Source organism: Cryptomeria japonica, chromosome 8, assembly GCF_030272615.1.
Source record: "Cryptomeria japonica chromosome 8, Sugi_1.0, whole genome shotgun sequence".
NCBI classification, from domain to species: domain Eukaryota; kingdom Viridiplantae; phylum Streptophyta; class Pinopsida; order Cupressales; family Cupressaceae; genus Cryptomeria; species Cryptomeria japonica.
The window spans coordinates 716,405,649-716,694,006 of record NC_081412.1 but is presented as its reverse complement, the minus strand read 5'-3'; the positions used below and the strand labels follow the sequence as shown (position 1 = coordinate 716,694,006).

The 288,358-nt window shown below is 37.2% G+C and overlaps 2 protein-coding genes across 4 annotated transcripts; one reads left to right on the top strand and one right to left on the bottom strand.

Annotated features, from left to right (window-relative positions):
* The first annotated feature begins 5,857 nt into the window (after positions 1–5,857).
* Positions 5,858–7,810, top strand: LOC131071229 (probable inactive leucine-rich repeat receptor kinase XIAO). The gene has a single exon (XM_058006989.2). It carries the CDS (start codon positions 5,858–5,860, stop codon positions 7,808–7,810), a length of 1,953 nt encoding a protein of 650 aa, XP_057862972.2.
* Positions 7,811–81,658: 73,848 nt separating this feature from the next.
* LOC131071256 (protein MICRORCHIDIA 6) lies at positions 81,659–245,715 on the bottom strand. 3 transcript variants are annotated; one of them, XM_058007013.2, is made up of 21 exons: positions 245,445–245,715; positions 210,110–210,477; positions 209,909–210,034; positions 192,018–192,444; positions 191,779–191,853; positions 191,601–191,635; positions 191,312–191,390; positions 191,112–191,201; positions 190,921–190,996; positions 140,734–140,812; positions 140,413–140,544; positions 128,151–128,249; positions 127,880–127,960; positions 127,603–127,749; positions 127,341–127,433; positions 122,337–122,388; positions 122,103–122,214; positions 120,264–121,041; positions 84,958–85,085; positions 82,458–82,500; positions 81,659–82,345 (listed from the first exon to the last, which is right to left on the bottom strand). In XM_058007013.2, the coding sequence occupies exons 3-21, from the start codon at positions 209,936–209,938 to the stop codon at positions 82,247–82,249; spliced, it is 2,655 nt and encodes an 884-aa protein (XP_057862996.1). In that variant the 5' UTR covers positions 209,939–210,034; positions 210,110–210,477; positions 245,445–245,715; the 3' UTR covers positions 81,659–82,246. The 3 variants fall into 3 exon arrangements, with proteins under 3 accessions (XP_057862996.1, XP_057862998.1, XP_059066004.1); XM_058007015.2 differs by having other exon boundaries at positions 84,958–85,082; positions 245,445–245,714; XM_059210021.1 differs by lacking the exons at positions 209,909–210,034; positions 210,110–210,477 and adding an exon at positions 200,214–200,370.
* Between the last annotated feature and the right edge of the window lie 42,643 nt (positions 245,716–288,358).

Below are 288,358 nucleotides of genomic sequence, written 5' to 3'. Positions count from 1 at the left end.
GAGGTTGGGAGGGGCAGGTATTGGAGATAAGGAGCGAAGCTGTGTGAGAGAGAGAGAGAGGGAGAGAGTATAGGAGATACCTAGAGAGGGGAGAGAGAAGAGAGGGAGAGTAATAGGTGTAGAGCTTATGGGAGATAAAGAAGTGTTGTGAGAGATAAGCAAAGGAGAGAGTTCATAAAGGAATCTATGGGTAAGATGTGATGGAGAGAGAGAGAGGTGGAGACAAAGGGAGAGAACTAGAGAGGGGATAGATAGAGAGGTGAGAAATCTAGAGGGTGAGAGAGAGGTTAAATACCTAGATGGGAGAGAGAGGGGAGAGATAGATAGAGGGCATAGAGATTGGTGCCTAATGAGACATGGATAGAGAGGAATAGATGTGGAGAGGAAATGAGGGAGAAACCTATAAATTTGAGAGAGGGAGGGAGAGAAAAAAGGAGGGAGAGGTGACAACCTAGGCAATGGAGAGATGGAATAGCTAAAAGAGAAAAGAGATGACTAAGAGGGGATGGATGGAGAGGTAGAAATGGAGGAAGTCGAAGACCTAAGGAACGAAGAGATAGATATGTTTGGGGAGAGAAAAGAGTTAGAGAGTTCATAAATTGATAGTGGTAAGGGGGAAGGGAGAGAAAGGTGTAGATTGAGGGAGAGAACTAGAGGGTGGACAATTAAATAGGTGAGAAACCTAGAGGAGGAGAGAGAGGTGGGTAATAATATAGGGAGGGAAAGGTATTGAGTTTAATAGGGAGGGAGGGAGAGACCTAGATATGGGGAGAGAGAGGATAGAAGGGATAGGTAGTAACCAAGAGAATGGAGAGGGAGGGGAAAGAAATAATAAGAGAGTGACAGAGAAGAAGAGAAAGGGAAGGAGTCAAGGATAGAAATGGGGTTAAGGAAGTAATGAAAGGTAGAGAGGATGGGATATACCTAAAGAGGGTAGAGAGAATTGAGAGAGATAAGAGAGGGAGAGAGATAGGTCTAGAGTTTGGGAAAGATAAAGAGAGTGAGATATAGAGCTTATGAATGATAATAGGAGAATGTTGATTACTGAAATTTGACATGCTGATTACTAAAATTTGACTAAGTCTGAAATGTTATATGATCCTCTAAAAACTAGAATCTACGTTATAGCTCCTATAGAGTTGAAACCACTCTCAAACACCCTAACAATATATACATAAAATATAACTTAAAGTATAATGTTATATTTTACGTATATATCCTGTTGAAAAAACTAAGGGAATGCTAATATGTTACTAATCTAATTTTATGTAAGAAAAACACGTACGTGTTTTTTTATTTTCGAAAACCCGTACGCGTTTTTATTTTTTTTAAAACACGATCGTGTTTTTGTTTAAAAAACCCATACGTGTTTTTTTACTTTTAAAAATGTGAATGTGTTTTGGCTTGGATTGAGTTGGTGAACGAGCCTCAACGCGAAGGGGTTATTTAAATTTGAAAATAACCCGTTCGCGTTAGTAGTTATTATACGTTTTTTTGAGAGGTTGTCCACTTTTTTTTACACCATCTTGGTGCAATTACCGTAAAGCAGGGGCACGAAAAGTGGTTTAAATTGTACAAGGTTACTATTTATGATGCTACAAATAGTATACAATGAAACCCAACCAAGATCACCATTTAGCAAACCTATACTAAATAGATTCTAACAAGGACACCAAAATCTCAATTTAGACATGTCTATTGTTATGATTCTTAATTCATCATAAATTTGCTAGAATCCTTATAGCTCGTCTCACTAACACAAATGCTAAACTAATTACCTAGCGATAAGAAACTTCATTGTTTGCGGAATCATAAAATGACCATTGTGATATAATGTACTTAATACCAATATAGCTAAAGAAACCATTGAGTTAATTCAATACACAAAATCACTAAAATTAATTAGTCAAATTGATTCCTTAACACTTCTTTCCAATTTCCAAATTCGCATTAAATGATGCATTAATTAATTCCATCATAAATATTTGATAATTATTATCATCTCATGATAATTTTGATAACAAAACAAGATTAATGTGTATGTACATTTAGCTATGTTGATATTTAATAAGCATTTCATATCAAATCCTATCAATTAAAACTTAAGTTTCCATGTTACCTTGTTTCATACCAACCATAACTAACGTTGTCAAAATCAAATGTAAATAAATCTAGTCATTTAAGAGAACTAAACACCACTAGTCAAAATATCTTTACAATGCAACAATTATCTAAAGCCACAATATGGCTCCATGTAATGTCTTATGAGAATATGGATATCATATGGTATGCATATCATAATAATACTATATTATAACATTCTTCTTAATGAAAAATACAACATGCCTTAGCAAGGCCGCAAAAAACTATCTAATACTTTGAAACAGTTACAAAAAAAAATTATAAATTGAGTTTAAATGTTAACTTTATTGAAGGCATACCCAAAACAATCATTCCCTAATATTTATTTATCAAGGACACAACCTTTAGTACCCTAATGATAACACCATATAAATATCTATCATTGCTCATATCTAAAGAAGCCATTACCTTGTGATTAAGTACTCGATACATAGTGTTGACTATAACCTTGAGTTGATAGCATAACATCTCATTCCATTCTAAGTAACCTTGTGAATCTCACTAGAAGAGAGCTACACAATCAAATAGCATAACTCAATGTATTGTTTCCATACAATTTATCATAAAGAAAATAAATTAGATTATTCAACCATCCCAAGAATTTATCGATATTTAAGCATCACACTACTCATAGTATTTTGACAATAGTAGCTTGTCCATGCTCAATCACTTTATACGTTCCAGTTATTGATACCATATTCACATATACTTGCAATAGTTTTAAGGAGCAATGACCTATATATTTAGGTTGATTATAATAAAATTTATGCTTGACATGCACTTCCATTTGTATATTATGGATCACATGCGCCATATAGTCATTCTCAAACACTAAAACTAATGTCAAGTTATCCTAAAGATTTCAAACTTGCACAAGGCATATGAACTATTTAACAAATATCTTGATGTTACCAAAAAAATATAAATGTTTATATATCATTTAATTTTATATTGACCTTCATCTACTTATAAGCAAATTGCAGAACTATTGTAATCAAGCCTTCCTTATATATTAAGCTAATATTTTTTTATACTGGAACATTATAATTTTCTTGATAGATAGGTATGTAAATATAATAAGATATACAAAACAAGGAACAATTCAACCAAAAAAAATTAATGAATTAAGGAACAAAAACATGAGAATCATACTATGATAAGAAGTCATAAAAAGGTATGCATTTACTTGGTCCAGAGCTATTTAATAAAATACCTCAATGAAAAGTAGAATTCCTTGTTTGTAGGTTATTTCAAAATATATTTTTTAAAGGGAACTTTTAATTAAATATAATTGGTTCGTGTAGTTGTAAGCCTAGACTCCTCCAAAAAAATAGACAATCTTATGTATAATAATACCATGAACAATGATCAACCTAGATTCATGATATTCAATTGTGGGGGTGGATGATTGAGAACTAAATGTATATTTTGGAAAAGAAATTATGAAGGAGGGGCACACTTAAACTCTAGAAATGGTGTTGAAAATATTTCTGATGTAGGTGCTAAAATATTCTAGTTGTGTCAAAACTCACCAAAATCCCTAATGCTCCCAATGAGTTGACATTCAAATACTTTTTCATTAGGAAACCTAGATAGGGCCTAAGTGATCTTGTGGGAATTGAGCAACAACCCGAATGGCTTCATAGCCTTATCCCTCAATCCCTTCATTAAATAATAGTTCCCCAACAACCAATGGGTCTTAACATTACTTGGGTTTATAGCCAAGGATGCATTTAGATTAGCCCGAAGTTTTATCCTAGTGTCTCTTATTCTTCATACTCAAAATAATTGCTACATATTTCAACAAAATCTCTACCATCTTGGATTATTATATCCTCTTTTCAAGAGGTCACAAAACTGTGTTAAGAGACTTTGGAGTTGTGCCCATGCGACCTAGTGCCCCAATGTAGAGGCCTTGAGAACATGGTTGGTTGAGTCCAACTACACAAAAATATTTGACTCTTCCCCACTTCTCCATCAAGGTAATTTTGTAGCAACCACAAACATTGTGGTAGTCTAATTGGTAGATTTGCAAACAAGAAGCTCTGCAAACCATTGGTGTACATTCAATTGAAGCAAAAACACTAGATCCATATTTATTTCTCTCACTGTTGATTACCACTATAGAGCTCTGAGTGCATGTAGCATGTCAATACCATCAATTAATAGCTCCTTTGGTGATCCTTTCAAGGTGAAAGAATGTTGAGAAAGGGGATGTCATATCTTATGCATGGAATGGTAGCTTAGCCTCCCCTTCTATGGCACCCATGCCATGCAATTAATTTTTCAATATTCCTCAAGACCACTTCCATGATGAAAATTTAGAAGTCGGTTCTACATAGTATTTTAATAAATTGGAGACCAAACTTTGTTATTTTGTTTTTTAATATTTTTTATGGGCTTCTACATTTTACATCCATGTCTACAAGGGTAGAGCTAACTACCACACAAAGTTACTCTATCCATTATGCTTTGGAGGATATACATACCCTTTAACAAGATGCTTGTTTTCATGCCACTAGTGGGGATGCAAGAATTCTCTAGTTTAAATTTGTTGAGAAGGAATGAATTCAAATATAGTTTAAAATTAAAAAGTTTTGGTGGTTGGGATGAAGTTGAACTTTAATGGGGCTTCATGTGGCAATGCTAACTAATCAAGGGTAGGATAATTGGTACGTGTTGGTGCTTTACTAATACAAGGTATCCTATTTCTTAAAAATCTAAAGCTAACAACATTGCCAAATGAGAGGCTCTATTAGCAAGATTGGTAATGAATTTTAACACATAGTATATGGAGTTAGTGATTGAAGGGGGTTCATTAGTAGTAATCAATTCACAAAGGAAAGAACAAAACTCTAATTCTAGCATATGTGAGCATATTTAGAGATGTGTTGTTTTAGAATAACAATTTTGACTCCATATCTTTCAGTCATTGTTACTAGAAAAAAGAAAGCAACCAATTTCTTCGCAATTAAACAAGATTGATGATTATGATTGGGACAGATTCACACTTATCATTGACAAGGTCAGGGGTGGGAAAAGGCTTTCAACACATTATTGCGAAAGACTACACAAAAATTCACGTAAGAATAACCATATCCGTACACTTTTTTAATGTAATTATTAATTTATAAAAATTAAAAAATTGACATGCAGATCTGCTATAATCTCCCCCAATTCCATGTCTATGAAAAATGTGGAAAAATAACATTTATAATTCGGTCCATCTTAGACCGTGAATGTGTTTTCTAATCTGTGAGAGTTCTGGCAAGTCTAGTCAATTTAGTGTTGATTATTCTACTTTCAGAACGCTACCTTCGTTAAAGTCTGGCAAGTCTCCTCATATTTCAACGAAAAGTCTGCCTGAGTGCAGCGAAATTGGTAGCCTTCCTTTACTTTGTTGAGCCCTCCTCTTGCCCTCTCATTGCCCTGCCAAATTACCCAATGTTTGCTGTTATTCCCCCGTTTCTTATTATTATAGCCTTGATAATTCTACATTTATAACGCACCTCTCACGGCTGCCTTCGTTTATAAGGCAAGTCTGTCTTCTCACATTTCCATGAAAATTCTGTGAGAGTGCAGCGAAATTGTTGGTAGTCTTCCTCCACTTTTATATTGCATGCCTCACATTATCGACCCCCACTCAAACCCTCATTTTGTATAAATACTTGCCCTCTAATATCCCTGCCAAATCACACAAACACTCATGGTGCCCATGGCCAAGTTATTTATGTTTACTGTTATTCCCCTGTTTCTTCTCTGCTTCTACAGCGGATGTATTGACAGGGAAAGGGAAGCTCTTCTCCAGTTCAAAGATGACCTAAACGATCCTTTTAGCCTACTGAGTTCGTGGGAGAAGGAAAGTGATTGTTGCCAGTGGGAGGGCATACGATGCCATAAAACCACCGATCATGTAGTCGTCGTTCAAATTTGGGGTTCACCACTATCTCGAGGGGGCATCATCCCTGAGAGCTTGTGCAACCTCACTTCTGTTGAAATCATACGGCTAGTTATGACGAGATTCACAGGTACTCTTCCTCCCTGCTTGGGACAACTCTCTTCTCTCAGAGGACTCTACTTACCTCTGAATAGTTTGAGTGGGAACATTCCATTGTCCTTTGCAAACATGTCTTCTCTTGTTTCCCTTGATTTATCGTTTAACGATTTGAAAGGTGTAACCCTCCTTAGTAGTATTTGTATGCTCAATCTTACAAATCTTAGAGTGGTTCTACTTAAGAACAACCAAATGAATGGAAGCTTACCATCCTGTCTGGGTAGTCTCTCTTCTCTAAATTGGCTAGATTTGTCAGAAAATCAATTCACAGGAAGCATTCCCTATTCTCTCTCTAATCTCTCTTCTTTGAGTTGGCTAGATCTGTTAGAAAATCAATTCACAGGAAGCATTCCCTCTTCTTTCTCTAATCTCTATTCTCTGGGTTGGCTAGATCTTTCTAACAATCAGTTGAGTGGTAATATCCCATATTCTTTAGGCAAGGCTTCTTCGCTTACACGTTTTGAGGTTTCTAATAATGCTTTGAGTGGTTCAATTCCAGATTCATTAGGTAGTCTCTCTTCACTGGCATACTTGGATCTATCTGACAACCAGCTACGTGGAACTCTTCCCTCCTCATTTTCAAGACTTTCATCTCTTACTGACCTCTATGTTCAGAGGAATAGATTCAACCAGAGTACTCCTTCCTCAGCGCTACCCTCTTCGCTTAAAAAGCTCTATCTCACATTGAACGGCCATCAGGTAATTTCAGAGGCTTTCTTTCACAACCTTAGCAAATTAGAGGAACTGAGGCTATCCAATAGTGTACTTAATATCGGCACTACTTGGATTCCTTCATTCCAGTTAGTAAAATTGTATATGACATCATGTAAGGTGTATGGTCAAATGCCCTCGTGGATTTCGACTCAGTTCTCACTTCTAGAGTTACAATTAGCTAACAGCAGTCTTGTTGGAGAAATTCCCTCTTGGGTACAGGACATGAGACTTCAGTACATCAATCTTACAACAAATCATCTGGAAGGTCGCCTTTTGCTAAATACTTCATCTTGGAATCAATTGCGGGTCTTGGATATGTCTAACAATACATTATATGGACAGATGCCATCAATTTGGCCTTCTAATGTACAAATATTGTTGCTCAACGACAATTTGCTGACAGGAAGTATTCCTCCAAGATTGCAGGATAACTCTTCAATGCAGGCATTAAATTTGGCCAATAATCATTTGAGTGGAATCATCCCTCCAAGCTTAGCCGATTGTTCCGAGCTTCAAATGCTGAATTTGGGAGATAATAATTTGAGAGGAATGATCCCTTCCAAGTTTGGTAAGCTAAGTCAGTTGCAGTCACTAGTGTTAAAGAATAACAGGTTGAGTGGATCATTCCCTCCCTCCATGTCAAACTGCACAAAATTATATTTTCTGGATGTTGGGCAAAACTTATTGGAAGGTCAGATTCCAAAGTCAATAGGAAATCTTTCAGAGCTGATAGTGCTAGCAATGAGGAAGAATAATTTGAAAGGAAGTTTTCCTACAGAAATTGGGCAACTGAAGCATCTCCAAATCTTGGACCTTTCTTCGAATCACCTTTCAGGGTATATACCATACAGTATTTTCAGTTTACAAGCAATGATGCTAGAATCTAAATCACGAATTTAGCAAGGTTTAAATATCTTGGCATTCAACCTATTACACATCGTATGTTACATGTATGAGAATGGATTGAATATGAATTCAAAAGGCAGAGATGAGAATTACACATATATTTTCCCTACCATGGCATCCTTGGACCTCTCAAACAATCAATTGAATGGGGATGTTTCTTCTAATTTGGGAAAGTTGAAGGGGTTGAAGTTGCTCAACTTTTCCATGAACAATTTCAATGGTGCTATTCCAAATAGTATTGTCCAAAGGAGTTGGTTGGAATCATTAGATCTGTCTACAAATCATTTTTCAAGACAAATTCATTTAGATCTTGGATCTTTGAGTTATTTGGGAGCCCTCAACTTTTCCAACAACAACCTTTCAGGCAGTATACCACAAGGAGGACACATGACAACATTTACTGAATCATCTTATTCAGAAAATCCTAATTTATGGGGATGTCCACTTCCAAAAAATGTGCTTGGCCAGAATTTGCTCTGGCTCCTCCTCCAATTTCTACATCTATTAACGAAGAAGAGTTCAGTGACGAAAGTCTATGGTATGAGATTGGAGTGGGACTGTCATATGGAGCAGGCTTTGGAGCAGTGGTGTTATTTATTGTATTAAGAAGGAAGTGGGGACACAGATACTTTCAGGGAGTTGATGTGGTCTTGAAATTTTGTTTTCCATGGTTTTGTAACTTGACGTTATGAGAATGTGAGACTTGTCAATACAAATATATTATAATTTATTAAAGTTCATTCAATTTGTGACATATTTTTAAAACATTATGTAAAATTTTATTTATAATAAATTTGTGTTTTGCATATCTTGAAATTATTATGAGAGTTTAGTGAAAAATCTATTTTGGCAATTAATTATATTTGAAGTTTTTTAGTGGTGAAAAACTACTATAGAATAAGATTGGAAGCATTAACATATTTTAGTGACCACATTCAAACTAATTTTTAATTCTTTCCTTTAATTGAATTTTTTATCTCTCTTTTTCTATTTTCATAAATATTTTGTCTCAAAGGTCTATACTTTATTTTTAAATATGTTATCTGTAATAAAGAGATTAAATCCTTTCATACAAAAATTAAATAATGTGTGGTTGTGGTTAAGGTAGAATTTTTCTAATTGTTAATATGATATATTAAGTTACGTTAAAGGTCATAAAATAGTGTTTGTTTATTAAAATAGCTTTCATAATTTGAACATATACAATTTGGTAAAATTTTAAGTACTTTTAGATACAAATGTAAGGGTACAATAATTGCAATGCTTTATCACTATTAAATACCAATTTTTTAACTTGTAAGTAATGATATATGTATTACGTATGAAAACACCTACCCTATTGGGAAATATTCAAGCGAGTTTATATAACCTAAGATTAATAATTCATTGAGTCAAAGCTTTTTTTTCACTGGCTCTACTATAGTTTACTAACATTTGAACTCATGATAGTCTTGTGATAACTAATCGGCTACTATTTTATTTCATTTTATTTATATCATCATCATTACACTTCCAAGTAATATTTTAATCGACCATATAACTCTTATCAACCTTAGAAGTGTCAATTTCAATGCTACCAACAATAGTCATGGTAACCACTCTATGCCACAATCTGCAACCCACGCTAAATATGACAAGCTCCCAAAAATATTAATGTCATCCCTAAACCCAAGCTTATATCTCGAGGGTTCATTCATAATGGCCCTACTTGCACATCCATTTCTAGAAATTTGAAAGCAAGCAAGTTCTAGTCAACTGTTACCTTTATGCCAACATTATTGTACAAATACATACAAAACAACATAGGAACCATCGCATACAAGCATCACATGTTTACACAATGGTTGCCTCAAACATGCAAATTCTTCTATATACAATGTGGCTAGCTCCTACTTTCAACACGTATACACAATGTGACTATCTCATACACACTAGATTACACATGCATCATACATACCATATGAATAATTTTTATATACAAAGTTTAATAACTTGTGCATTCATCACATAACTATGTCATGCATCCCACATATACACAACGTGAATAACATAAACATCAGATGTTCATATAGAGATTAGTTGGAAAATATGAAGTGGTTGTGAACTTATTACAATCATTTTCCCTTTCACCCAAATCAGTAAAACATATTTCTTTTAGTACATCCTAGATAGAAAGAGGAATGTTAACTAGTGCATCTCACATTACACCATGGGTCCCTTCTTTTTAAAAAAACATTATTGTTAATGATGATGATGAACAAGCATCTCATACTACTTGTTGTCATCAAAGGAAAGGGTGTAAGTGTCACAACACCAATATATGAGCCCATTAATACAAATGGCACAATGATCTACTCATGCGCAGTGACCAATTGATAAGACGAAGTGAATGTGACTTATTGCATGCCTCTTCCCATTACCTAGTCCACTAAACTTATCATTTACATACATTGTAGTCAAAAAAAAAAATGTTGATGCACCCCATAGTGCGTACATTATGGGTTTTGTTGACCTTCCCAAATCAATAAATTACTAAACCCTAAGAAAATGCCAAGTTCTACAATCTAGTTCAACAATGGATTTGGCCAATGAACAAGAATTAGCCAAGATGATTAATGTCTTCTACACTTCACGCTCTGTAAAACCTTGGCAGGTATACCATCATCAAAATCATTAGTAATTTTATTCTTTAGTGAATAGTGATGATTAAACAGATTAAACCCTCACACATTTTCAAAGGCTTATTATATCTAATTCTTAGAACAATTATCCCCTTTGATCTCTATGTCGCACAGCATGAGCAAGATAGAAAACTAAATAAAACAAAACCCTACAACAAGAAATTGAAATATATGTGTGTGAAAATTGTAAATTTGTATGGGGGACCAAATGATCAGTGTCTTTTCCAGAGGGCAATAGAGTCGTACTTGTGAATGATATGCACTTCTTCTACTAGTTGAAATTCTAATTATTTTGGCACTTTATTGCTTATGCCTTGCATAAATGTACAAGTATCCCAATTATCGGGTTCTTCTTTCTAATCCAATTAATTATTTTAGGTTACTATGATTTGTTCCAAATGAATTCAATTCTTACTTGAAGAAACCAGATAAAGAAATCACACAGAGTTATGAACTTCCCTCGACAAGTCAGCTATATACATGATATGCCAATTCATATAACAAAAAGAAAAATAATTTGGAGACAATTGTTGTCACAAAAGTTTGCACCCTTGTTGAACACTAGTTCTCAACAACCTTGTGAAACATGGAAACAACCTCCAAGTGTGGGATCTTATGCATGTGAGGTTGAGTCTCCAAAGAAGGCCGACTTCCTTAACAATTAGGGTGCGGTGTTGGACCAACCCAACACTTATAAAACCTATTCTAATGATCTGAGGGGAAAAGGGGAGAAGGAATGTTGGAAGGGAAAAGAAGTGATGCACCTAAATTGAAATATATTTCCTTCCCTACTTGTGAATACACAAGACATCAATAAACCACCCAAAAGATATACACATATCTCTATCTTAACAAATATCTCCATTGAAATATGTTTTATGGTTGTTGGTTCTGTCTATGTCTAGGTTCAGTATCCTTGTTGTCTTTTTGTGCCCAGTTGGGCTTTTGTTGTCTCTTTGGTTGTTGTTTTTAATACTTTTCCATGCAGCCCATTTTGTTTTGGATGTTAATATCTGATTCTATTCCTCTTAGAATCATTTTGTAAAGGGTTTTGGGGTCCCTTCAAAACCTATTTTTGCCTTAATCCAAAATAAATATCTCCAAAGAAAACAGGGAGGTTAGAACCTAGCTAGATGTTGAGAGGGATTGAGAGATATCCACAGACAACAAATACAGGCAAATTAACACAAATTGTTGGCAACAACAATGAAGGAAAATTGAGAGGGGGGTGAACCAATTTTCACCGAATTAAACAAATTAAGGACAAATTCAGATCTGGTCAGCTACAGCAAGAATAAAGATAAGCACAATAACAACAACACACATAACACCAAGATTTTGACGTGGAAACTTGGTTAAGGGAAAAACCATGGTGGGAACCTACCCACAATAAAATGATACTCTGCAGTAGTATGTGTAAATATAACAATGGGGAATGCACATGCATTCAGGCACACTGCCTAGAGCTCACTACTCAAAATATAATGACCCAAAAGGCTACAACCCTCAAGGAAGGTTCACTACCTTACAATAACATTCAGACTACAATCTGGTTTAGATGAACTAAAAGAATAGCATCTTCAAATGCCTGCTGATAGTTCTGGTTAAGATCATTTGTCTGCCCTGCAATAATCTCTGCTCAACACTTCACACCGAAAGATGAATTTTCTTATTCGCACATACACCACTCTATGATAATGCGGACACAACCACCACACACAAATTAAATGAATATAACACCTATTTATACAAATCATCAACCTTGACTACAAGGTCAACTCAACCCTTAAGACCTAATTATAAAATTGCATCATACAATACATAAATCAACCACCTGACCAATACAATGCCATAGATGACATAGCATGGAGCCAAATCAAATCCTCTAACATGAAACACCACCAGAAATCCAGCCAAGATCATCTACCACATGCTACACCACCAAAAATGTCGCATAACACGAAGAACATCATCGGACCCATAAGATCTTCAATAATGTGCACAATGATCAATGCAGACCACCAAAACAAATAGGACATGATTAGGAAACACCAACAAGCACGATAGCACCATCTACAATAATTGCACCAATACCACTTAATCAAATCTCCATCGATCATCACACCGATACTCAAGAACACCTAACAACAGCAACTGGGACTAGAAAGATAAGTTGAGGAGCACCAAATCATGAACCATTTTAATTGAAGATACACATCAACATCCCAAGCACTCTCCCAAATCCCCAACCAAGGCTATAGAAATGTCGGAGCACAACATATCAAATACCAACTTAACACTCTGCAAACACCAGAATACCAAAACACAGGAATATGTTGACATCAATGACAACAACATATCCTAGCAACAGAAATATCCAACAATCTCCCCTTCAACATTGATGAAAACATATGAATAGGAAAGACAAAGCTTCAAAGATAAGGTAGTTTTTCACCAGCAATCTCCCCCTAAGATCATGCACACAAAGCTTCAAAGATAAAGTATTTTTTCACATGCTTCTCTCCTCCTTTGACAACAGTGCCAAAGAGAAAATACAAATCATTATTCTCTCCCCCTTAGAACAAACTCACAAATCTGAACATCTAAACCATACATGGACTACTCCGGCTAAGTAGCAGCACCAACTCGTCAATCTGGATAAGAAGATAAGACTCTGAAGTCCATCAGATTGATGCATCTCAATGCATCTAGTTCTCATCAAGAGGGGTAGAGACCCCTAGCTTGTCTCTCAAATATACAAATGTATCTGTAGGCAAAGGATTAGTAAGAATATCTGGAATCTGATCCTTTGTAGATACATACTCCAATTTGATTGCTTCATCACTAAGTTTCTCCCTCGAGAAATGATACTTAACTGATATATGCTTTGTTTTAGATTGTAGTACCGGATTCTTGGAAATATTAATAGCACTTGAACTGTCATAGTAGGGTTAGTGCAGGATCAAGGGGGGCCAAAAAGTGGCAATGTGAAAAAAATAGCCCTCCTCACTTGCCTAAAAACGCGAAAATGCGTGTTGACTTTTTGCTTGGCCTGGGTGTCAGTACACCTTGGCCTAGTAATTACCTATGCAAACCGGATATCCGATAAAATCGGATATCGGATTTTATCTGATATCCGATTTTTATTTGTAATTTTAATTTAAAAAATATATTATATGTTACGTATTATATAATACAATATTATGTTATATATAATATAATATTATATTATATTATATTATATAATATTATATTATATAATATTAAATTATATTATATATTATATAATATTGTATTATATTATATATTATAATATAATATTATATTATATTATATTATATTATATTATAATATAATATAATATTATATTATATTATATTATATTATAATATAATATAATATTATATTATATTATATTATATTATATTATAATATAATATAATATTATATTATATTATATTATATTATAATAGAATATTATATTATATATAATATAACATAATATTATATAATATTGTATTATATTATATATTATATAATATTGTATTATATTATATATAATATAATATAATATTATATTATATTATATTATATTATATTATAATATATATAATATAATACATTACGTATTATATTATATAATATATTATTATATTATATATGTTATTTAAAAATAATTTAAGTGTTGAAATCGGATATCCGATTTTCTGAGACTTTTATATTTCGACAGTGACAGTCTCGTGAGTCATTTTTAACTCACAAGTCGTGCGAATTGGTCAAAATCCAATATCCGCTCCATCCGATATCCGGTTTTTTGACAAAAAATTGCTAAAAAATAGATTTAGAGGTAAGAATTTTGTCGTTTTGAATCATTTTCATTCATTTTTTGTATTTTTTGTGAATGTTTATTTGATTTTTCATTGAAAATATGGTTTTTTTAATGAAAACTAGGTTTTTTTAAATCAAATACCTAATTGTTTAAATTTGTTAACTAAATTTAATTGTTTACATTCAATTAGGTTAAAAATGGGGGATAGCAATGAAAACACTGACCAACCACAACTACAACAACCAAACCCTCATTTGCCAAACCCCCCCTCAATTCAAGATTTGATTGCACAAAATTTGAATGAATTGAGGGGGATTGCAGAAGTATATCGTAGGATCCCTCATCTAAACCCATTGTTTGATCCTCTCACATCGATCGTAAAAAGTATGGAAACCATGACTGAAGAGCACGATGCCGCCCTTTTGTGGTGAGATTCTATGAAGGAAAAATATGCAGATGGCTTGTCGTATAAGGATATCAAGGATCTTGAGATATCCAAAGCTGAAATCGCCTCATTGTTTGTTAATCCCCGTACTGGTCAGCCTGTAGATCCCAAAAAAACAAAACTTTCTATCAAATGGTGCACAAATGATGGGATTGTGAAAAACTTTTGGGATCGTTGGTGGATGGTTTTCAACAAACCACCCAACAACAATCTTGATATCCCCTTCTATTTCATAAAAAAATTGTATGCTGAGTTTGTTTTACAGAAACATGTGAACTACTTTGACATCCAACCTTTCCAGGGTGTAGGTTTAGGTATGCCCCAAAATAGACTTGGGGCAGTCAGCGTAGTCCAGGGCCCATATGTCCCCCCTCCTCCTGTTGATCCCCCACCTGCAGTTCAGCATCCTGATATCATTTGTGAGGCGGCTTCACGAACCATATCGGCTATTCACTCTTTGAGTAGCCTTTTGGTTTCTCAGGTTGCGTCAGTAGCTCAGCCTACTTTTGATGGTAGCGTTGCATCGGGTGGTGCTGACACGTCATCCTCGGCTCCACACATATGTGTGCCCCATATTTGTGTCATGTGTGGGCACGTATGCTTGGGTCCAGTTGGACAGCCTGTTGATCCTGCTGTGGACAGTGCAGATTACGAGGTGCATGAGATGCATGATGCACCAGAGGTTATTACATAGACTGGAGGATACCCTGGGGAGTCCTCACATGCTAGAGGCGAGGAGGCACCGTCATCATACATTGATGATGTATTGGTAAGATTTGTGTTTTCACAGTTCATGTTATATTTTAATTAAATATTTATAAATTAGATAATATTAAGTACTAATTTTTATTTACATTTTAACAGTTGATGATCGAGGATGAGTTGAGACAGATTCAGGAGGGCACCTTGTCGGCCATTTCATTTGGCCTCGATAGCTTGATGGTACATATATTATTGCACCTAGTCGTTTGTATTTTATTGTACATACATGCTCATCATTTATATTTGTATTAATTAGATTATGTAGTAACTTGCATGTATATCTTATTTTACTCTTGTAGGGCACAAGCAGCACGAGTGCGGTGCAGTGTGATCTAGGATCTGGTAGTGCAATTGGAGACAAGGGAAAGGTAATTGAATGCAAATATGATTGAATGAATAGTTTAAATAACTTATAGTGATTATACATGTCTAGACATAGATTGATAGTTTCATATACTTGTTGTGTATATATACACAGAACTCTTGGCTTCACATCCTTGATGACTACACCCAGTATACCTGAAGAAGAAGAAGAGATGCCTCAAGTAGATGTGTGTTTATTTTATTATTTGATTAGTAGATATAATTTGTTATTATCAGTGACAATTATATGCTAACTTGTATCAATCTCATGTTTCTGAACATATGTAGGTTGTGTATCAAAATATTCAAAACATACCTCCTCTACCAAAGACATACATCAAGAGTCCTGCAAAGCTGAAGAGAAAACATGAAGATGAGGTAAACATGAATAGTTCAATTAAATAGTTCATTTTTATGTTAACTTTTCGAATGTGAATTATATAATATAACTAATATTAATCATGGTTTGTTTTTCTTGTGCAGGATCCTTCAGAGCTGAGCAGTGTGGCGAAGAGGATCGATTTTGATGATCCATCAGCAGCTTAGGATGTTATAGATAGTTTTGGGATGCTTACATGTCTAGTTGGCATGTATATTTTGTATATGGACATACATTCACGTATTTAGACATACATTTTGTTTCAGTTGGTGTTTGGACATACATTTGTAATCATTCGACATTTTTATATATACAGAAGTTGATATTCGATCATATAAATTGTTGCTCATATGTGTGTGGTGTTATCATGGAAATCTTTAATCTTCATTCCAATAATTAACAATGGTTAATAATGGCTATTTAATGAACAATACAATTCATTTCATTTCATCGTAAGTGTTGTTTTTATAATGAACAATATAATTCATTTAATGAACAATACAATACAATTTATTTAATGAACAATACAATTCATTTAATCAACAATACAATAAAATTCATTCAATGAACAATACAATTCATTTAATGAACAATACCCTACGCATGCTCCTATTTTTCCCCCCCACTCGATCAAATGCTCGGGGTCATACCCTACCGGCGTCGTCCCTTGAGCACCCTAAGTGCTCAAAATTGTCAAACTTTGACGGGCCCTAACTCGGAATCTGTGGCACCTGCGAACAATCCGTTTGAACCTACGGGGCCACGAGAGGGGTCCCTACAAAGCCTATCTCGGTATTTCAAGTTGCCCTACGGTTTTATTAGGGCAGCAATTTTTCGGTTGGCAAAAAAATCGTCAGTCTCACTCAATAGAATGTTGTCGCATGGTCGATTTCTCGTTCAGCTTGTCGCGATGACGAACTGTCGGCTCTGACATGTCTAGTTAGGCATAATTACCCTATGCATGCTCCTATTTTTCCCCCCCACTCGATCAAATGCTCGGGGTCATACCCTACCGACGTCGTCCCTTGAGCGCCCTAAGTGCTCAAAATTGTCAAACTTTGATGGGCCCTAACTCAGAATCTGTGGTACCTGTGAAAAATCCATTTGAACCTACGGGGCCACAAGAGAGGTCCCTACAAAAGCCTATCTCGATTTTTCAAGTTGCCCTATGGTTTTATTAGGGCAGCAATTTTTTGGTTGGCAAAAAAATCATCAATCTCACTCAATGGAATGTTGTCGCGTGGCCGATTTCTCGTTCTGCTCATCGCGATGACGAACCGTCAGCTCCGACATGTCCAGATAGGAATTATTACCCTATGCATGCTCTTGTTTTGCCCCCCCATTTGATCGAACGCTCGGGGTCATACCCTACCGGCATCATCCTTTGAGCACCCTAAGTGCTCAAAATTGTCAAACTTTGACAGGCCCTAACTCGGAATCTGTGGCACCTATGAATGATCCGTTTGAACCTACGGTGCCACGAGAGAGGTCCCTACAAAAGCCTATCTCAGTTTTTCAAGTTGCCCTACGATTTTATTAGGGCAGCAATTTTTCGGTTGGCAAAAAAATCGTCAGTCTCACTCAATGGAATGTTGTCGCGTGGTCGATTTCTCGTTCTGCTCATCACGATGACAAACCATTGGCTCTGACATGACCAGTTAGGCATAATTACCCTACACATGCTCCTATTTTTCCCCCCCACTCGATCGAACGCTCGAGGTCATACCCTACTGGCGTCGTCCCTTGAGCACCCTAAGTGCTCAAAATTGTCAAACTTTGACGGGCCCTAACTCGGAATCCGTGGCACCTGCGAATGATCCGTTTGAACCTACGGTGCCACGAGAGAGGTCCCTACAAAATCCTATCTCAATTTTTCAAGTTGCCCTACAGTTTTATTAGGGCAGCAATTTTTCGGTTGGCGAAAAAATTGTCAGTCTCACTCAATGGAATGTTGTCGCATGGCCGATTTCTCATTCTGCTTGTCGCGATGACGAACCGTCGGCTCCGACATGTCCAGTTAGGCATTATTACCCTATGCATGCTCCTTCTTTGCCCCCCCCCACTCGATTTGATGCTCGGGGTCATACCCTACGCATGTGACATCCCTAAAGGGATATGAAGGGATATTTTGTAAACAATCAGAAACCTTTAATGATAATCAAGTTGAAGCCTTGAGTTTTATGAAATATGGTTCAAGTCCAAAACTGTACCCTAAAGCCACACACTCTTCCCTCTCCCAACATACATTAATGAGTCACAAGTTAACATAGAATCTGGAAGGATTTGACGAGAGCATTTTGATTTTACTTATGTCTTGTGTATTATAATAAAGACCAATTTGCCAATGTGACATCTTCATATGAGAGAAAAGCTTCATTTTATCTCAATACAGTTGTACCTGTTTCATTATTAGAAAAAATAAATATACAAAGATCTGTTATTAGTATCCTCTAGATTATGGATTTGAATTGATGTTCTCAATTAGTTATTATCTATTCAGCTTTTCTTCATAAGGCATAACCATCTGGTGGTTATCATATGAGGACAACCATCCATGACTTTCAAAGTAATTGATATTTATTCCTACACCTCACACTCACAAGATTAATAATAAAATGACATTTATGATTCATCAAATACTGACAAAGTCTAATCAAAGTTCAACTTCAAGATGTATACAACATATCATATTCAACTTCAAGATGCATACAACTTACCATATTCAAGCTCATGCCAACCACCACTTGGATATTGTTATATGTCAATTAAAGTACAATATATTTTGATGCCCTGCAAAATGGACAAGGTTAGTCTAAGATGAATAACACACAAGAAAAACCAGAAACTCATTAGTGTTAGTCAATCAAAAACTAATCTAAAAAGGCATATCAAGAGAGACACTAAAATCATGCTAATATATCTAACTAATGAAACAAAGATAATGAGGCATCTCCAAATGCCTCTTAGCATACTCTTAGCTCCTTCTCCCTTGTTCCTCTCCTCTCCAAGTTCCAAAATAGTGTAGCTCTCAGCAGCTTTTTGCACTATGGATGCTTATGGAGGATTGAGATTGTAGTATTGTGCTCTAAATGAAACATAAAAAGCTAAAATACTAGATGATATTAAAATGATTGATTTTAACGCAAAATAACAAGATATTAGGTTGCTATGCTAAATTCTCTCTAAAATGCTTATAGGTTAAATGCATACAAGTTTTCAGGATCTGGATTATGAAGAAATGGGCTCTATTTATAGGAAAAATGGAGCAATGGATGGTTGAGATTGAGCAATCTCAACAAGGGTCAGGATTGAATGATTTCAAATCCATGTGAGGGTTTTCAACCCAATCCCAGGATGACAAGTGTCAATGTGAGATAGGTTGAGAGGGGAGGGAATAAGCATTAAATGCTTGATATGATCGTGGGAATTAAAGTCAAGGTTAATTGAATGAATAAACTCTTTATTCAAAGAATAAAGCTTTTATCCAATGGATAAACTCTTGTGCAAATGTGAAATGGATGAATATGGTCAAAACAATAAATGTTTGGGGGGACAAGTTTGAAATAACCATAAATGGTTATGTAAGAGCCAGAAATGGTCATGTAAGAGCCATTAGTGGTCTTGGAAGACTTTGGGGGTTAATTTGTTGAACACACAAAGCATTAAATGCTTTTCAAAGACTTTGGAGTCTTTGAGAACTAACTCCATTTTGCTTAGGAATGTGACAATAATTAGGAGATGGATTAGGCTAATTAGGAAGGGGTTAGAAGAATCTAGAAGGGGATTAGATTTTGCAAGTGGATTTGGTGGGTGAGGGAAAATAGGATTTTATTAAAATAAATTAATTTATTTCAATAAATGTGTGCAAGTTGCATTTGTAGGAAAATGCAAGTGGGGGGGATAATGATTTAAATAAATGTTTTATTTAATTTATTTAAAAGAGGAATAGGGGATTTTAATTAAATAAATTGATTTTATTTATTTAATTAATTGGAATTTGATTTTAATGAATTAATTAAAATAAATTGAATAATTTATTTAATTAATAGGAAAATGTTTGGAGATGAATTAATTAAATATTTATTTAATTAACTGATGGCTAGTGGATTTTTTTTTAATCAAATAAATAGCGAATATTTGTTTAATTAAGCTGGATAGATTTGTGTGACTACATATGTAATAAAACCATATAGTCTTACAAAAAAGCTCATCAAATGCATGATAATAAGTCGTGTTGCAAAAATACGTCCCTTCCAATTATATCAAGTGTACTCGCTATGTGCATGCAAAAACCATGTTGCCAAAAAAAAGCGTTCATCAATAGACCTGCATTTTGAACACATCCTTAATATACACGTAACAAACTTGAACATTAAGGTTTAATGATCATTGTTTGAAATGAAATGCATGATAAAAAAATAAGGCACCATTAAAGACCTACTACTCAAGTGTGCCTGAAGGGTCATCTCTTTGTTTAAGAGTATCCAGTATTGCTTCATGATCAGTAGTAGTCGTTGTCCATAGCTCTTTGGTCTTCGGTTTTGCTTGATGCTTCAACAACTTGACATTTGTAGCTATAATAAGGTGTGAATACATTATAATGGTTTTGTGTCTCTCATAGTCTTCAAATGTAGGTATGCCATTCTTTCTAATCATGTATGTTCGTAACCAAGTTCCCACAACAACAACTGAACCTGTAGGATATGTGAACCCATCATCATCTGTCACTGGTTGTGTTAGCTTTCATTTTCCCTGTACACATCGTACCAACCAATATTCTGATCTCTCTTCATTCCCTTGCGGTGCAACAACTGCAAAAACATGTCTTGGTTGTACAAGATCTAATAAACAATCATACTCAAGTGAACTTTCCATGTCATCATTTGACAAGGATATTGTTGGAGATAAAGGAGTTAGATAGTGGGGAACCCATGTATCAACCCACTCACTTGACTCACACTGATCCCAATCACACCGAAGATAACTCTAACAAAAACAAGCCAACGTTCGTATCCAAATGGGCCATGTACTTGCATCTGAGCTGAGAAATGAATGCATCTTTGAAGAATCTTTAATTGTTTGACAATCCAATCTATCTCCCACTGTTCCCTCCTCAACCAACCAAAATAATCTGCTCACTACTAAATCAAGAGTACCTCCATGTGACAATGTTGAACTACACCAATCAACAATAGAACGTGCATCAGAGAAATTTGCACCTGAAATCCTCAATTGCTCCTTAACTAGAGCTCTCTTCAAACATGCACCTGCTCCATCATGCTCTCCCTTCCCATGCCCCACCTCAAAAAAACACCAAATATGAGGTATACGCCTCTCCACATGCATTCTACTCAACCAATAAAACATACGTGCATTCTTGAATTGACCCGTACAGTTATCTGACCATATTATACGTCGGTCAATTGCAATATCTTTCTCATGCAAGAACTCAAAAAAAATCTCGAAAGAATGTTGCACATACTCGGAGGAGTGTGATCTATCATCACTCTTATAAAAATGATACTCCCTAATTATCTTCCTGTCCTCTTCTGTACTATCAGGAGCATGTCTAAATGTAATGTGAACAAAAATAGCAATCTGGACTAAATTGTAGTACTGAGACTGTACCTCATTCTGTGGTTGCAATGTATAGTTCTCTGCAAAATCATGTCGTTAGGGGTCATATTGTGTCCTACGACCCTATAAGACACAATATGACCCCTAACGACATGATTTGGTGTCTTAAGGGGTCTGATGGTGTCATTAGGGGTCATATGGTGTCCATAGGGGTCATATGGTGTTCCCAATATCTATCCTTCTCTCTCTCTCTCCCTCTCTCTCTCTCTCCCTCTCTCCCTCTCTCTCTCTCTCCCTCTCTCCCTCTCCTCCTCTCTCTGTCTCTGTCTCTGTCTCCCTCTCCTTCTATCCCTCTCTCTCTCTCTCTCCCTCTCTCCCTCTCCTTCTATCCCTCTCTCTAAAATATGACCAATAAAATCCGATATCCGATTTAATCGGATATAATCGGATATCGGATTTCTGCCATGTGGCAGTTTAGTTCATAAATGGCGGCAATGGGAATTTTTTTTGGGGACCACATATTTTTGTACTAAAATCGGATATCCGATAAAATCGGATATCATATTTTATCGGATATCCAATTTTAGTACTAAAAACCAAGAAAAAAAGGGTTTGTGGGCCATTCTGTTGATTCCAACGGCTGACAGTCTGGGTCCTATGTTTTCTGTCAACGATCACGGGGTTGCAGATAGCTAGAGACAAATTAGTGCTTTTGGGAGATTCTTAAAGTGAAAACTTACATTGTTAATCACAAAGGAGCATATGTGTGGAGGGAAATGGGGAGTAGTAGTCGTCGAAAGTCTAAATGCAAAAGAAAACTTTCAAATGACCAAGTTGAAGTGTATAGAGAAAGAGATAGATAATGTCATCGGAGGAGAAGACAAGGTATGTTAAATATTGCTAATGTTACTTCAATTGAAGAGGAAATTGAAATTGAAAATGTGCCACAAGTTATTGAAAATGAAAATGTAGATTTTGAAAGTGAAAATATTGAAAATTTTGAAAATATTGAAAGTGATAATGAAAATGCTCAACATGTGGAAAATTTTGACATAGGAGGTGAAAATGTGGAAAACTTTAACATTGAAGGTGGAATTGCCTCACCAAGTGAACCATATGTAACACCTAATTACTTTAGAAATGAAGACCCTCTCATACCTATGGTGTCGTTAGGGGTCATATGGTGTCCATAGGGGTCATATGGTGTCCTGGGACACCATAGGACCCCTTAAGACACAATATGACCCCTAACGACACAATATGACCCAAAGCAACCCAATATGGTGTCATTAGGGGTCATATGGTGTCCTAAGAGGTCATAAGGGTTCATGGGACACCATATGACCCCTAACGACACCATAGGACCCCTTAAGACACCAAATCATGTTGTTAGGGGTCATATTGTGTCCTACGACCCTGTAAGACACAATATGACCCCTAACGACATGATTTGGTGTCTTAAGGGGTCCTGTGGTGTCGTTAGGGGTCATATAGTGTCTTGGGACACCATAGGACCCCTTAAGACACAATATGACCCCTAACGACACAATATGACCCAAAGCGACCCAATATGGTGTCATTAGGGGTCATATGGTGTCTTAAGGGGTCCTATGGTGTCCCAAGACACCATATGACCCCTATGGACACCATATGACCCCTAACGACACCATAGGACCCCTTAAGACACCAAATCATATCGTTAGGGATCATATTGTATCGTACAGGGTCGTAGGACACAATATGACCCCTAACGACATGATTTGGTGTCTTAAGGGGTCCTATGGTGTCGTTAGGGGTCATATGGTGTCTTGGGACACCATAGGACCCCTTAAGACACAATATGACCCCTAACAACACAATATGACCCAAAGCGACCCAATATGGTGTCATTAGGGGTCATATGGTGTCCTAAGAGGTCATAAGGGTTCATGGGACACCATATGACCCCTATGGACACCTTATGACCCCTAACGACACCATCGGACCCCTTAAGACACCAAATCATGTCGTTAGGGGTCATATTGTGTCCTACGACCCCGTAAGACACAATATGACCCCTAATGTTATGATTTGGTGTCTTAAGGGGTCCTATGGTGTCGTTAGGGATCATATGGTGTCTTGTGACACCATAAGACCCCTTAAGACATCAAATTGTGTCGTTAGGGGTCATATTGTGTCCTACGACCTCGTAAGACACAATATGACCCCTAACGACATGATTTGGTGTCTTAAGGGGTCCCATGGTGTCATTAGGGGTCATATGGTGTCCATAGGGGTCATATGGTGTCTGTTATGATTTGGTGTCTTAAGGGGTCCTATGGTGTCGTTAGGGATCATATGGTGTCTTGTGACACCATAAGACCCCTTAAGACACCAAATTGTGTCGTTAGGGGTCATATTGTGTCCTACGACCCCGTAAGACACAATATGACCCCTAACGACATGATTTGGTGTCTTAAGGGGTCCTATGGTGTCATTAGGGGTCATATGGTGTCCATAGGGGTCATATGGTGTCTTGGGACACCATATGACCCCTTAGGAAACAATATGACCCCTAACGACATGATTTGGTGTCTTAAGGGGTCTGATGGTGTCGTTAGGGGTCATATGGTGTCCCATTAACCCTTATGACCTCTTAGGACATCATATGACCCCTAATGACACCATATTAGGTCGCTTTGGGTCATATTGTTTCCTAAGGGGTCATATTGTGTCTTAAGGGGTCCTATGGTGTCCCAAGACACCATATGACCCCTATGGACACCATATGACCCCTAACGACACCATAGGACCCCTTAAGACACCAAATCATGTCGTTAGGGGTCATATTATGTCTTACGGGGTCGTAGGACACAATATGACCCCTAACGACACAATTTGGTGTTTTAAGGGGTCTTATGGTGTAACAAGACACCATATGATCCCTAACGACACCATAGGACCCCTTAAGACACCAAATCATAACATTAGGGGTCATATTGTGGCTTACGGGGTCATAGGACACAATATGACCCCTAACGACATGATTTGGTGTCTTAAGGGGTCTGATGGTGTCGTTGGGGTTCATATGGTGTCCCATGAACCCATATGACCTCTTAGGACACCATATGACCCCTAATGACACCATATTGGGTCGCTTTGGGTCATATTGTGTCCTAAGGGGTCCTCTGGTGTCCCAAGACACCATATGACCCCTACGGACACCTTACGACCCCTAACGACACCATAGGACCCCTTAAGACACCAAATCATGTCGTTAGGGGTCATATGGTGTCCTAAGGGGTCATAGACCACAATATGACCCCTTAGGACATAATATGACCCAAAGCGACCCAATATGATGTCATTAGGGGTCATATGGTGTCCTGAGAGGTCATAAGGTTTCATGGGACACCATATCACATAGCTATTATTAGGGGTCATAGTTATGGGTCGTAAGACACAATATGACCCCTAACGACATGATTTGGTGTCTTAAGGGGTCCTATGGTGTCCCAAGACACCATATGACCCCTAACGACACCATAGGTCCCCTTAAGACACCAAATTGTGTCATTAGGGGTCATATGCTCTCTCTCTCTCTCTCCTCCCTCTACCTCTCTCCCTCCCTCTCTCCTCCTCCTCCTCCTCTCTCTCTCTCTCTCTCTCTCTCTCTCTCTCTCCCTCTCTCTCCCTCTTTAAAATATGACTAATAAAATCTGATATCCGATTTAATCGGATATCTGCCACATAATCCGATATCCAATTTAATCAGATATCGGATTTCTGCCATGTGGCAATTTACTTCATAAATGGCAGCAAAGGGAAATTCATCGGGGACCACAAATTTTTGTACAAAAATAGGATATCGGATAAAATCCGATATTCGATTTTATCCGATATCTGATTTTTGTACTCAAATTTTCAAATTTCACATTTCGGCTCAAGAATGCTTTGGTATTAGGCTTGGAAGTTACAAGCCTCAAAAGTCAACTAAAAAAACGTGTTTTTCAGTATTCCTTGGTTTTCCAAACATTACACTGGTGGCTGACGACTTTTTTTGTAGCCAAAATTGATAAAACGAAAAGGGATTTTTAAGGACGTTCCCAGCTTTCCAACAATATAAGGCTTGTCTTATTTCGACTTTAGTAAATAATTATTATTTATTTTCTAATTGAATTCTGATAATAGTCCTGATTGATATACTGATTGAAAAACACTCATAACTTTTAAACAATATAACATTTTTTGAAACCGAAACATGCGTCACATCCTATGCTTCGTCTACTATAGGGAAAAATTAAAAAAAATTAAATTTCATAAGGTTTTGACCAAGTTAAGGTGGTCAGACATAGGAGTTTCTGAATTTCTGAAAAGTTGTAGTAAGAAAATCATAAATAATTATTTAATTCATAAAAAATTAAAAAAATATATGTGTCACATCTGGACATGAGTCTAATACTTATATTATAAATATTATAAAAAAATATTAAGATTTGATTGTGATTAGGGTGGTCAGACATACGTCTACTTATTTTTTTTCCTGAAATTTTAGTACCATTGCATTGAAATTTGAAATTTTCATCAAATAGGATTTTTTTTTTCCAAAAAACAACTAGTAGCTTAGAAACTACATTCAATTTTCAATATATTCTCTTCTTACATATTTTAAAAATAATGTTCACAACTTATTCAAATTTTCATGTCAAGTTGCATAACTCTGATTTTTCTGAAATTTCATTGCCACTTAAGGGCCTGTTTTGGCACACCATGATCCTACACATACCCAGTATATGACAGTAGGCTCATCATACACAACTCTGATATCCTTCAACATCTGCTTCTCATTGGGCCATGAAACCAACTTCTTTCCCAAAAAGAATGCTCCACCGATAGTGCTCTTCTAGTCATCAACATCACCTGCCCAATCAGCATTAGTATAAGCGCATAACATAAAATCATCATTCTTCGGATACCATAAAAAATAGTCAATTGTTCCCTTTAAGTATATGAAAATCCTCTTCACAGCAATAACATGACTTTCTTTAGGACCAACTTGAAATCTTGCAAAAAGACAAACAACATGCATAATGTTTGGTCTAGTTTGAGTCAAGTATAATAGTCCACCAACAATAGATATGTACAAAGTCTGATTAACTTTCTAAGATTCATCATGCTTAGACAACTTGCATCCAGTCACCATAGGAGTTCCAATAGGTTTAGAATCAGCTAACCCAAACTTCTTCAACAATTCCTTCGCATATTTAGATTGAGAAATGAAAATACATTTGTTAGTCTATGAAATCTACAATCCTAAGAAGAATTTCATCTCACCTATCATAGACATCTCAAACTCTTTTTGCATGTCATCATCAAACTTCATACTCAAATCATTATCTCCTCCAAAAATAATGTCATCAAGAAAAACTTTAAAAATCAAAATGTTATCATTATCAACGTTAAAGTATAAATTACTATCAGCAATACCTTTACATAGTCCCAACTTCATCAAATACATGTCCAATCAGGCATACCAGGCTCTAGGGGCTTGCTTAAGTCCATTAGTTCTTTCTTCAATTTGCATACCATGTCTCCTTCATCTGATAATGAAAACCCATATGGTTGCTCAATGTGGACTTCCTCTTCCAAATCGCCATTTAAAAAGGCCGACTTAACATCCATCTAATATACCTTGAGATTCTTGTAAGCAACATATGCAAGAAGTAATCTAACAGCTTCAATTCTAGCTACCAGAGCAAAAGTCTCCTCATAATCAATTTCTTCCATTTGAGAACATCCCTTACATACCAATCTAGCTTTGTTTCTAAGCACTTCAACGACTTCATTCAATTTATTATGGAATACCCATTTAGTGTCAATCACATTTTTGTATTTAGGTCTCAGAACAAGCTCCCATGTGTTATTTTTCTCAATCTGATTCAACTCTTCTTCCATTGTTTTTTATCCAATTCTCATCTTTACATGCTTCTACAACATCTTTAGGTTCAATCTTGGAAATCAAACATATCTCTTCAACAATAATTCATCTCCTAGTCATCACACCTTTATTTTTGTCACCAATAATCTGATTTTCTGAATGATTCAATTTCACATACCTCGGAGTCTTCTAATTGTTCTGATTTTTGGATTCTTGAACTCCTTCACTAGCAACAGCAATATCTGGATTAATGGTCTCTACCAGATCATTCTGCTTCGGGATCTCAGTTTGCACAAGCTTTGAAATAACATATTGATCATCAATTTCATATCTATATACTTTGATCTTCTTTCCATGACATTCATCAACCTTCACATTTTCACTTTCCACTATCTTATTCAATCTCTTATTGTAACATCGGTAAGCCTTTCTCTTAATAGAATAACCCAAGAAGATTCCTTCATCACATCTTGCATCAAACTTCCCTATATCCTCATCTCTTTTGATATGACATTTTCTTCCAAAAACTCTGAAATATCTAATTGTAGGAACATGACCAAACCATAGCTCATAAGGAGTCTTATCGGAATCACCTTTTATATGCATCTAGTTGAATGTGTAAACAACGGTGCTAACAACTTCTCTCCAAAATGTTTGTGCAATATTTCCTTCAATTAGCATAGTCCTAGCAGCATCCAAAATAGTTTTGTTCTTTCTTTCAACAACTCCATTATGTTGAGAGGTTCTAGGAGCAAATAATTGTCTTCTAATTCCATTCCTTTTCACAAAATGAATCAAACTCACTAAATGTGAATTCTCCTCCTATGTCAGATCTTAGGCACTTCATCTTCAACCCTGTCTCAGTCTCCACCTTAGCTTTGAATATCTTGAATTTCTTCAGTGCTTCTGATTTCTCCCTTAGAAAAGTAACCCACATCATTCTAGAATAGTCATCAATCAACAAAATGAAATATTTGTCACCCTACATGCTTCTCACTCTTGTAGGACCATAGAAGTCAGTATGAACAAGATCCAATAAACCATTAGATGTATACAACTTACTTTTGAATGAAATTCTTATTTGATTTCCCAACTGACATTCTTTACATACCGGATTAGAAGGCTTCACAATTTTAGGCAAATCTCTAACATCTTGAGTAGAACTTATCTTTATCATACTGTCAAAATTAATATGACACATCCTTTTATGCCACAACCAACTTTCATCTATCTGAACAATCAAACAACTTTTCTCACTGGTATTCAAGTGAAAGATATTACTTTTAGTGATGCAATCTCTATACCAGAGGCATTTAGAATCATGCACTTACCATTCTTGAATTGCAAATCGTACCCTTGTCAACCATCTGTCCAACACTCAAAAGATTATGCTTCAAACATTCAACATATAAGACATCATCAATATTATGCTTACCATCAAAAGAAATAGAACCTCTACCACGAATTACACAAATTTTATCGTCTCCAAATCTCACTATACCACCATCATACCTCTCCATATTCACAAATTTTCTTTTAGCACCTGTCATATGATGTGAACAAACGTTGTAAATTACCCATTCATCTTTCTCTTCAATCTTAGCAACCAAAGATTTCTCCTCAACAATGCATATTGTAAAATTCATTGGTACCAGATCATCTTCCTTGATAGAAATAAATACAAATTCATTTTCTGAATTCTCATTCTTAGACTCTTCATCTGTCGCACCTTCATCAGTAGAATAATAAAGTTTCTTCTGATATATGTACTTCCAGACAGTCTTATAGGGCTTATCATGCTTGTCATTCTTCTCATATCTATCATGCTTATCGGATCTATCATGCCTTTCAAATTTATCATGCTTATCATACCTAGATATTCTTTCAGGACACCTAGAAGCAAAATGTCCTATCTTATTACAAGAGAAACATTTCAAAGTTAACTTTCCATCATACTTACTATCTCCCTTACGCAATCTCTGAGAAATAAGTGCTTCAAGCTCATCCAACTCTCTTTCGTGTTCTTCCATCTCTCTCATTTCTCTTTCATATTTGGAAACCCTAGATGAACTCTCTCCTGAATCATACTTCTGCTTCCCAAATACAGAGCCTTTGAATGCAGTCTCAGATTTTCCATGTGATCCTCCAAATTCTCTCCACTCAAAAGAAGCAAGCTTACCAACTAGCATATCTCTTGTCACAGTACTCACAGTCTGGATCTCATCAATAGTAGCAACTTTAGATTTGTAAGTAAGAGGCAAAGATCTCAACACTTTAGCAACAATCTCATCTTCCTCAAGAGTTCCACCGACACATCTGATGTTCATAACAAGTTCATTTACCTTATCCATAAAGGATGATATGTTCTCATATTCTCCCATCTTCAACATCTCATACTTTCCTTTCAAACTCTGCAATTTAGCAACTTTGGCATGTTTATCTCCTTCATACAAGGTCTCTAACTTTTCCCAGATTTCATGTGCAGTTTGCAAACCCATCACATTAGTCATCTTGGAATCAGTCAAGGCACTTAGCAATGCTTTCTTAGCTCTTATGTTATGTTCAACATCCTTGATCTCAGCTACAGTAACCGGACCATTATGAAGAAACATTGTAGGTATTCTTTGTAATCTTCTAATAATCATCTCCAAGACACTTCAAATGACACTCCATCTGGTTCTTCTATACAGTGTAATTATTTCCATCAAATCTTGGACTCTCTTTCTTGAACACATAGGTTGTCATCCTGAATCTCGTCAAGTGGTTAAGCTTCTTCTGGAGGATCTAGCTCTGATACCAATTGTTGGCAACAACAATGAAGGAAAACTAAGAGAGGGGGGGTGAATCAATTTTCACTGGATTAAATAAATTAAGCACAAATTAAGATCTGATCAACTATAGCAAAAATAAAGATAAGCACAATAACAACAACACATATAACACCAAGATTTTGACATGGAAAACCCGATTAAGGGAAAAACCATGGTGGGAACCTACCCACAATAAGATGATACCCTGGAATAGTATGTGTAAATATTACAATGGGGAATGCACATGCATTCAGGCACACTAGCTAGAGCTCACTGCTCAAAATATAATGACTCAAAAGGCTACAACCCTCAGGGAATGTTCACTACCTTACAATAACATTCAGACTACAATTTGTTTTAGATGAACTAAAAGAATAGCATCTCCAAATGCCTGATGACAGTTCCAGTTAAGCTCATTTGTCTGCCCTGCAACAATCTCTTCTCAACACTTCACATTGAAAGATGAATTCACTTATTGGTGCATACACCACTCTTTGATAATACAGACACAACCTGTTGGTATTTTGGTATGGTTTTGTCATTGATGTCAACACCTACTAAACACTTATCAACTCTGGCACTTTGGAGAATCAGTAACATTCACCGGCAAGCAAGTGAATCATGCACATTCACCAGTATCTGGTACACCGACACTTGGAATGATATGGAAAACACTTGGTAATGTCGAAGACATTGTGTGGACACTTTTTCCTGGAGTTTTGTTTATTGGTATATTCATATTTGCATATTTGTTGTTACTGGCAAAAAGGTCTAGGGTTACACCAGCAGGTTTATCCTTTCCAGATCAGCACGACACGCTATGGAGATGATTAATTATTATTATGCATTAAGCCGACATGTTGAATCGGTTATTGCATCGGATATTGTATTGTTTTTAAAATGTTTTTATTGTAATATCTTGTAGAGCCGACCTACTAAAATTGGTCTTAGGTTATGGTATAAATGTAAGATCTTATTTGTAAGATCAAATGTGGAATGCGAAAAAGAATTGTGTAAACGTATATGCGAGAATAAGTAGAGCTATACACGCAGACATAATTTGAAGATTGAAGGAGGGTTTTTGTGAAGACAATCAGAACTACACCGGTACTAAATCCAGCATATGAAGATGTTATTTTGTGCAGTACATTCTTATTGGATTTAACCATCCAACTGTAGTCAGTGTGACTCCCATTTTGTGATTGAGCAGTGAGCTCTAGGTGCTTGGTCTTTCTGCATGTGCAGACCCCATTTATGTACACTTACTATCTGCAGTAGTATCATTTGATTGTGGGTAAGGTTTCCCACCATGGTTTTTCCCCTTACAGGGTTTCCACGTACAAATATTGGTGTTATGTGTTGTGGATGACTTTGTCTTTATGTTTCATGCACTAATCCTTATCGGTATAGAAATAAACTATTAAAACTGTCTACCGGCATATTAATCTGGTTTACCAATATTAAGCATTAAGTTGGTTAAGTTGTTTTTGGTTTCAATTTATTTGACAACTGATTCACCCCCCCCCCTCTCTGAGTTGCCTCCAGGACCTAACAATTGGTATCAGAGCATAGTCCTCTTTTGCAGAAGTTTAACAGCTTGAGGAGATCCAATGTCTACTAACTATTTCAGGAAGGACAGTCCTAAACTTGATGGAACCAACTATGGCATATGGAAGATCAGAATGGAGACACATCTAAATTGCATTGGGAAAGACATCTGGGATGTTACAAAGAATGGTTATACTATTGTTGTACAAGGTCAGTCTAGTCCAGCTAACTTGACTAAAGATGAGGAAAATGATTGCAAGAGAAACACTTTTGAGAACATTATCAGATCAACAAATCATGGGACTATCAGATAGGTCTACTGCTAAAGTTATTTGGGATCATTTGGAAACACTGAATGAGGGAGATTCCACAGTCAAAATTGCAAAACTTGAAAGCTTCCAGGTCAGGTATGAACATCTGAAAATGGAAGAAGATGAAAGGATTTTTTCTTTTATGGAAAGAGTAAATGAGATTGTTTTGGGTATTAAATGTTGTGGAGGAATCTTAAGTGAGGATGAAATTGTTTCAAAAGTTTTAAGAGGATTGCTACTGGCATATAAGAGGATGCCTAATACATCAGTTACTAGGGATACATTGATTGGGAAACTTTCAGCTTTTGAAATTGAAGAATTTGGTCCTGTTGCTACTATAAAGATAGATTTGGCCTTTAAAGCATCAACATCATCTGCTCCATCATTTGACAAATTTGATTGGAAAGCCTTTTATGCAAGAGAACTTGAAGAAAGCAGGAAAGAGAATGAAGAACTTGAAGAACTTGAAGCACTATTTGCAAGAAAAATGCCTAAAGGTCCAGTCGGAAGTAAGTATGAAGGTAAAGCACCCTTTAAATGTTTTAACTGCAATAAGATTGGTCATATGGCTTCGAGATGCCCTAATAGACATGCTAGACTAAGAGAAGAAGCTAGAAGAACATACAAGCCTAATCCTGAATATCAGATATATAGATTTAAGAAGAATAAAGATAAATCTTGTTACATTGCTGATGAAGGTGTGACTGATGATTCTGATGAGGATCCAGCAGACAATGGATGGGTTTTTGTTGCTATAACAGAAGATCAACCGGCACCTACTACTCAACCGGTAGTACAGGCCCTGGCAGCTAAAGTTGAAGTTAAGGATGAATGGATCATTGATTCACGATGCTCACATCGTATGTGTTGGGAAAAATGGTGTCTCAACCTTGCATTTATGCGAGGTTACTATTTATAGTAAGTTTTCATTTGAGCATGAAATGGTGCAAAACTCTCCCTGAAGCTTCTGGTTGGCTAGATAAGCATTACGGTAAAGTTGCGTCGCAAGGTCATAGCTAGTTTTGAAGATATTAAACTTTTTGTCTTGGACGGGTGCAATAAAATATTTAAACTTAATTTTGGGGACTTTAGAGGCTCCAAAACTCCCTAAAAAGTGGTCATAACCGGTGAAGCGGGTTACGAGGTGATAGAGCACTTCGCGAGCTTTCCGGCGCTTCAAACGGTTCGTCAATCGGACACCCGGTTCTCAAGTTATGGCCTCCGGAAGTTTGTACTCCTGAAATAGAAAAAATAATTTGTATCGAATACATAAATGAGCTGTAAAAGGGAGCGACACATGTTGATGTGTGCTTTAACATGTCATAGGGCATCTAGAAAGGAGATAAGGTCGGCTACACCTTATTGGGTGGTTTTAGCCCATGGTTTTGTAATACCGTTTGACGGTTTCTTGTATTATATCTCCTATTTATGAGGTGTGTGAGATAGAGGTTGTGTGTAAGAGTCTTATGGCTATTGAGTTGCCTCTGAATCTCTGATTAGTGGTACTCCTGCGAAGAGCTTGCTCTGCAAGTATGTTGTAATCTGTTTTTGATTGTTGAATAAAATATTGAGCTGCTTTTGGAGGGTGGGGTTTTTCTCCCGAAAGGGTTTTCCCCACGTAAATCACTGTGTTGTGGTATGATTGCTATTATATTTATTTCTATTTTCTGTAACTGTTGTAATGATCTGAAAAAGTTTTGCATTACCCTCCTCTCAAGGTTAGTGTAGGAAGTTGTTTCCGCTACTTAACTTCCTTACAAGTGGTATCAGAGCATGATCACCTTTGGTTTCAATTGTGGGCAGCTGGGTTTTTTGAACTAATCCAGATTTGAGTGGGAGCTTGTGCAGAAGACACTTTTTGATCTTGTTGCAGAAATATTCAGATGGCGAGTTCGTCAGGGAGAATAGAGGTGGAGAAATTTAATGGAAGTAATTTTGAGATGTGGAAGCTGAAGATGGAAGATCTGCTAATAGATCGAGATCTTTGGGATGTTGTTGATACGAATGTCCAAAGGCCCTCAGATCCTACTGCGGCAGCTCAGTATGATGTTATGGACCAAAAAGCCAAGGGTCTAATCAGACTGTTCCTAGAAGACTCTGTTCTAATCAATGTCCATGAAGAAAACTCTGCAAAGAAGCTATGGACTAAGCTTGGTGAGATGTATCAAGTGAAATCTTTATTAAATCAAATTTTCTTAAGAAAGAAATTGTATTCCTTGAAGATGGAAGAGGGTGGATGAATTGGAGACCACCTGGAAGCATTCAATATGTTGGTGGCTCAATTAGTATCTGTCAGTGTTAAGATGGACGAGGAGGAGAAATGTCAGATCTTGCTTTGCTCTTTGCCTGATTCGTGGGATTCTCTTGTTATGGCTATCGGTAGTACTTCTGTTGTTTTGAAATCTGAAGACATGGTGGGTGCCCTACTCGGTGAAGAGATGCGAAGGAAGGTATCCATCAGTTCAAAGGAAGCCCTAACCGTTCGTGGAAGACCTAAGGAGAAAGGAAAGAAGAATGAGAAGCGCGGCAAGTCCAAATCCAAAGGAAGATCGAAATCTCCTGGAAAGTCCAAAGTCATTTGCTGGAATTGCGGTAAACCGGGTCACATCCGTAAGGACTGCAAAGAAGAAAAGAAGAAGAAAAAGAAAAAGTTCGATTCTGATTCTGAGTCCGACAAGGAAGATGGCGATGCATTTATTGCGGCTTTGGCGACTCATGCAGGTAATGATGCCTGGCTAATTGACTCAGGTGCATCTTTTCATATGACTTCCAATAGAAATTGGTTTTCTGAATATGAAGGATTTAATGGAGGTAAGGTGTACTTGGGTGATGATTCACCTCTAGACATTGTTGGTCGAGGTAAAGTTAGAATCAGGTTTTCTGATGGTAGAATAAAAAGGATTAATGGTGTGCTGCATATCCCTGGATTAAAACGAAACCTGTTATCTGTGAGCAAACTAATAGATGCAGGTGTGCAGGTAGTCTTTTTTGAAACAGGATGTAAGATGATTAAGGGTGCTATGGTAGTTGCTAGAGGTGTCAGGTTTGGCATTTTGTATAAGCTTGAAGCATACACTGTTGAGTGTAATAGCACTTCTATAAAAAGTAAATCTGTGGATACTTCACTGGAAGATTTGAAGGTTTCACCTTCAGCAGATGGAAATGGTTTTTGGGTACCTAAGGGTGCTCTTTCGTCTGAAGCAAAATTACCTGCAGAGAAGACTATGTTATGGCACCAGAGACTTGGCCACATTGGAGAAAAGGGTCTAAGGACCTTGAAAAATAAAAATCTTGTTGAAGGTTTGAATGATTGTAATCTTGACTTTGATTTCTGTGAGCATTGCATTTATGGAAAACAAAACCGCGTTCAGTTTTACTCGAGTTCTCATAAAACTTGTGGTGTTTTGGATCTTATCCATTCTGATGTGTTTGGTCCAGTAGATGTCTCTTCGATTGGAAAATCCACATATTATGTTTCATTTATTGATGATTTTAGTAGAAGGACATGGGTATATTTTCTAAAGAGTAAATCTGAAGTTTTTAGTCATTTTAAAGAATTTAAAGCAATGGTTGAGTTGCAGACTGGAAAGAAAATAAAATGTTTGAGAACTGATAATGGCGGTGAGTTTTGCTCTAATGATTTTGATAGATTCTGTAAAGACTGTGGAATTAATAGGCAGAAGACAACTCCGTATTCTCCACAGCAGAATGGAGTTGCAGAAAGAATGAACAGGACACTGATGGAGAAGGCTAGGAGTATGTTGAGTGGTGCTGGTCTCAAACAAAAGTTTTGGGCTGAAGCTGTTGCCACTGCTTGCTACCTGATTAACAGGTCTCCTACATCAGCTCTTGTTGATAAAACGCCTATGGAAGCATGGTCAGGTCACAAGCCTTCATTGAGACATCTTAGAGTTTTTGGTTGTGAGGCATATGCACATGTGCCAAAGGAGAAGCGAACAAAGTTGGAGAACAAGGCTGTGAAATGTATCTTCATCGGGTACAGTTATGGTGTGAAAGGATACAAGCTTTGGGATCCTGTTCAACAAAAGGTAATTCACAGTAGAAGTGTTATTTTTAGAGAAATTAAGTCTCCTTCTGTTACATTGCAGCCAGAACATACTAAAAAAGAAGATGTGATTCAACTTCCTTCTACACCTGAAAGAGTTGAATCGAGACCCCTAGATAGGCAAGAATTTGAGGAGAGCTCGTCTAGCTCTGAATCTTCTGAAGAGGAGGAAGAACCTCCAACTCAGCTTGTTCGAAGGTCTACAAGACATAGACAACCACCTGAAAGGTATTCACCTGATGATTGGAGATGTATTTTTGCTCTGAATACTAGTGTGGATGAACCGAAATCTGTAGAAGAGGCATTAGGTATGAATGATGCAGAATCCTGGAAGATTGCTATGGAGGAAGAAATGGCAGCTTTGAAGAAGAATGATACATGGGATCTTGTACCATTGCCTGAAGGACGAAAACCTGTTGGTTGTAAATGGGTGTTCAAGAAAAAGATTGGTTCAGATGGAAGCATTGAGAAGTATAAAGCAAGATTGGTTGCAAAAGGCTACTCTCAGATTGAGGGTGTTGATTACAGTGAGATATTTTCTCCTGTTGCAAAAATGACGTCTATTAGATTTTTGCTTTCTATTGCTATTGCCTATGATTTAGAGGTTGAGCAAATGGATGTGAAAACTGCTTTCCTTCATGGTGATTTGGAGGAAGATATTTATATGATACAGCCAGAGTACTATGTGGTGAAAGGCAAAAGTAATTTGGTCTGTAAATTGAAGAAATCTTTGTATGGCCTCAAACAAAGTCCTAGGATGTGGTACCAGAAATTTGATACATATGTGTTGAGTTTGGGATTTGAACGTTCTAAATCAGATCACTGTGTTTATTATAAATCTTATGGTGATCATTTCTTATTCATTGCATTGTATGTTGATGATATGTTATTCATTGGTAAAGGGAAAGGTATGATTTCAGAACTGAAGTCTCAGCTCGCTGCTAAATTTGAAATGAAAGATCTTGGTGCAGCAAAGCACATTCTTGGGATGGAAATTAGAAGAGATAGGGTGAACAGAAAGCTATGGCTAGGCCAGAGTAAGTATGTGAATTCAGTGTTACAGAGGTTCAACATGTAGAATTGTAGACCATTGAGCGTTCCTTTTACAGTTGGAATGAAACTATCTATTTCAGATTGTCCTGCATCCCCATTGGAGATGGAAGACATGAGCAGAGTGCCTTACCAGAGTGCGGTTGGAAGTTTGATGTATGCTATGGTCTGTACTAGACCAGACATTGCCCAAGCAGTGGGAGTACTTTCTAGATATATGTCTAATCCTGGTAGAGTTCATTGGGATGCAGTCAAAAGGGTCTTCAGATATTTGAAGGGTACTTCAGAGTATTCTTTGTGTTATCATGGTAATTCAGTTGGAGACATGACTTCCCTTGATATCCATGGTTATGTGGATTCAGATTGGGCAGGTGATATTGATAGCAGAAGATCCACCAGTGCTTATGTGTTTACTTTGTTTAGTGGTGCAATTAGTTGGATGAGTAAGCGACAGGCTGTGGTTGCTTTATCCACTACTGAAGCAGAGTATATGGCAGCTACTCATGCTTGTAAAGAGGCCATTTGGCTTAAAAGACTATGTTCGGATATTGGAATAAAACAAGGTACAGTGACAGTTTACTGTGACAGTCAGAGTGCAGTTAGCCTAGCTAAGAACCCGACATTTCATGCCCGGACCAAACATATTGATGTTCAGTATCATTTTGTTAGAGATATGGTCGAAGATGGTAGGGTGAAGCTGGTTAAGGTGGAAACTTTGATGAATGTTGCAGATGCTTTAACTAAGGCTGTGAGCACAGAGAAGTTCAGATGGTGTTCAGTGTCTATGGGTCTTATGGCCCCTAGCAATTGATTCATTTTGTTGACATTCTCTTCCGCTCCTGCAAGGTGTTCGACAAGTGGGAGATTTGTTGGGAAAAATGGTGTCTCAACCTTGCATTTATGCGAGGTTACTATTTATAGTAAGTTTTCATTTGAGCACGAAATGGTGCGAAACTCTCCCTGAAGCTTCTGGTTGGCTAGATAAGCATTACGGTAAAGTTGCGTCGCAAGGTCATAGCTAGTTTTGAAGATATTAAAGTTTTCGTCTTGGACGGGTGCAATAAAATATTTAAACTTAATTTTGGGGACTTTAGAGGCTCTGAAATGCCCTGAAAAGTGGCTTTAACCGGCGAAGCGGGTTACGAGGTGATAGAGCACTTCGCGAGCTTTCCGGTGCTTCAAACGGTTCGTCAATCGGACACCCGGTTCTCAAGTTATGGCCTCCGGAAGTTTGTACTCCTGAAATAGGAAAAATAATTTGTATCGAATACATAATTGAGCTGTAAAAGGGAGCGACACATGTTGATGTGTGCTTTAACATGTCATAGGGCGTCTAGAAAGGAGATAAGGTCGGCTACACCTTATTGGGTGGTTTTAGCCCATGGTTTTGTAATACCGTTTGACGGTTTCTTGTATTATATCTCCTATTTATGAGGTGTGTGAGATAGAGGTTGTGTGTAAGAGTCTTATGGCTATTGAGTTGCCTCTGAATCTCTGATTAGTGGTACTCCTGCGAAGAGCTTGCTCTGCAAGTATGTTGTAATCTGTTTTTGATTGCTGAATAAAATATTGAGCTGCTTTTGGAGGGTGGGGTTTTTCTCCCGAAAGAGTTTTCCCCACGTAAATCACTGTGTTGTGGTATGATTGCTATTATATTTATTTCTATTTTCTGTAACTGTTGTAATGATCTGAAAAAGTTTTGCATTACCCTCCTCTCAAGGTTAGTGTAGGAAGTTGTTTCCGCTACTTAACTTCCTTACAGTATGACAAGAGACAAAGATAAATTCTTGAACTTTCAAGAATACAATGGAGGCTTAGTGAGATTTGGAGATGACAAAGCTTGTTCAATCAAAGGTAAGGGTACAATATCTCTTGATGGTAAGCATAACACTGACAATGTTTACTATGTTGAAGGATTAAAGCATAATCATTTAAGTGTTGGTCAATTAGTTGAGAATATTTCAGTTACAATTTTAAAATGGAAAATGCAAAATCATGAACAGAACTGGTTTGGAAATTGCAACCAATAATCAAACTAGAGGTAATATCTTTCATTTGAATAATAGTGAAAAGACATGCTTGATTGCACATATAGATGAAAGTTGGTTATGGCATAAGAGACTCTGTCATGTAAACTTTTATTGCATGGTGAAAATCAGCACCACTAAGGTAGTTAGAGATTTACCTAAAATTGTCAAACCTCATAATACAGTATGTAAGGAATGTCAATTTGGAAAACAAGTTAGAGCTAGTTTCAAAAGTATTCCAGAAAAATATAATAATGCTCTTGATTTGATTCACACTAATTTATGTGGTCCAGCTAGAACTAAAAGCTTACAAGGTGATAGATATTTCATGCTAATCATTGATGACTATTTTAGAATGTGTTGGGTTACTTTTCTTAGAGAAAAATCAGAAGCACTTGGAAAGTTCAAACTATTCAAGGCAATGGTTGAAAATGAAACCGGTAAGAAAATCAAATGTCTAAGATCAGATCAAGGAGGAGAATTTACATCTAAGGAATTTAATAGATTCTGTGAAGTGAATGGAATCAGAAGACAGCTATCAGCACCTCGGACACCACAGCAGAATGGAGTTGTTGAAAGGAAAAATAGAACTATCTTGGATGCAACAAGAAGTATGTTATCAGAAGAAAACCTACCACATGTATATTGGAGAGAAGCAGTCAGTACAATGGTCTATACATTCAACAAAGTTCACATCAAAGGTGAAACCGGTAAGACCCCTCATGAACTATGGTTTGGTAATACTCCTACTCTTAAGTATTTCAGAATTTTTGGAAGTAAATGTTATATCAAAAGAGATGAGTATATTGGCAAATTTGATCCTAGAAGTGATGAAGGAATATTTCTTGGTTATTCATCTAAGAGCAAAGCATATAGATTTTTAACAAAAGATTGCAGAAAATTGTTGAAAGTACAAATGTAAAGATTGATGAACAATTCAGAGGAACTTCAAGGTACGTAGACTTTGAACTGGCAATAGAAATTTTGGCAAATGAACCTACTCTAAATCCACTGGTACAGAATGAAGATCCAGTTACCCTGGTATCATCTGAGGATTCCAAGGTAACTGAGGAACCGTAGCAAACAAAGACACCCCGGTATGTAAGACTGAATCATTATGAAGATCAGATAATTGGAAACAAGTTTAAAGGAGTTATGACAAGAGGAAGATTGGCAAATGAAGAGGTATGTCTTATTTCTCAAATTGAACCATCATCTGTTAATGATGCATGTGAAGATAAATTTTGGATTAAAGCTATGGAAGAAGAATTAGAACAAATTGAGAAAAATAACACTTGGACATTAGTTCCCCGGCCTAAAGATAAAAATGTAATTGGAACCAAATGGGTATTCAGAAACAAACTTAATGAAGAAGGTAAGGTTGTCAAAAATAAAGCAAGACTAGTGTGTAAGGGATATTCTCAGAAGGAAGGAGTTGATTACAATGAAACCTTTGCACCAGTAGCTATAATTGAGGCAGTAAGATTATTTTTGGCTTTTGCAGCACACAAGAACTACAAAGTTTATCAAATGGATATTAAATGTGCATTTTTAAATGGAGATCTTGAAGAGGAAGTCTACATTGAACAATCTAATGGATTTTCTTTGACAGATGACAATAATATGGTTTGCAGGCTAAGAAAAGCTCTGTATGGATTAAAGCAAGCTCCAAGAGCTTGGTATGCAAGATTGAATAAGTATCTTTTGAAGATTGGTTTTACTAAAGGAAATGCAGACAATAATTTATATTATAAAGTAACTAATGACGATATCTTGATTATAGAAGTATTTGTTGATGATATAATCTTTGGAGGAGAAGATGGATTATGTAAAGAATTCTCTATTAAAATGCAGCAAGAATTTGAAATGTCTATGATTGGAGAAATAAAATTCTTTTTAGGATTGCAGATTTCACAGACTGATAAAGGTATATTCTTGAGTCAATCCAAGTACTTAAAAGAGTTACTTAAGAAATTTGGGATGGAAAACTCTAAACCGGTAAGCACACCTATGACAACAAATGACAAATTATCACAAAGGGATGAATCTACACCTGTTAATCCAACTAGATACAAATCTATGATAGGAGGTTTACTGTATTTGACACAAACCAGACCTGATATTATGAATGCAGTATGTATTGTTTTAAGATTTCAAAGTAATCCTAGAGAAAATCATGAATCAGTAGTAAAAAAGATTTTCCGGTACTTACAAGGCACTATAAATCTTGGATTATGGTATCCTAGAGATGAAAACTTTGAATTATGTGCATACACAGATGCAAATTGGGCAGGAGATGTGGATGATAGAAAAAGCATCACCGGTGGAGCATTCTTTCTTGGAAATAGACTAGTTTCTTGGTTGAGTAAGAAATAAAGTTGTACATCTTTATCAACAGCAAAATCAGAATATGTTGCAGTAGCAACTAACTGTACACAGGTACTATGGCTTAAGAAAATGTTGAAAGACATAAAGATAAAATGCAAGGAACCTATTACTATCAATTGTGACAACACTGCAGCAATTGATATATCTAAAAATCCGGTATTACATTCTAAAACCAAACATGTTTCTATCAAATTGAATTTTCTAAGGGAAAAAGTTGAAGCAAAGGAAATAAAATTGGTTTATGTGAATACTAAAGAGCGGATTGCAGATATCTTTACTAAATCTCTACCTAAGGAGACTTTTGAATATCTCCGAGATCAGCTTGGAGTCATACCCCCACCGGTAGAGACTTAGGAAGTTGATGATTGTCATCAACCGACAGAATTAACAGAGAAATCTTTTTTCTGGCTTTGATGGGAAGCTACTTCTCAGGGGGAGTAGTTGGTATACTAAATTGATTGGTATTTTGTATATGAACTTGGTTTTGTTGTAACTTTGGCATTTGATGTCAAAGGGGGAGAGATTGGTATGGAAAAACTTTGAAAAACACAAGGAAAACACATGTTGCTCCTAGGGGGAGAGATTGTTGTTTGGGAGAGATTATTACTCTCTGTACATCTCTTTTTGGAGATTGTTGGTCTTTGGTATTTGGCATTTCTGTTTTGGCACTTTGATGGTTTTTCCATTTTGTGTTGCCATCAATGCCAAAGGGGGAGATTGTTGGTATTTTGGTATGGTTTTTTCATTGATGTCAACACGTACTAAACACTTATCAACTCTGGCACTTTAGAGAATCAGTAACATTCACCGGCAAGCGACTCATGCACAGTCACCAGTATCTGGTACACCGACAGAATATAATGATCACCGGCACTTGGAATGATATGGAAAACACTTGGTAATGTCGAAGACATTGTGTGGAAACTTTGTCCTGGAGTTTTGTTTATTGGTATATTCATATTTGCATATTTGTTGTTACCGGCAAATAGGTCTAGGGTTACACCAATAGGTTTATCTTTTCCAGATCAGTACGGCATGCTATGGAGATGATTAATTATTATTATGCATTGAGCCGACATGTTGAATCGGTTATTGCATCAGATATTGTATTGTTTGTAAAATGTTTTTATTGTAATATCTTGTAGAGCCGACCTACTAAAATTGGTCTTAAGTTATAGTATAAATGTAAGATCTTATTTGTAAGATCAAATGTGGAATGCGAAAAAGAATTGTGTGAAGGTATATGCGAGAATAAGCGGAACTATACACGTAGACATCATTTGAAGATTGAAGGAGGTTTTTTGTGAAGACAATCAGAACTACACTGGTACTGAATCTAGCATATGAAGATGCTATTTTGTGTAGTACATTCTTATTGGATTTAACCATCCAACTGTAGTCAATGTGACTCCTATTTTGTGATTGAGTAGTGAGCTCTAGGCGCTTGGCCTTTCTGCATGTGCAGACCCCATTTATGTACACTTACTATCTGCAGTAGTATCATCTGATTGTGAGTAAGGTTTCCCACCGTGGTTTTTCCCCTTACAGGGTTTCCACGTACAAATATTGGTGTTATGTGTTGTGGATGACTTTGTCTTTATGTTTCATGCACTAATCCTTACTGGTATAGAAATTAACTGTTAAAACTGTCTACCGACATATTAATCTGGTTTACTAGTATTAAGCATTAAGTTGGTTAAGTTGTTTTTGGTTTGAATTTATTTGACAACTAATTCACCCCCCCTCTCAATTGCCTCTGGGACCTAACACAACCACCACACACAAATTACATGAATATAACACCTATTTATACAAATCATCAACCTTGACAATAAGGTTGGCTCAAACCTTAAGACCTAATTACAAAATTACATCATATGATACATAGATCAACCACTGAACCAATACAATGTCATAGACAACATAGAATAGAACCAAATTAAATCCTTGAACACGCAACACCACCATAAATCCTGTCAAGGTCATTTGCAACACACTACACCACCAAAAATGTCGCATAACATGAAGAACATCACAATGATCAATGGAGACCACCAAAATAAATAGGACATGATTAGGAAACACTAACAAGCATGTTAGAACCATCCGCAATAGCTGCACCAACACCACTTAATCAAATATCCATCGATCATCACACTGATACTCAAGAACACCTAACAACAACAACTGGGACTAGAAAGATAACTTGCAGAGCACCAAATCACAAACCATCTAAATTAAAGATACACATGAATATCCCAAGCACTCTCCCAAATCCGCAACCAAGGATATAGACATACCGGAGCACAACGGATCAAATACCAACTTAAATCTTTGCAATCACTCGAATACCAAAACATAGGAATATGTTGACATCAATGACAACAACCTATCCTAGCAACAACAATATCCAACATAGATTGGAATCGGGAGACAAAAGAAACAAAGATTGTAGAATAAGAGGTGAATAACACACAATATATTCGACAACAAAGATAAGTTAAGAACAAATAGTTTATTAACATAAATGAAAGACAATTTATAGTTGCAAAAAACACAAAAATTCTGCAAGAGAAAAGGGAGAATAACCCTTAGAAAGAGTTACAAAATTTTCCTTTATAGATTAGGCATAACTCAAATGGAACACTAGATTCAGAAACCCTAACTAGCAAAGGTTAGGTTACAATAAGAAGAGGATCAGATCAAACAGATTGATCTGATGGTTGAATGTCTGAAAACATCTCCCAAAACTAGAAAATAACAATAATCCTTGAAAAAAGGGAGAATCTCTGCATGAATGGCATCTGATTATCCTCTACCAAGCCCAAAATGTCTTTAATCTATAATAAATGAGCATGGCCAGCCTAAGAGAAGTGTTTGCAAAGTCACAGTGGAGTAAATGGCACTCATCCCTTAGCCCTTTGACCATGGTTGAAGTAGATCAAATTTGATTTGGTTAGTTGACGGGGTCAAAAATTAGTTTTTGACACATTAAGTCAACAACCAACACTGGGCAGTTGTTTGAATTCCAACGATCATCTCAGATTTAAATTTGAGCCACCCAATCCTCCTCTTCATGTGTAGGTGGATGGCTGAGATGCGTCTGGAGGACTCCAAAGGGCTCATAAAATATTTTTAAAATAGGGTCGTCGATCTCCCACTTAAGTGAAATTAGGTGGCCCTAATTTCACTATGAAAACTAGTTGGCCCCACCAACTAAACAAGCCTCATCGTCGTATCGCAGCCAAGGGTGGGACCCAGTTCGTGATCACTGCAAAATAGCGATAGCACTCATTTCCTTCATATCGTTGGCCACATCGTTCATCACCGCATCGCTCGAATGTAGTATAGTTCCTAAAAGAGCGATAATCACCTACCAAACAATAACAACTTATAACTCCCGCCAGCATCGCTCATCTCCGTGTCGTGTGAAAGTAGCACAGTCGCAGCAGGGAACAAAAGTGGAAAGTTCTTGACTTGCGATGAGCGATGAAAAAGAGCTCTCGCCAGTCGGTAGTGGATGAAAGGGGTTGGTCTTGCCATGAAGAAGGGACCCTCTAGCCAGTAAAATTTAAGTGAAATGATCACCTGTGTCGATCAATGAAGGAAAAGAACAAGGCCAAAAAAGGTTAAGGCAAAAGCCTTAAGGGTTTAGGGTTTTAGGCCTTAGGGGTTTTAACAAGGATTTTAGCGAGTGAAGATATCTCATATTAGCTATTTGCATGGATAAGGTGAACACGAAAATGGTCAACATCTCTGGTGACTTGGAGGGGATGGCAAGCCTACTTGGCACATGATCAGTAGCCTAGGAGATCCATTGGGCATAGAGTCAAGACTGAAAGATGATAATAATCCTCTGCCCCTGCAACCTGCAAAAAATAAAAAAAATTTCATTCTAGGGAAGAATGGTTTGTGCTTACTCACTTCTTGGAGAACAAGAAAATTATTTACACGGACCAAAAATCACCTCAAGCACAAACTTTAAGGTGGATGTCATTAACTGCAATGAGGAGGGCTTCACCATTAAGCCTAAATAGGTGGAAAGAATTTGCCTCTTTGCAGCCAGTGATGACATATGGGCCACTCCAAATTGCATCAAACTTGGAGTGCCTACCTAGTTTAGCTCGATTAGCATCCCACTTTAGGACAAGGTCACAAACCCTAAAGGTCCTGTGAGTGGTTTTTTTGTCAAAAAAATCTTTTGACCTGTCCCTAATGGACATTTTAGGGTCTTCATGGCCTTACTTCTAACTTCCTCTAGCTCTATCAGCTCTGCATATCTGACTGTCATGGTGTCATTATCCAAGAGCTCTAGCTATTGTGCTAAGTCAAAAGAGGGTAATTCAAGAGATAAGGGGAGCCTTTCCTCCCTTCCATATACTAACATGAAAGGTGAATTACCAATTGCTCTTATTGGTGTGATCTTGTCAACCCATAGAGTTGTCCCTAACTTCAAATGCCAAGACCTTTGGTTGTCATCTAAAGTCCTCTCGATGATTCTGACGAGGTTCATATTTAAGGACTCAGTTAGGCCATTCCCTTGAGGGTAGTAATTGGATGATGTCTTCAAATATATGGCATGCCTAACTACCCATAAACTTATTTGAGCTCCAACAAAAATCGTGGCATTGTCAGATATAATGGTGGAAGGGGCACCAAATCTGGCTACAATTCCCTCTAGGAACTAAACCACTAAACTCTCAGTTGCATCCTTCAAGGCAACTTCCTTTATCCACCTTGTTAAGTAATCTGTGGTGGCCAAAATCCACTTCTGGCCAACGCTTGACAAAGGATTGATTGGGCCAATGAAATCTAGGCCCCATTGAGTAAAAGGTTGATCAACTTGAATAGGATGAAGAGGAAGGGAATCCAACCTTTGTTTTCCTGAGAAAAGGGCGCACTCTTTACACTTCCTCACCCAACTGTGTGAATCTCTAAATAAGGATGGCCAATAATTGCCCACTCTGATGATTTTCATGGAAATGGTCCTTGCAGAAAAATAGCCACCTGAGAGGCCATCATGAAACTCTTCTAATAATTTGCCTACCTGATCTTCTTTGACACATCTCAATAAGACTCCATTCAAGTCCCTTTTGAACAAAATGTCATCCACTAATGCATAAGGGATAGAATGCAACCTGATCTTCTTTGACACATCTCAATAAGACTCCATTCAAGTCCCTTTTGAACAAAATGTCATCCACTAATGCATAAGGGATAGAATGAAGCATGGAGTGTCTTCTTAGTTCTGTCAAACTTGGAAGGGTAACTACCATGCCTCAAGAATACAATTGTAGTGTCGTAAATTGTACACCCTTGCTAGGGTGGTACAATTCCACACTTAGCTTAGCACCCGCCTTAGTGTGTTTGCATCTTGCATTGTAATTTCTCTTTAAGCATTTAATTAATTAATTTAATTTAATCTAAAGTCATATTTCACCACTCCCCACATCATGAAATTGGGCCCTTTACCCTAAGTGTGCCCCTTTTTATTTTATTCCTCCAATAAATCATTAAATCATAAACCCTAATTATGTCCTATTTTGACCTTTAAGGCCCAGTTTTGCATATCAAAACACCTCAAAATCAGTTGTAACTTTGAGATTCGCTCTAATATTATCATATCTAATGACCCTAAAAATTTGGTGAAAAGTTGGTTGGACCATGTGCAAAGTGCACATGCTCCTCGACTTTTTTCCTAAAATTTTGGGAGCATAATTCTATGATGTTATAATGCTTAACCCCAAGAAATTGGTGGGAAATTCAATCTCTAAGTTGGCCTAAAGATGAAATTAAGATCTAGGGTTTCATACATAAGAGATCTCTTTCTTCATTTGAAGGGATCGAATCTAAGAATCTAAGAGAAGTTTTTTGGAGCACAAGGAGCCTTCTATGTAGTGAAAGAAAAGCCTATGTGGATTATTCAAAAACATTCAACAACATTTCATTAAGCATTCATCATCAATCATGAGCCTTGAAGACATTGAAGAATAATAGGACATCACCGACTGACAATTGGCTTGTACCCCTCCCTTAGGGGTTGGGTATGGTTTCATGTTATTTTCATGTCTTTGCATGAGCTTCATTACATCAATTTAAATATTTACATTCATGCTTTATATCACTTTGCATCATTGATTTAGAGCATTTACTTTCTCAATTATAAACAATTAGGGTTTACTCTTTAGGGTTGCTCTAGATTGTTTGCTTTCATTTTAGGGTCTTGCACAAACACAAGATTCTTGCACACACTATTTTACTATACAAATCAGGTATTTGTGGAGGTGTAAATCACCAACACAAGGGTTTTACTAAGGCAAAGCCCTATATAGCCACCCCAAACCTTCTCTTTTCAGTTGCAGGTGCAGAAACAGGAGTTTTAGATCAGAAAGAGGCATAAGTACCACCCAGAAGTATCATAATTGCTCAAATTTGTCAGGGACAGGGGCATCATGCCCTAGTCCCCCCACTTTCAGGTGATTTTTGGCAGGTTGCAAGTTCAGGACCTTCATATTTCAGCCTTTTTGTTGTAGCTCTTTGTCAGATCATCAGGGACAAGGGCATGGCACCCTGGTCCTGGTCAGTTTGGCTCAGTTTTCAGCATCAGGTACACATCCAAATTCCTCCCCCTTATCTTCTCTCAGTATCTTAGTTTCAGATATGCAAGTTTGTTCAATTTCAATTCATATATGCTTCATTGTTCATCTCCTAGTCTAGTTGATCAATCAAACCCTATTTTCTCATCACATACAACAAGACGAATAGAAACCCTAAGAGATAATCCTTGGCTCTCTCTTTCTCACAATAAGTAGCCACAGTGAGCTATCTCCCTAGGCTCTTTTCCAAATGTGTTGGCTAAAGTGGGACTAGGTCCTAGTCACCCGGTCTTGCTTTTCCCCCTCCACAACAACCATGTCTCCAAACCAACTAGTTTGTCCATATTCATTGTTGTCCATTTTTTCTTCTCCTTGTAGAAAGAGAGCGGCCTCTAGGTCCTTTTCAAAAGATGAAACAAACTATTCACACAGTCCCCTGCCTCTTACTAACTTGGTGATTTTTATGTTGAGGTCATATTCCATGACCTTGGTGATCCATCCAACCCTCTTTTCACTAATAACCTTGTTTAGGAGGAAATTCTTCACACTTGCATGCAGCACTAGGAGTCGAATCCGGTTGTTAGAAAGCATATGTCTAAACTTCTTCAATTCTCTAACCATAGTGATGACTTGCTTTTCCACATAGCAATATTTAAGATCATAGTCCTTTAGGCCCTCACTGAAAAAAGATGATGGGTTTATCTAACCCAACATCATTTAGTTGTGTCAAAATAGTTGAGATACTTGCTTCTCCTCCCAAGTGTAGAGGATGAAATATTTGTCATAATTGGGATTAACTAGGGTGGGAGCCTAAGAAATTGCTTGTTTGATTTGTTCAAAATTGTCTTTCCCTTCCCTAGTGTTGGTTGACAAATTTTTGTTCCCTTCAAAAATATAACAATATTACTATATGCCCACACAAGAGAACAAATTACCAATCAACAGTTGGATAAGTTGTGAATGTTCCTACAACTTTCCTTTGAAGGTACAACTCTCGCTGATGATATAATTTTGAGATTTTTCAGGGTGTGCTTTTAATCAGAAAGTAGGAAAGGCAAGAGTTCATATAAATAAAGAGGAATAACACAAAATTAAATGTTCCTAGTCTTCATAACAAAGTATAAAGATCAATCACCATATATCTCATAAAGAAGTCATTCATCAGTATCCATACAAAGATTTTTACCAAGAATGATCACTATATACATATAGATCTTTAACAGCAACCTATAGAAAATCTGATCTAAATTCACCACAATGTATAGAATGACTTTTAATCACGACAAAAAGTTTGAAATACTAAAAATTCTTCAACATATCAAAGGGGTCATTTAGATAAATAGTGATGATAACATCAAGCAAAATTGAAACTCTAATTGAAACAGCACCAAGTCTTTTTCAAACAGAATTTTCTTTCTTCCTAAAAATGCAAAATTACTATTAACTTTCAAATGCCAAAAAATGTCCTCTTTCTCAAAAATTTGGAACCCTAAATTATGGTTCCTTTCTACTTTAAATAGTTTTACTTAACTAATCAAAATAACAAGTTCTTGGAGACAACCATTTTATTGAAGTTTAAACTTAAACCATAAATAAACGGTCCACAAGGACAAATAGTTCAAAAGCCCAAAAATTAGAAAAAGACAACTAATTAAAACAAGAAACTAAGAAGCAATGCCCTCATCTGCACCTTCATCTTCCAACTCCTCGCCATCATCATCTGCCTCATGGATTGTTTATGTCGTATCCATTGCACTACCCTGTGGGTTTACTTTCTTTTTGTAAGTTCTATAACTGGACAAAACAAGAGATATGTCATATGTCGTAGGTTCTGTTGTGGCTTCAACCCTGATCTTCCACTTGGAAATTTTATGATTTGCTTTAGCAACCTTACCAATGACATCATAAATATCCTCTTGGGCTTAACTCAACACTAACATTGCATCTTTGAGACAGTCCAATGACTTGGGGTCTACATTGGTTATAGAGAGGCTATCCTCTACTTTTTGCCAGAAATTTTTCTTCGCTATCTCTTTATAAAATAAGAAAGAGCTATGATGGAAAACAAGTGTTCATGAATATCGAACTATAAGCTCTACTTATTTTTCCAATAGTAAAATAAAAAACCTCAACAATTTTAGACACAATGGGTTTATATTTTCAAACCTAGTTTCGCATTTCCGCCTTGAGTGCCCCTTAAATTCTTCAAAAGCTTTGAATATAAAATGCATGAACAAAGTTGGCAAATATACAAAAACCTGGAGTACTTAACTCTTCTACTTTGACGACTACAATACTGCTTCAGAATTTGTAATGACTTTTATTGATTATCTCATTTATTACCCACAACCTAAAGTATTCGGTTGACATCATTATACGGATCACTGCTTTTTGAGCCACCACCATCGAAGCATTGAGTGATCGCACCTTTCAGTAAATGTTAAACAAGAATAAAAGTGTGTACAAGAAAGAGCCCTATTGTGCGATCGGTCGATACAAGACTTGTGAGGGACCCATCATTATGTGTAATGTGTTATTAGGGATATGGGTATCGAGTAGAAAAGGAATGAGCGATGGCATGAAATAGTCAAGTTTAACTTCCATTGGGAAGTGATAGACTGATAGGTAAGGTGGGGTCCCCTTTCAAACATAGACGTAACTTGACACCTAAAGGATTTATCGGTCGATCGGTGGTTTTCCAGAATTACGGAACATGGAAGGTTTAAGCAATGGAGTCAACTTCGTAATAATAAACATGTCAATGGGTTGATTGCGAAGGGCGGGTAACACCTAGTCCATTTGAAAACTATATCCTTCTTCAACGTGGTTGTGAGAGGTTTAACCATAGCAACCAAAGTTTGGAATAAATCTCCTTACAAAGTTGATCCTACCAAGGAAACTTTGCAAACCTTTTTTGTGACTTGGAAGGGGAAGAGACAAAATGGCCTCCACTCTTTTTGGATCTATGGCCAAACCATCCTTTGATACAATGTGTCCTAACAATCTGCCCTAATCTGTGGTGAATACATATTTATTAGGATTTAAAGACACACCATACTCTCTGTATTTTTGAATACTTGTTCAAGGTGACCAAAATGATCTATTGAATGCTTGGAGTACATAGTTATATCATCTAGGTATCTGCTAATACTCCTTTAAAGGCCATATCCATAGCCCTTTGGAAAGTGGCACCTGCAATGGTTAGTCTAAAAGACATTTTACAATAGGCATAGGTGCCCCATTTAGTAGTAAATGCAGGTTTGAATTGGTCTGATTCTTGAACTAGGATCTGATTATATCCTGAATATCCATCCAAGAATGGAAATCTCTCTAAGCCACTTATTTTAGCCAATATTTGTTCCATGGAAGGTAGGGGGTAATGATCTTTAAGGGAGGCCCTATTGAGATCCCTAAAGTCTACACATAACTTCATTTCTCCATTATTCTTCCTAACTGGAACAAGATTGGCTACCCAAGAATAATATTTTATTGGAAAAATTATATTAGATTCTATGAGCTTGGACAACTCATTTCTCATTAAGGGCTCAACCTTGGGATTTGTTGGTCTTTCCTTCTACCTGACAGGGTTTGCATTTAGATCTAGCTCTATGGTATATTGGGATAAACTAGGGTCAAACCCTTTCATATCCTCATAAGTAAAAGCAAACACATCATTATATTCTTTACAAAGGTTGGTAAAGACTTCTTGGTCTATTTTGGAACATACCTTTCCCAAGTTGAGAGCTTTCCCATTAGCCACTGAGATTGGCTTGTAATCTCCTTTTCTTCCAGTCAAATTCATAGCCCTCCCTTTCATTTGATCATCTGAGTTGAAGATCCCCTACAAGGTGACTAATCCTTTGGGTAGCTTGTTTGAACAGACCTACATGATCTGATCTCCATACTGATTTTTTAGTAGGTTTTTGTTCTTGATTGAGAACTCTGCCTCCTCTTGTAAAAAGTTGACAATTTGTTGATCTGAATCAAAAACTTTCCAATTAACTTGATTATCAGTTACAACAGGCCTAACCACAAGCCTGACTTGTTGCTCCTTCTTAGTTGCAACACGAGTTGGTATTTCATGCTAAGCACCAACTACTACTAGCTTGTCAGCATGCTTGTTCTAATTTCAAGGGACACTAGATATGTTGAAGGCTTCAAATCCTTCTATTAAGTCCCAAACTCTATGCTTGTAAGATTTGAGAAGGTTTTTTTTTGTTAGGGTTTGAGCTCTGACTTGATTGACAACCAACTCACTATCTCCATGTGCTCGTAAGGATTTTATCCCTCTTCCTTGTGTTGTTTGGAGACCTAAGATCAATGCTTCACACTCAACCACATTATTAGTGCAACTAAATTGAAGCCTAAATGAATAATAATATTTCTCCTTGTTAGGAGAGATGAATAACACACCATCCCCTACACCATTCATGTTTCTTGAGCCATCAAAAAACATGTCCCACAATCCATTGAAATCCTTGCACTCCTTGGTGATTGGGAATAAAGGTGTCTTCCTCATGAGTACAATAAGTACCAAGACCTACATCATTGACCTCACCGATTGGGTCAAATTGAAAAGCATTATCCCACTCATCAAGTAGGCAGTCGAGGACCTCCTCCACAAGATTACCAGCCTCTCTGACTAAACCATTCTCCTATTCATCATGGAGAGTACAATTCCTATTTATGGGGCTCAAAACATAAAGCTCAATATGGTTGTTTGCAATGGGCTTTGCCCTGATGGTAACCTTTGTACCATATCTTGTTCTAAATAGCATATGAGAATAGTCTAAAGATAGATATCATCATATCCTGGTAGTAAACTCCCTTGATAAATAAATAGTAAAGAGAGCAGGGAGGTCAATGACTGAAATGTCTTGTAAGACACTACAACCCGGGCAAGCATGCAAGGTTAAACACAAGTCCTTAATGACTCCTACTGTTTGAATTGAAGTGTCATCAAGATGCGCCACTCCCCTAGTCACAGGTTCATATTTAATACCTAGGCGGTCAGCCACCTCCTTAGGCATGACTGAGTTGTTGGCCCCTGAAGCTATCATGCAGTTATGAACTAAATTATCTCCTATAATCAAAGAGAGACAGAAAGGAGGGGGTTTACTAGTCTTTTTTGAATTTCTGCCTCCACAAGTTGTACCAGACTTCGAAGAGCGGGTGAGTTGCAATATTTTGTTGTCATTTCTGCACCGTTGATATCCCTCAAGGCCTCTTGGAGAAGATCTCTTTGAGATCGAATAGAGAGTGCATCTCACATAGAAACATTGAGATTAGATTTATTCATTTGATCTACAATGTTGAAGGGAACCACAACTTTGGTAGGACCCTTAGCAGTAACAAGGTCAAGTCTTGCCACCATTGGAACCTAGGGTTGCTCCCCCTTTTTGTCATTCTAAGTCAAATTTTAATCCTTCTTTCGAGCATCTATCTTGTCAGGGGTCTTTGGAGTTATAGTTTGTGTAGTAGCCTGTGAAACTTGGGTTGTTGTAGAAAATGTATCATCGCTTATAGCCCTCTTCTTTGACCTAGTGTTGTTATCCATAGGGTCACTAATTAATTGATTAACACCACAAAAATATGCCTCTTAACATTTCATAAGGGAAAATCTCCCTATGCATAGGTTGGGTAGTCATGAAACTGTTGTCCTAAAGTGATTGGTTCACATTGTGCTACTAGAGCCTAGGAGAGCCCTCCACTTTGGCATGCAATCTGGTTGTGAGTTTGACTGCATGGAATGCACCATTCTTGCTCATGAGTAAGATTGTTATGCATTGGGAATATTGCCTTTGACCTACTTTAAGCCACAAGGTTCAAACTATTCAAAGGCCTGACATTACTCCATTGGTTCTACCCTTGAAAAGGTGACCTATTATGCTAGTATTTTTTATTTTGTGCTTTATAGGGCTTGTTGATCTTAGGCATTTTTCCCTTTATTGAAACCAATTCATTGTCAGTCCCCTGCATCATGGTCTACATCGATTCCCTAAGCTCCTGAATCTCTATGGATGATGGAGTTGGCGCATTTGTGAGTTGTTGACTTGTAGATGTGTTGGTAAACAGATTTGTCACTGTGGTCGTTTACTTGAAATTGACCTTGTTTGCCTGATAAGCAGTGACAAACGTTCCAGCAGTTGGAGAGATCGTTCTGTGAAACACGATCTTCCTTTGTGTTTCAGAGGGGCAGCTCCCTCGTATGATAGTGGTTTTTAGGATTTTTGTGTACTTTTAACCTAAAAGTACATAAAGGAGAAAACATAAAACTAAAAAGAAATAAAGATAGAAACCCCAACAATAGACATACGACCATCAAATGAGATTTCTCAATATTAGAAACAAATTACATGGGGAGTCTATAAGGTTATATGCTTAGTTATGAGATGACGATAAAGAAGAATGTTGAATCTCAACATACGGAGAGATAAGATACTTCAACACATTCAAACTGAGATACCAAAGGTTGCTTGTGTGTCTTCACATCAATTGTACAAATTACACATGCATATAAAGACTACCAATTTAACATATGAGAAATTGGCAATGATAACACAAGAATACATTTAGAACATATGAACTAATATGTATTCTTTATTATCCTTTTGGAAATATACAAGTCCAAATACCTTTCTATACATAGTGCAAATCAAAATCTCATTACAAATTTCTCCTAGAACTCTAGCAGAGTTTTCCCCTCTGTCAAAAGTCTCCCCCCCCCCCCTGATAATACAAATAGCCTTGTATTTATAGGCTTCCCAGAATAACCACCTTTGTAAGTAACTTTAATCCTAGGTTAATAACTAACTCTTTTCTGCGTAAATTTCAAAGAGTTAATAACTTACACTTTTATGCGCGGAAGGAGTGAACTTTCTAACCTTTGGTTACAATAAGCGACATAAGTCACTTTTTACAAAAATAATTTCAAACCCATTACATTGAAGAAATAACTTGTTTGTCGATTTTGTCAAGGTGGCCTCCATCTTCATTTTCTTCATTTGATCTCGTAATCATCTCACCATCTGGCCCATAGGTCATTATCTTGATCATTGAAACAAATTATTCATTCGCCAACATCTTTGTTTGAGGACACACCCATAGTGATTACATCAACAAGAATCCTTTACTATCATCTTGCATATTTGTGAATCCTCTTTGAGAAATTTGGCCATCATATCACATTCTCCATGTCACTCACACTTCCTTGGAGTTATAGAGCCTTTCTCATTCTGTAATCATTTCATCTCATTGTTTGAGATGATGTCTTCTCCTTTGAGATACTTGAATAAAAATTTCATGCTCACTATCTGATCCAAGCTTCCAAAATCACATGCATATCCATCAAGATAAACATATCATTTGTTTTATGCTTCTCATTTGAATGTGTGTTTACCACAGTGATGGTCAGTTCAATAAACTTTTGACCAAAATTAAATACATTAGGTTTTGATGAATGGCCATCCTGCTGCTCTAGGCTTTCTGCACTTTGTAAACATGACATGCTATCAAACAACACACGACATTGGCTATACTTCCACCATTTGTAGTAGCTTCGACTACAACATCTGACATGTCTATCCTTTATGCTTTGCTGAGTACCGTGACTGAATTTGTGCATATCCTACTATCATTGCATTCCAAGAAACACATTTCTTTGAGGCATTCAACTAAGGAGTTAAGACATCTTGTCTATGCTCGACCATTTTACATACATGTCTCCTACGACAACTGTGGGTACAAAATCTGAAGAAAAATCCATTTATCACAACTCTAGCTTGAAGACGATAGAAAATGTTGAAGATTTTGGCTTTGCAACTGCTAATTGCATTGCATTGAAAGTTTCTAATGTAGTTCAACAAATCCACCTTGTGTAGATTTAATAATCATTACATACCATTAAGTTACATTTCTTTTAAATCTTTTTATCAAACAGTTAGCATGCCTATCCGCAATAATGGCATTTCATGAAACATCTCTTTTTGAGGCGATCTATCAAACAATTAATCATGCCTTGTTAATGCTTCTACTTTATCATTGGCAGGGAGGGTGTTGGATAGTTACAAAAGTCTCTTCAATATATGCCATGAGACCACGTTTCTTTGAGGGATTTTGTCAAATAGTTTATATGCATTGCTTGCGCATTCCCTATGTCAACGTTGCTAGAATTAACTTCTATCAAGCAGTTCACATGCATTGTCTATACTTTACGCTGCCTTCAAACCTACCAAACAGTTCGCATGCGTTGTCTGTGCTCTCCCTATGCCCACGATCTGCATTTTGTGGATATCCAGCAATCATCGCATTTCATGAGACCACATTTCTTTGAGGAATTCTATCAAACTGTTCACGTGCGTTGTCTGTGCGTCTATGATCTGCGGCTACAACATCCTATTTCATAATCCATTCGAAAACCCATGGAATCTATTCCATATTGATACCCATGCAATGGGAGATCCTGTTAAGAAACCCCATGGTTCCTCGTCATTCTGGGGTGGCTGAAAGACTCGCGATAGCAGGGGGGAAGTGGCCTAGCCCAGCGTAGGAATAAGGAAAAGCAGGACGTCTATATAAGCCACGGGGTATACACCCCCTGTTATTATTATCGCCCCCCCTATTATTCAAGCGGTCCACACATATGAGTTCCCCCCCGAAGTTCCAGGCTAGTCTTCACCAGTCATTCATCTTCTCGCATTCATTTTCAAATCACAACTTGAGCTATGGTTCAATGGTTTGCATTCATAAGCATGTCGTGTATTGTTTATCAGAGCAGTTGCGACTACAACATCTGATGTGATTCCTCTATCCTCTTATGCCTTGATGAATTTCTATTAATTGTTCTTTAACTTTGCATCGCTGATGTGAAGCAGAAGGGAAGTAGCACGACGTGTCATACAAAATTCATCTCCATCCGGGCCAGCTGAAGATCTTGCCCCCAAGGAACTAAACACTATTTGAGATGGCATCTCTTTTAAAACATTCTGTCAAATGATTGGCACATTATCTAAGCCTTCCACATTTCGCATTCATATTCCATTTTAGGTATGTCCATTCTTCTTTCATTGCATTGATGATTCCTCTCTTTTTTTAAAAATTCTTATGAAAAAGGTTTAAGAATGCTCATTTTTTGAGCATTTCTAACCTTTCTAGCAAAGTGGGACCCGAAAGGTTAAGAAATGAGGTTAGAAATGCTCAAAAAGTGAGCATTTCTAACCTTTTCATTAAAAGTTAGAAATATGGGTTAGAAATGCTCAAAAAGTGAGCATTTCTAACCTTTTTTAACAAAAGGTTAAGAAATGAGATTAAGAATGCTCAAAAAGTGAGCATTTCTAACCTTCGGCTTCAACGAACAATCGAGTACATCTTGGAAACCATTGGCCACTGAGAGGAATCAAGGAAGAATGCAATCAATATTTCTAAACAACTTTTTATCACAAATGACCAGACATATTAAAATAATTTAAAATATTAATTTATTATTTGAAAAATAATTTAAATATTTTAAATTTATTGCTTTGGTTGGGAAAAATGGCATAACTTTCAAACGGTAGGGATTTAGGTCTTGAAATTTGAAACACATGCCAATGGTAGGGAAATAGGTCCACACAATTATTTACACCTCATGACGAATCCTAGGATGAGATATTTTAATCATTTTGGGGCAACAGACACCAAAAATTGAAAGTTTAAAATATGACAAAGTATGAACTGGGTTCAGGTGAAAGTTGGCCACACAATATAAAATGAAATTTAGATCCTGAATATCAAGTGATTTCCCTCAATTTGTGATAATTTTCAAAATTATTTCATTTTTCATATTCTGACTAGTAAGGACCTTGGATTGTGTGTTCATTGTTTACACAAAAACAACTATTGGATCTTTACTCGACATTGAGACTGATTTCAAGTTCAAATTTTATGTAGGCCAAATATGGGGGCAATAGCTAGCTCTGACTGGGGACAAGGACTGCAAAGGATGCAGGATGAACTCAAAAGCTCTAGTTCGCAGGCTAGTGCACTATGCATTGGGCAACAGAGTTAGAAAGGAAACAACGCAGGGAAAATCTAGAGAAACTAGACACAAAACAAAAATGGGATGAACACAACAAAACTTCTAACTAAAGTATGTACATGGTAGGCAAAGCCTACCTCAAACTTCTCTAGGATTGTCGTACAAAACCATTCACAGGCTGAGAGAAATAGGCACCTTTGCGGATAAGTGGTGTGCATCCATGTGGCACCTATAGGCTCAACAAGCTGGCAAAATCAACATGTATAAGATGAGAAATATCTTTGAGCAATGAACCAAACAACCCTCTCATCATAAATCTGCAAGCTCTCTTGAAAAATTTGGGTACCATTTTGAGCATTATTGGCAATTTGTGAAATATTCCCAAGTATACCTATATCCTCTATCTGAAGATCCCTCTGATAGTATGGTTTGAAATAAATTAATCCATGAATTGGACAACCTTCATATAATTTGTGATGTGAATAAACTTGAGTAGACGCAACCATTGAATCAAGTTTATTTTTGAAAATCACTTGTAGAAATACACTCATCTGAAAACAAAGGATTGAGGCACAGACTTTCACCATAAGAGAAGTCATCATCTGAAGCCTTCAAACACCAATCTGGAATACAAACATGATGAGAATCAACTTCATGGGCTTCCTCTATTAGATCATCCATTACCTCATTTATCTCTACATTCCTGATATAGTTCCCAAAACTATCCTCTTTGATAGGGGTGTCTTCTTTATCTAAAGATTCAAAAGGAGGATTGCTTTGAACCTTGCATACTTCATAAGGCATAGATTGAAATTCCATCAAGATAGGGACATTTGTTGATAAACCTTCATAAATTTCATTTTCAACATGTTCATAGACATCTGTATTACTTTTTGTGTTCTCCTATCCATATGATTCCTCTTCATCACACTCTTCATGGAATTTAAAAACTTCATACTCAGGTGGCATGCATGATAAAGAGTGGATTCTTGATGGTTCATCTTCTTTCACCTGGGGCTGATCTAGAAATTCAGTAAAGGTCTCCAATTTTGAAAGAAAAGAAGAAATCTGCAAAATTTCATTTGTGGTTGCCTCTCCATTGGTCATATCCATACAAGATTGTCCACCAGGTATCATACCTTTGATTTCCTCGGAAAAGTTTTCATCTTCCACTATTGGTGATGGATGAATGAGAATATCCTCTCCACATAGAAAGTCATCATCAGAAGAATTGAGACACCAAGTTGGAATGAGAAGTATAGGAGATTCATCTTTATACTTCTCCTCTTCAACATTTTCTTGAAGCTTTGGTTGCATGCATGTCTGAAAAGAATTTGATTCATCATCTTCAAGCTCTTTGTTTTCAAGTTGATAGAAGACTTTTTCTTTACTATGAAAATCTTCATAGTGCTCATGGCATACAGGAACACAATCTTCTTTTTCTTCTTCATATACTTCATCTTGATCTTTCTTTCGACATGTATCTTTACGAGCTAATATGGCTTCATCTTCCTTAACACATGCATAATGTGATGGATCTTTTTCAAAACTTGGATCATGAGACATCTCATTAGGAGTGTGTACATCTTCAAAAAAACAATTTTCTTGTTCTTCTTTTTGTTCAATCTCTTGCAATGTTTGGAGCGGAGAAGGATATACTTTGGTATGATCAAGTTTCCTATTTCCATAGAAGCTTTTCAAAAACTTTATATGTGAATCAGTGAGAACCTGATTTTGTCGAGAAATAGGTGAAGGGGAATGAGCATCATCATTATTTTTCATTGTTGATTCAAGAATACAGTCACGAGCAAAAATTTGGTTCTCTCTTCCATCTTTTTCCTCAATCTTTTGCAGAGTTTGGAGTAGAGAAGGATTAATTTTATGAGGATAAAGTTTCTTTCCACTATTTAATCTCTTCAAGAAGTTGACCTGTTCAGGTTCATCATGACTTTGATTCAGTTGAACAATTTTTACAGGAGAAAGGTCACTTTTCTCTTCATCTCTCTTGATTGTTAACTTGGGCAAATGATCGCAAGCGAGAAAACCAATATCCTTTCCATCTTTTTCTTCAATGTCTTGCAACACTTGACATAAGGAGGGATGAATCTTATCCGGAGTAAATTGCATGCCACCATAAAATTTCTTCAAGAAGTCAACTTGTATAGGTTCATCGGGAACTGGTCTCTTTGGATATATATAATCTTCATCATCACTATCACTGTCATTTTCCAACTTTCCTTGGTACCAAACCATTATTTTAAATTCAATATTTCAGACAGAGTCGCCAACCTTCATTCTGAAGAAGGTACCTTACAATTTTTGAGGAACAAAGCACACTAGTATGTCACTCCCTAGCAGAGTCGCCAAAAATCTGTTGGTAAACAGATTTGTCACTGCGGTCGTTTACCTGAAACTGACCCCATTTGCCCGATAAGCAGTGACAAATGTTCTAGCAGTTGGACAGATCGTTCTGTGAAACACGATCTTCCTCTGCGTTTGAGAGGGGCAAGTCCCTCGTATGATAGGGGTTTTTAGGATTTTTGTGTACATTTAACCTGAAAGTACATAAATGAGAAAACATAAAACTAAAAAGAAATAAAGATAGAAACCCCAACAACAGACATACAACCATCAACTGAGATTTCTCAATATTAGAAATAAATTACAAGGGGAGTCTGTAAGGTTATATGCTTAGTTATGAGATGACGATAAAGAAGAATGTTGAATCTCAACATACAGAGAGATAAGATACTTCAACACATTCAAACTGAGATACCAAAGGTTGCTTGTGTGTCATCACATCAATTGTACAAATTACACATGCATATAAAGACTACCAATTTAACATACGAGAAATCGGCAATGATAAAACATGAATACATTTAGAACACACGAACTAAGATGTATTCTTTATTATCCTTTTGGAAATATACAAGTCCAAAATCCTTTCTATACATAGTGCAAATCAAAATCTCATTACAAGTTTCTCCTAGAATTCCAGCAGAGTTTTCCCCTCTGTCAAAAGTCTCCCCCCCCCCTCGATAATACAAATAGCCTTGTATTTATAGGCTTCCTAGAATAACCACCTTTGTAACTAACTTTAATCCTGGGTTACTAACTAACTCTTTTCTATGTAAATTTTAAAGAGTTAATAACTTACACTTTTATGCGTGGAAGGAGTGAACTTTCTAACCTTTGGCTACAATAAGCGACATAAGTCACTTTTTACAAAAATAATTTCAAACCCATTACATTGAAGAAATAACTCGTTTGTTGATTTTGTCAAGGTGGCCTCCATCTTCATTTTCTTCATTTGATCTCGTAATCATCTCACCATTTGGCCCATAGGTCATTATCTTGATCATTGAAACAAATTATTCGTTCGCCAACATCTTTGTTTGAGGACACACCCATAGTGATTACATCAATAAGAATCCTTTACTGTCATCTTGCATATTTGTGAATCCTCTTTGAGAAATTTGGCCATCATATCACATTCTCCATGTCAGTCACACTTCCTTGGAGTTATAGAGCCTTTCTCATTCTGCAATCATTTCATCTCATTGTTTGAGATGATGTATTCTCCTTTGAGATACTTGAATAAAAAGTTCATGCTCATGTCTGATCCAAGCTTCCAGAATCACATGCATATCCATCAAGATAAACATATCATTTGTTTTATGCTTCTCATTTGAATGTGTGTTTACCACAGAGATGGTCAGTTTCAATAAACTTTTGACCAAAATTAAATACATTAGGTTTTGATGAATGGCCATCCTGTTGCTCTAGGCTTTCTGCACTTTGTAAACATGACATGCTATCAAACAACACACAACATTGGCTATACTTCCACTGTTTGTAGTAGCTGCAACTACAACATCTGACACCTCTATCCTTTATGCTTTGCTAAGTACCGTGACTGAATTTGTGTGTATCCTACTATCATTGCATTCCAGGAAACACATTTCTTTCAGGCGTTCAACTAAGGAGTTCAGACATCTTGTCTATGCTCGGCCATTTTGCATACATGTATCCTACGACAACTATGGGTACAAAATATGAAGAAAAATCTGTTTATCACAACTCTAATTTGAAGACGATAGCAAACGTTGAGGATTTTGGCTTTGCAACTGCTAATTGCATTGCATTCAAAGTTTCTAATGTAGTTCAACAAATCCACCTTGTGTAGATTCAATAATCATTACATACCATTAAGTTACATTTCTTTTAAAGCTTTCTATCAAACAGTTAGCATGCCTATCCGCAATAATGGCATTTCATGAAACATCTCTTTTTGAGGCGATCTATCAAACAATTAATCATGCCTTGTTAATGCTTCTACTTTATCATTGGCAGGGAGGGTGTTGGATAGTTATGAAAGTCTCTTCAATATATGCCATGAGACCACGTTTCTTTGAGGGATTTTGTCAAATAGTTTATATGCATTGTCTGTGCATTCCCTATGTCAATGTTGCTAGAATTAACTTCTATCAAACAGTTCACATGCGTTGTCTATACTTTACGCTACCTTCAAACCTACCAAACAGTTCGCATGCGTTGTTTGTGCTCTCCCTATGCCCACGGTCTGCATTTTGTGGATATCCAGCAATCATCGCATTTCATGAGACCACATTTCTTTGAGGAATTCTGTCAAACTATTCACGTGCGTTGTTTGTGCCTGCATGATCTGCGGTTGCAACATCCCATTTCATAATCCGTTCGAAAACCCATGGAATCTATTCCAGATTGATACCCATGTAGTGGTAGATCCTATTAAGAAACCCCGTGGTTCCTCATCATTTTGGGGTGGCTGAAAGACTCACGATAGCAGGGGGGAAGTGGCCTAGCCTAGCGTAGGAATAAGGAAAAGCAGGACGTCTATATAAGCCGTGGGGTATACACCCCTTGTTATTATTATCACCCCCCCTATTATTCAAGCAGTCCACACATATGAGTTCCCCCCCGAAGTTCCAAGCTAGTCTTCACCAGTCATTCATTCTCTCGCATTCATTTTCAAATCACGACTTAAGCTATGGTTCAATGGTTTGCATTCATAAGCATGTCATGTATTGTTTATCAGAGCAGCTGCGACTACAACATCTGATGTGATTCCTCTATCCTCTTATGCCTTGATGAATTTATATAAATTGTTCTTTAACTTTGCATTGCTAATGTGAAGCAGAAGGGAAGCAGCACAAAGTGTCATACAAAATTCATTTCCATCTGGGCCAGTTGAAGATCTTGCCCCCAAGGAACTAAACATTATTTGAGATGGCATCTCTTTTAAAACATTCTGTCAAATGATTGGCACGTTATCTACGCCTTCCACATTTCGGATTCATATTCCATTTCAGGTATGTCCATGCTTCTTTCAATGCATTGATGATTCCTCTCTTTTTTTTAAAATTCTTATGAAAAAGAGTTAAGAATGCTCATTTTTTGAGCATTTCTAACCTTTCTAGCAAAGTGGGACCCGAGAGGTTAAGAAATGAGGTTAGAAATGCTCAAAAAGTGAGCATTTCTAACCTTTTCATTAAAAGTTATAAATATGGGTTAGAAATGCTCAAAATGCTCAAAAAGTGAGCATTTCTAACTTTTTCATTAAAAGTTATAAATATGGGTTAGAAATGTTCAAAAAGTGAGCATTTCTAACCTTTTTTAACAATAGGTTAAGATTGCTCAAAAAGTGAGCATTTCTAACCTTCCGCTTCAACGAACAATCGAGTACATCTTGGAAACCATTGGCCACTAAGAGGAATCAAGGAAGAATGCAATAAATATTTTTAAACATCTTTTTATCACAAATGACCAGACATATTAAAATAATTTAAAATATTAAATTATTATTTGAAAAATAATTTAAATATTTTAAATTTATTGCTTTGGCTGGGAAAAATGGCATAACTTTCAAACGATAGGGAGTTAGGTCTTGAAATTTGAAACACATGTCAATGGTAGGGAAATAGGTCCACACAATTATTTACACCTCATGACGAATCCTTGGATGAGATATTTTAATCATTTTGGGGCAACAGACACCAAAAATTGAAAGTTTAAAATATGACAAAGTATGAACTAGGTTCAGGTGAAAGTTGGCGACGCGATATAAAATGACGTTTAGATCCTGACTGTCAAGTGATTTCCCTCAATTTGTGATAATTTTCAAAATTATTTCATTTTTCATATTCTGACTAGTAAGGACCTTGGATTGCGTGTTCACTGTTTACGCAAAAATAACTATTGGATCTTTACTCGACACTGAGACTAATTTAAAGTTCAAATTTTATGTAGGCCAAATATGGGGGCAACAAGATGTTACTAAGAGAGGTGCCAATATAGGTTGTTGTGTAGGAGCCTCTGGGAATAAGGGCATTGGGGGTCTAGGAGATATCTTCCCTGCTTGTATAAACAATTTTTTGCCCTTGTGGTTGTGTCATATGCACCTAGTAGGTTTTCTCCTCCCATTGATTGTATCATAATAGCAATATCACTATTGAGGGCCCTAAGGAAACACAAGAAAGCATGATTAGAAGATGGTTTGACCAAAGTAGGAATTCTACATTATCCTCAGTTACATCAAATACAGTGCAAATGCTAGCAACATCCTGGATATGTTCAGCTAGGGTAACAGAGTTTTCACCAATGAAAAAGGGGACAACCTTTAGGGAATCTATTGGTATATTATCCTTTTGGGCTAAAACCAGAAGATTGCCTCCATTAAAGGTGACAAAAGCATGATTCTTGGGGACAGCCATAGGAAATAATGGCCTATTAATATGAATAGTGGGGCTTTTAGATGATGATGGTCTTGTGAAAGGAGGAGTAGAATGAGGTCTATGAGGTGTAAATGTATATGTTGTAGCACCCCTAACTGGTAATAATGAAAGTCTACCCCTTCTTCTAGAACTAAAATTTCAAAGTTCACAATATTGAAAAATACCTCTAGAAGATGCTCTTTTTTGAGTTCTTGACATAAAAATGGCAATAGGTCATGAACAAGAGACCGGATATGTTATCAGCACCACCAAGTGCTTGAATGGTAAACTGCCTCCAAAGGCTAGAATACTAAGAACATCATTGAATCCTTGGCATATAAGTTGAAAATATGTCCCACAGGGTGTGCCAGAAATTGTTGTCACAAAAGTTTGCACCCTTATTGAACACTAGTGCTCAACAACCTTTTCAAACATGGAAACAACCTCCAAGTGTGGGACCTTACGCATGTGAGGTTGACTCTCCAAAGAAGGTCGGCTTCCTTAATAATTAGTGTGGGATGTTGGACCAACCCAACACTTCTAAAATCTATTCTAATGATCTAAGGCGAAAAGGGGAGAAGGAATGTTGAAAGGGAAATGAGGTGATGCACCTAGATTGAAATATGTTTCTTTCCTTGCCTGTGAATGCACAAGACATCAATAAACCACCCAAAAGACATACACATATCTCTATCTTAACAAATATCTCCAAAGAAAGCAGGGAGGTTAGAACCTAGCTAGATATTCAGAGGGATTGAGAGATATCCATAGACAACAAATACAGGCAAATTAACATGGACTAGAATTAAGAGACAAAATAAAGAAAGATTGCAGAATAAGAGGTGAATAACACACAGTATATTCGACAACAGAGGTAAGGTAAGAACAAATAGTTTATTAACATAAAGGCAAGGTGATTTACACTTGCAAAAAACATAGAAATTCTGTAAGAGTAAAGGAAGAAGAACCCTTAGAAAGAGTTACAAAATTTGCCTTTATAGATCAGGCATAACTCAGATGGAACACTAGATTCAGAAACCCTAACCAGCTAGGGTTAGGTTAAAAAAATAGAGGATCAGATCAGACGAATTGATCTGATGGTTGCATGTTTGAAAACATCTCCCAGAACTGGAAAAGAACAACAAACCTTAAAAAAGGGAGAATCCTTGCATGAATGGTGTTTGATTGTCCTCTACCAAGCCCAAAAACTCTTTAATCTGCAATAAATGAGCATGGGTAGCCTGAGAGAAGCATTTGCAAACTCACGGTGGAATAAATGGCACTCATCCCTCAGCCCTCTGAAAGTGGTTGGAGTAGATCAGATTTGATTTGGTTAGTCGATGGGGTCAAAAACTAATTTTTAACCTATTAAGTTGACAACCACCACTGGACAGTTGTTTGAATTCCAACAATCATCTTAGGTTTAAATTCAAGCCACCTGATCCTCCTCTTTGCATGCAGGTGAATGGCTGAGATGCGTCTAGAGGACTCCAAAAGGGCTCATAAAAGAGTTTTAAAATAGGGTCATCGATCTCCCCCTTAATTGTAATTGGACGGTCTTGATTACCCTATGAAAACCAGTTAGCCCCACTAGCTAAAAAAGCCTCATCGTTGTATCACAACCAAGGGTGGGACCCAGATCTTGATCGCTACAAAACAACGATAACACTTGTTGCCTTCATATCGCTAGCCACATCACTCATTGTCACGTCACTTGAATGTAGCATAGCTCCTGTCTGCGGGGAAAGAGAGATAACCACCTACCAAGCAATAACAACTTATAACTCCCGCCAACATCCCTCATTGTCGTGTCGCATGAAAGTAACACAGTCACAGTAAGGAACAAAAGTGGTAAGTTCCTGACTGTGCAATGAGTGATGAAAAAGAACTCTCGCCAACCAGTAGTGGGTGAAAGGGATCGGTCCTACAATGAAGAAGGGACCCTCCAGCCGGTAAACTTTAAGTGAAATGGTTGCCCGTGTTGGTCAACGAAGGAAAAGAACAAGGCCAAAAAAGGTTAAGGAAAAAGCCTTTAGGGTTTAGGGTTTTAGGCCTTAGGGGTTTTAACAATATTTGTAGCCAGTGAAGATATCTCAGATTGGTTGTCTACATGGCTAAGGTTGACACAAAAATGGTCAACAACAACCAAACAATATTTCTCAATTAACACAAAAAAATAATTGAAACCAAAGATTCGGTACAAATTTTAATGCATTATTTCTATTGCCACTTGGAAAAAGTTTCATGTACAATACGAGTCCTTTCTTTTTCCCCCAAAAAATTATCTATCACCCTTTTTTGATCTTGGCTTCCCTCTTATAGGAAACGAAGGAAGCGACAAGCTTCAAACTGTTACAATTTCAAAAAATCATTTGGATACCCTTTCCCAAATATGAAAATTCACATCTTATCATTTAATTAACATATCACTTAATTTTCTTTACAACATAGTAAAGTGTCACTTAATGACGTGGCATGAAAGTCAAGAACAACAAAAAAATTAAAAATGATAAAAGTTGGTGAACACGAACCACAACTCACCTTTCTTCACTTTTCAAATTGACACACATGATCCATTAGCTTGGCAAGGCTCTATGTGGAGTGTGTCATGTTTCACCAACGAACCATTCAAGAAGGATGATGTTGATATTGAAATAGTAGGAACTTGAAAACAGTGGTGTCAAACTCAAACGACCTTTGCAACAGAGCTACTCATCAGAAGAGGCCAAATACTTCTACTCCCATTGAAGTAATGTGTCATCACTGAGCCATTTATATTCTTAAACCTATGTTGCATTTGCCAAGTGATCTACCCATCGTTTACCCAATATTCCTTTGATATATACAATGATTTTGGAATAGCCTGTATCAAGTGCAATTATTTTTGTCTAGAAAAATATTAAAACCCTGAACAATTGTGTCCTTTTCCTCTTTCAAGTGAGCAATGATATTGGGAATCATTTGAATGAATTCCCCCCTCCACTTTTCAAAATCCTTAGGTTAGCTATCTTTCCCAAGTATCTTTGGCATTGACCAATGCTTAAACGTGTGAAAGGATTCGATTCTTGTTTTCATTATTTTCTCTTCTTCATTTATGTATCAATTCTCCTCAATGACCATTCTTACTGCTTTTTCAGTAGGCTTCAAGGTTGTTGGAGCATTGGGATCTCTCTAAAGAACTTTGCATAAAGTAATTAATGTGTGACGGACAAATTGTCATCTTTTGAACAATGGATCCAAGAAAGGCACGCGTTCTTTTAATTGTTGTAAAGCTTGCAAAAATTGCCATAACTCCAATGCATCTCCTCAATTTTACTCATAAAAAACTGTTGGGAAAAATGGTGTCTCAACCTTGCATTTATGCGAGGTTACTATTTATAGTAAGTTTTCATTTGAGCACGAAATGGTGTGAAACTCTCCCTGAAGCTTCTGGTTGGCTAGATAAGCATTTCGGTAAAGTTGCGTCGCAAGGTCACAGCTAGTTTTGAAGATATTAAAGTTTTCATCTTGGAGGGGTGCGATAAAATGTTTAAACTTAATTTTGGGGGCTTTAGAGGCTCTGAAATGCCCTGAAAAGTGATTGTAATCGGCGCAGCAGGTTACGAGGTGATAGAGCACTTCGCGAGCTTTCCGGCGCTTCAAACGGTTCGTCAATCGGACACCCGGTTCTCAAGTTATGGCCTCCGGAAGTTTGTACTCCTGAAATAGGAAAAATAATTTGTATCGGATACATAAATGAGTTGTAAAAGGGAGCGACACATGTTGATGTGTGCTTTAACATGTCATAGGGCATCTAGAAGGGAGATAAGATCGGCTACACCTTATTGGGTGGTTTTAGCCCATGGTTTTGTAATACCGTTTGACGGTTTCTTGTATTGTATCTCCTATTTATGAGGTGTGTGAGATAGAGGTTAGGTGTAAGAGTCTTATGGCTATTGAGTTGCCTCTGAATCTCTGATTAGTGGTACTCCTATGAAGAGCTTGCTCTGCAAGTATGTTGTAATCTGTTTTTGATTGCTGAATAAAATATTGAGCTGCTTTTGGAGTGTGGGGTTTTTCTCCCGAAAGGGTTTTCCCCACGTAAATCACTGTGTTGTGGTATAAATGCTATTATATCTATTTCTATTTTCTGTAACTGTTGTAACGATCTGAAAAAGTTTTGCATTACCCTCCTCTCAAGGTTAGTGTAGGAAGTTGTTTCCGCTACTTTACTTCCTTACAAAAACTTCACCCTATGTTCCAAGATCTTCTCAAAAATAACAAAAACTTGTTTGCCAACCTCCTTTTGGGTCATGTCATTTAGCCTTTTCAATTCTTCAATCTCCTTTTCTAACTTTTTCTCAAGGAATCATTATGCTCAATGGGAGTTTTATCATCACCAGTTTTTTGAACTGAATGTGGAAAAGGACAAGCTCCTTCCCTTGGAATGAAACTATTCCCTCTAGTTGTTGCTTCAACTTTACATTTTCCATGAATAACCTATTTATTTCATCATTCATGTGAATTTGAAACTTTTCATACTCTGCCAATTTATTCTCCATATTATTTACAATGACCTAAGTAAACATTGTTGAGTGTATTGTCATGGTAGCAACTTCCAATGTTGATGTACCATTTAGTGTTTTTACCATGGTCGATCCTCTCATCTCCTGGACAATGTCCAACAGCTTTGGTTTCTAAGTATTTTTACATTTCACCCACAAAGAAAATGTTTCAATTTTGGGGTTGTATCCTATACCACTCAACCCTTGCTCCAAATCAAATTCTATCGCTAACATTTGATCTTCTTGATGCCTCACTTGATCCAGCAAAAATATCTTTTGCATTGTCATTCCTGGGATAATTAGCATGTCACTTTTTAACACCGTCTCCCTAGCTTCTTCCATCAATCTCATTTATCCTTATCTCTCTAAAATTTTGTGCTACAATTTCATCATGCTAGGACTCATCTCCCCCCATCTTGTTCATTTGCACTCTTTCTTCATATCTTCTCATCTTCATCTTAATTAAAAAATCTTTAAATTTAGGAGTCTTGATGAAATTGTCATCCTCCATAAACCTGAGGAAGGATATGAGCCTCTCATCCTCGTGTGGCTCTTGTTCTTCTTGTACCTAAATATCCACCCTAACTTGAAGTTGGTGAGCCTTGATTTCAACCCTAGGGGGTGACTTTGGAGGTTTATATATCTCCACATAATTCCTCATTTCTCTTAACACACTTGCAACCTCTTTTGTATTCCCTATTTCCTTAGTCATGTCATATGGTACAAGGAGGTCTGGATCACCAATCTATTGTTTCTTAGAAGCAAGTTGATCAGGCAGTGGGCTTAGCGAAGACTCGTATACTGAGATTGCATCTAGAGGGGTTCCAGTGATCACAACTCCTTTCAATCTTTTGACTGAAAGTTTAGTGGGCTTAAGTGGTTTTCCTTCCACTTCAACTATAGTCTTTCCATATATCGTTTCAAAATTATCCAAGATCAAATCAATCATTTTAATAGGTTTTCCTTCTTCCATAAAGAACCCTAAGAAACTCGAGTCTTTCTTCTTCTTTTCCTCCTCAAGCTTTGTGAGGATATTCCACCTTCTCATCCTTTGAAATAATTTAGACGTCGTGACACAATTCCTCATTACGTCTTTTTTCTAGTACACCTCATGTGGAACTGCTTGTTTGGTAAGGATTGTCTACCTCACCATGTTCCTATGATCTTCAGGGTCAAAGACCCTTTCCATCCTAGACCTCAAAGCATACATACATTTTAAATAATTTTGCATTTCTTCTAAAGTATCTAAACCAACTGACAACCCTGCACACTCAGTTACACGTGGTAGAAAAGTGCCCTTTTTCTTCCTTTTCATAATATCCTTCTTCATCCACATCACTTGTCACGTAAACTCTAGGAAAGCTACCCTTGTAGAAATATTTTTTGGCAAATGATGGGGGGCCTGTTGGCATCCATAAACTCTAATGAGTATGTAATCAGACAAAAAAAAACAATCTCCAAAATTATGTGTAAGACCTTATTTTGGCTTCAACGTTAAAGGCCTCAAGACCTCCATTATTTGTTGAGGTAATCTAGGTGAAGCATGACCCAAGGTAGCCATGATGGTAATTGAGAAATAGTCATGAATAGCCACATAATCCTTATTTTTGCATCTTCTATCCCATATGTAACACCACAACTAGACATGCAACCTATTTCTTTGCTTATTGATCATTACCAAATTTAGCTTCTGGTTCCATTTGTTTTTGTTTTGATACAAAATTAATTAACACGGAAAAGAATAATGCTTGAACTCAATCAGGCCTTTCCCTTCCTTCAATCAATTTCTCATGTATCAATTTTGTTACTTTTGAAGCAAAATCAAACTCCAAGTTTATCTTTGAATTTTGTATCCTCATAGCCATCATCATTAGGCCAGTTGGCATCTTGTTCCCTACACCTATTCCAAGCACTTGGCACAGATCAAAATATGTCCTTTTGAAATATACTTAGAAATCATCTACTGCAAGGGGCTCACTGTCCACAATTGCCACTATTTTGTTACTCAAACCCCTCCTCCTATGCTATAGAAGCTCATCACACCTATAGGTATTTCTTAGCCTTTTGCAATCTTGCTCAAGCCTTTCTAGATCAATTTTGGTGAGAGCTTGTTTCTTCAACATAAAACACTCAGTAATTGCAAATTTAGTCACTTCCATCATAGGGGACCCATTTAGTCACTGGATGATAATATTGTGTCAATACCCTAATAAAATTGACATCTATGAAAACATTAGACACTATCAATTTGGCTAGGTCTAACACCCAAGGATTTGACATTGGGAATTTGCCATTTATTTTATCATAAAAATGCCAAAGCAAATCCCAACCAAGAATGGGAATTGCAACATCTCTACATCCCTGTACTTCATCCTTAAAAAGCTTTTTAGGAGCTCTATCATCAGATTTGGCAATATATCTAACAGTGATTGTTGCAATGGTCTTTTCTTTTCTTTAGGGGTAGAATACTCCCCTTTTTGTTATGATGATTCCACCTTACTTAAACCATCTCTACTTGAGTTCCAATTCACCAGACAACTGAAATCAACAATGCAAATGATTATTTCCACCATTTAGAAGAAAGCTACTTGTTTCAAGGCCTTGGCTTGCCATTGAATTCTTTCTGCTAGCTGCTCGGAGCTCCAACTCCAAATTCCTTTGAATGCAAAGTGACAACAATTGGGTTGCAACTATGTTTAAGCACTTCTATAATCTATCTCTTCACCATTAATGCACGCTCATGCTAGAGTGATCAACCTCTAAATTTGAATCTCTATTTCAGATTTTCATAATCAAGCTTATTTACCCTCTGGTGTGATTGCCCTTCATTCGTACTTCTAGGTCATCCTTATACCACTACATGTTTGTTGATTCCTTCTTTCATTCTTGTGAGTTAGCAGTGACCACACACATCCATGCCGCTCTACCAAAACAATTTCTTTAATCTTGCCTCTCCTTCTTGTAAGGTTACGATAACAATAGATGCCTTTGCCGCCTTACCACAATCCTCCCTTGAACAAGCCTTGTAATGTTTGCAACTTCAGCAAGTTCACCACCCCCCGCAATGTTCTTGTAAACCATCTTTGTCCCAATAGCGGGCCAACAGTAAGCTCAAGTGTGTGCACCGCAACCCTCCTTTGAACAATTTTCACTCCCTTTGCTGGACGACAAGATTTACTTTCGATTATTGTTTCATTCTTACTACTGCCTCGCAAGATGCCTTTACTCCTTTCCATGTGAATAATGTGGGTTAGCGTCTTTACCGCTCTATCGCAAGGTTGCTCAAGCCTTGTGTGTTGATGAGTGTGATACTGTGGTGAGAGTAATTATAAAGGGTGAACTCACAATAATGGTTCCCACTTTTTTGCCACTTTTGACACTGAGATGTACATTTTTAAAATAATCTTCAACTTCCGAGAACTATAACTTTTAAACTATTAAAAATTTGAAGATGATGTAAATTAGTGATTTCTAGCATTTTGTTTGTAGATTCTATATACATTTTTTTCAAATTTTTTTGAAGGATTTTTTAAAAAAATTTCCATCTCCCTCGAAAAGTAGTTTTTTACAACAAACTACATTTTTTAAGAGTGATGTGCCTCCCGAAACACATAACTTTTTTTCTATAAATGATAAAAACTCAATTCTTTCGAATTTTGGTGTGTAACATCAATATCCAGGGCTTGCATTTGGTTTTATAGTGATATGTTCAATATTTTTCATTTTATAAAGTTTTGAAGTCCGACTAGTCATAATTCAAACATAGGTTTGCGTTTGAACACATAACTTGTTCTATATAAATCGAAATTCAATTTTTTTTTTTTGTTAGAAAGAAGACATCAATACCAAGGGCATAGATATTTTTCAGAATTTTTTTGAATTAGTTTTTTATTTTTCCCAATGTGTTGAACAGAGAAGTTCATGTTCGGTGAAAAACCAATTTTTAATAAAATTAAAAAATCAAGAACATAATAAATTCAAAATATAACAAAATTATATTCATTGGAAAGCTTGCTTCGAGTACTACCATCTAATATTTTTGGGTTATCAAGATTATTTCATTCGTGCATTGAACCAGAGCTCCGAAGTCATTAATTCTTGAGAACTCTGAAATATTTTGGGAGAAACTTCTAATTTTTGGGGTTCGAACGAACACGAGTTCGATCGGATTGGGTTCGCTCGAACCAAAATGGGTTCGAGCGAACCCCCATTCGCTCGAACAAGTGAGCTCGATTTTGGCATGCCCGATGTTCGAGCGAACCCACTCGATGTTCGAGCGAACCCAACTGAACAGTTTGGTTCGCTCGGACTCCCAGGGGTAGTCCGAGCGAACATTTGTATTTCGCTCGAACACTGGCAAATCCGAAATTCCCACTTTCGCCAAATTCCTTCGTTGGCAAAATTGGGAACCAACTTTGTGAATTCACCCTAAAGTTGCGCCACCCCGCCAACATTTCTTGGCATCAACAAACAACTCTCGCGGGATTGTGGGGAAAGCGACAAAGTCATGATACAAAACCAATCGATAGAATTATAAGAATTAGGACCATATACATGAGGGTTTTTAGCTTTGAGAGACGAGTAAAAAATGAATTTGGGGTTTAGGGTAACTTTTTTACAAATTGGGACAACTCGCACAAAATTTAAAAGGCTCCAACAGGTCCCGTCCTTTGTTTTAATAATAAGCAAGCATCTCATACTACTTAGAGTCATCACTAACTTTAAGGTGTAAGTGTAAGAATATACAACACATGAGGTCCCTATAATATTTTTACATCTTACTAAACCTCTTGAGTCACTAGATCCTAACATATATCACCCACATGCCACTAGCGAGATGATCCATCCTAGTATAGGGTAGCTTTTAACATGTATCACCTAATGGGAAAACTAAGTCAAATCATATCATAGGTAGCTCCCATCATCTATCACCTTTGTTCTACTAGTGACAAATGACTAAACCCTAATACACTATGGTATGTTTTGGAATCACATCACCTACACAATACTATGGTATATGTGTGGTGTAATACTATGGTAGATGGCTACACCACACATATACCATAACATGGATGACTCTTAATATTTTTCACCTTTGTACTACTAGTGAAATTCAACTAATCCTTAAGATATGGTGGATAACATCTAGCATCCATCACCTACACAATATTGGCGATAGCCAGCTATCTATACTTAGATTGTACTTGATTCTAACATTTGGGATCATCTTATAGCCAAGTACACAAAAATGGGATCACAAAGATTTACGAACATTGGGTAGGAAGACCTAGTTGCATAGCACATAAAGTGATATATATACTTGTAAGCATGGTCTTATAGGTCTTAGGGTTTACATTACTAGTCAACACAAAGTAAACATTAATCCCACATGAGTTGGCTTATATCCAAATACATATTCATAAGCAAATAATTACTCATAAGGTACTCATGCCCATTCACTTCATTTAATTTTAACCTAAAAACATATTATTTATTAGACAAAAATTAACTTGTCAGGGTAATATTAAAATATATTCTACTTCTAAGTACATAACATTTTTGTATATTACCAAGCATAAGGCTTATCTTACATTTACCCACCAAATAGATATTAAAGCAAAGCACCCTATTGTCTTTGGTAATATTTAACGTTAATTATTGATTGTTGGCAAAGGCTATCATAAGGAACTCCATTCTCGACTCAACATAAATCAAAGTACATATTTGGAGTAGGAAGATCTTTCATAGGATTAAAGGTTGTTCACACCATTGGATCATATTAGCTTGATTTTGCATCATTATTAAAGGTATTTAGTCATAGCCATGTCATGGCCAAGTGTCTTGAGGATAAACACGTATCACTAATTCAATATGCAAGAACATAGTATTTAGCATGTAAAACTCCTATTACTTTAGTTCACATAGGTTCTTGGGCATATTCACACATTCACATTAGAGAAAAAACATGAAAGTGATGACTTTAAAAGGTCATCCAAGATTGAATAGAATTGGACAGACAAACACAAAAAACATCAAAGTAGATAACCTTGATGAGGATAGATATCATTTTATTGGCTTGAGCCTATATAGTGGGGCATGTCAATTGAAAGGGTGAGGTTGCAATCATTTGATACAAGTTCTTCCTCAACTAGGTTGTTTCCCATTGACAACTATAAATTACATGGATTGCTTTGTATTAATTCCTTCCATAATAATAAATTAAATATTGATCTCTCTCACATGTGCATCCCATTTTCACCTACCCCATGTACCTTAGAGAGCACAAATCATTTATTCTAACTATGACAATTAAATAGAATAATCTAAAGGACTTCAAGGTGGATACACCCCTAATACTTACAATAGTGACATCTCTTTAATGTTTGTGTCTGATCTCTTAGGTTTTCTTCTAGATAAGGATTTAGTGAAAAATATGGAGAATTATGTGCTAAGGAAAAATATCTAAAGAATCTTGTCAAAGCCTACTGCCAACTATGAATTATGTGGATTGCATTATATTGATTCCTTTCTAGACTGAATGAAATTCAAAAAGAGAGAGTTGAAATAATTTTGGTAGAACCTACTAGCATGATGAGCAATCTAAATGCTTCCTTCCAACCATTGTCCCCTTATGGAACATGTTAAAGCAAAGAAAGCTATCGACCATTATATACCTTGTTAGGATTATTGATCTTCTTCCGAGCAATGCTCTAGCCGATTGGGCCTAAAAGCATGTTGGCTCTTCAATCTATTATGATTCATAGTTGTTTAGAAATGTTACATTTACCTTCATGGTATGTTAATTAGGTTTACATTTTTTTATTGCCTAATTGGCCTAGAAAGATTCTTCTTTCCAATTTTTGGTAACAATATGAAGGTGTAACATAGAAAACTTCACTTTTTAGTAATTATATAATTTTTTTACTAAGGGTGTGGGCCTAGTGTGACTACAAAGGAAGACAAATATAAGCAACAATATTATAGTAGGAAAACTAAAGACTCCTAACTAAGAAACCCTAGTAGTAAAATTCATAGGTTACTACACTATGAAAAAAAAATGGCATATAAGTAAACAAAGGATAGGATAACAACATAGTAATAATAAAAAAAAAATTAAAAAACAAACAAACAAACTTCTTAGCCATGTTTGAATGATGGTTAGCATAGAGAAGCTCCAAGGGGTATTAAGAATGGAGGTTATTTTTTTTGAAATGGATGTGGAGTAAAATAGATGGAAAAGGATGAAACATTTTCATCAATATATAAAAAATAACATGATAAAAAGGCTCCAAAGACTCTAAATAAAAAATCACCTAAAACAATAAACAAGAAAAGAGAAATGAAATAATTGAAAACCATGTTATTTGAAAAAAGAAGATGAAGAGCTAGAGCATGATGAAAAGGAAGAAACTATTTCAACTCTCAATAAGGATGATGATATGGACATGCAAAAGAAAAGGATCCAAAAGAAGTTATAAAATGTAGTCACTATGCCAGTTTTTAAAGAAAATTGAGGTTTAGATGAATATCAAGGTGGATCATTCCCAAAAGATTGTAAAGAGCTTCTAGCTTTGTACCACAAGAGAGTACACAAAATTATTTGATGCATTGAAACCAATCCCTCTAAGTACTACAATTTGCTAGATTAAAGCAATGTAGCAACAAATGCATTAAAGAACATTGTAATACCTTCCAAATAGAAAAGTACTCAAAAAATTGTAATACCTTCCAAATAGCGCTTGAAAGGCTTTTTAAGGAGAAAATTCCTATCCATCGACTTCGTAGTGTTGAGCTTATAAATATAATTCATAAGGCACTTGCGGAATGTAAAAGAGCTAAGAATAGAAAAGTGGAAACAAATTATTTTCCAATCAATGCTTGGTTTGACGAAGAATGCAAAAAGGCAAAGCGAACTTTGAAAGAGACAAATAATAAACAAATTAATCTCAAAGTTTACACACAGATTTTAAGAAAGAAAAAAGCTGATTTCATGGTCATAAGGAGGGAAGAGTTAAATCTTCCTTGGAAAAAAGAACCTCGAGCTATTTTGGGAGGAACTTCATTCGAAAAAGAGGCAAACTAAAAACACACTCACATCATCTCAATGGTTCGATTATGCAAAGCAACTTTAAGAGCAAGATTCACATGTTCCCTGCCCCCCTCTGGTCAACACCACCATTAAGTTTTTCACAGTTCAAGAGATCAAGATGGATATCACGAAGTTGGGTGTTAGTAAAGCAAAAGGCTTAGTTGAACTTCAAGCGGAGTATCTAAAGTAGGGTACAAAAAAATTTGTGCCTCACATCACAAAAAAAATCAATAACATCATTCAACAAGGGTTCCCTTATGATTGGACAACTAGCTTAGCAATACCTCCTCTTAGGAGCGGTGATGTTAATAATCCCTCCAATTATACAACCATTAAATGACAAATCCTTTGTTTGCGAAGTTATTTGGTAGAATAATAGAAAACAGAATCGGCAAGTGGGCAAAAAAAAGTGATAAATGTGCTCAAGGGAAAGCAAGTTTTAGACCTAAGCATGCCACGGTCGATCATGTTATTACTCCAGGGCACATCATTGAAATAGTTTGGGAGCAAAAAGAGGAAGCTTTTTGTTGCTTTGTGGATTTCAAAAAGGCTTTTGACACGGTCCCTAGAGATAAGCTTTGGCATAGAATGGAAGAAATAGGGGTTCCTATACATCTTAGAGCAACTATTCATTTGTTGCATGAGGAAATTAAAGTCAAAATCCGAACTTCAACTGACATCTCCAAAAGTTTTAAGAGCAATATCAAGGTCAAGCAAGGGTGCCCTTTGTCCCCTACACTCTTTGATTTATACATTGACAAATTTGAAGAATGTTTAAACCTTCAAGAAGGTGATGGTGTTCAGTTGGGTGAGTTTGTGATAAGGCTCCTTTTGTATGCAAATGACATTATTTTGATTGCTAGGTCTTCTCTTGGCTTACAAGAGCACTTACACTCTCTTGAACAGTTTTGTAGAATAGTAGATATGCAAGTCAACATTAGCAAGACGAAAGTGGTGGTTTTCTCCTACAAAAGAAAATATAACCAGCATAAATTCTTCTTTGAAATGGTAGACTACAAGTACCTCAGAATTGACTTCAACAAAAATCTAAGTTGGGAATGTTGCAAAAAGAAGAGAATGTTGGGAGGTTGGAAAGTATTGTATGCTTTTCATTATAGGTGTAGAGAGACAAAGTTATGGGATTGGAAGACTACCCAAACTCTATTTGGGCTTTTAGTGATTCTGATTGTACTTTATGGTTGCGAAGTGTGGGCCAAGAGCACCTCTGACGTCAGTGGAAACAAATTGAGCAGATCCAAAAATGCTTGATTACAAACAAGTTCAAACTCAAAAGTTCAGTCCCCTATGATATCATGTTGAGTGAAATAGGGGTTGTGCATATGAAAGCAATCGGTTTGGCAAGACTCATTAGTTATTTGAAAAGAATTGAGCAAATGGACGAGGGTCGATGGCCTAAGGTTGTATTCAATGACACATTATGCAAAAGAAAGAAGACTTGGATACGACAAAATAGCAAATGGTTTAGAAAACAAAATATATACTTGAACTTGTGCCCTACGAATAATAAGGAGATAAAGGCTTATGTTATAGATAAGTTCCACAAGTGTACTTGGGGTAAGGAGCTGGGGAGAGAGAAAAAATACTATATTGAAGAGTTTAACCCCTCTTGTAACCATCATCAAAAAGCGCAAATAGGGGCCAATATATTGTGGAAAGCCAAACTCCTCATCACTCAATTAAGAACTAATTCTCATCAGCTCCGATGCAAAACTAGATGTTGGAAAATACCGAAAGAAGCGTGGGAGGAAAAAGAGTGTTTTTTGCACTTCCAAGTAAAGTTGAAACAAAAAACACTTCATTTTAGAACGTGATGCTCTCAAGGCCAACAAAGACAGTTATGAAAACACTCCTGCGGACAGCTCTTGGGATAATTTATTGAGTGAGGGGTTTGTGGAGAAGCTAGGGCTTTCATCATCACTCCACAAGAAAAGAGTTGTAATGCAAAAGTCTATTTTTGTAGGCTATATTTAGCCTCGTGGGCATTAAAATAATTTCTTCTTCATCAGATCTTGTTAGCTCATAAAATGATTTATTCAATCTATAAGAGCAAGAAAGGCATGAATGATGATGAAACTAGATACAAACAACCATAAACACATTAAATCTATATTATTATTTTTCATAAAGATACTGTTGCACAATATTGAGACTTGTGGACTGAAAGTAACGAGTACTAATGCATTTATGGAATTGTTAATTAATATGCTAATTTAATATTTTAATGCATCAAATAAGTTGATCATGGTAATTACACTTCATCTATATCTATGGTAGAAGCTCTGCGAACGAAGATGATGAGGACCAAGAAGGATGAGAGATGTCCGCATAACTTAGTGGATCCGATCCCAATTATAATTTATAGAAGATATAAAATGTTATAGGCTTCAACTACTCAAGATGCAAAAAATATTAAGAAAAACATTGAATATTAATGAAAAGTTCTGTCAAAAAAATGAAATACAACACTTTTTCCAATAACGTACCCATTAAAAAACAAGAAATGCTCACTGATTTTTTAGTCGTTTCGAAGTTATCACCTACGAAACTATTTAGCAAAGAGAATAGCTATAGTGGAACAAAAATTAGAGCTGACAACGAGTGCTGGAACAAAAATCAAGCCTCATTGCAAAGCCACGGCCTCAAAAAATTATAAACCACATCTAAATTTTTTTAAAAACAGACTAATGATGACTAGTTATCTTTATCATATGCAATAATTGTTTATAAATTGGATGGCTCTCTTTCTAGACAATTTTACAAGAAAATACTTGTAGATATCCCTATCTCTAAATCTCTTCCCTGTGAAAAAATTTGGGATCCTCAATAAGTTAGGCACCGTGAGGAGGTTCCAAAACAAATCTATGAAGACATGGAGTGGCTAGGACAATAGGTTTACTTTAACTCAAAATATTTCAAATATAATTTCTAAAATCAGCTAAAGAATTCACTGATTAGAGAAAGAGATACATGATTCCATGCTGCTGTGGGAAGCCACACGGAGAAACTAGAAAATATTTTCAAAAAGGTTATATAAGGTTTAGAAGTCAGATATTACATAACAGTTTGCTTCTCTGAACACTGCATATGCATTAAAGATGCAACAAATATTGGACTGTAGTTTAAAGCATTCTATTGGAGAAAGATACAAAGATTGATAAGCAACAAAACAGTTTGAATGGCGTTTGAAGGCTTGGATTTCCAGATGTTTAGATTTACCATGCATTTCTATCAATTGGCAAAGATACACTTCACCTCTTGAGTCTGCATGAAATTTATCAAAGGAAATCAAAGTTGTGCATATCATCATTTTTCACTTTCCTATAGAAGCACCGTCTAGAACTAATTTTCAAAAAATAGGTAATTCATGGCCAAAAACACCTCACAACGTGTATTTAGCTTCTATATAGACTTGATGTCATTCCGTCCCAAATATATTGGCACTAACATTTCCTTAATCGATGAATTTCTAGGGGAAATTAAACACACATTACATGAAAGCACTTCAAGTAGTACAAAAACACTCAATTTTCTGTTTTCTAAATTCAAGTAGTTAAACTCAATTTAATATCAAATTTTAGGTAAATAAAACTGTGTAGATTCATTCAACCATTTAGAGTTAACCATCATTCATGTGTGAGACGCACATGACCCAGCAAGACTCAACAATCGGATTTCAACTCCACTTTAATTTTTAACTCTCAAGTCAACAGTTCATAGCAATACCTGTACCAATTGGACCCTTGGCCAATAAAGGAACCTACAGTTTGGTCTTTGGTATGAAGCTAAGCTGCCAAACAGGTAACAGTTCCTCCATCTTCAAATACACGAATAAGATTATATATATCTGACCAAAATAGTTCAGAAATACTTTACAATATGCTGCCATTTCACAGCTGAAGATCACTATAAGCAAGGGACATTGCTTGTTATAAATTCCTTTTCAGTGGAAATTATAGGATAATAACATTCAAAACAACTTCTTTTTTCCTAATCTAGAAAACAAAGAAAAAAGCAACTTTATTAGGATTCCAATAAAGAAACCCAAAGGAAACAAGTCATGTGGACGTCATCCTGTATAGAGCTATATACCATGTGAACTGATACTAATTGAGAAACAATGAATCTATTCAAACTTTCAACAATATGACATAATTTTCCATATACAAATAATAGCAAAAAACCATATGCCAGATGACAAAAGTTGGCAACATTTCCAATGGAAAAAATGAAAGACTAAACCAAGCTTTTGCTGACCAGCTAAGTTTCCTCTTTCACAATGCTTAGGGATTGAGATTCAATTAATAGTTTTGCATACTCTCGCTGGACTTCTTGGAGCTCATTCTCCAAATCCCTAACCTGTAGAATATGAACAATAGATATAATCAGTCCATATCTTTAATTTCCAGCTAGAGGAGTCTCATCCCATAAAGACAGCAAGCTATAGTGAGTGAAGAGAAGTTAGGTTTACCCTCTCTTGAAGTTCTTTTTCATTAGCTTCGTATTCATGGCACCTGAAAGAAAGAATGCATAAATTATGGACATATCAAGAAAAAATTTAAAAACACACAACTTTTACCCTAACATAACCAACAATTCTTCTGGTATTAGTAAAACAAGGGCATAAATGTATTATATTCCAGTAGATTTTTGAAAATAAAAAAAAGAAAACCCATACAAGGATTTCAATATGAGCACTCAAGTTTCCAATTATAACATCTGAGCATCTAGAAGAATATCCCCACAGAGAAATTCTGTGGTGTATCTTCAACTTCATATAAAAATCCTAAACATGTCAAAGAAAGCCACCTTACTCAGAACTCCCATAAACCCTTTAGTAAATAAGGTTGGTTGGTGTTTCTCTCTTCCTCCGCAATAATAGATTAAAAAATATTACTGAGTAGATTGTCACAATTTGAATTATGTTAATGCACTTCAATGATCTTTAAAAGTTGCGACATACACACAGGAAGAGAATAAGATTACAACAGTCAAGATAACAAGCAAGGGGAGAATAAAGGCATTTTGGAGATGATTGATAATCTACGGTGGAAGATATTTTATTTCCCAGAAAGGCTTGCTCAAAGCTAGAATCCAGAACAATCAGAAAAATCTGAATGCATGGCACACAAAATCTGACTTGTTCTATATGCAATGAGAACAGTAGAAGGGCGATAAGAGTTCAAACTAGTGGATCCTGATCAGCACATGCTCTGCATAGACAGCCCAGTTCATAAACTGACTCTGCCGCCACATTGACCTACCTTTCATGTTACTGTGTTTGCGAACAAAATGTAGATACTTGTTTAGTTTATAGGCACTCTGCAAACATGTCCAATGGAAATTGATGGAACTTGAGGGAAAGTGGAAGAAATTGGTTAATGATGAATTTTCAATAGGCTTTTCAACCTTTTATTCGATGTACAGCATTCAAAAACCAATTTGCACAGAACCAACCAATCCAAAACCATCGGAATGTAAAAAAATTAATGCAGAAGTTTAACAGTATTCTTCTTGGATGCTCTCCATTTCTAGAATTATCTGAAAATAGTTCAAGATTGCAACCATGCTTCAACCAGTGCATTTAAACCTGCACTGCCAGAAGGGATATTGTCTTTGATGAACATAAAATAGTTGACATATTGATGAAAGGAAATCTGTCAGATTGAACAGCATTTAATAAAAATGCAATGCATAGAAATTGTAGGATCTATGATTTGCCTTCAATATTTTGAAATATATACGATAAACAGATAAAGATTTAAATGGATAGTCAGATGCCAATTTGTTCAGATTCCTTCCAATGGTTGTACAAACACAAAATTTAAATGCATGGAAAATTTATACAGTAGAAACTTATGAAAATTCATGAGCATGGGACACTTATACACTACAAATATAATAAAATTATAAGCATTGGACAAATAAACAAGCGTATGCAGACCATACATATAAATCTACATTGCAATTTGAAAAACAATAAAAAAACTACAAAAGGAAATATAGAAATTAGAAAAAACTTGACAAATAATCTATAAAGCTCATTATGAAAATGAATATATATATATATATATATATATATATATAGCAGATCACCATGAAGACAAATATATTCTGAAAACTGCTGTCAAAATCTAATAATTAAAATAATGACAAAAAAAGGCTAAAATATTCAAAACAAGACACCACACAGTACTGCATCAATACCCAGCTTTGGTTATATGATCAAAGAAGGAACAACAGCAAAGAAGAAAGGCATGAATTATAAGAAAGCATGAATAAGCATCTGTACCTGACTATACGTAAAACATAACAGAAAATACAAATTACGACAAGTTTCTTTTATTAAAATATAGGACAATAAACATAGCTAGGTGATCCTAATATTCTAATTGGAAACTGAAAAATAGCTTTATAAACTTAAGAATACCAAACCTCATATATAAGGAACGATAAAATATTAGAAAGTAAAAAGTAGAGAGTACTCAATAGTCCTGGATGCTCTAATGGAAAATTCTATAGTTCTTTTGTTTGTTGGAGAAATACGACATGAAAAAAAAAACTTCAGGAAAATTGGGCCAGTGATGCAAATTGTTATTTGATTCCATGAAAAGGCATCTGACAAAGTATATCAAGTAAACATGAAAACATTTGAATATTGTTATTTGGTATTTTCCCTTAATTTTGATTGATTACTTTATTGTAATAATTTTAAGCATGATTGATTTCTTTACTATCTTGGAAAGACCCCTATATCTGTTTATGATGGGTCAATAATTCAATTCTTGGGTTCTATTTTAATATTTTACTCATCTTTTAAAGGTGTACCAATTGTCCATGATAGTGGATTTCATTGAGCATCTAAGTTCAATCTTTAAGAAAAGGATATGTTTTTCACTGTATGATACATCGCATTCATTTTCATGAATTACTTAAAACTTAATGATAAAATATAAGTTTATTTGGCATACTGTGCGTGAAGCTTTTTGTTTTCTTCTAGAAGCACTTCAAGCTCTCGACAATTGACGCTTTCATCCTCACTAGTAGCTTGTTGCTCTGTCATAGGGATGCTTCCAGCTTCCATGTCATCCAACGTCTGCTGCCAAAAACAAATGATTTAATTAACAACCACACCATTTGTCGTTAACATATCGAAAATAGATCTTACACTAGTTTAATTACAACCTAGAAATTTATAAAGAATTGACTATACTTTCATCACTTCTTAGAAACAAAAGCATTCTGAAACATAAAACAAAGTTTTGCTTTAAAATGATGCAAACTCAATACAGCACAGAAACTAAAATATTCGTATCCATATCTTCACATGACAAGAAATAAGCAATTCGGTAAGCGTAAAAACTATTTTAATCAGAAATTAACATACTCTAGTTATAATCATCTCTGCAAATGGCAAAAGGTACACATAGTATAAGGTATACATTATTTTCAAGGATACATGGAGACATGTCCCCAGGATTTTTCAGCCCATCTCATCCACATCCTTCTGATGTATTGGGAAAACTGGGAAGCGAGGCCATCCTATCCCCTGCGCCTATCTGGAAACAGCTGTCTGTCCTCTGGGGTCATCCAGATGTCCCAGAGGGAAAAGAGCTTTAAATAAAAAAAATGATTTTTGGGGGGAAAATGTAACAGCAATGTGGGGAGATCAACAAGAGCCCTACATCCCTTTAAAAAACCTAAACCTAGTTGCAGCCCTCCCTTCAAAAATATGAAAACACAGCCATAATGCAAATTTGCATTACATCATTTTTCTGTTTTCACATTTGTGAGCAAGCGCTTTGAGCAGTGACAGAAAGGAGAGGAGAAAATTACAGCTGTAAGAAGAAGAAGAGCAGCAGCAGTGAGGTAAGAGTGCTTTTCTATTCAGAGTTTTTTTCTTTCAGATTTTCAAAAATTTGAAGCTCAAGAGTTAACAGTCTTTTGGTTTTCCTTATTCGGTTTGCACTCTGAATTTTTTTCAAACATCATGAACAGCAGTTAATGTGGTGAAAATGTTGGCATGGAACAAACAAACCAAAGACAAGTTGGTGGTTCTTCAGGGTGTGAGAAGGTTGTAGGTAAATTAGGACAGTCTGATAAACTATTTGAACATATCAGCACGAGTGTACACAGGAGGCACAGTCTAAGGAGGCTTCCAAACAAACCACCCCCCTACATAATTTATTATGTCCAAATGTCTCATAACAGTTGGATAAGGTGACTTTCATTTTTTTAGCTAAGTTACCGGGTTCTGCAGGGGAACCCCCCAGGTCTTGGTCTGGTTTCCCCCCCGGTCCTGGTCCTTGTCCAGTTCCCTCAGGGTTCGGACAGGGTCCTGCTCACAGCCTGTGGGTTTGGCCCGGCAAACCCGAGAAGAACCTGGGCAGAATTTTAGAGAACTTCAAGGAACCCAAGAGGAATTTGGCACTGAAGTCAATTTTTTATATTTTTTTTAAGTGTTATTTTTTTGCCAAAAATGTCTGATATGTTTTTTTTACCAAATACAAATATATAAGACTAGTTCAAACCAGCCATAATGGAATCCTGGATTTGTACCAGTGAAAAAAGCATTTAAAAGCTTGTGTCTTGGTAAAGTTAGGTCCACACTAAGCAACCAAAGAATCTTTAAGTAGAAATATTCTTATCTGCTTTGAACTTGATCGAGCACTCAAAATGAAACCAGACCGGTGTATTTTCTTTCTTGTCGAAAAATCATGCGAAAATTCAAAAAGCAATTACCTAAAAGGCAGATATAAACAGAAAGCAATGAATTATGCATTTGTTGAAAGCTATTATTACAAAATGTGTGCTAATATCTTGCAGCCCAGATTGGAAGGTCCACCTCACCAATGAGAGTAAACACACCTCAGCAAAGAGATAAAGTTAGGAAAACAATCTTAGAAACTTAAGGAAAATAAAATAATGTATTGAGATCATGGGAGATTGTCTAGTAAATATTTAGCTCAGCAGAAACAACAGAAGCACAATTGAATTCCAGTCAACACCTTTGGATTACAAACCTGAAGACCATGGTCTTATACAAAACAATGTCCATGAAAAAGAAATTACTACAAAGAATTGAGTTTACACAGATTTAAGAAACAGCTAGAAATTAATCTCAGGTATACATTGCCTCACATTTTGCCTGAACTTATCTTCCAGGATTCTGGATCTACGCATATCATGACAAGTATGTAATTTATAATTCTAGAAACGAAGATCTTATGATAAAATACTTGGCTGAATAACGGAATCTGGTTCTCTAAACTTAATATGGTGGTGTACTTTGCTATGTTATTTATATATGTATATATTTTTTATTTTTATATGTTTTTGTCAAGGTTGCACGGGTACAGGGGTACTTGGAGACTTTGGAGACTGGTGTTGGTACTGGTACGGCTATTTTTTCAAAATAGGAGACGTGGGTACTTGGACACACCAATTTTTTTTAAATATAATTTAATAATTTATAGAAATTCTGAAAATATAATGACATTGATCATTAAATATAATGACATTAAATATAATATAATAATTTAGTAATGGCTGTTGCAACATTTTAAGAAATACTTGTGAATTGTATTTGTTTTGAACACTGTTTTTTTTTCGTTTGTACTACATTTTGATTATTTTGTTACCTGTGTTTTGTTTTGTTTTTTAACATTTTAAGGTTTCCTTTTTTTTTGTTTGGCTTGGAGACAGTGGGAGACGGGCAGATACGTTAGCAGGAAGTCTCCTCTCTATGGAGACGTTTCCAACCAAGTTTCCAATGCGGGATACGCATCCAAGTCTCCAGTACGAGTACCCATGCAACCTTGGTTTTGTTACTAATGAACCCAAAACCAAAAAAAAAATTTGGCCAAACCCACAAACCTGAATGTCGAACCTGAACCCGAGCCCGAACCAAAACTGACAACTTAGTTTTTTAGCCCAACACAGCCAGCTCATGCAAGTTGGCAATGCCAAGTCACCTAGGTCACCCAAGTCACCCAACTAGCCCAAATCAGCAAGGCCAACTCACCTAGGTCGCTGAGGTCAGCAAAGCCACATCGCCTAGTTTGGCAAGACTAGGTCACCCAAGTTGGCCTTCCAAACCTGCCCTTCTATCCTCTTAAGACTTTCTACAGAGGGCCCATTTCAATGCCTCTAAACCATTTATGCAATTTGCAACAACTTTAGACAAAGATAAAATAAAAAATTTTGGGGGGAGTAGACATTGATTGTACCATTTGGCAACAAAGATTTCAAAGGGAGCTACGCCAAGGTATCTAACCACCTTTTGTGCATGATAAGGCATAGGGTTCAAATTTTTTTTAAATACTCATAGTTGAGAAGGCCAAGGTTTCTAAATTGTTTATGGAAGAAAAGCCAGATCTAAGAATACATCAATAGAGCCCACAATTTGCCATTCTGACCATGGTTGCTAGTGTTGAGGGTTTTACCCGTGGAAAGAGGAAGACTAGCGAGAGGCAAAGGGCAGTTGCAACGGTGTTGAATGGGCACATCATCCCATTTCAATTATTCAATTGCCAAAAAAAAATATGCACATCATCCCATTTCAGTGACACGACATCATTATTTTGAATCCAAGTTTAAAAAACAAATGTTGGAGAAAACTATTCAAGCATGAGTTTATTGGTGGAGAATATGAAGCAAACTAGGCTAAGGACGTGCTACTCAATATGGATGGATGGACGAACATTAAACATTAGACACTCCTTGATATCATAGTCACATGTGCAACCAGCTCTTATTTTCATTGATCCATTGATTGTTTATGAAAGCAAAATGATGTAGATTTCCAATTTTGAATCTTCATGGAAACCATCGAGGAGGTTGGGAACTCAAATGCTATACAAGTCGTCACCAGTTTAGCACACATTTGTAAGTTAGCTAACATGTACAAACGTTATAGTTTTTGGACTCCATGTTTCTATATGTTAGGGAAGATAGTTTGAGTGGAGAGAGTGATGAGTGAAGCAACATATATACAATTGTTCATTTACAACCATCACACCTCACTATCCTCAAGCCTTTTTTGAGGAAGTAATTCCTCAAACTTGTGGAGGCTACATATGTTAATTACGAAATTTTGTTAGAGAGGATGCTTGAGGTGTAGGAGCCTCTACATTTAATGATGATTTATCGAAAGTGGGATAAATGGGCAAAAGCAAAGATAACTAAAGGAAGAAGTGTTAAGCAAACTCTCGATGATAATTGGTGGTCCACTAGGAGGAAACAAATTTTATTGTGAAAGTTTGTACCTTGCAAATTATTTTCATTTTTGTATCAGTATTCTCTCTATCATATGAGTCTTGGTTGTTTTTTGAAGTTTTTGTTTGCAAATACATTTAATCCTTCATCTCATCCATTGTGTAGATCATTAAATGTACTAATATAGGCTCTCCTAGGTTTGGAGAGATTTAGAATACCTGTACTAATTGTTAGCAGCAATCAAGAAGGAAGACAAAGAGGGGAGAAGGCGGGGCGGGGTGAATCAATCTTCACCGGATCTCATAACAAATTAAACTTCCAAAACATAAACTAATAAACCATAGCAATAACAGATAAGCAAATTAACAGCACAACACACAACACCAAGATTTTGACATGGAAAACCCGGTTAAGGGGAAAACAACGATGGGAACCTACCCACAATAAGATGATACTTTGTAGTAGTATGTGAAAATATTACAATGGGGAATGCAAAAGCATTCAAGCACCTTGCCTAGAGCTCACTGCTAAAAAGATATATGCCTAGAAGGCTACAACCCTCAGGGAAGTCTCACTGACTTACAATATGATTCAGACTACAATCTGGAAGGAATGAACTGCAATAATCGCATCTACAAATGCCTGATGACAGTTCCGGTTAAGCACAGTTGTCTACCCTGCAACACCAAACTCACCACAACACTTCACTGAATGATATATCATTTGTTCGCACATTTACCTCTCTCTGATAATGCAGACACAATACTGACACCAAAATTACATAAGTATCTCATCTATATATACAAATCATCAACCTTGATAACAAAGTCGGCTAAACCCTCAACTCATATTTACAAAAATTACATTACATGATACAAAGATCGACCATCGAACCAATATTATGATTTACTTTACATAGCATGGACCTAATTCAAATTCCCAAATGATTGCATTCACCGAAAATCCCGCCAAGATCAACCACAACACGCTACACCACCAGAAATACTGTTGTAATGTCCCCTACTAAGTTTAGGCCTGTTTTAACCATAATTCATCTATTTCTATACATTTTGACTTAAAAACTAACTTGAGTAGGAGACAAATCTATTTTAACATGAATCAAATCAGTAATAACATAATCTTTTCTATTTATTGAATTGATAATTCAATCTAACTCATAGTTTCAGATTTATTTTATTCATTTAAATTACTAATTCTATATATATATATATATATTTAGATAGTATTAAACCATATGTTTTACTGCAGAGTAGTTCTTTATAAAATATTATTTGTTTGATCAACCCTTGTTTGTATATATATATATATATATATCAAATTATATTTCCTATAATATAAATTACTAGCACTGCCATTTACCAAAACACTAATCATTATTCTACCTAATGGTTGTGATGGCAGACAAATCTGCCATACGTCAAATCTGGTCTGCCACATTATGTGAAATTAAGTAGGAATGCCTTTATATCAGTATTACTATTATTATTGTTAAATTCTGCATATAAACATTATCGGGCTACATATATTAAGCAATCTTTATTAAGACACATCCCCTATGCATACCACCCAGAACAGGGATGTTACTGCTTGTTACTTAATAACAGTTCTGATCCGCTCTGATCGGTGCTACAGATAATATACATTTCTCCTCCTTTATTTCCACCGTACCTCTTATGCCCCCCATTGAAGGTATTTGATTCTTCATCTATTCATCATCTCTTAACGGTCCCACCTATTTGATAAGTCACATCTTCCTCATTCACATCAGTTCATTATACCAATAACACTCTTAGTGATCGCCGGCAATTTGGTTGATAATCAATCTTCTTTAAAGATGGCTTCTCTTAGTAATTCTGTTTGAAGACTTGATCATTGTCCATTAACTCTTAATGTCAATTTTATTTGTGTAGTTAATCTAATTTATATTTTTGATTATTGTGTACAATAATGTTGAGAGATGTCTATTATAAATGATTTCATTATTCTGTTATGATTGGTGAACATGACTAATCAATCCATGAACATATAGCTTGTAATCATCACCGCTTATTCATCCATCGATTCCTATTTACAACCACTCCATACTGTTCCTATTTCCCCAACGATTAATATTCTTCCAATCTGTTTGGATATTCTTTTATGTAGACAATGACAGCCTTGGTTTAAATTAAGTCTTTCCCACGACTAATCCATAGTAATCAGTGATTAATGAAGGGTTGGTAGCACCATAGCTACGATATGTATTATTATCCACGGTAATCCTGAATGATCTCTTCGTGCTATATCATCAGTTGATCTGGTGGGTTTTATATATATAATGTTTAGGGAGGGGTCATGATAGTCCGCCCTTCCCGAAATTGCTTGTCCTCAAGCAATTGACAATTTTCTCACTGAGTCATTTCCTAATGAATACATGTAAGGTAATGAGGCATGAAGCCTTAATACATTTAGTACACATGAAGCATGTGGCATTAAGAGTATGTAAGACATGGATGGCGTGAAGTAATACACGAAGTCATTTAAACACATGCAAGGCTCGAACAAAACTAATACCTGTAGCAATATTCACAAATACACATAAGATATGAAGCATACATGTCACATGGAGGTGCAACGCATGTATACGAAACACACACAGAGTAAACACTCTATGTACAAACCCAATACATCAAGCATACACATTAATACATAAGACATGAGTCATACATACGAATACATAAGGTGTAAATCCAAAACATATAAAGCAAGAAGCATTTACATAAAACATGGAGTATACACATGAATATACATAAGGTGGGAAGCATACGTGTAATATAAGTGATTACAATTAAGGTATGCAACGTACGAGTGAAATACATGTAACGCATGAATCATATAGTGCATAAGCATGAGTCTACTTAAGTTATGAAGCCCATAAAGTATGAAGCATGCACACAAATTCTCTTAAGTCACGAAGCATATATGTGAGTGTATGTGGTTATGAGAGAGGTACTTTTGTAGAACAAGCATACACTAGATAGGAAGCAATCACACGTAAAGCATACATGATAGATACACTTAGAGAATGGACATGGGGTAAACATTTGGAAAACGCATCAGTTCTAAATTAATTATGTTTAAGATATGAAGCATTTGAGAAAGGCATATAAAATGCACATTGAAAACATATCAATCATGGTTCATAGAAATCACCACAAAATCGCCCAACGATCAATGCGGATCACCAAAACAAATAGGACACGACTAGGGAACACCAGTAAGCACGTTAGAATGATCCAAAACAGTTGCACCAACACTTTTCAAATCTTCATCGATCAACATCTCAAGCCTCAAGAACACAACCAATCAGCAACTGTCATGAGGAAAGATGACTTGTGCAGCACCAAATCACGAACCATCTGAAATGAAGATACACAAGATCATCCCAAACAATAATCCAAAATTTCAGCACAAGATCTGATTATACCGGAATATATCGGAGGGAATACCGGATTCTGCAAAATAGTTATCAATAAAACCAAACTACAAAACCGGATCAAAAACCTTCTCCAAACTCACCGAAATAATTCACAGGAATATGTTGACATCAATGACAACAACATATCCTAGCAGTAGCAATGAACAATCAAATCCAACAAACTTCTCAATAATCCAACAATCTCCCCCTATAATGTCCCCACTTTGAAATAGAATTTAATAATAAATGATAATAAAAAAATTAAAACATTAAAAATTAAATTAAAATATAAAATAATATAATTATATATGATTAATTAAAGATTAATTAAGTTAATGAAAAGTCAAAAGACATGAAAGGAAAAGTTGTGACTCCCTCGAAAAAGAGATATAAAACGGAGAAGAAAACCTCATTTGAGAGGGGGGAATAATTTGGAAATGAGAAGTGTAGATCTGATTTAAATAATAAGTGCAGATCTGATTATGAAAGGTTGTGTCCCTTTCAAAGGGTAGAAATAATGAAGAGTTGCACTCTTTCAAAGGGTGCTAATGGTGAAAGGGTATGTCTCTTGCCAAAGGGCATACATGATGAAGAGGTGTGACCTCTCCCTCAAATTGAGAGATATAAAGGGAAGGAATCAAAAGCATCTAGTGACATCACCATTGATCAGATCAGATCAGAATTGTTATCAAGTTACAGGCAGTAACATTTGTGTTCTTGGTGGTATGCATGGTGATAACATTTGTGTTCTTGGTGGTATGCATGGTGATAACATTTGTGTTCTTGGTGGTATGCATGGGGATGTGCTTAATACGTATGCTTAATATATGAAGCTTGATAATGTTATTATGCAGAATTTAATAATACTATTAATATAGACTGCAATACGATGAGAGTCATATTTAATTTCATTACTGTGGCAGACCAAATCTGACGCATGTCAGATCTGTCTGCTTTTACAGCCACAATAGGTAGAAGTGGTGTTAATAATTTATATAGTAGGTAATTACCAAATATATTGGTAATATAATTATATATATATATATACATTCAAATTAGAATAAGGATAATAGACTTATATATGATAATGATGTTAGCAAGATTTATATTGGCTTGATATTATATTTATATATATATTCTTGATTATATTTTCTTAGATTATTTATATATGTGTGTCTTATCTCGTAATCAATCAAAGGAATGAATGGAGGAAGTATGTTAGGGAATTGCAGTTTACTGGTTCTCCCAAGCTAAGTAGGCCACTCCAAGGGATGGAATTGTCATAGTGGGACGTTCCTGCCTCTTGTGGGCCAAGAGGTGAGTTGTCATAGTGGGACGCTGCATGCTCTTGGGCTTAGTTAGGTTGAGCAATTTACAGGCACCCTCTCAAAGCTTTCCTACCAGACTAAACTATGATTGGTTATAGGTAGAAAGGCATGTTTATCATTCTTTGCAATATATGTGCTATTAATCCATCTATTTATTCGTCAATTCATAAGTTTATTTAATGAATAGATTAAGTCACTCATAATTTGAAAAAATGATAAACTATATTATGGAATTACTAATTTAGGACAAAATTCAGGTAATCCCTAGTTGGGGACATTACACCCCCTTTGGCATTGATGGCAACATGTGAATATGAAAAACAGTCAATGCAAAGAAAGAAGATATCACCAACAAACTCCCCATAAGATCAAGATAGATAAAGCAATTTTTCACATGATCTCTATCCCCCTTTGATAGCAATGCCAAAGATTACCAAAATAGAAAATCAATCTCCCAAAACAAAATTGCGAATCTCTCTCCCCAAAACATAGAAACATGAATCCCTCTATCCCAAGGGTACACAACCAAATCAACAAACTACTCCAATAGAGTAGCAACACCAACTCATCAATCCGGATAAAAGAGTAAGGCTTTGAATTCCATAGGATTGATGCAACTCAATGCATCTAGTTCTCATCAGAAGGGGTGGAAATCCCTAACTTATCTCTCAGATAGACAAATGTATCTGCAAGCAAGGGCTTACTAAAAATATCAGCAATTTGTTCATTTGTAAATACATATTCAAGCTTCACCTTTTGTTCACCGACTTGCTCTCTCAAGTAATTATATTTGATTGATATATGCTTAGACTTTGAATGTTGCACCGGATTCTTAGACATGTTTATAGCACTGAAATTATCACAGTATATAACAGTAGGCTCATCATAAATAACTCTGATATCCTTCAACATTTGCTTCATCCAAACTATCTAAGTGCAATTACTAGCAGCAACAATGTACTCAGCTTCAGCAATAGATAAAGATACTGAATCATGTTTCTTGCTGACCCATGAAACCAACTTCTTACCTAAAAATAATGCTCCACCAATAGTACTCTTCCGGTCATCAACATCACCGCCCAATCTGCATCAATGTAAGCACACAACATGAAATCATTATTCTTTGGATACCATAAACCATAATATTCAGTTCCTTTTAGATATCTGAATATTCTTTTAACAGCAATGACATGACTTTCTTTCGGATTAGCTTGATATCTAGCTGCCATACACACAGCATGCATAATGTCAGGCCTAGTCTGAGTGAGATATAATAGTCCACCAACCATAGATCTGTACAAACTCTGATTAGCTTTAGGAGATTCATCATTTTTAGACAACTTACAACCAGTCACCATAGGAGTTCCAACCGGTTTGGAATCATCTAATCCAAACTTCTTCAACAGTTCCTTGACATACTTAGTTTGAGATATAAAGATACCTTTTCTTGTCTATGCAATCTGCAAACCTAAGAAAAATTTCATCTCACCAATCATAGACATCTCAAATTCTTTTTGCATATCACCAGCAAATTTCATACTGATATCATCATCACCACCAAAAATAATGCCATCAACAAAGACTTCAACAATCAAAATGTTATCATTTTCAATCTTAAAGTACAAATTACTATCAACAACACCTTTGACAAATCCCAATTTCAACAAGTATTTATCTAATCTAGCATACCAAACTCTAGGAGCTTGTTTCAATCCATAAAGTGCTTTCTTCAATTTACATACCATGTCTCCATCATCTGACAATGAAAACCCATCAAGTTGTTCAATGTAAACTTCTTCTTCTAGATCACCATTCAAAAATGCAGATTTGACATCCATTTGATATACCTTGAAATCTTTATAAGCATAAGCTAGCAACAATCTAACAGCTTCAATTCTGGCAACCGGAGAAAAAGTTTCTTCCTAATCAATCCCTTCTTGCTGTGAATATCCTTTGCAGACCAGTCTAGCTTTTATTTTGACTACTTCATCGGCTTCATTCAATTTGTTCCTAGAAACCCATTTAGTACCAATAACATTTGTATCCTTAGATCTAGGCACAAGTTCCCAAGTATTGTTCTTTTCAATTTGATCTAACTCTTCTTCCATGGCTCTAATCTAGTTATCATCTTTACAGGCTTCAACAACATCCTTAGGTTCAACCTTAGAAATCAAACATATTTCTTCTGCAGCTAACTTCCTTCTAGTCACTACCCCTTTATTCTTATCACCAATAATCTGATTCTCAGAATGATTCAATCTTACATACCTCAAAGTCTTCAAATTGTTCTGATTCTTAGACTCAGGATCCTGAACATCTTCACCGGCAACAGCAACAATATTTGTCTGTACCGGATCACTCTGCTTAAGCTCTTCAGGCTGAATAGGAGCTAAAACAACATGTTGACCTTCATCATAAGCTCTGATCTCCTTCCCAAGGTTTTCATCCACCTTCACACTTGCACTCTCAACTATCTTTCTTAGTCTCTTGTTATAGCACCGATAGGCTTTGCTATTTATAGAATATCCCAAAAAGATACCTTCATCACTTCTAGCATCAAACTTTCCAATATCCTCATCTCTCTTGATATAACATTTGCTACCAAAAAATTTGAAATATTTCACAATAGGAACATGACCAAACCAAAGCTCATAAGAAGTCTTTACCAGTATCACCTTTGATATGAACTCTATTGAATGTAGACTGTAGTACTTATACCTTCTCTCTAGTAAACCTTCGAAACATTTCCTTCAATCAGCATGGTTCTTGCAACATCTAAAACAGTACGGTTCTTCCTTTCAACAATCCCATTCTGTTGTGGGTTCCTAAGAGCAAATAATTGTCCTTTGATTCTATGCAACTCATAGAAAGGATTGAACTCACTAGAACAGAATTCTCCACCTCTATCAAAATCTCAGACACTTCACCTTCAATCCGGACACAGTTTCAACTTTAGCTTTGAATATCTTGAATTTCTCAAATGCTTTTGATTTCTCCTTCAAAAAGACAACCCACATCATTCTGGAATAATCATCAATTAGCAACATAAAGTATCTATCACCCTGCACACTTTTAACATTTGTAGGTCCACACAAGTCACTATGCACAAGATCCAACAATCCATCTGATGTGTACCGTTTACTCTTGAAGGAAATCCTTGTTTGCCTACCCAACTGACATTCCTTACATACCGGATTAACAGGTTTAACAATCTTAGGCAAATCCCTAACAGCTTGTGTAGAACAATGAATCAAAGTTTACATGACACATTCTTCTATGCCACAACCAACTCTCATCTATCTTAGCAATCAAACAACTTTTCTCACTAGCATTCAAATGAAAAATGTTACCTTCAGTCTTAGTTCTAGATGCAATCTCTACACCGGACGCATTCAAGATCTTGCATTTACCATCTTTGAATTGTAGATCATAACACTTATCAACCATCTATCCAACACTAAAAAGATTATGCTTCAAACCTTCAACATACAAGACATCATTAGTGTTATGCTTACCACCAAAAGAAATAGAACCTCCCACGGATTACACAGGCTTTGTCATCGCCAAATCTAACTATTCCACCATCATACCTTTCCATGCTTACAAATTTGTTTTTGTCACCGGTCATATGATGTGAACAACCACTGTCAATCACCCATTCACCTTTTTCTTCTACCTTAGCAGCCAAAGCTTTCTCCTCAACAAAACAGCTAGTGGAATCAATAGGCAATGGTCTATCTTCTGTAATGGCAATAAACACAACTTCATCTCCTTCTGATTCTTCATCAGTAACACCTTCATCTGCAGCATAATAACAGTTCTTCTGGTTCCTAAACTTCCGGTTAGTCTTATAAGGCTTATCATATTTTTCATGTTTCTCATATTTATCATTTCTATCAAACTTATCATGTTTGTCATACTTAGCCATCCTCTCCGGACATCTAGAAGCAAAAGGTCCTATCTTAATACAAGAAAAACATTTTAAGGGTAACTTTCCATCATACTTACCGACACCCTTAGGCAATCTCTAGGCAATCAATGCTTCAAGCTCATCAAGCTCCCTTTCTTGCTCTGCTATCTCTCTCCTTTCTCTTTCATATCTGGATATCCTGCACTCATCAAGATCATAATTCTGCTTACCAGACACAGATGTTGATGCTTTGAATGTTGTCTCAGACTTTCCATGTGATTCTCCAAATTTGCTCAACTCAAATGCGACAAGTTTTCCAGCCAATACATCTCTTGTCACTGTAGTTACACTTTGGATCTCATCAATAGCGGCAACCTTATGTTTATAAGCAGGAGGCAAAGATCTTAGCACCTTAGCAAAAATCTCATCTTCTTCAATCTTTCCACCGAAGGATCTGATACCAACGACAAGCTCATTCACCTTAGCCATGTATGAATGTATGTTCTCATCATCTCCCATCTTTAATGTCGCATACTTTCCTTTTAAACTCTGCAACTTAGCAACTTTCACTTGACTATAACCTTCATACAAGATCTCAAGCTTCACCCAGATCTCATGTGCGATCTGAAGTTCCATAACATTTGTCATTTCAGAATTAGTGAAGGCACTGAGTAATGCTTCCTTCGAACTGATGTTATATTCAGCTTCCTTAACCTCATCAGGAATGGATGGTCCATTCTGAGGAATAACATAGGCATTTTTAGTAATCTTCTCTAAGGCAGCTCAAATGCACCTCCATCCGTTTCTTCCATACAATGTAGTTGCTTCCATCAAACCTCGGACTATCCTTGACAAGAATACCTTGAGCTGCCATCCCGGATCTCCTCAAGCGATTAAGCTTCTATCGAAAGATCTAGCTCTGATACCAATTGTTAGCAGCAATTAAGAAGGAAGACTGAGAGGGGGGGTGAATCAGTCTTCACTGGATCTCATAACAAATTAAACTTCCAAAACATAAACTAATAAACCATAGCAATAAAAGATAAGCAAATTAACAGCACAACACACAACACCAAGATTTTGACATGGAAAACCCGGTTAAGGGAAAAACCACGGTGGGAACCTACCCACAATAAGATGATACTCTATAGTAGTATGTGAAAATATTACAATGGGGAATGCAAAAGCATTCAGGCACCTTGCCTAGAGCTCACTGCTAAAAAGATATATGCCCGAAACGCTACAACCCTCAGGGAAGTCTCACTGACTTACAATATGATTCAGACTACAATCCGAAAGGAATGAACTGCAATAATAGCATCTACAAATGCCTGATGACAGTTCCGGTTAAGCACAATTGTCTGCCCTGCAACACCAAACTCACCACAACACTTCACTGAATGATATATCCTTTGTTCGCACATTTACCTCTCTGATAATGCAGACACAATACCGACACCAAAATTACATAAGTATCTCATCTATATATACAAATCATCAACCTTGATAACAAGGTCGGCTAAACCCTCAACCCTCAACTCATATTTACAAAAATTACATTACACGATACAAAGATCGACCATCGGACCAATATTATGATTTACTTTACATAGCATGGACCTAATTCAAATTCCCAAACGATTGCATTCACCGGAAATCCCGCCAAGATCAACCGCAACACGCTACACCACTAGAAATACTGCATAACAAACAAAATAACACTGGTTCATAGCAATCACCACAAACTCGCACAACGATCAATGCGATCGCCAAAACAAATAAGACACGACTAGGAAACACCAGCAAGCACGTTAGAATCGTTCGGAACAATTGCACCAACACCACTTTTCAAATCTTCATCGATCAACGTTTCAAGGCTCAAGAACACAACCAATCAGCAACTGTCAAGAGGAAAGATAACTTGCGGAACACCAAATCACGAACCATCTGAAATGAAGATACACAAGAACATCCCAAACAATAATCCAAAATCTCAGCACAAGATCTGATCATATCGGAATATACCGGAGGGAATACCGAATTCTGCATAATAGTGATCAGCAAAACTAGACTACAAAACCGGACCAAAAACCTTCTCCAAACTCACCGGAATAATTCACAGGAATATGTTGACATCAATGACAACATATCCTAACGGCAGCAATGAACAATCAAATCCAACAAACTTCCCAATAATCCAACACTAACATCATTTACTAGATGAAGCAAGTAATTCGTAGTTAAGAACCTAATTTGGAAATATATGTGCATACCAAGCCCATCGTGATGTGTTGGTGGAGCAACGTCAACACCTTGCTTAATATGGCAGCCTATGCTCTATAATTGCTAATAGTATGCACCAAGGGTCAAATCCTTTTGAAAATGAAGTGAAAGAATGGATCATGAAGGCCCTTCAAAGATGTAAACAGATTATTCAGAACAAATAGTGAATAAGAATAGATATTATTATATTTTCTACTGAGAAATGTCATTTATTTTAATGTGTATTCAGTTTTGACATAGGTGATTCGAAACCGAAAAGGATCGACATCTTCGAACATTTCAAGAGAAGCAATATATGCTTTCATCAAATGAACTATGATTAAAACATTATGAACTGTGACTTGAACCGATATTAACCGTGACTGAAACTTGTTAGTGTTGGCTTGATGATGATGTCTTGACGTAAAGAGTTGATTGATGACTTGTTTTATGTTGTCATTGATGGCAACTATGTTTATAGTGATCTAAGTCTATTAGGCCAACCAGTAAAGCATAAACGGTAGAAAAGACAGTTTTGACAGTTGCTCTTACTGTCAATAAGGACTATTTAAAAGAGGCACTTGAAACCGGAGGTAAAATCCTCTAAACTATTTCTAAATTTTCATTGTTTTGTGCTGATTTGAAGGAGGAAGCTGAGCAAGAACTTGAAGTTCTTAGTGAGTCATTCAAGCCCCTTAATGACTCTGCTATCAATTTTGGAAGATCGGTTGTTGAACTTTAGCATAAGCTGAAAGCTTATAAAAATGAACAAGTTAAGAGGATCATATCACTGCAGGAATTACAGACACAGCTGATACCAAAGGTGGAAATCTTGCAGAGAGCTTATAAAGAATTTGAAGCTATCCTTGCAACACCAGAGATGAGTACCATAGATGCCATGGAGGAGCTTGAAGGACAGATAAAGACACGTGTGGAGATAACCGGAACTATTTTGGAGACATGGCATAATGATTTGAAACAATTAAAGTCTCATTTTAGTGATGCTTTTTCTAAAATTGCGTTGTAAAAACATTTTGAACTCCTATATCTATATATGCTATGCAATTTTGATGCAATTTTGATGTAAATGTATTTATCTTTTTCTGCATTTACTTTCCTTTGTCATTGTTGTCAAAGGGGGAATAGTTGTTGAAAAGAGTCAGTCAAATTTTGTTGTAATCATAATGGGGAGTAGCAGTATGAGTCTTGTAATGGTTTAAATTTTTGTAAGAGCGTGTAATTGCTAAGGGGGAGTATCTGTAGAGTCAATTTTTGTATTGCACACTTAGCTGACAAAAATTTTCCTAAGTGTTGCCATCAATGCCAAAGGGGGAGATTGTTGGCTTGATGATGATGTCTTGATGTAAAGAGTTGATTGATGACTTGTTTTATGTTGTCATTGATGGCAACTATGTTTTGATAGTCATCTAAGTCTATTAGGCCAACCGCTAAGGCATAAACGGTAGAAAAGACAGTTTACCAATGAACCGGTATATAGGTTCTCAACCGGTAAACAGGAATAGAGTTGCATTCATGCAACCGGTATAGGCAATTGATGAAGAGTTGGATGATGCGGTTTTACAGAAGTGATGGAGACAGGTATTTGGTGTTATATTCATGACCACATTAGTAGATTCAACAAGATGATCGAGATTTGATGTACAGAGCAAGCTATCTGGAAGAACACTTAACCAGTAGTGATAAAGTCACTATGATAGGTAAACCGGCACAGGTTTTGTCTTGTTTTTTATTTCTTATGTCAGTGGCCGACATAAGTAAGGCGTGTAATGTAAGAATGTCTAGATTCATTGAACCTAGAAAATTGTTCCAAGGTTGTAGCCGACTAAGAGATGTTTATAAAAAGTGTGATGAGGTATCAAATCGATGTGTGTATGAAGAGCGTGAGATCATTAGCGAAGGATGCGAATTTGATTGTGTGGTGATTAGTGAAGCTTTGTATTGATGCGTTGTTTAAGTTTTTGAGGATCTAAAGCGGATCTTATTAGACACAAAGGTGTTACATGAAGATCATTTGACTGTTGTTTTCCTAACAGTTTGCAGCAGTAAAATCCTCCAACCGGGTAGGTCCTGACAAACCTTAATTTGTAAATCCCCTAACAGAATAGCTCTATATCAGAGTCTTAAATCCTCTTGCGAGGTTGATCCTAACAGGTCAAAGCTCCTAACAGGGCTCATCATATTAAATCCCTTAATTGGGTGACTCTTAACTGGGTCTACTCCTAATAAGGCATATTTGTAAGACCTTAACCGGCCAAGATTTCTATTCTGCAAATAGTGAATCTTGTGGGTATTAACTCCCACCGTAGTTTTTCCCTTTTGGGTTTCCACATATAAATCTCGTGTTATGTGGAATTTGTTTTATTGGGCATTAGCTTATGTGGTGATATTCCTCTTATGCTAGTTAAGTTTTAAGTTGTTTAAGTTGGTGATCAGATTCATATTGTTTTTCCTTAACTTGATTCACCCCCCCCCCCCCCCCCTCTCTCAATACCTTATAAGTTTATCAGTTAGACCATTTGCTGCCAAACCATTCATTGCCACAAATACAAAATCAGATTTGTCGGTATTCATTATTGTCCATCTGATGCATTCATATTTTATATGCTATAACTGTGTCTGAATTCATTAACTCTTTTCAACATCTGCATATTTGTTGTGACATCAATGACAAATTAGTCTAACAATCTCCCCCTTTGGCATTGATGTGAACAACTCCAATGTTCAATCACCTGTTCATTCTTCATCAAGACACCTGAAAACATTGAACACCCAACCAAAATTTGAAAGCAAAAACAGAATCAACTATAATATGAAAACACTGTGATCAGCAAATAAATCTGAAACCACTGTAAAACCATATTATCAAATCTGAAACATAATCATCAAAATATCTCCTTTAACATCTGAAACAAAACAAACTGCAATTTCTCCCCCTTTGACATCAATGAAAAATTGTCGGGGGTAGCAAATGTGAACAATAAAAACACTCCCCCTAAGCAGATGCTTGTACGTAAACTAAATTAGAGAGAAGGCAAAACTTTGAGCTTTTGTCTTTGCCGAAGCCAACTTTCATCAACTTGTCCAAATAAACAACGTTTACTTTTTACCTCTCTAAGATCATAGATATTGCTTTTTGTTCTTTTCCCTTCAACAATCAACCTTCCTGAATTGATTTCTTTGATTTCACACCCTTGAGCATTAAAAGTTACCATGTATCCATTGTCACACATTTCACTAACACTCAGAAAATTATATTTTAATCCTTCTACATACCAAATATTACGTCTTTCTAATGAACCATTTATGCTCAAAGTACATTTACCACAAATCTTGACTAATGATTTATCTCCGAACTTCATTGAGCCACCATTCCAATCTATAAGCTTGATGAACTTGCTCTTATCACTAGACATGTGATTAGAGCAACCGTTGTCTATTGTCCAAAGCTTCTACCTTTTTGCATGAAAAGCAGTTTGAACAATCATGGACTTTCCTTCTTTCTTCTTCCACACTTTTACTGTTTCTTTCTTGAAACTTTCAAAATTGCTTAAGGACTTGCTCCCATTTCTTCTTTGTTCTACAAAACTTATGTTACATTGTCTTGCAATGTGACCAACATTTTGACATTTATAACAAATTACATTGAAATCCTTTAAAAAATCAAAAGAATGTCTAATAACAAAGTTAGTTTTCCTTTTTGGCATAACTCTACAATCAATTGCTTTATAATTGCAGAAGTTACAATAACCATAAAAATAGGGATAAACCTATTTGTCATCATTCTTCTTGTAGGTAGATGCCACTGTGAATACCTCTTTTGCCTCTGAACCTTAACAAATCCATCATTATTTTCTTTTTCATTGACAGAATTACTAGAACTTTCGCCTTCTTCAAAACCTAATCCAAATTTGTTTTTATCTAACCTTTCACTAGCTAACATTTCATTCAGCAAATCAGAACTTTTCTCAAACTTAACCTTTCTATCAGAAACCATCTTCAATTGTTTAAGTCCATTCCTCAAAGTAACTACTTCACTTTCTAACTTTAAACAGTTTTCAGATTTTAACAAGGGTTTTGAACTGATTACCTCTTCTCGTCTTTTACCTTCTTCGATTTCAATAATTAGACTGATGATCATCTAGTTTCCTGCTTCAAGTTCCTTCTTTAGGGCTTCAATTTCCTTCAATGCTAACACCTTTTGCTATGAGTTGTCTTTCTTCAATCTCCTGATTTCTTTTAGAGCACATAATAGTTCTCCTTCAAGATTTATTCCACCCTCCTCAACATCATGCAAATCTTCATCACTTTGATCTGCAGCGAGAGGTCCAACTGGCATGAACAAAGTCCAAAATATTCAGCATCAGATTCTTCACTATCTTCAGAATTTGAACTTTCTTCTTTAATGCACAAACTTTTCTTCCTCTAAATTTCATTCTTTGTAAGAAGACTAGCCTTTGTTCTTCTTCTTGAATCCTCCATCATTTTTGTCATTCTTGGTATAGGGACACTTAGCAGCAAAGTGCCCGAGTTTCCCATAGTTGAAGCATTTGAAGGGTAGCTTCCCTTTGTACTTGCCAAAACCTTTTTTGAGTTTCTTCACAAGGCTTGCAAGTTCTCCGTCCATATCACTTGACTCTGAACTTTCTTCTCTTCGTATCGTTGTAGCATTTGTTGCCAACATTGCTCTCGGTTAGTCTCCTCCTTTTGGTCTTGCAATTCAATCAAGTTTCGTGCCAACAACCTTGGGATTCTTCCGAGAAGATCAAAGACCGCAGCGTTCATTGTGAGTTCGTCGCGTACAGTGCCTTCAGGGACCACTCGCTCTTGAGCTTCCCTCTACACATACTGTGTGACCGAAACTTCCCACAAATCCACCAAGTCTTCCGTCAATCGATCTTCCCGTGCTTCTTCTTGTGTTACCACTTCTTCGTTGTCACTTTCAATTACACATACTTGATGTTCGAATGATCAGCCCATTACGCATGCCTACCGCCTGTTATCATAATGATCTTCAAGTTCATATCGGCAACAGCACCAAAATGTTTAGTCCCTACGGGATATGTGCTTTAACTACTAGAAGTAAACAGAAAATGTAACAGAAACACAAACAATACAGAATTCACAGTAACACATGGCAGAATGATATATCTTGTATTCCAAAACATGTAATGAGTACAACAATATATTGCCATTATTTAAACAAAACAAAGTATTAATTTATTTTTTGTCGTCTATACTTGATCATTCTTGCAAAGTCAGCCATATCTGATTTCCCACACATTTCACCTTATGTTTTAACACATATTTCACTTTGTGCATTGAGGTAAGTCAGCTTTGCTCACAATTTGCACTTTAAATTGCATTTCATACACGTTTCATTTGATCATTTCCAGCCGACCTTATCCTTGAGCGGGATTTTTTACCCATAGTACATGGTAACAAGGCCCTATTTTGGTACATGGTAACATCCAACACATCATTCGAGGATCTAATGGACTCCCTTCTGAACTCCCTGGCTATTGCACCAAAGGCAAGAAGGGAAAAAGCAGTGAAAGAAGAGAGGATAAGAGACCTGGTTAGTGAACAGATAGCCCTGTTGTTAAACCTTTGCAAAAGCAGAGAATTATGGAAATCCAGATAAAAGAACTCTAGTCAAAGCAACAATTAGATAGATTGATGATGGAGAAGTAGAACATTACCAAAAACGTGCAGATAGAAGGAAAGCTACTATGAAAGCCTAATTGCAACTCTGCGAGGAAGAAGTAAAATATAAAAAACATTTCTTTGGAGTCCACCCACCTGCAACAAGAAACATCTTCTCATCCTCCACAATCAAATACACCTTTGGCTCCCAGGTGGACATAGGCAACATCTCACCCCTTCACAAATTCCAATTGGGGGCCATAGTTCTAATCGATTAGAAGATGTTGTAAACAAGCTTTACAGTAACTTTCCTCAACTACACGGGGACTCATCTCAACCCCTGACAGTACAATAGAAAGTATTGATAGATTCTAATGTCCTCTTATTTATTAACTTATAAACAGTGACAATTAACTTGCAAAGATCAATTGCAAGAGACTTCTTTCCTCAATTAACCAATAATACTTATAACATACAATAGGTTACACTTGTAATTTGGTTGACAGATAATGATTATTAACACTGAATGCGATTCAATTATGATAAGATTATCTCTTGCTGTCTCTGATATGAATGTTTGACAAATATACAAGGATGATCTTAATATTAATACATGTTACTGCTAAATGATATCAGCCTTCTCTAATATGACAATGAAAAAGAATGCTACGCTGGTCGGTAGCTGTCGCTGTTATGACAGTGAGAAGTATGCTAGATGTATGTGTTCCTATCACTTGTAGCGATGGATAATCTATTGTTCCTTATGAGATGTCGCTGTTTCTGATATGTCGTTATGAATACACAGAAGGTAAGATATCGCTTACAGCGATACAGTGCTGTTTTAGATTGTCACTTGAAGTGCTTGCATTAATAGTAGATGATGTTTCTGATATATACGATTCTCTCTTGCAATCAATGGTGCTGTTTCTGATAGATGCTTCTGATCGGATTATGCACACGATAATGGGCCTTTGACCTTTGCTCATATGAGCGACCCAATACTGGACGATAAACAAAATATATATAAAATTCTCCAGCCCTTGAGAAGACAAATCGAATGTCTTCATATATCTGCATCTAAGAGATGAAGAGGCATGAGAAATGATGTGTATCTTTATTTAATGTCAATACTTCATGTTATCTCATAATCATGGTTATCGCTTAACATAATTGTTTAATCGGCTCTATGCTTAATCGATTAATAATCAATTCTTCATATTGGCATCATTAAGTGATGTTTAATAGAAGGTTTATCACATAGATGGGGTCATCAAAGACACACAACTATAGAAGAAGATCATGCGGTAACAACTTATAGCAGAGGTACAAAAGACAAAGATGGATTAGGAGAGGAATGAATGTGCCACCACACACTCTATCCTTAAAGGTCACATTAGTACACTGAAGAATAGTGAGAGAGATATCAATGCCTCCTCTGAGTTTTGTTTACAATGGCCAACGACAACTCCTCTCAAGGCCCAAATGGATCAACTTGAGGTGCAGATACTTTAGAGAGCCACCGCATATGATGCTCTTCAAGATATGGATGACCAATACCAGGTAGAGATTGAAGCAATACATGTACAGATTCAACATCTCAAAGATCAGCAGGATAAATCTAGAAATAAATTCCATCAACTCCAGGAAGTAGTAAGTTTGATGGTGGCACAGATTACCGGATTCTACAAGAGGCCCAACAATTAGCCCCAAAAATTCAAACCCTAATACACTTCTGAAAGCAAAATGCTTACTCCTGCAGATCCAAGTGCAGAGTCATGTTGTGACCTTTTCACACATCACCCCATTGCAAACAGGAACCCCCTCTTTTCCTGCTTTCCGCGTTGGTTAGTTTAGGGTTTTGGCAGCATAGTGGGCAATTTTGAGTTTCCCATGCCCGAGTCTCGGAATTTTGATCATGCTTATAGTCGTTTATGGTTTTTGAAGTTATAGGATCAAGCGCGTAAAGTTGAGATTTTAAATGATCCTAATTTTGTCTAAATGTAGACCTTTTGAGCGTTAACGTGTTTTTGAACTTCTACGTCGATGATTTTAAAGTGCCAAGGTGTTTCAAGAGCTTTTGGAGTTGTTTTCTCGCTCCTAGGAAGTTATTCAAGTTAATTTTGCACTTTATCCGGATAGGTTTCCTTTGTTTCGCTCAATTTTTTGGTAAATTTGCCCAATTCCATATGAGTTTTATTGAGTTTTGAAGTTTCCTAGCGATTTTGAGTGGAAAAATCATCAATTTCCAAATGAAAATCCATATTCTAAGGGTTAAAAGGTCAAAATTCCACACTAGAGATGCTTTTCCCCTCATATTCCTAACTACCCATGATTTTCCTCCTCTCAAAATCTAGACTGGACATGGATTTCCCCTGGAATCCAGACAGGCCTTGTTTTTCCCCCATTCAAAATCCATACTAAGATCGATTTTCCACCAAGATGATTAATTTTGACTACTAAGTGTTGGGATTTTTTCCTGACTGCCTTCGTTTTTCAACTGGGAGTATGGATAAGGTTGCAGATGACTTTTGTGATGATTCCTGACATGGATCGATTTTCCACCAGGACCTTTTGTGACGAGATTTTGTGGATTTTTATGCGGATATTCATCCCAGACCCTAAGCGAATTTCCACTGGCAATGATTTTGATGATTTTGTGTCTGGATGAATGTCCAAACACGAGTCGATTTTCCCCCAGGAAGATTTTTGTGCTAAGTAATGAAGTTTTAGTTGGGATTTTAATTCCAAACCCAAATCGATTTTCCCCTAGACCCATTTTTGTGCAAGTTGGTGAGTTTTTTATAGGGATTTTATCCCTACTTGGATCGATTTTCCCCAAAGGGGATGTTTAATGATTTTTAATGATTTTTATTGGGATTTTATCGCAAGTTAAATCGATTTTCCTCTATTGATCATTTTTTATTTAAATTTTGAAATATTTTAAATAAAGTGACCCACATTTAATTGTTTTTAATGAAGTGCAACGATTATTTAAAAATAAAAAATAAACAATTAATTAATGATTTGCAATAAACATTTAATGATTTTATCTTCTAGAAGCAAATCGATTTTTTGCCAGGCAAATATAAGAACAAGTTTTTTTATCCCACATTGCTTGTGTGGTGAAAGTTGACGGTGAAAGCAAGTTTAAAAGGAGAGATCTCAGCATTATTATATTATTATATTTGCCAAGTGTGTGATTGCAAAGGACGATTTTTCCTCCAAGTGGCGATTTTTGGTTAAGTGTCAAGTTGACACCATTGAGCTGCAAGTTGATTTTATTGTTTTTCTTCCTCCATTTCTAGTTGGGCGATTTGCTTTGGCTGCCATTTGAGTTCCATTGAAGCTTCATTTTCAGACAGACATTTTTGGAAGAGGGCGATTTTTGTTTTGGAGGATTTTCACCTCCATTTTTGGTGATTCTCTTCACCATTTGTGGCGCCATTATTGGGGGACTGCTGATAATTGTTTTCAGATCTGATATATCGCCATTGTTGAGCTTGTGTGACCTCCATTGTTGGCTGGTAATTGATTTTCAGACTTCAATTTTCATTGCCCGGCCAATTCCAACTTAGGCAATTTGCATTTGGAAGTGTTTTGTGGAGTTTTAGTGCATTTTCTAGACCATTTGAACGTTGTTACAGGTCTGAAACTCCATTGTAGGGGGGCTGTCTTCAGAAAATCTTTATTTCCAGCCACCTACCCACTTTGGCGATTTTTCTTGGAGCTCATTCTTTCGTCATTTTTTGATCATTTTCAGGGATTTTTACTACTTTGCAAAGTGTTGGTAAGTCTGAAACAATCCATTTTCAGACTTGTCCTCAGAAAACTTTATTTTTACCAGCCATACTTACATTCGCGGATATGATTGTTTTCATCATTGAAGTCGATTTTCATCAAGTTTGTGCACATTTGGGTGATTGCAACATGTTTCGGAGATTAATTTGTGAAGGTGCAGGTTGTCTTCAGATTTGCTAGCAGCCATTGTTGACTTCGGAAGGTGTCTTCAGACATAGTTTTGTGTGAAAACACAACCTTTCACACCTTTCCCTAGTCATTGTTTGATCCAGTATACTCCTTTGCACTATAATTTGAAAACTATAATTTGAATAAATTTCCTAAGTATAGGGAGGTGTTTTCAGACTTTGGTCTGAAAGTTGTTAATTTCAATGAATTTCATGGGGGTTTTATACCCTAACCTTGTCACATTTTGCATTCTATTGTTAAAATCTATTGAGAGTGTGGATTATTTTCTTGATTTCCATACCCAAATTTGTCTAAATCATTACGAAATCAGAATTTTTGTCAGAAATATTTTCCTAAGTTCTAACTTCTAACTTTGTACAAGTACGATGTCGAAGTCCAGAGTCAAGGAAAGGAGAGAGCAACAAAAGATAGTTGAGACTGGATTCTATCCAAAATCCAAGATGTCATCCAGATGGAAGGAGGTTACAGACACGAATATGCATTTCCTGAACATGAACCAGATGTGACAACGAATGTTTGGAATTGGGAACTAGATTCCTTCCCCAACTTATGTGAACATTATGAAGATTGGCATTTATCAGGCTGATGGATTTCCGCAATCCATATAGTGCAGTGAGCTTATCCTGGAGTGTGCACTATCTTATGATCCTCACTCCCGAATGATCAAGACTCCTAAGGGTGCCATCATTGCCTACCTTGCTAAGGTGTTTGGAATTCCACGAGGAGCGGACATGAAAGATATACCTAAGGATGAATATGAAGACCGATATAAGAAGAAGATGGATGCATGCAAGACCATAGTAAATAAGGAGTGGATGATCGAGCCTAGGACTCATCATTCCAAGGCTCCCAAGACACTCATGTGCACAGACTTCAAAGAGGAATATAGTGATTTAGTATTCCTACTTAACCGAGTGATGGGGATGTTGCAGGGTACAATATATGATGGATGGATGTTAAATTTCATCCAGGATTGTCTAAAAGGAACATTGATAAATTGGTCTAGAATCATAAGTGACAATCTGGATTTTTAGTTGAGGAATGTGGAGCGGTTCAAATCATTCACCATGACTTCCTATTTGGTGTACCTGCTTGCACGATTTGTTACATACAAGGGATTGATATGCAAAGGTGAAGTCAGGAATGGACAAGGACAATTCAGGAGTTATGAATGTTATCCACAGCTGAACATGTATCGTATTGAAGATTATAAGAGAGTGAATGATGTATTCACAATGTACATAATGCAAATGTTGCAAGGTGGAGTCCACAGGAGGTTGTCCAAGGAGACAATGGAGCTAATAGAGAAATATAGATCGTGGTATATACAGCTTCCCACTTTCACATACCTTAGGATTCATGGATTTCAATCCGAACCCTACAAGCTTCCTAGGTATCCTTCTAACAGAGTGATCTTGTTGGAAGTGGTGAGACAGCTTCTGGAGTTTGATTCTATCCAGAAGGAAAAGCACAAAACAGGCATGTCATTTCCTATTTCAGTTGGGAAGACATTGGAGGTTTGTCAATCCGCCTTAGTAGCTAGTACAGCAAGTGAGGAACTTGCATTCTACCGATTTGCAACATACAAGAGAAGAGAAAGGTTTGATCCAGATAAGAAAGTTGGAAGGATCAGGGGAGAAAAGTTCATCCACAAGGTAGACATAGAAGATTATTGGACCAACCTGATGGACAAGCAGGCAATAAAGAAAAGAATGTGGTCTAGGATGTCAATGGATTTCATGAGAAAGTGTGGACTTTTTCTCATTCCTGACCAAGTAATAGATGACAAGGATCATACACATCCACAATATGAAAATGAAATGAAGAAGGAGATTCTATTGCCTAATTGGTCAAAACTAGAAGAAATAGATTTGAATGTATTAATGAGAGAGGTCTTGAGTTTCTCCCGAGCATGGGTGGATATTCAGATGAACAGACTAGTTGATATGGGTGTTACCTTCACTTATGAAAAGATGAAACCGGAGGAATCCTCTTCTGAAGATGATCAGAGGACTATCGGTGATATCAAGATTCATGTGGATGAGGAGAGTCAAGCTCCCAAGAGAAGGAAGAACACACCAGAAGTCAAGGCTAGAGGGAAGAAGATTGAGGAGGTTAAGAAGTAGAAGCAAAAGACTCTCATTCCTTCGCCAGTGTCTCATCAATTAAGGAAGTTGAAGTGCCAAAACAAAACAAGGGGACCGAGCAATGTTCCAACATAGTGATACAACCAGAGAATATTCAGGATAAACATGCCATAGCGACATCTGCTCCACCTAATGAGGATGATGATCAGCCTGGATCCCCTACTGTCCTTTTGGAGGTTAGTTTGGGAAAGAATGTATGTGATTTGACCAGGGATAATCTTGATGATGATGATGATGTTATCTCGGCATTGAGAGAGCTTGATCGAGAGATGTGTCTCGATGATGGTATGGAGATGGCCGCTATTCCTGATTGGTTGATGAGGAGAATGGAGAAAAGTAAGAAAATGATAGAGGCACGGCCTATTGATGACATTGATGATTACTTAGCTAGGAGCAATAAGGAGAAAGAACCTAAGAGAGCTGAGATTTTGTCACGCATAGCTAGAGATGAGACAGGAATGCAGATTGCGCAAGTGGTTGTTCCTATTGCAGGTGTGACGACAGACATTGCTACTCCCATGGATTTCCAGATTACTTCAGTTTCTCTTGGTCGTACTACAAGAGAGCAGGAATTTCAGGAGGTTGGTGATAACCTCAAGGCTATCAGTGCGAGATTGGATAGAGAAATTGAAGAAAAAGAGAAGTACAAAGAGAATATCAGACTTAGAGAGTACATTGCAGGGATTAGGCATGAGAATCCCACTCTTATTTCCCCTATTGCAATTGATCGTGGACTACATTCACATTATAAAGCAACGAGAGATTCACTCTCGGAGGTGGAGAAGTGGATTGAAAATACAAAGAAACGGGCGGATGATTTACTTACTCAATTTGCCCAGGCATTTGACAGGACAATAGGGCTCATATTCAGAATACAGTATTTGGAAGGAATTTAGGAAGAATTCAAATCTACTCAGGAGAAGACCATTCCACGCCTCAGGCCTTTGAAGAAGATTCCTAAGTCCACATTGGTTAGGGAGAATGTTGTGCACAATGGAGATAGATACGATTTCCATGACTAGTATTGTTCATTAGCCATGAAGAAATCAACTTATGAGAGCGCACAACTGAGTTGTGCAGAGATGGAAGCATCAATTCATGATATTCAGTTGAAGATCCTTGCCTCAATTGAGGAGTTATTGGGGGTTGATGTCAGTGAGGCCAGTGGTTTACTCTTAGCAAAATTAACAGACAAAATGAAATTCATGTATTTCAATCAATTGGACTCTTCTTTTTGGTCTCTTTGTTGATTCATGTTCATAATTCGTAGAAGCTTATGCCAAATTGGGAGAACACTTTGGATGCTTGCTCAGATGCGTTGGACGTGATTGATTTACAGCAAGATACCTTACCCAGCATTTCCATGGAGGAGTTAGATTTTGTATTGGCTAGATTCTTGGAGTATGCTAGGAGAGAGAGAGATGCAGGGAGGAATCTTCTAGAAGATTCCCTATTTAATGACTAGGTATCTTTCTATTGGGCCATATGTTGGTGACTCCATTTTTTATGTAAACCCTAATGAGGGCAAATCTAGGGTTTTGTTGGCATGATCTCGGCCCTTGATTTAGTTTTAATCTTGGCCATCCATTTTGTATGAGACTATATATACCTCATTGCCTCTCATTTGTAAGGGAGAGTTTTTGTAGAATTGTTGGTATATGCTATAACTTTTGAATATAAATCGTTGTTCGACTTTATGGTGATTTTGTCTTTCAAGTGTTGTTTTGCAATCAAGGTTCTCAATTCCTCCAAGTTAGATTAGAATTTTCGATTTAGAATTTGCTTTCAATGTTTATTAGATTGAATGAAAGAATTGTTGAGTATATTTGTGTGGAATCTATGAATCCATACCACTAGCCTCTTGCTGATTGTAAGTGCGCCTTGCGTGGTCAACTAGAAATTTATGTAAACTTTAACTTTGATTATTACATATCCATTGTTATGCATCAACTTGGATGGTCAATGCTTGATGATAATAGTTTGAAAATCTATGAAGTATGCCCTAGATGATTGCACTAAGCTCATGTCAAAATCTGTTCAACTTGATGGTGAGACCTTGCCTAGTTTGATTTCACTGAATTTGTTCATCATTTCCTACATTCCTAGGCTTCAAATAGATTTCCTGAACCCTACTCCCTTTTGCCATTTTTTAGTAAGTCTTGAGTCCAGAACTACATTGCCATATCCTGAGTTATCAGCACACCCATTCCATGTTCATGATAAACAAAGTTAATCCGACCAATTGTGTAAGTCCCCAAGTGAAAACAGCAATTCACATCGACCATTGAGTTACCCACTTGTCACCTGACTGTAGAAACCTTGGAATCATTTTAGTTGATCTTACCCCTAGCATCTGAGGTGATTTTGTTCAAGAGGGTAAATTACATTGGTATTTTATTTTGAATGTTATGTGCATAAAACACACATCAACAAGTCAACAACGACATCAAGCCAATCTACAATGGGAAAACAATTTTGCCAATCTACAAGAGATCAACAAGAATATTCTTCATGTACAACAGGGTTGACTTCAAGACAAGCTAACATTTTGAAAGGGTGGATGATGTTGGCAAGAAAGGAGTAGATATAGACACAATTGAGAAAAACCTACCGCATTCTAGATATATTTATAGCAAAAGATATGTAACGGAGCATGGTGTATGTATGTGGATATATATGTAGCGAAATGAATCAGCATATGTAGAAGATAGAAAGGATAAATATATATGATGTAATAGGAGATATAAGGAAGAAATTAATGTATTGATTGATCCTGATAATAGAAATATACCGGAACTCTATATATTGTGTTATATGCAAAGTTGCACGGAAACAGGAACAGTATCGGATACGGGAACGATATTGGATACGATTCGGTTATCTTTCGAGACCTCTCATTTGGGAATGGCAGAGGATACGACATTTATTAAAAACACATACATATATATTTAACACAAATTTCTAAGTTATTAAAGAAGATTTTCATTACTACGAAGCAATAGGAAACTTAAGTGGGAAATATAGTTTCATTATTCAAACAAAATTCAAATACATTAATAGTTTTCAGTAGAATCACATGCTATCAAAAATAGCATCACTATTCTCCTGAAATTGGAGATCTAGATCATCAAGATTTTTTGAAGAATTAGGATAGTTGGATTGAGTGCGACCACCAACTAGACTCTCAGAACACACTGAAGATTCACTAGAAGATCCTCCTATGTCAAAATTATCAACAGTGGGAGTGAGATGTGTCAATGCATTTATGGATACATCAATGTCACTCATCTCAGGTTGTACATCCCAAAGTCTATTAGGTCCTTTCATGTAGTCTGTGGAGGAATGCGACAGTAGACGAAGATTGGAATGCACATATACAAGGTCTTCTACATTGTTGTCTACCAACCTATTTTGTTTCACAAAATGGAAGAAGCCATATGTACTCCAATTCCTCTCAGATGCAAAAGAACTTGAAACCTAGAAAAAAGTTTATAGTACAAGTTACAAAGACAAACAATCAAAAAAAAATTAAAATAAAAAATAAACTAAATTAGAATATAATTCATATAAACTCAAACCTATGACAAAAGTTTGATAGCTAGCTTTTGCAAATGTCTAGTTGTTGCACCATGGAAGTTCCACCACTTTATTGGTTCCATTTCTCTTTTATCAGCCATTGCGTCAACATCTGCATAAGTTCCATCAGAGGATGCAAACGTCCCAAACTCATCTCGAATCTCCTTAGCAACTCTAGGATCTACAAACATTTTTTTGAAAGTTTTTCTATACCCATCAACAACCTCAGCATCCATATTTGGTGCAGTCCTATTTGGCAATGCTAACATATCAGCATGGTAGTACTTGGGGTTCAAAGCATATGCCAAAAGCTACAAAGGAGTTGTCATTTTATCCCATCTTTTCTTGATTATCTCATATATTTGCCTATAAAACAATTCAGAGCGATCTTGCTCTTTTGCTATAATCATATCTCTAACTTTCTCCACCATTGTATCTATGCAATCATAGATGTCACCCAATATTGGTTGATCAATATCATAACGACGAATGAGGGCATATATTGGCTCAGTGAAGGATAGTAAATAATCTATTTGAGCCCACCAATCATCGTCAAGAATTAACCTTTTGATATTAGTTGCTCTATATGTTTGAGATTGCCTCCATACCACCCAAACATCACTAATCATCATACTTTTTAAGGCTTGTTTGACATCCACAAGCCATTTGAGAACAATATAGTGTGTGGCAAAGCGTGCCTCAACCACCTTCAATTAAAAATTAATAATTTTTAGAAACAAATAAATCCTACAAATATTTCAAAAAATAAATTTTAAAAACAATATGTTTGAATAATTTTAATACAAAAAAAACTTACCTTTAGCAATAGCTTGGCGAATTGTCTGTAAATGGCCTGTGACGTGATGATTACGAATAAACATCTGAATTTCTTTGGCTTCTTCATAAATCTTTTGTATCCATTGAATTTTGCCAATTTTTGGAGCATTAAGTTCAAAGAATGAACTACACGAGGTCCACCAAATGTTTGGATACCTTGCTTCCACAACCAACCCTGCTACTCTACATACTTTTGCAATATCAATGATTACTTGAACACTTTCTGGACCAACTGACTCAATCGCCTCAATTAGAATGTTGGCGAGAAACTGAGTATCTTTCTCTTCAGCATTGCAGTCCACTGCTTTCAAAAACATTGCCCCCTTTGGGCTCATTGCGACCACATCGATTAGTGGCCTGTTTCTAACATCCTTCCATCCATCACAAATGATAGAAACTCTTGAGATTTTCCATGAATCTCGAATCACTTGCAATTTTCTATCAATAATATCTTTTTCTTTAGCCAAAAGGGTTGTATGAACCTTCTCGTACCATAGACTTTTGTATCCTTTTGGGGTTTCATTAATAGACCTAACCATCTCTTGCCAAAATGGAGAGCGAACCACATTGAATGGAATTCCATTCGCATACAAACAACATGCATTATTCTGATTTGTATCCTCTCGACTTTGCAAATTAAATGCCTTTTCAAGAGGTTCTAAAATGCTCCTCTTGTGGCAAGTAGATGTCCCTGAAGCTGGATGCAAAGGGGGTTTGTTTAAACTTAGACTTGGCCTTTGACTCAATGTTTGAACCCGATTAGCTTCATCCTCTTCTTTCTGGTATTTTGCAATCTTCTCAGCTGACAATCCCTTCCCTTTACTATTACCAACATTTGGACCAGGGAATACTTCACATCCTATGCCTTTTATGTGGCAAAGGTGCCTATGAACCCTGGTATAAGAACCATTATAATCACTCACACTCGTGACACCTCCATTTAAAACCTACAACACCTTGAAATTTTTCAATGATGGTGACATATTTCCATAATGGAAACTTAGAGTTTGGTTTGATCCACTTGTCGTTTCCGGATGATGATGATGATTCTGCCATGATTACTATCTTGTAAAAAAAAAATAATAAAATTATAAAATATAAATAATTATTACCTATACATTGACTTTATAAAAGATTAAAATTTATTATTTAAGAAAGTAACTTAAATAATTTATAATATATGCTTAATTTTTACTATTTCAAACTTAAATTTACAAAAAATACAATCTAAAAATCTATAATAATATAATTATGTAGACAATAATTTTAAATTTATTATTAATTTAAAATAAATTATATACAATAAAAGCAATACCAAATATAAAGATTGTTAAATAAAACTAAAACTAAATATTATTAATAAAGTTACTGTTAAATAAAACAAAGTATTAAAGATTAAAAAAGATTAATAAAATTACTGTTTTAATTAAATAAAACTAAATAATAAACTATAAAATATACATTAAAAAAATTAAATAAAAGAACTAAATTTAAAATTTAAAATGTAAACTAAATAAATGTTAATTCGAAACATTATAGACTTTGAAGTTTGAACTTCAAAGTCTATAATATAAATATTTCTCCTACCTGCGGAAGCAAGTTGGGAAGAAGCCGAAGAGCTAGATGGAAGTGAAGCCGAAGAGCCAGGCAGGAGTTGCAGAGCAGAACGGAAGTGAAGCCAAAAAGTCAGGCAGGAGTTGCAGAGCAGAACGGAAGTGAAGCCGAAGAGCCAGGCGGGATAAGTTGCAGAGCAAAATGGAAGTGAAGCCGAAGAGCCAGACAAGAGTAAATTGCAGAGCAGACAGTAAGATAAAAGAGTGAAGCTGCAAAGAAGCAGAAACTCCACTAAATCTGAAGCCAAAGTATTCCAAAAACAGAAGAACCCAGACTGCATGAAAACTTTTCAATTTCCGTGTGAATTAGAGAGCTGCCGGTCGGATTATAGGAGAAAAATCTTTAACTCTTTCTAAATTAAATGAATAGTGTTCTGCAGTCCATTTGCAATTTAGCATGTTATTTTAGAATTTTTACCAAATCGAATCTGAAACGCATATGAAAAGGGCCAGTTTCCAGAAACGAACAGATACATTTTGATTGCCGTATCACACCCGTATCATTTCCATATCCGTACCAGATACAGCGGAACGGGTATTCGGGCTGGGGGGTTGCCATTTCCGGTAACTCTGGTATATGCATTCATGTTCAGTTAGATAGTTAGTAAACTGTCCGGATTAACTCCTTACTACCTTTGTATTACTGAGTCTGGGGTATAAATACAACACATAGAAAGAGTACTTGGGGATCAGAACTTTAGTCTATGTTCACCATTTTTCTTGCTAGCAATTCCCACTTGATTGGATGTTTCAATCAAGATGAGAAAAAGTATTTCAAAGCCCTTGCACATCCATGAAAGACGAGCCACCAGAAAGTAAATGAGCCAGGGCTCACTCCTCCATCTTCACAAATGTTCAAGGTTCAAATATTAAAGAGGTTGGCATTCCAATGATGCACAAATATGAAAAAGAGTTGCCACCATAAGATTATCACATTTCTAGAGTTAATTTGGGGAATCAAACAAGAGAATCTGAAATTGGAGGTATGCAAATAAATGTTACCACTATTACTCCTGAATGGATAAGGATTACAAGACCAAGCAATAATTAAAGAAGAAACTAAGACAACTGACCTCTTATATCAAACATTTGGTTAGCCCTCTTCAATTTTCTGATGTGTCCATTGCTGCCGCTCATTGTTTTTTCAAGAGATGCCAGCCATTGAGAAGATGAAATGTATTTGAGTGCTACACTGGAATGGCTGAATGATCTATTGGGATAACTGATAAGGGTTAACGATCAGTGAAGATGCTATTTGCTCTACATGATAGTGTTAGTGCAAATTCTGGCTTGTTTAAATATTCGTTAATTAAATCCAAAGAAGATTTGCAACTTCATATAGATAATCTTCCAGAGATCAAATAGATGTCAAAAGACAATTTTAAAATGCTTTTGTGTTGAAGGCATCTTCAATAAGGCATATCAATCCTTGCTGGAGGATGCTCGCAATGATGTTGTGGACCTGATAATAGACATTTGTGACTTGATTCATGAGACTACGGGGCATTTCTCCAAAGAGGACAAACTATCAATTATGTGGACATTCTCAAGGGACATCTATGTGAAGTGATTAATCAGGCATTAAATCAATCTTTCAGCTTTGACTCTTATTCTCTAGACAAGATTATGAAGATTAAGTTACTACATTTAAAGTTTGATTTTTCAAAAATGACTTTGGGATTCATGAACATTTTCAACTATTAGTTTTATTTCTCATAACTGCCTAGTAATTATTGAGCAAAGCTATATACACAAGGCATTATCATTGTAAACAGCATTGAACTTGGAGGAAATTTTCATAAAGTTGGACAAGATTACAAAAGGTTTGGTACTTTTTGCAATTTTGGGAAATTGTAATACTCTAGATCAAAACATTGACTCTCCATTTGTTGTCTAAGTTTTATCTGTTCCAAAACTCAAGATCACTGCTATTATTTCTCAGAACTCTTCTCAGCAACCAGCAGATTTAAGCATAAGTTTATTCATTCATTTCAAAATATCACCTTCGTGTAGGTTTGTCAAAGTCTGATTTGTATTTCACAAGCACACTCTGTTTATATGTTATTGCAAACCCAACAAATGAAATTATCTTGTTAAGTGTACAGTGGCTGTTTAACATAGTAAAAATGCTTAAGAAAGATTAGATGATGGGAACTTGCAGAAATCATGCATTACTCAAAAATAAAACCAAGCAAAGGAAATGTAGCAATATCAGTATCACAATCCAAAGGAAAATTCAGATTAGAGTGAGATTTAACCTGAATGTTAGAATAGTCATGATTATCCAAGATATTTCTGGTTCCAGAAGCCTGTCTCTTGGACACTTCTAACTCATCAGATGAAGTTACCTCTGAAATCTTCCTCTTTGTTTTTGGCAAGGTACTTGGACAACCATTGGCCAGCGCAGACAAGGAACCATTTGAAGGTTGTTTTCTTTTAAGACTGCTGCCAGAGTCTTCATTTCTTCCTTGGTCTTTCATTTCAATATCTGAACTCTGTTGTGGTGGAGTAGGAGGAGGTGAAGCTGGGGCATTTGCAGTTCTCCCTACAGCAATATTAATGGATGGGTTTAATTGAACACTAGGAGTCTCTTCAGGCATGCTAGTATTAGGAGACATGCCACTAACTGGAGGTATTCTGGTTATAGAAGGTTTAACATCATCTGTCGAATTTGGAGATATAGAACTAAATGGAGACAAATCTACAACACCTGGCCTCAATATTGTTGGTTTTGTTTCAAAATTTTCAGCATTCCTTTGCTCCATATGCACCCCTGTTGCATATGGCACAAAATTTGATGAAGCTGATGCCATTTGACTTAGAGGTGTACTTCCAATTCCTGCTGAACCAATACCCGGGAAACCAGAAGAGCTTGCAATGGTCTGCCTTACAGCTTCATATGGCCCTACAGAGTGGTTATGGGTTGATGCTGCTGCAGGTTGACTGGCCGTTGGCCCTGAGGTACTGCTGGGGGCATTTCGTGACTTGGGTTTTGCACTGCTTGGCTGGTACCCAATCAGTGCACAATGTAAATTCCTGTAAAACATTTAACACATAAGAATATGAACCAAAATTTAACTATGACAGCCTGACACTAATGACATGTAGAATTTATTAAAATGCCTTATTAGAAAACTTCAGGGGCACGTTTATAATTTTAATCCAATACCACATATCCAAGATCTTGTACTTTCCATAAGACTCTGGGTCCAGCAGACATAATAAGAAGACCAGTTTGAATTATCTTGTACAACTGGAAATATGCTAGGACCTAACCATGAACCTAGTCGTAGCATAAAATAGCAATATGATTGGAGACTTTAAAAGCAATAATAATGTAAATGAAAAACTGATATAATACATTATCAGTCAATTATTATGCAATTGTTCAGAATGACTGCAAGATAGTATAACAAGAGTACATCACAACTTAATAAAATAATGTCATAAGTAGCTGCAATAGACATGCTACATCTCAATAGATATTTATTATAAAAGAAAAATCACACCCAAATATCTTTAAATTTTGCTTTGAAAGAAAGGAGCAGAATAAAAACTTCGAGGTAAAAAAACAATTAAAATTTTCCACAGATGATTTCATCCAAATAGAACTATATTACTATTCAATTGACTATCTAATACGGTGCAAATGTATATGAAAATGGTGCATATGCAAATATATATGGTACAGGAACAGACAAACAAGTAAAAGTGCAAAACTTAGCAACAAATTAACTACTATTGTTTCTAGATTAGATTGTGTAGAAGTTTTGATGCAAAACAATTGTACACGATCTAATCCAGAAACAATAGCAATCAATATTTAAGGATTGTGGAAATCTGATATCCTAAATAAGCAAATAAAACAAACATGCTTAGCGAGCATTCATGAATGCAAAGGCGTACTACATTTCATTCATGATCCTTACAGCTCTATCTCAGGTTTAATTCCCAAATTGCAGAAAACATAAAATGTAAACCATTAACAAGAATTTGTGAGTTTTAAAAATGTACATCAACTTCAAGACATGTACCAAATATCATGACTCAAAGACATGTGCTTGCATACTTCAGTCAAAAAACAGGTTAATACACACCAATATTCTATCGTCATTAATTTCAGTCGAGTCTCAAGTCTGAGCAACACTGCAGTTCTTTCAAAATCCTGTTTGTCATGTGCAGGCTCAATAAAATTGGCTTCAAGCACACCTGGATACAGGGAACAGATCAAAACATTTAGTAGCACACACATTTCACTGATTCACTTCATGCTAGAATCAATCCTCTCATGAAAGAAAACAAATTGAGCTATCACTGAAAAAATTCCTTACCAACAACACCTCTTCCTCTGCTGCTGTTTTCATGAAAAACTTTCCAGAAGGGCTGCATGATAGATATGCATAATAAAGTGAAGATCTTTAAGAACAATATAATAAGAAAAAAACAAAAAGCAGCCAGAATCTGTTCTACAGTCTACCAGAACCAATCTATATGATACAAAACTAATCATGACCAGAAGAATTTTGTATTAAAAAACACTCAAACAATGTAGGCTACATGTAGATGCTTCTGAGCATAGTAATCTGTTCACTAATTAAAAATGATGAATTAAATTTAACGCAAATTATGCAAGTTGTGTAATAGAAGAAAAATTGAAGATGAAAAAGAACTTCTAAAAGGCCTTGTGTATAATAAATCGATGCTCCAAAGATGAGGAAAACGGCAACGGTGCTTTATAATAATCATTGTTAAATTAAAAACATTACAAACAAGGTAAGGTACCATAAGAGATCCTATAATGCACAACATCAATATAAAAACAAAATAGATTGCCACCGCTACACATTAGACAATCTTGATCTAAGTAAATGTATAATACTATAAAGCACACCTTCAAAAAAACTCATGCTACAATTTCACACAAGTTTTTGAATAAGAATTGTATAAGGGAACTGGTGATACACAGAGCCATGGCTTCAAATTATCAAATCCTAATTTCTATGCACCAATACTAATGAATGTTGACTTCACTCCTTTCGACCCAACTTAAGGACCATGCAATTGTGGGAGAAGCCCAGCATGAATGCATTATGATTAGAAATTAGCCAAATCCCAGAAGATGAAATCCCAGACTAGATACATATTCTTTGGAATCTCGTGCACCCTACCCCAACAATGATGTAGGCAGTATAAAAGATAGTGCATTTGCCAAACAAAAATGTCTTCGGGTCAGCATATAGTTTATGCCAATGGCATGTATTGAGTGTTGATGCTCCAAGCCCCAACCTGCAACTCTGCAAAACTCACTTAAAGATTAACGCTAGGGAACAAATCAAGCTAAACATTTAGGTGAAATTTATGAAAAAAACTGCAACAGCTTGGTTGGGCCAACTGAAAAGAATGAGCAGCTCCTCTTTACTCTAGTTTATGCTAAACCAAGGACCCCAAAAGATAATTAACAATAAAGTTTGTTGGATGATGTTTTTGTGCAGATTTCAAGTCTCCTGTGAAGTAGAATGGAAAAACATTTGGATCTGATTCTCCTTTACCTTACTTTTCCTCTGTTTTCCAGATTCGAAATATATTTCGTTCACATTTCTATACAACTTCAGATCTTAATGGATTTCACATTAGGTTTAAATCAGTTTTTGGAATCTGCCAAACTAGTAAAGTAATGTAGATATGTGTCCAAGCATACTATGTGGAGTAGGATAAGACAAGAAATGGAGTATTCCAAACAAAGAACAAGCATTTCAAAGGTAATTGGAAGGTATGAAAAGCTAATGGCCTAACACTATCATACAAAAAGATAAAGATGCAAAGAATTATAATTCTCAAAAAAGTTCATGGTAACCATACAAAAATAAATTGGAATAGAGAATAGCTCAGATGTAGATGTTAGGCTTGGTTGTGTAGCCACCAACACTACAGAAAGGGAAAAAATTGAAGAGAGCAACAAACCTTTTACATCTAGGAATTGAGAGATCCCAATTCACAGTGCAATCTAATATCAAAACACTTGGTTAAAAGGCTTGGTCTAAAAACAACATGAACATTCTCATCGATATCCTCTAGGTTGGGCACAAAAGGGTGTAGTAATATAACTAAAAAGTGTAAATTCTAACATGGGGTGAAGTGGATGCAAATGTTATTAGTTTTGATGCTTTTGATAGTGCTTGGTAATCCATATCTATATGCTAGAGATGCAATTTTATGATGGCCAGCAAATACAAATGGGTCAAGGATGGAATCAAATATATTATCAAAGGACACCAAAGCAATGCAAAGGTTGCAATGTTAAACTCTTGTTAAGCTATTAAATTATTAATAGATTCGGTATTTCTACCATGACCAACTCTAAATTGAAATGCTTGGATGAAGTCAAGTGTTCCATGAGCCAAGGTGATTTCCACCAATAAGGTAGGTGGAAATCTTCTCTATCAAACAAGGAATTATTCCAGAAATTACTTTTAGCGAGAAATCCAATCAAGACAATTACTTCAAGAGCTTCTTAAACAAGGGGTCATATGCCCTAGTCTTTATCTTGTGGTTCTCCTAATGTAATGGTACAAAAGAAGGATTTGGTGGATGTGTATTGACTACAAAGCACTACATAAGAACAGCATTAAAATTAATACTCCTCTTTTGAAGATAGATGACTTTTCAGAACAACTTCAGCATGCAAAATATTTTGCATTTTAAATTAAGTTATCATTATGTGTGCATAAAGAAGGAAAACAAATGGAAAACAACATTCAAAACAAAACAAAGACTTTATGAATAATTACTTCTTCCATTTGGGTTATGTAACGCACCAACTACTTTTATGAGGTTCATGAATCATGTTTTAAGGTATTCCATAGATACATGTATATTTGTTGATGGCACATAATCAAGCCATAAATACTGAGGAATATTTTCTGCAAGAATATCACAGTGTGTAAATCTTCATAAACTGCCAGACCAGAGATCATTTAAACTTCAACCAACCAAGGTATGTGTCATATACAACCTTTTTCATGAGAGATCTACATCTACCCCATTTAGAAAGGAAGGAAAGGAAATGAACTGAAATAAAACTTCTATTCAATTTACGCTAATGGGAAAAACATGTATGCTAAGCTTTCTGTGTCAACTCCAAGATTGCTGAGGAAAAGAAATTTTGAGTTTGTCAGTCACCCTTCTTCATTGCTTGGCAATGATCAAAGTTATTTTGGTAGCAAGAACTACCTCTGATATTTCTGTTGCATTGATCTTCCAAAACAATGACACTCGGGGATTTTACTCAGAGACATTAGGGCACTTCCACATGTAGCGTTTCAGCAAAATTTCACAAGCAGCATTCAACTAACTGATCATGTAAGGTTGATACTAAAGTTTCAATGGCATATTCAACCTCCTGAAAATGTCTACTAAATATCAGATTCTTCTAACTACCACTATCCCTAATGAGATCTAACTCCATCCCCTTCACCCACAAATATGAGTTGAAAGGAGCTTTGCCTTGTTTGGATTTGAGGGCAATACTTTCACACTGGCTATAACACTGAGATTTGTTCCACAATTTGCTTCCCTTTTTGTAGGGCAAGCAATTTGTGTTGATAATATTGCAATGTAATCGGAACATCAACGTTAAAGAGAGCTATGTACAAAGCTAGCAATCTCTGCAACTCTTCTCTCCTTTTATAGCTTTAAATGGTAAGAAACAAATAACTTAAAATAGAATGTGAGGCACTTCTCCTCAAGAACTGATAAGATTATGTCTTAAGTGTCCCCTTACCAAGTGTAGAGAACCTATGATGTTATTGAACTTACCAAAACACAATTTTAGAAACCAAAACTTCATCTGCTTTCTGTGTCTTCTTGTTTCGAAATTTGAATCCCTTACAAAGAAGAAAGAGAAAATTTGAACTGGGCTACCAAAATGAAAACCTTCAACAAATATCTTGCCTGGCATGTCCAGAGCAAATTTTCCTGCACCACAAGCTCAATAAAGCTAGGGTCTTTTTCCCTTTAACAATAATACTCAAAAAATATATTCAACTTGTTTTTCATCAGATAGTCACTAGGCCATACTTTTGTTTTCAAACTTGACAAGCATTTTCTTCAGGGTTCTAAACCCATGACCTACCAAATCTATGCCTTGCACATCTTAAGACAGCATGAATGTTGTATGAAGCCCTTCAAAAAACAAATTTCTCCCCTCAGGCTCATATTTGTTCTTCAGTTCTAATCGCTTAAGGCTTTGGTGCAATACATAGTGCTTTAAAAATGTGAGTCCATTGTCAAAGTCCACGAACTACAAGTATTTGGACCTCAGTAAGTCAAAATCATTTGTATTTGGTTCTGAGTTCATGCTAGCTGAGAATCATATTTGCCTTGTGTTTCACTTTGAAAAATTAATCATTTACATTTATTTTTTTGTATTTTGTATGATATGCTTGAATCTGCTTAAGATCTGTAATCGTTGTCTTGCACCTGAATTTAGTGATTGTGTTATGTAATGCAACTGCCCTTTCTTTTAAATAACTTTGGAGTTGCAAGAATAAATCATGAAGATCAACCCATACCCTCTCAAGGTTCAAGATCTTCCTATAAAATACATTAGGACCCGGGATGATAAGTCCAAAAGAAGCCAGAAACAGAAGACCAAAAGAACTTCTGGATGAACATTTAAAACAATTTCTTAAATAAATCTCAACATCAAAACCCATATTTCAATGGCTAGAGCAGAATTGAATGTTTAACATCTTGCGCACAAGTTATAGATAGTTCAAGAAATCATGGATAATATCACTAACATAGATTTATATAAATCAGGGATTAAGATTTGAACAAGTAGGTGGTGCTTTATTTGACCCTTCATGCTGCTTCCTTGAATCCTTCAGATCCCTCTGTATGGTTGTTCAAACCAATTTCCATGGGCTCTTAAGCCCCACCAATATAGGGAAAGTCACCCAGCAAATCAATCAGCACCCCCTCCTAAAGTGTTAAATTTTCCTATTATTGAAAACAGAAATACAAAGGATCACTTCATTACATGAAACCATTGGAAGTATTCCATTGATCAATATAAAGAAACTGTAATTAGCAAACAGTCTCTTGATATTCAAGTTAAATTATATTGAAGTTGTGACATTTCATAGTCTTCCAGGAATCAGCATACAGGAGCATAAATAAGCTAAAAGTCTACCTGTCTAAAAGAAAAAGAAATTAAATTTGATAGTTTTACTCAGAAAATCTGTCCATGGCCGTAATCGATAAAATAGCAGGATGCCAATTATTCATAATAAACTTTCAAAGAAAATTCAGCTCTATTCTGACAGATAGCTTACCATTATAAGGCGATTCTTGTGATAAACATTGAAACCGTGTACATTTACAAGAGGAGCCTCCTTTGTAAACCCAATTGTAGTGATAACAGAAACCTAGAGACCAAAAAACATCTGTAAATATGTTTGAAAAATAAAAAGGAAAACCAGTACACAAATTGAAGAATATCCACAACCATAAAGAGATCAAACTCCTAGGAATAAAAACTTTTTTGTGACATTAAAACTATCCTCTACCAAACAATTCAACTGCTCTAAACCGTACCTCCTTGTTGTTTCCAACTTGTGGTTTGTACAAAATATATTCAGGAAATTTGAGATCATTGGCAATCTTATGATGTTCAACTACCCGGCCACGTAAAATAATTCTGAAATTATCTGGGATCTGAAGATACAATATAGAAGAATATACCTGCAAACGAAAAGAACACCACAAATCAGACTATGATTTAGGTCAGAATAAACAATATGGTAATGTTACAAAAACCTGAAATCCTTGTTCCATCAAATCAAAACATCCTTTATATAATGAATGCTCTTACACGCAGAGAATAGCGCAATCGGTTTGCAATATGCCGTTGACTCAATTGTTTATCAGTGGGTTCTCCCCGCAATTGAATATCCTGCATGTATTTCAAAAGTTCACTCTCCAGTTGTAAATGATCATGGGCATTTGTCTTAGACTACTATCCATACACATATTGATCATCTTTTACTATTTCTGGAATCAGCAGCATCAACTAAGGGAAAGGCTCTCCAGTAAAAATTAATCAAAAACACACTCAAAATATAGCATAAAATGTCATTGTTTACCTCTTTGTCTGACTCAAAGTCAAGCTCCATTTGAGCATCATCATTAAGCCATAGATTATATACAATAACCTTTGTGCCATGTGGTCCAATATCATCAAACTGTCCAATTAAGAAGCAAGAGAGTAAGAAAATAATCCTAATCCTCAAAAATACTTATCCAAGAGAATTGTTTCTGCTAGGTGTACAGTATTACAAATTAAACTTGAATTTTAAAATGCATCCCCACTAAAACACCATATACTAGGAAGACAGATATATATAGGAAAACAAAATCACAAGCACAAAGACATTACAAAAAGGGTAAACGCAGTGTTGATGTTTTACAACCTGGCATGTCCCGCGCCCTTCTTGGGTGTAGAAGACCTCCTTTATTGGAATAAGGAGACATTTCAACTTTAACTTGTAAATCATTGTTCAAATTTGCAACCCTTAGGTTTCTACCTCCTGACCAGGCTTGGGATCAAAACAAACTTTGCCGATCCACCTATGCCTTGGGTACAAATGAAGAGGAAATGAAAGGTGTCAACATGCAAGCAATTTATAATCTGGTTATGATTCGTTGGGTATTAAAGGAATTATGGAATGTCACCCATATTTGATAAGACAGTTACATGGGCTTTTTATTTTATTCATTGATAAGAGATAAAAGACAAAGGTTACTTTTAATGTTGCAGCAACACCAGATACCAATTTGGTGGATGAGACCCCTCTTATGGAAGCACACCTTTTTTGGTTTACCTTATATATCGGTCAAAGTTTACAATAAAATATCCCTATATACCTTATATATCCTCTGTGGCTACTCTTTGCTCTTTGGGGTCTTGATCGCCTTTCAGTAATATCCCCATTCACTTGCTAAACAAAGCGCACAACAAAACCTTCCTTAGACGTGGAGAACAACATAATTAAGAGTATTGCTGCCTAAGCAAGAACAACCAGATCGATCAAAAGAATGATTAATATTTAACTAGTCATCACTGGAAATAAGACATAGTGAGGTGCAATTAAAAGCGAGGAATTATATGTAAAACAATTACAATTATTTAGTGAAGAACATGGCTGTTAGAGTAAACCGTCCAATTGAAAGGACATAACTATTGATATTAGATCTGTTTGGTGCAGATTTAGGGGAGGACGTGTTGCAGTTTCTGTCAATGATGTCAAAGGTTGGTTTCTAAAAAGAGAATTGGAATGAAATGTCTTTAAGCTACTCATTTTTCATCAGATTTTGCTTGAGCTACTCGCTTACTTGGTTAAGCTGCCTAGGTGTCAGTTTAAGCTACTCATATACTTGCTTGAGCTGCATGCTTCCATGGTTGAGCTACCCGCTTGTCTAGTTGAGCCACTTGAGTGTCTACTTAAGCTGGCTGCTTGTCTGCTTGTTTGCACCAAGTCAGATTATAAGCCACATCACTGTTTGATTATTCTAAGGGGTCGATTTTTATGAAGGTTAAATAAGCTTTCAACAACATATTCATACTTGGTGTCTTTTTGTGGCTTATGTTAAATCTGCCATTATATCTTTAAAGTGGGGAAAATTAATGAAGAGCATCTTCGTCTGATAATGGCAGCTATTTTTTTGGTATGTCTACTTGGCGTTTTTTTTCCTGAGCAACCGTTTTCCTTGTGTTTTCTTTAAAGATGCTTTGAAACACCACTTCTACTTTTAAGAAGCCGTTTCTTCTTTTCTTTTCGAGGTCATGTTTTTAAAGAGGTCGTTTTCTTCTAAGTTAAAAAAGGCATATATGGTGGCTGCAACCTTTTTGGGTATATACTATATACAAAAAAGGTAGAGAAAAGAATCAGTCAGTTTACAGTGCCCGTATGAAGTATTATTAAGCAAAAAGTCAAGCCATTTTGAGTGGAACGATATAGATGAGTTTTAGTGTGTTTTGAATTGATGGAGAAAAGTGCAGATTTACTGATATAAGATCTTTGCAGACCTGTGAGAAGAAGAAAAGGAATTTCTGTAGACATTTATAGTGTTTTCATAGCATAGCTGATGAAGGATTTGTTGCAAATTAGAAGAAGGTTATGAAGTCGAATATTATATGAGATAAAGTCAAGTGTATATGTTATGAAGTCAAACTTATCAGGAGTCAAGAGGATTGTTAGTAATTTATGTATTGTTTCGGTCCATCTAGGTTGGTGCCTTGGCTGATCAAAGTTGGTGCTCTTTGTGAATTCGTGCTCTCTGTGAGTTGGTGCTCACTTTTGTAATTTAGGTTGGTACCCATTTGTTAATGAAAGCTACTGTGTGCTGTGTTTTTTTGCCCAAAAGAGTTTCCCATGAGAAAATTTGTGTTTGTGTCTTGATGTTTGTTCTCTCTAAGTTTTATATGGTTTCATGTTATTAAAAAGTTTTGAAATCCTGATTCACCCCCCCCCCCCCTTCTCAGTATTTTTTGTGTTCTTTTCAATTGGCATCAAAGTTTGATACCTTCGGAAATAGAGCTTAAAAGCTGATCCTGATAGCATACATAACTTCTGTTGAAAGTCTTGCTACAAACAAAGCATCCTTATTCGATGGCTCCAACTATGCATTCTGGAGTGTGAGAATGAAAGCTTATCTTATGTCCTTTGGTTTTGATGTTTGGAACAACGTAGTATCCGATTATACAATCCCTCCAAATCCTCCAACAAATGTTGATGGGAAGAGAGCTTTTGAAAGCAATGGTAAAGTCATGAATGCAATCTTATGTGGCTTATCAAAGACAAAATTTGTCAAGGTCGTGCATTGTGATACAACTTATGACATGTGGGAGAAACTTCAAAACACATATGAAGGAGATGACATGGTTAAAAAGGCCAAGCTACAGACTCATAGGATGCAGTTTGAAAGTCTCAAGATGCCGGAAGAAGAGAACATTGCTGCACATTTTTTGAAAGTTGAAGTTGTAGATTCTCTTAAGGGCCTAGGTGAAAAGGTAGAAGACAATGTTGTAGTTAAGAAAATCTTAAGATCTCTACCCATGAGATTTCATGCAAAAGCTTTAGCAATTGAAGAGATGGCTGATCTTGACAAGATGACTGTTGAAAAGCTTCATGGCATTTTAACAGCCTATGAAATGAGGTCAAATTCTGATTCATCATCCATTAGGGAGACATCTTTCAAAGCCTCGAAGAAAGAAAAAGATAAGGAACGTGAGTCTAGTGAAAGTTCTGATGGAGAATCTGATTTTGAAGAGGCACACTTTATGAGTAAGCTGAAAAAGGGTTCTAGAAAATATAAAGGCAAGTTGTCTTTTGAGTGTTTCAATTGTGGCAAGGTAGGACATTTGGCAGCCAAATGTCTATATGAGAAGAATGAGGATAGTAACTTAGAAAAGAAGTCTAAGTTCACCAAAAAAGAAATACAAGGGAAAAGAAAAGAAGACTTAGAATTTCAAAAGGAGCCTCTATTCAAAGGAGGAAAGTTGTTCATCAAATGTTAGTGATGAGGAGTCCTTAAATGATGAAAATTTGTTCATGGCCCTAGAAGAAGCTCACGTTGAAAATCAAGAAGATGAAGATTATTTTAATGGAGAAGTGGATCTTGAACAAGAGCTCATAAGTGCTCTTAGTGAAATCAAGAGGCTTAAAAAGAAAAATCTGAACTTCAAGCTGCTGCTACAAGGGAAGAAAAAAACAAAAAATTTCAAGCCTTAGAGGATGCGGAAAAATTGATAGCTGATTTAAAGATTCAAATTGAAGAAGCAAAGAAAATAGAAGAATAAATCATAAGTCAGCTCAAGCTGAAAGAAGAAAACTGTGAGAGACTTGAAGCTGAAGTTGTTTCACTTAGGAAGTTGGATAAATCTTTGACACAGCTGAATCATGAGAAGATTGATCATAAAAGTTAAATGCCCTTGGACACGATCTTAAGCTCACAAAAACAATCTAGTGATAAAGGTCGAGTTGGCCTTGATGAGGGTCACAATTCAAAGTCCACAGATGAAGAACAGCAGAAGAACAATGATAACAGCACAAAGGATTCACCTTCAAAAATCAGAAATGATACTTTCAAAAGGCCTTTCATCTCCAAGCAAGCAAATATGACCAGGTTTAACAACTCTTTCTTTTATGGTTATTGTTTATCTTGGAATTACTTTGAACACAAAGCAATCAATTGTAGAATGTTTGCAAGAAATGATTTCAGATTCATGACTAGAAATTATTTTACTTCTCCAAGAAATTACAATGTTGTATGTAATAAATGTAATACCTTTGGTCACACCACAAAAGTTTGCAAAAGTGGTATGGCAGACTTCGCTAAAAAGAACAAGAAGGTTGAGACTAAACACAAAGCAAAGGAGGCTACAAACGTTTGGAGGAAGGAGAAAGAAGCTTAGAAGAATCGTTGATTGTGCAAACAACCTTTCTTGCACAAAATGAAAAGGGCATTTTTTATGTTGACAATGGCTGCTCTAGGCATATGACTGGAGAAAAAAATAAGTTTTTGACTCTCAAAAAGACAAATGGAGGCAAGGTGAAATTTGGTGGTAACTCATCAGCAAAAGTGGCAGGTAAAGGCAAACTTGTTTTGAATGATGGTGCGACAAAAGTTGAAAATGTTTTATATGTATAAGGCTTGAAACACAATTTGTCAAGTTTAAGTCAGTTATGTGATCAAGGACATACCTTGGTTTTTTATTCAGATTGTTGTGAAACCAATAATGATGGTAAACATATTGTTGATACAAGTAGGGCAGCTAACAATCTATACATTCTTAATGATATCAAGAGTGAAAAATGTAGTTTCAGTCAACTGGATGAAACTTGGCTATGGCACAAAAGGTTGGGACACATGAAGTTTGATAGTCTTATTCAGATCAGCAAAAAGGAAACTATCAAAGATATGCCACAGCTTACTAAACCTTCAGACACGGTGTGCAAAGAGTGTCAACTTGACAAGCAAACAAAGAAGAGCTTCAAGTCAAGGGAATATTCAAGCACAAAACCTCCTGAGCTGATTCACACTGATTTGTGTGAACTGTGAACGTACAAGAACCACAAGCTTGCAAGGTGAGAATATTTAATGCTCTTAATTGATGATTTTTCACGTATGACTTGGGTTACATTTTTTAAGGAGTAATCGGAGGCACTTGAGAAGTTTAAGGCTTTTAAAGCCTTAGTTGAAAATGAGAAAGGTTTGAAAATCAAACATTTACGTTTAGACAATGAAGGAGAGTTCACATCTAATAAGTTTATAAACTTTTGTGAGAAACATGGTATAAAGAGGCAATACTCAGCTGCTAGAAGACCTCAACAAAATGGTGTTGTTGAGGAAGAATAGATTAGTTCAAGAAATTGCTCATAGCATGATGAATGAGTCTAAGGTGAAAGATTCTTTTTGGAGAGAGGCAGTCCACACTGTTGCTTATATTTAGAATAGAGGGTTGATTAGAGCAAAGCATAACAAAACACCATACGAACTATGGAAAGATAAGACTGCTTCAATTAAGTATTTTACAGCTTTTGGTAGTCCTTGCTACATTAAGAGGGATGAGGACAACCTTGGCAAATTTGATCCCAACGCTGATGAAAGTATCTTCTTAGGATATTCTTCCAAAAGTAAAGCTTATAGATGTTTTAACAAAAGATTACACAAGATTGTTGAAAGTGCTAATGTGAACGTTCATGAGAATACTAACACTTGTGATAATTTGCAAAATGGTGATGATAGCTCTCAAAGAGATGAAGTAGAAAGTGTTGTTCAACAATCTTCCTCAAATATACAAGTTGGGGCAGCAAGTGGAAATTCTGAAAATACATCTCTAAGTGTTCAGCATGAGGCAACACATGCACTTCCTGATAATGATCCTTCAAATATTCAGTTTGGGACAGTAGGTGTATCAACTGAAAATACACCTACAATTGATCAAAATAAGACCACATTCAGAAAATCCTTGAAGACTTCATCCAAATTTGTTCAAAACAATCATCCTATCAATCAGATTTTGCAAAAGGATAGACCTAGAGTTCAAGAAGAAATGTAAATTATCTTGAAGATGAAAACACCTCTTTGTCATCCATGATTGAGCTTAAGAGTTTTGAGGAGGCAGCAGAAGCCAAATATTGGGTGGCAGCCATGAAAAAGGAGCTTGATCAAATTCAAAAAAGTGAAGCTTGGTAACTTGTCCCAAGGCCCAAAGACAAGAATGTAATAGGTACAAAGTGGCTCTACAGATACAAATTGAATGAAGATGGCCAAGTGGTGAGAAACAAGGCAAGACTTGTGCAAAAAGATTATGCACAGGTAGAAGGTATTGGCTTTGATGAAACCTTTGCTCCTATTACATGTTTAGAAGCAATTATAAAGTTCTTAGCTTTTGCTTCTTTCAAAGGTTTTAAGATTTTTCAAATGGATGTTAAAGTTGCCTTTCTCAATGGTAATTTAAATGAAGAAGTGTACATAGAGCAGCCTGATGGGTTTACTCTTATCAGAAAATCAGAACCATGTTTGTAAGCTGAAAAAGGTTCTTTATGGCCTTAAACAAGCCCCAGATGCTTGGTATGACAAACTTGACAATTACCTACAACAAAAAGGATTCAGAAGAGGAATAGCGGACAGCAATCTATATGTTAAAGGAGAAGGTAATCACATGTTGATTGTTGTAGTTTATGTTGATGATTTGATTTTCAGTAGTGACTGTGAAGAGATGTGCCAAGTGTTTGCCACCAATATGAAGGAGTAGTTTGAAATGTCCATGTTGGGTGAATTGTCTTTCTTCCTTGACTTACAAATTCATCAATCAAAGAAAGGTATTTTTATCAAGCAAAGTATATTAGAGAAATGTTAGAAAGGTTTGAGATGGAGGATTGTAATCCAGTAAGCACTCCTATGGTGACAGGATGTAAATTTAGTAAAAAATGATGAGTCTTCAAATGCACATCAAACTTTGCACAGGTCTATGATAGGGAGATTGTTATATATTACAGCTACTAGACTTGATATTATGCAGGTTGTTGGTTATGTTGTTAGATTTCAAGATGCTCCCAAGGATATCCATGTTCATGCAGTTAGAAGGATCTTCAAGTATCTTAAGGGTACTATGGATTATGGGCTTTGGTATCCTAAAGGTAATGACTTTACACTTACAACTTATACTGATGTAGATTGGGGTGGTTCAATTGATGGTAGGAAGAGCACAAGTGGAGGTGCATTCTTCCTAGGTGGTTGTCTTATATCTTGGTTGAGTATAAAGAAAGCATCTACTTCTTTGTAAGCGGAATACACTACAACAATGTCTTGTTGTACACAAATTCTTTGGATGAAGCAAACATTGAGGGATATTAAGGTAGAACGTGATCATCCTATATCTATATATTGTGACAACACGAGTGCTCTTAATATTTCTAAGAATCTAGTTATGCACTCTAAGACTAAACATATTCCTATTAAGTATCATTTTCTGAGAGAACGAGTTAGGAATCAAGAGGTTAAGCCAGAATATGTTTCTACTAAACAGTATATTGCAAATTTGTTCACTAAGCCTTTGCCAAGGGATACTTTTGAATGTTTGAGGCAGAAGTTGGGAGTGATTTCACTCCATTTTTTAAATGTTTTTATAATTTAGGGGGAGTGTTGATTGTCACATTTTTTTTGCCCCATTTCAATTTTGTAGGTTTAAACCAATCATTGATGTCAAAGGGGGAGTAGTAATTCAGGGGGAGTAGTAATTCAGGGGGAGCGGCATTGTTTTGGTTTCAGGTTGAGTTGCCATCAATGACAAAGGGAGAATTTGTTGCAGTTTTTGTCATTGATGTCAAAGGTTGGTTTCTAAAAAGAGAATTAGAATGAAATATCTTTAAGCTATTGATTTTTCATCAGATTTTAGTTGACCTACTTGCTTACTTGGTTGAGCTCCTTGGGTGTTGTTGATGTGTTTTTTATGCACATGCAAACACATAATAAAATACCAAGGTATCTTATCCTCTCTTGAACAAAGTCACTCAAATGTGTTGAAGATTAGCTTAAGGATCACTTGAGACAACTCCAAGGTTCATGAATGTCGGGTCACAACATGTGGATAAGCTCAATGGTTTGATGTGATTATGCTGGAATCACAAGGGGACTTACATCGAATACTTGAATTGCTGGAACTTGATCATCTGATGTTGCAATTTTGTGATGCTTTTTATACTAAACTAGCTTGTGTTGAAAAAAAGGGCAAAAGGAAAGGGTTGAGGAATTCTATCCTAAGACCTAGAATACAGAAAAAGAGTGAATGATTCAATGGAATCCTACTGGGCGAGGTCTCACCATCAAATTGAACGATTTGACACAAGCCCAATGCAATCTTCTAAGGGATAATTCAAAGATATTCAAATCATTACCATCAAACATTGATTACCATTCAAGTTAATGTATAAACAATGGACATATAACAATTTGAAGTTAAGTTCATATCATTCCAGTTGACCACGCAAGGTACACTTACAATCAACAAGAGGCTAGTGGTATGGACTAAACGGATTCTACACAAATGCATTCAATGAATTCCTCTACTCAATCTAATCAACATGAAAACAAATGAGAAGTAAAAACCGTGGGACTTGTTGAAATAACACATTTCACCATAACTTCAATGAAAAGAGTATCTCATTTACAAGTCTTAACAACAATTCCTCCTAATCTAACTTCTACTCTATCTTCTAATCTATCTATCCTTGGACTACACACTATTCTATTTGATATCCCTAATAACTTTTACAAATGAAGAGCTTGAGCTTTATATAGAGAGCTCGTTTTACAAAGAATGGCCAGAATCAAACCTAATCAATGGCCAAGATTTTACAATGAAAACCCTAATTAGGGTTTGTTAAAACAAACTTTATTCTCGCCAATGAAATAAATGCATTTAGGTTCACTGCTAAACATGAACCAATAGGAAACAAGGGTAGGTATCTTAGAGTTTGTGCCATCATGGACGAGTCAGGTACATTGCATCTAGTCATGCTGATGTAAGACTTCTTTGATTGGTGTAGTGACTGGGATGACACTTCAACCTGCACTTTGTGGACTGGATTCATCATCATGAATGAGTATTGGATAACCTTTCTTGATACTCAACATTATCCATCTTCAACAGCGATGATGATGATCTTCTAAATTTGATTAACTCTTCTGAAACTATCCTCTTGAATATCTCGATCAAGGAGGTGCAAGGTGTAGAAGTTGACTTCCTCTTAGTTTTGGATCTTGAGACTGCCTTGGAATGAACCCTTGATGTCATAGCCACTTCTTCACTCCTTTGAAACTCTTCCTTTGTGATTCCCTTTGTGTTGTTGGTGTTATGGATCATGTCCTTGTATAAGTGAATGCTTCTTGTGTAGTCACATTCCTTGATATCCTTGCATTTGCCAATAAAGTTTTCCTCTTGGAGACATCTTCCTTGTATCTTAACCTTGATGTTGAAGTTTCCTCCTTAGGACACTTGTTCCAATCTTCCTCCAACCTAGTCCTTTTGATTTCTTTCTTCACCTCCTGCAAAATAAACAAATGAGCATCAAACACACATGATATATACCTTCTATATAACCTCCTAATTTGACATAGTCTTTGATTTTGTCTGTGTTGCAGGTTTGATGAGTGCATTTAGGGAGGAGGTTGCCCCTGAGGATAGGCAATGGAAGTCGGAGCAATGGAAATCAAATTTGATTTTAATGAGGAGCAAAGGAAGTTGAGCATCATTCCATCACCTCTTCATCAATTGATTTCTTGTACCTCATTCACTCCTTAAGTTTTATAGTCTCCTCGTGCAAAAACCATCAAATTAACCTCAATTAGTGCCTCAAAAATGAATTCACTCTCATGAAGGAGCAATGGTGGGTGATTTCGCTCCTCTTAAGGAGCAAAGGAAGTAGATTTCGCTCCAAAATGGGAGCAATGGAAATTTTTTGATACGACGCCAAATTTGTGACCTCTCACTCCATTCCATCAATTCAAAACTTAAGTTCTCTATCCTTCATGTGTGAAAATGTGTCAAAATAACCTCAAGAAGAGGCTTGGAATCAACTTTGCTCCTATCTAAGGGCAAAAGAAGAGCTTTTTGCTCTCAAAGGGAGGCGAAGGAACAAGAATTCGCTCCTAGAGAGGAGCAAAGGAAATTTTTTGATACATAGCCAAATTTTGCCTCCGCAACTCAACTCTCAATGAGGTATGATCAAATCATCAGGGTGGTGAAAGAAACACTGCAATGTTGACTAGTCTTGATATAAAGGGCTCCTCCATTCATTCACCACTTCATTTCACCCCTCACAACAAGGGCTATCCTCTAGACTTCTGGCCTCTTAACCAACTATACCTCTCCAATGCAAAGGTTAATAGCGAAAGACTTTTACTACTATCCTAGAAGGGAAAAAAAGTGGGGGTCCCCATTTGCAATGGGGCGATGTGTGAGTACATCACAACAGGTGTCAGTTTGAGCTACTTGCCTCCTAGGTTGAGTTGCACTTCAGCCAAGGTAGAGCTTATGCTCAACTTTGCCACACTTCCAATGCTGTAAGAGTTTTCTCGACTTTGAAGCACTTGAGCCAAGGCAGAGCTTATGCTCGACTTTGCCACACTTCCAATGCTGTCAGATTTTTCTGCCACTTAAACCAATTTGATCATCTTTTGAAACGATGGCAAACTCTTCTCTCCTGCACACTGACTTTGAATGTGCAAATTTTTACAAGAATTAAGCATTGAGGCACAGACCACTCGTGTTTTTGGCAATTCTTAAGCTTTTGAGGAATGTATCCTTATTCATGTTATTTTTCAAAGGTTTGGCAGGGATTTAGGGTAGTTGAGCCACCTAGAAAGTGCGCCCAGGCAGAGCTTTTGTTCATTTATGCCAAAGAAGAGAAATGCCTTGATTAAAGCCATCCTTTTATTCTTTCCCCTTTACTGATGATACCTTAGTGATAGTTCAAACATCATCATTATTCTTTTTCAGGCTCATGGTGATGTCATTATCCTGCAGAAGTCATTAGTTGAAGAATAATGACCATAACATGATAGCCTTACTAATTAACTTGGTAAAGTACAAATTGAATTGGATTGACACACAAGCAAACATCACATTGATGACAACTGAGCAAAAGTTATGTACAAGCAGTGCGCTTCATGAATTTCACGGGGTGCAACAACAATTTTCTACCTATATTCCATTTTCAATCCAAAAGTAGAGAAAGACAGCAACGAATAATGATGATTGCAAATTTCAAAATAGTAATAAAGCACCAAGATCTGGTAAAACAAATAGATGAAACATAGGTAAGCTGCACTAACATCTTTATGATACCCTCTCAGCAGCTTCAATAAAAAGTCAGTTTTAGTTCAACCATACAAATAAAATTTGAGATTGATTAATTATTTCCTACTGCCTCTTGGTAAATGGTAGTGATGAGACATGCATTGGTAAACTACCACCTAAGGCACACAGCTTATTAGCCAGCAATATTTCTGCTCTTATGAACATTATATCTGACCAAAAAATAAATAACCAAGCCAAGAAATTGTCCTACTTGCGTACAAAACTTGAATTTCTAAACTATCATTGACTTCCTCAAAACAAATCCTGAAGTTGATCATGATTCTCTTCAAATGTCATTAACTAGGTTCAAATAGTCAGGTACAATCCAAAACTAAGATTAAAGTTTTGTATTCAAACCCCTATGGTCACAACCACAAGCCCTGTTGACAAAAGTCAGGTCAGACTGGACACTGTCTGGAACAGAACCGAAGCCCGTAATGTTACCATCCAGCCATCTCTGCCTAACAGAAAATAAAATTCAAAAAATATTGCTAACTTATTTATCAGTATTTAGATCAAATGGCTCCCAAGAACATGCCACAAGATAAATCACAGTTAATATAATGTACATTACATAAAGTGCAAAGAAAAAATTATGAGATTTATCCTGAAATTTCAGTAACACAGAACTGGAGGAGAAAAAGGAAACAAACCTCACTGCTAATACCAAATAGAATACATAATAATAAAATGGATGATGATAAGGCTACAGTCCATGTCCCCACGCACTCATATTGTCTCAGAACATGTTCCTATCAAATTCTTGTTTACAATACTATAAAAGTATGAATCATGATAAATTTCTAAATGGATAATGCAGTTCGATATGAAAGACCAAGAGCTGCATAATTGTAATCTCCACATAAATAACAGCAATTTTATTACTGTAACAAGAGTAGCATATTCACACAGGCACAACCTTCAAGCACTCGCAAACTCTGTCCTGGCAAAGTTTTACAAAAACAAAATGTAAATCTTACTTGTTTGAGTAGATCAGATTCTAAGGTGTAAGGAGACCATTGCAATAGTGTTGATAAATTATGAGACCAATCCTCTGGAGTGGAACGAATCAATCCTTTCCGTTGTCCACCAAGAGGTGTTTCATAATCCACCTGTAGATGGATTCGAAAATATATCAGGGCTTCATACAAAACATTATAGCAAATAGAAACATCAAGCATAGTATATGATTGTAATCTGAAAGTGGCACATGCCACAGATTTCCAAACCCAAAGAGATAAAATCTTTGGTTCTTGAAACAAAAGAAAAGATTGTATCTTTGGATATTAAATATCAATTACCATTGGGACCACAATATCTTCATGTCCAGTTTCCCTTAAGAAGGTATATGAAAGAAGTCCAATACTTTGGGTCATAATGCTGAGATTCATAAAAACAGTAATGTTATGAAACTTACTAATACCAAAAGCACATAATATCAATCAATTATTGCATATTTCTAATGCATTCCTGGGAAGGCCATTAGCAAAGGATGAATCAGAAAATAAAACTTGAAAGCAATGCAATTATTATCTATTGAAACTGACCAAATAAAATAAACACAAGAAAACATGTTACTCAAAAGCCAAATCATCTCATTTTAGAGAGAAGAAAGGAGTTACTCCCTTGGGAAGACAAAATGTCATCCTGCGCTGCTCTCCTTTCTTCTTCTCTTGTGTTGTCCTTAAGCTTCCTTGATTTGTTTTCATGTTTTGTTGCCCTTGTTGTTTTTCTATTGAGGGTTATTTTATGTCATGGAATCTTTTTTGTTGTGTTATGCTAAAGGTTTGATAGGATTGCTTTTATTCTTGTGTTTCCTGGGCTGCTAATTGTCAATGCCCGTGTAAAGGACAGAGTGCAATGGTAATCTCTGGTACTCTCTGCAACCCCTATAAACTGTGCAAATGTGCCATACTTTTGGAGAAAAGAAAGGGTATTCAAATGAAAAGTGGAAGTAAGAAAAGAAAACTACAAGCAAGCTTTAGCATTCAATGATGGGTAGAGGTCTCTAAAGGAGTTGCTTATGAGATTGATCGAGCAACCAGAGAACTCCGAATGTCATGAAGCGAACAAGGTCCCAGCAGCTCATTAGTTGATTCCAAATGATGCCATGCACAAAGTTATTGATAACGAAGAACAGAGGTTGAAAAAAATACAAATATTCTTTGTTTGTCTGGATAGGGATGCCCTGCCTTCATAGTTTCTATATGGGGTAAGAACCCAAGGTATCACATTCGTATATGAAGAATGTTAGAAAAGGTTTGTTCTTTATATGTTTCAAGACTAAAAATATGCAGAAGAGGTTGGTAGCAAAAAGAATTGGAATATGAATGGATCAATCTTTAAAGATTTACCCGAGGATCCTATAGTTCAACTTGAAGAACTTGTGCCTTTTCCCTCCCCAAGATAGACTGATATGTGTGACATTCTTCCTTATGTCTCGTTCCTATTGTTTTAGTTGCTAAAACTTTTTGGGAGGTTATTCAAATTGAAGATACTAAATCATCATTCCTGCATATTTACGCTAGCGTAGTTATTTTCTTGGATTTGGTAAAATGAAAAATCTTGGAGGCCTAAGGTTGTACTTTATATGCTAAAAAAACAGTCATATGAAGAAGAAATGTCCACACCTAAAACCTTCAAAGAAAGCTGTCAAAGAGCGATAGGCAAGAAACAGTGAGCAAACCCAATTTGGACTCAACAAGGTCTAAAAAAGAGGACGGCGAATCATCTTTGTCTTCATGTTCTTGTTGGATCGCTGGTGTTGTCATCAATGTTCTCATGGACAAGTTTGCATGTGGTTTTCTTTTTCTTCGGAATAATAAAATCCTTATCATCCAATCGAGGCTCTGGGGCTTTAAGCAAATGCCCATACCGATGACAAATCTGACAACAAAAGGGAATATTCTCATAATCCACCACATGGTCCCAACGATCCTGTTCCACCCCAATGAAAATTTTGTTGGCAAAGGTTGGCTAAGATCCATCAACACACAGATATGTGCATAAATCATTTGTTCTAGCTGTAAGGAGACATCCACCATCATCATGTATGTGCCAAGAGCATTTCCAATCGCAGTGAAGATGGAAATATTCTAGTATTTTACAAGGAACCCAAAAAGCCTCCCCCATACAAGAGCCAAAGAAGGAGTTCCCCATCTACCTTAAATATCATGATCGGATACAAGGGTTTCATAAAAAAGGCCCGCCTTCCAAATAACCATGGCCCCCCTTGGAAGATGAATTCTCTATCTATTGCTGAAACAAAGAAAATTAGGAAGTACACCTTGGGATAAACAAAAATCTTAAACTCACCTTTTGTGTTCTAGAACTTCCTAGTCTAGTGGCTAAGGAAGGACAAAATCCAAGAAACTGAACAATCAAACCTTGACTCTCAAGTTCATTAATCCCACCTTGCACATCAATCTTTTGATGTTTGCTCACCAACAAACCATATGTGGTTTTCATGCACCCATTTTCAATTTCATGAGCATCAAGCTTGGGCATCTACGAGGACTGCTTCTAGAAAATACGATCGGCGACTAGGGTCTAGGATTGCCTCACAAAGCACCTTTAAGAGAAGGGTTAAAAGACCCTCCTTTGCCTAACTCTTGCCCAAATTGAACTCCACTCGAAGCCATCATGGAAGTTTGCAAGGAAGAATTTATATGACCTATAAATTCAAATAATGTCCAAACCCTAAGGCCCCACAATTTTGCTGAAAAAGGATCAAAAATTGCTGCATAAATTATGAAATGATCAGCCGAAAACCTAGCTAGCACCAAATACCACATTTTTGGTAAAAAGATATTAAAAGTTTAAAATCCGTCAAAAAATCTAACATGCTCAAACAACATAATCTACCTCCTGCAATTTCTATCAAAATTTGGTGCAATCTGAAACAAAATGTCATGACTTGAAGAAAACGCAAGCGAGCAATGTTATGTAGACAAACCTATGCAAATTTCCAGCAAGCAAGCCACAATTTCTACCAGAAAACACACAACGCCATGAATAATTCTAAGTTAACTAGTCCACCTCTTATTAACTTCACAATCCACCTCTCCTCTAACTTTCAAAAATATATGCCCTCCTTTGCTTTTCTGGAATCTTGTAATGTCCCCAATCTTTTATGAAGTGACTTCATTAAAATAATTGATGAAGTTGTCCGAAAATTATTTTTATTTCAAAAGGATGACTTTAACTAATTAATTTAATTAAAAATACAGTGAAAATAATAAAATAAGTCACTTTATAAATTTCTCTAGCTGTGACAAATAGTAAATTAACCTAATCTTCTAGATGTTTCATGGAATTTTTAATAAGGAAGCTGGCCGGGTGGAATAAGGCACGCTTATGGATTTGATATGATGAAATTGTGTGATAGTTTATGAGAAGTTGAGGACAGAAACCTTCAATTGATCAATAAGGGTTCAACTAAAACCTGACTCTTCCTGATAGTGGATTCGGGATAGAGTTCACAACTAGGCCAAATTTGTGAAGTCTTCCTTCAAAGACGAATTGCAATAATGAAGATATTTCAGACCTAAGGTAAAATAAAAAATATTTTATGCAAGATATTATAAGTTTCGTGGGATATATTTGGCGTGAGTTATTTTGGGATTATTATTATGACATCTGCAGAATAAATATATGTAGTCGATATAATAGAAAGCTCAAATAATTTATATCTGCTGTTAGTTTAACATTAGCGGTGATATTGGCATATTAGTGTTGATATTAATGCTTAACATGGATATTCCTTGAGTCCAATTTTTATTTAATCTCATGGGTTTTGGAGTCGCCTCTATCTGAAAACCATTTCCGCAAGCTTCCTAGCATGGCTCTTTGAACAGAATCTACTCTTGAAACTGCTGATTCATAGTAGTGCGTGAGCCTTTGGAAAATGAGACGGCATACATTCTGGGATTCGAGTGCATTATTTACAGGCGCGAGCAATACCCGTGTGATTACTTTCTTATGACGAGGAATACCTATCAGTTCGTGAGCTTTCCTTCAACCCCTTATCGAGGCACTTGCTGCAATCGGGTCTTCGTCATAGGCTCAAGTTCCCAAACATTAAGAGCATATGATCTTTATCAATGGCCCCAATTCCTCTTAGCATGCACCAAATATTTATCATTGGAAGATTTATCATTCATTGAGGACATTGAAGATAGACAGGAGCAATATTGTCTGAGGTCCATGCATAATAGATTAAAGTTTTTCTGAATAGAAGTTGTGACAGAGATTAAAGTGTTTTGCAGCTGAAGAATAAAGGAGTGGATTCAAATACTCTCTACTATCCAATATCAGAGACTTCCAACTCTGAATATTGATTATCTTCCATCGATTGTAATTTGTGCTCTTTGTAAGCTGGCACAATCTTATTTCTGCAATAAAGTTCAGAATTTACATTGTCATGAGAATTTATCCTCTGTATTTATATTCTCTGGATTTGTTCCTGAATGAAATTATTATTATTGTCAAATTCACATGAAATGCATTAAACACCCAAGCATAGCAAAATCTGAAGCTTTGAACAAAACTCAGCAACATTGGAAGTTGGATAAAGTTCAGAAAATGAAAATTTTGTGGTAAAGATACAGAGGTGTCTAGAAGGGATTCTCACACATCTCTTCGATTACACAATCCCAATACTTCAATTTTTATGTAAGTTTGAAATTATTAATTATTAAACAATGCAAAATATAACTTTTATTTGCACTAATCAATATATTGTAATGTCCCTTTTGTAAATGCCCTAGCTTTTGCCCTAAAATCACAATTCAAAGTAGCTTTCTTACCAGGGTTAGGAACATAAACTTAATCATAAAATATCTCTAATTTATTGGGGAAATTCAACCATAGGGAAGCTAGAATAAGTGACTTGATAGGGTGCCCTAGAGATCCTCTACCCTAGGCCCAAGAGCGAATATACAATCCCTCGTCCTCATGTGGCCCTTGCCATCCATATGAGGTGGTGTACCTAGTGAGGTGTCCTATAACTGTTCCCCTTCACCATATCATCCTTTTCCACTTCCTATGATTTGATTCCTTAGCATAGTGATCAACCAAGATAGAGAGTTGGAGTGTTTTTACAATAGGGTGTCCCAGAAATCCTTCCCTTCTAAAGCCCAAGGGCAACACTCCTTGTAACCCGTTCACCTCATGGGACCCCCGATTACCACCATGAGGTGGCATACTTAGAAGAGGATCCCAATGTTGTTTCCCCTCCTTGTAAGCCCTTAAAACCTCTAGCATTGCTGATTATAACATTTAATCAAAACATACAAAGAAACCTGTTGTGACGTCCTCACACATTGCTCCATTGTAAATGGGGACCCCCACTTTTTGCTTGTTAGCATAAGAGTTTTTGTTTAGTTTTTTCTTAGTTTTTGCTTGGCATTAGTTTAGTGTCCTTTAACCTTTGCCTATGAGAAGGGTTTAGTCTTCTTGGTCCTAGAAAAATGTGTTGTTCCAACCTTGAAATGAGTTAGGTTGCAATGTTTGTCCTTGAGGATGTGGTCACACCAAGAAGTCATGTTTCGAGTCTGGAAACCATGATAAGGTGTCGGGACCAAGATTTGAAGTTGTAAATGTCAAATGTTGTCATGGAGCGATAAAAAGTTGTTGAGGATGTCACATTTGCGATTTGTTCTCATAATTGTCAAAATGCAAGAAAATGTTGCAAAATTGTCAAGTGGATTTGAGATTGTTGAGTGATGGGGAACGATGAAATATTTGAGGATTCAATGTCTTGACAAAGAAGATTCCTTGTCGAGGTCGAATTTTCCAACATTGATAGGATAAGTGAGGGGAAAATGATGAAAATCCTTGTCTAAGCTTTTGGAATTCAATCCTAGGATGAAGTGTGGAATGCAAAGACAATGTATGGTTTTCCCTTAAGCAACTTCATGGGCATCCCCCTTGTCCTTGGTAACATCATAAGCCTGCCTTGCATCTTGTCCTTCTCCAATGTGGATTGGCGTCTAGCTTCACCTGTCTTTATACAACTTCAAATCTTGCTTGGCATTGTCCCTACGAGGCATGAAAACCCTAACTAGTCTTTGTCCTCATGCATCCTTAATTTGCGCTCAAGGCAAGTCCTTGAATTAGTGAGAACAACGCCCTTGATCATCATTAAATGGTCCTTGGAGCACTTCATTAGCACCCTTCAATTCATGGAACTCTCAATCTAGCACCCAGCATTGGTGGATTATCCTTACGGCACATGAAAGTGCGCTCAGCTCAATACTTGTCCATGACAACCCCAAATTCCTACCTTGGTTTTTATCCCTTTGTCTCATCGATCAGCACCCAGCTTTTAAGCTTTTAGTCCTTGCACCCCTTGCATTTCTGCCCTTCTTCCTACTCCTTCCATCATATGAAAGTGCGCTCAGCTCATTATCCTTATATCTCTCAAATCCACCTTCCATATTTCCACTTGTCTTTGCCATCACCTCATATCCACCTATCATTTTGTCCATCCCTATCAAGAAATCCCGCCTTCACCTTCTTGTCCTCAATTCACAAGGGATTGCGCCTAAGGTTTGTCCCTATCCCTGACTTAAATCTGCACTTCCAGCAGCCCTTATACCCCTCTAGATCATTGTCCTTTAGGACTCTTCAATCCCTCCTTTGAGAAAGAATCTTCAAAATTTTGAACTACAGATGTAAAAATCAGACCTAATTCTAACATGCAGAGCAAAGCAAATGCATAATCAGGTGTGAAGTTGTGTTTTGGAGGGGAGATGATCCCTATTTATATGTGTCAAAGCAATGAGTCTCCTTTGCCAGCCGACCTGATCTTGTAGAGAAAAAAAACATAAATCAAATTCATAAGGCCAACTCAGCTTTAATCCTTAGACAAGATTAATTAGCACTTAACATTGTCCTTAAGGACACCTTCAATGTACTTTGCCTTGTTCACTTGACCCCTTAAACCCGCCTAAGAAGAAACTGCCTTAGTTGGCCCACTTTGATGGGGAAATGCAAAATTTGAAGGGGCAAAACAAATGTTGCTAATGCTAGCCGACCTACTAAGCATTCAATTAATTTAACTTCAAGTAATAAAGTGTTCAAGTCAGCCCAATTGATGTGAAATGAATTCAAAGGTGTAGAATCATATAAAGCAAAGATCAAATTGCTCATTTCAAACATCAAACCAATCCAATTAAAGGCAGATAATAAGGAGCAGACCTGAGCGAGGTTAACAAGGAGACTTGAAATTATTTTTTTATCACCTACTTTGCAATTGGAGGCTAGTTTCATCAGCTTTTAGAGAGAATTCAAGACCAGACCTTGGAGCGACCCAGTGAAGGTTGATTTGGTACGATTTTTAGTACATTTTCACCATTTCAGGGCCTGATTTGAGGCAAACATAACTGAATCAGACCTGATTGAAGACAGTTTCCAGACTTGAAAGTCGTTTCCAGATTTGAATGGATTTTTGAAAACATGAACAATGATGTATTAAGAGGGTGAAGGATTACATTATTATTATATTTACATGATTCTTGATTCATGATGTTTTCCTTTCAGGTTTTCTGGCAAGGATTGAAGGCTAGGAAGGATTCACCAATGCAAAGACAAGGTCTACATTCAAAGGCAAGGACATGATTCACAATTCAATGGTGAAGTCAAGGAGACAACATCCACATATGCGAGTTGCAATGGAAGAGGACTCATCAACGTGAAAGAAGATCAAAGCAATGCAAAGGCCTTCATGACAAGAAGGATATCTCCACCACGTGAGGATGAAGAACTTCACAATTCTGGCATTACAATCTCAACAACAAGAATGCTCAAGGGAAAGGACTCTACAACCTGATGAAGGATCTAACATCACGGCTCAATGGATGAAAGGACTCTACAATGCAATAAGGAAATTAAAATCAGCATGTGCAAGAAGGTAGAAAACAGATGAACGGATGAAGATGAAAGACATTACCATTATCAATGAGGGAATTTTACAACAATCTTGAATTTCCTTCAGAAATCTAAGATCAACGTCCATATATCACACTGTAAGGAGGAGAACCACATGGAATGTATTACAACAACAAAAGAATCAATGAAGGGGACATCAGGATGCACATTGCAACATGTTCCACAACTCAAAGAACATTATACAAGGAAGTCAACTTCAAGATTCCAAGTTTGAAAGTGCAAATTCATCATGAGAAGGTGAATTCCCGAATGTCAAGATTGAAAGTGAACGTGAGCAAGGACATTGTGATAGTTTCAGAAGAGTTAAGCAAAGTTAGAAACTTGATCATCAAGATGATACAATTTGGGAATATGACTCATCACATCAAGCAATTAGAAATGTTGAGTATCAAGAGATATTGCCCAAAACACAAAGACTTCTTTGTGATGATCTACAAGATGGATATGCTAAGGTGGTGCCTAATCACATTCAACCAATCAAATAATTCAAAGTCAAGGTGTCCAAGTTCAATGTACCTAACTCATCAACAACAACACGTGGAAGGCACTAAGATCAATGTACCTAACCTCATTTTTCATTGGTCCACATTCAAGGAAGGACATGTGTCCTAAGCAATGTAATAATCTCATTTGTCAAATAGGAGTTAGTTGTAACTAACCCCAATTAGGGTTTTATTGTTAAATCTTGGTCATTGATTTCAAATCAACCAGGCCTTTGAATTGTAAATGGGACCTCTATATAAGGCTTTGACTTCTCATTTGTAAAGGTTAATACATCAATAAGTGATAGAAAATAGATTTAGAGTAGAGTAGGAGGAGGAAGCTAGAGATTGTTGCCAAGACAGTGGCGGAATTAATACATTATTTTCGTTGAAGCAAGGTGGATCATTATGTGTTGTTTCAACATTTTGCATGGTTTCTTGTTACTTCTCAAATATAGTTGAAGTTCATTGATTGTAAAAGAGAGATGTGAAGATGTTTGATGGAATTCCAATTCATACCATTTAAAATTTGTTATTTGCAAATTGCAGTGTATGGTTAATCTGAACCTGATTTAGCACTAGTTCGATTGTGGATGTTCCCTTGAATTGCGCCAGTATTGGGTATTTGGATGAATGTTTTACAATATGAAAATCCTTTGTTTCCTTTGGAGATTGCATCAGTTTTGTGTAGTTGTTTCCTCATGGTGAAGCAAGGCTTGATTATGGAATCCATCTATCTAAGCACTATGCATTATTATTATTGTCATTAGTGTTAGCTTAGATGTCCTTAACCTTTCATCTTTTTTGTCTTTTATTTTCCAAAGTCGGTTTAGTTTCCACATTCCAGTGAAGCGTAAGTCCCTTTGTCATTACCAGCATTATCACATCAAATCACTGACTATATCCAACATTTAAGTCGATTGTTCGCATTGTAAACCTTGGAGTTGCCTTATTTGATCACATTGCTTTAGCATATGAGGTTTCTTTGTTCAAGAGAGGATAAAATACTTGGTATTTTATTCTATGTTCTAGGTGTCCTAAGAAAACACATCAACAAGTCCTATATTATGAGATATATATATATATATAAGCAATCATTTATTAATATCATTTTCCTAGAATGTATACACATTATTCAGCAGATTCATTATGTTGTGTACATCACAAGGAAACTGTTGACGTGTATTTTATACACCATCATACACAGAATAAAATACCAATAGGCATCTTATCCTCTCTTGAGAAAAAGCCTCTAACTGCTGAAGATTCGCATAAAGGATCAGTTAGGAAGACTCCAAGGTTCTGGTTAGTAGGGTCTCTACGTGTGGACAAGCTTCCAGCGGTATGATGTGATTTGCTGTTTCCTTCAAGGGGTCTTACGTATTCCGAAAGTTCAAGATTTTACTAAACTAAAGAAACTTTTCAAAAAAAACAAAAGGATAGGGTTTTGAAAGAGGTCTAATTTAGTCTAACCCTAAGAATGACTTAGTATGGACGAGGCTTGGCAAGATTCAACCAACTTCAATTTTGCCATAAGATAACAACTTAATTGAAATTGATGCGATCTTCTAAGGTAATAAAATGATATTCAATGCATCAAAGATCAAAGATACTACCACGAAGGTACATATCCAAGATACAATAATGATTGAAGATTAAGGGATTCAAAGTATTCTCCAGTCGACCACGCAAGGCGTTCCTACAATCAGCAAGAAGCTAGTGGTTTGGATTACGAATCCTACCAAAGATCAAGTCTCACACTTTGTCCTTCAAATTAACATACTACTTTGATTAAGCATGATTCAAGTAAATCAAACAACCATGAAGATAACCAAGAAAGTTGCAACAAAACACCATAACTTCAATATTTCATTGATTTCAAAGTTATCATGTACAACAATTGCTTGAATTTCTCTCTTCAAACTCAATCTTGCTACAAAAATAAAATTGCTTCTAACTCTAATCTCTTAGCTATCTCTCTTCTCTATTACAAAAACATTGATTCCAAATGAAATGAAAAATGAGGGTATATATAGCATCCTCAATTACAATGAAAGGTTCAGATTGAAAGTAGATCAACGGTCAAGATCATGACACCTAAACCCTAATTAGGGTTTGTTACAAATGGCCTCCTTTTTACTGAACAATATTAAATACATAGCCAAATATTAAATTTGGCACAAAAACCTAGGAGACATAAACCAATGACAAATAAGATGCCATGTCATCTATAACAACCTATCATCTAGAATCTTATTCCCTTTCCAATGTTCCTTTTTGGCATATGCAATGAATCTTGAAACGATTCCTTCGATTTCTGCAATTGGAATCTCGGGAAGATTCTTCATACTCTCTTCCAAGTGGATGACTTGATCGAATGCATCTAGAAGAGCTGCGTCCCATGAAGCTTCAAGTTCTTTTGTTCTTTCAATCAGGAGCATGGTGGCAAACATTTGATCATATTGCTCGTCTGTAACATTTGCGTCCTTGCAAAAGATGACCTTGATTCTATCCTCTAATTCCTGCATATCCACATCTGTCTCGACCTCGATCCTTCTACCAAGAATGGTACGAAGTACCTCAAATACTCTGTCCTGGATCGGATTGATCACCTCCTCAACTTGGCTACATCTAGTACTGATGTCCTCGAATAGAACACTCTTCATATGGAGTAAGGTTGACCACTGAAACAAACTGTGAGGTCCTCCATCCATGATCTTTTCTTGTGCTAAGACCTTCCTTGATGTGTGTCTAATTACCTTCAAGACAGGGATGATAACATCTTTGGTATGGGCAAATGCGGCTACTGTTATCATCAAATTGTGGATTATCTCAAGAACCTGGATAGCTTGATGGATAATCTTCATCATCCTTGTTACAAATTCTATAGCCACTGTATGAGATCTATCCATCCAATTACTTGTACGTTGTACCATGTTCCTGAATCTTTCTGCCTCATTAATTGATTGAAGTGGAAGTGCTTGCATTGGTGATCTAGCTGGATCCTGACGTCCCAAAGGTTCATTGAGATGACTGAAATATGTCCTCCATGCACCGACCTCTCTCTCAAGCTTTCTATTTTTCTCTATTTCTTCTCTAAGCTTGTCTTTTAATGCCTCAAATGAATCGGTGGCATCATCTAATGTCTACTCTGCTGTGGAGGGTCCTAGCTCAAATGTCTGTATATCATATTCCTCTGCTAGGATCTCACCTTCATATTTGTCTACTGCTTGTGTAGCTATCTGCAGTTTTCTGGATCCAGTCTAATCTCGAATCATCTTAGACATCTTGGTAGCCTTTCTCTTTTCTGCTACTTCATGTGAACGTCCAACAAGGCTCTCCAAATCAATTGCATTGTCCTCGTCCTCTACTACGATCACCTTGGTTAATCTTTCCTTCAACCAATCTGGGATAGCCGATCTTGTCTCTTGAACTTGTATTTCTTTATGCACTATTTCTTCTTCTCTGGGAGGAGATGTCAACTCATTGTCTTCTTTATCCTCATCTAACTCATAATCCTGGAGAGATCCATCTGGTGACCCTTGCTGCGCCTGTCCTTCTTCCTGCCTGTCGTTCTGTACCATAGATTCCATGGATTCTTCCACTTGAAGTGTCCTCTTCTCTGGTCTAGAAGAAGTACCGGATGATCGATCTCTGTTAGCCCCTTGCTTCTTCTTGGAAGATTCCTTCTTTTCTGATCTTTCTTTCCTCTTTGAACCTCTTGGATGGAGATTGCCCTCACTGGCACATCGAAGGTTACCTTCACCTGAATTTCTAGGATTAGGATTGCCTTCACTCACACTAGCTCCACCTTCGGCTGGTTTCTCTTCCAAAGTGAAAGTCATAGCAATGCCTTGTTCTCTCAATTTCTGATGTTGAACGTCAACCCATCTGCGAGTACAAGACAAGACTGGTGCCATCAAAGTATCTAGATCCACGATCTCGGGCTCATTCCAATCCAACCTTATTGATTTGCTTTCTCGATCATAGGATGACTGGATATGTCTGCCACTATCCTGAGCTTGGTCGGCCACTCTGTAAATCCTGCATTTCCTGATGAAATCCAAAGGCAATCTAGAATGCATTTTTCGTTTCACTTCAAGATCATCTAATAGATTCATCATAAAATCTTCAATTTAATACTCATGCTTAAACCTTCTGCCGACCGTCTCCTCTAAATGTCCATGTGGATCAAAGCTTTCTCTCAAAGCAAAGGATGAAAAAGAATGCAAGGCTAACTCCTTCTCTGCGTCATCCATAGCTAAAGCATTAGGACATACCTCAACTGAATTACCCAAAATGATAGGTACTGGAACTCCATTCTGATGTCTGTGTCTGAATGCCTTCGCATATGCTGCCAACTGTCTTGTTACTTCAAGTAACACAATTCTGTCTGTCGGATATCTCGGCAACATGTATGGGGGTAAAGGACATCCATGCACTCTAATATAAGTGAACTTGGGAAACTGAATAAACCAAGCACCGTACCTCTTGATTAATTCCTGGGCATCCTGAGATAATCTGTTGTGAATCCCACCTTGCAACGTCCTTGTGATGTTCATCGTGAAGGTATCATTAACTAACTTGTAGTTACTTCCTAGCGGATGATGCAAGTAGGCATAGGAATCACAAGCTCTGACCTCGCAGGGTCCTCTTCCAATCACTCCTCTGTGAGGTAGTCCTACGTACTCAACACTCCTGATCAAGGCATAGATGACATATGAACTCATGTGGAAGGACTTGGTAGCCTTGAGTCTCCTCAACTGTACGTCCAAGCAATGGCTAATCATCCTAGCCCAATGTATCATACCTTTTCCCTGAACAATCACCTGGATGAAGTAGAACATCCACTTCTCAAAATAGAAGGCATGAGGGGCTCCTGTAACTCGGTTGAGCATGGTAATCAAATCTCTGTACTCCTCCTGGAAATCAATCCTGTGCGGTGTGTTCGGAATCTTGCTTAGACGGGGACGACTCTTGAGTAGCCAGTTCTTGTTAATTATGCTTAGACAAGCATCTGGATCATCATCGTACATTGATCTGGCTCCTTCTATGCTCTTGTATATCATGTCCCTGTGCTCTGGAAGATGTAAAGCTTCACTTATAGCTTCCTCTGAAAGGTACGCCAAAGTGTTTCCCTCATTGGAGACGATCGTCCTGGACTGTGGATCGTAATGATGAGCACACTCGATCATCAACTCATGGCACTGAATAGCTGGAGGAAAGCCGGCCGCCTTAATGATGCCACTCTCTATTATTCTCCGGGCGACAGGTGATGGCTTGCCAATGTAAGGGACCTCTCGAAACTTCTTCGTGCTGAAGTTGCCTAAGTTAGTATCTCCAATGTTGCTCCACTTCGACACGATCTTAGTCTCCACTTCTTCGGTCTTCTGATCTTCTTTCATGAGAGCTGAACGACTGGTGGATGCTCCCACCTTCGAGGTCGCCATACCTACACAACATTTCATAATGAGAAACTAAATCTTGCAATAAATAACATAGATTAGAGAGTAAATTTTTAGGAAACATCATGATAAGTCTTAGAGTTATCATTTCCTAAAATCACGATTGAGCTAGGAATTCAAAATTCAAAATTTCAAAATTTAAGCTATGACAATCAATATTTGAAAAATTAAAACAATAAAACCAAAATCGCCATACCTCAACTTGAGAGCTAACACTAGAATGCAAAATGAATAAAATCGCCTTAGGCAAAATTGAAATTCGATAGTCTTGATGTGATCTTCAAAAGAACGTTCCTCTTATCAATTTCGCCACCCTTCAAGTCTTTAACGTGATTTCCAATGCCTTGGCAAATTCGCTAAAATGGAAACTTTAGATTCGCACCACCTTGGATAACCTTGGCACCACCTTGCTTTGTAAACTCCAAATCGCACTTTGAACACAATTTCGCACCTTCTCAAATCGCATGTGAATGAAGAATGATAATGTGAAAATGAAGATTTTCACCCTCCCTTTATAGCACTCACCTCACAATTACCTTGAGGCCGACTTGGTAATTAAAAGCGAATTTAAAATAAAATAAAAGGCCGACTTTTGGTAAAACAAACAAATAAATATCAAGCGCTCCACTCAATTTTAATTAAAATAATTAATTAATTATTTGCCAACGTTTTTAATTTAACAATTTCGATTTTTTTTACAAGGCAAAACAATTAATTAATGAATATCAAGCGCAAATTTTAAATGCCAATTAATTGAATTTCAAAACATATCGAATTTTAGCATTTAAAATAAATTCAAAAATATTTGTTTGAGCGCCAAAATTAGAAGATGGAAAATACATACCTCATCGCCCTGGTCCCTAACTGAGGGACAGGAGCGATCCATCAATTTTGTCTCGATTTTTGCACTTTTGACGTTCAAAGCCTTCAACCTTACGTTGGAATTGGCATTTTTGCTAGGTCCTTTGAACTTGAATGTCTTGCTTGTGCGAACAAGTGTCTTTTAATGTGACATCGCCCTGGTCCCTTGGAGAGGGACAGGAGCGATCCCCATTCCTTTACGTGAGATTCTTCGTTCTTGATATCAATTCCTCGTCCATTATCCTTCAAACAACGTTTTGAACCCTTTGCAATTTTGTTTTGTCATGATCTTTGAAGGAAAATGAGTGCTTTGGCAAATATCGCCCTGGTCCCTTCCTGAGGGACAGGAGCGATCCTAGTGTTTTCTCCTTGATCTTGCATCTTCGAACTTCAATCTCCATTGTGAGGGACAAACCATGTTATTCTTTCATTCCTCTCTCGTTTCACTTGAATTCTACAAGGCGTTTAGACGTTGGAAGGATCATCGCCCTCGTCCCTTGGAGAGGGACAGGAGCGATCTTGAAGCTCTAGTCCAAATGCATCACCTTTCAACCTTGGTTCTTCGTTCATTGCTTTCCAAATGGTGTCCTCGACCTTGTGTGAACTTGCCTTGTCTTGGTTTTGACAGAACATGAGTGTTTTAGTAAAAATCGCTTTGGTCCTTGTCCAAAGGACAGGAGCGATATAAGTTCTTTAACTCAATTGATAGCATTTTGACATTCAAAACTCTTGTATATCATCTTCAAAAGACACCTTAGACCTTGTGTGATCCCGAAAAACCTTGACTTGGCATGAATTTGAAGGAAAATGAAGGATCCTATACAAATCACCCTGGTCCCTTAGAGAGGGACAGGAGCGATATAGCTTCTTTGTTCAATTTGATGATCGTTTAACGTTTGAAGCCTTTGTATATCATCTTCAAATCAGGCCTTGGACCTTTTACGACCTTGCAAAACCTTGACTTAACGTGATTTTTGCATGAATTGGCAAATATGGTGGATATCGCTCTGGTCCCTTCCTGAGGGACAGGAGCGAACTTCAACGTTTTGAGCTTGTCTTTGCCTTTTTCAACTTGTGATTACTTTCAACGCGTAAAACGAAGTCCCTCGATCCTCCTTGATCGCTTGATGCTTGATAAACTTTCAAAATTTATACCTTTATGCAAATTTCGCTCTGGTCCCTTCCTGAGGGACAGGAGCGAACTGGGATATTTAAGTGCAAATCCTTCAATGTTGGCGACCTTTGAGGCTTTGTGCTTGATTGGAACACCTTGAAACATCCTTGCCACCTTGTTTTCCGCCTTAGAGTATCTTGAATTTGAATAAGAAGCAATATAATCATCATATTGCCCTGGTCCCTTCCTGAGGGACAAGAGCGATCCTGCTCTTGTAGGCTTCATCTTTATTTGTTAACTTCAAAATTTATCTTCAACAGTCTCGTCATACCTCCTTTCATTCATCCATGCCTTGGGATCGATTGTAACTTAGCAAGAAATTTGTCTAAAACAAAAATCGCTCTGGTCCCTGCCAGAGGGACAGGAGCGAACTTGGGCATTTGGGTCCCTTGTTGACGTTTGGTAATCTTCAATTTGTCTTCAACAAGTTCAATTCACCTCCTTTCTTGCCTTTGAACTTAACATTGACTTGATCTTCGTCCAGTACATGTCCTATGAAGAACTTCGCCCTGGTCCCTGACTGAGGGACAGGAGCGATTTTGGCATTTTGGGTCATTCTTCTTCACGACGGCACTTCAAGTTATATTCATTTGATAAAACACATCTTCTTGGACCTCTTCAAATCGTCAAGTCGTCAAAATCCTGCAAGGACAAAGCAATATTTGATTTGTAGCTCCGGTCCTTCACTGAGGGACAGGAGCGATTTTGCTCCTACAGGCCAAAATATCATGATTTTACACATTTAATCACTTCACGAGGCAAAAACAAATCATTCCCAATGGCCAGGATCAGAAATCAAAAAGGGCAAAATTTGGTCAAAAATTACTCAATTGGACAAAAATTCACATTTCATCATCAACACTTAGACAAATTTAGACTTTGCGTTCAAAATTCCAATTGAAAATAGACCATTCTAGCGAATTGATTTCATTCAAAATTGCATCCTACAAAAGGAAACTCAAAAAGCTCTCAAAACTGACTGGATTCTGGCCTGAAAAAACGGTAATTAAAACCCTAGGGCTTGACCCTAAATCCAGACAACTGACAAACTAACAAAACCTAAAAACGAAGCGAAAGGCGAGCGAAAAACGAGCAAAAAGAGGGGGTCCCCATTTTAAATGGGGCGATGTGTGAAATGGTCACAACAGAAACCCATACCAAATCATATATACAAGATCAAATTGTTGTATGCCTGAATTGGCTATCAATGTCAGATCTGATCTCTTCGATGATTGATTGATAGATGAATGAATTCCTTTGATTTGATGATTTGAGGTATTGGTGAACGATGAATTAGTGATTGTTGATTTGATAAAATGATTTGATGATTGATTGCTTGCATGATTTGAATGATTGGAATGATGATTGATAAGTGATCCTTGAATGATTGGAATGATCTCTTTTATACTTCATTGCTGAAAGGGTCACCACCTTTCATAAGACTTGACTCACCACCCTTCATTGGAATTGAGTCACCACCCTTCATTGCTACCTTTGAGAATAATAAATTACTCTCCATATTGATCTCCCTTCCATCTCTTCCTCAAATGAACCTTGTTCCCTTTATATCTTCCCATGTCAAGGAGAGGTCACATCTCTTCATGATGCCTGCCTTTTGGCAAGAGACACAACCTTTCACAATTTCCACCCTTTGAAACAGTTACAACACTTCATAATTATGCCCTTTGAAAGAGAGACAACCTTTCTGTCGTGACCATTTCACACATCGCCCCTTCACAAATAGGGACCCCCTCTTCTGCTTTAGTTTTTAGGGTTTTAGTTAGGTTAGGCAGTAGTTTGATCCTTTAGGTGAGATGAAATTGAGTGGATTTGTTCAACACCTTGGCTATGAGTGGCATAGGATGATCATTTCATTTTATCATCGTCACCTTTGATGAAAACAAATAGAATCAAGCATAGGGATTACTATGAGATCCAAACCATTGATGCAATATGGAAACTTAGAATGTGACAAAGGCTTCAAACAACGACTAAGGACCCTTTTATTTGGCAAGGTGAGTGATTTTTGCTCAAAATTTGGCTAAGTCAAGTCACAGTCAATGACCCCCCAAATCTCTCTCCTGGCCTTGGCTCTCAGTCAGTGACTCCCAGAAAGTCCGAACTTTCTCAGCTGACAGTTAGTGACCCCTCGAAAGTCCAAACTTTTCCAGTCAATGCCTCCTCCAAAACCCGATCTCTCCCTTGCCCAGTTAATGACCCCTCCAAGATCTGATCTAAGGTGAAGATGTTTTTGCTAAGTAAAATGAACACTTTTAAAGGTTAATGCTCGATGTTTGACGAACAAGAGGCAATTGAGTAAGTGAAGTTAGTTGTCTTTGAGCTCAATTAGAGCCCTAGTGAAAGTCCGAACTTCCACAATCAATGCCCTGTCTAAACCACGACCTCACTTTGAAGCTCAATTAGTGACAGATGAAATCTCCCACCCGAAGATGGGAGAAGATGTTGAAGTTCACAATCAAGAGGATGATGAAAGAAGATCAATCCAAGGCATTTGAGCATGAAATGAAGATTAGAAGTTCAACAAGTTTGCGCCTCAGTGAGTGAAGCCCTAACTTTCATAGTCAATGGGGTATCAAAAGTTCGAACTTTTCCAAGTTTGTTTAATTTGGCAATAAAGATGACACTACCTAAGAGATGAACATTTTTATTTGAATTTGAAAGGGTAAAAGAACAAGTCGGCTTCTGTTTTAAAACCCGCCCCGGCACGTCAATCAAAAGTCTTGCTCATATGACTAGCAAAGTGACCTACCCCCCCTTGCAAAACATTAAATAAAAGGCCAGGTCAGCCTAATTTAGTTAAGAGTCACGCCCTTACATCTCTATAAAGGATGTCATTTGATCAATCACCGATTCCATCCTTCATTTGCAGCAATCTGACATTGTTAAGAGGCAGCGATTTTGTTCATCTTAAGGTGAATTTAGTCAAACTCAGCATATCCAAGTGACTCACCACTCAAAGACAGCAAATTTGTCATCATAAGCAGCGATATTCTATCTTTTAAGGATCAGCGAACTGAACTTCAGCAATCAATACCTTAACACCAGCGAATTCATCATTACAAATCAGTGATTCTACATCAGCAATCAGCAAACATATTGGCATTTGATCAAGAGCGCATTGGTATAAGAGGGCAATTTTGCAAATTGGAGATCAATTCGAAGTTACCAGCTAGTCTAGAGCTTGTTTGCAGGTCTGAAATAGGTTTTGTTTGATTATTTTCATTAAAATCAGACCCTAATTTGATGCTGGTACAGCTTCAGGATGAACAATTTCATGATGTTATAATCATAGGAGGCTACTTCCATTACATTTTGATCATCTAAACATACTTACAAGATGCAATTCATTTGATTAGATGATAAATTTCAGATTGTAGACAAGTCTAGGGTTTTACTTACACCTAGGGTTCTTAGTAGTTCATCAAGATTTCAACAATCTCAAATACTCTTAAGGAGGAACTACTAACCTGGTGCATTTTAAGTATTATAAGCGTTGAAATCATATTACCACCCTCACTTAGACACCTCTTTCAGGTAGAGCATGGCGGCCCCAAAGGCAAGAGCGGTCTCCAAGCAAACTCTCATCAAGGACAACTCAAGAGGAGTGGTGCCCAAAACCAAGATCACATCATTTTGGAGCAATGTAGGAAACACCAATCTCAACAACTTGACATGAAGAAATTCCAAGGTTCCCTATACACAAGAAAGCCATCTGGGCTATCACAAAAGATGATCAAGAGCGAGATAATGAATGCGGCAAGTTTCCTTCCGGCTATCCAATGCAATGAATTGATACTAGAATGCGCTAAACATTATGATGCCAACAGTAGAAAGGTGGTGGCACCTGATGGTAGAATACTTGCTTACCTATTTGAGACAGCCATAAGTGAAGCCTTCAACATTCAAGACCACAAAGGCATGATCTACAAGAGCAAAGAAGGAGCGCAAGCAGTTTATGAGGATGATCCTGACAGATGCCTAGGCATAATCAACAAGTATTGGGTATTGAAGACTAGACCCAGCTTATCAAAGGTTCCCACCTGGCTGCACAGAATTGATTTTAAGGAAGAGTTTGGTGATTTGATCACTCTACTCAACCAAGTTATAGGAAGTCCTCAAGCATATCAATTTGAGAACTGGATGTTATACTTTATGGAGACGATATCAAATGGACATGAACAATCAACTGGGCAAGAATCATAAGCAATAATATTGACATATAGTTGAAAAGACTCCAGCGCACTAACACATTCTACATGAGTTCCTATCTCATATATTCACTTGTCAGAGCTCATGAGTACGCAGGATTAATGTATATAGGTCCAATTGGAGTGGGAGTTGGAGAAATGAGATCATGCAAATCATATACACAACTACACTATCCCGATAGAGCACAACTACAAGAGGGTGAATGATGCTTTCACCATGCACTTGACAAGAACGCCACAAGACAGCATACATCAAAGGTTTTCCCCGCAAGCAAAGGAGTTGATAAAGAAATTCAGTGTTTTCTATATCCAATTTCCCAAGTTCACCTACATCAGAATTCAAGGATGCTCCTGTCCACCCTACATGCTACCATGCTATCCTAGCAACAAGATAGTATCGCTTGAGTTGGTGAGGCAGTTGACCACATATGATAAAGTACAGAAGAACAAACACAAGACAGGAATTGCTTTTTCCATTTCAGTAGAGCAATCATTAGAAGTGTGTCCATCTCTACAAGCAGCAGAGAAATCGGAAGAAGAGTTAAGATCTCATTTCCTCATTCCATACTTCTCTAGAGACAAATTTGATCCTTACGGCAACATGAGAATATCTAATGTAAGGAAGCATAGGCATCAGCTACAATTAAAAGATCACTAGATGAATGCTCAAGGTAATTTTGAAATTAGAAGAAGAATGTGCTCAAGACTATCAATTGACATCCTTAGGGCGTGCAAGGTCTTCAACATTCCAGATTAGACACAAGATAGTGGAAGACGCCTTCAGCCAATATATGAACAAGAGAAAGATAAGGAGGTGAAGGTCACAATTGGACTGATGTTGAGATCACGAATTTGAAAGATTTGATGAAAGCCAGTTTTAGCACACACACAGCGATGGGTAAACATCCAGATCCAAAAGTTGAAGAGCCAGATACACAGCTGATCTTCGAGTCGATGGGAGAGACAGAATCCTCAGATGAAGATACAGAAAGTGCAAGCGTGAGTGGAAGTGCCACCCACTCAGCTCACTCTAGAGGATCAAAGTGAAAAGAAAGTCACAAGAAAGAGCCTTCAAACAAGAAGCATAAATAAGATTTAGGCCGCCCTTCCACTAGTACTTCTTTCGTACACAAGATGGAAATGAATCCAGCAGCAGACCAAGAAAGTCAGCCACCTAGAAAGAGCATAGATCTTGGAATAAATGAATCCATGGAGTCTAAAATTCAGTATAGTAGATGCAAGAAAGCAGATAAAGGTAAACAACCACAAAATCAAAGCAACTCAGTTCCACATGAATAGGTTAATAAAAAGAAGGTAAAGATGTGTATGTGGACATTGAAAATGAAGATCAAGAAGTGACCTCTCTACCCCAAGAAGATCAACAGCTTAAGGAGGTGCAAGTAGGAGAAGAGAAATTTGCTATCCCAACATGGCTCAAGGAGACACTAGCAAAGGAAGTCATTGTGATAGAAGAAGGACCTTTAGATGACTTGGACAACTTCCTATATAGAACTCATGAGACGACTAAAAAGAAGAAAGCAACTAAAATGTCAAAGATGACAAGAGGTAGTACGACATCTCGAGTGTTGCAAATTGCCACTCTGAGAGTAGACAAGCCTGACAGCGAGATCACAGCAAAGGAATATGATTTGGAGACTATTGATTTAGGTCCTCCCACTATTGAGCAAGTGTTGGAAGACATTAATGATTCAATGAAGACAAACCACAACATGTTGAAGTTAGAAGTAGAGAAGAACAAGAAATTGGAAAGAGAAGTAAGTGCATTGAGAAGTTACTTCCAGTAGTTCAAGCAACCGCTAAGGCAACGTGATCCTTTACCTATGGCACCGCCATTGCTTCCTCTAGACTCAGTTGATAATTTGGAGAAGATGAGAACTTCAGCACATCTAATGGAGACTTGGATAAATAAGACTTTCAAGAAGGCAAATTCATTTGTGAAGGAGTTAGTGAGGATATTTGATAAAGTTGTAAGTGTTCTCGAAAGAACTCAAGTCCTCATGGCAGCTTATGATACTTTCGTATTCACCAGAGATTATACCATGCCACGACTGCAAGCAATGAAGAATCTATCCAAACAAACCTTGGTGAATGGAGGAGTCTTGAATGATAAACCTAATTTCCAGCAATGGTGTAACTTGCTTCGTATGAGGAAGGTCATGTTTGAAGATATCAGCAGTGGATACACTCAAGTCGATGAGGCAATAGATTTGATACATGCTAAGATTGTAGAAGTAGCTAAGATCATACTTGAGAAGGAGATGAATGAAGGAATCCACATTGATGTCAATCAGCTAGCTGAAAGTGTGAAGATTATATTCTTTGGAATGGATGGATCACCTTCTAAGAGACAATTGGATGACATACATGCATTCATGGTACTTGCCAACAAGACTAGAGATTATGTGCCAAGATGGGAGAAAACTTTTGCCTCTTAGACAAAGTTAACTACTTGGAAGAACAGTTGAAGAACCCACTTGCCACTCCAATAACTGAGATTGAGTTCATGACGTCCAGATTCGTTGAATTTACAATAAAAGAAAAGGATAAAGGCAATAAGCTTCTAGAAGATAATTTGTTATAATCCCATGTGGCATCATTTTCCTTATTGGAGGATCTTTCCTCAATGTTTGTGCCAAATGGATGTCACATTCCCATTGACTTATATTTAATGATTTGCAATAAGATTAGGTTTTTGTTGTATCAAACCTTAAATAGGGTTTAGGTGACATAATCTCAGCCCTTGATTCTGATTTAATCTCGGCCATTCATTATATTTGGGAGCACTATATGAGCCCCACTCATTTCATTTGTAAAGGATTGATTAGAAGAGTTTTGAAGAATTGTTGCTCGATGCAGCAGAATTTATAAAATCATTGAAGTGTTGGTGACTTATTGTGTTTTGGAGCATTGCTTGTTTCTTCATCCTTTTATGAGAGAACTTGATATTTGAAAAGAAAAAAAAATTAGAATAGAATTTGCTTTGAGTATTTTGGATGAATGAGAGATGGATGTGCATGATTAATAGTGAAGCTCCTATTGTTCATACTACTAGTACTCCATCAATGGTGAAGTATCTTGCGTAGTCGACTAAACTTATCTTAGCTAAAGCTTAACTTCAATTACTATTTAATCATTGATATGCTTCATCTTGAAGGTATTTATGATTGTGGTAGTAATTTGAAAATCATCAAGCTATCCTTAGAAGATTGCACTAGCGTTGTGGAGATGTTCATAATATGTCAAAGCAAAGCTTAGTTAAGCTCACTTGAAGTTGTCCATTGTCTTGCATTCTTAGCATTAGTGTAGCATCTCTAAACCTTACTCCTTTTTTCATTTTTTATCAAGATCATTTGTAGTAGGATAGAGCGATATTGCAACATCATTCAAAGAAGAGCATTTTATAAGCTTGAATTGATGAAGAACAATTACGTAAGTCCCCTTGAAGGTACAGCAAACACATCACACCATTAAAGCTATCCAACACGTCAAGACCTAACATTGTAAACCTTGGAGTCGTATCAAGTGATCCTTTTCCATATTCAGCATTTGAGAAGTCTTTGTTCAAGAGAGGATAGAGTATTCAATACTTTATTATGTGTTCAACAGTGCGTGAAAACACCATCAACACTTTCTATTTTGCATTCCTTTCTTCTTCCATTAATGCTTACTTGATTCACATGCTTCCATTCATTTCTTCCCTCCTTTTTTCTTTTTTCAAATTGTAATGTCCCCTTATAGAGATACTCAGAATTTACCCCCAACGGATAGAGTATGATAACAGTTATAGCTTGAAACCAATACCATGATGTTACCTTAGACTTGCTTAAGAACACAATTATATCTTGATGATGGTTATGATGATTGATTGTATGTATATATCAGTAGACATATTATCATTAATTATGGAATTATTCTAAATGAAATCTGACATAATAAGTGTCTTGAATATAAATGAAGTATAAGCAATTGCTGTCTCAGATTTAAGACTATATATTCATGCGATGAGGATATGAGAGGCTATGCCTCAATTGGATAGCTATTTCTGATTGAATCCTTATGCTCCTGCTGTTTCACTTGACACTGTCTCTGTTAGGTTCATCTTTGTTCATGCGTCTCAGCCTTGTAGACGGGTGGATCAATACCTCCTTCCCTCAGCCTGTTATGGCTCACTTGAGTGCCTTCTCTCCTTGTTTTACAATCTTCAATCATCATTTATACCTTATGTCTATTATGAAGAGTGACATCCTTTGAAAGAGTGATGTCCCTTCAAACAAACATGACTCTTCTTTATTGACTGTTATCTTTTCAAGACTAATCGCTACCTTTTAATAATGTTATTTCCTTTTCATATTTAATTTCTGTCATTGCACTAATCAGACTGCTGCCTTGACAAACTGATTTACTTAGATTGAATACGTTAATCGCACCTTTAGAAAGCATCTTAATAATGGTTAATGCAAATCGCACCTTTTGGTAATTGCTGTGCATTATACATAGCCAATCATTGTTTCATACTTTGTTTAATATTCTTTAAATCATGAGTCGCTGCTGTCTCCTTTAATGCTGCCTTATTATTTTATTTAATCACTCCCTCATGAGATATAAACATTGCATTTGTTAACAAACTTAATAGCTGACTTTTTGATGCTGCGCTTAATCTTGTTAATAACATACCAAACAAATGGTTATAAACACCTAGCGTCAGTATAATGAAGCCGCCTTTATTAAGTTGCATCACATAAATCAATTTCTTCTTGACTCAAACTTGTTTTTAAATAATCTATATTGCTGTCTTAATTTCTACTCTTTAGATGTCTATTGTCAATCCCTGCTTTATGGAATCAAATCATTATCTTTTTACTCCTTTCTCCATCTTATTTAATCTCTCCTCTTTATCATTATTGCTGCAACTCTTCTATTAATTGCCGCACGTTGTAGTCGATGTTCATGTCTTAGTCATTGTCTTGAACATGAACAATAGTTTCCAATATTCCATCATATAATAATCGACTTTAGATTGCTGCTATGTTAATTCAATGTTCTCTTTAAATATCCTTTTTGAATATCACTGCTTTTTAATATCTTATTATCTTCCTACGTTGCTGTTCATTCTTTAATACATAGTCATTGCCTTTTCAATGTGCAAGTGCTACCATCAATATCTCTTCAATATAATCGATTGCATATGTATTCTTTAAGAATTCATCTCTTATTACTGATTTCAGCTACTATGATATCATTGGCTTTAGTAAATTGTTGTTTCTTTTCAGCGGTGGATAGCATATAATAGGTTATGGTTCAATGCCTTCTCGGGAGGGTTATTACACAAATGATCTCTTCTCCCATTTATATCTCATGTTTGAGAAAGTAATAACTCTTCATTCCATTACTTTTGACCTTTCATTAACTTAATTACATTTTAATTATGTTATATTATATTTTTATTATTTTAAGTTTTAATTTATCATTTTTCTTTATTATTAAATCCTATTTTACAAAGGGGACATTACTGTCCACTCCACCCAAGATTGCTTGTCCTCAAGCAATGATCATGGAGTGTTCAAGATGATTCCCTGAATGAAATGGCATTGGAAACACACATGAAATAAACTTACTGAAAACACATCAAACATGAAGCAAATCATATTCAAGACATAAGGCATACATTAGGAAGCAACACACACATGAAGTAATCATGCTAAAAACATGACAGACATGGGGCAAACGCATAAATACAAAGCATATATAAAACACAAATGGAGTAAACATGCTGAAAACACATTAGGCACAAACCAAACACTTAAAGCATGAAGTACACACGTGAATACACATAAGGAATGAAAACATGCTATGTCACCGCATTCGAATTCGAGTTTCAGTTCGGCAACTATAAAATTCGGATGAAATTCGGAGAGGGCAAAAAATTCCAAAAAAAAATTCGACATTAATTCATCTTATATAAAATATTATTATTTTTAAATATATATATATATTTTTTTAATATAAATAAAAATAAATTATTATTATTATTATTAATATATAATATTTTTATTCATTAAAAAATATATTATTATTATTATTTTTAATATTTTTATATTTTTATTCAAAATAAATAAAAATAATAAGATAATTAATAAATCTAAATCTATTTAATATTGATAAATATATCAAAATATTTTTTTTAATCTATTCAATATTAATAAATTAATTAAAATAAATCTTTAATCTATTTAATATTAGTATGTAAATTAAAATAAATCTTAAGGACCAAAAAAAAACTAAAAAAACCTTAAAAAAAAAACAAAATTTAATAAATCTTACAACCTAACTAGGCGGCGACAAACAAAGAGCTCTGATGGCAGCATTGCAAGGGAAACAGCAGTGATGAGGCAGAATCACGACTGAGGGTTTTCTGCTCACGCCCACAAAGCACGAACAAGAATAGACAACTTCAATCATGCGATGGACATAAGAGCAGAAAACCCTCGAAATGGACAAACATCAATGTGCGGGGAGTAGTTGACCTTCAAACCTATGCGAAACACACCAAAGCCTCGACAGATATACCCTTAATAAATCCTAACCTTTCTGTCGTTGAATTTTTGATGAACTTTTACGAATTTTATTAATTTTTTACAGATTCGCCGAATTTCGAACTTGAAGCCGAAAATTCGGCGAACGCGGTGAGTAAGAATACATGTAAGGCATAAAGCATGAAGTATACACATGAATGCACGCAAGCATGGATCACACACACAAATACATGTAAGATGTAAAACACAGAGTATACACATGAATACATGCAACACATGAAGGCATGAAGCATAAATGATTTGACATAAGGTATGAAGCAATATACATAGATATACACAAGGCGTGAAGCATAAATGTAAGGCATGAAGTATACACGTAAGGCATGAAGCAATATGCAAGGCACGAAGTAATACTGTAATGTCCCTACTAGTTAGAGATCACTGCCCTGCAAAACAGATTGTTAGAATACAACAAATATATATATATATATAACTAATCTAATTTGCAATTAAACTTCAATTACTTAATTAACACTAATCTCAATTCTTATTTAATAAAAAGATATGAGTGCAGTACTGGGACATGTCCTTTGGCGGCTGTAAAGCTCGCCTTCTTGGAACCCATCTTGGTTCCAAGCCATACTAGGAAATCGAAGGTTAATCCGATTCCTGTCTTGGGTGTAATTTCTTACTCCCAAGCCATACCAGGAAATCGAAGGTTAATCCGATTCCTGTCTTGGGTGTAATTTCTTACACCCAAGCCATACCAAGGAAGACCATCATATATGATCAATTCCTTGCCTTGGATGATGCATCTCATCATCCAAGTCTACCAGAGAGGACCGGCCATATCCGTCTCTTCTTGGATGACTCTTTGTCACCCAAGCCATAACATATATGCATATAGATATTCTGTATATACTGCCCACCAGGGATTATCATAATCCCTGAATTAGACTACGGGGATTTCCTCCCAATAGCCTCCATCTTATAATCACATTATTGCCATTCATTGATATACAACATTTCATAACAATTCATATTATCAATATTATTTGAATTATAATTCATATTATCATTATTACTTAAATTATAATCTTGTGACATACAAAATTATGCTAAACTTCTCTAACATACAACATTGTAATAATGACGACATAATTCTCTAACATACATATTATAATGAACATGACATAATTCTACAGCTAAGCATTATAATAATAATAATGAAATAACCATTAAAAAATACAAGTATATTTGTGTGTGTGTGTGGCACACACATCCACACACATATACGTACCTATGGCGCCTCTGCGATTTTCTCCCTTTACTCTTGCCTCTACCTACGCAGTTGTACTTCCTATCTCTTCATATCCTCTTGTGCCCCCTCTGGTCCTGCGGTTTGTCTTGGTTATATACCCGTGGAGGGGAATGGTCGTGGCCCTCCACGAAGTCCCTTCCGTGGGAAGGGGTGTGACGGGTCGCAGCCTAGGCTGCAGCTACCATCACACCACTTCCCTTCTGAGGGAAGGGGTGTGATGGTAGTCGCAGCCTATGTTGCGGCTTCCCCTCCCACCACTCCCCGCGGGGGGGGGGGGGAGGGGCGGGTCCACGTGATCTTCTCGTAAAGGGCACGTAGCTACTTTAATTTATTTTCCCCATCTTTAAATATAATAATTTATTCCTTGTAAATAATATATTTCCTCCTTTAGTATATTAACCATATTTAATATATTACATCATTTTAATAATTGACTTTAATATATTACATCATTATAAGGCTTGCATCAGGTAGTACGGTAGGGTTATCACAAATACACATAAAGCATGGAGTGTACACACTAAGCATAAAGTATAAATACACTTAGGGCATGAAGCCATATAAATACACACCAAGCAAGAAGCAAACATTTGAAGGCACACCATATGGAAGTGCAATGCTAGCCTACTTGATTTTATTTTTTGACTAAGTTTATAGATCACTTTCTTAGAGTTTCAAATCTCTTTAAATAGAATGCATATTATTGTTTTAGCTTTATCCTACAGGCTGCCAGGATCAAAGCTCAATTTTTGTAAATGCCCTAGTATTTACCCTCAAATCACAATTCCAATTAACTTTCCTACTAGGGTTAAGAAAGAAGCTTAATCATAAAATATGTCTAATTTATTGGGGAAATTCAACTATAGGGAAGCTAGAATAAGGTGACTTGATAGGGTACCCTAGAGATCCTCTACCCTAGGCCCAAGAGTGGATATACCATCCCTCTTGGCCTCATGTGGCCCTTGCCATCCATATGAGGTGGTGTACTTAGTGAGGTGTCCTATAACCATTCCCCTTCATCATGACATCCTTTTCCATTTCCTATGATTTGATTCCTTAGCATAGTGATCCACCATGATAGACGGTTGGGTGTAATTACAATAGGGCGTCCCAGAAATCCTTCCCTTCAAAGCCCAAGGGCAGAATTCCTTGTACCCCATTGGCCTCACGAGACCACCAGTCACCACCATCAGATGGCATACCTAAAAGAGGATCCCAAACCGCTAACATGGCTGATTAAACATTTAATAAAAACATACGGAGTCCTACATTATGAAATGTATTATATATATATAAGCAATCATATATTAATTTCATTTTCCTAGACGGTATACACATTATTCAGCAGTGAACAATCATAAACAGATTCATTATGCTATGTACATCACAAGGAAACCCATACCAAATCTGTCTGATCTGATCCCTTTGATGATTGATTGATTGATTGAATAAATTCCTTTGATTTGATGATTTGAGGTATTGGTGAGTGATGATTAAGTGATCATTGATTTGATAGAATGATTTGCTGATTGATTGTTTGCTTGATTTGAATGATTGGAATGATGATTGATAACTGATCCTTGAATGATTGGAATGATCTCTTTTATAGTTCATAGATGAAAGGATCACCACCTCTCATAAGACTTGAGTCACCATCCTTCATTAGAATTGAGTCACCACCCTTCATTGCTACCTTTGAGAATAATAAATTGTTCCTCAAACGAACCTTGTTCCCTTTATATGTTCCCATGTGAGGGAGAGGTCACAGCTCTTCATCACGCCTACCCTTTAGCAAGAGACACAACCTTCCACAATTTCCACCCTTTGAAATAGTACAAACCTTCATAATTTTTGCCCTTCGAAAGAGACACACCTTTCTACTTTCCATTCCTTTCTTATTCCATTAATGCTTCCTTGGTTCACATGTTTCCAATCATTTCTCCCCCCCTCCTTTTTTCTATTCAAATGATCTCTTCTCCCATTTATATCTCATGTTTGAGAGAGTCATAACTCTTCATTCCATGCATTATGACCTTTCATTAACTTAATTATATTTTAATTATTCTATATTATATTTTTTTATCTTATGCTTTAATTTATTATTATTATTTATTATTAAATCCTATTTTAAAAAGGTGACATTACATATATGAATATTGTTCAACATTTATTTCAAATTGTATATAATTATTATTAAATAAACAATTCAATTTTTATTTGTATGTCCTTACTGCACTTGTAAATTTTTAATGCAATTAATATGTTAATTATATCAATCACTTTTAATTGTTTTAATAAGTAGTTTGATTTTATAATTCATTTAATCAAATTATTGAACTATAGGACGAAATAAGAAATAAAATTGAATTACAGAATGAAATAAAATTTAAAACTTTAAGGTCTAAATTATAAAGCTTAGACTTTTTGTAAATTGTTTAAGATCCATTTGTTTTTCAAATTTCCATTTGCAAGCATGTTGCACATAGAGATTATCGTTACATTGTTACAATGGCAACCAAATCTAGCTTTGTAAGCAAAACCTCCTTCAAAATTGACTTGAGTTCACCTTTATGAATGTTGAGATAATAGCTAGTTCGGATTATTTCAATTTCAATGTTGCCAAATGGCAATTTAAAATTGTAAACTTATGTGATTTATTCTCCTTTATTGTAATTGGGCTAGGACCCAAACATAACTAAAACAATGCGAGACACGCAATGGATTTCAAAGAATTGATTAATTATCAGAATGAGCAAGACGCTCATAAATACTACAAGGATATTTACAAGAATAGCAAGTTTCTAATTAGAAACTGCTGAGAAGATCGAAGACAATCTAACTAAAATAGAATATACACTATTGAGCATTAATACTAAAATTAACATTATTTTAATATTCTATTACCCTCCCTTAATGCTCAATCTATTAACTACACCTATAGACCCCCTGAATTTTACAAATTTATCAGGACCAAGGGGCTTGGTGAAGATGTCTGTTGGCTGCTCCGAGGTAGGAACATACAGCAACTGGATGGATCCATCTTCAACCAGCTGTCGAATATAGTGACAATGAGTTTCCACATGCTTGGTTCTTTCATGGAAGACTGGATTCTTGGCGAGTTTGAGCACTCCCTGATTATCACAGAACAAGGGAGTAGGACCTGCCTGAGATACATGCATATCCGCAAGCATTCGTCGAAGCCAAACCGCCTCACAAGATGCCTTAACTGCTCCCCGATACTCTACTTCTGTCGAGGAGAGAGCCACTGCCTGCTGCTTCTTACTAGTCCATGTGATAGCACCAGATCCCAAACTAAACACATACCCTGCTGTAGACTTACGGTCATCAACCGAACCTACCCAGTCAAAATCTGTGTAACCACTGAGTATAGGATCAGAACTCCGAGTGTACAGAAGTCCATAATCAGGAGTGCCACTCACATAACGCAGCACACGCTTCGCTGCTATCCAATGATCAGCCTTGGGAGCTGTCATGAAGCGTGAAATGTAGCTCATTGCAAAACTGATGTCAGGTCTAGTGGCAGTAAGATAGATGAGGCTGCCCACTAGTTGCCTGAACAGAGATTATCCACAACTGGTGAGGATGACTGAGCTGAAAGTTTGAGCCCGCGTTCCATAGGAGTAGAGGCAGGTTTGCAATCCTGCATTCTGAATCTGTCCACAAGACTTCTGGCATACTTGGACTGAGAGAGAAAGATACTGTTCTCAGTCTGCCAGACTTCAACTCCTAAGCAGTAATGTAGAAGTCCCAAATCTGTCATATCAAAGGTGCGGCACAAATCCTGTTTGATCCCAGTGATCAAATGTGCTAAACTACCAGTAATGATTAAGTCATCCACATAGACAACCACAAACAGAATATCATTACTAGAATGCTTGATATACAAGTTTGCATCAGATGGACTCCGCTGAAAACCATGATCTGTCAAGTACTTATCAATTTTCATGTACCAAGCCCGAGGAGCTTGTTTCAGACCATAGAGTGCTTTGACTAATCTACAAACCTTCTGTTCTTGACCAGCAACCTTGAATCCTGGGGGTTGCGTCATGTAGACTTCTTCCTTTAAGTCACCATTCAAAAAAGCACTCTTGACGTCCATCTGATGGACTTTCCAACTGAACTGGGCTGCCAAGGCAAGAACGAGCCGTATGGTACTCATTTTGGCTGTAGGAGCAAAAGTCTCCTCGTAGTCAATGCCTTCTTTCTGTGAGAACCCACGAGCAACAAGACGAGCCTTATACTTGTCTAGGGTTCCATCAGCTTTGTATTTTACTTTGTACACCCATTTGCAGCTAATGGGCTTCTTCCCTGAAGGAAGATCAGAAAGAGCCCAAGTGTGATTCTTTTGAAGACTTTGGAACTCAGCTTCCATAGCCTGTTCCCACTCAGGTATACCTTTGGCCTCTGAGTATGTCTGAGGCTCAAAAACACTATGTATGTTAGCCATGAGAGCAAAATTGACTGTATGCTGCTGTTTGCTCTTATTACGGGAAGTTCTACCCTCAATGAGCTCAGTATACCATAAAACAATGCGAGACACGCAATGGATTTCAAAGAATTGATTAATTATCAGAATGAGCAAGACGCTCATAAATACTACAAGGATATTTACAAGAATAGCAAGTTTCTAATTAGAAACTACTGAGAAGATCGAAGACGATCTAACTAAAATAGAATATACACTATTGAGCATTAATACTAAAATTAACATTATTTTAATATTCTATTAATAACGTGTACAATTTAATGTGAACCCCAAAATAGGTGGTAAAATACAAATCAAGCAATAACGTCATTATGGGGTAGGACCTATTGAGCGGTCTAAACAATATTATTATAAAATACATAAGCAAGCCGACTTGCAACTTGACACCTCAAGTCAAGGATATAAACAAGTCATTTGCATGGCATTACACACAATTATATATGTGAATTGCATCTCTCAAGCTCGGCGAATTCCTTCAGCATATAATCACCGAATTATCTCTCCAGAAGCAGCAAATCATATACTTAAGGCAGCGATCCAATTCCATGAACAGCGAACCCAGTCAGGGGGCAGCGGATCACATTCTTGATCAGCAAATTGACTCTCACAATCAGCGCATCGTCTGCAAGATAGCAAACAGTCTTCTTTGATATTGCAGATAAGTTTATACTACTGTTCGTACCCTAGTTCAGAATCATCATACTATTGTTTCTGATTTACATTCTGCTTCAAGTGTTAAAGCAAAGTTGTAAACTGATTACTGTCTAATATAGATTAAGATTTGTTTCTGGGTTTTTCACCTCCAAAAGCGAGGTTTTCCCAGGGTACCCTTGTGATATGTGTGTTCATTGTGTGGATTTTGTTATTTGCTATCAGTCTGATTAAAAATTGACATGGTATCAGAGCTTTAGGTTCATTATAAAGTAATCAGATTATCAGTTATCCTTCACTTTCAGTTTGCTGTTTTAGTTTTGCAAGATGGTTACAGGACTGAAGGTTGAGGACAGACTCAATGGTGCTCTCAACTTTACTTCTTGGAAAGTCCATGTCCTTCTTGCCCTTGAAGAAGTTGAGCTGTTACAATTTGTGGAAGACAAGGATCTGCCTGAACCCTCAGATCCAGATGAGTTAAAGCAGTTCAAGAAGAATTCTCTTAAGGCAAAGAAGTTTCTAATTGATTTTGTGAAGGATCATCTTGTTCCAATCATCTCCAAGTTACCTTCAGCCAAGGAGATGTTCAAACACCTAGAAGGAATGTTCGAAATCAATAACATCAGCCGGGCTCTTACTCTGAGGCAGCAACTTCTTCAAATCAAGATGAGCAAGGGAGATTCAGTCATGTCCTTCTTCATGAAAATTTCAGAATTGAAGGACCAGCTCAGCTCCATTGGAAGTGAAGTAGTGGACAAGGATATTGTCATGATTGCATTAAATGGTCTCCCTAATTCTTGGGATCAATTCATTCAAAGCATAAGCGGAAGAGTTGAATTTCCCTCTTTTGATTGCCTCCGGTCTGATTGCATTCAAGAGGAATCTCGCTTAGCTGCAAGAGGAATGCTCAAGGGCACTCATGGAGGTGACCATCATGTGCTTGCATCTCAACATGTCAAAAGAAAGGGTGATGATTGGAAGAAGAACAGCTTCAAAAGAGATAAGAGACTTCAGACCCCTGCTGCTTACGATTCAAGGAAGAAGCCAAGGAATCTTTCACGTGTCCGTTGCTTCAAATGTGACAAGTTTGGACACTATGCTAAAGAATGTCAAAATTTGCCCAAGCAAGGAGAAGCGAACCTGAATGAAGTTGCAGATTCGAAGGATAACGAAGACTTCCTCTTCATTTCTGCCTTATCTAGCAATGTGCCAACTGACAGCAACACTTGGTTGATAGATAGTGGTGCATCCAGTCATATCACGGGATACCGGGAGCACCTCTCAGACTTAATGGAGAAAGAGTCTAATCTTCATGTGGTAATTGGTGATGATGCTTAGTATTCGATAAGAGGTTTTGGCAATACTTCTTTAAATTTGGAATTTGGTATCTCCTTGCATCTTAGTGATATTTTATTTGTTCCTGGAATTAAAAGGAATTTAATCTCCATTTCTGCCCTAGAAGATAAAGGTTATCAAATAGCATTTTCTGAGGGTAAAGTACTTGCTTGGCCTAATAAATCTAGTTTTAAATCTGCTCGTGTTATTGGAAATAGATATGATAGTTTGTATAAGCTTTCAGCTAATCCTGTTCGAGCACTCATCCATGAAGCTCCCGAATCTAGCGAACTATGGCATAGAAGGCTTGGCCACCTTCACTTTCAGGCACTTCCCTCACTTGAAAAGATGGTTAAAGGTATGCCTAAACTTAGTTATTTTCATGATAATACTTGCAAAGGTTGTACATTAGGTAAGAACACTAAGAGTCCATTTCATAAAAGTGAAAGGAGAGCTAAGGAAAAATTAGCACTTGTTCATTCTGATCAATGTGGACCCATGTTTGTTCCTTCATCTAGCGGATTTCTATACTATGTTACATTTCTAGATGATTTTTCTAGAAAGACTTAGATTTACTTTCTAAAATCTAAAGAATCCGATGAAGTGCTAAATAGGTTTAAAGAATTTAAAGCCCTAGCTGAAAATATGTCTAGTAAAAGGATTAAAGTGATAAGATTTGACAATGGAGGTGAATACACCTCAAGTAGTTTCAATGACTTTTATGTAGAGACAGGAATTAAGAGGGAGTTCTATGTTCCCTACAATCCTCAGCAAAATGGTGTGGTTGAACGAAAGAATAGAGCCATTGTTGAAGCAGCTAAAGCAATGATTCATGATAGGGATCTGCAGACTTCCTTATGGGCCGAAGCTTCCAAGACTACAGTATACATTCAGAACGGATGCCCTCACTGTGTCCTGAAGAAGCCTTCACTGGAGTCAAACCGGATATCAAACACCTAAGAATTTTTGGAAGTCCTGTCTATGTTCATGTGCCAAAGGAAAAGAGAACTAAGCTAGAGCCATCCGAGAAGAAAGGTATCCTTGTTGGATACAGTGAATCCTCCAAAGCATTCCGTATCTACATTCCAGGACAAAGGTATATTGAGGTAAGTAGAGATGTTACGTTTGAAGAAAATATTGCTTTTAAGAAATCTAAAGGTTCCATTGTCAATGATGATAAAGAACTTAATGATAATCAAAACATGGATATTGATACTAACCCTAAGATTCAGAATGAGGTTGATGAGCCTCCCGAACTTATTGAGCATGGTGATCCTCCTAAGCCACTAGATCCAACTGATGGACCTAGAGATATTGCAGTTAGCAAGAAAAGGCCACTTTGGGTTAGGAGCACAATTCAAGAAGCGGAAAGTTTGCAGCTCCTAGTGGCACTTTCAGAGAAAGTAGGAGACCTCAAAAGTTCTCCAACTATGTTGCAATGATGTGCAACATCATTGAGACTGAACCATCCAGCATAGAAGAAGCTATGAACCAGCAAGCATGGAAATTAGCTATGGACGAAGAGTATCAATCCATCATCAAGAATGATGTCTGGGATATTGTACCTAAACCTAAAGGTAAGTCTGTTGTTTCTTCTAAATGGCTGTTTAAAATTAAACATGCTATTGATAGTAGTATAGAGAAATATAAAGCTAGATTTGTAGCTCATGGTTTTTCTCAAAAGGAAGCCATAGATTATAAAGAAACATTTGCTCTTGTTGCTAGATATACTTCTATTAGAACTATTATAGCCATTGCTACAGCTAAGGGTGGAAGTTTGTAATGTCCCCACTCTAGCAGATTGACCAAGTATATGTGCGTTAGCCTAGCTCTACATGGTCCCGAGGGCTAACGAAGGGTTTAAAGGGATCCTGGAGTGTTTTGGCCTAGTCATTTCCAGTTTGGGCCAAAACGAAGTTGATTTACTTAGTTTCAGGCATACTTACTATTTTTAGTAAGTCAGCAGGACACAACGGGGGCTAGTTTTGGTGATTGGATTTGATACTCCTTGGCGAAAGCTTTCCGACGAGCTATCACTCACGCTATTCGGAGTCCGATTGCTAATATATTTTAATGCCGGAAGTTTTATTAAAGTAACATTTAATTTAATTGTAAAATATTAAAGTGTTACTTTAATATTTATTTTATGGAGATACGTGTAAATCAAAGGGGCAACCAAGGGAGACATAAGTGAATACTTTAATATGTTTTATATTGAACATGTTTTATCCCACATTGCTTGAGTGAGTTGGGTCACCCCTTGGAGAAAGAATAAAAGGGAGCTTTTGTGGCTTCATTGGGGATGTTGAATATGAGAAGAATTTGATGTGTGAGTTGCAGATCCGTTCTTGGCATTAGAGGACGTCTATCCTCTCTTGTGACATTCTAGACGTCATTCCCTTGGGGTTTGGCCTTTGGAATCCTTTGCTATCAGCTTCATTACAGGCAGATTGGGTGCTTTTTTCTAGCTACAAGCAGCAGCATTATTTGGTTGCATTTCCAGCTACAGGCCGCGACACTATTCACGCGGGTACTATTCACGTGACACTATTCACGCGACACTATTCACGCGGCACTATTCACCTGGCACTATTCATGCAGCACTATTCATGTTACTGTAGCAGCAGAATTAGAAACTTTGGTTGGAACATTATGTCAAAATGCTGGAGTATTTAGTGAGTTGAAAATAACCTGCTATGTATTTGATTTTGTTAATTCTGGAAATAATATTATAACAGCAGTAGTTCAATTTCCAGCTTGCCAATTATTGTAAATTCTTTTTAGTTCATGTTATGTGATTTCATACCTGTGCAAAGACTTAAAAACAAAAAAAAACATTGAAACATTAAACGGAGGAATAAGGAGTTGGCTGCAAACTGTTTGACTAAATTCCTATCAACAGTGGGGTTAGTTTTTGGGCATTCTAGGGTGCCCACTACAGTGGTATCAGAGCAGAAGATTCTGCCATCTTGTGGGAAACTTTCACCAAAACATATTGCAGAAATAAAACAGGTCCAGAATGTATGATTGAGCATGCGACAGGGGCATTATAATTTTCGCAATACCAGGGCCAGACAAAATAGAAATCCGGATAGTCAGAGTGAGCAGTCTAGTTCATCCGTGCAGGTGGACATAGAATCCAGTCATACAGACATAGAGGAAATATTCTTCGATCAGGACAGCAATATGGGTGACCGAGATGAGAGGAATATCGTTCCGAATCAGGGGGAGGTAATGTTCAGACAGTTGTTGGGTACGTTAGAGCAAGGGCAGCGTATGCAGCAGGAGCAGAATAGGCGGATGGACATTATGTTGCAGCTTATGGCTAGACAGATGGGCGTTAATATTAATCCAGGTGAGGCCAACAATGGAAACAATAACAATGGGGGAAACGATAACAATAGGGGCAATGATAATAATGGAGGCCGAGGCAACAACAATGGCCCTGAGAATAACATTAATGGTAATAATGGACATGGCAACAATGGGATGGAGGCGGATAACTTTAGACACATTGCACACCCAGCTCGGACAGCGAGCTCGAGACCTCTTCTACCCACCTTTCCACCTAGGGATCCGGTTCAACCAGTGAACGAACCGCAGATTACTGAGTTACAGGGTCAGTTCAGGAGGGACTGGGAGGCCAGTGGACTCGAGTTTCAGGCAGATATTTCCCTCAGAGATTATATGGACTTGAGGATGAGACATATGCCTAGAGCAGGAGGGAGGAATCAGAATTTTGAGCTAAGAAAGAAAGTTGGAAAACTTTCCTTGCCTTATTATGATGCTTCAGGGAAGATGACTGCACGAGCTTGGGTGCAGAAGGTAGATACATACTTGCAGCTAAATCCTATGCCTGAGGATGAGGCTATCAAGTATGCGGCTATGCATTTGGACGGCGTTGCGCATGAATGGTGGCATCATGGCATGGTGACTCTGGGGCATAATCAGATTACATCCTATGAGGAATTCACAGAAAGATTGATTGAGAGATTTGACACTAGGGATCCCGAGTTACATTTCAAGGAGCTAGCACAGTTAAAACAGTCAGGTTCAGTGGATGCTTACATCGCCGAGTTTCAGCGTTTGTCTGTACTTGTTACTGATATCTCTCCTAGGAGATTGGTGGTGTTATTTTGTGATGGGCTTGCTGATCCATTACGTGGTTGGGTGAAGGGACATGATCCACTCACCTTAGCAGAAGCAACTAAAAAGGCACGAGATTTAGCCCCTTCGGTATACAAAGGAAAATACCATTCAACAGATTCTTCCTACCGCAAGGACAAAGATAAAAAACCATTTCAGAAAGAGTATAACAAACCCAAAGAAGGATCAAAAGGACTAGACAGTGAAACCTTGAATGAACTTCGAAAGAAGAAACTGTGCTTCCAATGTAGAGAGCCTTGGGACTTATCTCATAAATGCCCTCTCAAGGCTAAGGCAAATCAAATGGAGTATTTTTCAGCAGAGGAGTCAGAGTCAGAGGGGGAGGATCAGCACTCCGATTCAAATGAGGGTAACACGATAGAGGAGAGCAGCATTCCTAAGGATGATAGATCGTTGGCACGCTTGACAGGGGCCCAAAAGGCAATCACATTTAAGGTCAGGGGTACTATCCAGGGGCAGAAAGTGATATCTCTCATTGACACTGGGGCTACACATAACTTTATAGATACACAGTTGGTAGCCAGGAGAGGTTTACAGACAGAGGAGCATGATGGTTTTAGGGTCATGGTGGCTAATGGCCAAAAGCTATTATGTACTCAGAAGGTTTCAAATCTTCACATTAGATTTGGAGATGGCTATGAGTTGGAGGATGATTTCTACGTTGTGGACATGGGAGATTACGACATCATCCTCGGTATGACATGGATGGCATCGCTGGTTGAGTTCACTTTCAACCTAGCGAAGTTGGAAATGAGGTTTCAGCATGAGGGTAGGACTGTTGTTCTCAGGGGACTAAATGAGGTTTCAGCATGAGGGTAGGACTGTTGTTCTCAGGGGACTTTCAAATGGGAGTTGCAGGGTAGTCTCTTTGAAGAGAATGGAGAGACTTTTTCGACATAATGACATAGAGTGGGCAACAGAGTGCTTAGTTATGCCAACTTCACCGGAGCTTCGGGTGAAGAGTCATCCACCAGATATACAGGAGATTCTTGACAGGCATGCCAAGGTATTCAGTGATATTCCTCACGGGGTTCCTCCTGACAGGGGTGCAGAGCATGTTATTGAGCTCGAGGAGGGAGCCAAACCAGTGATGATCACTCCCTATCATCATCCTAAGAAACATAAAGATGAGATAGAGAAGGCAATTAAGGAGTTGTTGGAAATGGGGCACATCAGGCCTAGCAAAAGCCCCTTTGCTTCAGCTGTAGTTTTGGTAAAGAAGAAGGATGGGACAATGCGCATGTGCATCGATTACAGGGCACTGAATAAGAAAACAATTAAAAACAGGTATCCCATTCCTAGGATTGATGAGCTGATTGATGAGTTGCATGGGGCATGCTTCTTCACCAAAATTGATTTGCGATCCGAATACCATCAGATCAGGATGAGAGCAAAGGACATTGAGAAAACAGCCTTCCGATGTCACTATGGCCACTTTGAGTTTATGGTTATGCCATTCGGACTAACCAATGCACCCGCTACATTTCAGAGTTGTATGAACCAAGTATTCAGGGAGCAGTTGAGGAGATTTGTCTTGATCTTCTTTGATGACATCTTGGTCTTCAGTAAGACCTGGGAGGAACATTCACAGCATTTGGAGGAGGTATTATCTATCCTAGAGAGAGAGTCTTTATATGCCAAGGAGTCTAAGTGTGAGTTTGGTATGACAAAATTACTATACCTTGGGCATATTATTAGTGCAGATGGAGTTCGAGTAGACCCTGAAAAGATTAGAGCTATAGTAGATTGGCCTACTCCCACGAACCTCACACAACTTAAGGGGTTCTTTGGTTTATGCGGGTTTTACAGGAGGTTTGTTAAGGGGTTTTCACAGACTGCAGCACCTTTGACAGACCTCACTAAAAAGGGAGCCTTCATATGGACAGAAGCAGCGCAGCGATGTTTTGACCACTTCAAACAAGTGATGTCATCTTGTCCGGTTTTAGCTCTACCAGATTTCACGAAGCCATTTGAACTTCAGTGTGATGCTTCAGGTGATGGGATAGGGGCAGTATTGATGCAGGAGAAACATCCCATTGCATTCGAAAGTAGGAAGCTCCGAGGTGTTGAGAGGAGCTATTCTATCTATGACAGGGAGATGTTGGCCATAATGCATGCATTGGCCAAATTCCGATCATACTTAGTAGGTGGACGGTTTGTGATCAAAACTGATCACAATAGCATAAAATATTTCATGAGCCAGCGTGATCTTAATGACCGGCAACAGAAATGGGTTACTAAATTGCAGGCTTATGACTTTGACATAGAGTTTGTCAAAGGTAAGAAAAACGTGGTGGCTGATGCTTTATCTCGGAGACCTCACTTATGTGCTCTGGCAGAGATTTCAGGAGATTGGAGAGATCAAATTATAGCAGAGTATGTCGGAGATGCTTGGGCTTCTGGATTGATTTCAGGTACTATACAGGATGATCGCTATGAGGTGGTAGATGGATTGATTAGAGTTCAAGACAGGGTTTATTTGATTCCCTCATCACATTTGAGAGAGGTGATACTAAAGGCATTTCATGATGCACCCTCAGCTGGGCATCCGGGGATCTTCAAGACCTACAGGCAGATCCGAGAGCGGTTCTCATGGAGAGGGCTCAAGGATGATGTTCAGAGGTATGTCAGGGAGTGTGCGGTTTGTCAACAGAATAAGGGAGAGCACACATTTCCTGCAGGTTTATTACAGCCCTTGCCCATTCCTGATAGGAAATGGGAAAGTATTTCGATGGACTTCATCACTGGGTTACCACGTGTGCAGGGAAGGGATTGCATCTATGTGGTGGTGGACCGCTTGACGAAGTTCGCTCACTTCTTTGCTATTCCGTCCATTTACACAGCAGCACAGGTGGCAGATCTTTTCTTTAGAGAGATATTCAAGTTACATGGGTTGCCCAGATTCATTGTCAGTGATCGGGATAGTAAATTTATGAGTATTTTCTGGCAAGAGTTGTTTAGGTTGTGTGGCACAGATCTTACACCCAGCACTAGTTATCATCCACAAACAGATGGGCAGACGGAGATTGTGAATAAATGGGTGGAGGGATATTTGAGGAACTATGTGACTACACAGCAAAGGGCTTGGGTTAGATGGTTGCATATGGGAGAATACTGTTACAACACTACATATCATATGTCCATCAGGATGACACCCTTCATGGCACTTTATGGTTATGAAGCACCAAGCTTCATGGATCTGGTTTTGGGGGACAGCAGGGTGCCCAAAGCCAAAGACTTATTGCAGGATAGTCAGGATATCCTGAGAGTGCTCAAGGAGAACATACAGCAAGCTCAGAATCAACAAAAGTTGTATGCTGATCAGCACAGGGTAGAGCGCAGTTTCGAGGTAGGGGATATGGTATACTTGAGGCTACAGCCATATAGGCAGTCATCTCTCAAGAGGAGCGGGGCAAAGAAGCTGAAGCCTAGATTTTATGGTCCCTACAGGGTGATTCGCAGAGTGGGCGAAGTCGCCTATGAGCTTGAGCTTCCAGAGGGCAGTCGAGTACACAATGTATTTCATGTGTCTAGGCTTAAGAAAGCTATTGGTCAGAGTGTAGTACCCTCTGCAGATTTACCTCCTTTGGATGAGGAGGGGAAGCTCGTGTTAGTACCTGAGGCTATTCTGGACACCAGAGAGAGGAAACTCAGAAACAGGATAGTGAAGGAGTATTTGGTCAGATGGAGAGACCTGTCGGAGGAAGATGCTACATGGGAGAATGAGCAGGTGATACAGCAGGATGGACTGAGATTGCTTGAGGACAAGCAATTTCGAGGGGGGCGGACTGTAATGTCCCCACTCTAGCAGATTGACCAAGTATATGTGCGTTAGCCTAGCTCTACATGGTCCCGAGGGCTAACGAAGGGTTTAAAGGGATCCTGGAGTGTTTTGGCCTAGTCATTTCCAGTTTGGGCCAAAACGAAGTTGATTTACTTAGTTTCAGGCATACTTACTATTTTTAGTAAGTTAGCAGGACACAACGGGGGCTAGTTTTGGTGATTGGATTTGATACTCCTTGGCGAGAGCTTTCCGACGAGCTATCACTCACGCTATTCGGAGTCCGATTGCTAATATATTTTAATGCCGGAAGTTTTATTAAAGTAACATTTAATTTAATTGTAAAATATTAAAGTGTTACTTTAATATTTATTTTATGGAGATACGTGTAAATCAAAGGGGCAACCAAGGGAGACATAAGTGAATACTTTAATATGTTTTATATTGAACATGTTTTATCCCACATTGCTTGAGTGAGTTGGGTCGCCCCTTGGAGAAAGAATAAAAGGGAGCTTTTGTGGCTTCATTGGGGATGTTGAATATGAGAAGAATTTGGTGTGTGAGTTGCAGATCCGTTCTTGGCATTAGAGGACGTCTATCCTCTCTTGTGACATTCTAGACGTCATTCCCTTGGGGTTTGGCCTTTGGAATCCTTTGCTATCAGCTTCATTACAGGCAAATTGGGTGCTTTTTTCTAGCTACAAGCAGCGGCATTATTTGGTTGCATTTCCAGCTACAGGCCGCGACACTATTCACGCGGGTACTATTCATGCGACACTATTCACGCGACACTATTCACGCGGCACTATTCACGCGGGTACTATTCACCTGGCACTATTCACGCGGCACTATTCACTTGGCACTATTCATGCAGCACTATTCATGTTACTGTAGCAGCAGAATTAGAAACTTTGGTTGGAACATTATGTCAAAATGCTGGAGTATTTAGTGAGTTGAAAATAACCTGCTATGTATTTGATTTTGTTAATTCTGGAAATAATATTATAACAGCAGTAGTTCAATTTCCAGCTTGCCAATTATTGTAAATTCTTTTTAGTTCATGTTATGTGATTTCATACCTGTGCAAAGACTTAAAAACAAAAAAAAACATTGAAACATTAAACGGAGGAATAAGGAGTTGGCTGCAAACTGTTTGACTAAATTCCTATCAGCAGTGGGGTTAGTTTTTGGGCATTCTAGGGTGCCCACTACAAAGTTACATCAGATGGATGTAAAGACTGCCTTCCTTAAGGGTGTCATTGAGGGAAGATGTCTATATTGAGCAACCAGAAGGATATGAGACTCGTAATAGAGAATCTCATGTATGCAGATTAAAGAAAGTTTTTTTACTGCCTCAAGCAAGCTCCTCGAGCTTGGTATAAAAGAATTGATAAGTACTTGGTTAGTTTAGGGTTTTGTAAGAATGATGTTGATCCTAACCTTTACTTTAAAGTATTTAATAGTGAAATGTTAATTATGGTTTTATATGTGGATGATTTATTTCTAACTGGTGAAGATAGTCTCATCATTAGGTGTAAGAAAGAATTAGCTACTGAATTTGAAATGAAGGATCTAGGTCTAATGCATTACTTTCTAGGGTTAGAAGTGTGGCAAAGACCTAATGAAATCATTCTAAGTCAAGGAAAATATATTGCTGATATTTTGAAGAGATTTGGAATGTTGGATTGCAAACCTATGTCTACCCCTATGGAAACAAACTTGAAGAAATTGAGTTTATCTGTAGCTAACTCTAATTTTGCAGATCCTTCTGAGTACAGGCAGCTGATTGGATCATTGATGTATCTAGTTAACACTAGACCAGACATTTGTTATGCAGTGAATGCACTCAGCCAGTTTATCAACAAGCCAAAGCATGTTCACCTTGTTGTAGCCAAGCGTATTCTAAGATACTTGTGTGGAACTGTTGGCTATGGGCTAAAGTATCCAATCAACACTACCGTTTCCTTGGAAGGCTACTTAGATTCTGATTGGGCAGGAAGAGTTACCGATAGGAAGAGCACTTCAGGTATCTATTTCAGTTTGGGTTTTGTTGTGATTTCTTGGGCCAACAGGAAACAGTCCTCAGTAGCCTTGAGTACTGCAGAAGCTGAGTATATTGCATCAAGTGTTGCATCGAAAGAAGCAGTGTGGCTTCGAAAGCTTCTTGCTGGGTTGTTTGGACAAACTTGGGAACCCACAGTTATTCATTGTGATAATAAAAGTTGTATTAAAATGTTTGCTAATCCTGTGTTTCATGACAGATCAAAACATGTGGAAACTCACTATCACTATGTTCGTGATATGGTACAAAGAGGTGCCTTAAAGCTGAAATATGTCAGCATTGATGAGTAGGTTGCAGACATTCTCACCAAGCCCCTTGCTAGTGTGAAGTTTGAATACTTCAGAGATAGGCTTGGAATTGTGGAGAATCCAGCTATGACTGAGAGGGAGTCTTAGTCACAGTGATGCATTAAGTTGCATCTTCCACTCTCTGCGAGCAATGCATGGTGAAGTCACCCTCTGCGGGCAATGCAAGGTGACAGTATCCTTCTCTGGGAGAAGGTTGAGGAGAAAGACCTCTTCCACCCTTTGCGGGCAATGCAAGATGGAAAGTTTTGTTGTTTTCTTCCAGGTTACATTCATCCTCTACGGGCAATGTAAGATGAAGAAGTCCATGATGCATGATTACACTATTTGCTAGAATCCTCCCTAGCTAAGAGGGAGTGTTGAAATAATAGCTAGTTCGGATTATTTCAATTTCAATGTTGCCAAATGGCAATTAAAATTGTAAACAACTTGTGCGATTTATTCTCCTTTATTGTAATTGGGCTAGGACCCAAACATAACATGTACAATTTAATGTGAACCCCAAAATAGGCGGTAAAAGGCAAATCAAGCAATAACATCGTTACGGGGCAGGACCTATTGAGCGGTCTAAACAATATTATTATAAAATACATAAGCAAGCCAACTTGCAACTTGACACCTCAAGTCAAGTATATAAACAAGTCATTTGCATGGCATTACACACAATTATATATGTGAATTACATCTCTCAAGCTCAGTGAATTCCTTCAGCATATAATCACCGAATTATCTCTCCAGAAGCAGTGAATCATATACTTAAGGCAGGGATCCAATTCCATGAACAGCGAACCAAGTCAGGGGGCAGCGGATCACATTCTTGATCAGCAAATAGACTCTCATGATCAGCGCATGGTCTGCAAGATAGTGAACAGTCTTCTTTGATATTGCAGATAAGTTTATACAGCTGTTCGTACCCTAGTTCAGAATTGCCATACTGCTGTTTCTGATTGACATGCTGCTTCAAGTGTTAAAGCAAAGTTGTAAACTGATTACTGTCTAACATAGATTAAGATTTGTTGCTGGGTTTTTCACCTCCAAGAGGGAGGTTTTCCCAGGGTACCCTTGTGATCTATGTTCATTGTGTGGATTTTGTTATTTGCTATCAGTCTGATTAAAAATTAACATAAAATTAACAGTGAAGGCATGTAGAAATGGTACAGAAAATTCCAAGTGGCAAGACATATTTTTGGATATGCAACAGGTGTGATTGGCAGTATACAAGTTCATATAGATGATAGTTAGCCCTTTTGTGTGCCATTCCTAGATTGGGAATAATAGCATATACATGAGCCTAGTGCACCTATGCCAGCTTATAACATAGCATAATATATCAAACAGCAAGAAAGAAAGAAAGAAAGAAAGATTCTTTTATAGTCCACGATGCTAGGTAATCTGTATATGGGTCTACAAATGGCTTGTAGCAATAGAGGACTACCCTGTACTCCTTGCGGGAGGCACTTAATTGTGCTACAAACGAGGCATACATACTGTTGTGTTGCAAACATACAAGCCCTATTACAAATGGGGACCCCCTACTTTTTGCTTCACTTAGGTGTCTCAGGTAGATCGTCTTCAAGCTTGGCAGGTAGATAGTTTATATGCCCCTAATTTAACAATGCACCCTCACTTAGGTGTCTCAGGTAGATCGTCTTCAAGCTTGGCAGGTAGATAGTTTATATGCCCCTAATTTTACAATGCACCTGGCCACCTTTCACTTTCCAAGGGGTCTCATTGTGCTCTATCCTCTGATGTGCATCTATGCTTTTCCAAAGAGAGCTCTTCTAATAGTGTTCCCTATACTATTCCTAGCACTTCCATGTTTTATACTTCTAGTTTTCCCTTTCTTCATAATTGTCTTCTTACTTGCTTAGGATTGTCTAACATATCTTTGTCTCATATTACTGTCTAGGACCATGCATACTTCTCACAAATACATGAAATGTCTTTATCGTTATCACATTTGATCTGCAAGCTTATTTAGCAATACCCTTATAGCCTCTTCCTTGTATTTATTTTTTGCCACCCCTTTTATTACTTTCCTTTTGTCTCAACATGAATATAACTGAATTTTATGCATCTTTGTCAATTCACATAGTTCATGTTTGGCATGTGCTTTTATTCCTTCTCTTAGGTTTGAATACTTTCATGTTGAAAACCTTCATGGCACATTATGAACTACACTAAGAATTTAATTAAAATTTTGACAAGGCTTTTTACATTAGACAACAAAGAATATCATTATCCTTTGTGATCACTTCTTATTGAAGGAATTTTTCTTAGTATCACTTTTGTGTCTCTCAAACTTTATGTTTATTCTACCTTGCTTTCTCAAACTTTATGTTTATTCTACCTTGCTTTCAACTGACTGCCATTTATTTAACTTTGCCTTGACTTGTCACTTAGAAAGTCTTGTGCATAGCCTTCTTGTAGTCTTAACAGTCGTGCAACACTGTTATCTTCTCTTGTCTATATTTTTGTCATTTTACCCATCTCGACACTAATATCAGTCTACTTGCAGTGCGCTAACTATGCTCATGAAATCCTCATCTACGGTCTTGAAACTTTGTCCTTTGGATGATTCATGACCAGCCTTACTACTTGCTTGCTATGTGTTTCACTGTCATTCTTTACATTGTTGATGAGTCTTATCTTGTCAATTGTCAACACAATCCATATGATTTAAGATCTGCCATTATCTTCCATAGGTCTCTATCCATACTCTATCTTCCATTATTATCATAAGAGTTGTTGTTAGTACATATGAACCCTGCCATGTTTGTGGTAAGTCTCCTTGACAATACACTGTTATCTTTCGCTCTTCACAAGCCTAGGAAATACTTCTATCATTACCATTTTCTTTTCTATTTGTACCTTGCTCTACCCTACTCTAGGGTGCTTCTATCTCATGTTAATCCCAATGTTTATTTATTGTACCCAAGACTTCACGGCAATAAATAGTCTTCTTTTCTCTCACTATCATAAGGAACCACTCTATTATCTTTGCATTGTAACACTCCCATGGTGACTTGGTTATACATTCAACCTATCCTCTACCACAACTATATCCCCTTTATCTATGGTTATTTCTAACATGCTATGACTATGCTTAGTTTACTCATGATTGTCTCCATACCTTCTTTCCATTGTTTGCTATTAATGCAGCCAATGTTTACCATTAATACATTGACATTTAGGGCTACTTTGTCTTCTTGAATCTCTTTGTGGGACTGTCACACATCTGTGACATATGTTTGTCATATCTTTAGCAGTACCATTAACATTGACCATTGAGTCATATGTTATGTGTATTTTTAGTCTTTAGGATTGATGATAGGTCTAAAGCCTCTCACTACAGTTTCAAGCTTAATCAATGTCAACGGTTTGCTAAGGAATTTGATAAAACTTTGCTCCAACAGTCCCCCCATTCAGTAATCAAGCAAGCATATATTGGCAACTCATAAGAAGAGACAAGGTTTTTGGTAGAAACCCCTTCTCTGAGAGACTCAAATGAAGCAAAATGAATATACAGACTTTGCAAATGCATAGACCTTGGAAATGTATGATAGATCCTGAAAAAAATTTCATGAAACCATAGAAAACTTGACAGAAATCCAAGAAGATGCTAATGGTTGTACTATGCTTTTGAAACCATAGAAAACTTGACAGAAATCCAAGAACATGCTAATGGTTGTACTATGCTTTTGAAAACTATCTTCAAGATACTAAATTTCGATGAGGATTTTAACGAGGATTTTGACAAATTTTTCCCTTTAGAGCTCACTGTCACAGGAAAGTTCCTTTATTGATGTTCATATTTAAGGAGACTTATAATGAGTATCTTTTGACTATTGAATGGAACTCCAAGCTCCTTCCATAGTGCAGGCATATAACTATTACATCGAGCTTTTCTAAGATTTGCAAGATAAAACATTACATGATGATTTTCTGTAAGTTGAAGATCTATCTTAAAAAATGCCCCTCCAACTATGGTTTGAACTTTGATGGATGTCCATACCCTTCCATTGCTCCAGTTTTGGCACAGGCAGGGAGGATGCCAACAAACGTTGTGGAATTTGGCTTTACACCCGCCAATTGCATTTTCTTGAAAGTTTCTAAAGCCTTTTCAACAAATCCATTATGTACATATCATGTGATCATGGCATTCCACAAGACCACGTTTCTTTCAGGCATTTTGTCCAAACAGTTTGCGTGCCTTGTCGATGCTTCCACATTTTGCATACATGTCTACCAGAGCATTTCCAAATATAAAATCTGACAGAAGCCCTCTTTCCATTTTCCTTTGATAGATGTCCATACCCTGTTTCAAAGCTCCCATTTTCGTACAGGGAGTATGCTGGCGAAAGTTGTGGAATTTGGCTTTACCCTGTGAATTACATTTCCTTGAAAGTCTCTCACGCCTTTCCAACAAATCCATTTTTTTGCATAGCCTCAGTCATTGCAGTCCATGAGAACGCATTTCTTTGCAGAAGTATGTCAAACAAGTCACACACCTTGTCTATGCTTCCACAATTTGTATTCATGTCTACCTTAACGGGCATCCACTAAACTCCCGCACCCGTTGAGGACTGAGCACCTTCCTACACCCCCGGTGTGGGATAGACAGCAAGTGAAGCCAAGCAAGTGAAGCAGTTCAAGATGCAGAAGTAGCTAGAGAAGCAGGAAGCTCAAGGTGCCCAGATTAACAAATTGATGGAAACTCCCCACACCCCCTCATGAGGAAACACGGAAGTAAGGGAGTTCAAGAAAGTCAAAGATGCAAAAGAAAGCTCTATCGGCTACCATCCTGCACCAGGGGAGAGACGGGTTCTTAGCCAATCTCCATCGGCTACCATCCTACACCAGGGGTGAGACAAAAATATATCTGACATAGAACAGTAATTCCTGCATGAGGCAACATTCAGGCTGATGCGGTGGCTGGATAGTGGCAGAAAGAAATGCGGTGGCTGTATAGTGGTAGAAAGAAAACCGTAAACCAGCAAGAAAAAAACCGTATACCACAGTGAGACAGGTTTGAGTGAAAAGCTCAAGTAATATAGCCTATCAGCTAAAAACTTCTACATGTCACCTATCAACTCCTGTGTTCTTTCAACTTGTGATGTCTAAGCAGTTCAGGCAGTCAAAGGGCAGGTTAACTCAATGTACAAACTTTAAATAATCACAGCTAGGTGTATACAACATATTAACAAGAAAGAGATCAACATTTCTTTGCAGACTAGAAAAGATCAACTGTATAACATAGGCATGTAATTCTAAGTCAAAGTTATTAACTGGAGAAGCAATGCTATGATTTCACCATCACTCTGCATCCTCGTATAGGTCCATATTATTATGTTTAGATTTGCCTTTCTGGGATGCAATTAGTTGATATAATCTCAAGAAAAGTGCCAATATCAGGTAAACAATTACATTTTGTGGAGCTTTCACATGTATATCAAAACTATAGTTTTAATATCATTAAAAATTGTGCACACACTTATACACCTGCAGACTATTACTATGCCTAGCTATCCATCTCACATAAGTAGTCGAATCGAACTCAAGTCAGCAAAAAGTCAACATGAACCAAATTTCACAAAAATGCCCTTTGACCATACAGGAATGGCATATTAGAACGTACGCACCTGTTATGATTGCATGTACTGAAAACTATGACATCGGCTCCCAATCTCATTGTGCTTGTCTTGAACCCATTTCCATCTGAAAATTACAAAACCAATCCTTCTTCATGAATTTTAGATTGATAAAAAATGGTTGCAAAAGCAAGATAGGAAAGAATTTAGCAACAATAATATATAAAAAATTTGCCACATACATTGACCAATCGTGGTGTTAGTGTTCTTCCGCGAATACCCCAAGCTCATGCATTGTCGTATGCAATCAGGATCCATTCCTCCTCCATCGTCTTTAACATTAGTAAGTCACCACTTGATGTTAGAAAAAACTTACAACAAAAATCTAATAAACCCTATCATAAAAAATTTAGTACAAGGATTGATAAAGATTGCAAAATACCTTGAACAAGTAAAGCAGCACTATTATCCCGTGGGCATGCAATCTTGTCCACATTGACAAATGTAGCTCCATTGTTTATCTGCTTCTCAAAATATGCAAACAAGCAATGATATGAGCAATCATTAATTGAAGAACGAGGTATACAAACCAATAAACTGCAACCTATCAAACAGAAAATTGTATTTTACAGCCTCCATCAAACTGGTTAAATAAAGCTTCAGAAGAAAGCAGGTACGAAAATCAGGAAAACATAGAACTACTTTGGGAAAAAAACTATAAAAAAAATTACCTCATCTACTGAGTTATCAAGCAACTCCGCTATGGCTATGTACCATAAAGAACAAAACAAACAGAAACAAAAGAATGTTAGAAATATAAATCATCACACTGAAGATTTAATATTTAATAATAACCTCCTAAATATCAAATAATCAACATGCTACGGGAAGAATCATTTGCAAGTGTACCTCCAAGTGCCCATTTATGAGAAGTAGCGTTAGAGTGCAGAAATTTAGGATGGACACGAACATGATCCATGCCATCTGGAACATAAAGAGATTTTACATATAAATAATTGTTAATATCTAGCAGAGAAATATCAAATGGAAATGGAATTCAACAAATCGTACAGATGATTATAAAAGTGGATTGAATAGACAGAATCAAAGATTATTGTAAGGTAGCTTAAATGAGAGAGAATTAATACTTTGGAGAGTTGTTTTCCCAGTTGATCGCACATCATAATCACCAGCTTTCCAAAATTCCCTGCATAATCCAGTTTCTGCAGAATGTTGCTGCCATCCAGAACTTGATCGATGGGCATCTCTGTGTGGTGTTTGCACTAGACCCCTATGATCAAACTGTGTACCAGAATTATAAGCCTGTGCACTAAGATTGTGAACCTGTTTAATTGGATTCACTATTAAAGGATTTATTCTAGCAGAATCTGCTTCATTAATAGGCTGTTCAATTGCTTCGAGTTTGGGAGTCTCAGGTATACAATAACTCTTCCTGCTATCTTTATCTGACCCTGTGAAAGTAGCCTCTGCCACCTCAGCATCAGAACTTGTGGCAATCATGCAGTCCTCTTCGTCACTGCTTAGATCTATAACCTCAAGGGAGGCCATGGTTAACTGTATTGCACGTAAAAACACATAGAAAGCATGAGAACGAGTAAACATTGCTGACCACAAAGTTGTCAATCAAATGATTGCCACAGTTAACTTGGACTTTGCATGCTTATTGGTTTCTGGATTCTGTAGATACGGGTAAATTACTTGGGTAAAAAGTAATACTGTCACAACATTTCCAAAAATTAAACTCTTTAAATTCTGCAACTGTTGTTTGCATAAACAATATGGTGAAATTATCTAATCTAATAGACATGATGTTTCCATGGTCCATGACAGTTTCAGCACCTTTTGTTTACAATGAAATTTTCCAGTCACTTTTGGAGATGTTCATCACTTAAGAAGCCTGCTTAAAACATTGTTTAAATTTTTATCATATTTCCTCCTGGGATATTTACTGAAGATGTTTTATTAGCTCTCCTAAAAATCTGAAGCAGAGAAAAAATCCTAGATCACAAAGATAATTTTTTGTTTAAAAATGTTCCTAAATTACTCGATAGTAGATGCTAAGACAAATTAGACAGCCCACGCCATGGAACCAGTGGAACAATCTTACCAGACCAAAATCAAATGCCTAAAACTTGATTCTCAAAGTTGAGTGGGGACACAACAATATTGAAATCTTCGCCAAAAATATGTACAGCTAGAGCATTGTACAGATCGTATTAGACCACTTTTGATCATAAGGCTTCTTAGTCTATTCAACAATATCTGCTGAATAAATCTATATATCCCTCCTTGATGGCAACACAGGTAATCAAAGGGCTGTTGCCAGCATCTTTCCATCAGGCTCTCTGTCCTCCACAGACCATGCTTCAAACATTAGAACTTAAGTAAAGCAGCAGAATAATGTTAGACCTCAATCAAACAATTGAGCTGGGAAAAATAATGGTTATGTTCTTCTAGCCTTTGAACAATATTCTAGATAATTGGACAAAAGGTGAGAAAAGTGCATGCCACTAGAATTTTACCCAGGAAAGGAGGAATTGGATCCTAGTCCTACCCTAAGTAGTCAATTCTACCTCAAACAGAAAACTGGCAGGGAGAAAATATACCAGTGTCCACAAGTGATCAAAATAGGTCAATGAATAGATATGCCATAAATACTATTGATGTTGGAGGTAAAGAGGCACATATACCCACACACTGATACATGGGTTATTAAAATAGGTCAATGGAAATCTATATAACAATTGCACCGTAGGTTGAGCATGTCATTATGGGAAAGGTGCACATCATAATCTTAAATTTTAAAAGTCATCAACCAGTACATACAGTGAAATATAAATAATTAAGAAAATTAATATTGCATAATTTTCCAAAAGCAATCCTATATTCATCTTGCCTACAAATAATTAACACCTTTAACTGGCTATCCAACATCTCATTATAATTCTCTATCTTTTGCAGTTACTGAAGTTCATATTATAAATTGAATCCTGATGGGTGCTGAAGCTGCATTTTGTTGCAATAATTTTCAATCATAAATCTAGCTTGAGTTCAACAATAAATATAACAGCACACATTTTCAGTAGTTGGTCCCTTGTCCAAATTACTTGATATACAATTTCGCAGCAAAATGACATTATCATAAGACCCCAGATGGGTGACCCCAACGAGGTAGAGCTTAATGCAGTATAGTGATATTGAAAGATGAAAACCAAAAATTGTGCATTAAAAATGAAAGGTTTCATCTTAGAAGCTGATTTTTCATGAAATCCTGGAGAAATAGAGATGTGCCTCAAACAGATAAAAGTACTTCTGCATGGCTGACAAGGTAGACAGTAATAAATCAGAAAACAAAAGGGTACAGATACAATATGTTTCACCAAAACAGATTCTTAATTGCTTCAGTGGGAACAGATCTGAAAATTGTCATGCCTCATTCCTCCATATAGAATTTCGCAATGAATCCATGCCTACTTAAGTTGTTAGCTTTCATTAGTCAACCTATGTGGAGACCAATCAACCTACCAGATCACAACACTGTAAAGCTTTTATCTGTTCCCTGAATGTGTAGGCATGGGCAATGATGTAATCAGAGTGATCTGCTAAAATTTATAAAGGTCTCTTAGATTAGAACAAAAGCTGATTAACATTCATAGTCATATTCTGAATATAAGTACATAGCGTACTTAACACGCAACAGGACACCATGGATGCTAAAACAAGGTAGGCAAATGAAATATGCATATAAAGGAAACACAATGCATTCATTCAATATTAGAAAAAAAGGTCTCTTAGATTAGAACAAAAGCTGATTAACATCCATAGTCATATTCTGAGGATGAGCACATTGCGTCTAGGGCACTGAGAAAGCTAAAAGGAGGAGGACAAATGAAATATGCATATGGAGGAAATACAATACATCCAATATTAGAAAAAACAAAACATTGGGAAATGGAAAGAAAAGCATAAAAGGCAATATTACAGATAGCTAATAATTTACAATCGAAAAACCTAGAACCTCAACATAGTGATGAAGGGAAGCAGGACTACAACACGTGGGGCAATTGAAAGTAGAGAAGAAGTGCTAAATTGAATCAAAAGGAGGTCAATCAAGATACAGGGAATGGGTGGTGAGGGCAACAAACATGTGCAAAGGAACATCAATTCCATAGAGGCGGATCAAGAGGACACAAACAAAATAGCTGAGGAGACCATAACAGACCTAGGAGATCAAGGAAATTACACCCAAGGACCTAACAATCTTATGGCAATGTGCCACCCCACCAAGAAAAATGGATTCCCAAAGGCGAGCAAGTGGCAACAAGTGCAAATAAGATTCCCATTGACCCTAAACCATTAGGACAATGAATTATGTTTTTCCTAAAAAATGAAAGAATGGATAGCGCTGTTTCTAAATTAAGGGAAATAGACTTTTTTGTTATATGGGGAAGAGTTTGGCCAACCCTTGGTAACAAATTGTGGTAAAGATGTGACTTTAAAAACGCATCAAAATGGCTTCTTAATGGTGGAATGTCCCTATGGGATCATCAAAAGAAAGATCATATATGCTGGACCATATATGATGGGAGAATCCAGGTTGTTTATCAAAGATTGACAACTGAACTTCAATCCTCTGCGGCAAAGTATTTCAAAAATCCTTATATGGATCAAACTATATAATTTGTTATAGAAATACTAGCATCAAAGTTCCCAGACTCGGACTCAGCAAGGCTGACTCAACTCGTGACTCGGCAATGACTCGGCAAAATAAAAAAAACCTTGAAATTTAGAGATTTTTAACGATTTAAAACTTGTTTCATGCACCCATTATTGAATAAAGTTTAAAGACACTATAACATCATCAAATAGAAGCTAATTTGATCACATACATAAACATACATCCATCACATACGTAGAAATGTAAAATGTAGCTGAAGGAAATAGAAAACATAGATATATAGAGTTATAAATGTTGTCAAATGTATATAAAATCCATGACATCAAATGTTCTCAAACATATATGTAACTGTAAACAAAAACAAGTCTATGGCTCAGGCTCTAGCTCATCCTCAGCCTCAGCCTTAGAGTAGTCTATCTGCCTCCTACAAAGGCGTCTAAGGTAGGTCCCGGATGACTAAGTAGCCATAGTTTCCGCCTGTGAGGTGCCACAATGATCAACATCAACTGTGCCTATGCCGGATCGTGCTCTATCCTCCTCCTTTGCCATAGCCACAGCGTCAACCTCTTTGTCTGCCAATTCAACCCACTCATGGTCCTCCTCAATGAAGACGGGATTGGTAGACTCAATGATCCACTCAAACACTGGATCGATCTCCGCTAGAGTGATCAGAGAGGAGTCAGTGTCCAAAATCTATCTGGTCGAGTCAAAACGTGACCTACCGCGGCACAAGTCCTGGAGCTCGGACTCGACGAGTTTGTCCATAACTCACTTGACTCGCGAGTCATGCGAGTTATGCGAAAAACACGCAAAGTCCGAGTCACGAGCGACCAAAACTTGCTGAGCCTCACTCAACTTGCCAACTCGGGAAACTCGCCTGACTCACGGCGAGTTTTGATACTCTGACTAGGATTTGGAAACCCTAAAGCAAATTGGGGACCATATGAGGACCTTTGTGAAGGCAAACGAAAACCTTGACGACAAAGACAATGAAATGTATGCTCAAATTTGCTTCAACACCAAACCCTTGCCGCCCCTACCAGTAGCGCTAGAAATAATAATAGATCAAGGAATTTGGAGACAGAAGATCGAAAAAGAAAATCAAATGGTAATTTGCTCTCTGTGCCAATTGAAAGTCCATCACCGTGAGGAAAGCACAAGGTAAGTGATCCTCTGCCCAATAGGGAACAAAAAGAAAAAAAAATGGGACAGCCAAAAAGGACAAGACAAAGATGCACTTGCTAGGATTAAAGTACCATCTACTTTGTAAATCCTATGAAAAGATTCCAACATCCTTAAAAAGTGTCCTAAGGCACTTAGGGTGTACTAGGGAAATAATTTGTAATATTTATTCTCACTATTATTTGTAATACATTCATAAGAGGTGATGGTTCCACTGGCAATGGTAAAGGTTGGTTGTGAACATAATTCTTTAATATTGTTTTCCCCCCTTGTGGACACCTCGAATGGGATAACTAATGACATGGGAAGTGGACAAATGAGGTACCTTTGGGCTTCTCCAAGTGAGCACTTGGAAGAGGCAATAGGTGCCTCTTGGTATTATGTCATTTATTGCATTTAATGCAATGTTTATCTTCCATGTTTGCGTGCCCAAGTTGGAAGGATATTATTGGAGCCAAAACCTATGTCCTTTCAATTTCCATGGAGACAATCCAAGGGTTGGGGTCATTTGGAATGAAGAGCCTTCTTTGGATGCCTTGTTTGGTGATTTGGAGCTCTTGTTATTCTATATAAACAACTCTTTCAATGAAGAATTAATAAGGAACAATTGAATGTAAAGTTACTCAGTAGGAACAAGGACGGGTGGGAGGCATAAGGAGGTTGCTCACAGGCACACAAGTGCTGCCATGTTGGCAGCAAAGAAGAGAACGGAAGTGAATGTATTATAATCACATTTATTGTTGATAATTCATACTTGACCTCTATTTGTGGTGGAGTTTTTTCTCACAAGGTTTCTCCACAATGACTCCTCAACGCCCCCAAAATCCCTACAAGGCCAAAAACACTTCCAAAAGAGAAAATGGCAAGAATAGCTTGCTTCAACAATGCAATATTGAAGAATAATGGTTTAATAATGAAATATACAATGAGATACCTTGCTTATAAAGACAATGTGTGATGTCATATAAACACCTAACAAGACACAAGCATTAAATGCCTAATGCAAATATTCAATGCCTAGATAACTAAAAGGAAATGAGGTGATCATAGCCCCATTATAACTAACTTCTAGAATGCCACCTAGGAACTAAGTGTTACATCCCACTTGTGCCCTAGTTATTAATATGTTGTGATTACACCATGATATGTGTGCCCTAGTGTATATGTGCCATACTTGCACGATGTTTAATGTGCCCTAGTTTTTCATGTTTTAATTGAATGAATGTGCCTTAGTTTTTCACGTTTAAATTGAATGAATATGCTCAGATGTTCATACATTTTGAATGAAGTCAACTATGCTTAGAATGATGATTTGATAAATCATAATGGTAAATTGATGACTTGATAGTTAACATTATGACATGATGTTTTACTTTTGTCAATGATCTATGAAATGTCAGAATAGGACAAATTTTGATCTAGCTCGTTAAAATTGGCCAAGTGTGTGCAGGAGATCGTCATCCTCTGCGAAGGGAGGGAAAGTATCATCAGGTCGGGAGGTAAAGGGAAGAAAGAACTAATGTCGTCTGAAACCCTAACCTTGAGTCAGGTAGTCTTGTGATTGACCTTGTCAAACTGTGTCAATTGTTGCATCAGGTAACCCTAGTTGGCCGTGCAGAGATTTTAGGGTTCACAACCCTAGGGTTTTGATTGTGTTTTCGTGGTAATTCGCTACTAATATTATTATTGAAATTTTAATTAATTATTTAAATTTCACAGAGGTTCATGTTTTATCATGTAAATATATTTATATATATAAATATATGAAAATGTTTTACAAAACTCTAGCAAAGGTAAAGTTCATTTAAAAATAAAAATAAAAAGAAATATAAATATATATACACCATGGGTCAAATTCCTTTTGGTAATATTGCTAAGCAAAGTGTATTAGAATAGCAAGATATAAAAATAAACATTTTACCCTCCCTTCCTAGCGCTAAATTCATTAAAGTTCTTAAGGCTATTTGATTTGATAGATTTATAATTCTATCAGGCTATTAAGGAAGTTTACAAAAAAAAACGTAACATATATGAACGATTAAAAACGCATAAGTCTCTTTCAATTCATTGAATTGATATGTATATATAATATCAACTTTTGCATGTTATGAAAGAAGAAGCTTCAAAAAAAAATGAAAAGAAAGCATCAGGCATTCTTCCTATGTGAGGATGGGAGTCTTCTACAAGAAGCCAAAATGCAAATCCCGTGAGGAAGCAAACACAGATGACGTGACCTTTCCTAGCGGATTAAAGAAAAGATGCCTGGTATTAGGGCATGGGAAGGAAGCAAAATGTGTTTGGGAATACATAAGGGGTTTGGGGAAAAAAAACGATGCACTTCTTGCTATTTCCAACAGCGAAAAAGGAGGGTTCTGCTCCACGTATTTACCATTTTCGGCTCTGCAAATATCATATTTTTGCCCCACGACTTACCAGTTACAGCTCTACATTTTCAAGAGCGGAGGATTTGATAAGAGGAAGGGTGCTGGAACACATTCTCAGACGTATTTCTTCCTTATACAGGTCATGTGCTTTTTCTAAGCTGAAGGGAATAAATTATGCTTCTATTTGTTGTCTTAGAACCATATTTGGAAAAAAGAAACTATAATCTTGAATCTGCATGGTTTTCTTTATGTTTTGATGAAAATAGTAGAGTTTTCAAGGGTTAAGGAAAAAGAAACCCACCCTTGTTTGTTTTCTGATCATTTATGTCTGCAAACTGAGTTAATATATATGAAGAAATAAATTTATATTTGTCCCAATTTTTGATACACAAGCATACTGTATATACACAGTAAGGCTGTGCGTATACAGCATGTCTGTGTATATATAGAAGGCTGAGTATTAAATTTCTAAATTAGAACAGTATACACATGTTGAAGCGCCTTGTAATGTATAGTTGAGAGTGCATTCTTGACAGACGGGAAACAATAGACTCAGGGTTTGATATTTTGTGATTCAAGAAGAATTAAACTAAAACCCTTGAACAAAAAACACTATAACATATTGTGTTAAAAGCTACAGCTGAGAACAACTCTCTGTCAGAAAAAAAATATATTGAGATTAAGAACAGCAGGGGTGGTTGAGTTCTTTTTTTTTACCTGAAAATGTGGAAAACAAGAATTACCTTCTAGCTGGAAACAACATGAAGGTTTATAGTGATTATATATATATATATATATATATATATATATATATACACACTTTTATCATATACTTGTAAGTGTATATGAGTTTGGGTTATAACCAAAAAACTATAGAATTAAGCTGATTGAAGACATATAAAAACATTATGCCTCAGTATAGAGGATGTACAGGTCCAAGAGACTTGTAATATGAAGAATTTACCTCTTTATCGAGCTATTTCAAATTTGTCTAAGTCTAAACAGTCAAAACAGCAATAAGAATAAATTCTCTGATTGAGATTACCATCCCTAGATTATGAATTTAACTAATACCCTACCCTAGGAAGGTAGTGGGTAGAAGGGCACAGCTGCACCACGATGCAGATAGCATCTCCGTTGGAAAGAACACCCTGAAGTTGTCAGGACAGCAGAGACATGTCAGGCAGGGCACAGCTGCACCACGATGCAGATAGCATCTCCGTTGGAAAGAACACCCTGAAGTTGTCAGGACAGCAGAGACATGTCAGGCATGGTTTACATACCATATTTAAGGGTGAATGTATAGCTAGCGGCTCTTATGCCCCACACTTTTCCATTCCAGGGAAATAGTTGTATCATTACAAATCATTGCATTCAAGAATTAGAAGAGATAAACAATAACTTTTAAGTGCATTAGTGTCGATAACAAAAGAATATTAAACAATTGAATGGTCATAGTTCCTAAATGGGTTCAGTTGAACCTACTTGACCCTAGAAATATGTCGAGTAGGGTGGTGATCATTGACAGCATGTGTAATCGTGCTTGCAGTGTTTAAACCTTGGCCAAGGTGGTGTTGCATAAAGCATGCTACCATCAAATCATTAGTACCAGATACACCCCTAGTTAGGAGCACCATACTAGTTGGGAGTTACCCATAGTGTATGGCCAACTAGCTGTGTAGGTCCTATAACACCAAGTCTCGGATGACATGAATTCCACTTCCCATTACCTCCCTTCGAAGGGTTGGGCCAATCCAGTCGGATATGGCACAGGGGACTAGTAAGTCTGTGGTTGGACGGAAAAGCGCCTTGATGATACTTTCCCTCCTCACTGGTATCTTGATAAAGTTATGAAGTTCAGAATGTTAGCATCAAATGAAATGTACTCTTTAAACCCTCTCTTTTCATTTTAATGCAATGTGTTAAATACTTTCATATCTTCTGTTCATGTTTTTGGTTAGTTCATTATGATGCAATTCTCAATAAAAGCTAGTTAGAGCTAGTTACTTTCAGACATTTGTTCATACTCAAAAAAAAAAAAAGTCTTCCCTTATATGTTAATTTGCAATATTCATGTTAACAATTATATTCATTTCAGGATGTTATTTCGTTTTAGCATATTACACTAAGTAAATTTAACATATGAAATGTCCCCACTAATAACTAGTTAGATACCTAAAATTATTCACACTAACACCCCACCTTAAGTGCAACTTAGGGAGATGAATTTATTGTGCAAATGATGCAAGATGCAAAGATGAAAAGATGGGTCCCCACTACTAGGCCATGTTAGGTACCCATGTACAAAGCAAATGCAATTGCAATCTCTCACAATAGGAGAAAACGAGAAAACCCATTGGGACAAAACTCCTCTCCAAAAGAGAAAAAAGATACAATCAAGGATAGCATGGACGACTCAAGATAACCCCCAAGAACTACATCCATCATAAAAAGATCCATCACAAATTCAATCAATCTCCTTCCATACAAAGGATGACAAGAGAGACCATACAACCCCCCCATAATGAGACATGCTACAAAGAAGCACTGGAAGTATTCTGTGGAGCAAGTCCCACTACAAAGGAACAACTGGAAAACTCTCAAATTGGCACAACCCTAGAATTTGATGAAGCAACAGTTGATTGACAAATGATCTAGAACTGAAATAAAGTGCAATGATCAAAACAGCACCTTTCTAGGTGAGAATATGTCCAGGTAACACTTTAGGGTACTCATCAGGCAAAAACTGATATACAATGTCCCTTGGGCTGAAAATGGAGAAAGTGAATAGATGGTTGGATAGAGCTCCTCAATACCTTTCCAACGCCGCAAGAATCACGAAAAGCATAGATTGTGGCAAAAAGTTGTGAGCTTAGGAGCCAGAAATGAATATTTGACTACAAAAAAATGGCACCAAACAGCAAAAACTCCAAGAAATATCTACTCCACTAGAAAGTACACTAAACCATCTTTTCGACGATATGTTGTTTTCAAAAAACCAACTTCGTATGTGAAGTTATAGCCATTTTCGTGATAGAGGCAAAGTTGCAAAGAAGCAAAAAAAAATTAGCACCCATGGGGCTAGCCCCTAGGCACACATGTGACTGCACGAGCATGGGGGGCAAAAAAGCACCCTACTACTAGCAATAGCAACACCCCTAGGGTATAGCAAGGCTAGGGTAGCGGGCCAAAATTCGCACCACTCAAGGCATTTAGCCCGCAAATTACCATGTAACCATGCAAGAGAGGTTGAGCTGTTAGGCATGGGGCGAAACAAACAATCGATCAGCAAATCATATAAACCATGCAATAAAACTAATGATTTTTAATATTAAAAAAACACTAAAATAAAATTGCCTTTCATACCCAAAATAAATAACAAGGTACCAACAATTGTCACGACCATGTGCCTAAAACAATACCATGCACAGTGATGTATGCAAAAGCCAAAAAATTAAAATATGCCCTAGTTTAATGTCAAATCCGCAGAGGAATATTCTCTGTGTAGGAGAGGGGTTATTTTTCCTTCGACAAACCATACGATCATACAATGCAACCAACTATGGATCTCTACAACCATACGGGCAATAATGATGACAAAAAAACCCCTATCCCCCCCCCCCCCATCGAAGTCTCAAAATTCGACTATTTGACAATTGATCTTTGGGTTCTCAAACCATTCAAACGCAATGGCCATGTCATAATTCTCTCAAAGTGCCCTAAAATTTCAGCTGCCCCCTAGATCCAGCAGCTAAAACCCTACTTGAAAACCTTGTTGATCAAACAAAATATAACCAAATTTGACAGAACAAAAGGCAAACCTGACTTTCTTTGATGCCCTAGATTCAACAGTGAGGTCCTTGAAACCCCAATATGCACTCGACAAATCTTCAAGACATATTGATAACTCTCAGATTTGGGAAGATGTCTATAGCACTTGAGCTCTGATACCATGTAGGAGTAGATAGGTGATTCCTCAACACCCTCAAAAACCATGCAAGACCAAAAACACTTCCACGAAAGAGAATAGCAAGAATAGCTTGATCCAACAATGCAATATTGAGTAATGGTTGAATAATGAAATATACAATGAGATACCTTACTTATAAAGGCAATGTGTGATGCAGTATGCATAACTAAAAGTAAATGAGGTGAACATGGCCCCATTATAACGAACTTTTAGAATGCCAGCTAGGCCCTGTTGTGACGTTTTTACACCACCCCATTCCAAATGGGGACCCCCTACTTTTTTAGGCCCTCTTGATCTTTTGGTCTTGGTTTTCAAGATCTTTTCGCGGCAATCTCGTCAATCCTCTTGGTCTAGAGTTTGTTTTGTCCGTTTCAGGGTTTCATCCTACATACTTGGATTTGAGGCCTTTCCTTTAGGGTTTTTGAAAAACTGAACATTGCATTGGAATCAGGACTCTTCAAGGAACCCGCATGTGAAATTTGAGCGAATTCTGAGCAACTTTCTATTTTTAGAAAGTTTCTATTTTTTAGGGATTTCATTGCCTCCCAAATTGGTCTAATTTTGCCAAAAATCAAACTTAATATTTTTAGCAGTTTCTATTTTAATGTCATCTCGTCCTGTTTTGCCCTGATCCTAACAATTTTGAAACACTTACTATTTTTGGCAGGTTCTTCACAGGCAGACACTGGAGACTGAACATTCCTTAAGAATCGTCTAAATCCAGAAAGTCGAAAAAGCAGGCTACTGATCAGAAAAAATGGCTAAGTGTGAATTCATTCCAGAAGTGTGTCTTTTCATCCATCATGATTAAAAACAGCATATTCTTCAGAAAGAAAGCTCATCTCTTATCGGACATTTCATGAAGATCCTTCAAGAGATCCCAGATCTCTTTAGTTGTTTTACCTGAAGGCACCTAAGGGAGTTGATCATCTGTGATGGATAACTTGATAAGCATGACAGCTTCTCGATTCTTCACATCATATTTGTCTTGATCATCACCTGCTATTATAGGACGAGATTCCTTGCCCAAAACAATCTGATCAAGGCAACAATACTCAAAAATTGAGAACATCCTCTACTTCCAAGTATTAAAGTTTTGTCCGTTGAACTTTTGACTGCTTTCCAACATGACATTCGTCAATGCTGCAATCCCTCTTATTTTCTTATGCACGAAAAACGAAGTCAAACTGCAAATTTAAAACTCAAATTTTTTTGTCAAAAAATTAATTAAAAAAACTGTAGCAGTTGTTGGTACAAGTTCCGAAAAATCTGGAAAATAGAAGCAAGGCCCTGACATAGAACCCAAGGCGTTGAAAGGCTGGCACAAAACCCAAGGTTCGAATTTCTGGAAAAAATCCAAAAAAAAAATTATCTACAAATTTGAGCGCTTGATTTTTTTCAAAAAAAAAAATCAAAAGAAAATAATATGCAAAAAAACTGATTTTTCTTAAAAAAAAATAGCAAAAAAACTACGAGGTTGTCAGGTGTCAAACCCTAGCCACTGAAAATAATGGGCTGTGAAATAATATATGCCGTTGAAAATCGCAGGTAAAAAAAACTAGGGCAAGTCGCTAGTAGAAATTTGTCTAAGAAAATAAATCACAATTTTTCCAAAAATCGTGTTTGTAGAAGTCACGTTGCACACCTCACACGAACAAGGGTGCAAAAGACAATAATCATGTCACGCGAAAATCGTCGCCCAAAAGAAAAGTCGCTTAGGAAAACCCCATCACAGGTAAAATAAAATTGTGGCGTCGTTTAAAACGCGAAAAAATTGCGTCAAAAATCTATGCCGACGGAAGTGCGGGAAAAACCAGACGTGGGTTGGGAAAAAATAACGCAAAAGTCGCCAGAAACCCACAAAAATCGCATCGAAAAAAAACTTCCACTGCCCAACAAACCCTAAATCGTGAAAATCAGATCGCAAAAATAGCAAAAAAAACCACGAACCTTCATGAACTCTTGCACAAAAAAAACTTCGTTTTTGAAAAAAACTTTCAAAAACGGTAAAACCCTAGCTTGCGAAATTGAATCAGCAATCAGATTTTTTCATAAACAAATCTCTTAAAAAATTTCTAGAAAATTGTTTCCAGGTAGAAGGGCACGAAAAATTTCTTCAAGTTCGTCACCCGCTCTGATACCATGAAAAATTATTGCTCAAATAATCAGATTAATCTATTCAACGATATACAACCGTATATAAAGAGTTTACAAGACGATGTTCTATAAAAAGAACAAATCATTAAAGTGAATGACTAAAAAGCTAAATGCTAAATAAAGCTTAAAAGCAAATTAAATAAAAGCTTAACTATGCGTCTTTAATAAAGAAGCAATATTTAACACTTAATGAGCTAAAAACTAAAAAGCTAAATGACCATTAAACAAGGAACTAAATATAGGTGACTAAAATATAACTAAATATTCTAATAGAAAGCATGAAAATCTTCTAAGTCTGGGAAAATCACTTCAAATCCAAATGTGGCATCTTGAATCTGGAAAACAGTCGAAAAGTGACCAAGTCTGGAATGAAGCAAGTCAGTTTCCTCCATGTAGTGGAAATAACATCCAAAGTTAGGGATGAGCACTAAAAAGGGAGTGCCAAGGAAAATTGGCAAGGTTGAAAATTCCATCATCATAGTGAAATGGCGCCCAGGTCAAAGGTAGGGCGCTGAATGGGGGTGGTGGAGGAATTTCCTCCACTCCCCAAAATTCCTTGCACATAGTGCTTTGGCGCCCAAGCAGGGCTGAGGGCGCCAAATGGGGGGTGCTCTGGAAAAAGTTTAAAATTGTGAAATTCCTCCATGATGAGGAATTAGCGCCCAAGGAGAGTGATGGACGTCAAAATGATGGTGTCAAGGAAAACATGAAAATGGTGAAATTTACCTCAAAACATGAATTCCATGCCCAAAACAAAAGATGAAAATTCTCCAAGGCAAGGAAATTGAAGGTCAAGGAAAGAAAGTTGAATCCCAAGGCACCATGGAAAGGTCAAAAAGGTCAAATTCCTTTGCCATATGTTTTCCACGCCTAAGTCCAAGCCAGAGCGTTGAATGGAAGGCAAGAAGAGAAAGCAAGAAAAGAAAATTCCTCCATATGGTCATTCCAACACCCAAGATTAGAATTCCAAGCAAGGAAGAAATCACGCTTGAGGAAGAAATTGAGAGAAGGAAAATGCCCTCAGGGAAGAATTCAAAATTCCCCTCCCAGGCATGGAAATTTGCCAAAGAATAAAGAAATTTCAAGAAAAGAAGAAAAATTGGCCAAGTGAGAGAAGTTTCTCTAACCTGAATCCCGGAGCTAAAAATGGAAAAATTCCTAAATTCCAGGAAAGTGGAAAAATTGAATTAGTGTTGAAAATTCCTTCCTTCATGATAGAATTCTTGGAAAAAGTGGAAAATTGACTAAGTGTTGGAAATTCCTTCCTTCGGAACACAATTCCAGGAAAGTGGAAAAATTGACTAAGTGTTGGAAATTCCTTCCAACGGGATAGAATTCTTGGAAATCATGAAAAATTGGCTAAGGCATGAAGAATATCCTTCCTCAGGGGTAAAGTACAATCAAGGTCAAGAATGGGCACCAAACGAAGGGTATGGATAATTTTTCCTCCTCGAGCAAAATTCCTTCACCATGTGTTTTTAGCACCCAAGTTGGAGATGAAGTCCTAGACAAAATTTCTTTCCAAAGGAGAGTTCCTTCACAACATGAATTCCATGCCAGGATGAATTGAAGGTGAAAAGAAATTCTAAGGCAAGGAAGGAATCAAGGATGAATTGAACAAGAAAATTCTTTTGAAAAATCCATTTCCGGGCATCCAAAATAATCCAAATTTCAAAATGATGATAAATTTGGAATCATGATATAATTTTCTCTCTCCTGGACCTCGGAACTCAAATTTGAAAAAATTCCTAAAAAATAGATGTTGAAAATTGATGAAAAATTCCAAGACAAGGCAAATTCAAAATCTCAAGAAAATTCTTCCCAGATAAAGCTTTCTCTCTCTAGGAGTTTTCTCTCTCCAAAGGTTTCTCGCCAAGTGGCAGCCAGGTCAACGCATGCTGAGGTAGTGGAGCATCTTTTTGCATGTAGCCGTCACATTTAAGGCATTATGGCTGACTCTTTTTGCATGCAGCCATCGCATGTTGAGATGATGGGCATTTATGGAAGCATGAGCAGTTTTGCATGGAAGAATCTTTATTGCATGTTGGGCAAATTTGATGAAGATGGTGCATTTAATGCACAAGTGGACGCCATTTTGGGCATGTAGGAATTTATTGTAAATGGGAAAAGTGGGCATTTAATGAATATTCCCACCTTATTGCATCATGTGTGGGAATTTTTTAGGGCAAACCCTAATTAGGGTTTTGCATGAAGCCTATATAAGGGGGTGACCGCTTCATTTGTAAAGCAAGGAGATTTGTATGAAATTGTTGCAATAAGTTTTATGAGATGATAACAGTGAAACATTGTTCTCTGATGGTGTCCACTTAAGTTATTTTTCAAAACTTGCATGGTTTCACATTCCTCACTTAGAGTAGAAGTAGTATAGTGCTTTGATTTCAATGGAGAATGTAATGGTGTTTGATGAATTTCCATGGTTCATACTTTTTGCATCTTGTCGATTATAAGTTGCAGTGTAAAGTTAGCCTGAACCCCCAAATCTATGCTAAGTTTGATTGTGAATAGTTGTTTGGATTGCGTTGTGTTAGGTATTCAAATGCACTTTCTCAATTCGAAAATCCTTCAATATCCTCAGAAGATTGCACCAATTCTTGCGAAATTGTAGTTAAACTTGGCGAAGCAGAGCTCTGTTTATTTGGAATTTGTCCACTAAAGCATTATCTATTGAGATCATTGCCCTTAGGAGTATATTTAGATCCTTCTAACCCTTTCCCCTTTAATTTCGGTTCATTCCTGTTCAGTTCGTTTGAAGCAGAAGCATCACAGAATTGCTATATCTGATGATGAAGTTCCAGCCACATCAAAGAAATGAAAGAACGATCCCAACGTAAGTCCCCTTGGATGACCGGCATATCACATCAAGCCAACTGAGTCACGTTCATTGTAGATAGGAACCTTGGAGTCTATTGTTTGGTCTTCCTACAATCTTAGCACACATCGCACCTTGATCAAGAGAGTGTGAAGTGACCATTAAGCAACTTTATTCTGTGTCAGACATTGTCATAAAAAACACGTCAACGGGACCTAAGTAAACATAACATGTGAATATGTCCCTGTAGACACCTAAAATTGTCTTGTTTAATTAAATAAATATTTTTATTTATTTAATTATTTTATCCTAAGTCTTCTATTAATTAAATAATTTTTTATTTATTTAATTAATTCATTAATCCTCTTCTAAGCCTTTCCTCATTTAAATAAATACTTTTATTTATTTAAATTATCCTTTTCCTAAATTAAATAAATATTTTATTTATTTAATTGATCCCACTTCCTCTATTAATTAAATAAATCTTTATTTATTTAATTAATTCATTAGCCTTTCCTATCCATGACACATGTCATTGATCTCTTAATTCTTCTCTTACCTACCCCCTTTATCATTTAATTATTTCCTCTACCTACCCTTTAATCCTAGCCGACCATTTATCTTTACACCTCTCAATCTTATCCCTCCATTCCTTTAAGTGTCTTCTATATACGAAGATACTCTCCTTCATTATCACCTAATGACAGACTTAAGCCTTATTGCGATCAAGCTATCAACCACATTTCTGTCCTTTGTTGACATCTTGTGCACACATAAAATCTGAGAGCAAATATATCAAACAAGATCAATGGAGATAAGAAGAAATGGAGATTGAAACCCTACTAGATATGTGAATGGTATATTTGATTTATTTTGTTTGTTTGCATGGTCTTAGGTATCTTCATTTGTGTATGGTGAATTGTTTTCATTGTTAGGCTAGGGTTTTGTGGTTGGATCTTTGTTAGACTTTCAATATTGTTGTTTTCACTATCCATTTTCACCGTATACAGTCCCCACTAATAACTAGTTTGGTACATAGCCTTATTCACAATAACAGCTATGGGATGCTCTTATGTTGCTGATTTGTGCCTCTTTGCTGCTATCTTATGGTGATGTTATTTGTTGTTTATTGTTGTTATAAGTTCACATAAGGTAGTGTTAATAAGCATGACATGTAGGCTGATTTTTGACATCACTAAGAAGGATCTAAGCATAGTTTTTTTGCAATAAGGCAACTTAATTTTCAGATTTGCATATAAGTTTAAGGTTTCCATGTCATAGTTCTCCAAGCCTTGTATCTCACCGTTTAATTGGTTTATTGGATAGAGATTGAATTTTACAACCTTTGGTATTGAACTTGTAAAAGCACAAGGCAAACAATAAACGAGGATCACAAAGCGAACAAGTAGCAAATGCCCAAAATGTGGGAACCCTTAACCACGAGGAGACCCCAAATGAAAAGAATCAGGAGAACAATAGAATGGGGCAGGGAGCAATGAGCAAAGAACACTAAGGATGGATGAGGAAGCAAGGACAAGAGGGGAAGAACTATGTAATGTTCCCCAATAATTAAAATTGTGAAAGTAAATATGACATAATATTAATTATTTTATATTAATATTCTAGCCTTGGATTAATATAAATAATTAATATTGTTAACACATATTGTTAACGCGTTGTTGAATAAAGTTAAATTATGTAATTCTTAAGGTAGTTCATAGAACTAACTTGCTCGATGAATAAAAAGGCATGGCATGAGTTTGAAGAATCATGCCTGGAGAAGAAGAATTGAAACTGGTGTATGGATTATTACACACCTCGAAGCACATAAACCTTTCGTCAGCCATTGGCTGGCCTACTGGTCTCGTGGTTTTGAGAAGAGACAATATCGAAGGTGCAGAGTGTTGTCCGTGGGGGAGTTCGTGGTATACGTTGCAAATAGGCTGTTCATACACGCGAAGTTAGCAAAAGCTATCGCAAGGGAGTAGAGGACTGAAAACGACACTAATATACATTACCTTCCCGCATATGAGAATTCCGCACAGCGACAGTGAACACCGCCTCTGTGTCTGGGAAACCCGATAACAGGTTGAAGAGTGAAATGGCTATGCGACAGTGAACATCGCCTCTGTGTCTAGGAAACCCGATAATGGGTTGAAGTGTGAAAACGGGAGTCTCCGCAATGGGGTGTCGTGCCAGTAGATCTGTGCGGGAGATGGTGCAGAATAGGATTTGATGTCGGAGGACCGAGAAGCTATTGTTAGTATTCTGAATACCATAGAACTCAGGGAATGTGATCGAATGGTAATCATTTTTCTGGTAAATTCAGTGGAAGTCACTGCAGTTCTTGGAGGCTTCTATTGCGAGTTTGGTGGTACATGTAGCCCTGCAACAGCAATCACAGTTTTATCATCAGGTGCACCACAACTGATATCCCTCTCCTTTGTTCTTTATGGAATGTTTAATGTCTGAGAATAATGATTACCCACGTCTGCTATGTAATCAAAATGATTTAAGATACTATGCGTTTAATAGACAAGGGAGACTCCAAATTAAAGCTGTATAAAAACGTTCATTATCATTGGTTGTGTTGTGTAAACAAGTATCCATTTTATATTGAGCAAGTTCTTGCTAGGGAATTTTACAAACAAATACAAGAATTGGAAAAGCTACCACCCATAGTCAAAGAAAGACATTTGAAATAGGCTTGAAAGTATTTTAATGCAACACTACAACGGTTAAAATTGACACTCTAACACAGAAATAGCCAGTGGAGGAAAACATTCAAAGCATAAACCAAGAAGAAGAGAGTGAATTTGAGAAAGAAGAAAAGGATATTCTAAAATAAAGAACCACGGAACAATTTCAATCCAAGCTAAAGAAATCAAAGTTGGGAGAAAAAGGATCAAAGGGTAGGAAGTCACACAAAGCCAAATTGGGAATTGCAAGCAATGCAAAGGGTTAGACGAAACTAAGATCAAGGAACGGAATCACCCTTCCCAAGTTGCCATGACATCCATAACATGGAATGTCAAGGGATTCAACACCCCTACCAACAATCATGGATAGACTTGCTCATGCTACACGAAAAAAAGATAGGTCAAGGAGAAGCCAAAAAATTGACATTGAGATGGAGACAATGGGAAGGCATATTTGAAGATGCACATGGAGCCTCAAGAGGAATAAGAATAATCTAGAACCCAACTAGAATGACGATAAAAAAAGTGATGGCAAGCCAAGCATGGCAAGTAATTAATATCAAAATCCCAACGATAAAAGAGGAAGTACTTCTGATCAATGTCTATAAATCGACAGGAATTAATAAGAAAAAAGAAGTATGAAGCTAAATCACAAAAATTATGCAATCATTGATCGAGAAGAGGATTATTCTAAGGGAAGACTAGTTGCAAGACATTGCTCCGATTCTACTCAGAAAGGTAATCAACAAAGGCACAAATGCGGCTGACTTCAAATAAGAAAGGAAGTTGATGGATAAATACCCATGAAATTTTGGCTAGGAAAGAAATTTTTCGGCAACAGAAATCCAAATAAAATTGGCTCAAAGAAGTCGATAGAAACACCAAATATTTCCACAATATGAATAAGGCAAAGAGAAGCAGAAATAAAAAATCTGAAATAATAAACTTAGAAGGTCTCAATATTCAAACAAAAGAAAAGATTGGAAGGGAGACAGTGACATACTTTGAAGAACTCCACAATACCAATTACTATATGTCATGCATGAAACTACCAAGAAAGATATGAGAAATACTAGAAAAAAGAATAAAATAAGGAAATTCTTTTGGAAGGGCAATAATGAGTAAAAGAAAATCACACTCATTATGTGGGATAAGAAATGCAGTCTAGAGGATGCAAACGAGGGGCTTGCAACAATGGTCAACTATGAATATGGCCCTTAAAGCAAAGCTCGTTTAGAACATATTCAACAAGAACCCACAAAGATGGATTAAAGTGCTTCAACATAAATACTTAGACACACTTGATCCAACCAAAATACTTATAGTAACGAATCCTCTTGCTGGCTCCGCAATCTGGAAATTCATGATGTCATGCACAAACCTAATCAGAAATCATATAACATAGGACATTAAAATGGATAAAAGACATCATATTGGAGGGACTTATGGGATTGACATGAGACTTTGGCTAACAACTAAGGTCTAGATGATATAAAATCAACGTTGTCATATGTTTGGGGAGACAACATTAGAGATTATATGGAGAAAGTTGAGATAGAGTGAACCACTGAATGGAAGTGGAGATTATTCCAAGAACTGAATATCTTAGATGACCAAAACAGAGAATTACACAAAATCCTATCTGACAGAAGACTGATAATATCACAAGAAGAGGACACTATCAAATGGTGTGGAGTGAAATCAAGGAACTACAATGTGAAGATTAGCTATAGATTAAAAGAAGCAACAATTAAGAAACAAGATAGCTTGATCTGCTTGTTGTGGAACAGCAGGTTCCTTTCCAAAGCCGAGGTGTTCACTTGGGCTGCCTTGCCAAAAAAAAATTACGAGAAATAGATTAAGGATGATCGGCTTCTGATGCCCCCACAAATGTGCACTATACAAAAACAAGATGAGACAGCAAATCATATCCTCCTCCATTGTTAAGTTGCAAAATATTGTTGGAAAACAATGATGAATAAACTAAGATAGCAAAGCTCAATCCCCCGAACCTGGTCAATCTTACATAAGAAGATAGTATTCTCTAGCATTTGGATCATTGTACCTTCCAACAATAATATCTGGGAACCATAGAAAGAAAGAAATAGAAGAATATTCCAAGGAAAAGAAATGTCCAACAAAAATCCAGCTCACAATATTGAAAACATCATTTAAAAGACACTTAACAATGCAGCTAAGAAACAAAAACTAAAAACTAGTCTCTCACAGCTCAGGATGGGGAATTAAGGAATCATTGGACAGGTCTTAAAGTCTCCCTATTTGTGGGGGTTAACAGATTGATTAGGATACTAACCCTAGAGCTGATGCTCGATGGATCCCCCCCAACCAGGGATGGGTCAAAGTGAACTTCAATGGTGCCTCCCATGGAAATCCAAGATTACCAGGAGCAAGATGTGTAATTAGGGACAAAGAAGGCAAAATATTGGTGTTAGCCGCCAAGAAAATCTGTAATATCTCCACTTTGAAATAGAATGTAATAATAAATGATAATAATAAAATTAAAATATAAAATGATATAATTAAATATGATTAATTAAAAATTAATTAAATTAATGAAAAGTCAAAAGACATGAAAGGAAAAGTTGTGACTCCCTCAACAATGATATATAAAAGGGAGATGAAAACCTCATTTGAGAGGGGGGATGATTTGGAAATGAGAAGTGCAGATCTGATTCAAATAATAAGTGCAGATCTGATTATGAAAGGTTGTGTCCCTTTCAAATGGTAGAAATAATGAAGAGTTGTACTCTTTCAAAGGGTGCTAATGGTGAAAGGGTATGTCTCTTGCCAAAGGGCATACATGACGAAGAGGTGTGACCTCTCCCTCAAATTGAGAGATATAAAGGGAAGGAATCAAAAGCATCTGGTGGCATCACCATTGATAAGATCAGATCAGAATTGTTATCAAGTTACAAGAAGTAACATTTGTGTTCCTTGTGGTATGCCTCCCAATCTGCAGGCGACATCTACAGTGCAAACTCCAACCGCAGGCTACAATCTGCATACAGGTAAGAGGGGTTAAGAAGTCTTAAGGTATATATGTGTGTGGACTGTGTGCCACACACACACATATACATTAATGCATTTTTATGAATACATATTGTAGACACTAAAAAATGGTCAACACCCGTGTCTCTTATTTTTTTAACATATCATGCGCATAGAGCCTCTTAGGTTTAATTAATTAATTAAACCCCCTTTTACTAAAAATTCTTCTAAGTCCCAAATAAATAAATTATTAAATAATTTATTATTAAATAATTTATTAAATTTATTTATTTGTCTCCTTTGTCCATTAATTAAATAAATTCATTTTATTTAATTAACTAATTCATAAATATGAGTAATAAATTAATAAATCATTTTTATTAATTTATCATATTTATCTTCCTCCAAAATAAAGATAATTAATAAATTTTATTTATTAATTCATCTTTATTTCCTTCTTTTCTTAATTTTTTATTCTTCCATTTTATCCTCTTATGTGGAGATATTTAATAATTTTTAATAATTAAATCTTCTCATAAATCCTGCTAATTTTCAAATTTGGAAACTAATATCTTTCCTTGATTTTCAAAAATCAATCTTTTTGGCAATATCTCTTTAATTTTAATTTTACATTTCAAAAATGAGGTATGCATCTCCAAAAATCTGCTTTTTGTGAGGAGATATTTTCAACTTGCTAATTTGATATTTATGAGAAGATAATTAAAGATTTTATTATTTATTCTCATAATATCTTCCAATTTGCTTTCTTCTATTTTCATCCTTTCCTGAATGGCAGCTCTGTTGTGCACTCAATCTTGTCCGTTGATTATTTTCAGTCTCGAATCAATCTTGTCCATAGAGTCAATCCCCAATTTTTCTATAAATTGGACTCTTTTATTCATCATTTTCAACCACATTTCGAGTATCCTTATGCTATCAAAATCACTTTTCTATCATTATCTTGCTTTCAATACATTTGTGTGTGTAGGTGAGAGCCACATCCATTTGAAGGAGAAAGAAAGCCAATGGAGAATTATGGAGGAGATATCCGCGTTTGTAATGGTTTGCATTTGGTTTGATTATCTTGTCTTCATAGCTCTATTGAGTGTATTACGACATTTTTCATTGCAACTTAGCTTTGTGGTTAGCTAATGTTTATTGCTTTGATGTTTTCCCAAATTCCTAGTTACACATATATCTCTAATGATTACTTATATGAATGTAGCAATAAAGATAGGTATCTATGTAGAATATGTATGTATGTTTAGGATCATTAGAAAGATTAAAGAATATGTAAATGAAGACATAAATTATGGAATGGAAAACAGTAATGAATTATAAAATGTAATATTAATGTGATTATATGATGGAAGCTATAGGGAAGAAATTCCCTTAGCCTAATGGAGAGATTATGATAATCCCTGGTGTTAAATTTTGCAACGTCGATCGTACTATTTCATGCTTCCGATATATATATATATATATATATACACCGTTCATGGTATCGGGTGGTAAAGCGATTCTCAAACAAGTCACACTCCTTCCAATCGAATAAGTAAATAGTGACTAGTTTATATACTGTGGTGAGAGGTACGTAGGGAAGAGATGTGTCTTCCCACGTGGGAAGACATATCTCTTCACTACGTAACCCCTCATCCACTTATATAGCATGCTTACATTGAGGAGGATGGACACACCAAAATTAATAAGTGTTGTGCATCTTCAAAACACGCTATAGCAGATAAAATACAACTTTCAGATCATATCTCCATCTCTTCTATTTTGATCATAGAATTTTGAAAGAACTTAACATGGTATTAGAGCCAAGTTAAGGAAGATCATATTAAAATTCTATAACGATCTCATAAACTTTCACCAAGCTCTTACTAAGATCACATTCCCATAATCCTAATGGCAACCGGAGTTAGGTTTGAAGATAGATTAGATGGAGCATCAAATTTTGTATCTTGGAAATTCAGGATCATGCTTGTTTTGAAAGAAAATAAAATTGACTCCCATGTCAAAAGTGAAATTCCTGAACCCTCTGATGATACAGAGAAAATTCAGTGGAGCAAGGACAGTGAGAAGGCCCTTAAGATAATTGTGGATTCAGTAAGAGACCACATTGTACCAGTTATTCCTAAATATGAGACGATCTTTCAAATGTTCAAAGCACTAGCTGACATTTATGAAATCAACAACACTAGCAAGGCTCTCACCCTAAAGAATCAACTACACCATATAAAGATGAATAAAGGAGAAACAGTTACATCCTATTTCTTGAGGATCACTAAGCTTAGGGATCAACTATCCACTATTGGACATCTAGTAGACAACAAAGAACTTACTATGATGGCCCTAAATAGACTTCTACCTCGTGGGAATCATTCATTCAAGAAATCGGTGCTCATTCTAAATTTCCCAAGTTTGATAGATTGAAAACCGATTGCATTCACGAGGAATCTCGGTTTGTCACAAGAGGAATAAAACAAAACAAAGGTAATGAAGACATTCAAGTTCTAAACTCTAATTCCCACAAGAAAGGAAAGAAGAAGAACTTTAAGAGAAAGAGGGACAACAACTCAAATGGGAAGAGGTCTTCAAAGAAGAAGAGAGACATTTCTGAAGTACAATGTTTCAAATGTGAACAATATGGGCACTATACAATGAAGTGTCCAGACAGGATCAAACAACAAGCTTCAATGACAGAAATTAAGAAAGGGAGTAATTCTGAGAAGCTAGTCTTCTACTCAGCCCTCTCTAGTCAAGTCACGTCCAGTTTCAACACATGGGTGATTGACAACGGAGCATCTCGACACATCACTGGATTTCGTGAGCACCTTGATACACTTGTGGAAAGTTCAAATGAAGAAGTGACAATTGGTGATGACTCAAATTATCCAGTTATGGGAATAGGAACCTGCAATATCAACCTAAAGTCAGGCATATCCCTACAGCTGTCTGGAGTTCTATTTGTACCTAGTATAAAGAAAAACCTTGTCTCAGTTTCTGCACTTGAAGATAAGGGTTATAGATTAACCTTTATGGAAGGAAAGGTACTTGCTTGGCCAAAGAACTCCACCATCAAGAAAGCCCACACCATTGGAGTAAGACAAGGGAGCCCCTACAGACTTTGCACCACTCCACCTCTAGCCTTGATTCATGAGACTCCAGATTCAAATGAACTTTGGCACAGAAGATTAGGGCACCTTCATTTCCATGCCCTACCTAAGATAGAGAAGATGGTGATCAGCTTACCCAAGCTAAGTCAAAAATCTGAAGGAGCTTGCAAAGGGTGTGCCTTGGGAAAGAATACTAAAGGGTCTTTTAATTCTAGCAACAGTAAATCCAAAAATGTATTAGAATTAGTTCATTCTAATTTATGTGGACCCATGTCTGTACCCTCATTAGGGGGATTTTTATATTATGTAATATTTGCAGATGATTATTCTAGGAAGACTTGGATATATTTTCTGAGGTACAAAGAGTTTGAAGAAATTCTTTCTAAATTTAAGGAATTCAAAGCTCTTGCAGAAAATATGATAGGTAAGAAAATCGTAACCTTAAGAACAAACAATGGGGGGGGAATACACTTCTAATATGTTTAAAGATTATTGTATAAATGCTGGGATTAAGAGGGAGTTAACTGCACCTTATAACCCACAACAAAATGGGGTAGCTGAAAGAAAGAATAGGACTATAGTAGAAGCTGCTAGGGCTATGTTGTTTGACCAAAATATAGAAACCTCATTTTGGGCAAAAGCACCTAGGACAGCTGTGTACATTCAAAATAGATGTCCTCATTCGCTTCTTGACAATATAACCCCTAAAGAAGCCTTTACTGGCAACAAACCTGACATAAGTCATTTCCGGATCTTTGGGTGTCCAATCTATATTCATGTCCCCAAAGAAAAGAGGTCAAAGTTAGAACCTTCTGGAAAGAAAGGAGTATTTGTTGGGTACAGTGAAACCTCTAAAGCCTACAGAATATACATACCTGGTCAAAGACAAATTGAACTGAGCAGAGATGTCATCTTTGAGGAAGACATAGCATTCAGGAGGTCCAAAAACTCTAATGAATTAGAACACCAAGATCCTCCTAAAGCTTGGATGAGGATTCCACCCCTAAGATTCAGAGGGAGACCCCTGAAGATGCTGAGCATGAAGTTCAAGGCTTACCTTTAGAAGAAAATTATCCCGAAACTAGGAAGAGACCACTTTGGGCTAAAAGGATGCTTCAAGAAGCTGAAAATTATGCTGCTCCAAAGGTGACCTTCAGAGAAAGTAAGAGACCTAGCCTATTTTCCAGTTATACTGCCTTGATGAGTGAGATCATTGATGCAGAACCTTCCTATGTTGGAGATGCGCTCAAGCATCAAGTTTGGAAAGATGCTATGTCAGAAGAGTATCAGTCAATTCTGAAAAATGATGTCTGGGATATTGTGCCTAGGCCTAAAGGCAAATCTGTGGTATCTTCTAAATGGCTCTTCAAAATCAAACATGCAGCAAATGGCAGCATTGAGAAGCACAAAGCAAGGTTTGTTGCTAGAGGTTTCTCACAGAAAGAAGGTATTGACTATGAAGAGACATTTGCTCCTGTTGCCAGATACACTTCTGTCCGAGCAGTTTTGTCTATTGCAGCATCTAAAGGATGGAAAGTCCATCAAATGGATGTTAAGACTACTTTTCTAAATGGTAAGATTGAAGAAGAAGTTTATTTGGAGCAACCTGAAGGTTTTGTGATCAGATTGCAGACATTCTTACCAAGCCTCTCTCCAAGATCAAGATTGAACACTTTAGAGATAAACTTGGTATGGTTGAAAATGTTATTTAATTTTGAGAGATAGTCTCATTTATTTTGATATACTAATATATTAAAGATGTTTAGTGTGTAAACTCTTTTATTTGTCATGTGTGTGACTCCATGACTGCATGGGCCTTCTGTGAACATTATTGAAGGGTGACGACTTTTCAATAATGAACACTTGTTTCAAATTGATATTGTAAGGTGACGATTTTACAATTATCAATTTAACTATCTTGATGGATATCATGTGACTTGATATCTGTGGACATGTCATGATAGTATATATATCTCTGAGACATTATGGTAGATATCTATTGGTTGATATCATTAAATAAACCATAATTATGATAGAGATCTTCATGGTGAATATTATGAACATAATATTCGTGGACATGCCATGAAATCATTATCAGTATGGTAGGCATCATGTGACTTGATGCCAGTGCACATACCTTACTTGATAACTATGAGTTATGGTGAGTATCATGAGACTTGATATTCATTGTTGAACCATATCTCTGAATATCACTATGGTGTGATATCTCCTCTCTTCACAATCAATGGATGAATTGTGATGTTTTCTCTAACATGAAATGTGTCCTCCCTAGTTAAGAGGGAGTGTTAAATTTTGTAACGTTGGTCGTACTATTTCATGCTTCCGATATATATATATTTTTACACCGTTCATGGTATCGGGTGGTAAAGGGATTCTCAAACAAGTCACACTCCTTCCGATCGAGTAAGTAAATGGTGACTACTTTATATACTGTGGTGAGAGGTACGTAGGGAAGAGATGTGTCTTCCCACGTGGGAAGACATATCTCTTCACTACGTAACCCCTCATCCACTTATATAGCATGCTTACATTGAGGTGGGAAGACACATCTCTTCCCTACGTAACCCCTCATCCACTTATATAGCATGCTTACATTGAGGTGGGAAGACACATCTCTTCCCTACGTAACCCCTCATCCACTTATATAGCATGCTTACATTGAGGAGGATGGACACGCCGAAATTAATAAGTGTTGTGCATCTTCAAAACACGCTATAGCAGATAAAATACAACTTTCAGATCATATCTCCATCTCTTCTATTTTGATCACAGAATTTTGAAAGAACTTAGCACCTGGTAGGCAGTATATACTGAATATCTATATGCATCTATGTATGGCTTGGTTGACAAAGTTCATCCAAGAAGAGACGGATTTGGCCGGTCCTCTCTGGTAGACTTGGATGATGAGATGCATCATCCAAGGCAAGGAATTGATCATATATGATGGTCTTCCTTGGTATGGCTTGGGTGTAAGAAATTACATCCAAGACAGGAATCGAATTAACCTTCGATTTCCTGATGTGGCTTGGAACCAAGATGGGTTCCAAGAAGGCGAGCTCCACAGCCGCCTAAGGACATGTCCCAGTGCTACACTCGTATCCTTTTTAAGAATTGAAATTAGTGTTAATTAAGTAATTGAACTTTAATTGCAAATTAGATTAGTTATGTATATATTTTTGTTGTGTTCTAACAATCTGTTTTGCAGGACAATGATCTCTAACTAGTAGGGACATTACAAAATCCTCCAAGGAACCATCAATAATGCTAAGTTTCAAGCAACTCTTTTCAGAATAACACTATGCAAAAAATACAACTTTAAAAACTTGGGATGGGAAATTAAGGAATAATTGGACAAGTCTTAGAGTCCCCCTATTTATGGGGGTCAACAAATTGATTAGGCTGTCAACCCTAGAGCCAATGCTTAATAGATCCCCCCCAACCAAGGATGGGTCAAAGCGAACTTTAGTGGTGCCTCCCATGGAAATCCAAGAATATCAAGAGCAAGATGTGTAATTTGGGACGAAGAAGGCAAAATATTAGTGTTAGCCACCAAGAAAATCCCCCAAGGAAGCAACAATAATGCTAAGTTTCAAGCAGCTCTTTTCCGAATGACACTATCCAAAAAATACAACTTGAGGAAAGTCCATCTAGAAGAGGACCCACAAATCACAATCAATGCCATCCGCAGGAGGCACACTCCAAATTGTAAGTTGCAAAAGTGGATGAAAATGATTTGGGAGATCGTAAATCAAACCAAAGATTTTTACATTACACATGAATATAGAGAGGGGAATGACATGGTGGATCAAGTTGCGAACCGAGCAATTGGCATGAAAAATAATGAACGCTTGTGAATTTTAAAGATGTTTGGCACAAGCTACTTTGTGACAAGGACATGGTTGAAGGGTGAGAAATTATGATTATGAGCAAGCAAAAGAATATCACCATAATGGGAAGCTAAGGAGTTTGTGGCTGGAGAACTAGAGAATTCACAATTATGGGCATAACACATCGTAAGCTACTTTTGGAGGGAAAATTCACTTTTTTGTTTCTGCAAAATGGACACAAGAAAATGCCTAAATGCCAAAAAAAGGCAAACGGCCTTCCTCAAGGAAATCTTTGGCCGAAGGTTAATGGAGGTATTTAAGATTAAGGCAAGGATTGTAATTCACGCCATCTGAATGATCTTGATCAACACATACGTCAATGTGGATGGGAGATATTAACACAAATTGCAAAATGTTCATGTCAATGCTACTAGACACGAGGGAGGAGGTGGAAAACATTAAGAGAATGATTTTGGCATTGGTATGGCCACGCTGGCAATGGGGGATGTGCGACTTCTTCGAGCAAGTGGTAGTTGGCATTGGTTTCCATCCAAACGGTAGAGCCTAGCCACAAAAAGCTCACATATTAACGGCCCCTAGATCCCCTTTGTGATTTGGCAGGTCGAGGTGAATGTAAAGCTCAAATGCCACCAAGCAAACTACGACGTCAACTTTCTTAAGAATGTCACAAGCATCAAGATAGATACAAACATGGATTGGTTTGTTCACCCTATTAAATCCTCCTCTACAAGTAGATGGAATGAAAGAAGCCGAGGACTAAAGTATAGCATTAAGTTGCCATTTTAAATGTTATCATTTGTATAATCTATTGCCCCATATTGCGCCCTACCAAAGGATAAATAGAAGTTGGCAATGGTAAATCCTCTACAATTTTGTGATCTAGGTGCCAATTTTGTGTCTATAATAGGCCCAACAATGTAAGGCTCCTGTATGCAGCCATCTAGCACTGTAAATTTGTATAATATGTAATGGGTGTGGCCTCCTTTGTCACTTTCATCAATAAAAGAAAAAATTACAAATAACTATTCAATTATTTTGAAGCATACACAAAGATGCGTCCCCTGCCTCGGAACTAGACGATCCCATCCCTAGTTGTTTAAGGGACAGCAAGACGCCAAGGGGGCACACAAGGACTTCTAAACCACAAATGAGCCTTAAAATGACATAAAGAGTTTAAACCAAAACAAAACACTAAGCTAGCAATCATTTTTTAATTTTCCTCTTTCATTTTATCAATTTTTGCTCCTTGCTGTGAGAGTTTGCTTGTTGGAGAATAGATTGGCACAATGTAGAGGAGATATTGGACTGATTTTTGTTTTACTTCAAGTCTGAAACAAGTTCTCAGCTGCAATGGGATGTTGATCCTAAAGATGTTAGACAAATTGATGAGGAGGAGGTGCAACCAGGACTTGGTCGGCCTACCATTGAATGATCCACTTTTGCTAGAGGGTGATAGTGACTCAAATGATTCTGAGACTTTGGATATTGATATAACCCAAATGAGGTTAGTTTCATAGCCTGTTGCATTTTGATGTTTGAAACTTCTGGATACATTTTCGAGAATTTTGAATATTGATAGACCATGGTTATTTGATGCTTGAGAGTTGAGACTACTGTTATAATGCTTTATTGAAATTTATTATGCTGTTATACTACTGCTATCATGATTTATTTACATATTGATATTGTTGTTATCAATTATTGACATATATATCTCTCTTTCCCTTTCTCTCTATAACATATAAATATATTTTAAAATATATATATATATATAGAGAGAGAGAGAGAGAGAGGTCGCCATCCCCTAAAAAATGGCCCTCTAGGGACATCCCAGAAACACATTCCTGTCATCCCACTGTCACCATCCCTGAAATACCGTGGAACGTAGATTATTTTATATGTAAAGATCAACTATTTTGATATGATCATAAACTCAGCTAACCATCCACCACTGCCTGAAGTGAGTAACTGTGCAAGGAATAATATTTGGTGGAAGACACAACCACAAATCTTAGCTTGGTCTAATTCAGCCTTCACTATTTTATAGCTACGAAGCTAACATTGTAAGTAATATATAACAATCCTCTATCTGAATGTAACTTTGAAGTGCTTGATGTGTTCTCTCGATATATTATACTAAACTTGAATTTTCCTATTGAAATGTTACCATAATTATCAATCAGTTCCTTTAGTATTATTATACACCATAAGAATCAATTCGAATTGTAATTTAAATGTCATATCATGTTAATTAAAGTTTGTCCAGTTAACATAGGATATAAAAAGAAGTTAACCACTGATACAACCAAATGGCTTGGATGCAAAATAAGTAGCTTCCTTTCACTGTTCAGTACTCTCCTAGCCTCAATGCATATTTTGACATATGGGAATGAATACTGGGTACACCAAGGTGCCCTGCCATCCAAAAGCCAGTTCAGTCCAGGTTCAGATCCCAGGCTAGATCTGACCTGGTTAAATCCAAAGCACATAATCGGGCCTGTGCATTAGCCCCAGGTACATACAAGACATACCTGAGCCAAATGCACAGGCCCTACAGTGTGGATATACCCGGGCAAACCCAAATGGGGGCAAAAAACACATTTTTGTTAAAAACAGATTTTTCTGAATGTCAAAAAGAACATTAAAACCTATCTAATCCCAGCTAACTCTAAAAAGATACTTTTTGTTACCAACAGAACACAAACCACAAACATAACTGTTATTCCTACCTCTCATTGCTCAGAGTAGCTGTGTTTTCTTGTGTGTGTGTTCAAGCATTGCAAAGGCACTATTCTTATGCCTATATTCTGTATATTTTTTTTCTGCAAATTCTGGTCTACATGTTGAGTACAACGAACCCTGCCATACCGAATCAGTGACCCAAAACCTTCATATGTTAGAAAGGAAATCCAAGTGGCATCTGAATGTTCTGTTTGAGAGGTTTACTTCAGCTCAGATGGATCTGTGCAAAACATCTTTCAGCTTGCATGAAATGATGGAAAATACTTACCCTGGTTTTTGATAGTATTATGGAAAATATTGGCTTCACTTCTAGATGAAATTATCGAATATGCTTGCTTAAGCTTTAGATTTAATTACAGGAAACATATAGTTTAGCTAGGATGGAGATTCCTAGATAACATCCAAAGGGTATCACTGTCTATATTCCTCAATCCTGACATATTCTTCAATCCTGCCAAAACTAGAAAGAACTTTTCAACATGTGAGTAACCACACATCTACAGCCAAAGCAGCAATTCACCCATTTAGGCAGCCTATGTCTAAAAATTTGTAACTCATACAGGAGATCTGTTGTGATGTAATCACACATCGCCCCATTGCAAATGCGGACCCCCCACTTTTTGCTTTTTAGGGTAGTCGTTTTGTTAGTTTGCTTTGGCTTGGCAGTAATTTCTTTAGTCATTAACCTTTGCTAGTGAGGAAGAGGTGTGTAGGTTGAGGTAAAGTTGTCAAGATGCAAAGCGTATTTAAAATGTTACGATTGTCAAATGTTGTCATGTTGCGAAACTGTCAAGAAAAATGTGAAGGTGAGAGAAATTGGAAATTTCTTTTTACAGGTCGAATTTCCACTCTTGGAAATTGAATGCTAAGTGAGAGAAATTGAAAATTTCCTTGTGTAGATCGATTTTTTGGGGGAGATTTATGAGGCAAAATATGGTATGAAATTTAAAACTTTCCTTATAATACAAGGAAACTTAAATCTTCCTTGTGGTGGTTCGATTTTCCACTCTTCAAGCAAATTGATGAACCATGCAAGTGAAATGGAGCAAACTTCCTTGTAAAACGAGGAAATTAAAGCCTTCCTTCTACCTTGCGTTTTTTCACTCCTAATCTTGGCGATTGAAGAATGATTTAAAAGGTCAATTATGAAGGAAATTAAAATCTTCCTTGTAAAATGAGGAAATTAAGACTTTCCTTGTAAAGATTGATTTTCCACCCTTGGTCTAATTTGGATGATAAAAAAGAAAGTGAAATTTTAAAGCAATGAAAAGGAATGAACTTCCTTGTAAAACAAGAAAATTAAACAAGCATTGAGTAAATTTGAGAACTTCCTTGATATACAAGGAAATTTAAGTCTTCCTTGTCATGTGCATTTTTTCATTCCTAAACTTGATTAAAGGATGAGTCAAAGTTAATTTTAAAAAAGCAAGCTTCATTGTAAAACAAGGAAAATTTAAGTCTTCCTTATAATGTGCGATTAAGAATTGAACAAACTTCCTTGTAAAACACGGAAAATTTAAACCTTCCTTGTCTTGAGCGATCAAGTTTCCTTGTAATACAAGGAAATTTTAAAATTGCCTTAAGCAAACTTCCTGTAATGCAAGGAAATTGAAACCAAAATTAAAACAAAGGCAAGTGAAACATGGAAGACTTATTGAGCGCACCACCTTGAATGATTATTTAAAATACAAAATCGCAAGAGGAAAGACTAGTCGACTTGAGAAATGAAGCAAAATGCAAATTTTAATTACCAAATAAAAAAATGTTGTTAAGGCAAAGTTGGCTTATAGGGAAGAGAAAACGTGCGACCTTTGGTGGTTGTTACCCATAAATTTTTTAACTTTGGGTAAGGAGTAAATCCTTATTGACTCTTCTCCTTTTCCTCTCTTGTTGCGGCCTTTCTAAATTTCCTAACTTCTGTCGCGAGGTTCCCAACTTCTAGAACCGCCCAATCACTCAACCGACTTGGGGAAGACTGCATAAGGTCGGCACCTCTAGGGAATCGGACTTGTGGTCGCTTTCGCAAGGAGTTTGATGATTTTGGACTTGCCCGATCTCCCAACTTTCTGATATTCCTCATTTTGTGATGAATATTGAGTTTCCTCAAGATTTTAAGGGATGTCTTTGTTGTGACCATTTCACACATCGCCCCATCGCAAATGGGGACCCCCTCTTTTTGCTTGTTTTTCGCTTGTTTTCGCTTTCGTTTTTAGGGTTTTGTTAGTCAGTTAGTTGTCTGGATTTAGGGCTAAGCCTTAGGGTTTTAAGTTTTGCCTTTTCAAGCCAAAATCCAGTCATTTTTGGGAGCTTTTGAGCTTCTTTTCTAGAATGCAAATTTTTGAATGCAATGATTTCGCCAAAATGGTCTAATTTTCAATTGGAATGTTCATGCAGAGCTTAAACTTGTCTAAATGATGACCGTCAATGTGAATTTTTGTCTGACTGAATATTTTGACCAAATTTTGACTTTTTTGAAGTTTGATCCTGAGCATTGGAATTGATTTGTTTTCGCCTCGTGAAGTGCTAAAATGTGAAAAATCTTGTTATTTTGGCCTGTAGGAGCAAAATCGCTCCTGTCCCTCAGTGAAGGACGGGAGCTCATTTTCAGATATCTCATCATTCTTGCAGAGTCCGGACAAATTTTACGTTTGAAGTGATAGAGAACGACAAGATCTTTCATTTGAATATAAATTGAAGATTTTCATGAGCGCAGAAAGGCCTCCAGGAGGAAAATCGCTCCTGTCCCTCAGTGAAGGACCGGAGCTACGATTCAAATTTCGCCTTGTCCTTGCAAGATTTTGAAAACTTAATGATTTGAGGACGTCCGAAGGAAGATACTTTGCCAAATGAATATAATTTGAGATGCAAAAAACGAAGGAAAATGACCTATATTGACTAAATCGCTCCTGTCCCTCTCCAAGGGACCAGGGCGAGGTACCTTGTAGCTCTCGTCCCTCTCCTAGGGACCAGAGCGATTTCCTTCATTTTGCAAAATCCAGACAAGGGTCGAGGCAAGTTTACGTTCAAAAACAAAGGAGAACATGAGATGAGCACATTGAATATAAATTGAAGATTTTTGGGACGTCCATACCACTGTTAAATGCCTAGTTCGCTCCTGTCCCTCAGGAAGGGACCAAAGCGATTTTTGATATAACTGCCTTTTTTGCAAAATTACAAACAATGTCAAGGCATGGGCGGATAGAGTAAAGAAGGACGAATCCGTTGAATATAAACTTAGCGCATGGCAAAGTGAGATGAAAGCCACAAGGGAAGGATCGCTCCTGTCCCTCTCCAAGGGACCAGGGCGATACAAGGGTGATGATGCGTCCCTCCAAAGTTCAAGGTCGTCCCTCCAAGGTTCAAGGCCGATCCAAGTCAGGACGAAGGATGGCGAGGACATTTCAAGGCATTTCCATCAAGCGCAACGTTGCAAAGGTCATCACATGGAAGGATTTGCACTCTAAAGACCTAGATCGCTCCTGTCCCTCTCCAAGGGACAAGAGCGATATCTACATAATGGCGTAAATTTCAAAAGGCAAACAAGTTTCAAGTTACCAAGAGGGTCGAAAGGACATCATTCCACGCATTGAAGATAATTGTAAGTTGGTACAAACAAGAACAAGCATGTTATGATGAACTTCGCTCCTGTCCCTCAGGAAGGGACTAGAGCGATATTGATATATTAGATTAATCCATGCAAGATTTACGTAAAGACAAAGATACACAAGGTTACATATGCTCCAGGACATCGTTTGAAGATAGTTTGCAAGAGTTTTAAACGTCCAAACATTGCTAATCGAGTTAAAAGTCTCCCATCGCTCCTGTCCTTTGGACAAGGACCAAGGCGATACTATTAAAACACTCCCGTTCCTTCAAAGATCAAGGCGAGGCGAGGTTAGGAAGCGCAAAGGACACAAGCAATGATATTTCGAAGGTCAAAGATACAAGGTGAACGTGAAGACATGGAGATCGCTCCTGTCCCTCTCCAAGGGACAAGGGCGATGTTAGACAAAACACATGATATTCTTTGAAAATCAAGGACGCACAGGGTTTTAAATAACATTCAAAAGATGATGCAAGGAAAGGATCGTACCAAAATGAAGAATTTCAAGCAAAAACATGGAGATCGCTCCTGTCCCTCTCCAAGGGACCAGGGCGATAATGGTCATGGGATGCATTTGCTCGCACAAGAAAAGAAATCCAAGTTCGAAGGACCACCAGATGATCGATTTGGGACGTGGAAATGAAGGAGTTGAACGTTGAAAACGCAAGAATCTAGACCAAAATCATGGAATGCTCCTGTCCCTCTCCAAGGGACCAGAGCGATGAGGTACGTCCCTTTATTTTCCAGTTTTGGCGCCAAATTAAACAATTCGAATTTACTTTAAATGCTAAATCAATTTAAAAATTAAAAATCCATTTTTTATTGGCATTTAATGTGGCGTTAAACATTTATTAATTATTTTTGCCTTATTTAAAAATCGAAATTTGCAATTTAAAAAACGCAAGGCATTAAATAATTAATTATTTAATTAATAAAAAATCGATTTTAAGCGCTCATATATGGAGGTCGGCCTTGTTATGTCATTGCAAATCATTTAAAAAATGGTTTTATTTTTATTAAGTCGGCCTAAGGGGTAAAGGATGCAAGCGCTATATAAGGGGGGTAGAATTATCATTTTCTACATCATTATTTTACCTTCCTTCATGCGAGTTGACAAGAGGCGAATATAGTGCGAGTTTCATTTATCCAAGGTGGCGAAGACATTCCAAAGGTGGTGCGATTTCAATTGAAGACCAAGGGTGGCGCGCTTAGACATTCCAAAGGTGGTGCGACTTCAAACTAAGGTGGCGCTTAGACATTCTCAAGGTGGTGTGAGGCGTCCGAGGTGTGTTTGAAGAGGTGCGAATTGCATTGAAGATCAAAGGTAGAGCGAATTTGAAGATCCATCCAAGACCACGCCTAAGGCGAATTTGCTAAGGACTTGGTGTTTTATTTGTGCGAATTTGAAGATCACATTCTCTCCAGAGGTGGCGAAATCAAGTTTGAGGGGATCATATTGAAGATTATCTTCATACCTCAATTTTGCCTAGGCAAATTTTGTTTTTTGCATTCTAGAGTTAGCTCTCTATCGAGGTATGGCGATTTAATTATTATTGTTTTATTCATTCATCGTCATATTTCAAATTTTGAATTGTAAATCTCTTAGCTCAATCGTTGTATTTTAGGAAATGATAACTCTAGGGACTTATCATGAGGTTTCCTAAAATCTATCTCTCTTATTTACGTTATTTATTGCAAAATCTATTTCTTATAATGAAATGTTGTGTAGGTATGGCGACCCCAAAGGCGGGAGCATCCACCAGTCGCTCGGCTCTCATGAAAGAAGATCAGAAGACCGAAGAAGTGGAGACCAAGATCGTGTCCAAGTGGAGCAACATTGGAGATACAAACTTGGGAAACTTTAGCACGAAGAAGTTCCGAGAGGTCCCTTACATCGGCAAGCCATCACCTGTCGCCCGGAGAATAATAGAGAGTGGCATTATCAAGGCGGTCGGTTTTCCTCCAGCTATTCAGTGCCACGAGTTGATGATCGAGTGTGCCCGTCATTACAATCCACAGTCCAGGACAATTGTGTCCAATGAGGGAAACACTTTGGCGTACCTTTCAGAGGAGGCCATAAGTGAAGCCTTCCATCTTCCAGAGCACAGGGACATGATATACAAGAGCATTGAAGGAGCCAGATCAGTGTACGATGATGATCCAGATGCTTGCCTAAGCATAATCAACAAGAACTGGCTACTTAAGAGTCGTCCCCGTTTGAGCAAAGTACCGAACACACCACACCGGATTGATTTCCAAGAGGAGTACAGAGATTTGATCACCATGCTCAACAGAGTTACAGGAGCACCTCATGCCTTCTATTTTGAGAAATGGATGTTTTATTTCATCCAGGTGATTGTTCAAGGAAAGGGTACAATACATTGGGCTAGGATAATTAGCCATTGCTTAGACGTACAGTTGAGAAGACTCAGGGCTACTAAGTCCTTCCACATGAGTTCATACGTCATCTATGCCTTAATCAGGAGCGTTGAGTACGCAGGACTACCTCACAGAGGAGTGATTGGAAGAGGACCCGGCGAGGTCAGAGTTTGTGAATCCTATACCTACTTGCATCATCCACCAGGGAAGAACTACAAGTTAATCAATGATACTTTCACGATGAACATCACCAGGACGTTGCAAGGAGGGATTCACAACAGATTATCTCAGGATGCCCAGGAATTAATCAAGAGGTACGGTGCTTGGTTCATTCAGTTTCCCAAGTTCACTTACATTAGAGTGTATGGATGTCCTTTACCTCCATACATGTTGCCGAGGTACCCGACAGATAGAATTGTGTTACTTGAAGTAACAAGGCAGTTGGCAGCATATGTGAAGGCATTCAGACACAGACATCAGAATGGAGTTCAGGTACCTATTATTTTGGGTAATTCAGTTGAGGTATGTCCCAATGTCTCAGCCATGGATGACGCAGAGAGGGAGTTAGCCTTGTATCCTTTTTCATCTTTTGCTTGGAGGAATAGTTTTGATCCTCATGGACATTTAGAGGAGACAGTCGGTAGAAGATTTAGACATGAGTACCAAATTGAAGATTTTATGATGAATCTCCTAGATGATCTTGAAGTGAAACGCAAGATACATTCTAGATTGCCTTTGGATTTCATCAGGAAATGTAAGATTTACAGAGTGGCCGACCAAGCTCAGGACAACGGCAGGCACATCCAATCTTCATATGATAGAGAAAGCAAAACAATAAGTTTGGATTGGAATGAGCCCGAAGCCGTGGATTTAGATGATTTGATGGCACCAGTCTTGTCTTGTACTCGCAGATGGGTAGACGTTCAACATCAGAAGTTGAGAGAACAAGGCATAGCCATGTCTTTTACTTTGGAAGAAAAGCCAGCCGAAGGTGGAGCCAGTGTTAGTGAAGGCAATCCTAATCCTAGGAATTCAGGAGAAGGTAACCTTCGATGTGCCAGTGAGGGCAATCTCCATCCGAGAGGTTCAAAGAGAAAGGAAAGATCAGAAAAGAAAGAGCCTTCCAAGAAAAAGCAAGGTGCTAACAAAGATCAAACACCAGGTACTTCTTCCAGGCCAGAAGATAGAACAGTTCGAATGGAAGAATCCATGGAATCGATGGTACAGAATGACAGACAGGAGGAAGAACAGGCACAGCATGTTTCATCCGATGGATCTCTCCAAGACTATGATTTAGATAATGATAATGAAGTAACATCTCCTCCCAGACAAGAAGAAGTAGTACACAAAGAAATTCAAGTTCAAGAGACAAGATCAAATATCCCAGATTGGTTGAAGGAAAGATTGACTAAGGTGATCGTAATTGAGGACGAGGACAGTGCAATCGATTTAGAGAGCCTTGTTGGACGCTCACATATGACAACAGAGAAGAAGAAGGCTACAAAGATGTCCAAGATGATTCGAGATGAGACTGGATCTAGAAAACTGCAGATAGCTACACCGGCAGCAGACAAATATGAGGGTGAGATCCTAGCAGAAGACTATCATATACAGACTATTGAGTTAGGACCATCCACAGCAGAGCAGACTTTAGATGATGCCACCGACACATTTGAGGCATTGAAGGATAAGTTTAGAGAAGAAGTAGAAAAGAATAGAAAGCTCGAGAGAGAGAGAGGTGCATGGAGGACATATTTCAGTCACATCAATGAACCTTTGGGACGTCAGGATCCAGTTAGATCACCATTGCAGGCATTGCCCCTTCAATCAATTAATGAAGCAGAAAGATTCAGGAATATGGTTCAGCGTACATGTAATTGGATGGATAGATCTCACACGGTGGCCATTGAGTTTATTACAAGGATGTCGAAGATCACCCATCAGGCTATCCAAGTTCTTGAGATAATCCACAGATTGATGGCAACAGTAGCTGCATTTGCCCATACCAAGGACGTTGTCATCCCTGTCTTGAAAGTTATAAGACATACATCTAGAAGAATTTTAGCACAAGAGAGGATCTTAGAAGGTGATTCTCACAGTTTGTTTCAGTGGTCAACCTTACTCCATATAAAGAGTGTTCTCTTTGAGGACATCAGTGTTAGATGTGGTCAAGTTGAGGAGGTGATCAATCCGATCCAGGACAGAGTATTTGAGGTACTTCGTACCATTCTTGGCAGAAGGATCGAGGTCGAGACAGATGTGGATTTACAAGAGTTTGAGGATAGAATCACTATCATCTTTCGCAAGGACGCAGATGTTACAGATGAGCAGTATGATCAAATGTATGCCACCATGCTCCTGATTGATAGAACAAAGGAACTTGAACCTACTTGGGACACAGCTCTTCTAGATGCATTTGATCAGGTTATCCACTTAGAAGAGAGTATCAAGAATCTTCCCGAGATTCCAATCACAGAAATCGAAGGAATCGTGACGAAATTCATTGCATATGCTAAGAAGGAAAATTGGAAAGGGAATAAGATTCTAGATGAAAGGTTGTTACAGATGACATGACATCTTATTTCTCATTGGTTGATACCTCCTAGATTTTTGTGCCAAATTTAATATTTGGCTATGTATTTAATATTGTTCAGTAAAAAGGAGGTCATTTGTAACAAACCCTAATTAGGGTTTAGGTGTCATGATCTTGTCCGTTGATTTGCTTTAGATCTGGACCTTTCATTGTAATTGGGGATGCTATTTATACCCCCATTTTTCATTTCATTTGTAATAGTCAGTTAATAGAGAATAGAGTTAAGAGTGAAATAGAGAGATTAGAATTGTAAGCAATTTTTATTTTGTAGCAAGATTGAGTCTTGAAGAGAGAAGTTCAAGCAATTGTTGTATATGATGACTTGGAAATCAATAAAATATTGAAGTTATGGTGTTTTGTTGCAAGTTTCTTGAGTTATCTTCATGGTTGTTGGATGTACTTGAATCACGCTCAATCAAAGTAGTTTGTTAATTAGAAAGACTAAGTGTGAGATTTGATATTTGGTAGGATTCGCAATCCAAACCACTAGCTTCTTGCTGATTGTAGGAATGTCTTGCGTGGTCGACTGGAAAACACTTTGAGTCCTTAACCTTCAAGCATTTTCGCATCTAGGATATGTACCTTCGTAGTAGTGTCCTTGGTCTTTGATGCATTGAACACCATTATTACCTTAGAAGATCGCACTAATTTCAGTTGAGTTGTTGTCTTATGGCGAAATTGAAATTGGTTGAGTCTTGCCAAATCTCATTCATGCTAAGTCGTTCCTAGGGTTAGGCTAGATTAGATTTACTTAAACCCTGTCCCTTTTCCATTTTTTTGAAAGTTCCTTTTAGATTAGTGAAATCTTCGAACCATTGAATCCGTAAGAAGCCTTGAAGGAAACAGCAAATCACATCATACCACTAAAAGCTTGTCCACACGTGGAGACCCCACTAAAAGAACCTTGGAGTCCATCTAACTGATCCTTTTGCAGATCTTCAGCAGTTAGAGACTATTTTCTCAAGAGAGGATAAGATGCCTGTCGGTATTTTATTCTGTGTATGATTGTGTACAAAATACACGTCAACAGTCTTCCATTCCAAGTAAGGATATTCTGGCATGTAGTTTCAAGTTATTTCAGTACCTTGGGGTGGCAGCACGAATGATGGTAAAGATAGGTCATGCTTGGGCACCGCCGAAATTAAATAAACCTATCAAGTCGATAAGAATAACTGCTTCCTGTCGTTACTCTTGCTGCCTCATCAATTGCCACGTCATGCATTGCTTCTAGGGAGCAAATCAAGGGAAGATTTACGAAGTACCATCATTAATGGCCATTAAACAACCAAGGACACGAAAAAGGTGGCAGCATGCGTTACTACATTTCTGTCATTTTTGCAGAAAACATTAAAGTTAGATAAAAAGAGGAAAATGTCATGATTTGCACGTATCAGAATGGTTTTGCCTCATGATGGTGAGCTACCATTTCAAAACCCAAATTTGAATTGGCCAAAGAAGGAGCAAGAGGATATATTCCGACGTTTACGGTCTTTTGCATGGAAAGCACGAATTGATTTCAGTGAATATAGGAAGGCCGTCACCATATTAGATAAGATTGCAAAGCAAGCTGAAAATCACGAACAACGCTTGCAGGGCGAGCTCGCAGCAGGAAGGGACCCGAATAATTAGCTTCGACAAGATGGTCATTAAAGCTAAGAAAGGCCCTCTGGTATAGCAGGATGTTGAAGAATCACAAGAAGATATCATCACGGACTTGACTGACTTTTTCCGAGCTACCGTACTCGATGAGGAAGAGTTTACAGATCTCCTTTTGACACTGATTGAAGAAGAGGAAATAGCGGAGGAGATTGAAAAACTGATTGCAGAACGGCAACCGAAACCTGATCCCGGAGCCTGAGTCCAGTGACTTTATAGCCTTGTGGTCTTGTGATGTGATTTGTGTTAATGAATTGTAGCTTTGATGGGATTATTGCTATTAATGAAATCAAATGCATAAGTGGCCTATCGGCCTTGAGCATTTGATTACTATCCTTCTTCTGTATACTGCTAACGATTATGGTTATCACAATACATGATTGAGTTTGATATAACAATTATTAATCATGTTGTTCATACTGTTGATATTAATAATGTTGTTAACACTAATCTTAATGTTGATGCTAATTATACCATGCATCAATATTGGATATCGACATTCACATTGGTGAGCATCAATAATAAATATTGATATCATACTTGTTGTGAGGTATTCACACATCGCCCCATTGCAAATGTGGACCCCCACTTTTTCGCTTTCTAGGTTAGTGGTCTTAGCTTAGTTGTTGGTAGTTGTCGGGTCTTTGCTATTAACCTTTGTTCGTAGTTACTCAAGAGCTGATCAAGTATCTTTCTTGGAGATGAAGTAAGGTTCAACACTCCCTTTGCCGAGCAAGACATAAGCACTTCCAATTCTCCCAACACTACCAGTGGGTGCCCAAACTTGACCACACCCATTTCCATTCCACCTCTCCATCATTCAGCCCTCCCATTTTCCTTTACCTTAACCTCCACTACCATTTCCATCTCCTTCCACATCCCTTATCCCTCCATCTTCTTTCATCACTTACCCTTTTACCTCATCCTCACCCCCACCTTCACCTACCTTCACCTATACCCTCACCTACCTAACCCTCCTCCCATCCCAGCATACTCATCCACTACCCTTACATCCTACATTCTAACCTACTCCTAACTCACCTACCTATCCTCATCTACTACCTTTATTCCCCTAAACTCACCTATCCTAAACCCATCCTAACCTCCCTACCCACTTATTTATCCTCATCTACCTTTATTCCCCAAACCCCATTTTCCTAACCCATAACTCACTCTTTGCCACCTTTCCCTAAGCTTACCTCTACCACACACCCATTAACCTACCCACACCTTTCCACTTTATCACCTACCCCCCATCCTAGCCTACCCATATCCTCTCCCTATCCTAACCTACCACCCTACCCCCCTTACCCTTTTTCCAAGCCCCTTATAACTCCCAACGTCACCCATACCTCCCCTTTACCCTTTTTACTGTCTACCGCAGGACCCCCTTATACCTCCCACATCCTAAATCTACCTCATACCTCCCACGTATCCCCTATCTCCAGCATCCTTGCCCTTACGTCTACCTTTCCCCCAACATCCTCTTCTTCCCTTTCACCCGTGGCCTTTCCTCAACACCTCACATTTCTTCATCCATCATTCCTCTTATCATCCTTTTGGGCCCCACACACTCAAAAATGAAGAATCAAATAAGATTTTTAAGGACCTTCCTTGCTGGGACCACCGAGTTTTAGTTTGGAGATTCTAAGTGGTTTTTAATTCCCTGCCATGCTATATATATTACTTGGGACCCACTAACTTTTGGCTTGGGAATTTAGAATGTTTTCTATCATTGCATGGGCCCCACCAAAATTTTGAAATGAAAAAAGTTTTAAGGCATATTTTAAAAAGGAAAAGAGCCACATAATCATTCTTTGGATCCTAATATCCCAGCACATGCCATGATGAGATTCATTTCATGTATCAAGGCATATGAGTAATATAATTCAACTTCGGGTATTAAGAGATGTGAGCGATCAACATACTTCAGGTTTCAAAGGTAAGGAGCGATATCATCTACTTCATGCATTGAGGAAGCTGAGCGAAATATATGCTTCATCCATTGAGGAAGTTCAGCGATAAACTTGCTTCATGCATTAGGAAAGATGAGCAATGCCCAACTTCATGTTGGAGAAGATATGAGCAATCAGTCTGCTTTATTTCTGAAGTGATATCAGCGATAAACTTGCTTCATGTTTCAAGAGAGATCAGCGATTTATTAACTTCATGCTCCAAAGGACACGAGCGATAATATCAACTTCATGATTAAGAAGAGAAGAGCGATGTGACCTGCTTCATATTCGGGGAGAGGTGAGCGATTTCAAACTTCATGATCTCACTAAGGTAAGCGAAATGCAACTTCATGTTCTAAGGAAGGTGAGCGACGAACCTACTTCATGAATTGAAGAAGGAGAGCGATGACTTTACTTCATGTATTAGAGAAGGTGAGCGATGAAACTACTTCGGGCATTAAGGGAGGAAAGCGATGAACGAACTTCATGAGTTGAGGTAAGTGAGCGATTTATCATCTTCATGTTTAACAAGAGAACAGCGATCTATCAGATTCATGAATTAAGGTAAGTGAGCGATGCTTTTGCTTCGGTTGTCAAAGATGTGAGCGATGAGATTCACTTCATGCATTGAGAGATGTCAGCGATATCATATACTTCGTATCCCAAGAGAGATGAGCGAAATTTTTATTTCATGTATGAAAGGAGAAGAGCGATTTATTTACTTCAAGCATTGAAGAAGGTGAGCGATGGTTTTGCTTTATGAGTTAAGGGAACTAAGCGATGAGATAGCTTTGTGTATTAAGAGAAGGGAGTGAAATTTTTTTAACTTCATGTATCAAGGGAACCGAGCGATGACTTTACTTCATGTATTAGAGAAGGTGAGCGATGAAGCTACTTTGTGAGTTGAGAGAGGAGAGCGATGATCAACTTCGCGAGTTGAGAGAAGTGAGCGATATAATTTGCTTCGTGAGTTGAGAGAAGAGAGCGATACAACTACTGCATGAGTTGGAGTTAGTGAGAGATAAAACTCATCTATTTCATGCACTAAAGCATATGAGCAATTCGCCAACTTGATGTATGAAAGAATGTGAGCAACTTCATCTTAAAGCATATGAGAGCAATCTACCAACTTCGGTTATCAAAGGAGAAGAGCGATAAGATTAATTTCAAATTTCAAAGCATAAGAGTGATGCAATACTCACTTCGTGCACTAAGGATTAAGAGTGATATTACAACTTTATGTATTGAATATGGAAAGCAGAATTATACTTCATGAGTTGAGGAAATGGAGCGAATTTCATGCAAGTGAACTTCATGAGTTGAGAAAGATGAGCAAACTTAATAAGCAAGGTGAGAGAAACAAACTTCATGTACGTTCAAACACACATGAGCAAATATCAAACTTCATGAATCAAGTTACATGAGCGAATTTTAACTTTATGTTTGAGATAAGCGAACTTCCTATAGGGAAGGCGAATTCTCTTCATATGATCTTATTAGGCTTACATATTAAGTGTATTTGATTCTTGCTTGTTCGTTTTGCAGGAAATGAAGAAGGAAATAAGGAGATCAAACAAGAAGCATTCACTTGCATGAAGACAAGATCTACAACATCAACAACATGAAAGAAGTCACAAGAGAAGGAATTTCGAAGGAAAGATGCAAAGATGTCATCAAAAGTTCATTCTAAGAACTTCAAGAGTAGATAGTTTTAGAAGAGTTAATCAAAGTTAAAAAATCATCGTCATCATCGTTGAAGCTAGATAATGTTGAGTATTAAGAGATATTCCTTCATGGTGAATCAACTCAAGTATACAAAGTGCAAGAGTGAAGTGGCATCCCAGATGGCGTTCCAGTCACAATTCCTCCAATCAATGAAGTCCACATCAATTCATCCAAGTTCAATGAATCAAGCTCACCGATGATGGCACAAACTCCGATGTACCTACCCCAGATATCTGTCGGTGCATACTTTCTAAATGTAATTTTCTCATTGGCTAAGGGAGAATTTGTTGTAGCAAACCGTAATTAGGGTTTCCATTGTAAAATCTCGGCCATTGATCTCAAATTGATTTGATCCGTTGAATTGTATTGAGAGCACTATATAAGGCTCAAGCTCTTCATTTGTAAAGGTTAATGGTGAATAATTGGTTAATAGCTAATAGTGAGTAGAATAGAATAATAGAAGAATAGCAATTAGATTAGAGTAGATTAAGAGAGGGAAGAATTGTTGGTATGACTTGTAAATGAGATACTCTTTTCATTGAAGTTATGGTGAAATTTGTTATTTCGACAAGCCTCATGGTTCTACTTCTCAATTTATTTTCATGTTGATTAGATTGAATGCAAGAAGTTGTTGAATGTAATCATGTGGAATCCATTTTATCCATACCACTAGCCTCTTGTTGCTTGTAAGTGCGCCTTGTGTGGTCAACTGGAATGATATGAGCCTAACTTCGAATCGTTCTCTACTCATTGTTTATGCATTAATATGAATGGTGGTCAATGTTTGATCGTATTGATTCGAACATCCTTGAAAGTCCTTAGAAGATTGCATTGAGCTTGTGTCAAATTGTTCAATTTGATGGTGAGACCTCGCTCAATAGGATTTCATTTGATCATTCACTCACCTTCCTACATTCATAGGATTAGGATAAACTCTCTCTCAAACCCTTATCTTTTACCATTTTTTAAACTCCAGCTAGGTTAGGATTAAAAGCATCACCATATTGTAACATCAAATGATCTAAGTTCCAGCAAATCAAGCATTTAGGCATTCGAATGTAAGTCCCCTTGTGATCCCAACATAATCACATCAACCATTGAGCTTATCCACACGTAGTGACCCTACGTACGGAAACTTGGAGTCTTTCTTGGATGAACCTTAAGCAAATCTTCAGCATCCAAAAGATTTTGTTCAAAAGAGGATAAGATACTTATGGTATTTTATTATGTATTCGCATGTGACTAAAAAATACATCAACAATAATATGCTTCAATAATAAGTATCGAGCATAATATGGTATCGATATTTAATATCGATTTTGCATTGACTATTATATAAATCAATAAAGTGTATCAACTTTGGTTTTAATTATAACATGAATTGATAATGAGTATCGATTAAACAGCATACATATTAATTAGTATATTGATTAGTTAATGATCGGTCATGAGACATGTCTCTACGTGAACCATGTTCGCGTAGAGACATGTCTCCACACTATTATATATAATGATCGATCCAAGTATCTTGTTAGGTACAAAAATATAAATAAGTGCTAAGAAAGAGACAGCAAAATATACATTAGTTTGTAATCATCTCATCAAGTATATCAGTTGCATTATATATATAGTTCAGATCGGTATTGCATTCTCATTACATCTAAGCATCATCTCATTGATATTGATATTAAGATCTTAGCAGATTGACATATAATCATGTTGCATTTATATTAATATATATCCAAGTGAAATTATTGAGATATTGTGATCAACATATCATATAGAATCAGTATATACATCTGAGAGCAGTGATTATAAATTTAAAAATACTATAACCTCTAAATCTGATCTAAACTTTAACAATTTGGACTTTGTTGCTTAGTAGATCTTTTTCTGTTTTGAGAACGGTCATGTTCAAGAACGTTATCTTTAGTAACCGTTTCTTGAAAATGGAAAAGACGGGGGGGTAAGAGCTATAAATAAGTAGATTAGTTAAATTTTGAGGATCTTTTGGGCAAACTTTGTTTTTCTATTAAGAACAAAAACTTCTTTAAGCATTTTTCTGTTTACTTTTTTCAATATAGAAAATTTGCTGATAGCTTCAGATATTCATAATCTTGGAATTATGGTGTGTGAATGCTTTTTGTTCTTTTGAATGGTTATCAATGGATGCATCTATATTTGAAGTGGTGAATGGCTTCAGTTTTTCTATTGCTGCAAAAATATTGTCTTTGAATGGTATTTTGTAGCAATCGAGTTGTTTCAAAATCTTGGAAAATCTAAAAAATTATTTGTATGTTGTGCATGCCTTTTCAAAGCTTTCTGATTAAAAGCTCTTTCCTTATTTGCTTTCTGGTTAAAAGCATTTCAGTTAATTTCTATTCATTGAATATCATCAAAAGGTAGCTGCCACCTTGTAAAATAAGCAGAGAATCACTCAGTAATTAGTTTGTTTAGACTGGTTCAATTGTGGTTACATTTGTCACCTTTGTGGGCGTGAGAATATAGAGTTAGGTGATAAATCCGTTAACCAACAATTGCAAAGGCCTATAAAACAAGGAAGAAGTGCGGCATTAGTTTCAAATCAAATTCAGAATTCTCAAACAAGTTCACACTAAAAGAGTTTTTCCTAAATTCGCAACCAGCCAGCAAGAGTTTGGAATTCAAAATTCAGATCGCAACCAGATTTTTCCAGCATTCGAAGGGTGAATTTGAAGGCAAATATCAAGTTATTACAAGGGAGAAGAGAAGGCTGATCGAAGATCAAAGCCTAAATCGTTTCTTGTCAAGAAGAGCAATCGAATTCTAGGGCATACATTCAAGATTCAGATTTAAATCAGACAAGAAACATCACCATTTCTAGACCTGAAACTTCAGTTTTTCAAGTGAAAAGTGTTATTTCCAGATTTGGAAGGGTTTCATGAAGTGAATTTATGGATTATTTTGCATTCATGCTCCATCAAACGGAGAGGACAGCATTTGTAAGGACAAGCTCAAGAACTTCAAGGGAGATGCATATGGAGGAGAATCAAGGACGAGGGACTCAACAACAAGGTCATGCAAGGAGCAGATAAAAGAGGATTCAATGTTGACAAAGACTTTCAAGATTAAGGACTCCACCACGTGAGACAAAGCAAGTCATACAATGAAGCACTTCAAGAAGAGAACAAGAAGAATTTCTAAGCATGAAGGAGATTTCACAACATTTGCAAAGACATCAACATCAAGATTCAACAACATGAAGACTTCAAGAAACAATACAAGGAAAGAACATAAGACCATCTTGAATTTCCTTCAAAAATCCAAGAAAAAGGGTCGGTATAGGGGTGATCAAAGAATGAATCACATGAGGGAGTTCAAGTTCAATCCAAGAGAAGAAGGATCAAGCATAGGTGTCACAAAGTGTACAACACAAGCATCACCAAGATGGGATGCATCATAGGGGTATTATTCCCAAGTATAGAGGAAGGAAAATACAAGTACGATCAAGAAGAGATAGTTTCAAAAATATTAAGCAAAGTTAGATGCTTGATCATAATAATATAATTTAGGAATATGTCACATCTTCATCCCATTGAAGAACTGAAATGTTGAGAATCAAGAGATATTGATCAGTCACACTTTGTGATCATCTACATGTTGTGCACACTGAGGTGGCCTCCTAGTCATCATCAAACCCATTCAGGTTGTGCCACATCAACATGTCTAAGTTCATTGAAACTAATTTATCCAAGGAAGGAGCAACTAACACATGGCACTTCATCAAATATTATTTCATGTACCTAACCTCAATTCCTACTGGTTTGGAATTCAAAGATGGACATGTGTCCGATTCATTGTAATGAAATCTCATTGGTCAAGAAAAGAGTTTGTTGTAACAAACCCTATGTGATATCACCACTTTGAAATATAATTTAATAATAAATAATAATAATAAAATCAAAATACAAAAGAATAAAAATAAAAATTAAATGAAAATATAATTAAATATCAATACACTTATTTAGTACTGATTAATCATCCATTTATTTCTATTAGCAATATATTATTAAATAATGAATGACCATTTAATAAATAATGACTAAGCATCTAATGATTATTAAATAATATATTATTTATAAGACAAAGGCACCAATCCATTATGTTAAGGACGATACTTATTAAGGCTGTGTACCATTACACAAACTTAAAATAAAAACACCCAGGGAGACACGTCCTTCCACACAACCCTTCACATCAGCATCTACGTTTATAAGAAGGCCCAGCAGATCATGTTGGGAAGAAATTTTTGGGAGAAAAAGGAAGAGATTACGGGAAAGACAAAAAAAGTCATCAGCAGTCTTGGAAACATTATGGGTATGACTATGATGATTGTTAACAATATCATATGGTGCTAATACAATACAATTAATACTATTAATATAATTTAATATTGTTAATACAAGTAATATACTAATACAATTTAATATTGATACTAATAATACAATTAAATGCTGTTAATACAACTTATACTGTTAATATGATATAGGAGGCATGTATTAACATAAAGACACTGTTAATCTAGTATAACTTACAGGTGCCAAAAAAACATAATGATGTTAAGTAACCTGAAGCTAATACTGTTAATAGAATCTGAGATAATATTGTCAGTGTGGTATGATACTGCCAGTGTAATACAATACTGATAATGTAATGTAATAAAATGTAGGTAACATAACATAATACTGTTAATGTAACATAATATAGTGATATTAATAACGCTGTTAATACCAACCTGATCAATGGGTTCAGCAACAACCATTGACTCTTCATTACTTAAAATGTATAATGAATATACAAACAATGGTGAAGGAGAGTGTTGAGAGCATTACCAAGAGGGCCACAACGTATGAGCATTCTTCTAGATACGCCACCTCAAAGTGGCACAAGATGAACCCATAGAGTCCAAAGGAATACAAAGGGTACAGTCTTCGGGTCTAGTAAGAGAGAGTTTCTAGGGCACTCTCCAATCTCTCCCCTCTTCTCCACCATGGCTCACAAATAGAAGAAGTAAAATCATTAAAGTATTAGGATGATGACTAGATGAGGGTCAAATGCACCTTATTGTAGCTTCCCTACTATCTCCACATGGATCAATTGTTGAAGTGAATCAATCATAAGAGGTGAGAGTTTGATATGACGGAGGGGAACGGTGTAAAGCCCTCACTAGGTACGCCACCTCATGATGATGGTTGAGGACCATTCGTTAAGGACCACATGGGGCCATAGAGGATAAGGTCTTGCTGTTGGGCCTAGGGTAGAGGATACTTGGGGCACCTCATCATGTCTTCCAACTCACCCCTTGTTATGGTTGAGTTTCCATGTGATTGTTGATATTGGTTTATACATATCCTAACCCTAGAATTCAATGTATTTCATAAGTTATATATCTACATTGTTGTCTAATCTCATTGCGGGTTTCGAAAAATAGGCTTATCTCATCTTATTCTTAAATGAAGATTATATCCCTAACTATGTTTGCCCTTGTTTCATTCTAGATTTGTGATTTTAGGGCAAAAACTAGGGCATTTACATAAAGGGACATTACACCCTAATTAGGGTTTCACTGTGTAAATCTTGGCCGTTGATTTGAGAGTCAATTTGAGCCATTAATAGTAATGAGCTCTCTATATAAGGCTCAAATCTCATTTGTAAAGGTTAATAGTTAATAGCAGAAGCAGTTAGTAATAAAGTAGAGTAGGAGGAGAAGGCAGAAATCATTGCCAAGGCATGTGAACAAACATACTTTTCATTGAATTTATGGTGAATAGTGGTGTTTCTTCTACACATTTCATGGTTTCTTATTATATCCTCGAGTTTAGATAAAGTTCGTTGATTATGATGGAGAAGTGCGATAATATTTGATGAATCCTTTGGCTCATACCACTTATACCTTACTGATTGCAAATTGTAGTGCATGGTTAGTATGAACCTAATTATTATTGTGGCTAAGTTTGATTGTGAATACTTCATTTGGATTGCGCCAATATTGGGTATTTGAATGGATTGTTTACAATATGAAGATCTTTCAATATATTTGAATGGATTGTTTAAAATATGAAGATCTTTCACTACCTTAGGAGATCACACTCATTCTATGGCATTGTGAGCTATCTCTGGTTAAGTAGAAAGTAGTTTCATGAAGGATTTATCTATCAAAACATCATTCATTATTGTCATTGTCCTTAGGAATTAGAAGTTAGCATAGATTCTCTAATCCCTTTCCCCTTTTGTCTTTTTTTCCATTTGAGCTTGGATTAGTTTAAGAAAAGAAGCATCACATGATATATACATCCAATGTCATAATCGATGCATCCGATGTTCATGTTCCAATTGTAGTTCATAAACGTAAGTCCCCTTGGATTACCAAAAATCATATTAACCATTGGGTCTATCCCCACATCAAGACCTGACTATATAAACCTTGGGGTCATCTCATTTGATCACAAAGCTTAGCATCTGAGAGGTCTTTGTTCAAGAGAGAATAGAGTACTCGGTACTTTATTCTGTGTTCAGGATGTCACAAAACATGCATCAACAAGATCCTCCATACAATAATCGTATGACTTAGAGTTAAGATAAAACAAGAGGCCAAAGAGTAAGAGTCAACTCAACACTCAGCAGAGATTAATGCATAAAAATAAACATAAAGAATTCAAAGCCTCGCTTTTTTTCTCAAAGAGATTCAGCTTTTCATCAAGCCAATATGATTCTTGACAAGTTGAGCAGTTGCAAGTTAAACCTGCAATATGTGACTGAAACTCCACACATCTGGATAGAACATATTATTAATACATATCCAAGACAGGACCTGCATTATGAATCTGAAACCTTTCTCTGACAATAGATAAATTCAATTTCTTTCAAGGCCTATCTGACAAAGTTCTGAGTGTTAGTCGAAAACTTCACCAAGATTCAGATACAAAACATACCAACTCTGGAACCCTTAGCACTCCAAATACACATATACATTTCAGCATATACATCACAATCGGATTGTATAAAAAAATTACTAATTAGGCTATCTATCTGAAATATCAAATCCCCATTAGAAAAGAAAGAAACAAAGAAAATATACTAACACCCACAAATGTCCAAAAATGGATAAAGGGGACTAGAACACGGCAGGTACAATAGCAACGGATTAGGGCAAAACCAACCCTACACATGAAAAAAAAATTGAAACAAAAAAAAAAGTGAAAATAACTGAACACAGTTTAGCTTAAAATGAGTAACTCCAAAGCTAGTACAACTATAAAAAGAAAAGCATAGGGAGAACCCTGCAAAGTGGTACAAACGGAGGAAGACTATCCAGGTAGAGAACCAAAATCCTCAGTTGTCGGGATTTTCTTTCTATTATCTTCTTCGTGCATTGTTCAAACTTTGCATATACAGGTGCCAAAATCCAACCAAAAAATAAAATTCGGCAATAAACAGTACACTGCCAATCGACATACACGAGGATTATAAAGGTAAAAGTTGCTTTTGTATATGTCTGTAAAGTAGGACTAAAATCCTAATCAACCGGGGAAACTCGGTTCGCATGTTTCTCACAAAACCCGGAACAAACCCATCAATTACAGACTTGAAAGCTCTGAATTTAGAAACTCAATGGCAATACCCACAAGAAAAAATTGATCACCAATATAATTTCCATTTAGGACTATGTGCAGACCCATTAACTAAGAAATTTAAATTTAACAATTCAATGTTAACACCCAAAAGTACTTTCTTATTTTCCTAAACGAGGATGACCAACTTAGTCCCCATTACACTCAGACCAGGACCCTCAACTAAAAACTTGGAAAACTGTTGTTTTTAGGATTAAATGGCCATAGCCACGAGAAAATTATCAGACCAACATGAATAAATGAACGTAAAAGCCAATTAACACACCTGAAAATCCAAACCGTTTCTGCACATATGGATTCAAGCATGCCTAACTCAGAAAAACATCTTACCTGATAATAAAGCTGAAGTGGCTACTGTGGCTCCTCCTGGTCTCTACCAAAGGAGCGGTAACACATCAAGTAGCAATCCTGAAAATGTGTAATTTGTTATCCTGTAGGTTCAGTACCTTGTGGATCTGAGTGGAAAAGTAAAAATAAAAAATAACGACTCAGTAGAGTTGAAGAAAGGAAGAAAAAAAAACAGTGCCCTAGAGAAAGACAAGGCCTTCGGCTGCTATCGAAGATTGGAATTTGAAGTTCTAATGAATTCAGATGTTGGCATGTGGAGTTAGTATATATTTTGTTTGTTTTATTGTTTAAATTTTGTTTTTAGTTTTATGTAAACTTGGGAAAAAAGTATAAAAGGGAATTTAGAAAAAAAATTATAATGGTACAAAAAGTTGTTACATGTATAAATTTAAAATAAATTATTTAGGTTAAAATTGTGTAACATTTCTAATAACTAGTATATTTATTTTTAGAGGAATGTAGGTAAAGTATGTCAAAAAATATCATACTTGTTCAATATTCTATTTAAAAATTGTTAAATATTTATATTGTAATTAATATTTATTTATTTATTTAATTTGTAATATGTAGCATAAGGTTATGAAGATTATATTCATTCAAAAAATAAATTACATAAAGTATTTATATGTTTTTCGATCAAAACAAAGATGGTTACATAAAAAAAAAAAAGTGGGACAATATGCCACACAATGACACCAAATGACCTAGAAAGACCAAACTTGTCCATATACAAAAATTAAAATTATTTGTTGGAGTCTCACCAACCAAAACACCATGACCAAAAGGATCAATCTAACAACCTCACCCAATAAACACACCAACATACACATTAACCCCACACCATAACTCCTCACGTTGTTCATCCCCTCGATCATATGCTCATGTCCAGTATAATCAATAGATCAAAAAGGAGCTATGCCTCCCTGCCCTAATCCTCATAGAAGGTATCCGAGCAATCAATGTCTACAAAATGGTCCAATCAGTCTAAATTTTGCTCCACCTATATGCCCTTCCATCGTTGGAGGAAATCACGGCCAATTGTAGCCCACTATCAATGCCTAGCCAACCCGGCAACATCTAATTTCATGATGAATGGTTGCTTGAGCATATCTATGCTCAATTATAGAAGTTTGGGAAGGTCAATGGGCCACAAAATCCCTACGCCCAACTCCGCAAAAACCACAATTTCAATGTCATCGACCAAGAACTCTTCCTCGAAGACTTCTCATAGGAACAATAGTATCTACCTTTGCACAACCCAAGTCCAAGAGAAAAGCTAGAAACCTTGACGAAATATTTGTATTCACCTAATATCAATTGACAAAGAAGAGAAAATCCCTCCTTAATACCTTGATGGCCTCCATTGTCAAGAGCCTGACATCCTTAAAAACTAACTACAAATGTAACTCTGAGATAAGCCCTAGAAAGGACATCTACCTTTTATTGTATCTCGAATGAATTGGGCATTCCATTTTAAGACCAAACTTCATCACTTCTTTGCTTATTTATAGTGTTAATTTTGAAAGGTGATCTTGCAATTTAGAGGAAGAATGCCTTCATTCTTCTACCAATCCAACCTAGCACATTAACTACCAACTTTAATGCCTAGTCCTTGTCAAGTTCTAGCAGTTGCCACACCATCACCAAGTAGAATTCAATAGCAAGGAGAATTATCAATTTCTGAGGAAATCTTTCCACAAACAACTCCTATTATACAATTGAAGTTTGAGCCCTATTTTGTTTACTATTTATTGTATGCAAGTAATTCTATCATTTTTAAATTCGTTTGATGTGAAGTGACCCAATTTTAGAGCCCTATCATGATTGGAGTGAGATTCATTTGTGTCTTCTTCATGCCATCTACTCCTTGATTTTCCAGACAATCAACCTCTAGATTTCCTTCTCTCTAGATATGGTTGATAGTGTACGAAGTGAAGGATGTAGATAATTCCAATGCCCATTCTAGCAGTCCTTTCAATTTCCAATCGGGGGTGATTTGTGGTCTTAGAGCATTAACAACCAAAGCTAAATCACCTTTGAATTCTAACTGGTGGGCACCAATTTTTATGCCTAAAAGGATCATGTGTAATACCTGCTAGAAGAACTCAGATTCATTATTCGTGCCATTTCAAAGTGCTTTGGAAGATTTCACAACCACCTTTCCTTCACAATCTCTTATGATGTATCTCACACCAGACTTGCCTAGATTCCCTTGTGTTGGAAGAATGTGTTGTTGTGGTTGTCGTTGATGTTAAACTTGTTGTTATAGATAGTTGTTGGTCTGAAATGTCTATTGGTGTAGAGATATCTTATTGTGTTGATGTTGCAATTGTTCTATTGGTTTTTTCAGAAGTGTTATGGTCTAGAAAGTGTTGATGACATTGTTTGATGTTGTTATCTTCTTTGGTTATGTTTTTGGTATCATGGACATGTTGGTTTTGTGGTTCGAAAATATATTTATGTTCTGCAAAAGTTATGGTATATTTCATAGCAGGTTGTGATACTCTATGCTAGACCTATCTTTGGGTCCAGATATGATTTGTGGAAGGTAATTTGATGTGTTATGGGTCTCATCGTAGTGTGTGGAGATCTGGATTAGAGTTATATGCATTAGAGAATACATTTTGATCGTTAATTGATTATATGGATGCGTAGTGTGTTGGTATGTTTCGATGATTGTGAATCGGTGATTTGATCTTTGGAAGATGTGTTTTGGTCCCCTCTTTCTCCTACAGTGGAACAGTGTGTGTGCTTTTGGTCTAGAAGGTATATTTTGGTTCAGGTCAACTTAGTTCAAGCTTTGATGATCTATCTTATATATAAGGAATGAATGTGATTGAGTTAAAGATGCAACGAGGTGTTGAGTGTAGAGAGAGTGGGAAGAACATTGTAGAGGATGTGAGAGGAAGTGTGTGAATGTGAAAGGAAGTGTGCAAAATTTAGCGAAGAGCAAAGAAGATGAGTTATGTTTGAATGATATACAAGTTGTTTTCAGATTGTGGCAAATGTATGAGATAGAGTGTTGACAGTTGAGGTCTGAGTTGTGTGTGTTGATGTTGGTCGCTTGATGCAGAGTTCAAGGACAGCTTCACGGTCAGGAGATCCTTCTTTTCAGATTATTTTTGTATCTTACCCTGTTGCAGTTAGCTTCAAGTTTTGCAAGTCCTCTTTCGTATATTGCCCCAAGAGCAGTTAGCCTTGGTTTGCAAGTCCAAAGCGGTGATCTCTTTTCATTGTAATCTGGTATACATAGTGGATATATTTTGTGGGCAAGTGCTCATGGTGGTTTTTCCCTGTTTGGGTTTTCCACATAGAAAATCTTGGTGTTCATGTGTTGTTGATTAATTGTTTATGTGTTGCATTAAATGTCTTGTTAGACTGATTCACCCCCCTATCAGTCCTACCTTGGGTTCAACAAATTCCACAACCACCTTTCCTTCACAATATCTTATGATGTATCCCAAACCAGACTTTCTCGGATTTCCTCATGATGAACCATCATCGACTTTAACAAGTCACTTTCTGGGGGATTCCGTTCAACCGACTTCGACATAGAAGATGATGTCAAACTGCCTTCCCTAACCTATTGCGACACCTTAATTCCAAGCCAACTCAGTCTAAGGCAAGCATCCCATTTTGTGAATTTTACATTCCCATGGCAGAGAAGAGAGTTTCTTGAGTTTGCCAATTCAATGATGAAGGATTCAATCTTGTTCTATAGTGATGTATGGTAAATTTCTTAATCTTTGAAAATTCTTTTGTTACTTTCCTTCCACAATTCTTAAATGAGAATAGAAGGGCTTAGTATCCAAATACACCCATATGCAACAATTATCTTAATGGTTGGCCAGATTTGGAAAAGGGTGAGGATAACATTTGGAAATATACTCTACCAACCTAATTTTGCATAGAGCCACTGCCAATACTCATGTGCAAAAGGGCACCCTAAAAGCAGATGATCAACAATTTCTTCGTGCTTCTTACATAACACACATCTAGAGGGACCATGGTAGCCTAAATTGCAAAACCTATCCATTGTTAAGATTCCTTTATGGAGCACGGCCCAAGCAAAGGTATTGACCTTTGACAAACAAAACTTGCTCCAACATATATTTAAAGAAATGGTGGCTCCAAAATGCTCCAAGTCTTGAGACATGCAAAGGTAACCTCCCCTCACATTGTATTGCCATGTATTAGATCCTCCCAATATTAGGGCATCACTCCCTTTGCTAAAGACAGTCTTCCTATGATCTCATGCTCTAGAAATTTGCTCAACTTCACCAACCAAGAGGCCAAGGGAAGACAAATCCTTCCACACCTAGTCAAGAGACAAGTCTCCTTCCACAAAGGTGACATTTTTTTTGACATGGCTTCCCCATAGCTATTTCAAAACATCCTTGGACTAAACCAGTCTAAGAATGTTATTGAGACTTGGGAAGCCAACCCAAGAGTCTTCACAAAATTATGTCTTGCTTCCACTATGAATTTCCCATGAGAGGTAATCTACAACCATTGGCTTGTAGGTCTAGATGAAATTACAAATTTTGGAACCATTAGGTGGATCAGTTGTGGTCAAAATAGCATCAATCTCATCCAATCCAAGACACTTTCCTTGTAGAATTCTCACCCACTTCCTGCTCAACTCCTTATATACATTCTCCAGACTAACTTCACCTCTAGGGCCCTATTTTGAGAGAAGAGATTTTTGATCTCCACACCCCCATCTTCTTTTTCTCTATAGATTTTTTCCCAAGCAATCAAAGTTATCTTGTTATTTTCCTCTAAGCACTGTCAAAAGAATTTCCTTCGCTACTGACCAAGACTATTCCCAACCCTGACAAGCAAACAAAGGCAGGAAAGCGGAGGTAAACAGGGATGGCTGAGAATAAAACCTTATCATTGTGATTCTCCCAACCTAGGATAGCCACCATCCTTTCCAAGAAGTAGCCTTCATGCTCACTTTTTGTTTGAGTGGATCCCATATCTTGCCCGAACTTAACCCCTTAGCCAAGGGCAGACCTAGTATATGCATGGTAGTTGTCCTCTCTTGTAGTTGAGAATTCTTGGAATCTCATTTTATTTGTGTGCAAAGGTGTTGAAAAAGAAAACTTTGGATTTGTTTTTATTGACCTCCTATCACGATGTCTGTGTGCAGGAAAAGTGGTGCAATAAAACAGAAATTTCAATTTCTAGACAAGTCCACACACCAATGGGACTCTTGGTGCAAGTTATGGAGCTATATTGAAATAGCTCAACTTCCCAAGGGACATTCCATTGTTCTCTAACTCACAGGATCCCTCAAGCCAATGCCTTTGCTCTTAGATCACTGAGCAAAGTGACTTAGGAATGACAACTATGAGAAGGAGGGATATTGATCAACTTAATATGAATACATTCCTAGTTGTGCATGATATTAAATCCAGTATGAGTTAAACTAGCATGGATACGATGATAAGATAAGAGATTAGTAAAATCTATCCTTACATGATATACTAGTCTAATATGAGAATGCTTATGATAATAGAAATGCTTCTAAAAATGCTTATTTAGATGATTTCTATTCAAAGAGAGGCTAAATGCTTGATTTAAAATGATTATCTTGGATGCTCAGTAAAATTTCTATAAGTTTGATACTAAAGACTTGGATATGAAAATGGAGGAATGAGAGCTCTATTTATAGGAAAAATAGGGCAATGGATGGTCAGGATTGGATGATCTTAACAAGGGCCAGGATTGAAATTTATCAATATATGTTTACAATTCTCACCAATTAAATGGTGACAATTGTCAACATAAGACTGCTTGAGAGGAGATGTAAGAAGCATTAAATGCTTGAGAAGACCTCATGGTTACCCTAGGAGGTAAGGGTTAAGGTTAGGTTAAGGTTATCCATTGGATAAAGCTTTTACCCAAAGGATAAACTCTTGTGCGAGGGTCAAAGGAATAACCATGGTCAGAGCAATGAATGCTTTATGAGACCCTTGGGTTAGATGAAGGTCGAGTTAGAGAGAAAGACTCTAATCATGCAAGAGGGTTGAGTTAACCATTAATGGTCTGGAAGACTTTCAAGGTTAACTTGTTGAAGACATAAAGCCTTTAATGGTTTCCAAAGACTTTGAGGGTTTGAGAAGTGACTTCCCTTTGCTTAGGAATGTGACAATATTTAGGAGATGGGTTAGGCTAAATTAGAAGTGATTAGAAGAATCTAGAAGGGGGTTTAGAGAGGCAAGTGGAAGATGTAGGAGAATGTAAGTGGATGGAAGGTAATTTTAATTAAAATAAATTACTTTATTTCAACTAAAATAGATGCAACTTGCATAAATACAAGTGGTGGATTTAAATAAATAAATTAGATTTATTTAATTGCAATGCACAATTTAATTAAATGTAAATTTAATTAAAAGGGGAGAAAGGGGAATTAATTAAATAAAATGATTTATTTAATCAAAGGCTATGAAAGGCTTGGGTGAACTTAGTTAAATAAATTGAGTAATTCATTTAATCAAATAGATGAATGTCAATAATTTAATTAAATAGAGGAATGAGGTTAAAATGAATATTAAATATTCACTTAGGAAAGTGGTCATTTTTATACATCTACATTTTGCCCCTCTTTGAAGTGACGTGTGTGCAAATGTTAATTCAAAGAAAATTTTGTCGGATATTATGTTTGCGTCAAGATGTCGATATGACGATGTTGTGCCCTAGATTTGATTAATGATATTGATGATGCCCCCTCAGGAGATGAATCAAGTATTTTGAAAATTTTATGGATATGATAAGCGTTTTTGAATTGATTGTATTTTGAAATTTTGACTGTGTTGAATGCAGTATAATTGATTCATCTCCCGAAAAACATGATGTGCAATAAGGTTAAAAGTGAGAAAATGAGCAAAATGCGTGCCCTGCCTACTAACCCTTTTTGACTTTTACCCTATAAAAAAGTAAAAAGTGATTTTATTATTGTCATTTGCACATTTGTCTCCTTATGATTGTGACACCTTTGCGTTGACGAAAATGTCAGTTCCTTATGCTTCTCACCGATTCGAGTGCATTCGTCAATACTGGAGGCCCGCCGCATATGGTTCACCTGTAAGTCACCTAAATTTTGCCACGTTTTTTATTTATTTTGTCGATTTTTTATTTATTTTGTCGATTTTGGTCACGTTTTTTTATTTTTTGCTTTGAATTTCACCGTTTTAGCATGCAGGGTGTCTCGTGTAGCGCATACGATAAGCATTGTAGCGCGTAGGGTTTTGTAACTAGGGTAGCATCTTGGATCAATTTTGTAGCGCGTCTGAAGTGCAAGATAACGCATAGGGTTTTTTAGTGCATAAGTGAAACAGGGTCGCACATGTGGTTTTTAGGATAGCGCATTGAATAGGTTAGCGCTTTGATGAAATATTTTGGTGCGATGGCGATGTAGGATAGCGTTGTTAGCACATAGAAGAAAGATTATAGCGCATAGATGGAGTAGGATAGCGCATGTCTAGCAGCCTAGTACGTGGAAAGGTTGCTTTAGCGCGTGGGATAAAAAAGTTGGGAGAAAATGATTTTGGAGAATGTGTTGCGGGGGAAATAGGTGAGGTAGATGGTGTAGGGGTGGATAAGTGCTTGCTGAGTGTTTTTGGATGGGTTTCGAGCCAATGTTTTCCCTGTTGTGATGATGTCCGAGTCTTGATATGATGATTGAGAGTTTGCTGAAATTGCTTTCATTATGAAGTGCCAAGCTGATTGATTGTTTTAATGAGGATCTTGATTTTCTGTTGATGTGGATCTTTGATTTTTGCCTTGCGATTGAATTTGATGTCTGATATGAGTTTTGATTCATGATTTCCGATATGGTTCCTGATATGATTCTTGCGATATAGATTTTTGAGTTGCTTGTGTTATGGGTCTTTGATATGATTTCTCGATATGGATCTTTGATATGGTTTCGATATGGTTCTTTGATATGAGTCTTTGATGTGATTTCTCGATATGATGCTTGTGTTATGAGTCTTTGATTTTTGATATGGAACTTGATTGATTTTGATATGGGAATTGATTTTCGATATGGAACCTGATTGATTGCGATATGGGACTTGATTTTTGATATGGAACTTGATTTTCGATATGGGACTTGATTTTCGATATGGAATTTGATTTTCGATATGGAACTTGATTGATTTTGATATGGGACTTTATTTTTGATATGGAACTTGATTTGATGCTTCGTTGTTTCAAGTTGATTTTGTTTTGATTGGATATATCGGATAGATGTGGGAACTGATGATGGACATTTGTTGTTTTGCAAGCGCAACTTGGTGTACTTCAGTCACAAGAGCGGTTTTCGCGACCTTGGTCATTAATTTTGCAATTGACACAGGTCGATAGGGATGTGATTGAGAGATGCGGCTTGACTTCATTATTAGACATGCCTCAGTATATCATTAACCGGGGTTTGTTGACACCTTTGGCAGAGAGGTGGCACAGTGATACGAACGCCTTCCATTTGGGTATTGGCGACATAACAGTCACACCTGAGGACTGTTATCGCATTCTGCGGATTTCGATTATGAGGGCCTTGTTGCCATATGAGCAAACTTAGGAGGGTGAGACAGAAGCTCTCCACCGCATCTTCCAAGATGATCAGATTTGCAAATATGAGATCCCATGGCAGGAGTTTGTGGATCTTGATTATGCTCCTCTACCATATGTTCTAGCATGGTTTATTGGTGGATTCTTGTGTCCCGATCGTAGGTCGAAGGGACTAGCTGTTGGATGGGGTTTGGTTTTGGAGGACATGGTTACACAGGGATGCAGGTTTGCATGGGGGTCCTGCATGTTGGCCCACCTTTACAGAGAACTTCATCAGGTGGTGTATTTGTTGGTATTTTGAGATTGTTGGTAGTTTGCATAGAGATTGCATTAATGATATGTTGTCATTGATGTCAATTGAACCAGTAATAGTATGTATGTTATTATTGATATTGTTGTTTTTGATATTGGCTAGTAACCAGTAAGAAGAGCTTTATAGAAGATGTTGTAAACCTATATGTAAAGTTTGTGAGTTGAACCGGTGTAAAGGTGTAAAGGGTTAAACCTTTCTATGTAATGTAACTGGTAAACCCTATCAACTGTTAAACCCTAACCGATCAAGTTTGATGGTTTATTATCTGATGAGCGGTAATGATGAAGACACGTGTGATCATTGAATGAGGATATGTTTGAATTGTTTTGGCGCATTTGCTTATTGTCTAGGGAAGGAGCAAAGTGGATTGCATCTAATACATAATGTGTGATGAGTTACAAATTCCAATGGAGCAGTGATCATGGAGCGATTGGAATTTTCTTGAAGAATGTGAAGAGATTGTCATGATTTCTAATGGTCAAGATTGTACCGACTCGTTTGTAATCTCGATGATGAGAATTAGGTTTTTGTTATGTTACCAACCTAATTGATTTCTATTTAAGGTCGATGAAGTTGTTGTAAAGTATGTTGGCAAGATTGGTAGAAAACCTGTTGAGTGTGCACTTGCCCAACCAGTGAATGGATCTGCACTTTGAGTGAAGGCAGATTGAAGCTCACAAGGATCCGATCAAGCAAATATAGTGCTACTCAGATAGATCAAGAAAACTTGTTGTTTTCTAACAATTACAGCAAAAGTAAAATCCCTTAACTGGGTAAGCTCTAACAAGCTTGGTTACTCATTAAATCCTCCAACAAGGTGGTCCATTATCTTGGATTCTTAAATCCTCCAGGGAGGTTACTCCTAACAAGGTATTGTGCTTTTAATCAAGGCATATTTGTAAATCCTTTAACCGGGTGATTCCTAATCGAAATTAGTTCTTAACAGGACTTATTGTAAAGCTTTAATAGGCTTGGCTCCTGACAGGGTGAACTTCAGAAGAGTTCAGATAGCTATCCTTGTGAGTCTCGTCTCACCGTGGTTTTTACCTATTTGGGTTTTCCACTTATAAACATTTTTGTCAAGTGGTGAATGCTTTTATGGTTGTGATCTTATTTGTTGATTTGGTTAATTTCCGATAAGGCATCTTAAGTATAAGCATTGAGAGATGAATATGTTGAGTTATGATTAAGCATTGTTGATGTTTACAAGATTGAAGTTGTTTACTATTAAAGTTGTCATAACAGTTAAACCGGTTGATGTCAAGCATTCTTATGAATATTGATCTTGACTAAGATATTTTTACTTTGTTTGACTGAGTTTGAGTTTGGGAACTTTGTATCAGTTTTTCAATATACTGATTCACCCCCCCTCTCAGTATTCTACTGGATACTTATTCTTTCATCATACCATCGGTATCTAAGATACAATAGTTTGTCAGCAAGAGTGACGTTATTACAGGTGTGGGCTTGAGAGCACATTCTTATGTCGAGACCACTTACAGATAGGGATAGGCCATTTGGACGGGCCTATGCATAGGTGTATATAGGTATAGTTGTCTAGCGTATGCTGAGCAAACTAGAGCACTTGTGGAGAGTGTTGGATGATATTGATACGGTCATCTGGAGACCATATATAGACTGTGAGGTATGGGTGGAGGATGGGCTAGAGATGCCCTATGTTTATATGTTTAGATATCTGATCTGGCGGATGCCCTTTATTATCGAGCGATTCTTGCATAGCCGTGTGCAACGACAGTATGGGAGACAATAGGGGATGTCGCAGGGAGCTTACTTATATGCTCGCCGGAGACAGGATGTGCCCGAGTGGGGGCCCACATTAGATAGCATAGCTACAGTAGAGGAGTATATGACATTAGCAGGTCAGATCTGGGATTACGGAGCTGGGGTTGTGGATGCGGGGATGATAGAGGAGTTCTCGACCTACTTCGTGGCACATGCAGTGGCACGAATATCAGATCCAGCAGAGATGATACATGCTTTTGATGATGAGGAGGATGAGCAGCCATAGAGGGGAGGGGGAGTTAGACAGAGAGATGAGGAGGGAGAGGAGGTTGGAGATGGAGGTGGGGATGATGGAGGAGGTGATGGAGGAGGTAGAGGAGGAGGTGGTGGAGGAGGTGGTGGAGGTCATGGTGGAGATAGAGGAGGTTTGGGGAGAGGGAGAGAGGATGAGGTGGCGATGGAGGGAGGGATAGAGGATGAGATAGAGGATGAGGTGGTGATGGATGGAGAGGAGGAGGACTACTCCTTGGTATTGGTGGTACAGGTAGGGTAGGTGCAGTGTTAGCAGCTACGGGGGGTACAGAGGAGGATAGGCGACCCGCCCAGAGGACGATATTAGACGTTCTACCTCCACCGATGCCTCAGATAGGGATAGGCCTAGGTGGGAGTATGACACAGGTACCCGTTCAGATTAGGGTACCTACCCATCGAGAGGACTCTCATATTAGAGCCTTACAGGTCACAGTGCAGTAGATACAAGTACAGGTACTAGCACAACGATGCCATATTACATAAATTACGGCAGAGCGGGATATAGAGAGAGAGCGTCGGGGTCGGGTAGAGGAGCTTGCAGAGAGATTGCAGAGAGCGATAGGTGGTGCCTCAATGCGAGATACATTGAGGGAGATATGGTATATGGCCAAGGAGGCTGAGTACTATAGGAGGTTATATGAAGATCTAGTCCCGAGAGAGTAGAGATCTCCTAGCTATGTAACCAGTCGGTCTGGGGGGAGTTAGACGGTGACAAAGAGAAGAGGTGTTACGGGGCCTTCTCGACATGATCCACCTGAGGGAGATCCAGGAGCTGGGACATTTGTTGCGAGACCATCAGCCTCAGGAGATCGTCATACCTGAGAGACCTGTCTCTGTTGTATTTTGATCATTTTGTTGTATTTTGACGGACATGATACCCCTTGTGTACATTTCGACCATTTTTTAGATATATATGGCACTAATTTCTCTGATTCACATGTGATGTGTTATGGATGATGATTTATGATATGCATTGATATGATGTTGTGATGATGATGTAATGCTTAGATGGTAATGCTTTTGATTTCGATTATGATGTACGAGTGATAAAAATAAAAATATGATGATGCTTTGTTTATCTTGATTTTGTTGATGTATGATGTGAGATGTATCTTGAAAATGAGATGTATGATAATGATATGATGAAATGATACTAATGTAAGATTAAAATGATACGTAACTAAATGCAAGTGTAAAATGATATGCAGCTAATTGATCACCCTCTTTTTCTTGTTGTCATTCCTATGTAGTCACATGTTGTTGCTCTGTTTTTGTTTGTCATCATTGAGCTTTTGATATGTTGGGAGTTTATACAAGCATAATGGTATAGTTGAACCATAATGACCTGAGTAAAACATACATGGATTTTGGTATTGCAAGATGACACAAGCGTCGAGGTATAATTAAACCAAGACGACCTAAGTGTTGCTTTCGTATAAACATACAAGAGTTAACCCTTTGTATGCGCAAAGTGGAACAATGTCTTCAGTGATATGTTTCCAATCATGTCTCAAGACAAAATTTGCACAGTACAAGTGATCGCCTCACAGATAGAAAACCAAAAAAATAAAAATATATTAGACTCCCCTGCGATTTTCTCTAGCTCGATGCATCGTTGAGAAATTCAAGAGATCCAATGACTAAAAAAATTGAAGTGCAAAACAGTCAAAACTTCATGCAATATGTAAACAAATTATAATTCAAAAAATCATCCATCATGTGTGTGTTGAAGTTGTTAATGGGATCAGTGCTTTATTTTCTCTATGGAAGAGTTGTTGTTGGCAGGGTGTCCTTAGAGTGTTGTGATTCTTGTTTGCTTGTGGTTGGGATTTTTTGAAGTCAGAGGAACACTGCCCATGGTGATAGATACCAATTGATGTGGATATCCACAGTGATTAGCAAGCCATGGTGAGATATGATGAACTGGTCTTTAGATAAGCAAGGACAATGACTATGTTAAGTATGTCCAAGATAATGTTGTGTATAAAGTGTCGGGTGATAGCCATTAGCTTTGACTTCGGATGCAAAAGATATGAGTAATGATAGATAGAGGAGCTGCTCCCTCACAAATAGCGCATGTTGCCAGGTTTTCACCATTTGTTTTTATTGCACCTTTTTATTGTTTTTCTTATTTTTTTGTATTTTTCTGATGTTTTGATTTTGATTTTGATTTTGATTTTATTTTACTTTTTCCGTGCATTAGGCCACTCAAATATAGAATTTCTTCAGATGGATGTTATTGGTTGGTTCATCAAGCACATTTCCTTCTGAAGTTGTTAGCTGATAGGCGCCTTATCCATAGGCTAATATGATGACATAGGGACCTAACCAATTAGGTTCAAACTTCCCCTTCTTTTCTTGATCCTATTGATTTATGGGATTTTCTTTGAGTACAAGATTACCGACTTTAAAAATCCTAGGGATGACTCTGTGGTTGTAGCTTTTGCACATGCCTTGCTGGTATGCTTTGAGGTGATCATAAGCATGTTGTCATTTTTCATCCAGAAGCTCTAGTTCTTGCAATCTGTTGACCCGATACTCCTCATCTGGTATGAGGCCTTTTAAAGAGACTTTGAGTGATGGAATTTCTACCTCAAGAGGTAAAATTGCTTCTGATCCAGACACCAATGAATATGGCATAGCTCCTGTAGGTGTCTTGATGCTAGTCCTATATGCCCAAAGTGTTGGATTGAGTTGCACATGCCAATCCTTACCTGCATCATCTATTGTCTTCTTTAGGATTTTCAAGATTGTTTTATTTGACGCCTCTACTTGACCATTCCACTGTGGGTAGTAGGGTGTAGAGAAACGATGTTGGATTTTGAATTGTTCACATAGTTATTGCACATCCTGATTTTTGAAAGGATGCCCGTTGTCTGTGATGATGGAACTGGGAATGCCATATCTGTAAATTAGATAATTGAGAATAAATGAGGCAATCTGTTTTCTAGTTATTGTGGTCAGTGGGACTGCTTTAATCCATTTTGTGAAATACTCTGTCGCAGTGATAATGAACTTGTGTCCATTTGAAGAGGAAGGATGGATTTTCCCTACTAAATCAAGTCCCCACTAACAGAAAGGCCATGATGTTGTAAATGGTTGCAACTCTTGTGCTGGTGCATGGATAAGATTTTTATGGATTTGGCACTTACGACATTTCTTTGCAAATTGATAAGAGTCTTTCTCCATTGTCGGCCATTAATATCCCATTCTCAGAAGTTTTTTAGCGAGAGTAGGACCACTTGATTGTGTGCCACAGATACCCTCATGAAGCTCATGTAAAGAAGAGTCAGATTCATTACGATCAAGGCAACAAAGAAGAGTACCATCTAGACCTCGACGATAAAGGGTGTCAACGGTTAAAGTATAACGGGCAACTTGCTAGATAAAGTTGTGTTTATTATTACAAGTTAGGTCAATGGGTAGGGTATTGGTTTTAAGGTATTCATAGATTGTCCTGTATAAAGGAGAGTCTGAACCGGTTAAGGCATAGATGATGTGGGATGTAGAATTCTCATAGGTTGGGGAAAACAGTTGCTCTACTAGGAACTCATAACAACTTTGTTGCTTTGGAATTTATAGCAGTGAAGTGATAGTGGCCATTGCATCGACCACTATGTTGTCCAACCTTGGTATTTGCTCGAAGGTGATATGTACAAAGTACTGTTTGAAGTCATCCACCATTCTTTTGTATGGCAACACCTTGTCATCTTTTGTCTGATATTCATTGTTGATATGATTTATAACTAGTTTGGAATCTCCATAGACTTTTAATTCTGTGATTCTCCATTCCACAGCCATTTTGATTCCTGTGACTAGGGCTTCATACTCAAAGATGTTATTGGTGCATGGAAACATGAGTATATACGATCTTGGAATGGTGTGTCCTTCAGGGGTGACGAACAAGATGCCGACACCGGAGTCATGTTGAGTGTAGGAACCGTCAAAGTACAGGGTCCATTGTTTGGGTGTGACAGTAAGGACATACCTGTCTGGAAATTCTACTTTCATTGGTTGCTTATCGGGTAATGGTGCTTCAGCTAATTGATCTGCAATTACTTTTCCCTTGACAACCCAACGCTCCATGTATTGGATACCAAACTCACTAAGAATCATGACCCATTTAGCCAGTCGGCCGGTGAGAGTTGTTTTGCTAAGTAAATACTTGAGAGGATCAATTTTTGCTACTAGCTTGATTGTGTGAGATAGCATGAAATGTTAGAAGTTTTGAGAGGCGAATACCACAACTAAACAAGCCTTCTCAATGAATGTGTAATTTAGCTCATATCCATTTAATGTTTTGGTGATGTAATATATAGCTTGTTCCTTGCCTTCTTGATCTTCTTGTGCTAACAGTGCCCCCAATGATATGTTCGTTGTTGATATGTAGAGAATGAGCGGCTTTCCTGCTATTGGTGGTACTAGAACTGGTGGATTCATTAGATATTGCTTGATTTGATCGAATGATTTCATACACTTAGCTTTCCATCTGAATGGTATGTTCTTATGTAGCAGATGATTGAATGGTAGACTTTTATTTGCTAGTTGGGCTATGAATCGCTTGATTGACTGTAGCCGTCTCTGTAGAGATCTAAGTTGACTAATGTTCCTGGGAGGTGGCATCTCCATGATGGCCTGTACCTTCGGTGGATCTACTTCAATGCCCTTTGTTGACACAGTGTAGCCTAATAATTTACCTGATGTCACCTCGAAGACACACTTCTTGGGGTTTAGCCTGACTTTGAAACATTTTATCTAATATGCCCAGATGTTCTGCCCGGGTGAATGACTTAGCCAGTAAATCATCCACATAGTCCTCCATGAAGGTATGCATCATATCATGAAAGATTGTCGTCATTGCTCTTTGATAAGTTGCCACAACATTCTTCAAGCCAAATGACATGAAATTCCAACAATACGTTCCCCAAGGACAGGTGAACGTTGTTTTATCTTGATCCTCTTGAGCTATCTTGATTTGATTTAACCAGAGAAACCATCCATTAATGAGAGCATTGCATGGCTCGCTATGAGGTCCACAATTATGTCAATGTTGGACAAAGGAAACTCATCCTTTGGACAGGATTTATTGACGTCTCTATAATCTGTGCATATTCTAATGCTTCCATCTGGTTTTGAAACTGGTAAAATGTTTGAAATCCATTTAGCATAGTCTATAGGTCGAATGAATCCGACGTCTAATAACTTCTTTAGTTCAGCTTCGACCATTAATGCTACATGCAGATTCATCTTTCTTAATTTTTGTTTAACTGGCTTAGCTCCTGGAGCAATAGATAAATGATGCATGATTAAGTTTGGATCTATTCTGGGCTTATCAACATAGGACCAAGCAAAATTGATTTGCTTTTCTGTGAAGAATCTGATAAACTCTAGTTTTTCTTCTTCGGTTAGTGATTCTGCTCAGTGTATGTTTTTAGCCGTTGCTTATGTACCAATGTTGATGTATTGAGTGGGCTCAATCAATATGGGTGATCGCTCCTGATAGTGTTCAGGAAGAGTGTCAAGTCTCCCATCCCTAGGTGCCTTAAAAAGGTTTTCACCCTCAGATGCATCCTTTAGTTTGACTTTTTTGTGATATAGTGCTGCGATTGAATGGTTTTCAACATTACATCCTTTGTTTCTTTCATTTTTTCGACTGAGAGACTTGGCACCCTCCCGATTGCAAATATTGTTATTTCATTCGCTGGTAGACTCTGTTTTTAGGTTGACTGTTCATAGGTAATGGACAATGGACGCGTCATCTGGGAAAATAGGTATATCATGGTGTTCGAGTTCGTCCCAATCTATCAAATCATGAAATATGTGTTGTAGAGAGTCATTTGGTGGGTCGAGGTCGGTTGCGGTAAGTGTCATGATAGAGGTATCGTTAAGGTTATATGTGATGTTGGTTAAGTTAATGATATTGTCAAGGTCTTCGATGGTATCATCTTCCGTGTAGACTTTCTTGTAGTGCATTTGCTCGTTTTCCTTAGATTCGTAGATATGTTGTGGACCGAATTCAAGTAATCTAGACTCTGTGCCTTGTCCTTCCTGAGAAAGGGGTGTATGTATAGCATCTTTAGGGACATCTGAACAACTGCCCCATTCATAGTCATTAGAATCCATTTCAGAAGTGTTGTCCCAGAGTCTTTCAGTGCTGTGGACGGGTATGTTATAGGGTGACAAGAGATCCCTAATAATTGATACCAGTTTTGTAGTTTTCTCTTATTCTGAATCAGAGCCTGCTTGTACCCTTTGCATTTTTTCATACACTATTTCTCCTTGGGGAGTAGTGATTTCTTCAGGAGGTGACTCTGCCTTGTTTTGAATGAACATGGTGCACTTCCTCATAAGATGCTTCTTCCTTTTGAAGGATTAGTTCCTCTTTTCATTTTTCTTTTTCCTGGTGTTCTCGCTCTTTCTTTCCTTATTGTTTATGCTGCTTGGTGTAGTGCCTCTTGCCATGAGTCCTTATTGCATTTCTTCTTTGCTTTCCACTGAGGTTTTTGATATTTATTTTGTTTTTGCCATGGGGGTATGTTGTGTCCATATCCCAGTCCTATTTTGTCTCGAGAAAATTGGGAAGGAGGATCTAGTGGTTCTGTAATGCCTTCTTGATGCTTACCTATAGGTCCTTTGTCGCTGTATCCCATCCGTTGCATGATCAGGAATCCTTTTCCATACTGATGTGTTGGTATGGCTACCTCCATAGTAGTAACTTTGACTTCTCCCTCATCCTTGTATAGCCAACTGAGGATGTATTTCTCTTCTAATTCATGTGCTAGTGTGCCCAATTGGATAAACTTGCCATCAAATTTGGTGATAGGCTATGTTGCGTGATGTGTCGATGTGGAAGGTTATCCATGAGATTTTGGTGATACCGACAATTTGGATAGGCACATGGGTTCGAAAGAGTATTCTCCCATGCCTTGCTCTTTGATTTTCATCTTTTGTTTGAAATCCATGGATAAAGATTTGAGCTTTCCTTGATGATGATCTAGTGCTGAGGCATTTTGAGCTTCCCTGTTGTGTGGAACCAAGCTGTCTTGAGCTGCCCCCATAGCATTGCAATGTTAAAAGGGGTTGTTGTCAACCGAGATGGAAATATCTTATCCATTATATGGGAGTTTGACACACTAATGGTAGGTTGACGACACTGATTGCATTTCATGTATCCAAGGATGACCCAATAAAATATTGTATGTTAAGTCTATGTCTAAGACTTGGCACATAGTGTCCCTTTGTATCGGTCCTACCTGAATAGGTAGTGTCACTGTTCCCTTGGATGATCTTTCTTCATCATCATATGACTTGATGGTGATCCTTTTGTGTGGATCAATAGACTATTTAGAGAAGCCTAATGCACAGATAAGTTTTAAAGTGCATATATTGAGACCAACTCCCCCATCTATTAATACTTTTTTAACTCGATGTTTGTAGACTAAGACTTCAATATGAAGGGGAGTATTATGTGGATGACTCAAAGAGATATTATCATGTTTGAAAAAGGTGAGATTATGAGGCCCTGTCATATGAGCCACCATGGCTTGAAATTTGTCAATATCCAGATCTCGAGGCACATTTGTTTCAACTAGTGCTTGTTCCAAGATGTCCTTATGTTTTGGTGAAAGTTTGAGTAACTCGAGTATGGATATCTGAGTAGGAGTTCTCTGTAGTTGACTTACCAAATCATATCGAGTCTTGAGGATAGTGATCGATGTTGATGTATGCCATTTCAAGACATATTTTTGAGCTCTGGTCGTCACATTGATTGATGTATGGTCTTGTTTCTCTTTGATTTTTATGAAATTTACTTGGTTATCATCCATTGATATGTGATTGATAGTGTTGTTGTATAGATGATTTATGTGAGCTCCCCATGTATTGTTTGATGATGAAGCTCCTTCCTTGTTGTAATTTGGAAGAGGATTTTTAAAGGCGTCATGATCACCATTCATTTTGAGACCATCAGCTGTTAAATCACCCCCTATCGATCATATCTTGAACAATATTTTTAAGCCTCATGCAATCATTTGTGTGATATCCTTTGTTTCGATGAAAATCATAGAAATGCGAGTCATTCCACCAAGGTGGTTTGATTTGGGGTTCGAAATTGTTTACGGCTGGCAATGTGATAATCTTGTTTGCTAGGAGTTCGCGAAATGTTGATTCTAAGGATTGCCCCAATGGTGTGTATATGCGTCTATTTGGGAAATTGTTGGTGTTACCCCTTTGATTTGGATTAGTTCCTCGATTAGTGTTGTTTCCTTGGGTATTGTTGTTGGCAGTTGAATTTGTATATGGTGAAAATGGATAACAATGATAACAATATTGAAAGACTAAAATGGATTCAACCACCAAAACCCTAGCCTAACAATGAACAAAGATCCACCATAACATATGAAGATTACCTAAGACAATGCAAATAACTCAAAATCACAAAGATTATACCATCACATGTCCAATAGGGTTTTGATCTCCATTCTTCCTATCTCCATTGATCTTGCTTGATATATTTGCTCTCAGATTTTTATATGCACAAGAGCTCAACAAAGAACGGATTGTGGTTGCAAGTGGAATTGTAGTGTAGTCAATTGATCAAGTAGTTAGGGTTTGACAATGAAGAAAGCATCTCCTTAAATAGAAGACACAATAAGAAATGTAGGGTTAAGATTGAGAGGTGTAAAAAGAGAGGTCGGCTAGGATTAGAGGGTAGGTAAAAGAAATAGTAAAATAATGAAAGAGGTAGGTAGTGTATGAATTAAGAGATGAATGACATGTGTCATGTGTAGAAAAGGATAATGAATTAATTAAATAAATAAAGATTTATTTAATTAATAGAAGAATAAGACAATTAAATAAATACAAGTATTTATTTAATTTAGGAAAGGGATAATTTAAATAAATAAATGTATTTATTTAAATGAGAAATAAGGCTAGAAGAGGATAAATGAATTAATTAAATAAATAAAAATTTATTTAATTAATAGAAGAATTAGGCTTAGATAATTAAATAAATAAAATATTTATTTAATTAGACATGACAATTTTGGGTGTCTACATTTTGCCCCTCTTTGAGACAATGCGGCTTGTCGCGTTGTTTCAAAGAAGATAAGATGAACTGATACAAAGTTGCCCCAGTATGGGAATAATATGCCCCCTCGAGAGATTGGATGAAAATGTCTGAAAAGATTGCAAACAATCTCTCAATAAGAAAGACGAGATAGAATGGACTGATCAGATAAAGTGACAAAGTCACGGGATGAGAAAGACTGACTCGGGAAATGAAGGCCAGGGCTAGGATAGGCTATAAGATAGACCACGGGCAAAAGACATCCTCATTGTCATCCACACCCTTAGAAGATCACAATGCAGAGCGAGAAAAGAGCAGCAGCAGTCAGTAGCGATGGCATTCATTCATAGATTCGACCGTGTCCGCCGATTCCAGCGACCAGCCGATGCAGGAGAGCCGGTAAGTACCCGAAAACCTCCTCGTACTTTCACGCATTTCGAGTTTTGTCATAAATGCATGTTTAGGAGCAATTAATGTGCTAGGAATAGGATAGTTTAAAAGGTGCAAAAACGCGCAACCGCGTCTGTGTCAGCGCCAGGCGCGTCTGTGTTCAACAGGCGCGTCTGTGTTGGGTCCAGGCGCGTCTGTGCCTGGAACCGCGTTTGTGTTGAATGCGGACGCGTTTGTGAAATGTAGCAGCGTCTGTGCTTTATAAAAGCGTTTATGTAATGTAGGGACGTCTGTGTTCCCTGGTCGCGTTTGTGTCTGGCATAGGCACGTTTGTGTTCATAAAACGCGTCTGTGTTGCAGAAGCGCGTTTGTGCAGTCTATAAGTGCGTTTATGAGTTAAAAGCGCGTGTGTGTTGTAAAAGTGCGTTTGTGTGTTTAAATGCATGGTTTTAGTCTTTTAGGTCAAATCGGCAGTTCTATGATGAACATACGCTGTCGATTGGATAAGCTGCTGAGAGGATACACTCAAGCAAGTCCTCTAGAAAGATTAGGATAGATCTAGGCACTTTGTGATGAACAGGGAGCACCAAGATAGGCAGCACTTTGTGATGAACAGGGAGTGCGAATGTGAGTGACACTTTGTGATGAACAGGGAATGTCATACACGTAGTACTTTGTGATGAACAGGGAGCACTACTAGGATAGATAGCAACACTTTGTGATGAACAGTGAGTGTCACTAGGATAGATAACCAGATGCATTTAAGTAGCAAGTAGCATTTTGTGATAAACAGTGAATGCCACGATAACTGACAAGATTGATTGTGTGACTGCAGGAGTATTTGCCGATGTTAGAGTCACGGGAGAGATTCCCGTCGACTCAGAGACTGCGACCAGAGTTGTCGATTCAGGACATGATTTCCATTGAGGAGATGGGTCTCACACATATGCTCTATGTGCCCGAGTTTCGGGCCAACATGGGGTTGCTGACTGCGTTGGCCGAGAGATGGCACTCAGAGACGTGCACGTTTCACCTACCGATGGGTGAGATGACAGTGACATTAGAGGATGTATACAGGATTCTGCATGTTCCTATTGATGGAGAGTTGATTCCCTACGACCGTGACGGTGACAGGGAGGCATTGAGATGGGTTTTTCAGGATCCCGATTTGGAGATGCGAGCAGGTCATGTAGCCTGGGATACCATGACTACCACAAGTTTAGCATTGCCGGTAGTTATTGGGGGAGTCATCAGTGGGTATTTGTGTCCAGACAGGGCCACACGAGGATTGGCAGTGGGCTGGGGAGGGGCATTGGAGACGCTGATGGCAGAGCACACTAGGTATGCATGGGGGCCATGTGTCCTGGCACATTTGTATTATGAGCTGCATCAGTTTGTGTACCACGGATCAGTGGGTTTGGGCTGCGGCGTGACTCTCTTGCAGGTGTGGGCCTATGAGCACCTTCCCATCACACGGCCCATTCATTTCAGAGGCAGAGGACAGGGACAGAGTTTCGTGCACCTGTATGACATGATCACATCCCAGCCTCGGATTGGGAGATTGGAGCATTGGAGGCGAGTCATTGATGATATAGACATGGTCATCTGGAGGCCGTACCTGGGGTGCGAGGAGTGGGAGGATGACGCGCTGGAGCTACCCTATGTGTTCAGGAGCAGGTATCTGATTGGGCGGATGCCCTATATTCTGGAGAGGCAGCTTATTGATAGGGTGTGCAGGCAGTTTGGGCGGATCCAGCGGATGCCACGGGGCTCGGGCATGTATGCCCGTACGGTCAGAGATCAGGTGCAGTTTGGTCCACTACTATCATATGATCAGGCGGTGACGCAGCTAGCGGAGATGATGTCGATGCCATGGGACATGTGGCCAGAGGTAGATGATGCAGGGATGGACGCAGAGTATTCTGCGTATTGGGCAGAGCATCCATTTCCCAGATTGACAGATCCGGCAGAGCCACTGGATGGAGAGGGTGGAGGAGATGATGATGATGGAGGAGGGGATGGAGGTAGGGGTCGGAGGAGGCGGAGGGGAGTGGTGGGAGAGAGGCGGGTGGCACCTCGGAGGGAGGGAGGACAGGAGAGAGCAGCTCCGGTGGTAAGAGGACGGGGTGGACTGCCCCTACAGGTGCCAGCAGCACATGGTCTTAGACAGGGACCGAGACAGGTACAGGCAGAGGGACAGAGACAGGTGCAGCCATAGGTACCTATACAGGCACAGGGACACGTGCAGGCAGAGGTTGAGGGACAGGTACCTGTAGGGGAGGAGCCACAGGCGGAGGCGGAGAGCGGAGACTCTGAGGAGGATGAGGTGTTGAGGCTGCGGGAGATCTGCCAGGGCCAGGCAGATGAGATTGAGGATTTGGTGCGGGAGAGGAACCACCTCAGGATCAGGGTCCGAGACACAGAGCGGGAGAGGGATCAGGCCATCCAGAGATACACAGAGGCCGAGACAGCTCTGAGAGCAGGTAGGCGGGCAGCAGAGGATGCAGGGGCAGGCTACGCATATGTTTTGCGAGCCGGAGAGGAGATCGCCTACTGGAGGGATCTATACTATGCAGTCGTGCCAGCAGATCAGCGGGCTAGGAGCTTCCATAGATCGTCGCGCACAGCGACGACTACGGGAGGGAGCCGTAGGAGACAGGCATCCAGCGGTGGGGTTATGGGGCCTCCACCACCACCAGAGAGACAGGGGGATCCCGGGGCGGGTCCTTCTATAGCTCAGATTCCGTCGAGGCCAGGCGGCTCCGAGGGAGGGAGTTCCTCATAGCTATAGTGGGCTCCCATTATATCAGTATATGTATCATTGTTGTATTGTAGACACCTGCGGGTGATTCTTTTGTAGCCATATGATTCTTTTGACATCATTGTATCATGACACATTTTGATTATATATGAGATGAGTCACCATTTTTTGCGGTAGCTATATGCATGTGTACCTTATGTGATACATGTTTTATGATATGGATGCTTATATGATGCAATGCAATATATCTTTGTTCTTTTATGTTGTATATGTAATGCATGATGCAAATGTGAATGTATGTAATGCAAATGAATATGATAATGCAAATGATTATTTACATAATGAAAATGTGAGATGTGCTGACATGTGTTGTATGCAGGATGTGATGCAATTGTGATATCTATATGTATGTATGAAATGCTTATATGTGGTGATGCAGGTGTAACTATATGAAATGCAAATATTTTTGGTGTGTCATTATACTCAGTCATGTGATAGCGGGCTACACGGACTCAAGAAGGACAATGGAAGTCAATCAAGAAAGGGGGATGGAAGACAGAAGATATGAACGTGAAAGAGCTTCTTGTGCGTTATCATCATTGAGCTTTATTATGGCAGGTAGGTGATGACAATCGAGGCATATGTTCGACCCAGAAAGTCATTGTACCCATTTGCATGGAGATAAGACAGTCACAAACAAGGAATGCCCCAGTTCATACTAGACTCACAGTGTCCTCATATCCTTGGACAAGTCATAGCATTACTAAAAGACAATCCACAGACAGCAAATGCAAATAGGTGACGATACCCCATCCTCGCCTTTCTAGTCAAAGACATCTTGGAGATAGAATCTCTAGTCAAAGACATCCTGGAAAAGCTAAAAGACATGTCACCAAAAAGATAAAATCAAAAGAAAACCAAGACTCGACACCAACATCCACTGTAGTCCTCAAGTTTAGTGTCTCTTGTCACTTGTATAAGTCGAATTTTGATTGTGGTCACAATGTTCACTTTCACAAAAAGGATAGATTAACACTGAACCATATGTTGTCTGAGTCTGTTGAAAGATTTGATTTGTTGAAGCCCATTGTTGCTACTGCGTCTCATCTGAAACTGACTGAATCCATGAAACTGATACTTTATTGCGGAGAAGATGGAACTTTATTGTGGACTGGCGATGCAGATGTTGCTTTATTGCGGATTGTGCGCAGATAGACTTGAAGGAAGCTGGAAGAAACTGTACTCCTCGAAACATGTGATGTTCTCAGTTCCATGCCCATTACTAGACGTAGGAATTGGTCGTAGTCACAGATAGGATCTGATTTATTATGGATGGAAAAGGGAGTGAAAAGGGAGGGTTATGGATGGCTAACCAATCTTAGGTAGATCAATAACAAGCCATGATGGGAATGGGTAAGTTTATTGTGAGTGAATAGGTTGTGAGTGTGTGCAAAGTGAAAGAATGAAAGTGAATCCTGAAGGAGGGAGGAGCAAAGTCTCTACGCATGGCGCTGGTGACCCAGTTTTCACCATGGTAGTTGCCCAGGGCGCCACCGAAGTGGTTTTCACCATTGGACGAAATTATTTTTCTTTACTTTTTTCGATTTTTCAATTTTTTTTTGTGTCACAAGGCGCCTGTTTGCCAGGTTTTCACCAAGTAACGATTTTTTTGTTTTATAATTTTTTTGTATTTTTGAAATTTTTTGATTTTTTTTTTTTGTATTTTTGAATTAGGATATTCTGATGAGCTATGTGTAGAACCTACGAAGGTGCATGCTGTTGATAGGATCCTCCAAAGGTTCACCTTCTGTAGTAGAGAGCTGATATGCCCCAGATCCATATGCTGCTGTGATGATGTAAGGACCAAGCCAATTTGGTTCGAACTTGCCCTTCTTATCTCTGTCTTGCTGATTTTTGGGGTTCTCTCTGAGGACTAAGTCACCTACCTCAAATGTGCGAGGCTTGACCTTGTGATTGTAACTGCGACTCATTCGTTGTTGGTAAGCCTTGAGATGATTAAAAGCAGTGTGTCGTCGTTCCTCCAGCAGTTCTAGTTCTTGTAAGCGGGAGACCCTATAGTCTTCATCGTTGATTATGTTTCTCAAGGAGACCCGTAAAGAAGGTAGCTCGACCTCAATAGGCAAGATGGCTTCAACGCCGTAGACAAGTGAGTAGGGTGTAGCTCCTGTAGGTGTGCGGACACTGGTACGATAGGCCCAAAGTGCGGGATTGAGTTGGACATGCCAGTTACGGCCAGCGTCGTCGACTATCTTTTTAAGGATTTTGAGAATTGTTTTGTTAGACGCCTCAGCTTGGCCATTACCTTGGGGGTAGTATGGTGTGGAGAAACGGTGAGAGATATGGAAGCGGTCATAGAGTTCACGAACATCCTGGTTCTTGAAAGGACGCCCGTTATCGGTGATAATGGAAGTAGGAATCCCGTATCGGCAAATGATGTAGTTCAGGATGAAAGTAGCGATTTGTTTCCCAGTAACTTGTGTGAGAGGCACGGCTTCAATCCACTTTGTGAAATACTCTGTGGCTGTGATAATGAATTTATGTCCATTGGAAGAAGGAGGGTGAATCTTGCCTATGAGATCGATTCCCCACTGACAAAAGGGCCAAGGAGATGCAAGTGGTTGTAGTTCTTGTGCTGGTGCATGTATAAGGTCTCCATGAATTTGACACTGCTTACACTTCTTGACAAACTGATATGCATCTTTTTCCATAGTAGGCCAGTAGTATCCAGTCCTGATGAGTTTCTTGGCCAAGGTAGGACCACTAGTATGCGGACCACATATCCCTTCGTGCACTTCTCGTAACGCAATCTGAGCTTCGTCACTCTCTAAACATCTAAGAAGGGTGCCATCTAGACCTCGTCGGTATAGGATATCAGCTAGGATAACGTATTGGGAGGATTGGCGAATGAAAGTGCGGCGTTGGTTGTTCGATAGATCGGGAGGTAAGATATTATCGCGAAGGTATGTGAATATGGAACCATATAACTGGGATTCAGGACCAACAACACATATCATTTCCGTAGGAGTGATCTCATATGATGGAATCAGCAGGTTGTCAACCAGGAACTCATAGCAGGTCTCATTTTGCGGTAGATCAATGAGCGAAGCAATTGTAGCCATGGCATCAGCAGCGCGATTCTGTTCTCTTGGTATCTGCTCAAACTCTATCTTTGCAAAGTGCTGTTTCAGATCATCTACCAGTTGTTTGTAAGGCATTAGCTTTTCATCTTTTGTTTGATAATCATCAGTTGCTTGACGGATGACAAGTTGAGAATCCCCAAAAACACGAAGTTCTTGGATCTTCCACTGAACTGCAATTCTTAGCCCAGTTGTTAATGCCTCGTATTCCGCTATATTGTTGGTGCAAGGAAATGATAAGCGGTATGACTTTGGTATAGAATCGCCTTGAGGAGTTATAAAGAGTATACCCGCTCCTGCCCCATGCTGTGTGTATGAGCCATCAAAGTATAGTTGCCATGGCTTTGCAGGTGATATCGTTAGAATGGACTCATCTGGAAATTCTGACTGTAGAGGAACATCATCTATCATGGGAGCATCTGCCAGTTGATCTGCGATGGCTTGTCCTTTTATGGCTTTTCTGTCCATGTATTCAATGTCGAATTCACTCAAAATCATTACCCACTTGGCTAGCCGCCCAGTAAGTGTAGCTTTGTTGAGAAGATATTTTAGTGGATCAATTCTGGCAATCAACTTAGTCTTGTGAGTGAGCATATAATGTCGTAACTTCTGTGAAGCAAAGACCACAGCGAGACATGCACGCTCAATTGGTGTGTAGTTGAGCTCATATCCCACCAACGTGCGACTGATATAGTAAACTGCTTTTTCCTTGCCGCCAGGTATTTGTTGTGCTAGGAGTGCCCCCAGTGCTGTTGGAGTAGCTGATATGTAAAGTAGCAATGGTTGATCTTGAATTGGTGGCATCAAAACTGGCGGGTTCAAAAGATAGTCTTTGAGTGCCTGAAAAGCCTGTTGACAGTTCTCGTCCCATTTGAACTTGATGTTTTTGTGTAGCAGGTGCTGGAAAGGATTGCACTTATCTGCAAGTTGTGCTATGAATCTTCGTATGGACTGGAGTCTCCCTTGTAAAGACTGAAGTTGACTGATATTCTTGGGTGGCGGCATGTCCAAGATAGCCTTGACTTTTGCTGGATCAGCTTCTATTCCTCTTTTAGACACAATGAATCCTAGGAGCTTCCCGGAGGTTACTCCAAAGACACATTTCTTTGGGTTTAATCTTACCTTGTATTTTTCCAGCCTATCAAAAGCAACTGAAAGTATGTCCAAGTGTGTATTTCTGTCTATTGATTTAACCAAAAGGTCGTCAACATAATCTTCCACCGTTACATGCATGAGATTATGGAAGATAGTAGTCATAGCTCGTTGATACGTGGCACCTGCATTTTTCAGCCCAAAGGGCATGACATTCCAGCAGAAGGTTCCCCATGGACAAGTAAATGATGTTTTATGTTGATCTTCAGGTGCAATCCTGATCTGATTATATCCAGAGAATCCGTCCATTAAAGATAACATCTCATGGCCTGCTGTGAGATCAACAATTAAATCAATGTTTGGTAATGGGAAATCGTCCTTCGGACAAGCCTTGTTGATATCCCTGAAGTCTATACATATTCGGATGCTGCGATCTGGTTTGCTAACAGGTACTAAGTTGGAAATCCATTCGGGATAATCAATCGGGCGTATGAATCCGACATCCAGTAATTTCTCCAGCTCTGCCTTGACTAATAATGCCACTTGTGGATGCATTTTCCTCAATTTCTGTTTTACTGGTTTTGCCCCCGGTTTGACTGTTAAATGATGCATTACTAAATCGGGGTCTAGTCCAGGCATATCAGCATAAGACCATGCGAAGTTGACTTGTCGTTCCTTAAAGAAGCTTATGAACCTTGCTTTCTCGGCCTCTGTCAATGATTGAGCCAAAAATATGTTATGTGGAACCTCTGTTGTACCAATGTTTGTCTTTATAGTCTCCTCTACCAACATGGATGATTTTTCCTCGTATGATGCTGGGAGAATGTCAAGCCTTCCATCTTCGGGCGCCTCAGAGAGGTTTTCACCCTCAGATACGTCCTTTCTTTTTACTTTTTTAGAGTCAGATAGCGCCACAGTGTGGTTTTCGCCATAAGACCCTTGTTTTGTTTTTATTTTCACATTTTTGCGACTAGAAGGCCCGACACCCTCACCAAAGTATGCCATGTTATTAAGCTCTATGGCGTATCCTGCTTTATGGTCTCCAAGAGGAAGATCATTGCGAATGCCCAGATAATCGACAATAGCTTCGTCATTTTGAAATGTATCAAGCTGTGCTGGTCCATCCTGATCCCAGTCAATGAGTTGGGGGTGAACGAGGGGAAGGTCTTTAGTGTTTTCAGAGTTCGCAAGGCTAATAGTGAAGATGTGGTTATATTCAGGTATGTCAAGATAGTCATCGAGGTCGTCAATGGCACTCTCCTCATCAGTTTTGATCGTGAGTGAGTCCAAATTATCATCACTAGTAGCACCCTCAGGGATAGGTGTCCTCATCCTATGTGATCTTGACCTAGGGCCTTGAAATGAATCTTGTGCGGGATCCTTATGGGTCGGTTCTTGACCAACTCTGAATTTCTTGTAAAACTCCTCCTCCTCTGTAGGTTCCTCTGGCTCTCTAAATGTCTCGTTGAGCTCATAGTCGCTGGAGGATTTGTCTGAACCCCATTCCCATTCGTTGGAATCTGTAGAATAGTCATCTTCTTGTTGGACTTCAGCCACTTTGACTCGCCATATCTGTTTTGTTCTTTTGTTATGAATCTTGGGAGTTAGAAAACCAAGCCCCTTGGAGCGTTCCCTTCTTGTAGTTAGCTCAGGTTGTAAAGGCTCCATGACACCTTCTTTGCGTAGTCCAAGAGGACTCTTTCCATCATACCCGAATCTTTGCAAAATTTTGAAACCTTTGCCATAGTTCTCACAGGGTATTATAATTTGATCATGTGTATCCTCTTCAGCGTCCTTATATAGCATTTTATATAAATTTTCTTCCTCTAGTTCGCCCCATTTTTGAAAGACGGTAGGATCCCATTTGAGTAGCATGATGGAGATTTGCTTATTAGGATGTGGCCTCCCATATTCCTTGGGGGAATTCATGACTTGTCGTAAGAACATTGTTTGATTCAGAGTGTATTCTCCCATGCCTTTGTCTTGAAACTTGGCTCTAAGTTCACCTTGTTTGGATGTCGAGGGCTTTAATGACTCAGGATCAATATATGCTGAAGAAGGAGTAGCCTCACGATTGCTGGGAATGATAGTCTCAGTATGTGATCTCAAGTTATTGCAATATATGAATGGATTTGGATCACCATTGACCGTTACCTCGACTCCATTATGAGGAAACTTAATGCATTGGTGGTATGTCGATGGGACTGCCCTCATTTCATGAATCCACGGACGTCCTAGCAATATGTTATACGTGAGGTCTAGATCCAGGACTTGACAAACCACATCCTTTGTGACTGGCCCTATTCTTAGTGGTAAGATGACCGTGCCCTTGGACGAGCACTCTTCATCGTCATAAGCCTTAATAGTGATTTGGTTTGTAGCATTCACAGCCTTGTCAGAATATCCCAATTGTCTGATGGTGCTCAATGTACAAATATTAAGACCTGCTCCTCCATCTATCAGGACTCGTTTTATTCGGTGTTTATGTATGAAGGCTTCAATATGTAGAGGTGCATTATGAGGCTGACTTATGGAGGCGTCATCGGCTTCTGTGAATGTGAGGGAGTGTGGAATGGATAAATATCCCACCATGGCTTGAAACTGGTCCACGTTCAGATCAGTAGGGACAGTAGTGTCTCTCAAGGTTTTGTCAAGGACAACTTTATGTGCAGGAGATATACGTAAGAGCTCAAGAATAGAGATGAGTGCGGGTGTTTTCCCTAATTGCTCTACAAGGTCGTACTCAGGCTTAGTTGACGGAAGATTGGTATTCTTAGTAGAGGTACCTGGCAATGTGATCTTACCTCGACGGGTTGTAACATGACATTCAGAGGTAGATGCGGACGAAGATCCCACACCTTTTAGGACAATTTTGGGTCTTTGAGAAGAATTCTCAGGATTTTTATTTTTGATAGTAATGGTAGAAATATGATTGTCCATTGAGATGTGATTAATAGTGGAATCATAATTGTAAGATGCTCTAGTGTAATTGGCTTGATCATCTGTGACTTTGCCTTTTCCCTTGTCATGTTTTGGGAATGGTTCCTTAAACACCTCATGCTCTTGATTAGATGAATGTCCCTCAATCTCAATATCTCCTCTGTCAATGAGATCTTGCACAATGTTTTTCAATCGATGGCAATTACTTGTCTTGTGACCCTTGCTCTTATGAAATTCGCAAAATTCATCATCATTCCACCAATTCGGTTTTACCTTTGGTTCATATGGAGGAAAATCTGGGACCATGATCACTTTGTTTGCTACAAGCTTTTTGAATACTGATTCAAGTGGTTCTCCCAATGGAGTGTACTTCCTTCGTGGTTTAGCAGCCGTTTGATTGTTCACTTGATTGTTGGTAGAACTTGAACCAGAAAAGACGAACTTTGGTCTCACTGTATTGGCATCAACAACACCATCATTAACCGTATTCTTGTTCTTGTTCCAAAATTTTGGTTTGTCCTTTCCTTTGAAGTCCTCTTTGTTTTCTTTGAATAGTTTGATAACTCCTTGTTCAATTAAGACCTTTTCTGTTGCTAGGCCCTTTTCAATGACATCCTTGAATGTAGACAAACAAGCTTTCCTGAGATCATAGCCAATAGCCTTGTTAACATTTTGTGTGAACATCTCCACCATTTGTTTTTGCGGGATCTCACAAGAGCATTTGCTAGCTAAGTTTCTCCATCTTTGTAAAAATGTTGCGAAAGATTCTCCTTCCTTTTGTTTCGTATTGCACAAGGTAGTAACTGAGACATCTGTTTCAATGTTGTAAGAGAAATGCTGAATGAATGCCTCTGCTAAGTCGCCCCATGACTTAATACCGGGAGGTAATTGAGAAAACCATTCCATAGCTTGATCTCCTAAGCTCTGTGGGAACAACCTCATCAAGTATGTTTCTTCTGCCGCTACCTCAATGCAAGCTGTGAAGAATTGTCTTATGTGTGCCTTGGGGTCTCCTCTCCCTCTATATTTGTCAAATTTTGGTGTTACAAAGTGCGGAGGAAATGGAGGCATTGGAATGCTCTTATCAAAGGGATAAGGGCATATATCTCTCATAGTATATGTGGGTTTTGATGTGCCCATGTCTTCCACTTTCTTTTGTAGATCTCTAATTTGTTGCTCCAAATTATTTTTGGGAGGAGATGGATTTCTTGTAGCATATCCCATGTTTGAAACACCCATTTGAGGAGGAGCTTGTTGCATGTATGGATGATACTGATCGTAAACATGTCCATATGGAGGTCTATATTGTTGCGACATGTATGGAGAACTTGGCATAATTTCTTGCTGAGGGACCCCATATCTGTTTTGTGTATATAAACCATATTCAATAGGCCTTTCATTTTCCATTGTGTTGCCCCCAATTTTGGCATGAGGTCTCCTTGTGTCAAAATTTTGAGGAAGTCCTTGAGTATCCATTTGTCTTGGGTGACCCATATCTTGAGCATGTGTTTGAGCATAGGGCCTCCATGATGGTCTTTGAGTGTAAGTATCATACATTTGAGATTGTGTATGTGGGATTGCTGGTTTCTGAAGCAAAACTGATGGTGACTCCGGCATCATATTATTTGGTCCTCCACTATTAGGTTGAGTTTGTTGTGAAGGTCGGCTTTCCATAAGTTGAGATAAGTCAAAATCATGCGGTATTTTAGCTCCACTTTGTGCCATCATGTTTAGGAAATATTGACGATCTCTCCTCATTATCTCTTCAACCAATCTATTGAATTGAGGATCCATTATAGATTCTTGTATGTCTGCTGATAGTATTGAAGAATTGTCAACATTGTCATTGTGTGTAGTATTGTTGTTTATAGCGTTTGCGCTTTCCACATTTGGATTGTGTCTATAAACATTCATGTCTGGTAATGTAGTGTGCTCAGGATTGTAGAAGACATCATTGTCATACTCATAAGAACTCATGTTTGCGGATTCTTGAGCTTCTTTAGCTATTCTCCTAGACTTTTGAAGGCGGGTTTCAACCATGAACTAGGTGTTTAGCAATATGTGAGAGACTAGACGAAAAATATGAAAAGAGTATGGAAGACCAAGAGTTGTATGGAGTGTAAATGAATCTTGAGATGTACTTGCAATGTCCAAAGTATAAGACCAAGTATGTAAGTAGTAGAGTAGGTGTGACTTCCAAAGAGAGGATAGTTTCTCTTGATGAGGTAAGCTGACCTTGACTCTAAGTAAAACCAAATGAGACCCAAAGGTAAGAAACCTTGATGAGGGACCACTTAGCAAAGTGTAGTTGTATGTAGTGTGTTGACAAAGTATGATGAGGACAAGCAAGTGACCTTTTGACTCAAGTTTAGACAAGTATGAATGTAAAATGAGATGTGAAGCAATGATGGACTATGTAAGACCTTAGAACAGGCTGAATGCTAGATGAAATCTGAAGAGACAACCTAGGAAGCTCAAGTATGCCGAAACTGATTTCTTTTGTTTGTTTGACTGTTAAAATTTTCAAATCTTGACACAGACGCCTCTGTATACTTCACAGACGCGGTTTTAAGACACAGACGCTACTCTGTTTAACGCAGACGTGATTCTGAGATTTTCCTGTTGATGTTTGCTGGGACTGTAACAGTTTTTGCAATTGTGGACACAGACGCGCCTGTATACTTCACGGACGCGATTCCCAGACACAGACGTGTCTCTGTTCGACACAGACGCTGATAAAAACACAGACGCTATTCTGTACTTCACAGACGCGTTTATCCGACACAGACGCGGTTTGAACAGACACAGACGCGTTTCTGTAACCTTCGTGCAATCTTTCCTATCTGTGAAGTTGTTTTGTTGTGACCAAATCTGATTGTTCGACTGTTTTTCATGACAAGAGGACACAGTGTTGATGACTCAATGTTTGCTAGTGTTTAGACTCCAAAATGACTCCAAGAAAGGGTGTTGTTTGATGTAAAAAGTTTTGCATACACTTGAAGATACAAAAGACACAATGTTTTGCTGTTTGGTCTTGATTGTTTGAATGTTTATCATAAGTCAAACACAATTCTTATGGCTGGCCAAGACAATAGTTGTTGATCCCACATGGGGTTTTACCCCCGAGGCTACGCTATTCAGAGCGGATACTTAGATGCTTGACCTCACTGGCTCCACCCTCGGCACTCACTTCTCGGGTCAGCCAAGCATCAGTCCCCATGAAAACTCCCCATGGCGAACTTTGTATCTCTACTAAGAACTGTATGTGTGTGGGCCGCTACCAGAGGTCCGACCTCCTGCCCCAACAACTAGAAGGATTTGGGCCTCTAAAACAAAATGGTGCTAGTAAGGGCATCCGCTCGTGTGGCCATACATGCGACACTTTCAGCTCTGTAAATACAGAAGGCTCCCAGCCGGTAGGGGTTACGCCCTACAAATGATCAAATAAATTTGATCAAACGGGTTTATGGGGAGACATAGTGTCGGTATGAACTAATCAGCACACGTTATTCATAGTTTTCACCACGAATACATTTGATTATAGTGGTTTGGATGAGGTGGGTTTTCCTCGCTACCACTTGGATCGTTCTCTTCTCACTAGTAGTCCTAATGACCACACGGGAAGACAGGCCCTCTAAAGAGTAAACAAAAAGAGCCTATTGCTCAAGACACAAAAGACAATGATTCAATTTTAGTGCACCAATTGAAGTGTTTGCTAAGCTATGAAAACAAGGCACACAATAAAAATTACAAAACCCTAGCTAAGGCCCTGCAACAAAATTGTTAGTAGTTTGGATTGTTTCAAATGATAACCCCTTCCTGCAAGCACACAAGTTACGTAAATTTTTAGAAAACCCAAAAAGACTTTGTGAAAAGGGGCCTTCAACAAAAACGTATTTGCCTCCAAAGCAAGCTGCACAAATCAGGTTAGCTAGATCTGCAAAGGTTAGCCGAAAATAAACCAGATCTGAAACCCTAAATACAAAATCCGAAAACCGGAATCGAAAAACTTGAAAAATTTGCAAATCAGAAAGCACAGACGCTGTTATACCAGACACAGACGCGTCTGTCCTACACAGACGCGGTTCTGTAGTTCACAGACGCTGCCACAGAACACAGACGCTTCTTTCGGCTATAGACGCGATAAGATGATGCACAGACGCGATTCGGAATCACAAACGTGACTTTCAGAAACCTGCAAAAATAGAAAATGACAGAAACACAGACGCGATCCAAGATATCGCAGACGCCTGTGAAATACAAAAACGCGATCCGAATACTCGCAGACGCGGAAAAAACCTAAAATGTCGTCGAAATCGTCCGATCTGCAACTTCAAAAATGCAAAATCTGCAACAAAAATGTTAAATGCAAAGGGACAAGGGTCCCACCGGGCGTGCCAAAATGTATATGGTGAAAATGGATAACAATGATAACAATATTGAAAGACTAAAATGGATTCAACCACCAAAACCCTAGCCTAACAATGAACAAAGATCCACCATAACATATGAAGATTACCTAAGACAATGCAAATAACTCAAAATCACAAAGATTATACCATCACATGTCTAATAGGGTTTTGATCTCCATTCTTCCTATCTCCATTGATCTTGCTTGATATATTTGCTCTCAGATTTTTATATGCACAAGAGCTCAACAAAGAACGGATTGTGGTTGCAAGTGGAATTGTAGTGTAGTCAATTGATCAAGTAGTTAGGGTTTGACAATGAAGAAAGCATCTCCTTAAATAGAAGACACAATAAGAAATGTAGGGTTAAGATTGAGAGGTGTAAAAAGAGAGGTCGGCTAGGATTAGAGGGTAGGTAAAAGAAATAGTAAAATAATGAAAGAGGTAGGTAGTGTATGAATTAAGAGATGAATGACATGTGTCATGTGTAGAAAAGGATAATGAATTAATTAAATAAATAAAGATTTATTTAATTAATAGAAGAATAAGACAATTAAATAAATACAAGTATTTATTTAATTTAGGAAAGGGATAATTTAAATAAATAAATGTATTTATTTAAATGAGAAATAAGGCTAGAAGAGGATAAATGAATTAATTAAATAAATAAAAATTTATTTAATTAATAGAAGAATTAGGCTTAGATAATTAAATAAATAAAATATTTATTTAATTAGACATGACAATTTTGGGTGTCTACAGAATTTAAAGGTCCCTGATTGGTATTTTGCGGATACGTGTTAGTGCCTTGGTTAACACCCTTTTGATTCTTGTTAGCCTGCGAATTACATGATAAAGCCAACACTGGTTGTTTGGATTTCATATCATTAGCATCAGTTCCTCCCTCATTAACAACATTTTTGTTTATGGTCCAGAACCTGGATTTGTCTAAAGTGTTGTTGTTGTTTTGGTTGTTAAAGTGAGTGTTGGATGAATTAGTTCCTTCCTTAAAGAACTTCAATGTTCCTTTCTTGATGCATGCTTCCTCTAATTGGATTCCATTTTTTATCAACTTGGCAAAAGATAGTATGCACTGGAGCTTGAGTAGATAACTCATCTCACTATTCAGGTTGTGAATAAAGATCTCCATCTTTTCCTTTCCAGGCATATCTCAAGGATATCTCGAAACCATACGTCTCCAATGTTGAAGAAACACCATGAATGTTTCATTGTTTTTCTATTTGGTATTACATACATCCAACATGGTGATTGCGTGTTGAATATTATAGGAGTATTGTGTGATAAATTTGTTTACCAATTCATCAAAGGATCTGATGGGAGGTGTAATTTTAGACAACCACTCCATTGTTTTCCCTCCCAAACTTCTTGGGAATAACCTCATCAATTAAGTATCATCGTGCGTAAATTCAAGGCTTATGGTACAAAATTATCGAACATGATCACTGGGATCACTCTTACCATCATATTAATTATATTTGGGTATATTTGAATTTGGGGGAAAAGATATCATGTTTAATTTCCTGTCAAAGGGATAAGGACAAATTTCGTCCAAAGAGTATTGTATGGTGGTCCCCTATTGCATGTCTTGCATTTGTCTTTGCAGCATTTGGATTTATTGCGTAAGAGTGACCATAGGTGTATTTATTCGTCGAAGGAAAGGTTCTTCCATTTCATTGTCCCTAGGTCGGGCATGGTTGTGTTTGGGTATGTTATGTTGTTCAACTATGTTATGAGGGTCATGCGTTTCTTCTTCTCTCTATTGTTCTTGATAAGCATAATTTCGAGACCTTGTCCTAAAGATTTGTGCATCAACCTTCCTTAAGTTTTCAGTATCGAAGTCTTTAGGAAGTCTAACTCCTTTGCTTGTTAACATGAGCATATATTTTTCTTTGTCAGCTTCTATGAGTCTTTCCATAAGCTTTTGGAACTTGGGGTTTTCTTGAAATTCTTGGAGAAGTTCCTCAGTGATCTCTGTTTCTCCCAGATTAGTATAATTGAAAGGGTTTGATAATCTACGACCCATACTTGACTCTGGTTGTGGTTCGCTTTGCTTGTTTTGTTGAGAGCGAGTGACAACGGGCATCTAGTAGAAGCTTTCTATGACAAAAGGAACAAACTTTTCTTCTACTTGTTCAGGGTTTGGTGGTTCGGGTCGAGCTATGTTATAATTGATGCAGAATTGTGGGAATAAAGTGGGATTGATTTTCCCTCCACGATTCAAGTGTTGGTCAAATGTTGCTTTCTGAATGTAATCTCTTCTTCTTAAGGGTTCTTTGTCAAACTCGTTTGATTCGCCTTGAATATATAATCGCATATGGCGCAAGAATGCGCGATGTGATTTAAAAAGTTGGCGATTTATATAGAGAAATTTATTCTATTTGACAACTTTTTTAGAAATAGGTCGTCTCTTCTTCAACTCAGTTTTGTGATGAAGACTTGTTCTTCTCAAAATATGAGGAGTGGTCATACATGAATGATCAATGGTTTCCTTCGATTTTTTGATTGAGATACCTTGTTTGAAAAACATAAGCTTATTTTATCAAGTGGATGTTTAGATTTGCCCCCAAGACAAAGTGTATCAAATGATATAAATAAGAGTCTCCTGACATGGAAACTCGATTTGACAACTTAAGGTTTAAACTCAGTATGTTGTTTGTTTGATAGAATCCGTTTAGATTGCGGACCTTTTGACCAATGTGATGGTACTACTTGATTTGGATTGAATGAAGTCTTTATCTCTAGCTAGTTTTAGATTCAATAGTTTTGCTCTAAGGATGTTTGCTAGATTTTTGGAATATTTGCTCTGATGATTTGGTTCAAATTCTGATTGGTGAGTTCGAGAAAAGGTCCAAAAGGGTATTTAGGACTGATGATAATTTTTTCCAAAATTGCTTGGTTTACTCTTTGTTTTTCAATGTTTTAACCATGCGCTAAAATAGAGGCCAGATGCGCTAAGGTATGATCTAGATGCGCTACCCAAAGTACCCTATGCGCTAAGCTGCCTACGTTACGCGCTAACTTAAAATTTTGAAAATTGTTTTGACCGGGATGATTATGCGCCGATGTGTCCTGAATAAGCGCTAAAGTTTAGACTAAAAGCGCTAAATTTTGCCCCCAATGTGCTAGGTTGATGCTTGAAAGCGCTAATATGGTACCTAAAAGCGCTAGTGAAATGTTTATCAATATGACAACTATTATGCGTGAGCTTGATCGATAAAAGCGCTAAGATTTGGTTGGTACGTGCTAGAGAATGTTTTAGATGCGCTAAGAAGTTGCTCTTATGCGTTGAACTTCCTTGATTGCTCTGTTTCTGATTTTTTGGAATTTTCAATACTTGTTTGATTTTGATGGATGGTTTTTTGAAAATATAACTTGAAAACATAACATGAAAGAGACAACCAATTTTTCCTATGCTAAACAAATAGTGTATGTTCTGCGAGGATGTGTTCAAATCCCTAATGTTTTCACAGGTTTGGGTACAAAGAAGACAAATCAGACAAACTCTTTATTCAAGGGTCATCAACAATACCACAACCCACTAGTCTCGATACTCCATTAGCTCAAATAACCGTGTCACCCCCTAGGGGGTGCCCAGTTTTTTGCCTTTTGCCAGAAATTAACCCAAAGTGAATTGCTTCACAATTGGGTAGTTATCTTGGGAGATATATGGTGAGTAATCTTGGGGGCAGATTCTTCCCCACCCTTGCACTATGATATTGAAGATGTTTGGATAATGACTCAGCTCAAGGTTTTTATTGCTAAAGTTCGTAATCAAGCTTCATGTTCGGTCTTCAGTGATAAAATCCCTCAGGAGGCTTCCCAACCTTTAGAACAAAGGCTTTATGTATCTTAAAGATACTAGGGGAAGGCTAATCGTTGAGAAAAACTATTGAAGGGACTTTCGTCAACCTCCACTTTTGATTATAGTGGGTTGGAACACTTGGTGATAAATCTGTTTCCCACTTAGGTCATTCCCTTCTCACCGACCATTTAAATGGTGCTCTAAGAGCAACTCGGGAGGGCAGACCTGCTAAGGGATGTAAATGCTTGAAGTAAAGAAATCTTAAGAGTGGTTTGGCTTTTTGGTCACCTAGTTAAGGGGAGAGCATATACCTTCCTCTTTCGAGACAAGACACACAAGTGTTCTTTTTACTTTTCAAGGCAGTGATTTGCTAAAGTCTATTTGGAGATGTTGCTCCAAAAAGCATGGTGTTTGTTTTATCTTTCAAATCAATGATTTTCTATCTATGTAAAAGAAATCCTGGTCAACAAATGAAATTTCGATATTGGTCAACAAAAATGTAAAGTCGATAGGGGAAAGCTTTCCCTCTTTTCTTTGCCGAACAATTCAAGATGAAGTTCTTTTACCTTTGCAAAATAAAATGGATCCTTTTAGACACTAAAGGGTGGTGAGATTCATTTTAAGCTTTGTAGAAAGTAAATTTTGTCTTGTTCTTTTTAGAGCTTCCAAAAATGAAGTGTTTTTCTTTTCTAACTTACAAGAAATCAAAAGTGATTTTTGTTGTTCTTTTTACTTTGCAAATAAAGAAATATGAATCTTCTTTTAAGCACCAAAAGAAAGTCTGATGTTCATTTTTAAGCTTTCCAAAATGAAAATGTGAGGTTTATTTTAACTTTGCATAAAACAAGGAGAGTGAATTCTTTTTAACCTACTTCTTTTTGAGAGAAAGTAAATTAAAAGAAATTATTATTTTTTAAACTAACTCCTTCCGTTGCATAAAAGATTAAACTTGCACATAGTCAATAATCAAAAAGTCAGTTTGGACTTAAACAAGCCTAAAATGATTTTTCTCGGTTACAAACTTTTTTTTTCTTTTCTTATGTCAACCATATGCGCTAAAGTGTTGTACCAATGCTCTACAGAAAGGTACAAATTTGCTACAAAAAAGACCCTATGCAATAAGATGTGGCTGGGATGTGTTAGACTGACTCCCTAAAGTGTTGTGATTTTACAGTTATCAGTAGGAGTGTTATGCGCTAGTCTAACTACTGAATGCGCTAAGGATAAGGTCTGATGCGCTAAACAGTGAGCAATATGCGTTGTAAAATGGTTTTGGTGCGCTAACAAAGGGCACCAATGTTCTAACTCATCTTTTATGCGTACCTGCAATATTAGTCTTGTATAAAAAATGATGTTATTTATGGGGTAAAGCCCCACAGTGAGCGCCAGAAATGTGTGCGGAAAAAGTGGTGCAATGAAACAAAAATTTCAATTTCTAGACAAGTCCACACACCAATGGGACTCTTGGTGCAAGTTATGGAGCTATATTGAAATAGCTCAACTTCCCAAGGGTCGTTCCATTGTTCTCTATCTCACAAGATCCCTCAAGCCAATGCCTTTACTTTCAGATCACTGAGCAAAGTGACTTAGGAATAACAACTATGAGAACGAGGGATATTGATCAACTTAATATGAATGCTCCTAGTTGTGCATGATATTAAATCTAATATGAGTTAAACTAGCATGGATTATGATGATAAGATAAGAGATTAGTAAAATCTATCCTAACATGATATACTAGTCTAATATGAGAATGCTTATGATAATAGAAATACTTCTAAAAATGCTTATTTAGATGATTTCTATTCAAAGAGAGGCTAACAGCTTGATTTAAAATGATGATGTTAGATGCTTATTAAAATGTCTATAAGTTTGATACTAAAGACTTCGATGTGAAAATGGAGGAATGAGAGCTCTATTTATAAAAAAAATAGGGCAATGGATGGTCAGGATTGGATGATCTTAACAAGGGTCAGGATTGAAAGTTATCAATCCATGTTTATAATTATCACCAATGAAATGGTGACAATTGTCAACATAAGACTACTTGAGAGGAGATGTAAAAAACATTAAATGCTTGAGAAGGCCTCATGGTTACCCTAGGAGGTAAGGGTTAAGGTTAGGTTAAGGTTATCCATTATATAAAGCTTTTACCCAAAGGATAAACTCTTGTGCAAGGGTTAAAGGAATAATCATGGTCAAAGCAATGAATGCTTGATGAGACCCTTGGGCTAGATGAAGGTTGAGTTAGAGAGAAAGTCTCTAATCATGCAAGAGGGTTGAGTTAACCATTAATGGTTTGGAAGACTTTCAAGGTTAACTTGTTGAAGACATAAAGCCTTTAATGGTTTCCAAAGACTTTGAGGGTTTGAGAAGTGACTTCCCTTTGCTCAGGGATGTGACAATATTTAGGAGATGGGTTAGGCTAAATTAGAAGTGATTAGAAGAATCTAGAAGGGGGTTTAGAGAGGCAAGTGGAAAATGTAGGAGAATGCAAATGGATGGAGGGTAATTTTAATTAAAATAAATTACTTTATTTCAACTAAAATAGATGCAACTTGCATAAATACAAGTCGTGGATTTAAATAAATAAATAAGATTTATTTACTTGCAATGAACAATTTAATTAAAAGGGGAGAAAGGGGAACTAATTAAATAAAATGATTTAGTTAATTAAAGGCTATGAAAGGCTTAGGTGAACTTAATTAAATAAATTGAGTAATTCATTTAATCAAATAGATGAATGTGAATAATTTAATTAAATAGAGGAATGAGGTTAAAATGAATATTAAATATTCACTTAGGAAAGTGGTCATTTTTATATGTGCACAATGTCAAGGAATACAAATCCAAGATTGCACTTATCTAAAGGGCCTCTCTCCTCTTAGCAATGTTGAAGACCATAGTGACATCGACAAACTGGTGGTGGGATATCAGGGGAACCGAGCTCATCACTTCAATGCCTTCTATATTCTCATTTTGTATCTCTTTCTTGATCATTTGGCTTGGAGCCTCTGCCATAATGATGAATGAAAAAGGGGGGCAAAGGGTCCCCTTGTCGTAGTCTTCTTGAGGCCTCAAAAACCCTTTTAGAGATCTATTGACCGAGATAAAAAATTTAGCAGCGGATATGCAATTATGGACCCAATTCAGTCAATTCTTGTTGAAGCTAAAAGCTTCTATTACCTTTAAAAGGAATCTCAAATCTACCTTATCATGGGCTTTCTTAATATCCAACTTGATCACCATGCATTCTTTCCTAGAATGTTGAATGGAGTGCACTACTTCCTGTGATATAATTAAACTTTTTTTTCTTATTTGATATGATATCATCCAAGATCTTTTTTATTCTATTCAACATCACCTTTGTTATGACTTTATATATAGTGTTGTAGAGAGATATAGGTTAGAAGTTATCTAGAGAGCACCCTGCCTCTTTCTTCATAATCAAGATTATTAAAGTGTTGTTGATTTCTTTTATTATTTTTTGAAGCTTTAATGGCATTGACCATTTTATCTCCTACTATGTTTAGTTTCAAATCAAAAATTCAACAATTGTATGGCATTATTCAGTGAGATATCGTGGCATCATTGATTGAAGAAAATTTGCGAAAAAAATATTTGTAATGCAGGTGGAAAGTTGGAACATATATCTAAATCCAGAATGGTTCTTCTCAAAAACTTGGAAGAATTGGTGAATTAGTTATGTAGGATCAACAAATATTTATGAAAGAAACCCGTTAGAAATCCATTCGGACCAAGAGACTTGTCCAGATGTAATTGGAAGAGAGCATTCTTGATCTCTCCTCTTTGTCAAAATTTTTCATTCAATGTTTTGTTTTGGGCATCTGTTATCAAAGTTGGGATGTTATTGAGGATCTATCGTTGTGCGCCAAGGTTGGATCAATCCATATTATTCAACAGATTCCTAAAATACCCAATCATTTTCCTGACTATTTCTTTGGTGTCCTCCAAAGTGTCTCTGTAAGGAAGTTTCTAGGTTGAAATCCTATTAGAGAACCTTCTTTATTTGGTGCTATTGTGGAAAACATTTGTATCCCAATCTCCTGCACTAATCGTGGTTTCTCGATACTTTTATAAAATATGTCTTCCTTTGATAGGATGCTCTCATAATCCTCCACGAATTCTTTCTTATTTGTGTAGCTTTGTTGGTTTGTTCCATTCTTAATCACCTTCTTGCTCAATGCATTTAACTTTGATTCAATTTTTGTTTTTGTTTCAAAAATATTCTTGAACTACCTCCAATTCTAATCTTTTAGCTTTCGTCTAAGGAGTTTCAATTTG

What these genes read in the sequence shown, in the direction of transcription:
- LOC131071229 (XM_058006989.2), top strand. Translation starts at nt 5,858, where the DNA reads ATGGCCAAGTTATTTATGTTTACTGTTATTCCCCTGTTTCTTCTCTGC.
- LOC131071256 (XM_058007013.2), bottom strand. Translation starts at nt 209,938, where the DNA reads ATGGCTGACGAAAGGTTTATGTGCTTCGAG. An exon ending in ACTTTGAGTCAGACAAAGAG is followed by an intron (nt 127,961 to 128,150) that starts GTAAACAATGAC and finishes AAATACATGCAG; the next exon opens with GATATTCAATTGCGGGGAGA. An exon ending in ATGACTATTCTAACATTCAG is followed by an intron (nt 85,086 to 120,263) that starts GTTAAATCTCAC and finishes TGTTTTTGGCAG; the next exon opens with CAGACGTTGGATGACATGGA.